Raw genomic sequence first — 278052 nt, 5'->3', positions numbered from 1 at the left:
TATTTATGAAAAAATCAGAATGTAAAAAAACTCGATTGAATACAATCATAAAAAAACTTGATTTTCGAGTTTATAATAGGGATGCACCGAATCCACAATTTGGGATTCGGCCGAATACCGAACTAAATCCTAATTTGCAATTAGGGTCAGGAAAGGGGAAAAAGTGGAAAAAAATCTTTTGTGACAGTCACGTGATTTCCCTACACGCCCCTAATTTACATATGAAAATTAGGATTCAGATTCAGTCCGGCCAGACACAAGGATTCGGCCGAATCCTGAACCAAATCCTGAATTTGGTGCATCCCTAGTTTACAGGCTTTTACAAACTCAAATTAAAACCCAAAAATTCTAATTTAAAAAATGCCTTAAATGCCTAGGGCAACTGCCATTGACTTCTACATGAATTCGCCAGTTTTAAGAAGGATTTTTTTTTTTTCAAGGTTTTTCACTAAATAAATACCAGACCGTTTTTAAAAATAAAATTCAAATTTGTGCAAAATAGTATATGATATAAATCACCCCCTATGTGAACTGTTAAACATAGCGGAGATCATTTATAAACAGTGGGTAAATTTACACCTGGGCAGTAACCCATGGCAACCAATCAGATGATTGCTTTTAGTTCTCAACCTGCAGCTAGCTTAAAAAAAGCTAGTCACTGATTGGTTGCCATGTGTTACTGCCCACGTGCAATTTTGCCTACTGTTTATAAATGAGCCCCAGTCTGTTGTAGATTGGCAGTCTACAATGGGGGTTAAGAGCCAATTATAGCCCTTAACAAGAGACTTTAGCTTGTGTGGCTCACAAACCATATTTGAATGTAAGTAATGTTACTAGTACTGGCCCTTTTATGTTAAAGATAAATGAAGTTCTTCCTTTCTCTAGCACCACCCTTATGGCTTATACTTACAAGCTATCAAACCTGCACTCCCCTGTGTTTCATTTGAAAGCGCTGAGCCGCAGGGGAGTGCAGAAAGGAATGCACACACTATACACATTTTAAATGGCCTGTATCGGCACAGGTGCATGGTAGTGCTGATTGCAGGCTGAATGCAACATGATGCGTTCATCTTCGATGCACCTGTATGGACTTCTTTTAACAAATTCAAAGCTTTCTGCACTCCCCTGTGACTGAGTGCTTTAAAACGGAACGTTGGGCAGCACAGTACAAGGCCTTATTGCCAGGTTAATTTTTCTGTTCAAATAAAGTCTCTTGATTTAAATACCACCTTGTTTATAATAACAGCTGTAGCTAGAAGGTCCTGTTCCTATATAAAGGTGAATTACTGCAGTTTAGTGTTTCATTGACAGAACACTGAGGTAGATTTACAAAGATCAGGAAGGATTCTCTGGAGCAGGATGATATTGCATTGCATTGTAATGTAGCCACTGACTCAGGAGTGCTGGGATAAGAATAATAACCAATTTTCTGACATCCTAGCTTGCTTCACAAACCAGGAAGCACATGCTATGTGTAGATCTGTAAAAAAAAAAAAAATCATTTATTTTTCTAATACGTGGATATATGACGTGTTTGTTATAAATATTAAATGGGCAGTTCAAAATTTAGATAACTTTTGCTATGTTAGAATGAAAAGTTGCTTCCAGCTTTCCAGTGGGAGTTACTGACTCCAGGAGACAAAATTTGAAAAGCTACTTTGGTTACTTTTTATTACAAATCTTTCTATTTATATTCTGTTGGACCCAAGCAACCAGAGAGCTGCTGAATAAAAATCTGAATCATATAAAAGCCACAAATAATACGATAAAAACCAATTGCAAATTGTCTCAGAATACCAACTCCTTTAAAGGACAAGGAATGTTAAACTAAAGAAGTAAGATAGAAATGGTGTACATTATGTTTTGAGATTATGTACCAGCCCAAGGCAACCACAGCCCTTTAGCAGTAAAGATCTGTGTCTCCAAAGATGCCCCAGTAGCTCCCCATCTTCTTTTCTGCTGATTCACTGCATATGCTCTGTGCTGCTGTCACTTACTGAGCTTAGGGATCCAATCACAATATACAGTACACATAGAATAGAAATGTCACAATATAAAGCTGATTAGTAATTAATATGGATCATTACTACATGGCAGCTCAGAAACCAGTGCAACTAGCATCAGAATTTAATAATCAGTCATGTAGCATCAACTTTTATATTTACAGTACAACCTAATTTTCTGCTTCATAATTAGAGACAACCCCCCTAAGCTTAGCTTCTCAACAGCTGCTCAGAGCCCACTGAGCATGTGAGTGTCGCAGACACTTTCCAAGATGGTGACCCTCTGTGACAAGTTTATAGTCCTGGATCATTGCTGCTATTGACAAGCTGAAACTTTAGGTTGCTACAATAAGTTCAGTATATAAATTATGGCAGTTGTATTCATATTAATTTTTAGGGTTTAGCTCTCCTTTAAGGATTAACAGAGCAAACTAAATGTTGATTCTAATATCCCTTAAAGGTGACCTTCATACCTTTGACTGGATGTTAAAAACTGACCAATTCCGAGAAATGGCTACCAATGAACAGCGCAGACACTGGGCCAAATCTACAGACTTTATACAAGCAATATCACATTTTATCACAGCCATTTGGTCAAGGATATGTCATTTGGGCAAAAGCAGTAGTGCTGGCTGGAGGGATATTGTATTGTCTGTGAACTCAGAGTTCCATGACTTGCCTACAAGCACACTGCTTTTATGTGGTTATGGAACATAAGGTACATTATTCTGTATATAATACACAAAAGCCATGAATATCTTGTAAATTATATCCTTATAAACGGTGAGTAGTGATGTCATCAGTTATAAATGGTGAGTAGTGATGTCATTTCTGTCACATGACTCACTAAAATTTGTGTATTATAATTAATAAAGTACCCCCAGTTGTAAAATATGAGGATATTATAAGTTACCTCGGAGTTCCATGACCTGTATAAAAACACTCGGCCTTCGGCCTCGTGTTTTTATATGGTCATGAAATTCCTCGGTAACTTATAATATCCTTATATTTTACAAGAGGGGGTACTTTATTCACTATATAATGTACAAGAGCTTCAGGTGTGCAGAAAAAAAATCCCTTCTTTATTTTTTTGATGTCAAGAGTGCACAAACAAGTTTATTTTAGAGTTGCTTTGTCCTGTCCACAAACAATGAAAACGATCTACTAGCCATGTCCTCTGAAACTACCATTTATTTACTCATTTATGTGTTTATAATAAGTACTTTTGCAATTTACAGGTTTTTTTTTTTTTAAATCAAACAATATTAACAAAAATACATACGGCTTATATACTGTTTTATACCAACAGCGCTATCTTGTGGTCAGTTTTCTGACTGCAACCCAGCCGACAAAATGTTTCAGAGGAAATATTGAAAATTACTCTGATGCAATGGGAAATACATGAGTAAAGTCATCTGCAGTTTCTGATGTCATTCTAAACAGAGCAACATCAGAACAGTTTGTTCTCCAGAGCTAGATAATAGGATTACTAGTATGCAAAGCCCCACCTTCACTTAAAGGAGAATTCAACCTGTAATAACCCCCCCCCGGGTAGATCCCCTCCCTCCTCCCCCCAGCCTATCTGCCCCCCCCCCCGGGTAAATGCCCCTAATTTTTTACTCACCCCAACGTGCAGATTCTAGCCTCGGAGTTCATGGACTCCATCTTCTTTCTTTGGTCTTTTTCGGAAGTTTTGGCGCATGCGCAGTTGGAGTAGATTTCTGGTCCTGAACCACTGCGCATGCGCTTAAAGTCACGTAAATTTTCGCAGAAAATTGTGACTTTCGACACATGCGCAATGGTTCAGGACAGGAAATTTACTCCAACTGCGCATGCGCCTAAACTTCCGTCAAGACACGAAGATTACCGGAGAAGAAAGAAGATGGCTGCCGTGAACTCCGAGGCCAGAATCTACACTGAGGGGTGAGTAAAAAATTAGGGGCATTAGCCTGGGGGGGGGCAGGTAGGCTGAGGGAGGGGGGATCTACCTAGGGTAGGGGGGAGGTTTTTATTTTAATTACAGGTTGAATTCTTTAACATTGTGACATTTGTTAGCAGGATGAGTTCATTATACAGGGGGGCTATCTTTATCTATACTGGAAATGTAATGGCCGTGCAAGGACCAAACATGGAGTAGTTACAATTTCCCTTTACAAAACAATTACAAAAGTATGTTCATCATAAACCTTATTCATTAAACAAAGGGATATATTTTCCCTCTAATCCACTGTATGAAAAACAATTTGGACCTAACACCGGACCCCCTCCGATCAAAAAAAAAAATAAGATGCATTATTAGCTACAGGGAACCTCCTTTCTAAGTCCAGTTGCTTCTGTTTTTTTGATTTATTTCTTCTTGTAGCGCTGCACAATTTCTTTTCTAACTTCAGCCTAAAAATAAATAAATAGTCATTTACTGGGTCTAAAAATCCCATAAAAATTATAACAGTCAATAATGTAATCCTATTGGATTAGAGCCCAGATAACTGTTATGGCACTTACCTAAGGAAATGATTAACATAGGGTAGTGAAAAAAAATATTTTTCTTTTAACCTCTATTTATAAACCAAGGCATCGGCCACTCTTTGTAGTTGTACCTGTGATTATAAGATACTATGTGACCAACAATTACAGTAATTTGCAAAACAAGAACTGTAGGATTTCAAGAAGAATTAAAGAAGTCCATAGGACAATACACTGGAAATGTTACAGACACATGAAAGAGCATTTAACTCAAAGAACCAAAAGGTCTACTAAGTCTGAATACTGAAATTGCTCCTGGGCTGTCCCACTATACTGTGTGCATTACTTAGACTGCAATGTAAACTTGATACGAGTCCTTTGTTAAAGGGACACTGTCATGGGAAAACATGTTTTTTTTCAAAACACATCAGTTAATAGTGCTGCTCCAGCAGAATTCTGCACTGAAATCCAATTCTCAAAAGAGCAAACAGATTTTATTTATATTTAATTTTGAAATCTGACATGGGGCTAGATATATTGTCAGTTTCAAAGCACCGCTAGTGACGTGGACCCCCCTGACCGGCCCTGAAGCTGAGTGCCCTGGGGGAGGCGGGGGGCGGCAAAAACAAAGGCCGCCTCGGGCGGCAAATAGGGCAGGACATCATATCCTGTATGCCAGAAACTCATAAAAGTTGTGAAAAATGCTGGCGGCTTTTCATTTTTTTTAAGTGGCATTGCCTTCAAAAGTCCTGACTATTAAAGATTTTTGTGTTAACATTTTTTATAACCAATTTGAGGGGCATGCCACATTTGTTTTAGGATGGGCTCATGTCTAGAGCATTAGAGGATTGTTTATGTCTTTATTTTGCTTCCTTGGACATTTGTAATAAAAAATTGCCACTTAAAGCATTTGCACCAACATCGCTAATAATGACATATAATACACAAAAGCCATGAATATCTTGTAAATTATATCCTTATAAACGGTGAGTTCTGATGTCATCAGTTATAAACGGTGAGTTCTGATGTCATTTCTGTCACATGACTCACTGAAATTTGTGTATTATAATAAATAAAGTACCCCCAGTTGTAAAATATGAGGATATTATAAGTTACCTCGGAGTTCCATGACCTGTATAAAAACACTCGGCCTTCGGCCTCGTGTTTTTATATGGTCATGAAACTCCCCGGTAGCTTATAATATCCTTATATTTTACAAGAGGGGGTACTTTATTCACTATATAAATGACCTATATGTACCCGCCCTATTCAAATTGACCTAAGCATTAGAGTACTAACAAAGTTACGCTAGGCAGAATTGAACGCTAGTGTAAGATCGCAAAGAAATGCTCGCGCAGATGAATTAACACTATCGAAACTTTGCAAACGTTCAGCTGCTGAGATGCAACTTCCCATTTTAGTGAATTAGAGTACTGGTAAAGAATTTGCGCCTGGCTAAGTGTGGCGAAGTGGTCGCTGGCAAAAATCCACCCTTTAGTGAATTAGCCCCTTGATTGGGAGTGTATGGCACACTTAAATGCAGAATTCACAAAGCCCTGAAACACTGCAGAGAATGTATAGCTCTGCCTCAACACCTGCTGTTTTTTTTTGTAAAGCATAGAAAGCATAAACAATTCATATGAATTACATTTTTCCTAAAAGAGTTAACACATCACTTGTGGCTAGGATAGCCTGTAGGCTGCTGGAAAACTTGTTGCTTCAGAGTCACAATAACAGGATATGGATAAAATATATTTAGCTTGAGTGCACTACTGGTCTTACCAAGTTCTGTTGTGGGTGCTTTCATTGGGGGTTATAGAGAGCATACGCTAGAAACGTGAATATTTGGTTCATTTTAAGTTCATGTCCAAGTGTAGTCATTTGATCTGGCAGCAGAACTGTGATCCAGGACTTCAAACTTGTCACAGGGGGTCACCATCTTGGAAAGTATCTGCGACACTCACATGCTCAGTGGGCTCTGAGCAGCTGTTGAGAAGCTAAATTTAGGGGTCGTCACTAATTATCAAGCAGAAAATGAGGTTTGTCTGTAATATAAGCTGATGCAACAGGGCTGATTATTAAATTCTGATGCTAGTTGCATTGGTTTCTGTGCTGCCATGTAGTAATTATCTGAATTAATAACGATTCAGCCTTATACTGTGACATTTCTATTCTATGTATACTGTATATTGTGAGTAGGTCCCCAAGCTCAGTAAGTGACAGCAGCACAGAGCATGTGCAGTGAATCAGCAAAAAAGAAGATGGGGAGCTACTGGGGCATCTTTGGAGATACAGATCGTCCCTGCTAAAGGACTGTGGTTTCCTTGGGCTGGTATAGAAGTCCAAAACACAATGTACACCATTTCTAGCCTACTTCTTTAGTTAAGCTTTAGTTCTTCTTTAACAAAACAATGTCATATTTGCATTTAAAACCAGTTTCCTGTTTACAGGTGATGCTTGGACTGCCAAACAGCTAAGAGGAAAAATCAATGAAGATTTGCACAAACTTTGGTATGAAAATGCAACTATAGGTTTAATTTTAATAGCAGTCAACCCATTATCTAATAAAAGAGTTGATATCTTTGAAATTAAATCAGTGGGGTAGCTTTCCTTTTAACATTTATATAGTTAAAATATCTAATTTTGTATTCTTTTTTTTTAGGTATGTATTGCTCAAAGATAAAAACATGCTCTTAACTTTGGAACAGGAGTCTAAAAGGCAAAGATTACCAATGCCAAGTCCTGAGCGTCTTTCCAAGGTAAAAATGTGTTAGAATTAAAATTTACCCAGTATGGACCTCTTTCAGTAGGTCCCAAAGTGGTGGATACGATAGAGCACAGCCTGAATATAACTGATTTGGAGTAAATCCTCTCAGGGTATCTGCAGTCAGGAAAACCAGTGTATGGGATTTGCTACTACAAGGTCAAACTGTCCACTTTGTTGTATATATTTTAGGGATGCATCGAATCCAGGATTCAGTTTGGGATTCGGGAGGGAAATCGCGTGACTTCTTGTCAGAAAACAAGTATGTTTAAAATGTTTTCCCCTTCCAAGCCCTAATTTGCATATGCAAATTAGGGTTCCAATTTGGTTCGGTATTCGGCCGAATCTTTCGCAAAGGATTCGGGGGTTTGGCCGAATCCAAAATAGTGGAATCGGTGCATCCCTAATATATTTACCTCTTGTACTGGTGGTTTTGTGCGTACAATTGTATAACTCTTATGTATTGTACAATGCTGCAGAATGTGTTGCATTTTAGAAATCATAAAAAATGATGTGTAAATATTTGCTTTCCAGTGCCTGTGCGATTTGGCAGCCATGGGCAAAGGCTGTTTGTCATGCAGCCTTCACATTTCTATGACAGGAGATTTCTGCGTTTGCTGGTAAGAAATATGTCCCTTACTAAGAAATAGGGTGCTGATGCTGCCACAAGGCAAGTTAAGAACAAATTCTTTTTTATCAGAAAACACTATTGCTTGATTCTGTTTCAGTGTGTAAAGAATAGGTGACATGTTAGGTCTGAATAGAGTAACAAGTAACTTGTGCATAACTTTTTTTTTTTTTGACTGCTTGTTTTTTTAGGGTAGCTAAGGGCGTTTTGTTGATATTGGTTATTATGAGTCACATCCCCTCTTGAATAGTAACATTTTGGAAGACATCTGAGGTGTTTATCCTTATTTTCAATCTATTTACATATTATGAACTGGCTATAGATTACCGGTATGCTGTCGCTTGGTACATGTGTGATAATATGGAAAGTAATTGTGCTTATAATGGATTTAATTCTTGTCGCCTCCTATTAATACTTAAGTTTCCCTATTAGCTATTTTGCCTTTTAAATGGAAGTAATAGTTTAACTTGGTATAGAATGTTGATGTATTAAGTGATCCAAAACACCAAAGGCAGTATTGGCATCATCCTTGGGGGCCTTGAAGAATAATACAAGGATTAGTAAAAGTATTGCTATGTACATGGCGGTTTTGCGGTTTTAGAATATTTTACATCCTCTCCAGGAAGTGTTTGAATTCCTGGTATTTGTTGCCTTAAAGGAGACAATTAGGATAAATGAAAAAACCCTAATTTTGTAGGCAATTATGAGCAATATATGGTGTTGCTTTTACATGGTGCTAAAAATTTATATTATCTTTAAAAATAGCCCCTTTATTAGAGCTCCCTATAGATGTTCTCTGGTCCCTGTTTCAAATGAGGGTTGGGCGCGTCCTAACTGTCCCTGCCAGAAACACAGTAGGAGGGGGACAGCCAATCACAGCCCTGCAGTCACACATGCAAAGTCAGGCTTCAGTTCCCTATGATGTCCTGCTAGCTGCTGATTGGTTCCTGTCCTATAGTGCAGTGAGCTGAGTGCTGCCGGCTCTCCTGCACAGCCTGGGAATTCAGGGAGCAGGAAGTGGATGATAAGGGAGGGATTATTACGGTTTTTGCAGAAATATTCAATAATTCATCCTGAAACACAACTTTTTTTATGCACAATTCTTCTATATCTAAATGATTATAACGCACTGGTATGTTTTTATTTTTTACACATGTAAATGTGTAAAACATGTGTAAAATGTGTATAAGAACAACCTAACTGTGAATTGTTTGGTTATACTCAGAAATCCACTGTTCTTAACTGGTTTTTTTTTCCTTCTTACAGAAATGCTATATTTTGTTAACTGTAATACCTGCAGCTGCATTTATAACTTTTGTCAATAAATTCATCGTTGAGTATCAAATCATGACGTATTAATATGCGGATGATTTGAGGTGATGCTTGTTAATATCTGCCAAAGGGAAAAGCCCAATAAGTGTAAACAAAGAGGCCCACAAGCCCCCACACTGCACTCTTTTTTGTTCTAAACATTCATGTCTTTTGCATCGTGGAATAAATTATATATAGTTGGAAAGAACTGCCCATGACTCCATTTAGCCATATAACTGACCCTTGTAGCCAGCAATAGTTACTCTATGTCTCGTCCTATTTCCTCTGAATGATGGTGTTTTTCCCCTTCTAGTCATACTGTCACTGGTCCTCTTGTTCCCTGTTGGTTCCTTGGAGTGCTCTTCATACCTTCTACCAATCTCAACTCTCGCAGCCTTTGTTAAAGGACTACTTATGCCCATAATTCTATAATTTGCTCTGCTGCAATGGCTCCTGCTTTTCATTTTCATCTTTGTTGTGCCTGTCTTGTATAAAGTGTTAAATAATATTTTATCAGGTGAAGCAGAACTAGCAGACATTCCAGAGGGTTATGTTCCAGAGCACTGGGAATATTGCAAGGTACAACTTTCTACATCCACTTCAAACTATCGCTACACATTCAGAGAGTTTTAAATGTTCAATGATCTGTACCTCCATGTTCTACTCTTATCTAATTAAAAGATGGGGTTGGAACTGTTTTATATTTGTCTTTAAAAGGGTGGTTCACCTTTAAGTTAACTTTTAGTATGTTATAGAATGGCTAATTTGAAGCAACTTTTCAATTGGTCATCATTATTAATTTTTATCATTTTTTAATTATTTGCCTTCTTCTTCTGACTCTTTCCAACTTTCAAATGGGAGCCACTGACTCCATCTATCCACAAATGCTCTGTAAGGCTACCAACGTATTGTTATTGCTACTTTTTATTGCTCACCTTTCTATTCAGGCCTCTCCTATACATAGCCCACTCTCTTATTCAATTCAATGCATTGTTGCTAGGGTAATTTGGACCCTAGCAACCAGATTGCTGATATTGCTAGCTGGAGAGCTGCTGAATTAAAAGCTAAAAAAAACTACAAATGATAAAACATTAAAACCCATTGCAAATTGTCTCAGAATATCTGACTCTACATCATACTAAAAGTTAACTCAAAGGTGACCAACCCCTTTCATTTAGATACATGTTTTAATTTTCTTTTATATATGCTTCTTTCTTAGCATCCGATCACTCGTTTGACTCCCCTGAAAAAGAATATGAAAAAATGATGGCGTTGATCAACATGGAAGCAGAAAAGGCTGTCCAGAAATGAATAATGGCACAGAGCTAGCTAAATCTGTGTGTTTTTTATAGACGGTCATGGCCTTGGATCTGCGTGGTTGCAGAATCACGTGGCTTCATAAAACAAAACTGTAACAATTTTGCCACCAAAAAACTGATTTATATCTTTTCTTTCTGAATAAAAAAAAAAAATGGTCCCCCCATGTCTGGCAGGTGGGTTATTCTTGGTTAAGTTAAGGAAGAACTTCAGTTGTGTACCTTCTGGAGCGTAAAACTTGCAGGACACGGTATGTTGGCAGCAATTTCTTGGAAATATAAGAAATGACTCAGGGAGCATGTCCTTATTATAAATAAGATCAATGTGGACACCAGTAGGTAGAGACTTTTCTGTATGTATGGATGGTAATAGTGCTTACCTGAAAGCACAGGTTATAGAAAAGGTTATTCCTCCAGTTAGTGTTGGGGGGGGCGGGATTTGGATTTTTACATTATAGGCTAAGGTCCCTAATGGGTTAAATAAGAGGTGGGATGTGGATTGTTTTTGGTGATTTTATTCCTTGTGTGTTTGTTTTATATTTCTGCTATGCTTGGCTGTAATTGAAAATGTGACTTAAAGGGGAAATATCACGAAAATGAAAATTTAATATAAGCTACATCATACTGAAATAATAAACTTTCTAAATACAACCAATTAAAAATTTGGTAGTGTTTCTGAAATAATCACATTTTTCTTCACTATCCCTCTCAGCATGTTTTTCTTCATTCTCTCTTCATGCAGCAGTTGAGTGTCAGATTTTCATTGACGGTTAGATCCAATATATCTTATGGGAGGGTTCCATTTGCCTAGACGATGTATTAGAGCTCACTTTATTAAAATCACCAGACATCCTTTCTCTCTACACGCAGAATTTGTGCAAAAGGCAGTTATTTTGTTTGATTTTGTTTGTACAGGTACTTGAATCAGTTATTTGAGTGAGCTCTAAGGGCTCTTACTGACGAGCGTTTTTACCTGCGCTCCCTTGCGTTCCGTTTTTCTGCGTTGAGCCGCAGGGGAGCGCAGGAATAGACGCATTCCATTTTTTACAATGGGGCTGTACTCATACAGGCGCGTGTAGGCGCCGAACGCAGGTTGAGACGCAACATGCTGCATTTTTCCTGCGTTCGGCGCTTACACACGCCTGTGTGAGTACAGCCCCATTGGAAAAAATGGAATGCGTCTATTCCTGCGCTCCCCTGCGGCTCAATGCAGAAAAACGGAATGCAGGGGAGCGCAGGTAAAAACGCTCGTCAGTAAGAGCCTTTATACATCTGCTAGGACCGAAAGCCCCCTATAAGATATATTGGATCTAACTGTCAATAAATATCCGTCACTCAACTGCTGCATGAAGTGAGAATGAAGAGAAACAGATGCAGAGAGAGCGATAGTGAAGATAAACTTGATTATTTCAGAAACGGTATAGAATTTTTAATTGATATGTAAAATTGATTTTTAATTGTGTTTAGAAAGTTTCTTATGAGGAAGCTTATATTAAATTTCTATTTTCATGATCGTTCACCTTTAAGAACCTGTTGTTTAAACTATGTTTTGCATTAGATTAGCGATGATTACTGACCAGCAAGGTCTGAAATGCGTCAGGTGTTGTGTCCTGGCCTTGTGATGTTTACACAATGATTTTAATCCATTTGGAATAAGTGAAGTTTCATCACGTGTCAAAGGGATCTTTATTTTTATTCATTTTCCTCAGCAGAGCAAGTAGAATGGCAGCTTCTAGTCAAATACTATTTTTGCTATTGAAAATACTATGCACGCATATTTTGTTTAACAAGATTTGGATAATAATAGTAACTGAGTGCGTCTTACATTGATCATCCTACTTAAATGTAATGTTATTCTTTAATTAAGTTTGAATGCAGGTATGCTGAGGTTTACATTTAAAAATTAAAATAATTTTACTGTCTTCTTTCCTATAGACTGAAAAAATTGGAAGCTCAGCGTTTGATGAGAAAGAGAGGAGATGGCCCATGGTACCATTATAACACATAAGATAAAAACCTGATTGATTATGGACACAAGGAAACCCCTGATGAGTAAGTGTTGTGCTAAATGCCATATCTACTATAAATTATGAGTGTACGTGTGGATTGTGTTTGTAATGAAAATAAAAAAGTTTTTAGTGCTTTTTTACATTTCGTTTATGCAGCAGCTCAGAGTCCCACAATGCAATGTACTGTATTTAAAGCATCCCAAATGATTTACTGGGTCAGGGCACACACAAACACAAATATTTAAATTTGAAATCAAAGGCCTAGACATATATCAAAGCTTCCAGTCTACAGCGTCTTATCTAACATCCTAAATATGAAGGCCATGGGTCCTTTGAACAGTTTGATACCAAATGTGCATATGTTTACCTTAGCATGTGACATGTAGGCCCCCCAAAATTAAAATACCCCCAAATGATTGATCATTACTGTCAAGTTACTGCAAAATCAACCTACAGTATTTACTACATTTTATAAAGGATAGAGCTACAAAAAAGTACGCTCACCCCAAAAAGCCATATATTTTTGGAAAGTATTCCCCCTGAATCCAAAATGGGTACATATGTCTTTCAACTCCAAAGTACCAAGCCGCAAAGCTTTCCCAAAGTTGACGATTTTTATGGTATTTCAGAAAATCACATCAAAACTGATTTTGCAGCATATAATCTCCAAGATATAATTAGTTGCCAGATAAATCACCCTAAATATAAACACTAGGGATCCACTGAGCAGTTTGATGCCCAATGTGTATAGGTTTACCTAAGTATATGATCTAATATACCAGTCATTTAAACTACTGCAAAATTAAACACATTTACTACATTTTTGGAGGGAGTAAAGCTACAAAAAAAGCATGCAAACCCCAGAAAGCCATATATATTATATGTTTGGAAAGTACACATTCCTCTGAATCGAAAATGGGTAAATCTTTTTACTCCAAAGTACTATAAGCCACAAAGCTTTCCTAAACTTGGCAATTTTGCGAAATTTCCTCAAAATCATCTCAACGCTTCGACTTTGCAGCATCTGATCTCCCACATATCATTAGGTACCAAGATGAAACACCCTAAATATGAAGGCCAAATTTCCACTGAATAGTGTGATGTGCATAGATTTTGCGAAGTACAAGGCATGTAAAGACTGCATAATATACCTTGTGCAAACTTATTTCATGGCTTACATTTACTCTAATTCAGAAACACAGTTTCACGTGTAGTAAAAGCTGTGAAAGTATGGTAACCCCTGAAAACCATATCTTTTTGGAAAGTACACACTGACGAATCCAAAATGAGTAAATGTTCCTTTCTACTTCAAACTACCAAACTGCAAAGCTTTCCTAAAGTTAGTGGTTTTGATGGAATTTCTGAAAATTGCCTAAAAATATTGCAATTTGTGTATTAATCTTGCACAATTTCTTGCATACAACGGTAAAGCACCCTACATCTGGACCCCAGGGGTCTACTAAACAGTTTGATGCCCAGTATGCATAAATATACCAAAGCATGTGGCCTGTACCCCAAAATAAAAATAGTGCATACCAATTTTCTTTTGCTGCCAATTCACCTTCTTCTAACAAAGCCCCCCTGTATTATGTGTTGTAAGACCCCCTAACAGTACAAAGACCCCTGAAAAACATATTTCTGGAAAGTACAGATTCTGATGAATCCAAAATGGGTAATTATGTCTTTCTACTTCAAAGTACCAAATTGCAAAGCTATGCTATTGGCAGAAATTTTTATGACATTTCTGAAAAACACTATTATTATTAACACGATTATTGAAATGTGTCGCATTTATCTCACCCAATATCTTATATACAAAAGTAAATATGAAAGCAGAAGGTCTACTGAACACTTTCATGCCGTGTGCGTAGATATACCAAAGTATGTGGCCTGTACAACCCTAAATAAAAATAGTGCATATACATTTTCTTCCACTGCCATTAACCTTCTACTAACAAAGCCCCCTGACTGTGTATTATGCGTTGTAAGACCCCCTAACAGTACAAAGACCCCTGAAAAACATATATTTTTTGAAAAGTTCACACTAAAATGGCAACCAAAACCTGAAAGACGTGTAAGAAAATTACCATTCAAATGCATAGAAAAATGGCAAAGACTCAGCCAATGATCAGCTCCAGGAAGATCAAAGAAGGTCTAAAGTTACCTGTGATACTGTTACAATTTGAAGATGCCTATGTGAAGCCAAGCTATTGGCAAGAAGCCCCCCTCAAAGTCCTATTCTTAAAAAATAAAAAAAGTTGTTCTGTAGGTGTTATAATTTACCAAACACATTGACTGGCCTAAAGAGAAATGGCGCAACATTTTTTGGACCTATGAAATAAAGATTGTTCTTTTTGCATCTAGGGGCCACAAACAGTTTGTCAGACGACCCCCAAACACCGGATTCAAGTCACAGTACACTGTGAAGACAGTGAAGCATAGTGGTGCAAGGGTTCATGGATCAATTTCAATAGATCAAAATACTTGGAGGTTATGTTGCCTTATGCCAAAGAGGAAATGCCCTTAAAATGGGTGTTTCAACAAGACAATGACCCCCAAGCACACCAAAAAATTAGCAACATCTTGGTTCCAGACCAACAAGATTGACGTTATGGAGTTGCCATCCCAATCCCCAGACCTTAATCAACAGAAAACTTGAGGGGTGGCATAAAAAATGCTGTTTCTGGGGCAACGCTAAGAAATGCAGAATAATTGTGGCATGTAACAGGTGCCAGAAGTTGGTCAACTCCATGCAACTCATATGTGCAGCTGTTCTCAGAAACACTGATTATACAACTAAATAGTTTAGTGGTTCAAAAGAAAGCACAATCTTGAATTATTTTTCAGTTTATACAGTGAATGTTTGAGTTTGTAAAGAAGAATACAGACACTACTATTTTTGGAACAGCCTAATATTCCCCTTTCTTCACTTGCTGTAAAGGAATAACATCCATTTGATTTGAGCTTTAATCACCTTTTCAACACACTGCCATTATTTTGAACAGAGATGGATTTAGCCAATGTCAGACACTGGAATAGTTTGTAAGCTATCGGGAAGACTAAAACGGTTGTCACAATTTACTCATGCTGTCCATGAATAGTAAAATGTAATCACTTGGAATGCCTGTACAGTTACAGAGTTAGGCAATAAAAGTGAGCCTAACATGTCTATGAATATAATAGATCAGCAGCAAGGACCAGCAAGGTCTTGTCCTATATTTATGAGAGTCAGGAGGGGATGGTCATTCTTCCCCATTACAAAGCACAAGGGTAAGGGACTGATAAATGGTGTCCTCACTTATTGTGCATTCCCCTAAGGTTCAGCCATTAAAGGGAGCCTTAGGGTCAAATTTACTTGAAAAGAGCAGGGCCGACCGGCACTCAAATGGATCCACAGGACCAAGGAAAATAGTTAAAAATATATATATTTTATTTATACAAAGTTAAAAGTGTACATCTGTATCTCCATCCGCCCTATGCGTTTCACACCCACTCGGAGCACTTAGTCATGGGCTCTCAAATTTACTCACCTGTGAAAATTCGCCAGCGATGGCTTTGCGTACATCGCAACACTTCGCCATGTGTAAATTCGCCTGGACAACGCTAATTCACGAAGATCCAAAGTTGCGCACATGGTACCGAACGCTTGCGAAGTTGTGTTAGTGAAAATATGATCAGGTGCAAGCAAAAGTTCACTCTGGAGAGCCGATTCAATTCAATATATTTTATTCAGTCACAGTCACAACATGTTTCGGACACATATGTCCTTCATCAGGTGCTAATTTGCTTGCACCTTGGATGTTATGTGGCTTGGACGGTGCCACTGACTCTGTTTGATGGAGCCTTGATACTGCTGGAGTGAGGGACCACCCAACCATTTTTTGTACTACTTGTGAAAATATGATCAGCAGTTCGAAGTTACGCTAGCGTTGGCTAATTTGCATACAGCGTGCAGCTAAAGTACAATGGCGGTATGTGCTGCAACAAATACATTACACTACACAAGGCCAGGAAACCTTAATAAAATTATATAAAGTTGTTATAATGCCCTACACATGTGCCCACAGTATAGTTTAGGTGCCATATGTTATCAAATGTAAGGGGGAAGGAGGGTACCCCAAAAAATTTTTTCGATCTTTTTCAGCCTATCACCCTGTAAAGAGACTTAGAAAAAATTTCAACTTTTTTTGGACCAAGTCCTATCTACTCTATTGCACTTCGCCTGGTCTGAGGTGTTGAAGGCAAGTCTGGCGTTAGAGGTAATGTTCAGTAAAATCAAAAACTTAGTGAATTTGCGTAGTAACGCTCTTTCACCAGAGCGAAAATTCACCTGGCGTTAGAGTGTGAAGTTGCGCCACAGTCTATCTCCTTCACTAGCATAAATACGCCAGCGACCTTGAGTAAATCGGCTAAGTGCCGAAATGAGGTCACGCTGGCAAATTTTCTCCAGCGTTCGCACTTCGCCCCTTTGGTAAATTTCCCCTATGTCTATATAGTATAGCTCTCTCTATATATAGCTCCCCTTTGTGGGTTATTACACATTTGGTCACTAGGTGGCAGTGGGCTTTCATATAAAGGATAAACCATGCGGCTCTAGAGGCTTTTTACCAGCAGCTTCCCCAAGGGAATAGAGAAGGGGAATCCCAGCAGAGCATAGATTTTAGTAAATATTAGCCTCTAGGAGAGCCAGTCAGATTTAGGGCTACATAGTTGAGCAGCTTTTGCCTCCACTCAGGAGTACAAAATGGATTAGATGCCCATGGGCAATCAATGTATAGAAATCAATGTATAGGCTATAGGGCAGGGATCCCCAACCTTTACAACCTGTGAGCAACATTCAGAAGTAAAAGGAGTTGGGGAGCAACACTAGCATGAAAAATGTTCCTGGAGTACCAAATAAGGGCTGTGATTGGCCATTTAGTAGCCCCTATGAGGATTGTCAACCTACATTGAGGCTCTGTTTGGCAGTGCACCTGGTTTTAATGCAATAAAACTCACCTCCAAGCCTGAAATTCAAAAATAAGCACCTGCTTTGAGGCCACTGGGAGCAACATCCAAGGGGTTGGAGAGCAACATGTTGCTCGCGAGCTACTGGTTGGGGATCACTGCTATAGGGATTAGATAGTTTCCCATCTGGGTTCTACATAAGAGGTGTCCCCAGAGGAAGAAGAGAAGATATGGGTGGACAGTATGATACCCCTCTATCAAGTGCTATTGGAGGTATTTCGCTACTAATTATCTTTATTGTGAGTATATACTGACTACTCAATGACTGTGCTCTGTATCATTGCTATATTCTCCTTTGTAGATCTGTTCTAACAGATCAGTTCTTGTAAATGTTCCAAGATGCACTGGCGCCCATAATATGGATATCTCACTGATAAGTTATATTGTCCCCTGCCTCCATACCCTTCAAAATAATAGGTTTCATCCTGAGCAATTATAGGGGTAAAGCTAATAGTAAGAGTAACAGTGCTGCATTTACTATAGCCTTACACAGGTAAGGCCGAATATAGAATATGCAGTGCAGTGATCAAATGGGATATTAATGAAATATACAATGTCCAGAGGAGAGCACCTTAGTAGATAAAGAAAGGCTGGCCAAATTCGGATTGATTACAATAGAGAGGAGGCACTTAACTCTCTGATGGTTTAATCACCGGTTAGATCCTAAGAGACTACAGGGCATTCACAGTGGTTAGAAGAGAAGGTTTTTGAAATACAAAAAAAGTGTTTTTGCACAAAACTCTGTGAAAGGAGAAGGAAAGGCATAATTACTTTGGGTACCCTCCAGTCATTTTAATTAGTGATGGGTGAATAAATACGCCTGGCGTGAATTTGCTGTGAATTTCCACGTTTTGCTGCCGGCAAATACATTTGCAAAAATCCGCTGGTGTCAAAAATTTTTTGGACATGTACGAAAGTCGCTAGCGTCAAAACCGCCGCATGTCAACAATATTTGGATGCCCATTGACTTTAACACCGGCGTCAAAATGCGGGCGTCAATTTTTGAGTTTGGATAATTTTCTGCCGCAAAATTTGTGAATTTCTCGGCGAATCAAAACGGTAGAAATTCGCCCATCACTAATTATCACTTACCTGATACCCGAGATGGCACTCTTGTTAGCTCTAAAATGCATGCCTTGGGCAACAGTCCTACTGCAGGAGTGATAAAGTCTAAATGTAGAGACCCCATGGTTTGGCCAGTTAAGCCACCACTAGAGGGCAATGAGGGAGTTTATAAATAGGGAATAGAATAAAGGTTCGAGGCCTGTTCTCCCCTGGGAGCCTCCCAGGGAGGTACTATAGGACCAGGGATCTGGCCCGCATAAGATTAGGTATAGCCAGTGTGAGGATTTAACTGTGCTATAGTTGCTCTAGGAGTGAAAGGTGAGTTAGGTTGTGTAGTGAGCAGCCATCGCTCCAATGAGGAGGAATAGTGGGGTTAGAACCCCTGGCATTTGGGCCACTAGCATAGGGACTTGTTCTAAGGGTGAGTTGAGGACTAGATAGGGTGCCAAGATCCAAGACCCCAGAAAGGGTGAGGTGAGGACCAAATCGAAGCCAAGATACAAGACCCCAAGGGAAAATCCTGACCGCTAGGACTGCCCACTAAGAGGGATTTATCACCCAGTGAGAGAGGGTGAGATCCAGAGAAAGGTCCTCCGAGAGTGGTGTGTTAATTTTCAATCTTATTCATGTAGCAACACTTGCATCAGAACTTGTCCGTTTAAGTCTGGAGAGTCTATGGCACGATTGATTCCTCTGCTATTTACTTTTTCTCAATAAATCAGTTAAGCTGATTGCACAGTAACGGTGTTGGATTGATTTTCTGCTGCAGCAGCTTACATCAGGTATCGGAAGTTACACGGATGCACTGGGAGTCTAAGGCACAGTTCAAGCAGTTTCAGCCTGTCACACATAGCTTGAAATCCACAGTGAAAGCACACTCAAGGGTGCGCTACATAAAGAAATGTGCTTGTGCAGCTTGCATATATTGTAAATACAGTAGAACCCCAATTTAACTTTTTCCATCGGGGAAAAATTATGTAAAATCCAGGAAAACTTAAAATCAGGGAAATGGTTTAAAGACCCTTACATGTAAAGTTAAAAGAAAAAGCTTAAAATGCAGGACAATGTTAAATCCGGGGACTTAAATTTGGGGTTATACTGTAAATCAAGGGTCCCCAACCTTTTATACCCGTGAGCAACATTCATTTGTAAAAGGAATTGGAGAGCAATGCAAACATAAAAAATGTTCCTGGGGGTGCCAAATAAAGGGCTGTGATTGGTCATTAGGTAGCCCCTATATGGACTGGCAGCCTACAGGAGGCTCATTTTGACAGTACATCTGGTTTGTATGCAGCCAAAACTTGCCTACAAGCCAGGAATTCAAAAATAAGCACCTGCTTTGAGGCCACAGGGAGTAACTTCCAAGGGGTCGGAGAGCAACATGTTGCTCACAAGCCACTGGTTGGGGATCACTGCTGTAAATAATGGATCTCCTATGTGTTTTTCAGTTGCACTTCCCCTCTTTATAAAAATAGTAGTCTCTGGACGTATGGCAGCATCCCATCCACAAAAATAAAGAGAAAAAAAAAGACTATACAACACTTTCAGATGCATTAGGTTGATTATCCCATTTATTATACCAAACCACAAAATCATTATTTATTAGGCAAGCTCCTGACCCCCCACTGCCCAAAAACACTGATTTTGTGGTTTGCAGATTGCTATAATAATGGTATAATCTATCCTGAGAATCCAAAGTGTTATATTGTCTTTTTTCCTTTCTATTTAGTTGTGCGAGACAATTTTTTTTGGTACACTTCATTGTAACATTCAGCTGTTGATGAACTGCACCTTCCAGCACCCCTTGATATGTACTGGGAAAAAAACATGAACACTTTGATTTACTTGTATCACTGGTGCAATTTCTTAAAGGGATCCTGTCATGAGAAAACAATTTTTTTTCAAAATGAATCAGTTAATAGTGCTGCTCCAGCACAATTCTGCACTGAAATCCATTTCTCAAAAGAGCAAACAGATTTTTTTATATTCAATTTTGAAATCTGACATGGGGCTAGACATATTGTCAATTTCCCAGCTGCCCCAAGTCATGTGACTTGTGCTCTGATAAACTTCAATCGCCCTTTACTGCTGTACTGCAAGTTGGAGTGATATCAGCCCCCTCCCTTTTCCCCCCCAGCAGCCAAACAAAAGAACAATGGGAAGGTAACCAGATAACAGCCCCCTTCCACAAGATAACAGCTGCCTGGTAGATCTAAGAACAACACTCAATAGTAAATACCCATCTCCCACTGAGACACATTCAGTTACATTGAGAAGGAAAAACAGCAGCCTGCCAGAAAGCATTTCTCTCCTAAAGTGCAGGCACAAGTCACATGACCAGGGGCAGCTGGGAAATTGACAAAATGTCTAGCCCCATGTCAGATTTCAAAATTGAATATAAAAAAATCTGTTCACTCTTTTGAGAAATGGATTTCAGTGCAGAATTCTGCTGGAGCAGCGCTATTAACTGATGCGTTTTGAAAAAAATTTTTTCCCATGACAGTATCCCTTTAAGCATTTTGTTATTTCTTTGCAGAGGAGCATTTGAAGCATTTTGCTTTTACACTGCAGCTTATTTGTTCTGCTGATATGTTTTACTACATGCTGCGCCCTGTAACAGTATACAGAAAATTTTAAGGAATTATGGGATATGTTATTATTTTAAAAACAAGTACTACATGCTTCCAGTAAGAATGTGACCAACACTAGACAAGCGCTGTGTGGTGAATACGAGGAGGTGTCGCTGCTCGCTTGACATATACAGTCGGTGTGGAGCTCCCCCCATGGCGCAATTCTGTGGTAAAATATGTTTCAGATCCATTACATGGTAAATCAGGGTTGCCAGGTTGGCATTTTTCTAGCCAAATTGGGCTACTATTTTAAAGGCCAGGCTGGTTTTGGGCAACTTTTTGGGCCTTTGGTTGGTTTGTACTTTGGAAACCAGCCAAAGTTTTTTTCTTGCCCTAATGTACCAAGTCTGTGTCTCCCAATGCATGTTGGGTAATGTCGTTTTTGTTTAACAATTTGCCAACTACCACGTTTAATGTAAGACTACAATACCCAGCATGCAACAGGACTGACTTGTGTAGAAGCCTGGAGTTACCAGATTTTGAGCTCTGTACCCCAGTCTCCCGTCACTCTTAAGCATTCTCGTGTTTTCTGGTGACTTTCCTCAATTTCAGACAATTTTGGGCAAAAACCTGCTGGCCACCAAAATGTCTAGAGGTTGAGCTGTTTTACCAATATTTATTGCAATTGTATATGCATTATAGACTTACGTGGCGGCTATACCTCCTGGGCCCCCTCTGTAGCTACACCCCTGGGGTCAGCAAATCTGTCCCATTTTGCTTCATGGAAAAATATGCAAAACAGTGAAAATTTCAAATATTTCAAATATATTAATTTATTTTTTAGACTTTTTTTTTTCACTGCACATACAGGGGAATGTAATAAAAGTCGCAAAGAGCAAAACAATTCGCACCAATAAGACTAAAAATCCACATCTCGCAATGTAATATTGTTCCTTAAACTGTTATTGCATTGCGAATTTTAATTGCGCATTGCGAATTTTAATTGTGCACTCATAAGAAGTGCTTGAAGGTGTCGTAATCTTTTGGAGCAAACATAACGACTTTTTCAGTAAGAAGTTTTATTACATTGACTGCGCATTGGCGCAAACTATAAAATTCGCAAACGGTCTTTCACTATCGGAAATGGTCGCTAAACAGTTTCCGGGCTCGCAAAAGCTATATTAAATTCACACAAAGCAAAATTTGTTCGCCCAAAGGCATAACTTTTCGCATTGCGAATAGTTTTTCCGTTAGCGATTGTTATTACATTCCCCCGTAAGTGTGCTATTTTCGGTATACTTTTGAAGTGCTTTTTGGCAAGTTTTGGGCTGGGCTTGTAGCTTACTTTGGCTGCTTTGGAAAATTAGACCTGGCAACCCTGCGGTAAATTTACGAGGTTAACACTGGCACTATAGGAAGCCTGTATCGCTGAACACAACTTTTCTTCCTCGGTGAAATGTATTGAGCTGCGTCCTTTACCCTTCCTGACTGGAGTCCTGTATAGTAGGAAAGGGCCAGACTACAGTCCCGAGTGGTCTCTCTAGGGAACATGTGGGACTAACACTGTGAGGCTAGCAGCAGGCTCGCAGCAAAACGAAATAAAAGTTAAGCTGCTATAAATAGCCATTTACCTCCCCTCACACGCTCCATCTCCCTCCCCTCCGAGCAGCAGCAGCAGGACCCAGCACTGGGCAGAGTTGCTATTGGATTAAAATAGCATCATCTGCCCTGCCCTCTCATGCCTGGGCCGCAGCTGGGCGCCCAGTCTCCACACTGTTTGGGAGCAGCAGGAATGGGAAGATGGCTGAAGATCTGGGAGAGCTGCTGGTCCCTTACATGCCCACCATCAGGGTACCCAAGTCAGGGGACAGAGTCTACAAAACGGAGTGCTCCTTCTCTTATGACTCCCCTGTGAGTGAAGCTGCTTTGTGATTCCCCCTCCCTTCAGCATGCACCTTGTTTTGGGCTTTTGCTCATATGCTGATTATCTACAGCACGTAAGGGGAGATGCACAGCCGTTGCGACTTGCTTCCCTCTTGTTACAAATCCGCCCGCATCTCCTTTACTGTGTTCTGATTCACTTGTAGTACGAGACACCGCCGTGTGTTGTAACTTGCTCTTCCCTTACTGACACTTCCCTTGCTGGCACCTATCTCCTAGCCCTTGGGGTAGGAGATGGGTGCCAGTAGTGCACTGTGTAGTAAGACTGGAAATGCTTCTCTGGTCACACTGTGGCTTGTGGGTGTCCAGTATCTCCTGGACTACAATTGCCAGCAGCTTCGGGGAGCTGAGAGTTATAGTTTTATGTTTTTGCAAGAGTTATAATTTGTTTATCCATGATTTATGTGCTTTGGCATATTGTATCTTGTAAGGGTTGACATTACACTACATTTGCGTTGCTTGTATTTTTCATCTATGATGTTATGTTAAACTAAACTTAGTCATCATTTTTTTTCAACATTCTTTGCTCTCAATTTGTGTAATTAATGCTTAAGCCTAGAGTATTCCCCGGGCTCTTTACCATGTCAGGGGCCACATGGGGTTCGAATTCCAACCTGTGCAACTTAGGCCAAAGGCTGTCATGGGTGCTGGGCTTTGCAGCTGGAGGGGTACAGACTAGATATCAATGAATTCAATATTTGCCCCACTAGCCCTCCTTGGCAATTTACCAAAATCTGTACCAAAAGATAAGGATTGTTGTGGGGGGTCTTCCACATTAGTTTCTTTTTGTCTCTTTCAATGTTTGTTTTGTTCTCTACAAAGTGCCCTTAAAATGAACTATTAGTTAATTAATTTTATAAGTCGGCTTAAAAGCACTTGTCTCTCAAATTGGGATCACATGAATTAGGCTAGTAATGAACTACCAAATCAAAGTAGCACACTTAATGGTACATGGGGTGTTTTTCCTGTCACTGTTTTCGACAATAATCTATGTAAAAATACGCATGTCCATGTTAAATATTGCTTTTGTTGCTCATGTGTTTGTGCAAAGATGCTAGAAAACATCTTTTACAGCTTTTACTGGACCTTTTGGTGCATTTGCATTATAGCTTGAAAACTATATTTGTTTCACATACACTGGGGCTCATTTATCAACACTGGGCAAATTTGCCCATGGGCAGTTACCTATAGCAACCAATCGGTGATTAGCTTTTTAAAGCCAGCTACAAGTAGAACAATGAAAGCAGCAATCTGATTGGTTGTCATGGGTTACTGCCCATGGGCAAATTTGCCCAGTATTGATAAATGACCCTCACTGTGTGCTATTGTCCTAAATCTGGCGTAACACTGACTGTCAGAAATGGCCTCAGAAAAGCCAAAGCCTTTAAAAGGCAAATAAACCCCAAACAATTTGGGGTTAAGCTGCTTGTATTACAGGACAATGCTGCAGGTAATCTGTTTTGCCTCCCACAGTGAGGTTACTATTTATTTAATTATTTAAGTATTTAATTATTAGTATCCCTGAATTATAATTTGATTTGCTATGCATGTCTGGATCAGCAATTGCATCCCCAGAATTGCGCACTGCACAACTGCATGGTCCCCTGCAAATAATGGGGGGCATTCTTCAAAGGATGAACCCAGAAGTATGCATGTGAGCAAGTAAGTGATCTCATATCAATGAGAAAGTATAGAGGTCTGTTGTTGTGTGTTGCTCAAAATGTAGAGGGTACACTTGAACGTCAGATTATTTAGTAAGAGCTCTCAACAATTTGCAAACTTGTTCTAAAACTTGTTTTGGTCACACATATCAACATTTTATTTTACTTTTCTTGTCTTTTTCATTTTTAAAAATGACTCAGCTGTCTGGCGTTTATCACATATGCTGGAACAGTTATTTTTGTCCACACACTTAAAGTCTCAAGTGTCAGGCAGCAGTTCAACCACCCTGGGAAGTAGCTCAGTCTGAATAGCCTTTTAGCGATAATACTGATAAATATCGGGGCGTTCTCTACAAGTTCCAGGAAGTTTTTAGAGTCTGGAAACTGCAAAAGACCATTGCTCAGAAAAATGACTGATCAATAACCTGCAGCCATTCTTAATCTACTCTCTTCTTTTAAATTTGGCCACTGAAGAGCTGGAAAACTATATTTGTTTCACCTACGCTGACAGTCAGTGTTACCCCAGCTTTAGGACAATAGTACACAGCATAGGTGAAACAAATATAGTTTTCAAGCTATACTGCAAATGCACCAAAAGGGTCCAGTAAAAGCTGTGTTCCAGTTGAATGTTATAGGGCTTATGTTCCACTTCATTTAAAGGAACAGAATGTAGATCAAATATGACTTCTGAACACATTAAACAAGAATATTCCCATGCTTAAATTCATACTGACACTAAAAAAATATTATTCAAAATATTAATGTACATCAAACGTTATTTATAGGTCATGTTGATGTTTTTCACTGATAGGGCTGCTTTTGTAAGTAATTGTCACTTGAAGTTCCTAAACCTGATTGTTTTGCCAACCTGACTGTCCATTTTTAACTTGTCAGTTAGAGTTTCTAATGCTAATGGACTACTGCTGCACAAATATGGCAGCCCCCTCATAGAGGAACATGCGAATCAGATGGGTAATGTAAAAGCATCTGCAAATACTTTATAGGGCAAAATTATAGATAGCAAGGCGAAGACAATATTATAATAGAGGTAAAAAAAAGGTTTAATTTCTGTTGTCAGTATCTCTTTAAAGGACCAGTAACATAAATACTTTTTATTTTAAATTCATTTCTTTTTAACAAAAAAAAAACACCAAGACAGTTTAAACATTTAATTCGCAAAGCTTTTATTAAGAAATTACTTACCGATTCTCTGCATGTGCTCCACTTCAGAAACGGCGACAGGGCGACGATCCATCGTGCGGCACTCAATTTCTCCTCCCTGGCTATCAAGGCAGGGAGGAGAAATTTAGCGCCGCACGATGGATCGTCGCCCTGTCGCCATATCTGAAGAGGAGCACATGCAAAGAATCGGTAAGTATTTTTTTTATAAAAGCTTTGTGAATTAAAAGTTTTAACTGTCTTGGTGGTTTTTTCATTAAAAAGATTTTCAAAAAAAATTTATGTTACTGGTCTTTTAAGGGCTGTGTGATAAAACAGGCACTGTTTCATTGGGAGTTTATTTATGTAGTGAGGAATAGTATGAAGGGTTTCAGTCATGAATTAACAGTAGACAGATTTATAATCCTTCTTTGTCTCCATAATCAATTTAAAAGAGAAGGAAAGGCTTGCAGCACTTGGGGGTGCAAAATGTAAGGCACCCCAACTGATTGTAGTTACTTGCCTGAAATCCCTGGAAAACTGCACCGGCCTGGGGTTATACCATTGAGCACCACGGAACGATCTTCAAATTTCCCTGGGCAAACGCATGTGCAGTTGAACGAAATAGCCGTCTTTTTAGTTAAATTTCGACTTTTCGTTCTACTGTACATGCGCAGCCACACGAAGACCGAGGAAGACGGAAGAAGATTGCTCCGTATTGCTCACTGGTATAACCCCGGGCCAGTGCAGTTTTCTGCTGATAGGAGCACCGACCTGGGGTTTCAGGTAAGTAACTACAATCACTTGGGGGTGCCTAGCATTTGGCACCCCCAAGTGCTGCAAGACTTTCCTTCTGTTTTAACAGGCTACTACAATTTTTAAAAAATATGCTTTTCATAAAGCATGTAATGGAGCATTGTGCACACACAGCAATTAAAAAAAATGTTAATATCTGGTCATAAGACCAACATGAGTCGCATTTCAAAAAGTATACAGAATCTTGGCGGTGAGTTGAGTGTCAATGCCTGATTGTAATCTGAGTCCACGTATTTGTGTTTTGAGTGGCAACTATAGACTGCAGTTCCCAAGCAATAACTAGGTTTGTTCCACCACAATGTAGTGTTAATGAACCATGTTTTACTGGGACTGGTAGATGTTCATTTTCTCTCAAAGTATACTGGAATTGGCAGCATCTGTTACCCTGCCCCCATCACATAACAGTGGGGGGGGGATCAGGTTTGTGGCAGCTGGGGTCCCTTTCAGCTGGTAAATCCTTTGGTTTGCATTTGCAAAAGAACATCAGATATTTTTACATGAGTGAGCCAATAGCATCCCTTAAAGGAATTGTTCAGTGTAAAAATAAAAACTAGGTAATAGGCTGTGCCAAATAAAAAATGTTTTTATAGTTAGCCAAAATGTAATGTATAAAGGCTGGAGTGATTTGATGTCTAACATAAAAGCCAGAACACTATTTCCTGCTTTGCAGCTCTCTTGATTTCCACTGATTGGTTGCCAGGCAGTAACCAATCAGAGACTTGGGGGGGGCACATGGCACAACTGTTTGTTTTTGAATCTGAGCTGAATGCTAAGGATCAATTGCAAATGCACTGAACAGTTATGTCCCATGTGGCCCCCCTTAAATTCACTAACTCAGAGTTAGAGAGGTGCAAAGCAGGAAGTAGTGTTCTGGCTATTATGTTAGACATTCAGTCACTCCAGCCTTTATACATTATATTTTAAACTAACTAACTATATAAGAATATTTTTTTATTTTGCACAGCTTATTTACCCGGTTTTTAATTTGACACTTTTAATTGAGATCAGTCCAAAAATGCACACCTTTGCAATTTTTATGCCAATATATGCTCGTGTAGCTACACAAAAGCTTTTAGGAGTGTACCCCCTTCTCTCAGCCCACCTACAAAACACAGCCAGAGAAAAGTGGATTGTATGCACTCACCCCAAGACAGGAAAAGTGTGATCACTAAGTTTTTTTTTCTTCTAAGGGGTACCTTTTAGGGAAAAAAAAATCACTGACCTGTGGAGAAACCATTAATTTACTTTTAAAGGAGAACTAAAACTTAACTAAAGAAGTAGCTAGAAATGTTGTACATTATGTTTTGGGCTTCTGTACCAGCCCAAGGCAACCACAACCCTTTAGCAGTAAAGATCTGTGTCTCCAAATATGCCCCAGTAGCTCCCCATCTTCTTTTCTGCTGATTCACTGCACATGCTCTGTGCTGCTGTCACTTGCTGAGTTTAGGGACCCACTCAGAATATACAGTACACATAGATGTCTCAATATAAGGCTGATTAGTAATTAATACCGATAATTACTTGGCAGCACAAAAACTGGTACAATTAGCATCAGAATTTAATAATTAGCCCTATAGCATCAGCTTATATTACAGACAAACCTCATTTTCTGCTTGATAATTTGTGATGACCCCTAAGCTTAGCTTCTCAACAGCTGCTCAGAGCCCACTGAGCATGTGAGTGTCGCAGACACTTTCCAAGATGGTGACCCCTGTGAGAAGTGTGGATCATTGCTGCTATTCAGAAGCTGAAACTTTAGGCTAGTGCAATAAGTTCATTATATAAAATATGGCATTTTTAGCCATATTAATTTTTAGGGTTTATCGTAATTTATTGTAGACTTTAATAATAACTCTGGACCTATTACTCAATCTTTAGGTGCTCTTCTGTTGCACATCTGGCCATAAGATTTTAAATTTTAGGCCACTGGTTATTTTGAGGATCTAAAATATCTAATTTCTTAAATCGTTTACAGTAATTGTGTTGGACTATTGACTTGATTGATTGCATAGGCAAATGCAACTAACTGTTGAGCTACGGTCAAATAGATTCCCAGTTTGCTCTTTGATAAATCGTCTCCAACATTTCCTTTGCTTGGTTCCCAGAAGGCAGAAGTGGCTTTTTTTTGCAGTTTTCTTCTTTAGGTTGAAAATAATGCCTTTGTAAGAAAAATACTTGGGCCAGAATTTTTTTTTAAGATAAAAGTGAAATAGTTGTAGAGAGAAGTTTTTATGAGTCAAAAATGTTCATGTGATGTCAGTGGGTTGTTTGGAACTTTTAAATATGAATACAGCAATTTTCTTAAAAGCAACATGGGAAACAACATTACTAAAGGAACCAAATATTGCCTTTGTATCAGAAACAGTATCTGATGTCACATCCACTTGTGTGCATTTCAAGGGTCATTTTGGCAGGGGGTCGAGGTACTTGGGCTGTTTTTTAAAAACTGCTCTATGCAGACTGCTGACTGCTCTAGCTCTTCACAAGATGCTATAAACAAAGTGGCAATATGATGCAGCAGCTATTCCATTATGTCATCTCATTATAATTGCTTGGTTGACTACATGTACATTTACTAGTGGGATTAAAAGAGATTGTGTTCTATGAGTCACTCACCTTAAATATAACATAAGAGATAGAAGAAATCATCTCAGTAAATGGATACCCCTAAATACCTAACTACTGACAAAAATTGTTTAGACCTTTAAAAGCATCACAAAAAAAGTATGTTTGAATGTTTTACCCATATCTGTATTGGTTTCCTCCCATGCCCAAAAATTATACGGGCAGGTTAATTGACTCCTGAGGAAATTGACCCTAGTCTGTGTATGTGGGTGTTGTGTGACTGCTAGGGGAATGTAGATTGTAGATGTCAGCTCTACTAGGCAAAGACTAAGAAAAAAGCTCTTTTTCAAATATGGTCCCTATATGAATAAAAGTAAAATATTTTATAACTTTGTGGAAATATCCATGTTTAAATACAAACTACATATTACTGAATTCCTAAATAACTTTTTGTGAATTATAGAGGGGCCTAACAACTTTTCAGTTGGGCATGTTTTTATTTCTTAACATTATTTCCTATTTACAGCAGCTTTCTTTCCTACTAAAATGCTCTCTGGTTATTGTGGTCACTGACCCCACAAACTGTTAGCAAGTGCTGAAAGCATATGAAGTAAAGTATGCTTGGAATCTGAGTGCCCTTGATACTAGTAATTGCACTGTGCATATGCATATTATTTCTGTTGCTCTTTTGGTCATTCTATGGAATATTCTTTTATAATCACCCTCTTAATTAAGTACTAAATTGTTAAAAGGGAAAGTAAAAACTTCCAGATTAGTCCATTGTTTACTAACGGGCAAATTGATCGGTAGTCCTTACCATTTATATATAAATACATTCACTTCAAATACGACAACAATCATGACCTGCCTGATCAACAAACGAACCAATACCCACAACTATAACTCCCAGTACCTAGATCTTGTTCGGTATTGTCAGGCCAGCATGCACATACTGAAAATAATTTTGCCAATCCTATCAGTCTAAATACAATCAGTTAGAGATATTGCTACGTTTTTTGTAAAACATACTTTGCAATAAATTTGCTTTCCAAAACTTGGGTGCATAAAGGGATTCTGCTGCCTATACAGTATTAGCCAACCACAAGGAGTGTAACCCTTAAGCTGGCCATAGACGCAAAGATCTGATCGTACGAATCGAGGATTCGTATGATTTTCGGACCGTGTGTGGAGAGCAGTGTCGGACTGGGGGTCCTGGGCCCACTGGGACTGTTACTTTGGGGGCCCCTGCACAGTGTGGGACTGGGGGCCCACCCAAAGACCTCCTCTCCTCACTCAACCTCTATTCTCCTAGTGTCTTTTCTTTACATATTATAATCTATTAATTCATCTATTTATCCTCTTTGTTCTCATGGAAATTGGTAATGACCATGAAATAGGCCAAATGTTTAGAAGCAGGAGGGCTCACTGACACCTTGGCCCACCGGGAGTTTTCCTGGTATCCCCAGTCTGACACTGGTGGAGAGTGGAGAGTGTGTGGTCGATCGGACAGGTAAAAAGATTAGTGTCGGCTGCGGGTAATATCTCTGCATGTATTGCCGATCGTACGATTTTCAGTGGGAGACTGTCACCAGGTTTTGTCGGACATAACTTTCGTACGATTGCTGTCAGGGGCAGAACATTGGCTGATCTTTTCAACTTTATTTGATCGGAATGGTTAGTGGCAGGTCAGGAGATGGGGAAGTCCAATTGCACAATGATTCATACGATCGGATCTTTGCGTCTATGGCCAGCTTTAGGCCTGTGGCACATGGGCAATTCTGGGGCATTTTGCTCTAAACTTCCTCTTAGTTTGTACAGAACAGTATGTCAAAACTGTCAGCCTGTGTAGGTGTTTGCATGTGTAGGTGTTTGCCTGTTCATTACCTAAAGGAGAAGGAAAGCTACTGAAGTTTATTGCCAATAGATTAGCCACAATAGTGCAAGCTATAACACTATATTTATTCTGCAGAATGTTTTACCATACTTGAGAAAACAGCTCTTGAAGTGTTCTCTATTTGTTTAGGATAGCAACTACCATATTGGCTTGGTGTGACATCACTTCCTGCCTGAGTCTCTTCCTGCTCCCTCATAGCTCTGTTCTCAGATTATAGCAGGGAGGGGAGGGGGAGAGGAGCAAACTGAGCATGCTAAAGTCCGTGCCCTGGAGGTTTAAGCTAAAAACAGGAAGTCTGATACAGAAACCCATGTATACACAATAGAAGGAAAGAAATGTGACACAGAGCAGCATTACTTTGAGGGTTTACTGGTGTATTTATATAGACCTTTCTGATAATGTTTACTTAATTTTAGCCTTTCCTTCTCCTTTAAGAGCAAATAATTCACGATCTAATCAGCTTTCATTATTTTCATCAGTTGATGCTTTGTTATTTCTACAATGTACCCAGGGTTCTAGATGCCATGCTGATTTTTCTAAACTTTTTTTAGGAGTCTGATGGAGGTCTGTATGTGTGCATGAGCACATTCCTGGGATTTGGCAGAGAACATGTAGAGCGGCATTATAGGAAAACTGGGCAGTCCGTCTACATGCACTTAAAACGCCACATCAGACTGGTAAGATGATATGCAACTATAAGGGGGTTATTTATGCAAATTTAGTCCGAATTTATCTCAATATTTTCTGAAAAAAAACTCCAACCAAATCTGCACAGGTTTTTTGGTCTTATTTATTAATACACTTTCCCGAAACACACAAAATCGTGAAAAATCCGATTTTCATGATTTTTCCGGATCTTTCATCCGGTTTTCACGATTTTTTAGGATCATTCATCTGATTTTCGGGTGATTTTTTTGGATTTTTCACCCGAAATCTCAGAAGACTTTGGGGTATTGCCAAAAACCCAATGCACATCAAAAAATCATTGGGACTTCTCCCATTGACTTATATACAACCTGGACAGGTCCTTTTAGATTCTGACTTTTCCATCCTCTGGGTTTAATAAATTGGTGATTTTTTTATAAGTCTGATTTTATTTTAAAAAATCACGAATTTTTCATGATTTTTGCATTCTGAGTTTAGTAAATAACCCCCTTTAATGTCTTCAACCAATGCTGATATGTTATCTAGTATAAATGTAAAACGCCCAACAACCTCAATATACAATGAAATGCAGTATATACTTTTGTCATACTACTGTGCATCATCGATTCGCTGTAATGTTTCAGGCTACCAGCTACTTACTATTCTGTTATATGTATGTACAGTATGTATATAAATTTTGATTTGTATAGCGCTACTTGAAAGCAAAGAACTATACAAGAGAACAATAAATTAGTAGAACAAATAATAATAAATACAAATAAGTACAAAATACAATACAAATAAATACAGAGTACAGTTACAATAAAGATTAAGAGCTTAGGGTCAAGGAGACAAGAGGATGGGGATCCCTGCCCCATAGAGCTTACAATTGATGTGGCCACCTTCCTCTAACCTTCACACAGTGACTAATGTACCCCCAGTTGTGAAATATAAGGATATTATTAAGTCACCATGGAATGGAAGGCTGAGCTTGAGGGTTAATTAGGATGAGATTTGTTAGAATTGTTATGAATTTTGGCTAAAACAGCAATGTGTTGTTTTCTCTGCCATCTTATTATGAGGTAAGATGGTCTCTGACCAAATGTACCTCAAATGTACCCCTTTAATGGGCCCAGCAATTCAGGTATCTAGATATTATAATACACGTGGACCCGATAAATACATCAACCTGAACCTAGACCCGATCTTCACATCCTTTAGAGCCAAACTGATCCAATGGGCAAAATTGGCACTCTTGCTATGGGCCAGAGTTAATCTTATTAAAATGGTATATCTCCCTAAATTCCTTTACATACTACATAATACTCCTTGCTGTATCCCCAAATCCTTATTTTAACAGATTAATGATTAATGAAAAATTAACTCCTACATGGAACAATTAACCTCCAAGAGTAGCCTTGACCAAATTGACCGCTCTGATAATGGAAGGGGGCCTGACACTCTAGATTCTACTACCTAGCATCACAAATCCACTATTTACACTGGTACTTTACTCCTGATCCTTACAACCCCAACACATACCTCCAGGCAGCAATCTTGGCATCCCTAGAGGGCCTACATAATTATCCATACCACCACCCCAAAGATGTCTTACTGCTCCCAACTACACTGAGTACCCCACACAAGGTCTGGACTCTGGTGCTCAATCTGCGAGATCACTCTCCTCCGTTAAAGTCTAGTTACTTAGCCCTATTGGGCAATTCTTATGTCACACACTTCAGATTTCTGCAGGACTTTGTTTTCTGGCCCCTTCCCAACATACTCACAAATAAAGGAGAAGACTCAGAAACCACACCTTCCCAAATATCTCGATTTTAGACATGCATTCCAGGCTCAGTTTGACTCTCTTTCCGCCCCCCTCCTCTCCCGCTCCACACTTAAAAATTAGTGTCAAAGTGGGTCTAAGGGGGCAGTGTCACTAGTGCATCAAGCGCAATTGCGCTCTCTGCACTAGCGGAGCCGAATTTCCGGGTTAAAACACGGAAGTTCGGCTCTTAAAGTTACAAGAGGCAGCTTTTTGCCGCCCATTGTAACTAGCCGTTTCATGCCGCCTGAGGCAAGGATCTCACCTTGCCTCATGGCAGAAGTGGCCCTGCTTACAGGTCCCAAACCATTCCGAGCAGCAGCAGAATGGTGGTGGACCCAAATCCCTGAACTTACCTCAGGAAATTGGGAAGATGCAACTGAGAACTGTTATACTGTCCTTATCTCGATAAATAACAGACTTGTCCAATATAAAACTCCTATGAAATTCCTATACATAACTCCTATAAAATTATGGCAAATGGCTCGAGTCCCTACAGATTTCTGCCCAAGATTTGGCACACCCGCAGCTGGCTTTTTCCCACATGATCTAGTCCTGTCCTTATTTGTCAGCAGTAATAGAATTCCTTCCAACCAATCTGGCCTTCCCCAGAGTGGTGGCACCAGCAACATGTCTCCTAGTAGACAATATCATTCCACAGAGACACCTTAAAAACTTTTTAAAATACTGATTTTCTACATAGAAACAGTGGCACTGGATGGGCACAGCACTCCCCACAGTAAAGGCCTGGAGGGAGTTGGTTAACAAAATGGTTCCCCTGTATAAGTTACCTACCTAACCTACCAAAACAGAGGTTCTTACACTAAATTTGACAATGTCTGGGGTCCCTGGTGTGACCTGGATGACACAAGCATTTTCATAGAACAATATAATATATATCTTTATGTTACTGTAGTTTTTAACTACTCTGGACAAGGACCTGCACACCATCCTATTCTTCACGCAATGATTATGAGTGTTTTGTTCTGTTGTGTATGTTTATATGTTTAAAATAAAATAAAAAAAAAAAGAAAGGCCAATATCCTTAGGGAAATTATGCTAGTGGCTAGAATTGCTGCCTTCTTTTAATCCCCAGTTTTTCCCAATTTAATCCCAAGGATTGCCCAATTCCCAAAGTCTAAAAACATATTGGTAGGTTAATTCTTAGAACATTTAGGGGGTTATTTATCGGACTCCGTGATTTGACCTTATTTATGATTTAAAGGCACAATTAAATCTCAGTAAAATCGAGCGAAAACCTGAATCGTACTCCCGAATCGCTCAATTTTTTTTTTTGGGCTTTTTCCCGAAAAGCCAGAGTTTTTTGGATTTTTGCCCGAAAAGTCTAAAATAGTTGGATTTTAGGGCTAATTCTAACACAAACCACAGAAAGGTTTCGGATTTTCTAGTCATACTTTAATAGATAACCCTCTTAGTGTGTGTGTTCTCTTTTGTTTATCATACTACCCAACAAATTACACTGATGTAAGAGAAATAGAGCTATTGCTTCAAAGCAATCATTTATTTGAAGATGCAATGCTGACAAGTCTGTTGACTTAGTCTACTAAATTTAAACCAGTTCTGCAGAAATCATTGCATTCATATCTATTTGCTATATCACCCCCTAATGAAAACTTGTAAACGCTTTATTGAACAATACTTACCGACTTCTGTTTACAAGGCAGTACAAAGAGCCTGGAAATCTAGTAGATGTTCAAGATGAATCAATCCCAAATGAACTTTCCACTCGAAGGCAGATTCCTGGCCTGTCTAACAGACACCTGTCACAGTTTCATATGATAAAAAACAAGTTCTAATCCAGCCATAAGCTTATCTGCACTACCTCAGATACAGCACATCTGCACGGTGGAAAGTTTCTGTTTGTTGAACAGGCAAGAGGTTACATTTGGGATACATCTATGCAACAGAGAGAGATATATAATATCAAACACACGTCATTCATGGTTTGGCTTCTTGATTTTATTTATTTTACATATGACAAGAATCTCCTTTACAGACTTGGAAAAAAGCCATCAAACTGACTGGATTTAGGCTTCTTCTGATGGATTAATGAGACTAAATCATGGAGAGAAGGAGGACTAATCACTTATGCAAATTATCTATTCTTTCCATGTACCTTTTTCTAATATTTACACAAGGCAAGGGATTTGGAACATTAGTACAATTATATTTGGTGTTGATGTAACTTTTAGGGGGTTATTCATCAAAATCAAATTTTTTCTCATGTTTTAAATACAAAAAGTCCAACGAAACTAGAATCCACAATGTAACCTTATTTAAAATCCACAAAAAAATTGGATTGGGAAAAAACTTTTTCGGATTGCCACAAAAAAAAAATCTGTTTTGACGCCCGAAAAATCCAAATTTTTCATGAAATCAGCGGAAGAGCCCAAAATGTTCAAATTATTGTACAAAACCCAGTACAGACCATAATATCTTCAAACTGCAAATAGGACCTCTGAGATCGACTTCTACAGGACCTCGAATGGTTGAAGATGGAGTATTTTCGGATTCTGACCTTTTCCATCCTCGATGTATAATAAATCTTGAAAAATTCTGTTATTTTTCCACTAAAAATTCTGATTTAATAGTAAAACAACCTTGAATTTTTAGCATTCAGACTCTAAGAAATAACCCCCTTAAAGTTACAAATTTTGCTGTTTGAAGGTGAAACACTAGGTACAAAACCGCACACAAGCTTGCAACCTAAAACACCATACAGAAATTGACTGTGGCTAGTGGTTTTATTTTTTTGTACCTAATTTCAGCACTTTCATTGAGCCTATCTGAGGCAAGGAAGGCATTTGCTTTACATTAGTGATGGCCCAGTAAGAAAATGCCAGTGTCCAGCAGGGGAGACCCAAAGAGACCCTTTTAGACTTAAATTTCTATCAGTACCTTTATTCTATTTTGCGGCTGCTTATTGGAACATTTATAGAATTAATCATTCATTTATTTCATTTTAGAAAGCAACTGGAGCATCAGGCGGTGCCTTTCCAAAAAGAATAAATGGGAGACTATTTTTAGGTAAAGTGAACTGCTTTTGCTATTTCACCTTGATTGCAAACGCGTTTGTGTGTGTGAACTGTTGGAAACTGGAGTATACTAGGCAAGCATGTTTTTACTTTTTTTTTTTACTTTGTAGAATTACAAAGTACTTTTCATATGATTATACACTATCTGTAATATTTTGCTGTTCTGTTCTATATAATGGTCCTGTTTTTATTTCTTAATACTGTTTTCTATATATATTTATTTCACTATAGAATGTTTTTATAGGCACTAGATGTCTCCTCTGAACAGTCTCTGGTGTTCGTCCCACACACATCCTAGTTTAGACAAACCTTGACAAAAAAGTGGAAAAACCTCCGCAAAGAAACAAGAGGAACCTTTCTTATCTGGCACCCCTGTTAGCATTCCCTAACTAAAAGCTAATTATAGCTGCTTGATTCACTCTTCAGCTAGTAACAGATCTAATTCTGAAGCATACATGTCCAGTCAGGCACCACTCCTTTCTTCTGCCTCCTCTGTTATTTTTCCAGTGCACTGTCACCTATAAGCCCATCAGCTGTTCTGTTCCATCAGAAACCATTTTCTTTTGAACGTAACTCATCTGCGGGCTCAGATGAGGTTCCAAAATAATTTTACCAGTCTGATTAATCTATAAGTTTACCCTCCAACCAAATTCACTTCCAGCTGTGAGGATTTTGTTTTAAACAGTTTTTTTCTATTTTTATCCATCCATAAGGTAGAAGACCTGTTCGTTTAAGTTTCTAAATGAGTTGGTTGCATAGTAGATGTAATAGAAATTAATTAATAAAGCAATATTATGCAGCCTCTGATTAGATTATATGTATTGCCTATTTCTTGTTAGTAGTGTGGGGCAAGATTAATGTGTACATAGTTGCAACAAAACTTGTATTGTTTCCTTTACAGCAGGACCTTCACATTCATCTGTACTGTAGAACAAACTACTCCTTTCTAAGTAATGGTTGAATAGGGCCGCTCCTGCCATGAGGCAAGGTGAGAACCTTGCCTCAGGCAGCAGTGAGCAGCCAATTACTATGAGCAGCTAGGGTTGCCACCTGGCTGGTATTTTACTGGCCTGGCTGGTAAAAATGATGGTTGATCCCAATGTTATTAATAGGGAAAAACAATAAATATATAGGAAGGCCGGTATTTTTTTCCAGAAAAGGTAGCAACACTTGGAGCAGCAAAAGCCCACCTCCTGTAACTTTAAAGGGATTCTGTTTTAATTTATATTATTATACTCAATATTATATTATTATATTCAATGAAAGAATGTGTCGGAGTGGGACCTGGATTTTTACTATTGGGTGCTGTTCTTAGATCTACCTGGGAACTGTTATCTTGTATTATCAGATTAACTTCCCATTGTTCTGTTGTTAGGCTGCTGGGGGTGGAGGTGATATCACTCCAACTTGCAGTAAAGAGTAACTGAAGTTTATCAGAGCACAAGTCACATGACTGGGGGCAGCTGGGAAACTGACAATATGTCTAGCCTCATGTCAGATTTCAAAATTAAATATAAAAAATTTTGTTTTGCTCTTTTGAGAAACTAATTTCAGTGCAGAATTCTGCTGGAGCAGCACTATTAACTGATGTGTTTTGAAAAATACCACAACAGTATCCCTTTAAGAGGCAAATTTTGGCTCTGCTAGTGCAGATCGCATTATAGTACTCATTGCACTTTGAAGCATGGTGCGGGCGAGGGGGTGGCATTGGAGCTGGTGCCTCAGGCAGCAGCAGGACCAGGATCGCCCCTGTGTTTGAAGCCATATTTTGTTGCTAAATTGGGTTAGAATTAGGGTCAATGTGTATATTGTTCTTCTGGCCAAAAGATCCATGACTAGTTTTTGGATCTTTAGGCAGCACAAGGACAAAGCCTTCAGGGCTTCCATTTATTTTGTAAATATAAACTTTCGGTGACTTTGTACATAAAGTAGAATATTTGCCTAATTCAATTCCATCCATCAATTTAAAAAAATATATATATATTTATGTTGAGCACTATTCTGCTTAATACCCCTGTATTTTTTCAGAACTAGAAAACAACACTGATATGAACACCGAAGATTATGAATACGAAGATGAAGCAAAACTTGTTATATTCCCAGATCATTTTGAAATTCCCTTGCCTAATATAGAGGAACTACCAGCATTGGTCAGTGACATTGTTGTCTGAGCGCAGTTGTATGGTGTGATCACAGACTGAACAATATTTATACCTCATGTGTTGCCTTTTATAGGCAAATTCCTTATTTTCCTCTATGGTCTATACATACTGTACATACAGAGTTCTTATGTTAATCCCTTGACAAATGGGAAATATCATGTTTATGGTGATGTGTGAAGACCCTTAGTAGTTGAAATAGAAGTAAAAGGCTTTAAAGGAGAACTTAACCCTACAAATGAATATGGCTAGAAATGCCATATTTTATATGCTGAACTTATTGCACCAGCCTAAAGTTTCAGCTTCTGAATAGCAGCAATGATCCAAACTTCTCACAGGGGTCACCATCTTGGAAAGTGTCTGCGACACTCACATGCTCAGTGGGCTCTGAGCAGCTGTTGAGAAGCTAAACTTAGGGGTCGTCGCAAATCATCAAGCAGAAAATTAGGTTGGTCTGTAATATAAGCTGATGCTACAAGGCTGATTATTAAATTTTGATGCTAGTTGCATTGGTTTCTGAGCTGATATTTAGTAATTATCTGTATTAAGTAGTAATCAGACTTATATTGTGACATTTCTATTCTATGTGTACTGTATATTGTGAGTGAGTCCCAAACTCAGTAAGTGACAGCAGCACAGAGCATGTGCAGTGAATCAGCAGAAAATAAGATGGGGAGTTACTGGGGCATCTTTGGAGACACAGATCTTTACTGCTAAAGGGCTGTGGTTGCCTTGGGCTGGTACAGAAGCCCAAAATATAATGTATAGCATTTCTAGCTACTTCTTTAGTTAGGCTTTAGTTCTCTTTTTTTAAGGTTTCTCTACCCAATAAAAATGTATTCCCTAGTGAAATAAAATATTCTTATCAACTTTCCAATATATATTCAGTATGTTCAGTAACAAACTATGCCTAGGTTTGGAAAAAACTGATAGCCGCACTGACTACTTTATTCCCAGCATGGTGTTGCACATGTGCAGTAAAGAAAAATCTTCGGATGTGCATGTACAAATGAGAGTCTGGTAAACCTTAGTAAAATGGTGGGATTCTGTCAGTTTTTTTCCTGACTAGTGCATTATTTTAGATTATAGGACTCATCTTTCATTTTTAAATTTTTTTTACCCCCAATGCAAGATTCTTTATCAGAATTCCAGCATATTGGCTCAATTGCACAGTTTCTAAATTGTACACAAATAAGCAAAATTTGGAGAGAACTATGTTGCTCAAAACACCTTCCCCCTGTTTCATTGCTTCACATTTAAAAGAAGAAAGCCATCCCAGCCTGTCCTTGCCATTAGTTTCCTTTTCTTTTGAGAGCACCATGGTGGTCAGATTTTTGAAGTAGCATTGTATTCTAAATGACTTATTTGTTATCTGCTATGCAAATTGGGCCTCACCGGCCTGCATGACAGCTTCCACTGTTACTAAAATACTTGTTTACTTTTGGCACATTGGGTGTTGTGTGAACAGCTGACTTCCAGCAGTGAACGGCGGCTGACAAAATAACCCTCTTCACCTGTCACAGCTCCTTATACTAGTAAATGACAAGTGTGCATTTGAATGCACATGCTCAGAACCAAAGCACTAGATTGAGAGGGCATATTTGCTGCTGCTCTTTTCTGCATGAGGGCAGCGACAGACAAAACACATTGTGTGCCAAGGGCTTAGAGGTATCAGGGCAATGGTAAATGCAGCAGTTTAGTGTCTGTGATATTGAGTTGTTTGGAAGGTGCAAAATCCCCCCTAAAGCTGGCCGTCGTACGGTTTTATTTTTCGTTCGACAAATGTTTGGATACCATTTGTACGTTTTAATACAACAATCTGAAACTAATATTAAGACTGAAATTGTTAGATTAAAGTCCTAACAATAACAAATCTGATGATGTTTTGGCCATTAATAACTGATATACAACAATTGTACCAATGTCATGTCCCAGAAATACATTGTAGTCACCTATGAATATTGTCAGATAGGCAATACATGCACAGATATTATCATTATCTGACAGAAATTCTCAAACCTGTTTGACAAAACGAACAATCATCATAGTCTGAAAATTGTTGGGACGATAATTTGGATCACACGGTCCGAAAACCATCCAAACATTGTTTCATATGATTATATCTGTTCATGTTTAGCCACCTTAATCCTGAGTACCTCCTGAGCTACAGAAAAATAATGGCTACCAAAGCATTCAGTTATCACATTTACCATTGCTTATGGCAAATATATTGAATGAAATGTAACCTAATAATTGTTACATATTAATGCTAAAGATAAACTTTTTAAGCCCAGTGTCAGATGGCCCTTTCATTTTGAAAGTGGCCGTGTAGCAGAATCACCTTTTACGGTTATGCCAAAAAGCACTTCTTAAAGCACGTGTTGCTGCTGACAGTGGACTTCCATTTTGAAACAATGGGCAAAATGTCTTGTGACAAGGTAGGAATTGCCCCATGCCACCTCCCATAGAGTTTAATGGGAGAGATGTGACTAATGTAACATCCTTCTATGTGTTTTGATGCAAAAGTGTTTAACTGTTTAACCATTGTTCTTGTAGGTAACAATAGCCTGTGATGCAGTACTTAATTCAAAGTCTCCATATAGAAAGCTTGATCAAGAATCATGGGAAGAAGAACTTCAGGTTTCAAAATTTGCAAACAACCTGGTGCAAGTAGATAATGGTGTGAGGATTCCACCAAGGTAATTCTGACAAAGTAGCAAATAGTGGAAACTCTGAAGCTTGTATTTTCCAGTATGGTGTAAATATAACTCTGAACATTTGCGTAAAGTATTTCTATATAAAATCTTTTTTTGTCAGACTTGCTAAATTTTTTAACTTCTTAATTAAGTAGCCTGCTTAATTTACTCTTGCTTGTTTTTCAGTGGCTGGAAGTGTGCCAGGTGTGATCTCAGAGAGAACCTGTGGTTAAACCTGACAGATGGCTCCATTATGTGTGGACGGTGGTTTTGTTCAGGCAATGGTGGGAATGGACACGCTCTTGAACACCATAAGCAAATGGGCTACCCTTTGGCAGTAAGACTAGGAAGTATCACCCCAGATGGAGCAGGTGAGAAAAATAAGTCTAGGAGAATGTCTGTTGTTATATACGTACAGAATCTTTTAATGTCGATATATTTCTTTAATTTTACATAATTGCTCATTGTGCAAGCTTCACACGTATTTAATTTTCATCATTTTCCTGAAAATCATTTATAATATATTATGGTTCATAGAGCTAGATCATGTAGTACCACCAGCTGCCATTCTGCTTGAGGAGCAAACCAGTGTTTGTTTTTTATGTATTATATAATACTGTATATATTGTGTGTTTATACATATATTATGTCTAATTTTTTTGTTTTCCTCATTCAAGAAACAATGGTATATAAGATGTAAGGGGTCATTTTTCATTTACTGGGGTGCAGTAGCTCTAAGAAGACTCCTTAGTGCTCACTTACCAAGCACGTGTGCCCTGGGGAATGCTGCTCTCTGCACCAGGTGCCACATCAAAAATCTGGCACAGAGCAACTTTCAGAGCCAACAGCAGTGCCCTGTCATTACCATCTTAGGGCAGACTGTAAGGAGAGGGTCCTGTTGCTTGCTGCACTTCCAGATGCTCCCTAACTTGTGACAAGTTGAGGAGGAGGTATACCTTTGTCCCTCCCCTTACCCATCTGAGATATTGCAGTAGATTAATGTGCAATGTAAATCAAAAAATATTTCAATATCAAATGCTAATGAATTTCAATGGGCTTTAAAGTCTCAGCAGTGCAGGGGCCAAAACAATGAGAAATGAGAAATATCAGTATTTCTCTGCTGTTCATCCCTATTAGTTGATGTTAAAGTGATTTATTGCTGGCAATTTTTTGAACTAGGGGCTTGAATTCTATAGCTACTCCATCAAACCTCCTGTTGAGAATCAAGTGCAGAGGTAGCCTGGAGTTACTGCCACCTCCATACCAGGCAGTAGCTCTAAGGTTCCCTCCGTGCCGCAATAAGATTGCACTAAAAAAGTCGAGTGGGCGCATCACTCTCGTACAGTACACCAATGATGATATCAACCGGACTTGGAAAACATTTAGTGCAATTTCATCTTATTTACTTAAAGGAACAGTAACATCAAAAAATAAAAGTGTATTAAAGTCATGAAAATATAATGCAGTGTTGCCCTGCACTGGTAAAACTGCTGTGTTTGCTTAAGACACACTACTATTGTTTATATAAATAAGCTGCTCTGTCTGTCTAATGGTGTAATCTGTTATCCATTAGTTAACCTGTGCCATATAGCCATTTTTCAATTTCCACCATTGCTCCACAGCAGCTTGTTTATATGAACTATAGTAGTGCTTCTGAAGCAAACAGATCAGTTTTACCAGTGCAGGGCAACAGTACATGATATTTTCATTACTTTAAAACACTTACATTTTTTGGTGTTACTGTTCCTTTAAAGGGATAATTTACTTTTAAAATAATTGTTAGTGTATTACACAATGTCCTGTATTCAGCAACTGTTTAAAGGGTCTTCGTTTTTTTTAAAATAGATTTTGAGTTATTCACCTTGCTTTCTTGTCTCTTGCTTTTCATGACCCACAGCCAAAAACTATTGCTTTTATCACTCTTCTAACAGTTTGGGCCCTCTCCTGTTCATCTTCTAGTATGTCTTTAAAGCAACTGCCTGTTTGCTAGGGTAAATTGGACACTAGAAACCAGATAGCTGCTGAAATTCCAAACTGGTGATTGTCTAAATAAAAGGTTAAATGTTTTGAAAAAAATGAGGACCTCTTGCAAATGTCTATTTCATTCTAAACGTTATTTTTAAAGTAAACTACCCCTTTTACACCTTGTCTTAAAACTAGTTATTTTAAACTACAGTAGCCTAGTTTTATGCTTACCCTTATTCTCTCAACAACTGAAAAAATTAGGGCTCCAGAAAGCAGCCATACACCATGACAGAATTAAATTAAAATTAATTTGGCAACATTTGATCCAAATGAAGGCATTTGCTGCTCTCCATTTGAGTGACCACATTTTGAAGCCTTATTGGAGATGATCATAGAAATGGAAAATCTGTCTTGCTTATGAGTGTATCTAAATGCACGTTATTCTGTGGCCATTTCAGATGTGTATTCATTTGATGAAGAGGAAGCAGTTGTAGATCTCCACCTGGCCAAGCACCTTGCACATTTTGGCATTGATATGCTGCAGATGCAGAGGGTATGTATGTTTTTTTTTTACTTTATATACTTTATAATTATCTTTACTGTTTATTGAGCTCTTGCATATAGACATTTCTTTCAGTTCATTACTGTATAATGGTATAACCAGTTGGTATAGGATCAGCAACTGCCGTGATTTTGCGTTAAAACCCAGTGGGGGACTTTAGCCTATAGGGTATTTCATGAAAATACAAATTTCTGGAACCCAACTTTGTTTCCTTCCCAGGGTTCCTTAGGTTTTGTATCTGTAGAGAGTCTCTTCCTTGAAATACTTATACAGTGAAGTTAGTTAAAGGGATACTGTCATGGGAAAAAAGTTTTTTTTCAAAATGCATCAGTTAATAGTGCTGCTTCAGCAGACTTCTGCACTGAATCCATTTCTCAAAAGAACATCCAGATTCTTTTATATTTAATTTTGAAATCTGACAATGGATGTACCGCATTCACCAATATCCTCCTGTGGCTCAGGTGCAGCACCCCAAACCTGTAGTTTAGTGAGATACAAACAACAGCAAAATGAGCACGCACCCCTGAAGCCAACCGGTTGGGATAAAACTTGATTTTATTCCATATTGCTAAAACAAGTGTCCTGACGCGTTTCGTATCTAGAGCTACTATGATTACATATCTCTAGATACCAAACGCGTCAGGACACGTTGTTTAAGCAATATGGTATAAAAATGCTCCAGGACACGTTGTTTTAGCAGTTTGGAATAAAATCAAGGTTTATCCCGACCGGTTGGCTTCAGGAGTGCGTTCTCATTTTGCTGTTGTTTTTATTGACATGACATGATATGATATGCTTATTGGCTTTCTTTTAGAGTGAGAGTGGTGTCCTGGACAATGAAGTCAAACCAAGAGTTAATGATTGGGAAGTTATCCAAGAAACTGGATTAAAGCTAAAGCCAGTGTTTGGCTCAGGCTACACTGGCATTAAAAACCTTGGGAACAGCTCTTACCTTACCACAGTCATGCAAGTAATTTTCAGCATCCCTGAGTTTCAGAGAGCGTGAGTATTTTCTGGGATGTATCGGAATCATGCTTTGTATTTATTGATTTAAATGTCATTACAAACGTAAACCTATTATTCCAAGGCAAGCTTCTGACCAGTAAAGTACAGTACAGTTGAGTGCATGTAGTTGTTGTTATGCAGAATTTCATTCCATGTGTTATTTCATGTTATAATCATTTTATTTCAAGATTAGGAGCAGTGCTAGGTCTATAAATTTTATTTGATTTTTAGAAGACTATTTAGGGGCAAATTTACTTAGCTCCGAAGTTGCACCAGCGACGGCTTCGTTCACTTCGCAACACTTCGCCAGGGCAGCGCAAATTCACTAAAATCTGAAGTTGCGTCCAGGGAGACGAAAGGTAGCGAAGTCGAGCTAGCGTTAATTCGTCAAGCAAAGCGAAGTTACTCTAGCGATGCCTAGAGTATCAGCTTATCACCTTGAAAAAAGTAAAAGACGCCAGTGTTTTTTGGAACTTAGAAAAAATTTCAACAATTTTTAGAGAAACTCCTATCTACTCTATTGCACTTCGCCTGGTCGGAGGTGGCGAAGTAAAGTCTGGCGCAAGAGGTAACGTTCAGTAAAATCTGCAACATAGTGAATTAGCGTAGTTACGTCCCTTCGCCAGAGTGCAACTTCACCTGCCGTAAGTGTGCCAAGTACCGCTAGTGAATTCACTCCAGGAACCATTAGTAAATCAGCGAAGTGCCAAAATGACGTCACGCTGGCAAATTTTCACCCTTTAGTAAATTTGCCCCTCAGTCTCTACCCAAGTATGTGTAAATATAAGGTATGTTTGTATTTTAGAATAATGCAGCTATAGTGTAGGTTTAGGCGCAGATTTATCAAGGGTCGATTAGTAAATTCTAATTAGTATTTTAATCCCCCTATTCAAATGTAAATTTGATATGTAGTGCAACATTATCACAGGAATAATGTAAATCACTGTTAGGAAAACATACAGTATGCAGTGCTTTGATTTTCCAGGCATTGTGTAGAAATTGGTTTGTGAAATAACGTAGCCAGATTAAAGCTATTTTCACACTCCAGAAGGCAATACCCTGGTAATAATTAACTATGTTTTTGCTTATTTAATTGAAGGAAGTTCATTTACCTCTCTGTAAACAATTTAGCTATTCTAGAATCACAAGCAGAATCATTTGACAGCACATCAGTATCTTTACCTTATTATGGTTATTTTGGAACACAAAATTATGAAAATTAAGCTGTATGCCATAAAATCCTGCCCCTTTTGTCCTTTCTGCTTTCACTTTCTGCCTGCTTACCATCTGGGCATGTAAACTTGACACAGTTAACTGTGCTTTTTAAAACTCTTGCCACTGTGGCTTTCTCAGATACCATGTAAACGACCATTTGCGCAAATAAATGGTAGATGAAACTCCAAGTTTTTCACAAAGGAAAGTGTGGTTAGATGAAATCGACTTGCTTCCCCACATTCTATGTAAACATTGCTAAATCATGCAAGTGTTTAGTGATTTAACACCAGTACATGTGTTTGTAATAGCCACTTCTCTCTTGGACTGCACATTTTTTCCCTTATCTTATTTTTCAGTTACGTTGGGAACCTTACACGTATATTTGATTATGCACCTCTGGACCCTACACAGGATTTCAGCACACAGATGTAAGGAAGTTAAAATGTTGCTACTTAAGTGAACTGCAATGATATAAATTATATTTTATGCTGTTTTCAGAAGTTTCTCTTGTTCTCATATGCCTTTAACATATATGATATGTTTAAAATGGGAAACATGTATCATTGTTCAATTTAAGCCTTGATCAGTAGATAGTCTGGAATACCCTACTCCTACTCAAAACGTTATACATTTAACTTTTTTTACTCAAAACGTTATACATTTAACTTTTTTTGTGTAAACCAGAAAAATAATCTGTAGTCCCCTTAAAATGTAATATCCCTGCTGTATAAAAGATTAGGAATTAAGGCAGAGAAAAAGAGTTCCTGTGTATCATCAACATTTTTTTTACTCCCACTATCTGTACCTTGATATTATGGGAGGAGAGAATATTTAATCCCATTTATCCACCTAGCCAACTATTGGATATTGAACTCTTCTCTCTTTTGTGTGTTGCCTGTAGTCTTGGGCATACTAATATATAGAGTATATAGATAATATATATATATATATATATATATATATATATATATATATATATATATATATATATATATATATATATAATATATATATATATATATAATATATATATATATATATATATATATATATATATATATATATATATAATATATAGAGTATATCTTTTATGCAGAGTAGAATAAAACACCACCTCTTTTAGGACAGTTGTCCCAAATTGTGGGGACACCAAGAGGGCCTGGAGCAGTAGCAGGGGGTGAGTCCATCTGAAGACCAGATAGGGTCAGAGCTGGGAAGAAAGCATATTTGCTGTTCTAGATACATCAAAAGGCCCACCTTGAAGATCAGTTCAGGAGAAATTTGGGTGCGAAAATGTATTTGCTCGATATTCTTAGAACTATGGCTGAACTAATAAAAACCAAATTTTTCCTACATCTGTAATATTTATGAATTAAAGGGGGCCCTGGCTAAAGTCTCACAACTGCCTTAGAATGGCCTTTCTGAGCATAATAAAAAGTAGTTAATGTTAAAAAAGATAATGTTCCATCAGTGGATGGTAATCATTTTAATCTGCAAGTAATGTCTGATGTGCTCTGACAGTGACAGGACATTGCAACTTCAAAATATAAAGTGCACCAACATGTTTTCATGTATTTTCTTGTTTCTGCATAGGGCTAAACTTGGCCATGGTCTGCTGTCAGGACTGTTCTCCAAACCTCCAATGAAATCTGAGCTAATTGAGCAGGTGATGAAAGAAGAACATAAGGTATTTAATCTGAGAATTGCCAAAGGTAGAGTGAGTTATGGATATGAACAGATGCAAGCTTTAACTAATGCACGGTGGAGTCTTTTTAAATGTCATTTATCAAGAGTATCAGACCACACATCTCAGATAAACCTTTTAATTCGGGAGAAAGCATTAAACAAAACAGCATGATGTAAATCTTGACTAACATAAAGTAACGCCCTTGACTTTTTTTAAAAAAAAATCCTAATGACTATATAAGTGTATCCCAAATATGATATCAATTATATTACTTGGCTAAACAACAAAAATTTTACTATAATGTGTTTTTGACCACTGCGTCAATTTGTTTCTACAGATGAATCATACAAGGTAAAAACAGTAAGGGGCCTATTTATTAAACCTTACATTTTTCAAGTTGAGTTTTTAAAGGGGAAAAACCCACAGTTGAAATCATTTAGAAGTCAGTTGCAGATGGTCCCTTTAACAATGGGAACATGTTTGATTGAGTTGTTGCAGCAACAATTCGGTAAGAGTTTTCAGAACCTCAATTTGGAAAAAACACACAATTCAAATTGATTTTTTCACAATTTTTTTCACACAGATTTTTTGGAGAACTTTTATTGGTAAATTAAGGGGATTCCAGTTTGGAAGTTTGGTTGAATTTTTAATTATAAAAGTTGATTTTAAGTAAATACCTCATCAACACTAATAATTAAAAAATAACTGGTAGCAATCAGTTAAAGGGGTTGTTCAGCCCAACACGAATATATCCAGCGTTGTGCTAGGGGTTCACCCTAAATCAATCAAGCCAACTTGCGGTAATAGTATACTACTATATATCTGTATATAAGCAGGGGCCGCTCACCATTCCCATTCAATGGCCTGCGTGCAGTTAGCCCCAGACCCGACACCTGTAAAACGGAGCTGTTACACTTCCTCTTTGGTATAAAATACAATATTGCTTTATTAGTTAAAGATCTTACCTGGTCGGCGATGTGACCCAGGTGCTCCCGCCCTGAGTCCATCACTAAGAAGAACGTACGTATCCACTGCACACCTCGATTCTTGTGGCGGTGCACTCAAGTGTCCAAAGAATCACTTAATTCAAAGGTTTTCTTTAGGTAGAAAACGTTACTTTATTAGTTACATCTTCATACTAAGAACAGCGTCCGAGGTCTGACGCGTTTCGAGTCACTGCACCTCACCTCAGAGACCTCAGATCTCATTGGTTTACACATCATTTAAATCCAAAGTTACCCGCCCAGATAGTTAAACCAATTTAACCCTTTCCAATATACACAAAACAGTTACAAATCTATGAAGCAATCCTCAAAAAATCCAAAAAAAATTCAATTAGTCAAAGATATAGCACTCATTATACAAATTCATAAAATGCCTCTTTATGCTCCCAAGATTAAATAGTTAATATCATCTGCTCAAATTTAATGACAGTTCATTTAAACTCTTAATAATATAATAAATAATTAGATCATTATTTTTTCCGTATAGTGAATATATACAACAGTAATCATGTCTTATTTCCTTTGGGTAATAGATACTAAGTTGTAATAGTAAACTAGCCTTTAAAGGGGTTGTTCACCTTCCAGAAATAAAGACTTTTTTTAAAATCACTTTCCATTTTTTATTTTTTACTGTTTTTCCAAAATCTAAGTTTAAAGTTGAATGTTCGTGTCTCTGGTGTTTCAGTCTGGCAGCTCAGTAATTCAGGCGCAGACTCTAAACCAGGGGTGCCCAAACTTTTTGTAAGGAGGGCCATAATTGGCGAGGTGAAAATGTGTGGGGGCCGACCATTCAGCCTGACATTCTTTGAACCATTAACATCATTTAAACAAGGAATTGTTTAGCCGTAGCAATAATATTTGGGCACATTAGTGAAATGATCTGCCACTTGGTCTATACTGCTGTCTGTGTGCTGAAGATGTTAGCAATAGACATGTACTGGCATGTACTGCTGCTACGGCTACGTGATTCCTGATCGCACTGTGCTGGAGCACTGCATTATTATTAATTTCATGACGGAGGCTGAGGGCAGGTGTAAATTTGAAAATGGGCCGCAATTGGCCCCCGGGCCTGACTTTGGACATGCCTGCTCTAAATTGTTTACAGTTTAACGGCAACATTTAGTTGATACATTTCTCAGCAGCATCTCTGGAGTATTAGCAACTATTGTATCAAATCTAACAGCTGCCTTTAATGAAACCCAGAGATTCTGCTCAGCAGGGACAAAGATAACAAATGTATTAACTAAATCTATCAATTTAGAACAGTTTACAGGGTCCCCCCTGACCCCCTGAGCTGCTTTAGAAAGTGAAAAATTACACTTTACACCTCAATATTAGAAAAACTGTCACACATAGAAAATAGAAAGTAATTGTAAAAAGTAGTTATTTCTGGTCATCTAGCTGAAACCAACTAGTTGTTTGAAGGTGAACCACCCCTTTAATGAAACTCAGGGATTCGGCTCAGCAGGGACAGAGATAAGACTGTATCAATTTAGAACAGTTTACAAGGTCGGTGACCCCCCTCCCAGAGCTGCTTTAGGAGGTGAAAAATTACACAGTGATTGTAAAAAGTTATTTCTAATAATCTATCTGAAACCAATTTGTTGTTTGAAGGTGAACAAGCCCTTTAATATAATCACACAACACCATAAAGGTATATTTACTTAAAGACTTGTGTCCATATACAGCCAAGTTTGAGCACAGAATGCTTTGTAATTTATTAAAGTATAAAAAAAACACCGAGTGGTGTGCTAAAAAATTGAAAAAACCAAAAACATTTGAGCTTTCCCGACAAATACTAGCCAAAACAATCTGAACACGTCTAAAAGCCTGAAATGGCTAAAAAAAGTTCCCCATTTCTCCATTTTATGGGGAAGCTGCTCCCACTGAGCAGTGACGTTTCTATTAAGAATCTGGTTCTTGGTATAACTGAGACTTGATATGCCTAGAAACCGTGAATTGCTGCGCGAGAGACAGTGTCCAGGAATAAGAGTTCAGAGAATGGGGGCAGGGAGGAATTCCTCCTGGCAATTAAAAGATAAACAAAAATAGCTCTTCTACTCTCCTTTCAGTAACCCCAGCATCTTCGTTTGCTGCCATACTTTGGAAATATATCACAACTATAACAAATAAATCAAATGTACATTGTTTTTTTAGTTCTTCGTTTATCTCTTGCTCATCACATGCAGGGACTGATGTTTCAGGTAGCAGGTACCCCCAGATGAATGTAATAATAGCAAACTGTAAATTAGGTTTTCCTTTCCCTGCAGCAGGTGTGTGGTAGGTGTGTCACAATGAGAAGGAATTCACCATGTATGCATTATGTAATAGTTGGTGTAATTAGTGATGGGCAAATTTGACCTGTTTCGCTTTGCCAAAATTTCGCGAAAAGCCAATAATTAAGGTAAAATGCGTTGTCTATGTCAAATTAATTTTTTTTTCGCACGACAATTTTTTTCTATGGGTTGTCGTTTTCTGTGGCCAAACTCAGCAAAAAATTTTGCTCATCACTAGGGGGCAGATTAATCAAGGGTCGAATTGAAAATTCCAGTTCAAGTTTTTTTATGGTCGAAACTGTCAAATCCGAGTTCTTCAAATTGAATTTGAGTTTTTAAAAAAATTTGAATTTGATTTTCGAGATTTATCATACTCTGGCCCTTTGAGAACTTGAATTAGACTACTCGCCACCTAAAACCTACCGAATTTAAGTCAATGGGAGAGGTCCAGGGATCAGTTGTTTGCAGCCTTCCTGACATCCAAGTTTTTTTCTGAGAATAAACTCGAATCGAATTCGATTCGAGTTTTCAGGTAGATTTAATCCATCTGAGTTTTAAAAATTCGATTTTTTAAAATAAATTTTGATTGGACGAATTTCATATTTATGGGAGTTTTTAATAACTCACATGAATTCGAAATTCGACCTTTGATAAATGTGCCTCCTGGCGTAATATCGTATCTCTCTGAAAAGCAATGCTAATTTTTACAGGAAAAGCCAATTATAGAACAAGAGAATAGAACAATAATTATTCAATACTGTATGTGCTTTTTTCTGTATTAAGCAGGTAGATTACCTAAGGGCTCTTACCGACGAGCGTTTTTACCTGCACTCCCCTGCGTTCCGCCGCAGAGGAGCGCAGGAATAGACACATTACATTTTTTCCAATGGGGCTGTTCTCACACAGGCGCGTGTAGGAGCCGAACGCAGGAAAAATGCAGCATGTTGCGTCTCAACCTGCGTTCGGCGCCTACACGCGCCTGTGTGAGTACAGCCCCATTGGAAAAAATGTAATGCGTCTATTCCTGCGCTCCCCTGCGGCTGAACGCAGAAAAAAGGAATGCAGGGGAGCGCAGGTAATAACGCTCCTCGGTAAGAGCCCTAAGAATGAACTTTTAATTTGATGTAGACATTGGGGCAGGTTCTACTCATTTGCATTTTCTCTGCAGGTAGAGAGAACTCAATGCACTCTGTGCTGCTTCACTGTGTGCATAGACAAGCAAAGCATTGGCCTGTGTACAGACGCATGAAGTGGATACTGGTGAGAAAATGCAAAGCTGTGCATTTTGTTAACAATACCTGCACACAGATCAATGCTATGCCTGCCATTGTAGGAGGAAATGACAACAGTAGACTCATGGCTTTTGACTGATTTAATATCTCCTTGTGATAATGGGATGGTAACTAAGCTGTATAAATCCACATTGGTGGCAGGGGAGCTGATGCCATGAGGCAAGTTATGAAACTTGCCTCAGGCGGCAGCAGCCCCCGATTTACTAGGGGAGGCAAAAAAACGCTCCTGGTAACTTAAAGTGCTGAATTTCTGATTATTACATTGCGCTGTCTGATCTTGCAATGTGACCGCCTGTTGGACCTGCTCCTGCGCAAGAAGGTAATCGCTGGAGAATGGGGGGGGGCAGCATCCCAGGAGCCACCTCAAAAGGAAAGGGGTACATAATCGCACCCTGGTTGGTGGCAAAGCAGTCTAAAGGGTTTATTTGGGGGCAGATTTATCAAGGGTCGAATTGAAACTTCCAATTCATATTTTCGAGTTTTTTTATTGCCGAAGTTGTCAAATTCGACTAGGGAATTGTTAAAATTCGATTCAAGTTTTTTTAAAAAAAATTAGATTTTCGAGATTTATCATACAATGTCCCTTTAAGAACTCTAATTTGACTATTCGCCACCTAAATCCGTCCGAATTGCTGTTTAAGTCAATGGGTGACATCCAGGGATCAATTGGAAGTTGTTTGCAGTAGTGATGTGCGCCTTACCCACCCTCCCTTCACCCTCGAATTCCGGGTTCCTTTTATTGCAGAGCGATAAAGCGTCAGACCGACAGTTCAACCGGAGGTGCGAGGTCGGCCTGAACCCGCCCGACCCGCGGGTCTTTTGGTTATTGGGTTGGCCCGCACATCACTAGTTTGCAGTCTTCCTGACATTCAAGTTTTTTAGGAGAAAAAACTTGAATCGAGTTTAATCAAATACGATTCGAGTTTTCGATCCTATTCATCCGAGTTTAAAAATTCCATTTTTTTAAATATACATTTCCTGGGAGTTTATGGGAGTTTTAAAAAACTCCCATGGATTTGAAATTCAACCCTTGATGAATCTGCCCCTTAATGTTTAAATGTTTGCATGATTCTCCATTATGGTAAAACCATTTATCAGGAAAACCCAAGGTCCCAAGTATTCTGGGTTCATATCTTTATACTACAAACACAAAATAATAACTGCCCTAATAACCACCCCATTCACAAAAACAATAAAACAAGTAAACACCAAGCAAAAGGTTTAAAATTATTAAAGGGGACCTGTCATCCTAAGAAATAATTTCAAATTCTTTTCTATCATGTGTATGCACCAGAATGGGGGACCTAATGTCCATGTGCAGTGCCCTACACAATTATAGAGCCTGAGGAGGGAAGGTGGAATGTGAGGAGAGCAGTGACATGTAGGAAGTGCTGAATGGAAAGTGAAAGTAATTGACTGCCCCTCCTCTATGCCATGGCCTTGGAGGCGGGGCAGGTAATATTTGATTGACAGTTTAGATATTTAAACACCTTTATAACAGGTATGGATGTTTTAATGAAAATTTATTTTGGGGTTTCATATTTAATTTGCAAAGGACTTTCATTATGCAGCTTTTTATGTGTAGGTGACAGGTCCACTTTAAGACACAAAATACTGATAGTTACATAATGTGACCTTATGTTAAAATGTAAGACATGCTGGTAGGATGCAGAACATATGCTTACCGGTATGTAATTCCTGTTACTGAATGTATATATTTTTTTCTTTTCTCCATTTTATAAAGCCTCAACTAAAAGGCATTAACACTCGAATGTTTAAAGCTTTAATGAGCAAAAGCCATGCAGAATTTTCTTCAAACAGACAACAAGATGCAGAAGAATTTTTCCTACATTTTATAAACCTGGTAGAGGTATGTAATTGAATATTACTTACAAAAGGGTTGGTTATAAGATCTGATCAGTAAATGCTAACTGGTCATTGCTTGTTGTAGGTTATTCTGAACCTCATTTGCACTAACTAATTATTTTTGCATTTGCATACTGTAATTAAGAAGACTTGACTCAAATTAATAATTTGCCATTCTGTGCTCAAAAAACTTCTTTCTACAGAGAAATAGTATTGGCTCAGAGAACCCAAGTGATGTCTTCAGGTTTTTGGTGGAGGAAAGGACACAGTGCTGCCAGTCAAGGAAAGTGCGTTATTCACAGAGAGTTGACTACATCATGCAGATGCCGGTGCCCATGGAAGCTGCTACAAATAAAGGTGAGAATTTAATTATCTAATGAATGCGTTATATATACTGAACACAATACATTTGTGTGTATATAAATCTCACCTGAACTTTTCTGCAGTGCCTTGGTTCCCTGAATATCTTGGCTCAACATCACCATGTGGGAAAAACAGGAACAGCTCATGCATAATATTTTACTATTACTATTTTACTTTTAATTTTCAATTGACCGACTGATTGATTTTATGCCCTATGTAGTCATCTGACGTGTTACCTTATTACAGAGGAACTAATTGCATATGACCTGAAAAGAAGAGAAGCAGAGAGTGCAAAGAGGCCTCTACCAGAGGTGGTTCGTGCCAAGATCCCATTTAGTGCCTGCTTACAGGGCTTTTCAGAGCCTGAAAATGTGCCTGACTTCTGGAGCAGTGCTCTTCAAGCCAAGTCTGCGGGTGTTAAGTATGTCTTTATGTTTTTTTGTAACACTTGACATCTATAATAAAAATAAATGCTGGCCAACTTCCCACTGTTTAGCTATCCAGAAGAACCATATACATTTTAGCTTGTGTTAGACTTGACTGGATCAGTGATGGTTTTAGAGTACAATCGTCGTAAATTTTCAGTTCCACAATGTCAGATGTATCCACTTATCATTCTTTGTACATAGTTGTGGTGTGCATGATATCATTTGCACCATAAATGCATCATAATTAATTTTTTGTCAGTGCTTACATTATGGAGTTATGCCTTACTAAATATATTTAGTAAGTAAATATTAGGGAAGAAACCCTTTAATATTAGATGGTTTCCACTCAGCATAAGACTAAAGCAAGTCAAGTAAAATTGCAAAATACCTGTTCATACCTATGTCTATCATATGAAATAGTATTGGGCTTCTAGGGGTTTCTGGTGCTAATGGTGGTATATTTTAACTAATAAGTACTGTATGTATGGTCCAGCATATTAGTAACAAATGAATATAGAAAAATAAAAAGTAAGTATCCAGACAAGGACTAAACGTTCCATAGGCCTTATCATGCTTAAATAAATCTCTAAGCTCCTATGCATCTCTTAGTTGAGATCTCATTTCTCTTTGTACCTTCCACACAAGTTCTCTGTTGAAACAACAACCCATTAATGTAAAGAAGAAAAATATAAATTTTATCAATATGTATGTACACCTGGATTGTATAGATTACAACATTTTAATCTGTAAAGTATAGTACACAATAAAGTACATAACGGCTTTAGATGTACAGTCTATACCACATTCCAGTTATACTACCCGCAACCAGTGTAACATACTTTACTATGTTGTACCATTGCCCAAAAAATCTTGAAGAAAGCTAGAAGTATAATTGTTCCAACAACTTTACACCTTAGCTTTGTTCATTTTAAAGCTAGACTTGATGTGCATGGTGCAGCTAGGACACTAGAGTTACTGACTGCTTCCAGTAACCACTAGTTACAAGGCTCCCTTGCTTCTCTTTGTGCTTTGCAGGCAAGTTACTTGGCTGTACCCTGATGGTTCAAGCTTCTGGTAACATGCCATGCGGGGCTAAACCTTTGTCCCAAAGTCACCACATTTTTAACCCCAATTCATATAATGGAACAGTCTTCCATGATGGAAAGAGGAAAGAAAGAAAGTTGGATTGGGAGGGGGTAACACTCCACAAACTGTATATAGAAGTCAATGTTAAAATAATTACTAGTAAATATTTCACCTGATTTTTTTTATTAGTATGATACCAATACATTTTTTGTATTCAGTTATTTTTTACTTCCTTGAAGTTGTTTTCACAATTCCTTGAAGTTTTTATATTCATTAGGTGAGACATTTTCTCCTTCCTTAAATAAATAATTCCCTGCCTGAAGGCCAACGATCTGCTGTCAGCTGTTTCCTGGAAGGGAGAGGGTGCTGAGTGTCAGCAAATGATTTCTCCTCCCTTGCCCAATTCTATATTTAGTTTGTGCCGGAGAACAGCAGTTTGTGTTTGGAGTGTAGGGTTTCGCATTTGCAATGTGTACACCATGCATACAAAGCGTGTTATTATTGAAAGCATCTTATAATCAGAATTGTGCTAATTGCCCTTTCAAAGTAAGAGGTACTTTTTTTACATTTGGATAATTTCACATTATTAGTGTTTATTACCAGTAATATTCTGTGGTTTGAAGGCCAGCTGGACCAATCTCACCACAAGGGAGGGCATTTTATGGTGCACGTTGTTGCTGGGCAACTGTGCCAAACTATTTAACCAACACAAGATTGAGGAACCATACTGTATATACGGTTAATACGTAGAGAATGGTTGAAGACAGACCAGGAAGATGCAGTGCTATGCTTGAAATTATCCTCTTATCATCTAATAAAAGGATAATTTGCAGCATAGCACTACGTCTTCCTGGTCTGTCTCCATCCATTCTCTATGTATTGCCTACATTATTTTACCTAGGACGGGTTACAGGAGCAGATATCCAGGATAAAAGCTGATTCAGGGATAGATACCACAACCTGTTGGAACAAGTGAATTAACCTACTGTATATACAGTTCCAAGCATTGTACCAAATAGCAGGCATAATGCACCAGTACAGAGTAGTGAATGTGTATTACATATACATGATAACTTCTTAACATGGTAAGAGTACAGACTGGGTTGCATAAAATGGGAATCTGTGTGATCTCTCTGATTAGCTAGTTGGTGGCTTTTTGGGTGCATAATAGCTATGTCCTCAGTGTCTGTAACTGAGCAGTTAAGTGCAAGCAGCAGCGGCAGGGGCAACATCAAATGGCCGTCTCCAGTCATTCAGATGTTCCTCAAAAATCAATCTGATTAACTTAAAAGATTTTATATTAAATTAATAGAGTTTGTATTTGTGAGTATTACAGTATTTTATAGAGAAAATGGTATACAGCAAATGTTAAATGTAATCATTTCTGTAGAGCCATTTTATGTGGGTTTGTTTCTTAGGACGTCTCGCTTTGCTTCATTCCCTGAATACCTGGTAGTCCAGATAAAGAAGTTTACATTTGGCCTTGATTGGGTGCCCAAGAAACTAGGTGAGTAATTGCACACTAAATGATATAATCAGTAAATTATATAATCCATAATACAGATAATAATAATCTATGGAGGTTAATTCCACTTCTATATATTCCATATTTTGTGGCAAGAAGGTGAAAGATGTTGGGCAAAAAGTTAGGTCAGTGGTACAGAAGGCCTTTTGTGGGTGTTTCTACATTATCTTGAAACCAGACAAAGGAGAATTTTCTTTGTAGGAAGCTGCAAGTGAATTCATCATCATGTCTCTTGAAAGAAAAAATTAAGTAAAGCGCTGACCTCTTTTATTTTGGAATTTCTTTGTTAGGTGTTTGCCTACCATGCTTTATCCTCCCTGAAAATATGATCAAAATGTCCAAAATTGCTGTTGCTTTCCAGAGACTCTGCATTTTCAGAAAGAAAAAGCACCATATGTCCAATTGTCCTTCTGTCAAAGGGGATAAGTTAAATGGATGTCAACGTTCTTCTTTTCTTTTAAATAGATGTGAGTATAGACATGCCAGATCTTCTTGACATCAACCATCTCAGAGCTACAGGGCTCAAATCAGGAGAAGAGGAACTTCCAGATATTGCTCCTCCTATTATCATTCCTGATGATCCCAAAGGTATATGATGATTCCAAAAATAACATTTTTATTTATTTAAAAAAGCAGTGGAAATACTGGTTTGAAGATCAGTGCATGAAAAATAGGCCAAATATGCCCCCCTCCTTCACAACCTCTATATGTTTTGGTTGGAGGAAACCCAGGTCTCTGCAAGTAAGAAGGAGCATTTCATATTTTGTTTGTGCTACTCAGATGATCTGCTTTGTACTTGGCAAGATAGTCTTATTTTGAACAATTTGTGAGATTAATTAATGCGTTACAGTTTGTAGTAAACTAACTACTTTTGTGTAAGCAAGATAAAATGTTTGGATATTGTCAATGATAAACAAGAAGGTTATTACAACAATAGCAGAAATACTTGCTATATGCATCCTCTCATCATCCAAAGAAATATTTTATAAAGCACCAACATATTCTGCAGTGCTGTCCAATTAATGGGTGTATACAATGAACATACAGAATACGTACAAAAAATAACCAAAAGAACCAAGAAAGTGGACCCTGCCTAAAAAACTTACATTTAATCTGAAATTATTTTTTAAGGATAAAAGTTAAAAGTGCGCTAATGTCTGTACAGTATTAATTGCAAGTTCTTCTTATATTACATTCTTCCTTTTCATTTGCAGATTGGTCCAGGAACCACTTTATGGAATGTAAGTTTAGAACATAGATTTTATTTTGAGTTGGTTTGATTATTTGGTTTGTAGTTGGTTTGACTTAGGATGGCTGAATGGATGGTAGCAGGGCATTAGGATGAAGTCAGTTCCACAAGGAGGCTGGCACCCAAACACACATAACACTTTGCTCAAGTCTCTGCATTAGATTTTGTTTAGATACCCAATATCATTTATATGCTTTAGGCTGCAATGGTGAGCATTTTCATTGTATTATTTACTTAAAGGAACAGTAACACAAAAAAATGGAAAGTTTATAAAAGTGTTTTGTTGCTCTGCACTAGTAAAAATGGCATGCTTGCTTCAGACTACTATAGTCAGCGTCGGACTGAGGGGCTCAGGGCCCACCGGGCCTGCACCCTCAGGGGCCCCCCATACCATCCTCTGGCCCCCCAGTCCTCTCTGCACTCCCCCCTCCCTTCCCCGGAGCGCACGCACACTTGTACCTTTTCTGTGCATCAGCGCGACCAGGTTCAGGGAGAAGGTGCAGAGAAGAGTTCTGGGAGCAGATCTGGGCCAGCGCAGCGGGGCCCCATACCATCCCCGGCCCCCTGCTGCAAAGTTGTCTCTGCACTCCCCCCTCCCCTCCCCAGAGCGCACGCACATGTGTTCCTTTTCTGTTCGGGTTCAGGGAGGAAGTGCAGAGAGAGAGGAGTTCAGGGAGCGGATCTGAGCCGGCGGGGCCCAAAAGAGGCTGGGCCCACCGGGTTTTTTTCCCGGTGTCCCGCCTGCCCAGTCCGACCCTGACTATAGTTTATATAAATACGTTGATGTGTAGCCATGGGTGCAGCTATTTATGCTGGAAAAAGACACAGGTTACATAGCAGAGAACAGGTAAAATACCATTTTATTGGAAAGGTTTTATCTGTTATATGCTATGTAGCTTGTATCTTTTTCCAGGTTAAATGGCTGCACCCATGCCTACACAGCAACTTATTTATATAAACTACAGTAGTCTTTCTGAAGCAAACACACAGCTTTTACCAGTGCATGCTAACAGTAATTTATATTTTAATTACCTTAAAACACTTTAATTTTTTGGTGTTACTATTCCTTTTAAGCATTGGGATTATGGCAGTTTGACTGGTAAGGCTAAGGCCACACTAGGCGATAGCCCCGCGATTTGACTCGCGGCGACTTTTCGCCGTGACTTTTAAGCCGCAATCGCTGGGGAAACTTTTGCGCTGGCGTCTATGGGGAATCGCGAAAAATCGCCAGCGTAAAAACACACGCGGCGATCTTTTTTCTATTGTCGCTCGAAATCGCCTAGCGAGGCAATTTCGAGCGACAGTAGAGAAAAGATCGCCGCGTGTGTTTTTACGCTGGCGATTTTTCACGCGGCGATCTTTTTTCTATTGTCGCTCGAAATCGCCTAGCGAGGCAATTTCGAGCGACAGTAGAGAAAAGATCGCCGCGTGTGTTTTTACGCTGGCGATTTTTCGCGATTCCCCATAGACGCCAGCGCAAAAGTTTCCCCAGCGATTGCGGCTTAAAAGTCGCGGCGAAAAGTCGCCGCGAGTCAAATCGCGGCGCTATCGCCTAGTGTGGCCTTAGCCTAAGACTACAATAAGATAACAAGAACATAAGCCCCAGGAAAAAGATATTTACAAATGATTATAGATTGTCATGTTGCTGCTAGCAAGTAGGAATAACAGCAACATTATAAGAGTGACTTAACACACCTTCAAACTGGTCTCTTACCCCTCACCTCCAGATGTGATGTTTAGCCTTTCCTTGCAATCTCATAGAGGCTACAGTATGCTGAGCTTCTGTAGTTGTCAATTAGGGACTTTTCGATTGATTTAAGCCAGTTTTGACATTCTTAGCTTAGATTGCAGAAATATAAAAAAACATTTAATTTAGCAGAGATGGAACTCGTAGTACTATATTTCCCGAAGTCGTCCAAAGTTTCCTTGTGAGGCAACCTCGGGCGACTTTGGAAAACAAAGCGATCTGAGTGCCATGAAATCTAAGCTAAGAATGTCAAAAGTAGCTTGAATCAAAAAAGTCGCCAATTGACAACTACATGGAAGGCAGTTCGGGGAGATTAGTCGCCCCGTAGAAGAGGAGATTTGTCGCTGAGCAACTAATCTCCCCGAATCGCAGCGTGTGTCTCTGCCCATAAATGGTAAGACTCAATCATTAATTATTGCTACAGCCTGAATGTATGGTTATCCCTTATCTGGAAATCCCCAAGCATTCTGGATAATAGGTCTCATTCCTGTACTAAAGCAGTATTTATGTTTCACAGTGTTCTTATAGTAACTAATACAAACTTTTGACAATGCAGATAAATCAGATATTTTTTAAAATTAAAATGCCAGGGTGATTACTGTAGTAATAGAAGTTAATGAAAGCTCTTGTTCTTTTAGCTCCTGACATAGATGAATCTTCAGTGATGCAGCTGGCAGAGATGGGCTTTCCTCTAGAAGCCTGCCGGAAAGCAGTGTATTACACAGGGAGCATGGGGGCAGAAGTAGCATTTAACTGGATTATTGCGCACATGGAAGAACCAGGTCAGTAGATAGTGAGAAAGAGAAATATATTGCACCTATCTTGCAGTTATTTACTCATAAGCAGACAACACACTATGAAATATCATTGAACATTACTTCTATGAACTGATATAAATGCTAGTAGTAAAGGGATGGTTCACCTTTATAACAACACTTGTTAAGTAATTTCTGGGCACATATAAAACATTCAAGCCAGAGTCCCAATTCTAGTTGCTATCTAAATCAAACCACAATTCTCAAAAAGTAATTTTTTATAAAGCAAAAATGATTGGTAGAAAGAAATAGGAAATAGCGTGACACACTAAAGTGTTGATTTAGATGATTCCAAAACTCTGAACCCTTCCCCCAAACGGCCATAGGTTGTTGGGTGGGGAGAAGCCTGAAGGTAATCTAAATACTTATTTGCTTTTATGCATACTTCTATTTCCATATAATATATCAGTGTTTTAGGTAAAATGTTTTAATGCAGTCACCAGATTCAGGACCACAATTTTTAAACCAAAGATATTATGAAAGGCTCTTATATCTATAGTAAAATATATATTGTAACTGTTCACAATTAAGTGATTTAATGAGTATAATGAAGGCTGACCTGTAACAAGGGCTACAGTAGAGATATTGGAACTTGTTTGCCAGCACTTTTGCTGTGAATTTCTCACTTGGCTGATAAGACTGAAACTCAGGTATGAGAGAGTAGATAAGGGGCTAGAATCCTTGTTGCTTGTCCAGCACATTAAACACTAATTATCATGCTTTATCAATGTTAGTCAATTGTTAGCTCAGTGGTTTAGTACTTCTAATCATGCCACCCCTGTTAATGGAGTATTACAGGATCTGTAAAATATATCAGACTTGATAAGGGAGGTCAGACCAGAGGCCAGCAGGTCAGATGCAGTCCTCCATGTGTTTTATGGCTGTGCAGGGGCTCCCTAGATTTCTGTGTGTGGCATCATGCAATTTCATCATTATTATCCACCAAGCATTTGGCCCACAATGTGGAAGGTACAAGTTGGGCAGCAGTGTTTTAGATATTTATGCCAGCTCTGATTTTTATTAGATTTTGCAGAACCGTTAACCATTCCTGGCTATGGAACAGTGACCTCCACATCATCTCATGTACAGAACGCGCTATTAAACCAGCCCCCAGAAGAGATTGTAGCACTTATATGCTCTATGGGTTTCCCAAGAAATTACGCTATCCAGGCACTAAGAGCAACAGTAAGTGTAATTGCATTGAGTGGCTGAGGCCATAAGTGTACAGTAGCTTTTTAAAAGCTATTATGTTCATGTTGTATCTGTATATATATTTGTGTATGTGTGTGTTGGGCACATGTTTGGGTTCATAGGTCAGCCTGCGATTCTGCTTTTACAATTAGAGGTACATTTATTAAAGTTAAAGAATTCTCGAATTCATGTGAGTTTTTTTAAACTCTATTAAATTTGATTTTACTTGAATTCGAATGGGGAGTTATTTATAAGAAAATCTTATATCTAAAACACGGACGAATATTCCTGGCCCAAAAAACTAAAATTTAATTTGATTCAAATTTGACTAAACTCAATTCAAGTTTTTTCTCCGAAATAAACTTGAATGTCAGGAAGGCTAATAACAGCATAAAAATGGTCACTGGACCTCTCCCATTGACTTATACATGAACTTGGCAGGTTTTAGGTGGTGAATAGTCGACTCCCAGTTCTTAGGGCCAGAGTATGACAAATCTCAAATTCAAATTAAAACTCGAATCGAGTTTGGATGATTCACAATTCGAATTTGAGAGTTTTGACCATAAAAAATTCAAGAATTCGAATTCAAATTTTCAATTCAACCCTTTATAAATCCGGCCCTTAGTCTGTACTGTTATGTGGCTAGAAAGTCAAATATCTCGCACATAGCCTTTGTGACAAGGTACAATTATTTTTTTAGACAGTTATGAAGAAGAAGAAATGGCATATTGCGCTTTGCATTCCCCTTTAAAAATGTATATTAAAGTAACCCTATAATTTATAAATATATATATTTTGATATGTTTGCTCCTTTAATTATAGAACAATAATCTTGAAAGAGCCCTGGAGTGGATGTTCTCTCACCCAGAGAGTGAAGAAGAGGCTGCTAATGTCTCTGGCTATGTGGATACAGAGAACAATGGCATTATCACAGACGGTGAACAGGAAGGCCCTAGAATAAAGGATGGCAATGGAAGTAAGAGAAGCATGTCTTATATAGTTGTAGCATAATGTCTTTTTACATGAAACTAAAAGATACAATTTTCTGGGCAAAGCAATGTGTGTGTGCCTCTTGCCAGTGCCACACAATACCAATAGTGAAGTATGGTGTAGCTGACATCATGTTCTGAGGCTGCTTTTCATTAGCAGGAACTAAGTATACTGGTAACATAGAAGAAAAATGGTTGGTGTCAAATGCAGGGACACAATGTAAGAGAATTTACATTAAAAAAAAGTGGGTCTTTGGGTGAAAATTCATGTTTCAACAGGACAGGGATACTAAACACAAACTAGGATTAAAAGGAACAGTTCAGTGTAAAAATAAAAACTGGGTAAATAGATAGGCTGTGCAAAATAAAGATATTTTCTAATATAGTTAGTTAGCCAAAAATGTAATATATAAAGGCTGGAGTGGCTGCTTTTCAGCTCTCTAACTCTGGGTTAGTCAGTGACTTTAAGGGGGGCCACATGGGACATAACTGTTCAGTAAGTTTGCAACTGATCCTTAGCATGCAGCTCAGATTCAAAAGCAACAGCTATGACCCATGTGGGCCCAATCAAGTCACTGATTGGCTACTGGGTAACAAAGAAACACACTGGCACACAAGACTTGTAGTTGCAAAAGTTTTTACTGCGTAAGTGCAATGTTTGGGGGCTCCGCCCCCTTGTCAAGCATAGTGGATCAAGGTGTAAAGGTACATTTAAAGGGAAACAAATTAATATGATAGGAATCAATTACAAAACAAACCCATGTGGGATTAATGCAAATACATTACAAATTAATAAAGCTTAAAGTTAATAGTTCATATCTTCAGGTAAAATATCACAAGGATTCCCAATTTAAAAAATTATTGAGGAATCCATTTGCAAACTGTAATTAAAGTCCAAAATAGTATATATGAATGAAAATTAATATACTGTAATTCACTTTTTTCAAAATTTAAACCGTGTCAAAATCCAAGTAGTAAAGAACAAAATTGATACATTTGATAAAGTAACATCAAAGATGTGAATAGTTCATTTCATATTAGATACAAAGACGGTTAAAAGATACTCTTACCCTACATATAGTGGGAAAGATAATTAAGAATACCTGTCCCTGTAGTTTAGGCAAAGATTGTGTTCTTATCTGTTAAGAAAAACAAACACCTGTTAATATAATTTATAAAAAGCAGGTCATATTAAAGTCTTCAGATTTTGTCGCCTGGCAACTAATCGCCTCGTCTTCTGCGCGACAATCTCCCCGAACTGCCTCAGCGTGTTTTCCCATAGGCTATAATGAAAAGGGGATTATTGCATTTAAATATGTTTTTATATGGCCTTAGGAGTGCACCCACAACCCTCCTTTTTTATAATCAAAAGTCGCCTGCGCTAAAGCACACGCGGCGATGCATTTTCTATAGTCGCCCGAAGTTGCCTCACGGAGGAAACTTCTGGCAGCTTCGGAAAATGCATCGCCGCATGTTCTTTAGCGCAGGCAACTTTTCATTGCTATGTAGGGATGTCGCGGACTGTTCGCCGGCGAACTTGTTCGCGCGAACATCGGCTGTTCGCGTCCGCCGCAAGTTCGCGAACGTCGCGCGACGTTCGCCATTTTGGGTTCGCCTTACCTGGCGCTTTTTTTTTACCTCTCACCCCAGACCAGCAGATACATGGCAGCCAATCAGGAAGCTCTCCCTCCTGGACCACCCCCACACCCCCTGGACCACTCCCCTTCCATATATAAACTGAAGCCCTGCAGCGTTTTTTCATTCTGCCTGTGTGTGCTTGGAAGAGCTAGTGTAGGGAGAGAGCTGCTAGTGATTTCACTGATTTGAGGGACAGTTGATAGTAAGTTTGCTGGCTAGTAATCTACTTGATACTGCTCTGTATTGGAGGGACAGAAGTCTGCAGGGATTTGAGGGACATTTTAGGGTAGCTTTGCTGGCTAGTAATCTACCTTCTACTGCAGTGCTCTGTATGTAGCTGCCTGCTGTGGGCACTGATCTCTTCTGATCTCATCTGCTGACTGCTGTAATAACCCAATAGTCCTTGTAAGGACTGCTTTTATTTTCTTTTTTGTTGTTTTACTTTGCTACTTTAACAGCCAAGTGCTATTAGTCTAGCAGTGTTGGGGAGTGGGACTGGTGTGCTACTGTGCTGCTCCTAGTAGTTCAGCAGCACCAACCCGAGAATATTTTTTTTTTTTAATATACATATAATTTTTTTTTTATTTTACTTATCTTACTGTTCTTTAAGGTGTCCAGTGCTGTTTGCTGTTCTTCATAGTAGTGCACCAATAGTAGTGCACTTGCAGGCATTATTTGCCCAGTGGCCATCTAGCTGTGTGAGCTTGTTCACATTCTGTCTAAATATCAATAATAATACCGTCTCCAGAAACACCACCTGAGTGACGTTTTTCAAGCAGCAATAATATATTCCGTATCCACCACTGCTGTAGTGTATACGTTGACCTTGTAGGCATTATTTGCCCAGTGTGTTCTTCATTTTCAAACCCTTGCCACTTAGCTGTGTGAGCTTGTTCACATTCTGTCTAAATATCAATAATAATACCGTCTCCAGAAACACCACCTGAGTGACGTTTTTCAAGCAGCAATAATATATTCCGTATCCACCACTGCTGTAGTGTATACGTTGACCTTGTAGGCATTATTTGCCCAGTGTGTTCTTCATTTTCAAACCACTGCCACTTAGCTGTGTGAGCTTTTTCACATTCTGTCTAAATATCAATAATAATACCGTCTCTAGAAACACCACCCGAGTGACGTTTTTCAGGCAGCAATAATATATTCCGTATCCACTGCTGTAGTAGTGTATACGTTGACCTTGTAGGCCTTGTTTGCCCAGTGTGTTCTTCTTCTTCTTCATTTTCAAACCACTGCCACTTAGCTGTGTGAGCTTGTTCACATTTTGTCTAAATATCAATAATAATACCGTCTCTAGAAACACCACCCGAGTGACGTTTTTCAGGCAGCAATAATATATTCCGTATCCACTGCTGTAGTAGTGTATACGTTGACCTTGTAGGCCTTGTTTGCCCAGTGTGTTCTTCTTCTTCTTCATTTTCAAACAACTCCCATCTAGCTCTGTGAGCTTGTTCACATTCTGTCTAAATATCAATAATAATACCGTCTCCAGAAACACCACCTGAGTTGTTGTTGTTTTTGTTTTAAAAATAATGCCAGGCAAAGGCAGGCCGCCACGCAGAGGCACTAGGGGCCGTGCTGCTATGCTATCCTGTGGCCCTAGGAAATTGCCCAGTTTTAAAAAGGCAATGACCCTGAACTCCCAAAATGCTGAAGAGGTAGTTGACTGGCTTACACAGCACACCCCATCCTCTACCGTTTCTAACTTTACCACAACATCCTCATCCTCCACTGCTATGGGCACCCCACGTAACACTTCCTCCACCACCGGCGCCCCTTCTTCACTGGAGTCAGAGGAGTTATTTTCACATGAGTTTCTTGAACTGAGTGATGCGCAACCATTATTGGCAGAAGAAGATGAAGGAGATGAGGACGTTACACCAGATTTAATTCTGGCAGAGAACACAACAGAGATGGACATAATGAGTGATGACGAGGAGGTCCCCGCTGCTGCTTCCTTCTGTGAGCTGTTAGAAGAAATTGATGCATCTGAGGAGAATGATGATGAGGAGATTGATGTTTTGTGGGTGCCCAGTAGAAGAGAGCAAGAGGAGGATAGTTCAGATGGAGAGACGGAGAGTCAGAGAGGCAGGAGGAGAATAAGACTTAGAAGAAGCAGGGAGGACAGCTCGCAGGGAACAGTAGGGCAACAACATGTATCGGCACCTGTGGTCAGCCGGCCAACGCACCCGCCATTGCCGCCAACGCCGCCGACTTCTACTTTTACCCCCAGATTGCCAGCCTCAAAAAGGTCAGCAGTGTGGGATTTTTTTAATGTGTGTGCCTCTGACAAAAGCGTTGTAATTTGCAATGAGTGCAGTCAGAAACTGAGTCTTGGGAAGCCCAACAGCCACATAGGTACAACTTCTATGCGAAGGCACATGAACGGCAAGCACAAAGCACTTTGGGAGCAACACCTCAAAGGCAACAGGCAAACTAAAAGCCACCCTCCTTCTGGTCCAGCATCTTACTGCTCTACCTCTGCTGTCCTTGACCCGTCTGAACCACCCTCCACTCCGCCTTCCACCTTGACCACCAGTTCCCATTCCCAGTCATCTGCCCCCAGCCAAGTTTCTGTGAGGGCCATGTTTGAGCGTAAGAAGCCAATGTCTGCGAGTCACCCCCTTGCCCGGCGTCTGACAGCTGGCTTGTCTGCACTCTTAGCCCGCCAGCTTTTACCATACCAGCTGGTGGACTCTGAGGCCTTCCGCAAATTTGTAGCAATTGGGACACCGCAGTGGAAGGTACCCAGCTGCAATTTTTTTTCAAAAAAGGGAATACCACACCTGTACCACCATGTGCAGAGCCAAGTCACCGCATCTCTGTCACTTAGTGTTGGGCCAAAGGTCCATATGACTACTGACGCATGGTCCTCCAAGCATGGTCAGGGCAGGTATGTCACCTACACTGCCCACTGGGTGAACTTGGTCATGGCTGGGAAGCAGGAAATGTGTGGCTCAACAACGACAGTGGAGTTGGTGTCACCGCCACGGATTGCACGCGGTTCTGCCACCACCTCTACTCCTCCTTCGCTCTCTACCTCGTCTTCTTCCTCTTCTTCGTCCTCTGCTGCTGGGTCCTCCTCCTCCTCCACACCTGTGCACCCCCAGCTCCCCCTAGGCTATTCGACGTGCCAGGTACGCCGTTGTCATGCTGTCTTGGGGATGACGTGCCTGGAAAGCAAAAACCATACCGGATCTGTACTCCTGTCATCTCTGCAGTCACAGGCCGATCGGTGGCTGACCCCACACCAACTGAAGATCGGAAAAGTGGTGTGTGACAATGGAAGCAATCTGTTGGCAGCACTGAGACTGGGCAATTTAACATGTGCCCTGCATGGCACATGTTCTGAATTTAATAGTACAACATTTTGTCTCAAAGTACCCAGGATTCCAGGACGTTCTCAGGCAGTCCAGGAAGGTGTCGGCCCATTTCAGACGTTCCTATACAGCCATGGCACGCCTTGCTGACATTCAGCAGCGGTACAACATGCCAGTCAGGCGTTTGATTTGCGACAGCCAGACTCGCTGGAATTCAACGCTCCTCATGTTGGAACGTCTGCTGCAACAACAAAGAGCCGTCAACGAATACCTGTTTGAACTGGGTGGTAGGACTGGATCTGCAGAGCTGGGGATTTTTTTTCCCCCGTTACTGGGTGCTTATGCGCGATGCCTGCAGGCTCATGCGCCCTTTTGAAGAGGTTACAAATATGGTCAGTCGCACCGAAGGCACCATCAGCGACCTAATACCCTTTGCTTTCTTCCTGGAGCGTGCCGTGCGACGAATGACAGATGAGGCTGTAGACCAGCGTGACGAGGAGCAGGAAGCGCACGATTTCTGGTCGGAATCACCAGAACGAACCCAGGCACCTGCTGCAACGCAGGGAGAGGTGTCAGAAGTGGAGTCAGAGGAGGAAGGTGGCTTTGTGGAGGAGGAGGACCAACAGGAGCAGGCTTCCCAGGGGGCTGGTGGTGACCTTTTGGGGACCCCTGGTCTTGTACGTGGCTGGGGGGAGGAGACCGTGGATGATGCAGTCCTTGATAACGAGGAAGCGGAGATGGATACCTCTGCATCCAACCTTGTGAGAATGGGGTCTTTCATGCTGTCATGCCTGTTGAAGGACCCCCGTATCAAGAGGCTTAAGGAGAAGGACCTGTACTGGGTCGCGACTCTACTAGACCCTCGGTACAAGCATAAAGTGGCAGAAATGTTACCAACATACCACAAGTCTGAAAGGATGCTGCATTTACAAACCAGCCTGCAAAACATGTTGTACAATGCTTTTAAGGGTGATGTCACTTCAGGAACTCATCAACATTCCAGGGGCAGAGGTGCCAGTAATCCTGCCACGAGCGCACCTGCAAGGACAAAGCACTTTGGCCACTCTGTAACGTCAGACATGCAAATGTTTTTCAGCCCAAGGCAGCGGCAGAACCCTTCGGGATCCACCCTCAAAGAACGCCTCGACCGGCAGGTAGCGGACTACCTGGCATTAACTGCAGATATCGACACTCTGAGGAGCGATGAACCCCTGGACTACTGGGTGCGCAGGCTTGATCTGTGGCCAGAGCTGTCACAATTTGCCATGAACCTCTTGTCTTGCCCCGCCTCAAGTGTCCTCTCAGAAAGGACCTTCAGTGCAGCAGGAGGGATTGTAACTGAGAAGAGAACTCGCCTAGGTCACAAAAGTGTGGATTACCTGACCTTTATTAAAATGAATGAGGGGTGGATCTCGGAGGGTTACTGCACGCCGGAAGACTTGTTCTGAGTTTCTGATTCTGACTCCCCATGCAGCTGTCCTTCTCTGCATGCCTCATGACTCCACATACAGCTGTCCTTTAGCGTCCTCCTCCCTCCACCACCGTTACAAACTAGGGTGCAAACCCTACTGGTTTAATTTGAATCCAGGTAAATCCTGAGTTTTTCTGGCCTCTGTGCTTCAGTGGCTGCGACCAAAAAAAACAGAATATTTTCAGCATTTATATGGCATATTTTTTCTGGCCTCTGTGCTTCAGTGGCTGCGACCAAAAAAAACAGAATATTTTCAGCATTTATATGGCATATTTTTCCTGGCCTCTGTGCTTCAGTGGCTGCGACCAAAAAAATTGAATATTTTCAGCATTTATATGGCATATTTTTTCTGGCCTCTGTGCTTCAGTGGCTGCGACTAAAAAAAACAGAATATTTTCAGCATTTATATGGCATATTTTTCCTGGCCTCTGTGCTTCAGTGGCTGCGACCAAAAAAATTTAATATTTTCAGCATTTATATGGCATATTTTTTCTGGCCTCTGTGCTTCAGTGGCTGCGACTAAAAAAAACAGAATATTTTCAGCATTTATATGGCATATTTTTCCTGGCCTCTGTGCTTCAGTGGCTGCGACCAAAAAAATTGAATATTTTCAGCATTTATATGGCATATTTTTTCTGGCCTCTGTGCTTCAGTGGCTGCGACAAAAATAAATGAATATTTTCAGCATTTATATGGCATATTTTTTCTGGCCTCTGTGCTTCAGTGGCTGTGACAAAAAAATGAATATTTTCAGCATTTATATGGCATATTTTTTCTGGCCTCTGTGCTTCAGTGGCTGCGACTAAAAAAAACAGAATATTTTCAGCATTTATATGGCATATTTTTTCTGGCCTCTGTGCTGCAGTGGCTGCGACCAAAAAAAAACAGAATATTTTAAGCATTTATATGGCATATTTTTTCTGGCCTCTGTGCTTCAGTGGCTGCGACCAAAAAAATTGAATATTTTCAGCATTTATATGGCATATTTTTTCTGGCCTCTGTGCTTCAGTGTCTGCGACAAAATTTTTTTATATTGTTAGCATTTATATGGCATATTTTTCCTGGCCTCTGTGCTGCAGTGGCTGCGACCAAAAAAAAATTAATATTGTTTGCATTTATATGGCATATTTTTTCTGGCCTCTGTGCTGCAGTGGCTGCGACAAAAAAAAATTAATATTGTTTGCATTTATATGGCATATTTTTTCTGGCCTCTGTGCTGCAGTGGCTGCCACAAAAAAAAATTAATATTTTCAGCATTTATATGGCATATTGTTTCTGGACTTCTGGTTCAGTGGCTGCGACAAAAAAAACATAATTTTTCAGGAAAGTACACATGCCTAATTTTTCAGGGTTCTGCAACAGTGGCAAAATCGCATCTTTTATGGTCACCGCAGGTGATCAATAAAGTAGACCAAAACTGGGCCCACACTGCAGAATCAGTGTTTTTTGGTTCGCTTCACTGTACATTGAATTACCTCTGCCTGACCGTGCACGTGCGCACAAGCACGGTGACTGCTAAACACACCACTACAGAAATATTGCCACCAACAGGACGAACATCCTGGAGGTGACAAGCAACTAGTAATTAAAAACTATTATTTGCTCACTTGACGGTATCATTCATTAAAGCTCTTTGCGTCTTTTTGCGTTGCAGTAAGCACCGCGTTTCGTCTTTGCGTGTGAGCAGGCTGTAACTTTTACACGACTTGATTGGCATGTAGACGCCGGACGTTTTAAAGCATTTTATTACACAGGTTTAGAAATGTAGTGTGATTTCTGCCCTTTACAGCACAAAACGCAGCGCTGTGTCAACAATGGATTTTTTAGAAACATTTTTGCCCTTGATCCCCCTCTGGCATGGCACTGTCCAGGTCGTTGCACCCTTTAAACAACTTTAAAATCATTTTTCTGGCCAGAAATGTCTTTTCTAGCTTTTAAAATTCGCCTTCCCATTGAAGTCTATGGGGTTTGCGACGTTCGCGAACCGTTCGCATTTTTGACGCAAGTTCGCGAATATGTTCGCGAACTTTTTTTCCGACGTTCGCTACATCCCTATTGCTATGATTGATTGTATGATTGAGTGGCATAAATCCGATCACAGATCCTTGAAAAAATAACAGCTAAACAGGGCCAGGATAAGAAAGGTTTACTCCTCCAAAGAGAATGTCATTGGATCTGGCTGTTGCAAACCAGATATCCTAAGGGTTTTAAGAGTGTAAGAGTTTAATATGACCTGCTTTTTATAAATTATATTAACAGGTGTTTATTTTTCTTTAAAATCTTTCTCTTAACTACAGGGACAGGTATTCTTAATTATCTTTCCCCCGATATGTAGGGTGAGAGTATCTTTTTACCATCTTTGTGTATATATATATATATATATATATATATATATATATATATATATATATATATATATATATATATAATATCAAAACAGGGGGGTTGTGGGAGCACTCTAAAGGCTTTAAAGTATATATATAAGTATAATAAATGCTATTGCATATGTACCCAAAACAGGGGTTATTTTGTTACAAAGTTATGATCATAAAATTGATAAGCCACCATACCACGTCAAGGTAAACCCCAAATGGCAGTCCCTAACTTGTTTTATTATTTATTTTTTATGTGCATTCTAGCATTACCTGTAGTCAATGTCCGTTGAACACTGTTTTTTCACTGAGGGCTGTGATATTGTATATATATATATATATATATATATATATATATATATATATATATATATATATATATATATATAATATATATTTATAATATATATATATTATATATATATATATATATATATATATATATATATATATATATATATATATATATATATATATATATATATATATATATATATATATATAAACACACACACACAATTAGGTCCATAAATATTTAAACAGACAACTTTTTTTTCTAATTTTGGTTGTGTACATTGCCTCAATGAATTTTAAGTGAAACAACTCAGATGCAGTTGAACTGCAGACTTTCAGCTTTAATTCAGTGGGTTGAACAAAAAGATTGCATATATATATTTGAGGGGCTCAAAAGTAATAGCACAGATTAAAAAAACTGAAAATAAAATGTTAATTTTTAATACTTGGTTGAAACCCCTTTGCTGGCAATGACAGCCTGAAGTCTTGAACTCATGGACATCACCAGATTCTGGGTTTCTCCTTTTTAATGCTCTGCCAGGCCTTTACTGCAGCGGCTTTCAGTTGCTGTTTGTTTGTGGGCCTTTCTGTCCGAAGTTTAGTCTTCAACAAGTGAAATGCTGCTCAATTGGGTTCAGATCAGGTGACTGACTTGGCCATTCAATAATATTCCACTTCTTTGCTTTAATAAACTCCTGGGTTGCTTTGGCTGTTTGTTTTGGGTCATTGTCCATCTGTATAATGAAACGTCTCCCAATCAATTTGACTACATGTAGCTGGATTTGAGCAGACAGTATGTCTCTGAACACCTCAGAATTCATTCAGCTGCTTCTGTCCTGTGTCACATCATGGATAAACACTAGTGTCCCAGTGCCACTGGCAGCCATGCACACCCAAGCCATCACACTGCCTCCACCGTGTTTTACAGATGATGTTTTATGCTTTGGATCATAAGCTGTTCCACGCCTTGTCCATACTTTTTTCTTGCCATCATTCTGGTAGAGGTTGATCTTGGTTTCATCTGTCCAAAGAATTCTTTTCCAGAACTGTGCTGGCTTTTTTCAGATGTTTTTTTTTAGCAAAGTCCAATCTAGCCTTTCTATTCTTGATGCTTATGAGTGGCTTGCACCCTCTGTATTTACTTTCATGCAGTCTTCTCATTATGGTAGACTTGAATATCGATACATCTACCTCCGGGAGAGTGGTGTTTACTTATTTGGCTGTTGTGAAGCGATTTCTTTTCACCATGGAAATGATTTTGCGATCATCCACCATCATCCGTGGACATCGTGTACCAAACTGTATATTTGGCCACTCCTAATATTGTAGAAATTCCCAGGATGGGTTTTTTCTGTTTTTGCAGCTTAAGGATCTTATTTAAATCGAATTGGGAGCAGAAGTAGTAAATACTATTCGTAAGCATGTTGGAGACCTCTAGTGACCAAAAAGAGGCAAAACCACAATCTCAATAATTTCTCCAAAACATGCTATTCAATAAAAAAATATATGGTATTCACATCAGTAGTTAAAAAACATGTATAGTAATCCCTCTAACGCCTAACGCGTTTCATGCTTACCCAGCACTTAGTCATAGGCAGAATCCAACTAGTCTCTCTTGTTTAGTTCCTTAAATACTAGCACATATAGTCCCTCCCCTTAGTAAAACCAATCACATACATATGTTACAAATGCCATATATCATCCAATGGACTACAGGCTTTGTTCAAATACAATGATCTATATGTTAGATAATACATGTTACAGGGCATATACGAAAGTGTAATTCACAAAAAGTCATAAGAAATTATAATTAAATATAGCAAGTCACATCAAATGTGTAATTGAGGCCTAGTGGCAACCTGGTCTGTAGGTGAAAGATCCAATATACCTCTCTTTTCTTTAATTTCGTCAGGAGGTCACCCCCTCTAATGCCTGTCTTAATTTGTTCTATCCCTTGTATAGAAAAATACTTTAAATTACTGTTATTACATTCTTGAAAGTGCCTAGTGACATTGGTTTTGCTGCTTAGTTTAATATTGCTCACTTGGTTAATGTGTTCCCTGATACGGTCTTTCAATGATCTAATAGTACAACCCACATATTGCTTGCCACATTTAGTACAGGTAATGAGGTAAACTATCCCCCTACTGCAACAATTGATATACTGTTTGATTTTGTATGTGGTTGTAGTCACAGTCGAATTGAACTCTCCAGAGACTTTTAAATATTTACATGTGACACAACGGTTGTGCCCACACTTAAAACAACCACTGTGTCTCAGAAAATCTTGTTTGCTGCTATTTTTCTCTTTGAATAGGCTCGGAGACAATGAGTCACCCAGAGTATAGGCCCGTCTTGCTACACAACCTATTCCTGGATCTAATACCTTACAGAAATCCCTATCGGCATACAATATAGGCAAAAACTTTTTTACTGTTTTGACAATTTTTTTATATTGTCTACTATATCGTGTAATAAAAGAAACTCTTTGACCAAATTCTTTCTTATGTGTTTTATTCTGTGGGGTCAGGAGTATCTCCCTGTCAGTGGTTTCAGCTCTAGTGTAAGCCCTCTGAATAGACTTACTATTATATCCCCTTTCTTTAAATCTGTCCCTCATTTCGTCTGCCTTGATATTAAATTCATCCAAAGTAGAACAGTTTCTGCGTAATCGCAGGAACTGTCCTATTGGAATTCCAGCTATTTGGCTCCTTGGATGGCAAGACTGTGCATGTAGCAGAGTGTTACCACTACAAGGTTTCCGATAAATAGTAGTATGTATAGTGTTGGTTTTGGCCATCAATTTGACATCCAAAAATTCTATTTCTTCCTTAGAGAATGTATCTGTAAAGCTTAGATTCAAGTCATTGGTGTTAATATCCACCACAAATTCCCTGAACTTATGTTCTCCTCCTGTCCAAATACACAGCAAATCGTCAATATAACGAATATAGAATTTTAGATGTTGGTTGCTGATTATTGTCAGATGGGTTTCTTCCCACCACCCCATATAGAGATTAGCGAAGGAGGGCGCAAATTTAGCTCCCATAGCCGTCCCGCACTGTTGCAGGTAATATTGGCCATTAAACAGGAAATAGTTGTGTTTCAATAAAAAACCTATAGCTTTTAGGAGAAAGTCTTTCAGCTCTTCTGTATATTTACTGTATTTATCCAAGTGAAATTTAATAGCTTCCAATCCCTTATCGTGTGGAATAGAGGAGTAAAGCGAGGCCACATCAAGTGTGGCCCAGCTGTACTCCTCCCGCCACACAATTTTGTCAAGTTTGTCCAGTACATCTGTGGTGTCCCTGACATAACTAGTCAGTCGTAACACCAATGGCTGCAAGTGAGCATCTATCCATTCAGACAGGTGCTCATTCAGTGAGCCTATTCCAGATACGATCGGCCTACCAATTGGTGGCCTTTGATTTTTATGTACTTTAGGTAAATGATAAAATGTGGGTATAACAGGAGAGCTCGGTATAAGATATTCCTTGATTATATCAGTGATCAGCTCCTTTGAATAAGCCAGCTCCACCAATGTCACTAGTTTATGTAAAAATGTTTCTGTAGGGTCCCTTTCCAATAACAAATAGGCTCCTCTATCTTCAAGTTGCCTCAAGGCCTCATCTTTATATGTTACAGCATCTAGGACTACTACCATTCCACCCTTGTCTGCGTTCTTTATGACTATGGAGTTATCTTCCTGTAGTTCCTTAAGTGCAGCTTTTTCTTTTATTGTCAAGTTAGAGGACCATTGAGTATCAGCATTCTTAAAATGTAACTGCCAAAGTGCTTCTTCCACTCTTGTCTGGAATACGTCAACCAATGGTCCCCTAAATTGTGTAGGATAAAATTCACTACGATTTTTGAATCTAGAGGTGTCTATTGTTTCTGGGGGGGTTGGGATAGCCAAATCTCTCTCATTCTCTTCCCTTTGTGCAAAATACTTCTTCAATACAATTTTCCTAACAAATTGGTTAACATCTAACATTGTTTCAAAAATATCAAAATTCCTAGTAGGAGAAAAAGAAAGTCCCTTCGCCAAAACCTGTAGATGAACAGGGGAAAGACATTTAGATGACAAGTTCATTACTTTCTCGGTGTCTTCTTCCTCAGTACATAGCTTTCTCTGTCTTTGTCCCTTGGTGTCTCTTGTTCTTCCATAGGGTTTTTGTTTTTCCATAGGGATCTGTTTGTCTTGTTCTGTGTCCACTGTCTGTTTTCTGTGTTTGATGTTTCTTCTGTCCCTAAAAAAACCTTTTGGGCTTTTTCAGTCCTGTTGGCCTGTGAAGAGACAGGGGAAGAGCCAGCAAAAGAGCCTTCTGAAAGATCTTCACCCTCCATACTTGAAAAGCTAACCTTTTTTGGGGTACTCGTATTCTTTAAAATCGATCTTTGTGAATAATTGTGTCCCTGTGTAAATCTATTCTCCCTCCTCCTTTGTGCCCAGGTATAAACCTGGTCTCTTCCATAATCTGTCGTATCCCTATTAAATTTATTTTTCTTATTCTCCATAATGTCTAATTCAATTTTATTTACCTTTTTCTTAGTGCTCTCATATGTGCAGCTTAAGGATGGCTTGTTTCACCTGCATGGAGAGCTCCTTTGACCGCATGTTGTCTGTTCACAGCAAAATCATCCACATACAAGCACTCCCCCCCCCCCAAATCAACTCCAGTGCTTTTATCTGCTTCATTGATATATTGATGACATAACGAAGGAATTGCCCACACCTGCCCATGAAAATAGCCTTTGAGTCAATGGTCCAATTACTTCTGAACCCCTGCTCCAATTACCTTTGAGCCACTGAAATGAAGTGGTTGTTTTTTTTTTAAAAAAAGGCTTTAGTTCCGCACATTTATATGCAATACTTTTGTTCAACTCACTGAATTAAAGCTGAATTAAAGCTGAAAGTCTGCATTTAAACTGCATCTGAGTTGTTTCATTTAAAATTCATTGTGGTAATGTACAGAACCAAAATTAGAAAAAAAAGTTGTCTGTCCAAATATTTATGGACCTAACTGTGTGTGTGTGTGTGTGTATATATATATATATATATATACATATATAATATTGTATCAAATATCACATTAATTGCAAGGGCTTGCCCTGCAACTACAAATCTTGTGTGCCAGTGTGTTTCTTTGCTACCAAGTACCTGGAGGTTGCCGTATCCTCTATACACTGGGCACCAAGCTTATCTTTATTATATACATGAAGGGTGTGTGAATGTTTTTCTATTATAAGCACTGATTGGCTACTGCCAGGTAACCAATCAGTGTAATCCAAGAGAGCTGCAAAGCAGGAAGTAATGTTCTGGCTATTATGTTAGACATCCAGTCACTCCAGCCTTTATACATTGCATTTATGCCTAACTTACTATACTGAAAACATTTTTATTTTGAACAGCCTATCTATTTACCCAGTATTTATTTTTATACTGAACAATTCGTTTAAGGTCTGAGTTGGAATACACACGCAGGCAGACTATTTCTGTTTCATGTATTATTTCAAATGAAAAAAACATCTTGTCACTTTACAAAACAATTTTGTGTTATCATGTTTAACAAAATGTTCATGCAGGATTTATTATTCAGTAAAATGGCAGAATTGGTCAAGGGTCTGAAACTGTTAATAATCACGGATATTCTAAACCCTGGAATAACCATTCCCTTTCAGTGGACAATTCAGTCAAACATGTGCCTAGTTTGTGCTGTATAATTCATATGTTCATATAATACATTTTCTGTGTTAGCTTATTTATATTGCTGTATTAGTATCATTACATATTTTCCACAGAGCTGTTCTCCAGATACAGTGTTCATAGCATACAATGTCCCTGCAGTCTGCCAGAAAAAACATAGCAGAGAAAAAGTAGAACTAAAAGCGCTGCTGGGTAATCATATGACTGGGCAGACAGACAGAATGATTGATTCCTCAGCTGGCAACTAGCAGATTTGCATCCTTTACATTCTTGCTGCTTTGAATATTCTGACACCTTTTTTGTTCTTAGATCCAAACTCCAGTCCGTACAGACTCAATATGGACCTTCTTTCTCCTTAGCTGCCCATCATCTTCCTATAATACGCACAATGTAACAGATAGAAGATTTTAAATAATTTGCTTGCTTCCGGTTCACAGAAAAACAACAAAACTACTTCCTACTACCTACCATATAGTTAAAGGCAATTGCCTAAAAGTGCCATGCAGTTGTGGCCTGAGAATGTACAATAGGGCATTTTTAGGCCCACTCGACTAACAAGCCCCAGTTCTGGTGCTTTCAGGTTATTGCAGTGGCAGTGATGATTTCAGCTGTTTTTCTACATGATGAAACATTCCCTAACTCCACTTCCATTTCTTCTTGTCTTGCATGCAAACCTACAATAGATGCCCTTGAACACATGCATGCATCTGTGTAGGGTATTTTAGTTTTTTCCATATACCCTTGATAGAATGACTTCAGGATAAATAGGCACTGATTTTTTTTCTTCATCTTATTACATATTGTTCTTAGTACTTAAAACACCTGGTCTTAAATGCCACTAGAAAAACAGAACATTAATTATGGCTACACAATTCAGGAGTAGTTATATGTGACTTGGAATCCATGAACCTAAAATGAAGCTGAAAATGTCATAAATTGGTTTTTAACATGCCCACTCCCTTACTTTTTTGTTACTTACTCCCTACCTTTTATATAACAAAAAAATAAGTTCTATATCATAGTAAGGCATGCGTTTTGTTACTTAGTTACTTACATAGTTAAATCAAAGTTCAACCCCTCCAAATGAAACCCAGCATTCATACACACACCCCTCCATATAAATTATAAATACCCATATCTATACTAACTATAGAGTTTAGTATCACAATAGCCTTTGATATTATGTCTGTCCAAAAAATCATCCAAGCCATTCTTAAAGGCATTAACTGAATCAGCCATCACAACATCACCCGGCAGTGCATTCCACAACCTCACTGTCCTGACTGTGAAGAACCCCCTACGTTGCTTCAAATGAAAGTTCTTTTCTTCTAGTCTAAAGGGGTGGCCTCTGGTACGGTGATCCACTTTATCGGTAAAAAGGTCTATAATGTCCTCTAATGTACTTGTAAAGTGTAATCATGTCCCCTCGCAAGCGCCTTTTTCCCAGAGAAAACAACCCTGTCCCCAACCTTGACAGTCTCCCCTCATAATTTAAGTCTTCCATCTCTCTAACCAATTTATTTGCATGCCTCTGCATTCTCTCCAGCTCATTTATATCCCTCTTAAGGACTGGAGTCCAAAACTGAACTGCATACACCAGATGAGGCCTTACCAGGGACCTATAAAGAGGCATAATTATGTTTTCATCCCTTCAGTTAATGACCTTTTTTATGCAAGACAGAACTTTATTTGCTTTAGTGGCCACAGAATGACACTGCCCAGAATTAGACAACTTGTTATCTACAAAAAACCCTAGATCCTTCTCATTTAAAGGGATACAGTCATGGGAAATTTTTTTTTTCAAAATGAATCAATTAATAGTGCTGCTCCAGCAGAATTCTGCACTGAAATCCATTTCTCAAAAGAGTAAACAGATTTTTTTATATTCAATTTTGAAATCTGACATGGGGCTAGACATTTTGTCAATTTCCCAGCTGCCCCAAGTCATGTGACTTGTGCTCTGATAAACTTCAATCACTCTTTACTGCTGTACTGCAAGTTGAAGTGATATCACCCCCTCCCTTTTCCCCCCCACCAGCCAAACAAAAGAACAATGGGAAGGTAACCAGATAACAGCTCCCTAACACAAGATAACCGCTGCCTGATAGATCTAAGAACAACACTCAATAGTAAAAACCCATGTCCCATTGAGACACATTCAGTTACATTGAGAAGGAAAAACAGCAGCCTGCCAGAAAGCATTTCTCTCCTAAAGTGCAGGCATAAGTCACATGACATGGGGCAGCTGGGAAATTGACAAAATGTCTAGCCCCATGTCAGATTTCAAAATTGAATATAAAAAAATCTGTTTGCTCTTTTGAGAAATAGATTTCAGTGCAGAATTCTGCTGGAGCAGCACTATTAACTGATTCATTTTGAAAAAAAATATTTTTTCCCATGACAGTATCCCTTTAAGGAAACTCCCAACACACTGCCATTTAGTGTATAACTTGCATTTATATTATTTTTGCCAAAGTGCATAACTTTGAATTTATCAACATTGAACCAAATTTTCCAGTTTGCTGCCCAGTTTTCCAACTTGTTCAAATCTGCAAAGTAGCAGCATCCTGCATAAAACCTATAGTTCTGCACAATTTAGCATCATCAGCAAAAATAGAAATAGTACTTTCAATGCCCACCTCCAGGTCATTAATAAACAAGTTGAAAAACAAAGGACCTAGTACAGAGCCTTGCGGAACTTCGCTAACAACACTGGTCCAATTATAAAATGTTCCATTTACCACCACTCTTTGTGTTGTAGGATATGAACTTTTTGGGATTATCAGCCATGCTGGAACATCTACAATGTCAGGACATTACGTCTGTCATATCAAAAAGGAAGGAAGGTAACTGTTCTGAGACATGGAAAGTTAATGATTCAACATTGGTTGCTTTGATGGATATCATTGTGATTCATTTATAGCTACTAAGTGCTTAAGAATGGATTTAAAGGAAACATTTTAGCACAATAGCTTCATACATTTTAAGTATGTATTAGCACTGGGTATGGATATTTATACAGGTTAAATGAATTTGCAACCAATTCCAGGGACGCCACACACAAAGCTAAAAAAAGATTGGCTCCAGTACCCAATGCGTTACGCTTAGTGATGTGTATTCTTTGGCAATTCTTGGAAACACTACAAAAAAGTGAAGGAAGTTCATTCACTGAGTGACCCCCTGCTAAATTGGTCAAAAAGATATATGTTGAACTAACCAGTGACCCATTTATCAAGTTCATCCCCTATTTGATTGCTCTCTGAAGGCGTACTGCATTGGCAAATGCAAATAATAGCTCATTATAACTGGCCTAAGAAAGCAAGCAGATCACACATCAGCAATCTGACCAGGCTCCCCTTATTCAGAGGATTACAAGTGAAAGAACAGACTAAATTTTCCAAATGGAAAGTCTGTCCATGCCTTGATGTGTTCTTGAGAAGTAAAATTTCAGTTTTTCAGACTAGAAATAATTAGAACAACACCCCAACTTGGTAAATCTCTTCTCTTTTACGGCATAGAACATAGAGTCAACTGCAAAGATAACTGCAGGAGAGAGCTGAGCAAGGAAGTCTAGTAGAGATGGCCATTGCAGTGTATATCACAATTAAACAGTCCACTGCATGATACATTTCTTTTTCAGATTTATAGTTTACAAGGTAAATGAGACCTATAATAACATTCCCACATCTACCGTATATACTCGAGTATAAGCCGACCCGAGTATAAGCCGAGGTACCTAATTTTACCTACGAAAACTGGGAAAACTTATTGACTCTAGTATAAGCCTAGACACAACTACAGCCCTGTCTCCCAGCAGCGCACATTCTGCCAAAGCGACCCCCCCAGCGATCAACTGGACTTCTTTGCAAAGTTGATGGTGACAGAGAATTGCCAAACGGATTACTGTGTGCATTGTCCCACTGTCCCACTACCATGTGCAGAGGGTGCTGTTTGATATAGCCATCACTGTTAATCTTTCGTATAACCAACAGAGGGCGCTGTGTGATATTGCAGTCACTGTTATTCTTTCATATAACCAACAGATGGCGCTGTGTGATATTGCAGTCACTGTTATTCTTTCATATAACCAACAGAGGGCGCACTGTTATTCTTTCATATAACCAACAGAGGGCATTGTGGGATATTGCAGTCTCTCCCCAAGTGTACTGTTGGTATAGGAATGATTAAAAGTGACTGCTATCTCAACTACTCGGGTCGGGTACCACTGACCCGAGTATAAGCCGAGGTAGACTTTTTCAGCACAGTTTGGATGCTGAAAAACTCGGCTTATACTCGGGTATATACGGTAGTTGGGATTACAAAGCAGATAAACATAGATGACCTTGGAAATGTTTCCTTATTGTGGAAAATTCTGTTTTGTTTTTCAGATGGGTGATTTATAATGACCATAAAGTTTCTGCATCAGAGCGACCACCAAAGGACTTGGGCTACCTTTACTTCTATCATAGAATCTCGTGTTAAGCCTTTATATGGGTTCCAGGGCTGTAAAATGCCGTGCAACTTTTTAATCCTGTCCTGAAGTGTAAATGGGTGAAAACCAGGGGAGTTGGGGTGACACAAGAGGTTGTTGGACTGCCAGAATACCAAGAGATTTCTCTATATATTTAAATATTACCTAAATATAAATATTTAAAGAGAACCTAATATTTGAGGCCTTTTTAAGTGTTAGCCTGAAAATTTCCGTTACTTAAATGACAATGTTGCTTTGTCTACTTTTATATGAAAATGAATTCATGCTTTACTTGCTTCTCTGCCAGAGTTACTGGTTACATTCTTGTTTTCATTTTAATCCATTTGAAAGTTGATGCTGAGGATTATTATGCCTGGGTTCCCAAAATCTCTTGAAATCCGAGGAAAGCATAAAGCAGTTCTAGAAATATATTCTGATGGTCAATCTCTGTTTTATTTTTTAAAGGTTTGACAGTCACCCGTTATTCTAACATATGACCAGTAGGTGGTGGTGGTGTTATAATTGTTGGTATAACATTAAGGAGAAATTGGACAACCTCTCTACATTTCAGAAAGCAATATGGAGGGAGTTTGTTGGATAGAATATAGTTACATAGATTCTAAAATATATTTCCATTCAGAAAAAAAAATCATTCTCCTAAAACCAAAGCAGAAGGTCCACAGTTTCTTTTTAACCAATTCCATTTTTTGACTTGGTAAATTAAAGTTAAGAAGTATTAGTAGTTGCACTAACTATGGTTTAAATTGCAGTTCCACAATTGCTGGACTGTAGCTTTAAAGCACTGCCCTAAAGAATACAGCCATTTGACTTTGCTGGCAAAGTTTCAAATCATTTCCGCACTACAATTATTGTGAATACACTTGAAGGTATAATAAGCTGCTTTACCAGACAATACGAGGAGCATATGATTAGCATTTTCAGTAACTCAGAGAGAGTAAGCAGATAGAGGGATGTCATTGCTTTTTGATGGATTTTTATGTTCCCAAGTTAGATGACATTACTGCCTTGGAAGTGGCTTATTGCTGTACAAACAAATTTCGCATCCTTTCAAAAGCTACTGCATGGTAATAACATTATATTCTTCCGAAGGTTGGATATTTGGCAGTTGGGGAATATTGGCTGCTTGATCAGATGTATTAGAACTACAAAAAGAGCAGGTAACTTGCCAAGCTCCAGGACATATGTGTTACAGACACTTTCAGCCTAAGAATTCTGGTGAATGGAGATATTCTAGAGTGTAGAGAAACGTTCTATTTCATTCATTCTACAAAATGAAAAAGCAGTGGTTTAATAAGCTGTTTTTATATAAAAGAACATAAAGAACACACATTTGCTTATCCAAGATACAGTGGAAAAGCCACACAAACAGTACTGATTATACATTTCAGCTCACAGATGTACACATAGATGGATAAATGTGCTTTATATTCACTAGATATTTTCCTTAAAATACATGAAATAATCACTTAGGCAACGGAACTTGGAATGCTTATTGGATACTTGGCTTGTTACATTTTTGTCAGAGTTTTATTATTGTCTGCTGCTACAAACTCCTCAGCACATATACTGTTATCTGTCCAAGTCCTGCCCCTGATCCAAACAAACACCTCTCATTTCCCTGAAATCCACATTTCAGGGAAATTGACCAGGCCCCTGACCAGGCCCCTTTCTTTGGTCAGGCCCCTGAGAGGACTCCTGCCTGTTAACTCTGTGCCTTACAACTGCTTTCATAGTTGAGTTCTCCCAGAAACATTCTGAATGTTAGAACTCAGTTTCGGATATCCTGTTATAATTTCTTTGCACCCGATATGCAGAAGCGCATCAGCACTTCTCCTCAACATTCTTTATAGCTGCAACACATAATCTGCTACAGCTTTAAATAAGCGTATAGAGCTTTGTTCCCTCATCCCAAGTGCAAGTATTCGCCCACAGAAATGGAATACAAGAAGGATGTAACATTGGTAGAAACGGAGGCTGCTTGTGTAAAAAAGTAAGGACTTCTCGTGTAAAGTCTTATTTTAAACATATGTAAACATATCAATATTTGGTATAAGTAATTCCAAAACAAGTGGACTTGCTGAGTAGTGTAATCATTGAAGACATTTCACTACTCATCTTACTCAACTTTCTGAACTAAAGAAGCTGCTCGGATGAGTGTTGAAATGTCTTCAATGATTACTCAGCTAGTCAGTTGTTTTAGAATTGCTTATACCAGATATACTATGGCTTGGATGAATGACAATGTTTATAGCCATCAATATTTGATCTTCATTCAAACAGTATATAAAGATAAAGGTGATGTAATTGAACAAAGACATGAAAATGTGACTTTGCAGTCATTCAACAAAAACATTAACTTATCCTTCTGTGGAAAAAGTAAGTAAATCATTAGTTTCAATACCTGGTATTGCTCCTTTTGGCAGAAACAAACTCAAGTAGGCATTTCTTATAACTTTCTTCCAGTCTCTATCATTATCTTTTTTCCTACTCTTCCATGTACAATCTTGTGAAAAACGGAACAGTTGGGAGGTATGCACTTGGGGCATTTGTTCAATACTACATATATGTTATATAGACATGCCTCCGTCCCTTCAGAAGGGTATGATTCCCGTAATAACACTATCTTTACTATGCAAATCCTTTGTCCCCAGACCAGTCACAAATGAAGTGTAAGTTAGGCCACACTGTCTTCTCAGTGCTGTCAGCAATGATTTATTTATTTAGCAAAGAGGAAAACTCTACATGTTTCCAGCTAAAGAGCTCTTTGTGGTTTTTAAGGTCATGCAGACCTTGCGGAACAATGTAAGGATGCCTTTCAGCTCTATGACGTTTTTCAGAAATTCCACCCTCCTGCTCTGAGGTCTTTTTCCAGCTGCAGTAACTTGCTTATTCATTTTGTGCTCGGTACTATTCTCTAGTTGTCAGGCAGTGGGTAGCATATCCATCTCATGTCAGAATGAGTGAAACATAAACCTGTAACTACAGCTCCATATGACCTGCAGTTCCAGTGTAATGGAATAGTTGCTGGAAACTAAGAGATTATGTAATTTGTCTTTATTAAAGCAAAACTGTAGCTAAATCCTGAATAACTCCAGTTAGAGTACGGTCTGTTACTTCTTACCTCTTGTTGTTTCTGTGGTGAAGAAAATAGTTTCCCTTAGCTAATTAAATCAAACTCAAAAATACACTGAACTGCGGGGAATAATTCTGGGTTCTCAAGTTTGATCAGTAATAAATTAGCCCCATAGTTTAAAAGTATTAGATAATCTTGAGTATGGAAATTCTATTTGGTTGTGCAGGCGTGTGTATGGTTTATGTGCACATGTGTGTGTTTGCGTATATTTACTAACATAGTATAAACTATGAGCTGTTTTTATGGGAATATTGCCATTATATGTTAGTATTGTGTGTAAGGTATTCTCACAAATGATATGACTGTGTGGTTTATTGTAATGTTTCAACAGTGCCCGATTTTCAAAAAATGCTCTTGATTTTTCTGGCAGTCATACTTTGTGAAATCTCACGTTCACTTTTTTTATTCATCCATTCTAGGGGACTGATCATGAAAGCAATTAGGTTAAGTTAGCCATACACTGGACAACATTAACCACTGACTCTGCAGCTATTTGAACCTTGAATAGGGCTAAAACAATTGCCTGTCTGACCAACATAAATCATGGGCAAGGACCGCATGGAGCCATTAATGGTACCCTCCCCCAACAGTTTAGTGTAGGTCCCTGTTGTATTTGTTGGTCCTGAGAACAAATGATTGTATCAGCCCCGGTGGCCATACATTTCAGTGGGTTATTTCATGTATGGCCATCTTAAGCCTTTCCAGCCAAGCTCTGTTGGACCACATCACTCTGCATTCTGTTGGAGCATACTGGTAGTTATAGAACAGAAATAGGGATCCAGGTTGTTGAGCCCCACAAAAAAATCAAACCAAATGTTCCCCAGGCCCCAGACACTTCCTTCGGTAATGCAATGCAATATTTAAGTATGGAAGGGTTGATTTGTAATTTCATTTTTAATATGTATTTGGCAACCATCTCCATATCAAAGTTATAGGGGGTACCAAAAAATTGTCATCCCGTCCCCCATAATTACAATGGCTAACCTGAAACCCAGGGCCAGCCTGGGGTACTTCTGGCACCACCAAGCACATATGTCTTAGAGTAAGAAGCCACACTGAATACAAACTTTAATAAAAAAAAGCCAGCTTTTTCACCATGCGTGGTGCAGTTTGTTGAAGTTTTCTCCTTTTAGGGTTTCCTCAATTAGTTCACATCCGTCAGTCTATAATTGTATTCATTAGTTCACACTTGTATCATGGGTTGATTCCCTACCAAGGGTTCATGTAACATCAGTCCTAAGTTTTCTACCCTTCATTACTTAAAGGAACAGTGACATAAAACAATGAAGGTGTTTTTAAAGTAACGAAAATAACTTAACTGTTGCACTGCACTGGTACACTACTAAAGTTTTTATAAACAAGCTGCTGTGTAGCCATGGGGGCAGCCATTCAAAGCTGAAAAAGGAGAACAGGATACACAGCAGATAATAGATAAGCTCTGTAGTATACAATAGGATTCCTTAGAACGTATCTGCTGTCTATAGGACATCCCGTGCTTGAATGGCTGCACCCATGGCTACACAGCTGCTTGTTTATATAAACTATAGTTGTGTTTCTATAGCAAACACACCAGTTTTACCAGTGGAGTGCAACAGTATAGTATTAAAACACTTTCTTTTTTTTGTTCTAACTCTTCCTTTAATGGACATTGCTTTCTGAGACTGACATGGTTTTTGCAGTGTGGGCTAGCTTTTTCATGTACAAAAAAATAGTGTACAGGAATATCAAAGAATACACATTTCCCAATTGACTATTTTTTGATTGCTTGCATCACACATTACATGCCCACTCCATAGTTATTTTACACTATAGTTATTTTTGACACTAACAAATATTTCCTCAACCCCCTGAGTAATGAGAGCACTGGAATCTAATCTGGGTGACAACAACTTGAAAGCCATAGGGTAAAGATCGTCGGACTACTGTCTTTTATAGCTTGAACTACTGTACTCGGCCACATCGTGGCACACTTTATCTAACAGCATTGCTGTACTATGCAAAAACTGTCCAACTCAGGGATCTTCAACCTGTTGTAGTTCATCAAGAGCAGGAGAGCCACAGGTTGCAGATCTCTTGCAAAAACAGGCTTAAGAATGTTATGGGTTTAAAGACGTTGTAAATCCTTGGCAAATAAGTAATGATATTTTGTTATACTTCTATGTTCATCTCCTGCATTTATTCCATCTCTCTGGGAAAAAAATGCCTGTCGCTGCTGAAAAAAAATGCCCAGAAGGAATGAATATTGTTGCAAATTAAAATATTTTGCACATCTTAAAGGCTAACTTTGCTTTTTTGCTTAACAAGCACTTTTTTTTTTTTACTGATTATTTTTCTTCATTAGTTTTCCAGTTCCAACTATTCCTTTATGCTGTTTGTAACCCACCCATAACTTTTAAATACAGGTATGGGACCTGTTATCCATAATGTTTGGGATCTGGGTTTTTACGGATAACGGATCTTTACGTAATTTGGAACTTGATACTTTAAGTCTACTAGAAAATCATGTAAACATTAAATAAACCCAATAGGCTGGTTTTGCTTCCAATAAGGATTAATTATATCTTAGTTGGGATCAAGTACAAGCTACTGTTTTATTATTACAGAGAATAACAGTTTGGGATTCTCAGCTTTTTATGATTTTGACCATTAATTTGTTTATTATAGGGATGCACCGAATCCAGGATTCGGCCTTTTTCAGCAGGATTCAGCCGAATTCTTCTGCCAGGCCCAACCAAATCCTAATTTGCATATGCAAATTAGGGGTATGGAGGGAAATCACGTGACTTTTTGGAAGTAAAAAATGTTTTCCCCTTCCCACCCCTAATTTACATATGCAAATTGAGATTTGGTTTGGTATTTGGCCGAATCTTTCGCTAAGGATTCGGGGTTTGGCCGAATCCAAAATAGTGCATTCGGTGCATCCCTAGTTTATTATGGAGGTGTTTATCCCATTACACTCCAGTTTAATTTCAGCAAAGCAGATTAATCATTTGACTGGATGTCCTTAGCTTTATCCATAAAATAAAATAATCATTCTTTGGGGTTGAGCCCATTGTCATTGGTTTATAGATAAGGTAGTTAAAGCATGACCCCTGTTTACATGTGGGCAGTGGGTCTATTAAAATGGACAGGGTTTAATGTAGTATTTGATTTATTCAATTTTCAACATACTGTAATTCTCTGACTTTGGTGACAAAAAGATTCTAAATTAAAAGATACATATTTCACACCTTTATAAATAGCACTTATATTAAAATATATGCCCAATGTGTTTTCAACAGTTAATTATATGCAATCAATCCAGGTTGATATGGTTTTCTTGGAATCTTGGCGGCATGGTAATCAAAGGGTGAACAGACAGTTCATCACAGTGCTGTGGATTCCAAAGCTCTGTTCATTTGTATAGGATTATACCTGAGAAACTGAATCTTACTGTTCACCTGCAGATACAACATAAATGTGCTGTTGTGCTTATATACAAGTAACAGACACCAAGATTAGAAAGTAATATTCCCCCTAGATGTGGAGCACACAGTAGTTGTGGCAGAGCAGCAGCTGTTACGCTGATTTAATACTTAGCGGCCGTATATTAATTACAGGTTTCCAGCTGCTTCATCTTTTGTAGCCAAAACGTGAATTATTATATAGAACTTTAGGGAACTATCATATCGGCTAACACACAGGAGCCTGGGGCCCACAGGGTTTTTTCCTGGAGTCCCGCCAGTTCAGTCCATCCCTGGAATTTTTGCTTCGGAAATCTTCACCACACGTCACACAACCACGTCAGATGTTATTTTGTGACGACTACTTGTATTCATAAAAATGCAAAACTTTGTCTCTGCAAATGAATGCCGGCGTACTTTCACCAGCACTAAAATGTCTTAGCGAACTTTCTCTACCGTTATTTTCTTCCTAGCGAAACTTAGTTAACTTATGCATGCGTCCAGGGCCGGAACTAGGGGTAGGCAGAAGAGGCACGTGCCTAGGGCGCAAATGTGGAGGGGCGACAGGCACCGTACCTCTTCTGCGCCTTCCCCCTAGTTCGGCCGCTTCTTTCCCCACCTGTAGCAGCAATCGATGTAATACTAGGCGCTCACAGACGCGCACCCTTCCTAGATGCGCACTCTTCTGCGCCTGCTTGTGCGCACGTTCGGCTTCTGCTCTTGATTGCCCGTGCGTGCGCCTGTGGGTGCGCGCACTTCAGAAGGGGGCAATGTAGTCGGTTGGGTTGCCTTGGGCACTGCTTGCGTCAATTTAAATATGGCAACTACCTAAAGGTCATATGTATGTATTTATTAGTGATGTTGGTGCGATTGCCGGAAGTGGCCAATTATTATAAAAAATGTCCAAGGAAGCAAAATAAAGACAAAAGAGATCCTCTATTGTCCTAGACACGAGCCTACCCTAAAACTAATGAGGCATGAGCTTCAAATGGTTAAATAAAAGTGTAAATAACATATAATCCCACATCAATATATGAAAAAAACGCCAGCGTTTTGTCTTTTTTTGGAATACAGAATATGATGTCACCGACATAGTAATGTTGACGATGTAGCTTCGTCTTATCAATAGGGATGTAGTGAACTGCCGATTTGGTGTTCGCGAACGCCGTTCGCGAACACCGGCAAAAATGCGAACGTTCGCGAACAGTTCGCGAACTTCGAACACCGCTAAAATCGTTCGATTCGAACGATCGAAGGATTTTAATCGTTCGATCGAAGGATTTTCATTCGAATCGAACGATCGAAGCCATTCGATCGAATGCTTTTCATTGGATCGAATGCTTACAATCGTTCGAACGAATGGAAATCGTTTGATTTTTAGCGGTCGAAGGAATTCGAATGGTCGAACGATCGAACGCGAACTCAAACTGCGAACGTTCCCAAACGTTCGCGAACATTCGGCGGACGCGAACGGTCGAAGTTCGCGCGAACTAGTTCACGGGCGAACAATTCGCTACATCCCTACTTATCAATTCCCCAGCCAAAATCTGGGGAAATAGACTTACAAAAAGGGTAAAGCACATTTAATATGATATACAAATACATAGTTTGATCCAGGTAATAACATTATAGTTAGACTGGGTCTTCAGAACCACTTTCAGATTGGCATATGTGTCATATTTTTTCCACTAAAGATTAAAAGAATTTTTTCCTTTTTTGATTGGCTGCATCACACATTACATCCCCATTCCATAGTTATTTTACATTTGACACTTACAAATATGTCCTCGACCCCCTGGGTAATGAGAGCACTGGAATCTAATCTTGGTGACAACAACTTGAAACCATAGGGTACGGATTGTCGGAATGTTGTCTATTATAGCTTGAACTACCGTACTCGGCCACATTGAACGGCATTGCTGTCTATTTAACGTTATCTAAAATTCGCACTTTAGTGAATTTGCGGAGGAACGATTGTTCACCTGAGCGAAAATTCACCTGGTCATAAGACGCAATACTACCCTAGAGGTCTTTTTCGCTAGCGAATTGTCCTCTACGTTTGTTAGTAATTTGGCAATGTCCCTGCGGATTGGATTTCTGGCAAATTATCGCTAGCAGCTGCCATTTCGTCCTTTAGTAAATCTGCCCCTATCTGTATTGTACCCAGTGTCGGACTGGCCCGGCGGGACACCGGGAAAAAACCCGGTGGGCCCCGACCCTCGTGGGCCCCCGCCGGGCCAGGCCCCCTCCCCCGATGCTTGTTTTTTGAAAAAAAAAAAAAAAAGGATCTTCATGGATGCGCAGTGTGCGCATGCGTGCAGACGCAGCGCCGTGCGCGCATGCGTGCAGGCGCAGCGCCATGCGCGCATGCGTGCAGACGGAGCGCGGAGCGCACACAGAGGGGGCCATCGTGTGCGCATGCACACTGAAGGACAACGCGTTGCAGCAGGGGGACGGTGGTCTGTAGGGGGGCCCTGGACTGGAGTCCCGGTGGGCCCCTGGCCCCCCAGTCCGACCCTGATTGTACCTCAGAGGGTCCTGGCTTTGTCTGCCCTTACAGTAGGGTCAAATATCATTGAATGTGGGCTGGCAGATTTATTAAGGATCGAATTTCAAGTTGATGAAAGTTATTTTAAACTCCCATAATCTCTAACTTCAAATAAAAAAAGACCAACCAAAATGTATTTTTAAAAAAATCGCATTTTTTAACTTCAGATGAATAGGCTATATTCGATAATTCAAATCGAATACAGATAATATTCCATCAAATTGATTCAAAGTCCACCAAATGACTACTAATTGGTTCTTGGAGGTCCGCCATAGACTAAAACAGCAATTCGGCAGGTTTTAGATGGTGAATAGTCGCTGTCGAATTTTTAAAGAGATACATGATAAATTTCTATATTCGAACTTTCAAATTTTTTTCAAATTCAATTTGAATTTAGAATATTAAGTATCAAAATGTGAAAAGAGGACTGAACCTCCAGGACTGTATCAATGAATAAAGAATGTCATATCCAAACAATTTAAAAAGGAAATATTTATTCACAACCATGCCCCAAATGTTAATTAAAAACAAAAATAAAAACAGGGTGCAGCATATGGGAGGAGGGATCCCTCTTTTTAAATCATTTGACCCCACCACCTGCTTTATGTGAAGCGGGTTGGAAGAACCAATGATATGTATAATAGCTGTAGCTGTGGAGCAGACTCCTGGGTCTGTGGAGATGGTTACTTATGAATAATTAGGCACACCTCTATGCCACTAGTTATGTCCAGTGATTGGTTATCACACAGCTGATTAAGTAATGTACTAGAAGGTAAGTGATATTAAATACAGCAGAGTGTGGAACATGGGCACTGCCCAAATTATTGTAACGTTGCAGGGTTGTCCCAAAGCCATGAACGCTAAATCTCTCTCAACAACACAATTCGACAATGTAAGTAGATGGAATGTGTTATTATAGATCCGCAGTGGGGTCTGTGTATCACAGATAATGGTAAGTGATGTTTGGAGTCCAGGTATAACAGTCCAGCGACTTCCTTAGCGATTTAGCAATCGCAAAAATATCCTGTCCTCTCCCACAGAACACAAACAAGTGTACAGACCGTACTCCTGCAGTTTTCACCGCTATGCGGGTTCGAAGTGAGCGAATTTGGAATATTCCCTAGCCACTAAAATAACCTTGAATTTTCAATTTGACCCTTGATAAATCTGCCCCTTAATATTAAACAGAGCAGTGATTCCCAACCAGTGGCTCGTGAGTAATATGTTGCTCTTCGACCCCTTGGATGTTGCTCCCAGTGGCCTCAAAGCAGGTGCTTATTTTTGAATTCCTGGCTTAGAGGCAAGTTTTGGTTGTATAAAAACCAGGTGCACTGCCAAACAGAGCTTCCTGTAGACTGCCAGTCCTTATAGGGGCTACCAATAGCCAATCATAGCCCTTATTTGCTAACATGCATGCCCGTGCTTCTGTCCAGCTTTAGGCCACACAACAGCTGAGGAAAACATTGGGCTAACATTTTCATATAATAATGATAATAATGATATTTGTTAGCTCTTGAAAGTTGGTTGCCTTTATTTTATTCTTTATAAATATTAAGAACTGCTGCTGGGCATCTATAGCACATTGTCTATAGCATTGTTGTGGTCACGAGCTATATACAATATGCAACAGCAGTATGGGGAATAGATAATACTCTGTGTAAACATTTGTGTACTGCTCTGAATTTATTCTTAAAGAGATACTGACAACATACATTAAACCTTTTTTACATCTATCATAATATTGGCTTTGCATGCTACTTATAATTTTGCAATAAAGTATTTTCCCAGTGCTTTTACATTACCTATCTGACTCCCTGTGTTCATCTATGAGGGGGCTGCCATATTTGTGCAGCAGGAGTCCGATAGCATTAGAAACTCTAACTGACAGGCTGAGATGGGACAGTCAGGTTGGCAAAACAGTCAGGTGTAGGAACTTCAAGTAACAATTACTTATAAAAACAAACCACTCAGCAAAAAACAATCAACACGACCTATAGGTAACTTTTAATGTACATTCATATTTTAAAAAGTAGTTTTTTAGTGTCAGTATCACTTTAATGTGGTTGTTCACCTTTAAATTAACTTTTAGTGTGATGTCGACAATGAAATTCGGAAACAATTTGCAACTGGTTTTCATTTTTAATTATGTGTGTGTTTTGAGTTATGTCTTCAGCAGCTCTCCAATTTGCAATATCAGCAATCTGGTTGCTAGGGTCCAAATTTCCCTAGCAACTGATTCTGCACTGATTTATATAAGACACTAGACTATGAATAGGAGAGGCCTGAATAGAAAGACGAGTAAGAAAAAGTAGCAATAACAATACATTTGTAGCCTTACAGTGACCACCATTTGAAAACTGGAGAGAGTCGGAGGAAGAAGTTCGCTGAAAAAACGGTGTAAAAAGCTGTATTAAATAAATGTGAAGGTGTGTGTCATTTTATGCCAGATTTGAAGCCACTGTTTTACTTTGCTTCTGGCAGAAGTCACATAAGAAAAAATGCGTACAAATTTTACTCTGTTTTTTATACCGTATTTTACACTGCAAAGCGGTGTAGTATCCCGCTGTTATTTAAACATAATATAACTAAGCCCCTAAATTTTAACTCTGTCACCATATAGTCATGCAGCAGCCTGTCTTCTCTAATGTTTATCACAGCACAGGCATTGCCTGCTGACATTCCTAAGGCACAAGGAAAAAAAAAACTGGACATGACATGGAAAACACCCCATCCTCATCACTTTATATAGTAAAAGGGCCTTTTGCAAAGGAGGGGGTTCATTTGACAGAATGAAAGCCTTGAGGTGTAAAGGGAATCTGCATTGCCAGATGCAAACACTTCTATCTCAGCGGAAGGCAGAGGAGGAAATCTTGCCTGTTCGTTACTTTTACACGCTACAAACTGGGACTGTTTATAATGACCATCTGCTACTATGAGACTGTAGTAAGCGAAGCCTGAGGGAAGGAGGAATTCATACATACAGCAGAGCTTTTTAGAATGAAAAAAAAAAGAGTATTCTTCTCCCTTTTGCTTGCAGTTACCTGCTTTATAGCGAAGATGTAAAATGATCTGCCAATAAAAACCCTGCCATTATACATTTCTTATTTAAAGGAAAAGCAACATGAAAAAATTAAAGTTTTTAAAGGAATGACAATATGGTGTACTGTTGCCTTCCGCTAGTAAAATTGGTGGGTTTGCTATAGAAATACAACCAGCGGCGATTCTGACCAAGGAGCCGCCTGAGGCGGCTCCTGCAATGCCGCCCCCCCTCACCAACTTACGCGTCGGGAGGGGAGGCAGAAACACTATTGCAGAGAGCGCAATTGCGCTCTCTCGCAATAGTACAGCCGAATTTCCGGTTCAAAAACCGGAAATTCGGCTCTTAAAGGTGCAGGAGCGGCTTTTTGCCACCCCTGGAACCCTTTCAGGCGCTGCCGCCTGAGGCGAGTGGCTCAGCTCGCCTCATTGGCGGCGCGCCCCTGAATACAACTTAGTTTACATGAACAAGTTGCTTTGTTGCCACGGGGCAGCCATTCATGCCAAAGGATACGCAGTAGATAACAGATACGTTCTGAAGAATCCCATTGTATACTACAGAGCTTTATCTGTTATCTGCTGTGTATCCTGAGCCTTTTCTCGTTTTTCAGCTTTTAATGGGACAATAGCTTCCCACTACTGGGACTATTATCTGAGGAAGCACCACTCACCACCCTTTGCAAACAAATCCAGTAAGGTTTTGCTGGATTTTTAGCACTCCTGCTGCTGTTGCTGAAGATCAACATCTTGACTGAAGTATAATTAAAAAAGTAGGCTATAAATGTTGTACATTGTGTTTTGGGTTTCTTTACCAGCCCAAGGCAACCACGGCCCTTTAGCAGTAAAGATCTATGTCTCCAAAGATGTACTAGTAGCTCCCCATCTTCTTTTCTGCTGATTCACTGCACATGCTCTGTGCTGCTGTCACTTACTGAGCTTAGGGACTGACTCACAATATACTGTACACATAGAATAGAAATGTCACAATATAAGGCTGATTAGTAATTAATACAGATAATTACTACATGGCAGCACATAAACCAGTGCAACTCAGTGCTTGAATTGGGAAGAAAAAGGTGAAGTTATGGGGGTGTGGCAGATGTAGCCCTCCCCACAGGCAGCAGGTGGGAAAGGAGGAAGCTATGCACGCTGCGAAAATTTTTCTAGAGGCCATGCCCCTTTGGTGACCACGCCCCCCCAACAAAACCAGGATGGCATAGTGGCAATTTCATGTATAAATACCCAGAACCCATAGCAGGGTGGGACAGAGGTCATTTACCAACACTGGGCAAATTTGCCCATGGGCAGTAACCCATGGCAACCAGACTGCTGCAGCCATTATTCTACTTGCAGCTGACTTTAAAAAGCTAATTGCTGATTGGTTGTTGGTATAGGTAACTGCCCATGGGCAAATTTGCCCAGCGTTGATAAATGAGCCCCAGTATCAAAGATCTAGTAAAGCTATTGGTAATAGAGATCGAGTGTTGCCTGCCTATCACTGGTACTGATGACACACACACACACACTGCCTAATGACACAAGCAGGACTGCACCCCCCACACACACATATATACTGCAGATATTTGGTGCAGATATTCTGGCAACCCTGATTGACACTTAACTCCATGAAGTTATATTCAGGACCAGGAAATGTAGAATCAGTAATGCTGAGTTGTTAAGCACCCCAGCAATTCTAGTTGCTTACATTAGACTCCCGGCCCATCCATCTCCAAAAATATTCCGCCATACTCTTCCAGTACCCCAGCATTCTCTCTACCGCCCTGGGCAAATGCATGTGCTGTATAGAAATGATTAGCCGATTTCTATACTGCACAAGTGCAGAGGATTATGGGGCACCTGAAATACATGGGGAGCAATGCATTTTTGTGAAGAAGTCCCAGATTTGGGTCTGAACTAAGCAACTAGTGATTCCACCCTCCTTATCCTTTATAAACAGCTGAGCTCAGTTTTAAGTGCTGGAAATATACCCTTTAATGATGTCACCTTTTCTGATGCACCCTTTATAAAGTCCTACTCTGCTTGCCCTTTAGATCAACACCACTTCTCTCCAGTTAGTTCTCAGTTTACCATTGTTGCATCGGGCCAATATACAGGGGAGACGCGTCACGTGGGAGAAGCTCACAGCAGTGCAGGCAGGGTTGCCAGGTTTTCATTTCAAAACTAGCCAAAAAGTAGCCAAAAGCCATTTTAAAAGTATCCCAAAAATAGCCAAATTCCCAAGTGACGCTATCTTTACAAGCGAGTTTCTATTGCTATTTGGAGACCTGCTCTGCCCATATTGCTATAAAGCAGCAGTCTGTGCTCTTTGCCCCCAGTCACTCCTCCTTCTGTTCTTACTTCCCATTTAACTCGAGGTTTGAGATAAGCATAACTGTCGTTCATGGCTACCATAATCCTTATACGGTAGCATTTTAAGTCTCCTTTTTTCCAATCAAAGGACAGTAATAAAATGAGATGGGGTAGGCCATTAAAGAGATTTGGCGCCACATAGAAATTCCACTCCTGAATCAACCTCGCCTTTTCACACACAAGCAAATGTTTTCACTCTTCACAGACTGAATACTGTCTTTGAAAGCATGGTACACTTGCTGCTTTATGAGAGGAAAAAGGAAACTTCACTATTTGATCATGCTCCTGTAAATCATTTTTTCCCCATCTGTTTCTATAGCCTTTGTTGGCAATATTGGGCTGGGCCCCTAGGTGCACAAGGGTACAAATATATGAAAACACTATAGTAACAGTCAGTCTCCAGGGGTTCCTGTATTTAGTAAATAAACATGAAACCCCCAAATATTACTGCAATTGCCCCTTAGACTAGACCTGTCTTATATCAAGCCCCTCTGGAGGGGCAGCTCCATAGCTCAGCATTACCATAGCTCCCCCTCGTTCTTACTTAATGGCAGTAAAATAAGTGATCAATAGTTGGGATACTTTACAGGTGCCGCTGTTGTGTTGACATAGCCATAATGTAATATTAATATTCCAAATATGTCATGCAGCTTTTCATCATCTATGTCAGACAACACTGATAATATATAATGTAGCCAGGCAATGCATTAACTGTCCCACCACTGAATCATCTCGCTGCCAGTAGCATCCCCCATCCAGAGACAAAGCACACACACAGGACACAGCTGACCTGAGCAGCAGTCAATGTTAGTGAGCTCGCTGACACTGAGTGAGATTACCACGTGGCGGCGGGGAGACGCGGGAGAAGCGCACAGCACTGCAGGGCAGTCTCTCTCTCTTTCTCTCACTCACAGTCACACAGACCCAGACGACGTCATGACGATGCTAGCCGAGTCATGTGATAGTGATGCAAACACAGTCGCACACAGTGAGTCCAGCCCCCAGCCAGGAGCTAGCCCAGCCACAGGGGAGGGGAGCGTGCCATCACACAGCCATGGGGTAGCACCTACATGACATCCGATGTAGATTGGCTGCGAGGGCGGCCCTTATTAGCCCCTGCTCTGCCAACATGCTCCGCTGTAGCCCTAACATCCAGTCACGTCTGAGGTATGCAGCCTGCCTTATCTTCCAGGGATACGGTCTGACACAGTGCCGGTATGCACCGGTAACGCCTGGCGGGATGCAATTTAGACGTGGCGGGGTGGCATCCCACCACATCCCGCCCCAATTCAAGCACTGGACTAGCATCAGAATTTTATAATCAGTCTTGTAGCATCAGCTTATATGACAGGCCAACCTTATTTTCTGCTGGATAATTTGTGACGACCCCTAAGCTTAGCTTCTCCATAGCTGCTCAGAACCCACTGAGCATGTGAGTGTCACAGACACTTTTTCCAAGATGGTGACTCCCTGTGACAAGTTTGAAGTCCTGGATCATTGCTGCTATTGACAAGCTGAAACTTTAGGCTGGTGCAATAAGTTCAGTATATAAAATATGGCATTTTTAGCCACATTCATTTTTAGGGTTTAGTTCACCATTAAGCCATCCTGCTGACCGTCACCCTCCACAAGAGCTCGAAGACAGAACATGTCCTGTTTCTGAAGAAAAGCAAAAACAGTGGATCATGATATTTTTCTGTAAATGTATCCTCACACAGTAATGAAGGAAAACTGGGGCAAACTGGATGATGTGTTATGCATTGTTCGCTTCTTAACACTGCACTTAAAGGTGTAGTTCATCTTTCAAGGAAAACCAAACCCTTGCTAATAAAAACTCCTACCCCACTACCCTACATAGACCCCCTCCCTGCTCCCCCCAGCCTAGGTGGTACCTTTGGTAAATACCTCTGGGTGCAGATTAAGGGCATCGGATTTAACGGGCACCATCTTCTTCTCTTTTGGTAATCTTTGGGTGCTTTGGCAATTGTCGTGACTTTCGGCGCAGTTGTCACGAAACAGAAGATTGCTCCAACTGCGCATGTGCCCACACTCACTCTTCCCGAAGATTACCGAAGAGAAGAAGATGGTGCCCGTGAACTCCGATGCCCTGAATCTGCACCGAGAGGTAAGTAAAGAGTAAGGGGCATTTACCAAAGGTACCACCTAGGCTGGGGGGGGCAGGGAGGGGGTCTATGTAGGGTAGGGGGTAGGTGTTTGGTTCTCCTTTAAATTAACTCGTAGGATGATGTAGACAGTGATAGTCAAACAATTTTCATTTGGTCTTAAATGAAGACCAAATACAAATTGTTTGACTTATCACTTTTTATTGTTGGAATTATTTCATTTTCTCAGCAGCTCCCCAGGGTGTCAGCAACCCTTTTTTTATTGGCTGAAAAACAGACTGAAATCCACCCAACATGAAATAACTCAAGTGGTGGATGTCCTTGAAAGAACTGATATAAATTTGTTTGTTACAAGGTGGAATATAGGTATATTTACTATAAATAGTTTAGGCAACATTTGACCATTGGGGATCCCATCTAAATGTTTCTGGAATGTGCAAGGCCTAGTTGTAAGAAACCTATGGAGGGAAGTATGGAAGCCAGGAATTTCCTCTTTGGCTTAATAACATAACTCAAGAGGCGAGAGGCAGCTAGGGTGGTTAGCAAGGGTAGCCTGTAGCACAGCCAAGGAGATAGAGTTTGTGGAAAGACCACCAGACTAGTGTGAGCCAGTTAGGGACAAAGGAGCAAATTTACTAAAGGGCGAAGTATAAATTCGCTAGGAAAGTGGAACTACTCTAGTGCTACTTGGCACCCTTACGCCAGACGAAATTGCGCTTTGGCGAAGGGACTTACCTACGCCAATTCTCTAAGTTGTGGATTTTCATGAACGTTACTTCTTGCGCCAGACTTTACTTCGCCAGCTCAGACCAGGTGAAGTGCAATAGAGTAGATATGAGTTGCTTAAAAAAAAAGGTGACATTTTTTCTAAGTCCCCAAAAACGCTGGCGTCTTTTACTTTTTTCAGGGTGATAGGCTGAAAAAGATTGTAAATTTTTTTGGAGGTACCCTCCATCCCCCCTTCATTTCCTAACATATGGCACCTAAACTATAGTAACCATTGTACCAAGGTAGTTCTCTGGAGAGACTACCAGAAGAGTTGATGAAGAAGTCATCTTTGGTGCTGTGTTTTTCGTTATACCATTGTCGCAACAAAATGTTTTTTTTTCTGGGGTGGACTTTGCACTTGTGCTTGCTTTCATAAATTAACCCTAATATTACATTATTAAATTAAAAAAAAAATAAACTCAATTTCGATCTTCCCATCAAAAAAGACACTTTCTATGCGCAACATCGCCCCTCACCAAGAAAGAAATAAACCCTTCTTTATATGCGTGTGCAAAAAAGAACAAAAGAGTAGTAAAATAGACTCAAGATAACATGTTGATGTTTATATTCTCTGTTTTTAATGCATTGCGTCTATTTACATAATGGTACATAGTAATGCATGCTTTGGGTTAATAGATTGAAATCACGCCAATGCAAATTCATGCAATTCAGTACCTGAGGTTAATATCGTGTTTAAAAAAACCCAAAAACATATATATATTTTGATACAAATCAGATTCCTTGGACCACCAAAGTAGGTACACTTTAAAAATATATATTTCATACTTGTAAAGATCTTTTCAATTTCTCTGGATGAACAGTATAAACAACTTGTTTTCTTTTGGAATTGTCACAAAAATGTCTTGTTTTTTTTTTTTTAAGATGCTTTGAGGGTATGCAACAATGTACCCCATCTCTTCTAAAGGCAAGGCCACACATTAAAAGTCTTCTGGGAGTGAAGGGTCGAGATTAATGGTTTCCCATATCATGCAGTGAAGACCTACAAGTGCATTATGTTACATATCTCATAGTAAAATGTCATGCATATTATTAAAAAAAAGTATTTCAGTTTGAAATGTCGGATTATAAAGAGTAGTTGGATTAAACGTTAGTCATGAATGACATTGTATTGGGATATGATGTTAAACTAAGTCAATATTCTGTTCCTGCAGAAAAAAGCAATTGTCCTCTCTGCCTTTTGTACAGGAAGAAAAGATTTCTGACTCCATAACCAGTAGGAAAGAAGGGAGACACAATGGTAAGGCCACAGTGATAGCTATGTTATACCTTTGTATGGAATGTAACGACAATCATGTAACTCTCACTATAATATCATTTTATATGTGGGAAATAGGAATGTTTTATCTTATGTTGCTGCTTAGGAATGTTAATATCCACCAGTGCTTTAAAGGCATAAAGAGAAAAACAAAGCATGTAACATTGAATGATCAACTGTTTCTTTAGAGCTCATTAAATCAAGTGTTTCTCACCATTATGATTGAAGGTACAAGTACTTATTCTTTCCAATAGCTATATTGTACCATAACACCATTTTTATTCAGCATAAATTGTACCAATATTATTTAGTGAAATCAGTGATATTTATAGGACAAGGAAATCCCAATGGGATTTTTAAACTTATTTGATCAATATATGCCCATCTTTCTAGGAGTGGGTGCATCATTTTTGTCTAATGGTAATAGGACTATGTATTGATGGGACAGTTCTAAAAATCCCATCAGACAAGGACCACATCAGGTCACTGATATACTCTTCAGCCAATGGCCTGCATTTACCATTGTTGTGATCTGATCATTTGGCTCTAGGGTCCTCAGCCCGGTATTGCCCACCTTAAAGGAGAATTCAACCCTTTACCAAAAAAACCCTACCCGCATCCCATATAGACCTCCCTCCCCTCCAGTGTAGCTGCCCCCGGGGAAATGCCCTAACTTTTTACTTACCCGTAGGTGGCGATTCAGTTCGCAGTTTACCGCAGCCATCTTCTAGTCTTTGTGTTGTCTTCCGGTGCTTCAGCAATTTCCGTCCATTTAGGCGCATGCTCCACCTGCGCATGTGTTGCTTCACTGGTCTCTGTCTCAGCTTACCGAAGACCCAGAAGATGGCTACGGTGAACTGCGATGCCTGAATCTGCACTGAGGGGTAAGTAAAAAGTTAGGGGCATTTCCCTAGGGGGCAGTTAGGCTGGGGGGAGGGAGAGGGTCTACGAGGGGTGGGGGGTAGGGTTTTTTTGGTAAAGGGTTGAATTCTCCTTTAAGGTGAATATATCAGAGAAAGATTCTCTCACTTGGCTACCTCACCAAAGAAGTGAATCTTTTAAATGAATGGCCAGCTTAATGCCCTGTAATAACCATTGTTAATGGAAAAGTAGCAAAGATAAGAAATTTGAATTTCGCAAAGCCATTAACTTTATTATATAGTAATTACACTGCTTGTAGGAAGTGGTTTTTGCTGAAAAAAATTACTTTCTTAGTAAACTTAGAAAAATTAAGAGAAGGAAAAGAACTCTTGAATCCCAACAAAAAACAAGATCTTAATAGTTACACTCGAGGGCTGACAACAGTCAGAAGGTCAGTGCTCAAAATTTATAAACTATAAACCTGTGATCTATTTTCCATTGGCTGATGGGTCGCTCAATACTTTTAAAGGTTTGCAATACCTTTATTAAAAACCTGCAAAGGAAAATGTGTTCTCACAAAGGAGTTCTCACAATGTTCCCACAAAGAGTGTTTTTATTAGGTATATGTTTTGCCATTAAAGGAAAATTAAACCCTAACAATGGATATGGCTGTAAATGCCATATTTAATATAGTGAACTTATTTATCCAGCGTAAAGGTTCAGCATCTCTATTGTAGTAATGATCCATGTCCTCAAAGTTGTTACAGGAGTTTCCCATTTTAGATTTTGTTTGTCTATGACACACACCTAAATATATATATATATATTCAGTACATTGTGAGTGGGTCCCTTAGCTCAGTAAGTGACAGCAGCACAGATCATGTGCAGTGAATCAGCAGAAAAGAAGATGGGGAGCTACTGGGGCATCTTTGGAGGCACAGATCTTCCCTGCTAAAGGGCTGTGTATACGAGCCCATATGTGCATGTCTATATGAGCTTGGGCTGGTATATGAGCCCAAAACACAATGTACAACATTTCTGCCCTACTTTTTTTTATTTAAGCTTTAGTTCTTTTTAAAATCCAAACAGTGGCACAACTAAAGGGTGGCTGGTGCCTGCTTCCTCTGTAGTATTAGAAAGAATCACACATTTAGCTCAGTGAACAGGCTGCTTACAAATGACTGGAATAATTATATGTATTCCTTTACCTTTAGTTTTATGACAAATCTTGAACTGTCTATCAACACCTGAACTTTACAGAAAAAGAGGTGATGAGAAATATGTAGGCAATTAAACATAAGCGGAGCAATCAAACGATGGTTATTTTTAAGATGAACAAGGCAATCACCGTTCCATATCAAGGAGAGGAAACTAATCAGAAAGCAGAGTGAGCCAAGAAGAATAGAGACATACACACTAATATAAAATCCTGTAGGGCATCGTATTATATATTACATTATATAGTCCAGGAGTGCCAGAGACATGACTTGATTAATAGGAAGACTTGGGTAGATCTGATAACTGTATAGATAGAAAATAACAAAATGATGAATTTTTATGAACGCCAGATTGAAAACGTTTGCTTTTTTCTTTTTCTCTACTATGGCTACAATTCAGTGATCTGCACTCTGAATGGGGGGGTGGGGTGTCAAAGAAAATTCAGTGCAAATCATTTGAATTAGAGCACCACTTTAAAAGGCAAGTACTCCTTAGTAACTGTAAGGGCTTTATGTAGCTCCGGTCATATCACTTGAATTAAATTACAAAAAAAAACCAGCCTTAGCCGCAAGCAAAAATAAAAATGTAGTACTGCAGTTTGCGACTTGAACGATTTTGACCCTTTGCAGTCAACAATTGAACAATGGAGTGCATAATGCATTCTGTATACGCTAAAAACAGTTCAAGTGACTAAATGAAATTAAATGTCAATTCAGTGCCAAATTGAGGCAGAAGTTGGAAACGGATGGAATAAAATAATTCCTTAAAAGCACACTCACAAAAAAGACAATGAAAATCCAGTACTCTCTTATCCAGGGGTGAACATGCATTATATAATATGGGAGGTATATTTGAGAAACAGTGCAAGAGATGTTCACAAAGTAGAACATATTCTCACTGGGTACTGCTTATCTCATTTGCTGTCAGTTTGAATCAAAGAACATGATATGTCAAATATAGATCTGGGTAATGAAGCGTATTTGAACAGCAGGGTACCAAAAACTGGTGATGTCGGAGTGAACGTGGCTTATTTTATGTATGGCTGCTTTGTAAAGGTATTCTATGATGGGACTTGGACTACAGAATTTAAAAGTAGTGATGGTAGGCCTGGTTGTATGGGTTTGAGTGAAATAAAAACTATAAGAATTTGTGAAGGAAAGCTACACATTACCCTTTATATTTGATTCTATATTTGATAATACCCTTATATTCAAAGCAAGGCCCATGCAGACTAGCTTGCTGAGATGGGAGTAAAATAACTTGATTCGTCAACACAGAGACCTGAGCTCAACCCAATTGTTGGATTAATTACAACAACAACTTTGAGCCAGGGCTGATCACCCAGCACCAATGCCCAGGCTCACTAATGTTCTTATGGGCATTATTACCATTACCAATGCTTCATCACCTAGTGGAAAGCTGTTCTAGAAAAGAAGACAATGTTATAGTAACAAAGTGAAGATCAAACTCCGAATATTGTTTTGGACTGAGATATTCCCAAGGCAAGTGTCTGGACATTTTTGAAATGTAGACATTTCTCCAAGTACCCAGCAAGCAACTGTCATTCAGTACTTCAGTGATGAGTGTATGAACGTGCCGATTTCTCCACCTATGTTCGAGGTGCAGTGTCATACTTTCCCAGTTGGGGCAGATGTACCTTGGCTGTGCAACCGACATGGGTAAGATTTCTAGAATGGGGGGTGGAGGATGGGCATATGAAAGCTGGATTGTGCTTAGAACCAGGTTCTGATAAGCCATGGTATGAGTACCTCATTTAGGAAGGTAGGTACCCTCAACCAGAGATTGGAATGACTAAAATACAGTATTTGATCATTTCATTAGGAGAGAAAGAGAAATTCAAGATTTAGTATTAACGGAATATTTAGAAAATACAATAAAATGGAATATTTGGTCCTACATGAGTGGCCAAGAGATTAGTGCCACTTACCACTCATCATCATTAACCATTCCCTCTATTAACTGGCATTTGATCACCCAAACAGCAAGACATATGAAACAGAAAAAAAGTTGCCAATGGTTTTTTAAGTGGCAGACAGTATTCCTTCTGTTTTATAGTGTTTGCTTCCAGTTCTATGTAAATGTAAGTATATGTTATAGTAGATATATAGTAGATGGTATTGATATATAGATGTATTTGCAGATGGCTTAGAAACTGTAATAGTAGAATTATGCCTTATTTACGGATAGGTTTAAATTAACTAGAGACAAAGAGCAATATTAAGTTTTGCAGTTGTCATGCACCAATCAAAACTTCTCCTTGACTGTATGAAGGTGTTTCTAATGAGTAACTGTGCATACAGCACCTTCAGCATGCAGACACCCAGCCAAGAAGGGTAGAGGTATCCTTGTATCTGGGCTAATCTTCTTTAGCAGGTGCCTGCAGATACCATAGAAACCATGAGCATCAGTCACTAAACTAAAAAACTGTAATGTAATATTTTAGTAATATATATGTAAATAAACCGCCATGATAAGTTCCATCTCATCTGTATATTCATATAAAAGTTCTTTACCATGGCCCCAGGGTTTGTGCTTTTCGTGTCAGAAATAACATAATCTTTGGGGATAAAGTGAGTAAATCCAGGTTATTGTTGTTCTAATGGTACTGAATATGATTCCCATCTGAAGTCTGCAATGAAGAACATTTTTTTGCCAGAATGTCTCATAAGTGGGCATGCCTTCAAGATTCTATATTAAATGCTTTCAGTAGGATATCCAAATCTCCCACGTTGGCAGCATGAAAAAGATCTGGTTGGTCCATCATGGAAAGGGCTATTCTTAATGCTGCCCAAATGTTGCCTGAGCTCACAGGTGGCTGAATTTTCAGTTGAGTCCTACTTTTTCTCTGGAGTCTTAGGGCTGTGAGAAAGTTGCTGACAGCTTCCCTGTAACACAGATATCACAGACATCTCAAATTTAAGTAAAAATTAAAAACATGTTTTGTATTTAGGGAAGTGAAACAACAGTTTTGAGCAGTCACATCCTGCACACAGCAGTATAGTTTTCTTTCATTCAGGATTATAGGGGGTAGTCTGCATGCAACCAAACATAACTGCCATATGGGAAATATTTTTTTGTGCTTTATCAGTGAGGCTGTGGCTATGTCTTTAAGTGGCTCCTTTGAAATTTGAGAATGTAACTTGTTACAGGAAGGGCATACTTGCCTTTTACTTTCAGATTTTGGGGCAGACAATACATCATCACCCTAAGACATACTGGGGTGAAGTTACTCCCTGCAACTCCTCAATGCATCTAGCATGCGGGTCATAGGCCCTTCACTAGCCAATGGTTGATGAATATGGGGTGATCAAATTAGGACTTCCCAGTGGGAGGAAGTACAGATGCTGAAATGAATTCCTCTGTATCCCACAGTTCATGAATGGGAGTCAAGGTTGTCAACAACATAGTTTACTAACTCCATATCAATATATTTTCTCCTCCACTAAATGACAGTAGGTGCAGGTTATGGGGAGGAGGGTTTAAGGCAGGAAACAAATACTTCCTTTTAATTCAAGTGTAAGTGCAACATTAAAAGGAGATAAAAGATGCACATCCCTAAAGTCACTATCACATTTGACTGACGAAAAGAGATCAGCAAGTCACTTATCTCAGGCTCTTCTGAGCAAAGCACATATTTCATACTGTATACATTTTTGTATTACTGACCTGTAAGCTCCAAGGTTAATGCAGCTTATTCCTAAATTGTATCTGGATCGGATGAAGCCAGGCTGGATTTCAAGTGCTTTGGAATACGCCTCTACAGCTTCCTCACTTCGATCTCCATTTGCCAGTGTTGCTCCAAGACGGTTCCATAATGAGTAGTCCTGGAGACAAACATTTCTTTTATTTCAAATAATCACAGTTGTGAGTGCTAAACTAAATTGGAGGAATATAAAAGTGATGTGAAATGCTTTAAAGTAATGGTTAAACCCCAGATATCTACCACAGCCTCCTACTGATTTCTATTTTCTCTCTCCAGAGTATCCATGGGAAGGCTTCTGCCTTCTGTACAGGCAGTCCCCGGGCTATGTACGAGATAGGGTCTGTAGGTTTGTTCTTAAGTTGAATTTGTATGTATATTGAAATGTTTACTTGTCTGTTTTAACATAGTATTTATTGTTACCTTTCTGTTCTCTGAAGCAGACAACACCCACTAGAGGTGATTGTGGCAGGTGGTTTATTGAAGCTAAATGCTAATAAAAATCAAGCTAACCATAGTAGGTTACTGTAATAGCCCCCGTTTGCAAGTGTGAGTTGTATGTAAGTCAGGAGTATGTAACTCGAAGACTCCCTGTACTGTGTATGGGGAAGGACATCCTCTTAGTTAGCATTTAGTTTCAGCCTGAAACCGCAGACTTCACATTCAGAAATCAGGAGTTCTAATGAACAGGATACTGAAGTTTACTTTTATGCATGTGACTACCTTTCCCAGCAGCCGATGCTCAAGGCCAAGTGTGGTATATTTCTGTTATCTAGCAGAATATTTAAATCCCACTTGAGATTTAACTGGTTCACCCTTTAGAAGAGAACATTGAGACCTTCACTTTTGCTAGAAAAGCCTCTTTACCAAGTTCTTTACCAAGTAAACTGGAACATTTCAGTTTCAAATGGAAAAATTCCCTAATTGTTCAGACCTGGAGACCTTGTTAACACAGCTTTACACTTTAATGTCCCTGTCCAATATATCAATGAAACCAGGTTACTGTCCCTGCACATATTGGTAGGTTTAGATAAGTTAGACATTATGCCCATTCATAACAAAATTTGTTTGTTCTTTGTCTCTCCTGGTATTCCTGCCTTAGGGTTTATTTTTGTGACCATGAACACATTTAAAAGGGAACTAGATTGTAAGCTTTTTTGTCAGGGCCACCTTCACCTCTTGTATTAACTGCTTTGTATGTAATTATGCTTATTCAATGCGTATAAACTCATTTATTGTAGAGTGTTGTTGAATATATTGGTACTTTATAAAAATATAGTAATAACTGACCAACGACTTTTGGGAAGGCAAGAAACTGGGCCTTGTTGGGGATTGTTGACACCAATATTAATCAATGGCTTCAATACCTTTGGGAGTTAATTTTGATATACTGTACTTTGTTGCTGTCTCCTTACCAGACCCCTTTACTTACACAGTCTTTGGCTAATTGTGACCATTGTATTACATCCTAACACACCTGTGTGTGATTATTATATTATTATTCTGTGAATATGGTCTCTGTTTAAGCCTTAGACATATAATTGGTAAGTTCTGCTTCAGTTTTGCTCTGAGAATAACAGGAACAACGACAAAAAGGTTACTTCTGTTTCTCGTCTTGTTGCATCTCGTTTAATACTAATGCATTTTACAAATACATACTGCTATTATAGTTAGAAAAAATACATTTTCCTATTTTTCCTGCAATTGATTTACCTCTGGTCTGACAGCAAGGGCTGAGTTGAAAGCATCCACTGCTCTGTCATACTCTCCACTGAGATTGAACAAGACCCCCAGTCCTGTTTGTAAATCAGGGTCTGTGAGTTGCCCATTCTGGTGTGCCGCCTCCAGGTATAGCTCCTTCACCTCTTCCAAGGACACACTGAAAGGTTAAAAAAACACAGTCAAATACATAAGTAATGTGAAATACATAGTATATATTACATTTCAAATGTACTGATTATTATTATTATTATTATTATTATTATTAACAATTATTTATATAGCGCCAGATACACTTACACTTCAAATGTATTAATTCCTGTCTGGCTGGTCACAGGCCAACCATGGTTTAATATGATTTAACTATAAAAGGGATCAACCTTTTACTGTTTATAATAATTAAAACCTTCTCAAAAAAATAGCACATTGAGTCAGATTTATATCAGTGAGAAAAGTTATCTCATGGTTTATCACATGGAGAAAATCCAATTCAAAGAGAAAAAACCTTTCTCCTAATTCAGTTCCAGTTTCTCCCCATAAACTTCAATAGAGTTTTCACAAGATAAACTACGTGTCACGTTCGGCACCCTATATCCAGAACCCAAGCTAAGCTCCCTGGTCTCGGCTCTCACTTCTGCCTTTAACCGCCGCCTTTCACCTCGGGAGGAGCCCTCGGCTAATCGGATGCCACCAGGTTTTAATTGAGAGAGGATCTAAGCTAACAGTTCTGGACGAGCTAAGAGGCATGATCGTCTCACCAAGATACTGGAAGGAAGAACACCACCAGGAACAGGCAGGGGCCAGCACAAGCAGAGAATCGTCAGACAGGCCAGATTCAGGGTTGGAGAGCGTAGAATAGTCAGTGGACAGGCAAATGGTCAGGATTAGAGAGTTCAGAGTAGTCGCAAACAGGCAGGATCAGGATTAGAGAAGTCGGAGTAATCAGGCAGGCAAAGGTCAGGATTGGAGAGATCAGGGTAGTCAGGCAAAGCAAGGGTCAATACACTGAAGCTCAAACAAACAGGATTCAATATACTAAAGCACCAGGAACAACTTATTGAACCTAACAATGGGCAAGGTGCTGTAGACTAAACTCCCCTTTTATAGTTTTGAATTTGGTGCCATTGCGCGCTGACGTCATACATCAGCGTCACTGTGCCTTTAAGAAACGAAAGTGCGTGGTGCGCGCGCCTTAGAGGAAGCCGGCAATGGGGAGAAAGGAACAACGCGGTGGGCGTCCATGCCAAAGGAGCGGCGGTGGACCCCACTAGACCACCAGGGTAAGTCCTTACACTGTGACATAAAATGTTCTGAATTAAATTGCATCTCAAATTGAATCTTGTCCTTTAAAAAGGCAGCTTTTTTATCATCTTTATTCTACTACACATGTGCACCCAAATAAAGACAGAAGATGCAGAAAGATGATTGCTCATTGGTGCTCCTGAGAAGAATCCTTGGTTGGTGCAGTTTTCTGCGAAAATTTTAATTTAATATAAGCTGCAGCATACTGAAATAAGAAACTTTGTGAATACAATCATTTAAATATTCTGCATCATTTCTAAAAAAAAAAAATCAAGTGTATGTTCTCTATCCCTCTCTCAGCATCTGTTTCTCTTCATTGTGTCTTCATGCAGCAGTTGGGTGTCAGATATTCATTGACAGTTAGATCCAATATATCTTATGTGGGGGGGCTTTCCTAGCCTAGGGCTTTCCTTCCTTTCCTAGCAGATGAATTAAAGCTCACTCAAATAACTGATTCCAGTACAAACAAAATCTAACATAACTGCCTTTTGCACAAATTCTGCATGTAGAGAACTGCTGCATGAAGACAGAATGAGGAGAAACAAATGCTGAGAAAGGAATAGTGAAGATAAACTTGATTATTTCAGAAACAGTACAGAATATTTAATTGATTGTACTTAGAACGTTTCTTATTTCAGTGTGGTGAAGTTTATATTACAGTTTCATTTTTGCGACAGTTCCCCTTTAAGCAATTCAATTAAAACAGTCACAAATATCAATAGAAAATGTTAAAACAATGGCAATGGCCTCTGGAGGGTTGCAGTCATGTATGAATTCCGCCAATCCAACAAAGTGGTTTAAGTTTTATACATGCCACATCAGTGAAGGCTTGTTGATTTGGGAAACAGATTTTCAGGGAAAGCCAAAAAGCACAATGGATACAAATTAAGACTTATAACAGTCTGAGTGATTAAGGTGATACAGATTCATTTGTATTTAAAGGAAGGATTAACTGGTTATAGGGATAAGCTTTGCTTCTTGCCTAGAGGTGTAGAATGCAATCAAAAACAAAGTGACAGCCCCAAGGTACCAATAGCAGAACAGGTTCTCAATTACACATTTAACTACATTCTGCTAAATGGGATGGGTGAAATAGAATTCTACATCAATCAAATAATAAATGGGTAAGGTCCATTTCAAAAAATGTTTGGTTTCCCAAAGAAATTGGGACACTGCATAAAATATAAAATAAGAATTTACACCCTATTTTTATTTACAAATGCTACAAAGACAACATATCAGATGTACTTAATATCAAAAAAGATTTAGAGAAACCAGAGAAATCTCTGTACACAAAGGACAAGGCCAAATGTCAGTACTGGATGAATGTGATCTTAGTGCCTTCAGGCAGCACTGCATTCAAATCAGACATGATTTTCTAGTGGAAATCAGTGCATGGGCTCAGGAATACTTCTGAAAAACATTGTCTGTGAACACAACTTTTCACTGCATCCACAAATGCCAAGAAGAAACCATATATAAACATAAAAAACACTGACTTCTATGGACTCTTATATCAGAAAGACTTAGGAGAAGTGATGAAGATGCACTCAGGTGAAGGGTTCTGTGGTCTTATAAATACAAATCTGAAATTCTTTTTGGACACCCTGTCCTCTGGGCTAAAGAGGAGAAGGACCATTAGGCTTGTTATTAGCACACAGTTCAAAAAACAGCATCTGTGGCCATATGGGGGTGCATTAGGGGACATGGTGTGGGTAGCTTGCACGTCTGTAAAGGCACCGTTAATTTATTAATGCTGAATGCTGTATATGCAGGTGTTGGACAATGACAGGGTAGGCCTTGCTTAAATCAACAAGACAATGCCAAACTGCATTCTGTACAGGTGTGGGAGCCCTTATCCAGAAATCCATTTTCCAGAAAACTCTGATTTATGGGAAGGCTCTTTTTTAAAGGTTTTTATTTGTGCATTTTCCCAACAACACAAACAATGAAAATAAATGAGTATCACTATGACAACTGAAAAGGGAGAGTCATACAACACCATGGTGTATCTCCAGGACAATAGTTTTTTAAAATTATTTATTTTTTCTTTAATAATAAAACAGTACCTTGTACTTGATCTTAACTAAGCTGCATGAATCCCTATTGGTTGAAAAACATTCCAACTAGATTTTTTTAGTAGACTTAAGGATTGGAGTTCCAAATTACAGAAATATCCCTTTTACAGAAAACCTCAGGTCCCAAGCATTCTAAATAATAGATCCTATACCTTATAACAAAAGCTTGATAAAGTCTGGGTGTCTGTCTGCAGTTCAGACCTGTCACCCATTGAGAAGTTTTATTGCATTATAATAAGATAAGGATGACAAAGTTGAACTGAGCAGTAGTGATGGGCGAATTTATTCGCCAGGCGTGAATTCACGGCAAATTTGCCCGTTTAGCCGTCGGCGAATAAATTAGCGAATTTGCAGCGAGAATTTGCTTTCTGCAGTAGTTACGTTGGTTATAATTACACCAATTTTTTTTAAATGAAACCCATATGATGCAGTCATTAGGCCAAAGTCTGGGTTCCTCTAAAACCTAACCTGTACAACTGAAACAAATGAATTTGAATGAAATATTCTTTTCCAAAAGGATTCAGTAGCATCACTAGAAAATGTCCCATTCTGTAACTAATGGTTTAGAGATGGACCTGACTTGGATATCAACTCTTGTACACTGTAGTTAAGGTCCAGTATTTCTAATGAAATTAAAGCATTCCTCTACAATATTGTTATGCTCTGAAATTTGTTTGCTTGCACACCTTACCCATATGTAATTCTTTCCCATTAACCTATTCCACTGAACAGCCAAGTAAATGTTGTTTCATTTCTTTTTTATGAATAAGAATAACTTGTACCTGTCACACACAGTCTTCGACATTCTCCTGGCGAGCGCTGGGGACCCTGACTTGCCCTTCACAAGGTGCTTATATCTGGGATTTTGCTTAACCCACTTACTCAGTGCTTCGTATGCATCTTGCTGGTGTCTAATATTGGTGAAGCTGACAGCTAAGGCCATGAGAGCTTTTAGGTTATTTGGTTGTAGCTGTAAGCACCTGTAGAGAAAACAATGGGAAGAAGTCTGTCATGGATATTGTGCTACTTATCGGCAAGATTATCTCAGCGGCAGGGCTGGGCCAAGGTATTTTGGCACCCTAGGCAAGAGCTTCAATCAGTGCCCCCCAACCCGGTCCTGCATTCCCATTTCCCACCTTACCATTCATATAGTCCCCTGTATCATATTACCCCCAAATATGTACCTGTGCCAGCAGCACCCAAATGGGAGTGCAAAAGGGTGCAAAGGGGGTTGAAACAAGCAGTTTATAAAAGTGAAAACTATTAAAGGCCATGCAAACAAGGGTTTAAAGGAGAAGGAATTCCCTGGGCGCAAAACCCTCCCCCTCTCCTGTGTTGCCCCACCTCCCTCCTCCCCCCTGGCCTACCTGTCCCGCCAGGAAAATGCCCCTAACTTGTTACTCACCCCTCTGCGCAGGTCCTGTCCACGGAGCTCACAGGCGCCATCTTCCTGCTTTGATCTGTGTTTTTGCCGCATGCGCAGTAGGAGCATTTAGCGGTACGGATCTACTGTGCATGCGCCAAAAGTCACTAAGTTTTCCGATTTCACTTCGTGACATTCGGCGCATGCGCAGTAGATCCGTACCGGTAAATGCTCCTACTGCGCATGCGCCAGAAGATGCTGATTAATCCAGGAAGAAGACCGCTTGGGAGAAGATGGCGCCTGTGAGCGAAGTGGACAGGACCTGCGCAGAGAGGTGAGTAACAAGTTAGGGGCATTTGCCCAGGGGGACAGGTAGGCCAGGGTGGAGGAGGGAGGGGGGCAACACAGGGGAGGGGGGAGGGATTTTTGCGCCCAGGGGGTTTCCTTCTCCTTTAAAAAAAAGAAGAAAAAAATCCCCTGAAAGGTGCACCCTGCCCCATGATTGCACCCTAAGCAGGCGCCTACCCTGCCTACCCCTAGTTCCGGCCCTGCTCAGCGGTAATAATGCATTTATGTTTTTTTTACAGCACTTAAGTACTTCTTTAAACTTTTGCTTTTTATTTTCAGTTTAGTCGTGACCTCCAACAAAGAGAATTTAGCATATTTTAAGTTGATCTTGTATATTGTTAATAATCTCAACATGAAATAATAAAGAGGGTAGCACAGATCTGCAGGGCTCAGAATACAGATATGGGAACCTTCAAGATCAATGACACACTAGGGGGGTCATTTATCAAACTTTTAACATTTCTCACTATTTTGTCAACAACTGTGACCAAACTCCTGCTGACTTTTTAAACGTATTTTAAAGTAAAACGTAAAAAAATTAATCATATGATTTTTTGGACTTGATGCCCGAAAACCACTAGAGATGTCGCGAACTGTTCGCCGGCGAACTTGTTCGCGCGAACATCGGGTGTTCGCGCTCGCCGGAAGTTCGCGAACGTCGCGCGACGTTCGCCATTTTGGGTTCGCCATTGTTGGCGCTTTTTTTTGCCCTCTCACCCCAGACCAGCAGGTACATGGCAGCCAATCAGGAAGCTCTCCCCTGGACCACTCCCCTTCCCTATAAAAACCGAAGCCCTGCAGCGTTTTTTCACTCTGCCTGTGTGTGCTGAAGAGATAGTGTAGGGAGAGAGCTGCTGCCTGTTAGTGATTTCAGGGACAGTTGAAAGTTTGCTGGCTAGTAATCGTTTTGATACTGCTCTGTTATTGGAGGGACAGAAGTCTGCAGGGGTTTGAGGGACATTTAAGCTTAGGTAGCTTTGCTGGCTAGTAATCTACCTTCTACTGCAGTGCTCTGTATGTAGCTGCAGTGGGCAGCTGTCCTGCTTCTGATCTCATCTGCTGACTGCTGCAATAACAGTAGTCCTTGTAAGGACTGCTTTTATTTATTTTTTTGTTGTTTTACTACTACTACTACTACTACTACTATAAGAGCCCAGTGCTATTAGTCTAGCAGTGTTGGGGAGTGGGACTGGTGTGCTAATCTGCTGCTCCTAGTAGTTCAGCAGCACCAACTTTAATTTTTTTTTTTTAATATTCATTTTTTTTTATTTTACTTTTTTTATTTTACTACCGCTGTAGTAGTGTATAAGTTGACCTTTTAGGCATTATTTGCCCTGTAGGCATTATTTGCACACTGTTTTCTTCAACCCGCCATCGAGCTGTGTGACCTTGTTCACATTCTGTCTAAATATCCATAATATTACCGTCTCCAGAAAAAACACCGGAGTGACTTTTTTCAAGCAGCCATAATATATTTTACGTAATCCGTATCCACCGCTGTAGTAGTGTATACGTTGGCCTTGTAGGCATTATTTGCACACTGTTTTCTTCAACCCGCCATCGAGCTGTGTGACCTTGTTCACATTCTGTCTAAATATCCATAATATTACCGTCTCCAGAAAAAACACCGGAGTCACTTTTTTCAAGCAGCCATAATATATTTTACGTAATCCGTATCCACCGCTGTAGTAGTGTATACGTTGACCTTGTAGGCATTATTTGCACAGTGTTTTCTTCAACCCGCCATCGAGCTGTGTGAGCTTGTTCACATTTTGTCTAAATATTGATAATATTATCGTCTCTAGAAAAACCACTTGAGTTACTTTTTTTCAAGCAGCATTCATATATTTTACGTAATCCGTATCCACCGCTGTAGTAGTGTATACGTTGACCTTGTAGGCATTGTTTGCCCAGTTTTTTTGGCCACAGCCACTGAAGCACAGAGGCCAGAAAAAATATGCCATATAAATGCTGAAAATAGTCATTTTTTGCCATACGTTGACTCAACGTATATGGCAAAAAATGACTATTTTCAGCATTTATGTGGCATATTTTTTCTGGCAACTGTGCTTCAGTGGCTGCAACCAAAAAAACTGGGCAAACAATGTCTACAAGGTCAACGTATGGCGAAAAATTACTATTTTCAGCATTTATATGGCATATTTTTTCTGGCAACTGTGCTTCAGTGGCTGCGTCCAAAAAAACTGGGCAAACAATGTCTACAAGGTCAACGTATGGCGAAAAATGACTATTTTCAGCATTTATATGGCATATTTTTTCTGGCAACTGTGCTTCAGTGGCTGCGTCCAAAAAAACTGGGCAAACAATGCCTACAAGGTCAACGTATGGCAGTTGTTTAAAGAGAACAGTAGATTACTAGCCAGCAAAGCTACCTAAGCTAAAATGTCCCTCAAATCCCTGCAGACTTCTGTCCCTCCAATACAGAGCAGTATCAAGCAGATTACTAGCCAGCAAACTTACTATCATCTGTCCCTGAAATCACTAACAGCTCTCCCCCTACACTATCTCTTCCAAGCACACACAGGCAGATTTTTCAGATACATTTTTGCCCTTGATCCCCCTCTGGCATGCCACTGTCCAGGTCGTTGCACCCTTTAAACAACTTTAAAATCATTTTTCTGGCCAGAAATGTCTTTTCTAGATGTTAAAGTTCGCCTTCCCATTGAAGTCTATGGGGTTCGCGAACCGTTCGCGAACCGCTCGCATTTTTGCGCAAGTTCGCGAATATGTTCGCGAACTTTTTTTCCGACGTTCGCTACATCCCTAAAAACCACACAATCTTCCGATTATTGTATGAAACCCAGAGCAGATCAGGATATCAACCATTGACTTCTATATAATCTCGGCAGGTCTGAATTGAAGTACATTTTTGTTTGGACTTTTAACACGGAGTATAATAAATCACGAGTTTGTTTTCTCAGAAAAAATAACCCCTAGTTGCCCGAGATATATCTTCCCAAATTGAGTGAGCAACTAATCTCCTAGTGTTCCATTGCCCTTATACAAACACAGAACTTGCTGGATAAACAAAAAAAATAGATGAACAAATGATGAGCATCAGTTACAAACATGCTCAGATTATATACAAGATAATAAAACTTGAACTTCCCTCATACATTTACAGTATGTTGTCTAAAATGCAGAGCAAACTGCAGACCTCTAAATGCTGTCAAACTGCAACTTTCATTACCCAGCTCTGATAATGTGTGTAAGAGTTGTTCTGGAATATCTGGGTTAATGTTTGTTGACCCTGCATGGTCCAAAATACAATAACTACTAATAACGTTTGTTCAATTTGATAAAAATAGGGCAGTTGTACTTTAATTCAGTTTTTCATTTCTGTACAGATTTTAAATACTATTAGTAAATTAAAATTAAATGAACTTGAGAATAGAGTAGAGTTGAGATGTACGAGTCAAGATTGTTGATTACAGTTGGATAAACGAAGCATTCATGTCATACACTGTATATCTTATAAATGTACCTCTGGAGGGAAATGATAGCTGCCTGTTCATTCTCATTTTCTGCTTGAGCTATACCAAGATACTGCCAGGCCTGCAAAAGAATTGCACAAATGATAAGAAAGGGAACAAATGAATCTCAGGCGGCTGTGTGCCCTCTCCTTCATGACAGTGTTTAGTTCTTGACTTTCCTTAGAGATCATGTTTGAGATTATGTTTCCTTTTATTCTACCATGTGTCTCCAAGCAAGGCACCTATGTGCTTAAACTGTATTCCTCTTAACTCTGGATTAGCAAGGATGACTTCTACGACACTAATTGGCTTTTATACTTAAACACATTTCACACAGCCTCATGAAACTTTGCCATTTGTAGTTTTGTCTTATTGGAATTGAAATGCTTATTGTGCAAGTGTCCTGACCCACTGGCTGCCATATATGCTGTGTTTATATAGAGAAAATCTAGTTTATATCTTCTATTGACCTTTAACCATTGTCATAATTGATAGATAGTGGTAACAAAAGTGTAACACTGATGATATTAATGGGTAAATATATATTCTTTATAAATTGAGGGCTTTACCAGTCATCATCATTTTCCCTGTATAAGGAAAGAAATTCCTTGCATATCTGCAGTTATACATATGAGCAGGTGCAGCTCTAGTGTTTGCCTTGAATGATCCTTTCACATTAATTATCCATTGGCACGTATAGAATAAAGCTGCAGACCAGATGGTGCAGTTCTATGGAGAATTTATCAGTAAAGACAAAAAATATATGAGCATATACTTTTAACTGCTTATTAAATTGTGCAGAAAGAATGAGACATTTTGCATGCACATAACATTCCTTCTTGTGATATTTCAGTTTATGCAAAAAAATGCCGCTCCTGGCAACTAAGACCCGAATTTCCATCTTTCAACCAAGAAATTCAGCTCTTCTAGTGCAGAGAGCGCAATTGCACTAGCGACGTGGACTGCCCCGACCCCCTCCGGCGCTGAAAAGGTAAGTGCCGTGGGGAGGGGTGGGGGGCGGCAAAAGAAAGGCCGCCTCATGTGGCAAAATGCCCAGAATCGCCCCTGCTTATGACCATTAGATGGTGATGTAGTATTGAAGTGTATGAAAAAAGCATTGGAAGGATAGGATATATGGCAGTTTCTTCCTTTTACGGTATACAGTATATGTACAGTATGCAGTAAGACCACTCACACACATGTAAATAATACATGTATAACAATTAGAAATCATTAAACCTTTTTTGTAAGATGTAATACTAAATTCTAGAAATGATGCATTTAAAACAACTAGCAAAACTGTTAACATATACTTTTTATTTAAACATTTAGTACCTAAACCCTATAGATTCAGGGAGCTATGTATTTCCTTATGAAAATGATTATGAATATATGAATATGATGCACAATGTATTTGCTCATTTATATAATAAATGTTAATAAGACAAAGCAAAAGGTGTTTATAATTTCTTATTTTTAGAAGATGTGAAAAATAGAAAACGTGTTGGCTTAAAGGGCAAATATACAATTTTTTCTGCTCTTCTATTTTATTAGACTAATTAAAAACAATGAAAAAATAAGACTCCCAAAGTTTTGTTACCTCTAGTATGGGTTACTAGCTTCTGTGAATTTGTAGCTAAATGTTGGCCATACCATATATTTCAGTATTTTCAGGCTCGTTGGTCACTACCATCCTCTTTCTTCATATGTTCCTCCAAAACGTTTATAAACCGTTAGGAAAAATGGACTATCAATTCATGGGGTGTGATATAGTAAATTTGGGACTTGTATTGTACTAAAACTATAACAACAAAGGAACTTATTGCAAAGCACTTTTTCTGTGGGTAAGAGACATTTTACAGTTAAGACATTACTCTCCATAAAAAAAAGGAATAAGATAAGAAAGATGATGCATAGGGATGGGCGAATTTGATCCGTTTCGCTATGCACGCAGCGTCTGCATCCGACAGTTGGATCGCGTCAGATCAACACTGCAACACCATGCGACAATTCTATCTCTTGCCTTATTTTTGTTGCATGCGACAATTCGTGGGGTCCTACCCTTAAGTGTAAAATAATGGTAATCAGTAATTTATTACTAATTTATGGCTAATTATAATATTTTGTTAGGCCGAGAGATTTTATCTTAAATGTAAGTGCGGTTATTTTGTTTGTAATAAAATTTAAACTACTGTATATCACTGTGCCCTCTTTCTACTTTGCCCAAACGATTTCCTCGTCCACAAAGTTATAAATCCGCTGACTGCAACGAGTGAATCACTGGAGCTGTGATTGAAACATCCAGGAAGCGTATCAGTGTTTGGGAGACGGTGGAACAAGAGACATCCCAAAGAAGCATAATCCAAGCCGCACTACATCTGAGAACCCATGCGATCGATTTCCAGCGGATCCTGTGAATAGTGACTAAGCAAGGGATTTGCGCTAGTTTTTTAGACAGAGTGCAGTTCTTTCTCTCCTTTGCTCTTATCCCTGGAGGTGCAGCGGAGGTGTGCTGTGCAGCCTGGAGGGAGAGAGCGGCTTTTTACGTCTTAAAGCTGAAGAGGTGTATTCATATCCTGATCCTCTCAGCGAAATAAAACGAGAACTTCTAGAGAAAGAGGTTTTTTATTGAACTACTTGGTGATATACATATTTTATTGCAGGAAGCGCATACAGCCCTATTGTGTATAATACATACCAAAAAAATTATTACATACACCCACAAAAACACACAATTCCACTGAGCAACGAGAATTACCTCAGCATCATTGGAATCATGCAGAATTGCAGCTTCAAGGTATAAAATGGTAAGAGGCAAATCCCCTTCTTTTAATTTCCTCATCCCCTCTTCAAAAGCCCCGGAGCATCCTCTAAAAGGGTTGTCTGTGTGAAAATAATACCCCTGAAACACAAACAAATCACAACAGAACCTTAATCCATACCTTCAGATCCATTATTCATGGATTCATTATTCAGCATGCATCTGTCCAACCAGCCAAAGGACAATGAAAAAAATAAAAATGTGAATGTTATTAGCCCTTAAAGGAGAACTAAAGCCTAACTAAAGAAGTAGCTAGAAATCTTGTACATTATGTTTTGGGTTTCTGTACCAGCTCAAGGCAACAACAACTCTTTAGCAGTAAAGATCTGTGTCTCCAAAGATGCCCCAGTAGTTCCCCATCTTCTTTTCTGCTGATTTACTGCACATGCTCTGTGCTGCTGTCACTTACTGATCTTAGGGACTGACTCACAATATACTGTACACATAGAATACAAATGTCACAATATAAGGATGATTAGTAATTAATACAGCTAATTAGTGCATGGCTGCACAGAAACCAGTGCAACTAGCACCATAATTTAATAATCAGCTGATATTACAGGCCAACCTCATTTTCTGCTTAATAATTTGCAACTACCCCTAAACTTAACTTCTTAATAGCTGCTCAGAGCCCACTGAGCATGTGAATGTCGCAGACACTTTCCAAGATCATTGCTGTTATTAAGAAGCTTAAACTTTAGGTTGGTGCAATAAGTGCAGTTTATAAAATATGGCATTTTTATACATATTCATTTTTACGGTTTAGTTCTCCTTTAAGGTTTCCTATACTTGATAGGGCTAGTGCAACATCAATCTTGATTCATTAAAGCTTATTACTGTTTTTTTTTTCATTTACACAATATAAATGAAGAACCAGTAGCTTATAGGCAGTAATAGCTGGTCCTTCAAAGGAACTGAATAGTTGAGAGATTTGCATTGTAATGGCATGCATACCATATACAGTAGGTCAGACCTACTTTTCCTAGAGTAACATATAGGGGCAGATTTACTAAGCTCGAGTGAAGGATTCGAAGTAAAAAAACTTTGAATTTCGAAGTATTTTTTTGGGTACTTCGACCATCGAATAGGCTACTACGACCTTCGATTCAAACTAAAAATCGTTCGGCTATTCGACCATTCCATAGTCGAAGTACTGTCTCTTTAAAAAAAACTTAGACTACCTTTTGTCGGCACTTTAAACCTACCGAGCACCAATGTTAGCCTATGGGGACCTTCCCCATAAGCTTTCTAACCTTTTTTTGATCGAAGGAAAAGCCTTCGATCGATGGATTAAAATCCTTCAAATCGTTCGATCGGACGATTTTTTCTTCGATCGCTCAATCGAAGTATTTGCGGTAAATCCTTCAACTTCGATATTCGAAGTCGAAGGATTTTACTTCGATGGTCGAATATCGAGGGTTAATTAACCCTCGATATTCGACCCTTAGTAAATGGGCCTCCCCATGTGTTTGTTGTTCAGAATAGCAATCCAATCCAATAGCAAACACTTGTACTCAAAATCCTTCTAAAAACAATTATAAAATTCTAGATTTATGTAAAGTATCAGTTAATTGAAGTTATAAGGTTGGTATTTTAGCCCATAAAAATGCGTGATTAAACATGTCACTAATTATTTCTATAACATCTTTGCTTCTTATTTTAGTAGCAGCTTAGGAAATTCAACACAATTGTACACATGGCAATGCTGCCCGATAACATTCATTTCTTTCAAAGTCAATCAGGACCTCAGTTTGGTTGCTGAAGCTTTCACTTTCATGAACTGTAGCCTTTCATACTTGAGTAACCGGGTCTCAAACTTACTAAGTCAATTGCTTTAAATATGAACTGCAGGACTGTTCTGATAATCACGTCTATTGGGCAGTTGTTCATTGACAATCATAATAACGCTGATTAGGCAAAATGTATCAAGATTCTCCACAATCATAGTAACATATATACCATTTCTTTTGAAGTTCCGCTTTGATTTGGTGAGTCTGCGTTATCAGAAATCCAGTTTCTTCTTGCCATTTCTTCCCATTCAGCTTGCATCTTATCCCAAAATTCAGTGTCTGACTAGGAGAGATGGAATTGAAGTCTTTAGCTCAGGGGTCCCCAACCTTTTTCACACGTGAGCAACATTCAGATGTAAAAAGAGCTGGGGAGCAACACAAGCATGAAACAAGTTCATAGGTTGCCAAATAATGGCTTTTATTGCCTATTTGATAGCACCTATGTGGTCTGGCAGCCTACAGGGGGCTCTGTTTGACAGTACATCTGGTTTTTAAGCAGCCAAAACTTGCCAAGCCTGGAATTCAAAAATAAGCCCCTCCTTAGAGACCACTGGGAGCAACATCCAAAGGGTTGGGGAGCAACATGTTGCTCACGAGCTACTGGTTGGGGATCACTGATTTAGCTCATCTTTAGTTCTGTGAGAACATTTGCATAAATACCAACACGTATAAACACCCATAACTTCTCAGAGATAGCAATAGGTAATGTCACCCACGGAGAACTATGCCTAAATGTATTATGTCCATTCTTATATGCTAAATGATTTTAAAAAAAAAAAAAGAACTAGAGCATCACTTCATATCTAGAATGTACATGTAGATAATTGACTTACTTAAGATTATACCCAGGTTTGCACTTCTGTGTTGGCATGGAAGGTGTTCTAATTAGAAGCTAGAAGGTACATTCTATAATTCCTTTCTTTTCCATGTCCTGGAAAGGGTGACGTCCTATCTAATTATATTTAGAATATTCGGCAAAATGCGAAACAGTGAGAAAAACAGATGGTTGCTAACCTATTTTGTCCCCAAAAATCTAAAAATAAAATATCTGTGAGATTCTGTACTATGATTATAATCACGCACAGTAAGATTTAATCAGAATTCAGTTTTTGGAGTGTGGGAGTGATCTAGGATACCCAGAAGAAGCCCATGCAGACATGGGAAGAACATACCGACTCCTTGCTGGGTTTCAGCTCAGGACCCCAGTGCTGCAAGGCAGAAGTACTACCCACTGAACCACTGTGCTGCTTTTCATTAAAGGAGAACCTAAACCTTTTATATTAAAATCCCCTACCCTACATAGACCCCCTCCCCGCTCCCCCCCAGCCTAGGTGGTACCTTTGGTAAATGCCCCTAATTCTTTACTTACCCCTCGTTGCAGATTCAGTGCATCGGAGTTTGCAGCGCCATCTTCTTCTCATCTCCAGACTTCTTCTGGCGCTTCAGCAAATTCTATGACTTTCGGTGCATTCACAGTTTTAAAAAAAAGGCAGACTGCTCCACCTGTGCATGCGCCGATATGGCACTTACTTAACGAAGATTATCGAAGAGAAGAAGATGGTGCCTGTAAACTCCGCCATCCGTCTGCAATGAGGGGTAAGTAAAGAGTTAGGGGTCTTTACTGAGGGTAACACCTAGGCTGGGGGGCTGGGAGGGGGTCTATGTAGGGTAGGGGGTAGGTGATTTTAATATAAATCGTTTGGTTCTCTTTTAAAGTTCCCTAATATTGTATTCAAATCATATATCCTGAGCATGTATAGGGATAGGTTTAACCTGTATTCCATGCTTAAAATCCAATTAAAGTTACAGCAAATGCCATAAAAGTATTTTGGAATGCAGCTGGTTTACACTAAATATGTTTGAATCTTAACATAAAATATTTATGATTAGTGTTAAGTCTAAAACCCCCTTTCAGGAAATACAACAAAGCCACTTTGCAAGTGTATACTATTAGCAATTTCATGCAGTTAATGAGCATAAAATCTCCTACTGCACAGTGCCCAGTGTAGAAAAATGATATCGCCCTAAGCAAGTTCTCTACAAGAATATATTTAGATGACAGCTATTTAAGCAATACTTCCTGTGATGCCCAGCAATTTCATGGTTCAAAATGTTGACTTTGCACAGTGAGAAGAAAATAGCCAATATTGACCCTATTCCTTTATAGACTTCTGTGGCTTGTAAAATACATTGACTGAGCATTCAAATTTTGGATTGATATCACACCTAAATTATTTATTTCCAGATCTAGAAACAAAAATAGTTTCTAAAACTATTCTTCTTACAAAAATCAAAACTCAGAAATAAATTGGGAATGGACTTACACCCAAAAATGCCCAAAATGTTGCCTTAATTTGTGTGGTCTTTGAACAAATAAATCTCACTTTTTTCACCTTATATAACTTCCGTCTGCAGCATTTATTTTTTTCTGATTTATGGAAAATCCCTAGGCTGCAATCATCTTACATGAGCCTTATGTGACATCCTGACCTTTGCCTGCCAACAGCCTATCCATTGCACAAAACATGCTCATCCAAAGACCACACAAAATCCGAGTGCATCAGGTGGCCAAATAAACATGGATGTATACTGGCATAATTAGCATAAATTGCCTTCAGGAAATGGCCAATTTTCAAATTTCCTAGAACAGAAGAATTCCTATATTTGTCTGCTAATATCTACCATGCTGTTCTGGAGTTCTCAATATTTAAACAAGTTTAAAATACAATAAATAAAAATAAATAAATTCATATTTCCCATCTCTGCATTTTTGCTTTTTCATATTTTCTATCTTTAATAAGTGGCCTAAACAATTGAATGTGTGAGTTAATTCGATAAATGCAATAAACTGGTGCAACTAAACTAGAACTTAGATATAACTGAAAATTTGGATATAAGGCAAAATAAAGAAATATTTGGAGGAGGGGCTGGGCAATAAAGCTAGCAGACTCTTGCACTTCCATAAGGGGCCGAGCCAATGAGCAATCAAAATGCATGCGGCTGTAAAACCTGCAGAATGGAGGAACCTGTTGTAAATAGACTGTCAATAGCTAGACTGCTAGTTTGGAGTAGGGAGTTGGGAATAGCAAGTAAGCCTAGGAAATCCACTGGTAGAATAGGGTAGTGATGTTTTTGTTTCCTCATTTATTGTGATGGTGAGAGCAGAATGCTACTGAATTCTAACAGAAATTGAGTATACAACTGTACAATTTGACAATCTGGTGACTTATTTATTATTTTTTATTTCTCTATAAGCAACTCCACTATAACTATTGAAAAGATTTAATTTCTCTACTACATTACAATGGCTAGATTACAAAGTCTAGGGATGTGCAAAAACGTAAGCACCTTCAGAAAATTGAACAGGGTAGAAGGATAAAGGGGGGTGTTTAAAAATTCTCCAAAACTATGTGGGTGTTTAGTAAATCATCTTTATAGACTACTACTTTCTTTTATTTTTTGTGTGCCATTTACAGGGTAACAAAAAAGCACACCGTTTGCTGAATTTATAAACAACCATAGCAGCCAATTAAATAAAGTGCATATATTGGGAGAGTCATGATATGGGAGGGGTTATCTATGAAAGGGGTGTGTTAATGATTTCCCCTACTCTATGAAATAGAATCAAGTACAGGTATGGGATCTGTTATCTGGAACCCCATTATGCAGAAAGCTCCAAATTACAGGAGGGTCATCCCACAGACTCCATCATATCCAAATAATTAAAATTAGAATTACAATTCTTTTTCCTCTGTAGTAATAAAACAGTACCATGTACTCGATCCACATAAAAATAAGTTAATCCTCGTTGGAGGTAAAACAATTCATTAATGTGCATGATATTTAGTAGACCTACTTTGCGGTATGAAGATCCAGATTACGGAAAGATCTTTTATTCTGAAAACCCCAGGTCCAGAGCATCCTGTATTAATAGGTCTCATACTAATATGAAATAACAATTGGGAATCTGGAAAGCAAATTATTTCTTTTGCAGCACCTATATCATTAAAAGAAGGTTGAAACTGGGAAATTATGTTAAGGGGCAATAAATATGTACTTTTTAATTTTTCACTTGAATTTGCATATTGGCAATATAAATAGGTTTCACTTACCAGGTTTTACCGATTAAGATTCAATTTAATTTAATAAATTGATAACTGTGAAGTGTATTAAATGCCCTCAATTAACCTTCCCTAATGCATGATAAGTGGAGCAGATTATTTTTGTTCAGAGAAATTAATTGCAATTAAGAACAAATATTTAAATTATTGGCACAAAAAAACTTAACTGTATCTTAATATGATCTGCTCTGCCAGAAGAGAAAACACACATTAAAATGGTTTATTCTTCTGTAATACAATTATTATGTGTCTGTTTTATATACATCTAGGGGGCTATTTACTAAAATCCCAAAATTTCTCATTATTATATTAAAACAACTTCGACCAAACTCCCATCCACAATTTGACATTATTTATCAATAAATGAACTCAAAAAAAAAATCTGGTGCGGGAAAAGACTCGATAAAATCGTGAAAAAATCCGAATCACACAACTTTTTCCGCATTTGATTCCCAAAAGCCACAAATCATTCGGAATATTGTTTGAAACCCAGAGCATGATATCTTCCAACTGTAAACGGGACATCTGCCATTGACTTCTACATGACCTCGGCAGGTTTGAGATGTAGTATTTTTTTATTCGGACTTTTAACAGCCTCGGGGTATAATAAATCTCAAAAATTCCCTTGAAAAAATAGTGTTTTCCCCTTCAAAACTCAGACCAGAAAAAAATGGACTTTAGTAAATAACCCCCTTAATCCTATAAAATGGTCTATTAAATTGTCTCCTTCACTCATTATGGATTAACATTATTTGTGTGAAATTTGCACAATGGCAAAGTCATGTGAATATAGTTGGTTTGTAATTGGCGTTGGAAAGTGGGCAGCTCTGAATACAATTTGGCATATTGGCTTTCAGCTACACCTCTTATTTAAAGAGAGCTGATAACATTTTTGGAAGATGGAAGGTTATATATTTCCTAACACAAGCTTGCACAAACTATCTGGAGAGGTGTTAACTTATTTTCCACATAAGGGAGGGAGACCAAAAAGTAACAAAATTGTACAAGTCATTTTCTTCTGTTCCTTTTGTTAGAATAATGGGACACTAATTTATCCAGCACCATTTGCCTTCTTCACTGACTGTCGCCCAACTTATGAGTACACCCTCATGCCCAGGCGATTCTCAATAAAATAAAAAAGGTTTAATTTAAAGCAGTGGCAAAAAATGTTTACCGGTCATTGGACAAAATCACAAATCGCCAACATCACGTCAACAGGGTGGGTGAACCCGATTTTGCATACATAATGGACCCTACTGCCAAAGATTCATGCTTTTTCTATCCTGCCATCTAAACAATAAACTGTCATTTTTGGACTACTTTGGATTCGTAGTATCTTGACGTTTTAAATGGCAACATTTTGGCAAGGGAAATTCAGTTTTACTAATCTTGACCTACATTGTAAAAATCCTTGGTCAGTCTGCTGATTAATTAATTGCTGATTGATCTCAGTAAAATAGCCAATATACCTCAACTGCAGCCTTTGCTCGTTCGAATTCTTCTTCTAAAGATTGGTTCCTGGATAGGAAGGCTCCGCCCATTCGAGATTCTCTAGTCAGTGGTCCCTGGAAAGGATCATACAAAGGAATTGATCAGCAAATACAAATAAAAACACTGTCCTAAACATTTTAAAGAAATTACAAACAGATATTTTTCCAGAAATGGACCCATTTACATTAATTTTGTTAGCCAGCATTAAATGGAAAACAAAATCATTACAAAAATTAATATAATTATACAAGAAACCATTCATAAATATAAATCATACACATAAGTCTTTTAGAAAATCAAGGGGTCTATTTACTAACATTCTGATTTCTATTTTTTTTCAAAAATCATATTTTTTCTCTAAAAATGTATTTTTAAGCGTAAAAAACAAGTGTATTTAAGTGCAAAACACAACTCTAATGCAAAAGTTTGTCAAGTAAAAGTAATCAAGGTCCCATAGACGTCAAATGGAGATTGCACTTGTCTTATTGGACCTTTTTTTAGCCTTTCAGAGGTTTTCAGATTGATTCGATAGTAATTGTCCAAAAAACTCAAATTCTTAGAGGTTTTCATATTTTTAGTGCATTGTTTAGTGTTATTTTTTGTTTGTATTTGGATATTTTAATAACTTTCATGGCATTCTTGGTTTTAGAGAAAATTAGTTTAATTGAGGTATCAAAAACTTATAATACCACTAAAATTTGACCTTCTTGACAGATTTATGAATATTCGTGGACTCATTTTAGATTTGCAAAATCAAGCAGAATCATTATTATACATAAAAAAACTTAAAAAATGTGAAAAATAAAAAATCTCCAATATCCAGATGAAACCCGTTGAGATACTATAAAAGTCAGTGGGGGTTGTATTTGAAGTGTTCAATCAAGTTGATGCTCTAGGTTTCTCAATGAGCTTCATGTTTTTTCAGAACTATGCTAGCAATCAAGGGCGTAGAAAAGTTGCCCAATTTCCTCCCACAGTTCAAGATCCCAGCTTTTAACTATTAACTTTTTATTTGGTCTAAAAGCAATATTAATTTTGCAGATGCCAAAGCATTGATTATTTCTGTTTATAAATTTCAATCTTTGAAGAGTCATCCACCCAAAATCTGTTTTTTATAAAATGAAAGAACATGTAATTCTAAGTAACTCTACAAAATAAATTTACTATATATTTTCAATATTTTTAATGTTGTCTGTATATGTAAATGTAGCTGAAATCAATATTTATTTATCCTTTTCTCTTCTATGGGCCTGACTCAATGGCCTAAATGTAACAGGAGTCAGGTCTCCTCCGGGTTTTTAATCAGCTGGCAGCATTGCTTCAGCCAGGAGTCCGAGCCAGGAGTACAGAAAATATATACAGCAAGGAAGATATTGCTTTCATTGCTATAATTAGAAATAACTATACATTGTAATGAATGCATATTGGGATGCTGTGTATAAAAATATTTTCTGGGTGGAGGACCCTTTAAGAAAACCGTATTGAAGCTAAAATTGATTATTAAGATGTTAAAATGTTTCTGTAATGTTTATATTATATGCAAATCCCTGCGCTTAAAGTATACATATGCAATAGGCTGTGTCTGTATTATAACCACCTTCTTATGTTAATCTGACTGTATTATAGTATATTCAGGATACGAGGAAAGAAAGATTCAATAATAAAAGGGTTAAATCATGCAAGATAGATTTAGCTCTGCAGAATCATACTACAATCTAAAGTCTTTTTAATGAAAATAAGAATATACATTTCTCAATATAGCTGCGTTTTAGCAGCTGGCTACCATGCCATCAATATTTCATGAATTGTTCCATTACTAACCACAGAAAGCTAAGGTCACTTTTCAAGAGGTGAAAACAGCCAATTTTGCAAAGCATTACATTGTTTGCTCCAAGAGTACCATTCCCTTAAAACACTGTGTTGATGTCTGCAGGAGAATGCATGGGTTCCATTTGCCACAACTAAAAATAGACACAAACCTATAATTCCAAATGGTACACATTTCCCCTAAGTTAACAAGAGGTTCTGGGAACCCACTGCTAAAATATGGCACTGTAGATAGCAATCAATCATCAGTAGATATCCACATGCAGTTAAACTAAGTTACTGGTATTTAATGTGTAAATCCCCAGACTTTTAGGCCTATAATTCCCAAACAACAGTAGCTGTACAAAAAGTCAGAATATCTCTGAATAAGGTCTTCTTGTATTCAATATCAAGATTTTTTTGCCATAGTGACCCAAGAGTGGCTGTTTTTAGTGTGGGGTGATATTTTGCCTGGGTCACAACATCTGGGTATTTGCCCTCGAAAACCTAAACTTGTTAGTGGCTTTTTTTAGAAGGCATCCATGAGATCCTCAACAGGAATAAAAACCAATATGCGTTGTAGTACTTTGGACAAATCTGCTAAGGCTAGCCATCTCCAAAGCAAAAATATTCCCATTTCTTTAGATAATATTTTGTGGATTGTGTTAATGTTTACAAGTAATGGTATTTGTTTTTGAATTCATAAATATTAACAAACTGCTTACTTGGAAGTACTATGGGGGGCAGATTTATCAAAGGTCTAAGTGAAAATTTGAATTAAAAAAATTAGAATTAGCAAAGTTTTGTGTACTTCAAAAAAAAAAAATAGTTCAAAATTTGAAAATTAAATATTGAAATTTATCATGTACTGTCTCTTTAAAAATTAGACTTTGACCATTTGCCATCTAAAACCTGGCAAATTGCTGTTTTAGCCTATGGGGGACCTCCTGGAACCTATTGGTGGACTTTGAAAAATCAAAGGGTTTTTTTGGAAAAACTTTGAATCTAATTCGATCGAATGCACTGTTACTTCGATTCATACGATTTGTATTCGAGCGAAAACTGGCCTATTCGAATGAAAAAGGACCTATTCGGCCAAAAAAAAAAACCTTTGATTTTTTGATAAATTTCATTTGGTCTTTTTTAATTCGATTTTCGAAGTTATGAGTTCAAAAAAACTCCCATTACTTCGAAATTTGACCATTGATAAATCTGCCCCTAAGTGTAAATAACCATAAATTATTCAGTTATGTCTTGTGTTGCTGGAGAACATCTCTCAGAACAAATTATAGAAGAACTAAACCCTAAAAATGAATATGGCTTGAAATGCCATAATTTATATAATGAACTTATTGCACCAGCCTAAAGTTTCAGCTTCTCAATAGCAGCAATAATCTAGGACTTCAAACTTGTCACAGGGGGTCACCATCTTGGAAAGTGTCTGCGACACTCACATGCTCAGTGGGCTCTGAGCAGCTGTTGAGAAGCTAAGCTTAGGGGTCATTGCAAATTATCAAGCAGAAAATAAGGTTGTTCTGTAGTATAAGCTGATGCTACAGGGCTGATTATTAAATCCTGATAGAATCAAACTCGATTCAAGTTTTTTCTCCGAAAAAAACTTGAATGTGAGGAAGGCTGCAAACATCTCCAAATTGATCCCTGGACCTCTCCCATTGACTTAAACAGCAATTTGGCAGGTTTTAGGTGGCAAATAGTCAAATTCTTAAAGGGCCAGAGTATGATAAATCTCGAAAAGCAAATAAAATTTTTTAAAAAAACTCATATTGAATTTGGATAACTCCCTAGTCGAATTTGAGAGTTTTGACAATAAACATAAATCAAAAATTCTAATTTGAATTTTCAATTCGACCATTGATAAATCTGCCCCTTTGGATTTTATGTGTGTACTGTATATTTTGAGTTGGTCCCTAAGCTCAGTAAGTGACAGCAGCACAGAGCATTTGCAGTGAATCAGCAGAAAAGAAGATGGGGAGCTACTAGGGCATCTTTGGAGCTAAAGGGCTGTGGTTGCCTTGGGCTGGTAGAGACACCCAAATCATAATGTACAACATTTCAAGCCTACTTCTTTAGTTAAGCTTTAGTTCTCCTTTAAATAACTTGAGTACAATTCTAAGAACCTATATAATAAGTGGAGTACAACTCTCAGACCCAGAATAATAAGTGGAGTACAACTCTTGGACCCAGTATAATAAGTGGAGTACAACTCTCAGACCCAGTATAATACGTGGAGTTTAACTCTCAGACCCAGTATAATACGTGGAGTACAACTCTCAGACCCAGTATAATAAGTGGAGTACAACTCTCAGACCCAGTATAATACATGGAGTACAACTCTCAGACCCAGTATAATAAGTGGAGTACAAATCTCATACCCAGTATAATACGTGGAGTACAACTCTCAGACCCAGTATAATACGTGGAGTACAACTCTCAGACCCAGTATAATAAGTGGAGTACAACTCTCAGACCCAGTATAATACATGGAGTACAACTCTCAGACTCAGTATAATAAGTGGAGTACAAATCTCATACCCAGTATAATACGCGGAGTACAACTCTCAGACCCAGTATAATACGTGGAGTACAACTCTCAGACCCAGTATAATAAGTGAAGTACAACTCTCAGACCCAGTATAATACATGGAGTACAACTCTCAGACCCAGTATAATAAGTGGAGTACAACTCTCAGACCCAGTATAATACATGGAGTACAACTCTCAGACCCAGTATAATAAGTGAAGTACAACTCTCAGACCCAGTATAATACATGGAGTACAACTCTCAGACCCAGTATAATAAGTGGAGTACAACTCTCAGACCCAGTATAATACATGGAGTACAACTCTCAGACCCAGTATAATAAGTGCAGTACAAATCTCATACCCAGTATAATACGCGGAGTACAACTCTCAGACCCAGTATAATACGTGGAGTACAACTCTCAGACCCAGTATAATAAGTGAAGTACAACTCTCAGACCCAGTATAATACATGGAGTACAACTCTCAGACCCAGTATAATAAGTGGAGTACAACTCTCAGACCCAGTATAATAAGTGGAGTACAACTCTCAGACCCAGTATAATACATGGAGTAACACTCTCAGACCCAGTATAATACGTGGAGTACAACTCTCAGACCCAGTATAATACGTGGAGTACAACTCTCAGACCCAGTATAATAAGTGGAGTACAACTCTCAGACCCAGTATAATAAGTGGAGTACAACTCTCAGACCCAGTATAATAAGTGGAGTACAACTCTCAGACCCAGTATAAAAGGTTGAGTATACTGTAACTCTCAAAACCAATATAATAAGAGAGTATAACTCCCAGAACCAGTACAATAACTAAGGTATTAAAGGAATGTGACATCAGTTTTTCTTGGCATACAATAAATATTTAGAGCAGGAGATGTATTAAAGTTGACAGAGGAAATTGTCCTTGTTCAGTTATTTCCTTTTTTAGTTAAACAGTAATGATTAGATTCTGACATACATATTAAAGTATTCAACCAGAAACAGTTGATACAATTGGGCAAAACATAAGATGAAAACAAATACTGAATGGCTGTCTTATATACAGGTTGTATCTCTATTGCAATAAAAGGCTTGCTATTTTAAATCAGCAAATCTGTTGGTAGTTAACAAAGGGTGAAAACCTAGAGGAAGCTGGTATGAACAGAGAGAGATATGTACCAAACACAAAGAAAACTGATATGAATACAGACTTCAGGAATGTTGACTACAGTTTTTATTTTACATTTTTAGAGTGTTTTTTCAGTAATTGAAATAAAACCTTCTTTTTAACAAAACTTTTGATAACCATGAGATGTAAGATAGCACTGCTCGGCAAAAGAGCTTAGCTCAATAATTGAGAACCCAACAAGAGGGCAATTTCAGAAGTCTATGGGAAATTCACAGCACACAGGTTCAGTAGCAATTACTTGGTAGTTTGAAATAGAATGCAATAAAGCAGTAGGGAAATACTCTCTCGTATCTCATTTCAGCTCCCACATTGCTTTCCAGAAATTGTTCAGTGTTCTGTTATCTCAAGCAGATCCCCAAAATGCAGCCGACGTATACAATATGCATCCACAGCTAATGAGGAGCAGATGGCAAATCATGGAAATAGGCTCTTAAGTGACTTATCAATAGGTCAGCATATTGAGACTCCTGAAATAGCATCAATTCCCTTAATACCCTTTCAAGCATCTCCCCATAGACTATCCTGCTCTGCTTTTGCTAATCTTACTCAGTTCTTTGACATAATCTAGTAACCTGGTATTTTTTTTTCTCAAGGATGGCTTCTGACGCTGTATGCAGGACTTTCCCGTTTTAATAATATGATATTTCCTTGTGAAACTCCACAAAAACATAACTTAAGCTTTTTGAAAAGTAAACATAATTTCAAGCAACTTTGCAATATACATAATTTTTTAAATATGCAGACTTTTTTTTTTTTAATGGTTTTAATGGTTTCTGACAGTTCCCTAATCCTAGCCCCTTGTTCTCCTGATGATCTCTCTGACTACTTTGCTGAGCTGGCTGACTACTGTTACTTTGTATCAACAGCCATCTGTCCTCAGCCTGCATCCTCCAAACCCCACATTTCCCGGCAAACATTATTTCAATAAGGAAGGGAACAACACAGTGCAATGCATTGTGGGTTATGTATGCTGCTGTCTGTAAACTGAGAAGTTGTTACAATTTGTAACATCAGTGTTACAGGATTTCAAATGATGCAGAAAGAGAAGAACTGTCAAACAGCTGGATTTCAGCATAGAAAATGGCATTTATTCATACTTTTTGAAGAAACAGGTAACTGTGATGGGTATATATTAGGGGTTTCCTGTGCTGTGTGGGCCTCTTTATAAAATGTTGGTTTGGAAGCTGGAGTTCCCCTTTAAAATTACCCAAATATTAAGGGAAAAGAAGATTGAATATAACTAGACATAAAATAAATTAATAATATTAATTTAGGTCCTGGCTACTTACCTTGGGCCTACCACTATGGCAGTGGTATTGTTGATTCATATGCGTTATTTATATAGTTTTGACATATTCTGAAGTATTTTAGAGAAATTATTCATCATTCAGGTTTGCTGCTGCCACAGTGGAGCTTACAATTATTTCCCTATATACTGAACACATATATTTTGGTGAGTTCTATCAGAAGCCAGTCATCCTGCCTGTATGTTATTGTACTGTATGTGGGAGAAAACCTAAACAAACACATAGATAACATAATGGTCTTGTTATGCCACCACTAGGAGCCCATTTTAGCAAAGCTGCAATGCTGAACAGTGAGCCTCCTTGCTTACAAACTGTTGGGCCAATCTGCTTGGTAAGTGTGGGTTTGGAGCAGTGTCAGAGGAAGCTCAGCTTGAAAGTCAGTTAAGTTGAGATTGCTCCTAAAAACCAAGCTTGCATGTCAGTTAGGGTGAGCAAACAATTATTTGCCCCCCCCTATATTTTATCTTAAAGGGATACTGTCATTGAAAAAAATATATTTTTTTCAAAATGAATCAGTTAATAGTGCTGCTCCAGCAGAATTCTGCACTGAAATCCATTTCTCAAAAGAGCAAACTGATTTTTTTATATTCAATTTTGAAATCTGACATGGGGCTAGACATATTGTCAATTTCCCAGCTGCCCCAAGTCATGTGACTTGTGCTCTGATAAACTTCAATCACTCTTTACTGCTGTACTGCAAGTTGGAGTGATATCGCCCCCTCCCTTTCCCCCCCCAGCAGCCAAACAAAAGAACAATGGGAAGGTAACCAGATAGCAGCTCCCTAACACAAGATAACAGCTGCCCAATAGTAAAAACCCATGTCCCACTGAGCCACATTCAATTACATTGAGAAGGAAAAACAGCAGCCTGCCAGAATGCATTTCTCTCCTAAAGTGCAGCACAAGTCACATGACTGGGGGCAGCTGGGAAATTGACAAAATGTCTAGCACCATGTCAGATTTCAAAATTGAATATAAAAATATCTGTTTGTTCCTTTGAGAAATGGATTTCAGTGCAGAATTCTGCTGGAGTAGCACTATTAACTGATGCGTTTTGAAAAAAACATGTTTTCTGATGACAGGATCCCTATAACTATGGCTGAATGACTGATAGTTCAATGTTTTTCCATATTTGTATCCTTGCTATTAGATAATAGCAGCCCTGAACAAAGATTGACCTCAAAAGGGGGCTTGAAAGGAAAAAGTCCAGCAGACAATGCCATAGAGAACTGAAACCTTCAGAATAATTACAACTGGTACTTTTCCAAATAGCTATTATATTCCATTACTGGTGTGCATCACAAGTAAAAATAGACCTCATACAAAATATCTTGTGCTGTAGGCTGAGCCTCAATCTATTGTCCTCCTGTACACGGTCTTCATGTTTTAATTTGGCAGACTGCATGATAAATCACAAAGTGGCAGATTTATCAAGGGGCGAATAGGAAATTCAAATTTCTGAATTGTTTTCTTTGGTCAAAAGTCACAAATTTGATTTGGGAATAATCCAAATTCGAGATTTATCAAACCTTTACCATGGGAATAATTTGAATTCGACTATTCACCACCTAAAACCTGCCGAGTTCATGTAGAAGTCAATGGGAGAGGACCAGTGACCCATTTGAAGATGATAATAGCCTTCCTGACATTCGAGTTTAGTCGAATTTGATTCGAGTTTTAGACATTCAAATTTTTTCTTAAATAATTTCCCAATCGTATTTCAAGTATATTCGAATTTAATAGAGTAAAAAACATTCACATGAATTCGAAATTCGACCTTTGATAAATGGGCCTCCGAATGTATGGGTCAAATGGATTAAAGTGTTGAAAGTGCACTACAACTTATAGTGATCTGCTCTAGAATATATCAGAGCTAAATGAGAACATTTTGTTATTGTACACACACCACCTAATGCGGGTACTTAACAAAAAATTAAAATAAAACGTGTTTAATAGTACACATTTATTAACAGAGCAAATTTTTTTACCTCAGCTAGAAAATTCAGTGTCCAGAATTAAATATTAAGTCCATTACACTCTGTTCTAATTTAGGCAAACATTTGTGTCAAATCAAGGAAAGAAGTGTCAGACATGCATCTCTTATTTAAGCCAACAGGAGGCTGATTGTGTTGTCTAAAACTGCTGTTCAGTAATCATGTTGGCTCTCTAGCTTGCTGAGACAGGTTGTGCATTAACTTGTTCTATGTCATTGAAAAATAGTGTATGGATCTTGAGTATATAATGCAAATACCACACACTAAATAAAACAAATGACATTTTCAGTTTGCGGGACACACTCTCAAAAATGTTGGTTGTTCTTCGTACACAGATCACAAACATGATTTCAAGAGAGCAATGACCTTTCATTTTACTGAGCAGTAACCTTTACAGTACAGATTACTTAGCTGTTTGCATTTTAATTAGCAAGCTATCTCCAACTCCTTAAAAAAAAAATCCTAAATATTTAATGTTCCTTTAAACATAAAGCATAATCTATAATTGTGTTCTGCCATTTTTTACCAGTGGCAGTGAATAGTAATCCATATGCCCTTTTAGATGGTCGCATAATGGGTTCAATGATTATCCTTGCTGCATTGCAACACTGGGATCATGAGTTTGTTCCTGATCAGGACACTGAGTTAGTACAGTGTGTTCTTTTCATTTCTTTATACATTTCCAACATTAAGGCATGTTTATTTTTTCCTTATAATATTGACCCTAGTGGTTCACAAACGTGAACATGGTTCACAAACTGTGGGGCTGGCTCCACTTGTGGGGCATGGTGTAGTAGGGGGACTCAGTCTGAGGGTCAGTTAGTTTGAGAATCATGGAGAGTGGCTATTTGCTCCCCTGAATAAATCTGGTGAGCTTTGGAGTCAATATGTATTCTTGGAACTGATGCAATGATATTTTCCTATTTACTGTAAGTACCCATCTCATTGACTAAGTGGGGGCCTAACCAAAGGTTAAACCTTTAAGTGGGGCCAAACCTGAAGACAACCACTGTCTTACACTCCAAGCTCTACTGGGGCAGGGACTGATATACAGTAAATGAGGAACAAGCTTATGTAAAGCACTTAGTAAAATATCAGCATGATATAAAGGATAATAATAAACACCCTATGGGGGAAATGTAATATAATTTACAAAGCGTTAAACTTTGCGAATAAAAATTTGCCTGTCGCAATGTAATATTCTTCATTAGGCTTTTATTACATTGCAAATCTTAATTGCGCATTGTAAACCTTTAACACCTGCTCTGCGGTTTCCATTAAATATTTTGTCGCAAAAAATGGTTTGTGATTTTATGACATACACGGCAAACGTTTGCAAACGATAAAATTTGCAACTACTATCTTACTGTCGCGTAAGGGGCAAAGTGTTTGCAAAGGCAACACTTTTCACTTTGAGAAAATGTATTGACATTGCAAGTGAATTCCGAATGATTACAATATTACATTCTTCCCTATATTTCTTATCTTACAATTAATTAATTTATAATATTTAACCACAGACCTTTCAAAGAATAATGGCCCAGGATGTGACTGTAAGGTTGTACCAAATCCCTTTATATCACAAGTCTTCTTTTCCATACGCACATAGATCCACATATTTGATGTGCCATGCCTTATTTGTGCCAGTCGCATAAATCCAAATAATTTACTATGCCATCCCAAAAACTTCTACTTTAAATACTATTTATATGTCCCTCTGGGGGAACACAGCCTGAAATGTCTGTGTATAAGAGCCCTTAGCAAAAGGGTAAGCTTTCTGCTGCTGTAAAATAAGCAGAGATCCCAATGGGAGATTCAATGCTCTTTCTTTTTTTAGATAAAGATTTAATCCTGACAGGGCTTTCAGTGACTTCCATCTACTTGTCAAAGTCTGCTATTCAGTAATACAGGAGTCACTGTGAAAATGCCACAACACAATTTAAAAAGCCTGTTTCAGTCATTTTCAAAAATTACTATTCAGCAATATAAAAACAAGATAAAACCTTTCAGTGCTAGAATTGTTACTATTATTATTTAATATAATACTAACTTTTGGGGCAGTTGCAAGCTCAAGCTCAGATATTTTCTCATTTTCCGCCACAATACTTCCTCTATTCGATGGTGTTCTAACATCCGTAGACCTAGACACACAAGATTTCAGTAAGGAGGCAGATGAAATATTAACAGACTCTATATACTGTACAAAGCTCATTAAATATCAAAAATCCTATTTGATTCAATCAGTAGTCCAGGAGAAATAAAACAAAATGTTAAAGGAGAAGGAAAGCTACCGAAGCAGTTTATTGCCAATAGATTAGCCACAACAGTGCAATCTATAACACTATTTATTCTGCAGAATTCTTTACCATACCTGAGTAAACAGCTCTGGAAGCTCTCTCTGTTTGTTTAGGATAGCATCTGCCATATTAGCTTAGTGTGCCATCACTTCCTGCCTGAGTCTCTCCTTGTTCATTCATACTGCAGCTCTAGGCTCAGATTACAGCAGGGAGGGGGGAAAAGGTAGGGGGAGAGGGAAAGAGGAGCAAACTGAGCATGCTCAAGCCCTAGCCCTGGAGGTTTATGCTAAAAATAGGAAGTCTGATACAGAAGTCCATGTGTACACAATAGAAGGAAAGAAATGAGGTGTTTATTTTGACAGAGCAGCATTACTTTGAGGGTTTACTGGTGTATTTATATAGACCTTTCTGATAAAGCTTACTTAATTGTAGTCTTTCCTTCTCCTTTAATATTTGTGATGTACACTTGCAAAGTAAAGAGGAGAATTCAGGGGAATTTACCACAAGATCTCTTTTGAAGCCTCTTTAGATGATTTTCTTTCCAGGTTTTGAAGACCCTCACTGCTCCTATCTCCACGATAACGCCCTTCACCCCATTTTTCCAACTGCATCTGAATGTGTACTAAAAGCAAGTAAGAGATGCTCACGCAAAGGGCAACTCATGATACATTCTTATATTTTTTTGCTCTGCAAAAGAATAATTCAAACATTTTTTATAGATATATAAATATTTATCTAATTCTACAAAGATAAGTTTAAAGAAGCAAAATTATACTTGGCCCCCAAAATTTTGGCCATCACACTGTGGGCTATTAGCAGTCACAAGAAGATACTCTGAAGACCCTCTACCGTTTCCTGCTACTGTGGGACCACAATCAAAATGTGTTTTTATAGTACCATATTTTATCCCCAAAACACCCTTTATTTCTTACCTGCAATATACTGTATATACTCGGTTGTACAATTTTTTTGTGGAATTATAAAACTGCTTGATCTAGCAACCTAGTTTAATTTAAGTCTTGTAGATTTACATACACTAGAAACATGTTTGTGAAAGCAATCTGTGGAGACATGGGTGTACATGTCATGTAACATGCCTACTTTGACATGCAACAGCTATACATAAACAAAGCTATTACTTTCACACATCAATTATCCTATTTTATCTGGGAAAAAAGTAAAGGTTGTTTTATTCATAATGCTTGTGTTATCTGAAGCCCAAGCCTGCCAGGGGATTCCTCTGAGCTTATACTAATAGGAAGAGCCCAGTGGGCAATAGTAGGCTATTTAGGCAGTTCTCCTTCTTCTCATCAGCTTAATAAGGTCTTGAGAAGTATTGGTTGTATGTATCTCATATTTATCACAAATCATATTTGTCATTTTGGTTTTTAGTAGAAAGAGCTGAATCATATCAGATGATCTGAGAATACAGTGGTGTTTTTGCTTCTTTGGAACAGTGTGTCTGTTTCATGGCTCACTTGCGATTTAGGTGAGGCCTCAGTGTTCCCTAGTCATAAAAATTGCTGCTGCTTCATCAAAAACATATGCAAATTTCCCCAAAATATGGCATTCCTTTTGTATTTCCTAGCACCTTATCTCTGGAGAAAGAAAAAAAGTAGGTTATAGGCATGGTTGCAGGTATTTAATGGTCATGGATAAGGCCTGGTTCTTGTGTATGAAAAGCATGTGAGGCCTAGATGAAAAAGCTTAAGAAGCACAAAATAATGCTGACAATACAAACTAACACACAATAGTATTCTACAGGGACAACATTTTTCTTCTTTGCACAAGGAAGTCATTGAGTGCAATGAACAATAAAATATTATGGGTGATGAGCGGCCCCTCAGGAAACTAATGACCCATAACTGTACAATTGTAGGTTGATAAGGACATATGCATTCCATTTTCCTGCCTCCTCGTGTGCTGTCTTTTGCTTCATTAGGCCAACAGCTGCCATAGACTCCCCAAGAATGTGAGATCTCATGGCAAATCATAGCAACAGGAAGTAACACCACATGGATGTTAGTAACGAAGCATTGACAGCTTATTTTGATCTGCAGAACACATTACATTGCCATTCTTTAGTAGGCTTATTTAAAGTAAGAATTCGATTTTTACTTAATTTTATTTAATCTATTTAGGCACTATTAGTAACGAAAAGAGCAAGATTTGCTCAATTTTTAAAAATAATAGTCATTACACACATGAGGTTCTGGTTTGATAGAAAATGCAGTGTAGTCTTTAGGTGATTGTATTAAATATTTATAGACAAATGTCACCTGTCTGAAAAATTTAAAATCTAAAAAAACTACAGCACCACACAATGGGCCTCCTATTCAGTTATGGTATAACAGAAAAGCAGGATGTTATAATAATGCAAAATGAACTGCTTCTATCACACTGGCAGATGAAGCATATTTGTTAATACTTTTGTAATGGCACTACAAAACATTTTTTTGGCCTCTTGTCATTCTGATGTGGAATGAGAGTAGTTAAGGGATACTGTCATGTGTTCTTTTCATTTCTTTATACATTTCCAACATTAAGGCATGTTTATTTTTTCCTTATAATATTGACCCTAGTGGTTCATAAATGTGAACATGGTTCACAAACTGTGGGGCTGGCTCCACTTGTGGTTCATGGTGTAGTAGGGGGACTCAGTCTGAAGGTCAGTTAGTTTGAGAATCATGGAGAGTGGCTATTTGCTCCCCTGAATAAATCTGGTGAGTTTTGGAGTCAATATGTATTCTTGGAACTGATGCAATGATATTTTCCTATTTACTGTAAGTACCCATGTCATTGGCTAAGTGGGGGCCTGACCAAAGGTTAAACCTTTAAGTGGGGCCAAACCTGAAGACAACCACTGCCTTACACTCCAAGCTCTACTGGGGCAGGGACTGATATACAGTAAATGAGGAACAAGCTTATGTAAAGCACTTAGTAAAATATCAGCATGATATAAAGGATAATAATAAACACCCTATGGGGGAAATGTAATATAATTTACAAAGCGTTAAACTTTGCGAATAAAAATTTGCCTGTCGCAATGTAACATTCTTCATTAGGCTTTTATTACATTGCAAATCTTAATTGCGCATTGTAAACCTTTAACACCTGCTCTGCGGTTTCCATTAAATATTTTGTCGCAAAAAATGGTTTGCGATTTTATGACATACACGGCAAACGTTTGCAAACGATAAAAAAAATTTTTTTTCAAAATTAATCAGTTAATAGTGCTGCTCCAGCAGAATTCTGCACTGAAATCCATTTCTCAAAAGAGCAAACAGATTTTTTTATATTCAATTTTGAAATCTGACATGGGGCTAGACATTTTGTCAATTTCCCAGCTGCCCCTGGTCATGTGACTTGTGCTCTGATAAACTTCAATCACTCTTTACTGCTGTACTGCAAGTTGGAGTGATATCACCCCTCCCTTTTTCCCACCAGCAGCCAAACAAAAGAACAATGGGAAGGTAACCAGATAGCAGCTCCCTAACACAAGATAACAGCTGCCTGGTAGATCTAACAACAACACTCAATAGTAAAAACCCATGTCCCACTGAGACACATTCAGTTACATTGAGAAGGAAAACCAGCAGCCTGCCAGAAAGCAGTTCCATCCTAAAGTGCAGGCACAAGTCACATGACCTGGGGCAGCTGGGAAATTGACAAAATGTCTAGCCCCATGTTAGATTTCAAAATTGAATATAAAAAAATCTGTTTGTTCTTTTGAGAAATGGATTTCAGTGCAGAATTCTGCTGGAGCAGCACTATTAACTGATTCATTTTGAAAAATTTTTTTTCCCATGACAGTATCCCTTTAGCATATCCTTTGTTATGTTGGACTAAAATTTAGAGAGTACGAAGTTACTGGTACCATTGACTATAGTAACATGGGGGTTAACGTTATCAGTACAAACTCATGTTTACACCTTTTTTGGGTTAACAACTACCTACTTCAGGGACAGGTGACCTTTAATGCTCAAATGCTCCCATCATTCCGTGGTGCAGCAAAGCTTGCCCGTGCTTGACCTACTTAACTCAAGTTTTACATTTGAAAATTCTGTTTTGCTTGGATTTGACCTTCCAAGATCCTACAGTGTAAAATAAAGCTGATGACTTAGCATTATTGCACTACTTGTTTACAGACCACAAAAGCAAACTAACACACATGCACTACAGCAATGCATAGTGGGATTTTTCTAAGGGGCAATTTTGATGCAAAGCTAGCACAGTATTCTAAAACTGTTGTATACTCATGACAGTACAAACCATTACTATACTGTATGTGGGATTTCCTTCTTTGAAAAATATAAAACAATTACTTTTACTCAGCACTGTCCCAGATTTGTAATGAAAAATATACTCCATGGCAGACATGGGCATCTTGGGGCCTCAATTATGTTGTTGAAGTGTAACTCCCTGAATTACAAATTCTGGTTGGCTTCAGGCATCGTTTGTCAAGCAGCATTAGCCTGTAATAATAAGACATTTCCTTACCTAAATCTAACGTAGCTTTTTCTGGAATTTTGACAGTCTTGGTGGTCTTTTCTGCCTCAGCTTTAATTAGTTCAGAATCATCCACCTTCTTCTTAATGGACTGGGATCTGGAGGATTCTCCTTTTAATGCAACATCTGCCTTCTTTCCTTTACTTTGTGCGGGGGGAAGAGGTTCACTTAAGTCCAGAAGGTCTAGCCCTGGTGACAATACTGTTAGGTATTACATATGTCATGAGTTGAATAGACTGTAAATACCCCTGTCTTTGTGTTTTGCTCCCCCCTGTGATGCGAGGCAAATGCCTCTACCATCCCTAAAACTAACCTTCAATGTAAATGAAAAATAATAATAAATAAATGCAGGTTTACATGTGAAGTACACTTTGGGGTAATTTACAAATCAGCATGAAGGTCAGAAATGAATGTAACAAGCAAATTAGCTTTTTTTCTTCTCTTTGCACATAAAAATATATTGTAAGGACAAATACAGGAAAAAACAGGAGAAACAAAGGAGAACAATTATGATACAGCGTTTGTACTATTTATACCCTTGTCCCTTTTGTTACTGCTAAGATACAAACTTGGCCTCAAGGGGAATGGCTAAACACCAAATATATCTCACACCTGAACCAAGAACATTCCTTGTCTGATCAGCTGCTACTGAACTGCTGCTGCCTGTGTCACCTGTAACTTATTATCTGTTAAAGGGGCACTGTCGGCAACAAATACAAATACAGTAGCTTCCAAGAGGGAATATATATTTATGTACAGTTCAGGGAAAAACAACGATTTACATATCATATAAAAGTTATATTCTGTTTTGTATTTTCATAGGAAAGTAGAATTACATGTTTAAAGGGGTAGTATGTTATAGGTATTGTAGATATTTTGCATTCATTTTCATGTTTATTACCATGCATGGTCATGGAACTCCTTGGTGACTTTTACAATATATCATTGTAACGTTATAACATGGGGTATGTTATTCATCTACAAATATTGAAACGTTTCTTCTTCCACTTACACATATGGATTCCAATTGCTTGGCAACAATAAATTAAAGCTAAATAACCCTTCCAGCCTGGTGCTCCAAATTACAGAAAGATCTATTACCCTGAAAACCCCTGGTCCCAAGCATTCCAGCTAATTGATTTTTAGGGGAATTTTTCGCCTGTTTCGTGAATTGCGCTGGAAAAATTCGCCTATCACAAGTACAGACACAAAGTAAATAATTGGGTCTGTAAACTCTTACTTTTCCATGCAGAGGAATGCATAAAAAGCCACCCCAAAGGAATGCCCCTGCATAATTGCCATAAAAGTCACCCTGATCTGCCCTCTCCTTCATTTTCTAAATGAAGGAGTAACCAACCAAAGGCTTATATTAATATAGTTTTATCTGTGTATATCTTAGTACAGCTGTATATTGTTTATAAAGATGAAATATTCTTCAATGAGATTGCCTAGTAAATGCTTATGAATAATATGCCTACAGTTTTCTTTTCCTTCAGCAGCATAATATTGAGATAGGGAATGATGTTTTCTTAAAATAAATGATAGTTCTGATACAGTTTTATTTTTCTATCTACTTTTAGTTGCTATTTTAAACCGTATCATTGTCCTTCATTCCTCCAAACACCAGGAGGTCAGGACAGCAATGTCTTTAAGACTACATAGTTCGACGTGTTTCCACTGCATTCTAAATGACCAAACTACATGTTATACTGTATGGTATTAGCTAAATACACTTCCTAACAAAGCTCATAACGGAAAACTATCTGTAAACTATTATTTATACAGAATATATACTGTATATATATATATATATATATATACATATATATATATATACATATATATATATACATACATACGGAACTCAATGGTGCACACCGTTAACTAAGGTAATACCTGGGTGCCCGCACAGGTATATGCAATAGCAGAAAGGTTGTGGCACTCACAGGATTTGAAATTCAAAAAACTATTTATTACGTTTCAATCCCTCACAGGGATCTTCGTCAGGAGCATACAGACATTATATATGTATTGAAATTGGAATTTTGAAAAATATAGTTTGTCACTCATGTCATTTTAATTTAGCTGTTAGAGAAGCATATGTCCAAATCCATCTGGGCTAATTTGGGATCCAATATGCCAGCAAACTAAATATGGAAACACAGCACTTGGTTGTCAATATTAGAACAGCTGGTGCTGGTCATTTGGGGCATCACGGCAGAGTAAATTCCAGGGAAACAGTTGTGTGATGACATGCAATAGTTATTATTAATTCATACATACTAAATACTTGCAGCTCCATGCCATGTTAGCAAAAACAAGTTATAGTTTATACAAAAACATGTTACAGTTTAGAGCATTCTATCTTCACAGTCTCTGTGGACCATAAACAAAAATCCATTTAATTTCTGTGGTTATCAATGAGTTATGTCTATTGAATGATGACATTTTAAATCTACTGATTTGTTGTTAAAGAGAGAGCAATACCAAATGCATCTTAGATACTAGTGCCCCCACTATTGTAAAATAGTGGAATTAAGGGTTGTATAATATACATGGTGTGACATATGTGACATCTGTAAGCACCAAGTACAGCTGATGACATCACTAAGCACTATTTATATTTATATGACGTTTGCATATTTTATTGATCTATGAGTCCTGATGAATAGAAAATAGATTTACCTGCTGTATTTGAAGTCACAGGTCTTGGTTTTGCTTCTGATTTGGTGTCACAAAGAAAGTCATCAATAGATGGACTCAAGAGAGGTCTGCTTTCCTGCTGCTCATTTACCAACTGGAGAATGAAAAATATATCATTGAAAAGGGCTACAGAAAAAAAAGTGATCCAAACTTTCATCAATAACATTTATTTAACATTAATTACAGCGCTCACAAAGCATACATCTGTCTATTTGCCATCCAATTGTAAATTGACAGCTACAATCAACAGAACCTATGCAAACAACGTTTACTATCTGTTAACAGACAAGACTTGATCACTTGGTCAATAGACAGTACTTGGATAATTTCATCCAGGCATCTTTAAACTTCTGTTTCATCTTTATGCTTAGATGGCAAAAAAACTTGGAAAGACACAAATTCTGCTACTGATTCCTATGACTTTCTTGCTTTCTGCTGGTGCCCTTTATCCATTATTTTATGATATTTTGCTACGAAATATTGCTCATTATTTTATGTACAGTAAAAAACAAAGAAAGTAAAGACATATTATATATGTATATGGTATGTTGCTTTCATATTTCATACTGCATCAGACCAGTAAATGCTAACTCTGTCTACATGAACCCCTCTTCAACAATACTAACAGCACAACTATGTATTCACCAGTAGGGATGGGCGAAGTTTTTTGCCCTGTTTCACCAAAAAATGACACCCATAGACTTTAATGGGTGTTGGGGACATTTTGCCGGTGGCAAATTTTTGGCAAAACCAAATGGGTCAAATTCACCCATCCCTACTCACCAGAAAGGGTGTGACCACCATCCCAATATATATTGCAATCCCAATACTCCAGAGACTCCAGGGCACTATGTGTGTGTTTCGAATTGTTCCACTACAACGTTAAATACATACCCATATTCTTATAGTTAGATTTCTGTGTACCTTGAGCAATGTATAAAAGAATGCATTTACAAAAGCAAAGCATTTAAAGGGGCAGTTCACCTTTATCACTTAGGATTCATTCTCCTCTTCTAACCCACTCAGCCCCCTGCCTCGGGAATTTCCTTTGACTGTTGGCTCATGAGCATGCTCAGTTCTTCTCAGCTCAGATTACTAAACATACCCTCCAGTCTAACATCCAATGAAGAGATGGCATTGCTGGTTCCCATAGAATCTCTGCTCTAGCTGTCTGATCCTATTTTTAAATCCTACCCCCTCTCCTGAGCTCAGAGTAACCATTACAGTGCTCAATTCAAGCAGGACTTGTCATCATAGTAAATTTCTCCTGTGGTAGACTGTATTTTTTAAATGCATCTGTGATGTTTGCAGATATAAATGCAATGATGATGTGTCAGAGCGAAAATGGCCCCCAGATGAAATCTTATTTTTTTAGGGAAAAGTAATCTCGCTGGCAAATGAAAGGGATGTATACAGTACAAATAATGCCATTTGGGTGGTAAGGCTTTACATGTCCTTTAAGTTAACTTTCAGTATGTTATAGAATGGTTAATTCTAACCAATTTTTCAATTGGTCTTCATAATTTATTTTTTATAGTTTTTGAATTATTTTCTTCTTCTGACTCTTTCCAGCTTTCAAAAGGGGGTCACTGGCCCCATCTAAAAACAAACGCGCTCTAAGGCTACAAATGTGTGATTACTGCTACTTTTTATTACTCATATTTCTATTCAGTTGTAGACAGCAACTTTAAAGGGGTGGCTCACCTTTAAGTTAACTTATAGTATGTTATAGAATGGCCAAATCTAACCAACTTTTCAATTGGTCATCATGATTTATTTTTTGTATTTTTTAAATGATTTGCCTTCTTTTTCCAGCTTTCAAATGGAGGTCACTGACCCCATCTAAAACAAATGTTCTGTAGTGTTACAAATATATTCTTATTGTTACTTTTTATTACTCATCTTTCTATTCAGATCATCTCCTATTCATATTCCAGTCTCTAATTCACATCAGTACATGGTTGCTAGGGTAATTTGAACCCTACCATTCTGATTGCTTAAATTGCAGAGTGGAGAGCTGCTTAAAAAAAGCGAAATAACTCAAAAACAAAAAAACTCAAAAGAAAAATCAAAACCAATTGCAAATTGCCTCAGAATATCACTCTCTATATTATATAGAGTTAAATGAACTTATATTTATAAGTTAAATGAAAGATGAACAACCCCTTTAAGGGTCTAAAACACATAGGGACAGAAAACACCAATTCAATACATCAATGAAACTATTTTTAGGTATATAATTTCATTTCATAAGACAGATGTGTACAGAAGATAGCATCTAAGTAGGAAACCAGAGTAATCAATAAATCATTGAAGGAAAAAGCAATGTTTTATATAACCAAGTAACAAGAAAATAAACACAGACATAAAAGAGCCCATATCGATGACTGTTTTGGGGGCAACATGTATTAAATAGGGGTTCTTCAGCCTATGTTGTTCTCTAGGACTTTAGATCTACAAGGGATCAGATAATGAATGTCTCAAAATGAGATTGGTCCTGCTGTTTTTAGCAGCTGCAGATTTATACTTGCAGACACTTGCATTTCTTGGAGCCCCTAGTATTGTTGTAGGTAAAATGGTTGGGCACCATCTGCATGCACTCACATTTGCAAAGGCCAAGTACACGTTATAGAAATATCATTTAGTCACCAATTTCATGTATGCAAGGGGAAGTCAATGTCCTGTATTCACTATTTGAAATTAAGAAGGCAACTGCAGCTCCATATTAGCTAATACTTTAAACTGTCAGTGGGCAACATTGAGTGGGAATAGTAGACTCACAACTGTCAGATTTTGGAGACTATGAAAGAGACTAGGGGGTAAATTTATCAAAGAGTGAAGTTCCGCCACCAGAGTGAAATTCCGCAGCTCTCAATTCATTTCTATGGGATTTTGAAAGGCGTATTTATCAATGGGTGAAAGTGAAAGTTCACCCTTTGATAAATACGCCTATAAAAATCCCTAGAAATGAATGGAGAGTGGCGGAATTTCACTCTAGTGGCGGAACTTCACTATTAACTTCACTCTTTGATAAAAATACCCCTATAAAGGGGATTTCTGGCTTTTCTTGCTTGTAGATAAAAAATCTTTCTATTAAAGCATGTCTCTTTCCCCAAACATCAGTAATGACATTTGAAATATTTCAAAGAGGCAAATAAAGTAAAGATAAAGAACATTAAGGGGCCAATTCATTAACTTCGAGTGAAGGAACAGAAGAAAAAAAACTTCGAATTTCGAAGTGTTTTTTTGGCCACTTCGACCATCGAATGGGCTACTTCAACCTTCGACTTTGAATCGAAAGATTCAAACTAAAAATCGTTCGACTATTCGACCATTCTATAGTCGAAGTACTGTCTCTTTAAGAAAAAACTTCGATCCCCTAGTTCGCCACCTAAAAGCTACCGAACCCAATTTTAGCCTATGGGGAAGGTCCCCATAGGCTTGGCTAACTTTTTTTGGTTGAAGGATAATCCTTCGATCATTGGATTAAAATCTTTTGAATCGTTAATAAAAGTATTTGCGCAAAATCATTTTCCCTCGATATTCCCAGTCGAATATAATCCTTCGATCGTTGGATTAAAATCCTTCGAATCGTTAATAAAAGTATTTGCGCAAAATCATTTTCCCTCGATATTCCCAGTCGAATATCGAGGGTTAATTAACCCTCGATATTTGACCCTTGATGAATTTGCCCCCTAATGTGCAGTGGAGAATTAGCAACAAATAGCACACTTTTGAATGCTCATAAAATCATTATATAGTTCGTTATACTTAGTTCTTCTTTGTATCAAACACTACAAAACGTTACTGTAGTATAATGTTCATTAAAGCAGAAATCACCTTAGAGATCACCAGCTCTAATTTAAATAGACTCTGCAAATCTTAAAGAACTAGCCCATCACATATCTGTGGGGCTGAAATTGAAAAATATTTCACGTTCCTTATAAAGGAAATAGTTGCTTCGAATGTGGTCCCTTATCATGTACACAGTAACAATGCCAAGGTGTAGCAGTTCATTGGGTTTTTGGCAACGTATTGCAGTATGTGTCCTTGGGTGAAAATGAAATGACTTAATAGATTAATCATTGTTTCTAAAATTGACAGTATGGACTGCATGGGAAACTTCAATATTTTAATTAGCTGCACATATGGCTTGAAACGTAATGTACTGAATGAAGTAGGATGAGTGAGTTATATAGGTTACTTTTGCCATTAAATGTTGGTTCTTTTAACTTAATATTCTGTGTTATGAATGTTTCAATGGATAATTGACCACCAGTTACTTCTATGCCTATGTGTTGCTTACAATTGTACACAATGAGCAAAAACGTGTAGGTGCTAAAACCTACACAAGTGAAATCTGCTTAAAAGTAACCAAAAGCTCAATTTGGATCAAGATGCAAAGATTAAATCAGTAATAGACTTATATAGTTACTCAATTACATCCCTTCTCCTCCATCCCTACAGTTTAATGTCTTTCTTCCAAGGCTCCCATGTACAGATATTTTAGGCAAAGAAATATCTAACTATGGTACGAGTTTACCTTAGCAAGAGCCACAGGCCACAGGCCTCTAGATTTTCTAAAGGGGTTTTTATTATGGATCCATGCCTCATTGGATTGATATAAATGATAGCAATATGCAAAATAAAAAGCAATAAATGACTAGGCATAAAATTGTGTTACTGCTCCACACATATTTTATTACAGTGTTGAAATCAGAAACGTGTTTTTCCTGCATTTTAAGTTTTGCTAAATATTTTTTTATCTACTTCTACTTTAATACAGAAAGACATCAAGTGGTTGTTTTATAGACCTGGGAACAGAAATACAAACTGCTATAGCAGATATAAACTAGCATGAAGCCTACAGGCCAGATGCAAAGAGTGTATCCCTAGTTCCTATCATTGTTCCTCACACATACTCAGTTCTGCATATTTAAGCCATAGTAATAGTAAAAAGGATGAGAGTAATGCAGTATCATATCTGGATTCATACACTATGCTAACTATTGATATCATGAGATGCTTATTATATTAAAATAAGTAAATAGTAAGTAAAAAATAAAAAAACTATCTATATTAAAAAACAAAAAACAAACTTATATCTACATTTTACTCACTCTTAATTTGCAGTTAACACTGGTGATGTTAAATTAGAAATTGCTGTAGCGTTTTAAGTGACAACATTAAGGAAAACTGACAATTAATTCTAATTACAAATCACATTATTTGGACTAAACACTTGAGATGTAATTAAATACTGCATGAAACTAGACTACAAATGCTGTATAAATGCAACCGTAAAACATCCGGCTTTCCCTTGAATTCTTGCAATCCGGTTAGTAAATTACTTTGTATGCATAAAGGAAATATGAAATATAAATAGGACATAGTTTAAAAAGTACTTTTCCAGGAAACTGACATATGCAACATTTTATTCTGCTTCTGCTCAATTTGCTAGCATGAATATAAGCAATTCAGACAATCACACACTGGTGAATTCTAATTAGTTCTTTTATTATGCTATGGAAACCACCTTCTGGGTAAGATACTTAAATCCTCTTCTAAGTGTCAGTTGCATGTGTCAGTTTCATAGTATTTTGGTGGCGCCCACCTGTGATGTCATAGAAAGGAGGGGCTTTTCTTCACCAGACGGGTGCCTCGGTATCTCCTTCATCACCATGGCAACAGCTTTATCTGCCTCCCTAGAGCTTTTCCCCTACAACAGTGAAATCAACAATGACTTTTATAAGGAAATACTTTTATATTTTTCACAAACTGACAACACAGAGTCCCATTGGGTCCAAAATCAGCTAAAGGAAGTGACACCTATGATACTTCTTATGCAAATAGTCATTCAGTCCTAAACAAGCATCAACAATATAAATCATGTTTTATTTTAAATTATTTTAAGATCATATATATTTTTGGGTATAGATAGTTTAAAATCATCATGATACAGCTAAGGAATCACATTTGCCACCTGTGCTGTGCAGAAGTTACATTTTCTGTTAGCATTTCAAGCAAAAATAAGAGTCAGTATTTTACACTATTTTATTTACTTTATTCATTTTGTGTAGCTTTTGTGCTATTTACTGTATTGCAACTCATGTACCATAGTCTCTCTTTTTCAGCATCAGATATCAGCCATTCTTCATACTGTATCCTCCTCCTTTGTTATGTTCATTCATTAGGGTGAGAATGCTTATTTTTCTCACTTTTCTCACAGCTAGTACTAAAACTGAGGCCTATCATAGAATTTCAACCTTTCGACTAATGTCAAAATTTATGTATATGACTCCAACATTGGTGAAAATCCAAATACTACCCCATGTATGTAGGCAGCAACTTTAGGGGTGGTTCACTTTTAAGTTAACTCATAGCCAATTCTAACCAACATTTCAATTAGTCATTTATTTTTGTAGTTTTTAAATTATTTGATGCTTTTTCCAACTCTTTCCAGCTTTCAAATGGAGGTCACTGACCCCATCTAAAACAAATGTTTTGTAATGTTACAAATATATTGTTATTGCTACTTTTTATTACTAGTCTTTCTATTCAGCCCCTCTCCTATTCCTATTTGTCTCTTATTCAAATCAATGTATGGTTACTAGGTTAATGTGGACCCTAGCAACCAGATTGCTGAAACTACAAACTGAAGAGCTGCTGAAAAAAAGCTAAATGACTAATTCAAAGTTTTTTTCATCGAATTTGGCTAATTCAAACATCGAATTAAAATACTTCGAATTCGAATTAAAATACTTCGAATTCGAATATCGAATTCAAAATGTTTTTCATCGAATTTGGCTATTCTGCGGTTGAAGTAAAATCAAACGTTCGAACTATTAAATTGTTCGATTCGAACGATTTGAAGGATTTTAGCGATCGATCGAACGATTTGGCAAAGTATTGAAATCAAAGTTTTTTTTAAAGAGACAGTACTTTGATTATCGAATGATCGAATATTCAAAGTATTTTACTTCAAATCAAATTAGAAGCCAAAGTCATAGTATCCTATTCGATGGTCGAAGTATCCAAAAAACTTACTTCAAATTTCGAAATTTTTTAATCCGAAAATTTCCTCGAATTCACTTCGACCCTTGATAAATCTGCCCCTAAAAGTTAATTTAAAGGTAAAAAATCCGGTTAATGACATTCACCTTTCACTGTGCATATGTGTGAGATTTTGGCTGAGCATTTGATGTAACTGTCTGTTGACATGGATCTGTATTAAAGATATTGGCATTTTCTCTATCAGTGTTTTGCAAAAGCTTTATGGGGTTAGAACAACCTGTAAAAACTCCAGTCAACCCAGTTTAAAATGTAAATAATGCCAATTGTAACGGGCCTATTAAAATGCAGTTAATCAAACTGTTCAAAGGTCAAAGGAATTTATATAGTCTCATTGTAGTCAAAGGACACTTTAATGACTCAGCTACATTAATTATCAATAATACTTGTTCCACTGGTACTGGTCGTGGTCAAATGCAGTTCTAGCACCAAATAGAGCAAATTGGTGCAAGTTGTGTCCTGGTCCATCTGGTGCAGGAACCTGCAACCAGCTGAACAATAATATATAGAGATATTGTGAGGGTTATTAAAATGGTCCCAGACTTGAACTTATTGATTACTAATTAGTTAGGCCATCAAATGACAGATTTCTAGTGATGGGCGAATTAATTCCGATGGCATTTCGCTAATTTTTCGCCGTTTTGCGAATTTTGCGGGAAATTCGCAAAACGGCGCAAATCTGCCTATCACTTTTTCTGCTTCCCTAAATATTTGATCTTCTACAACTGAATTTGCTAAGGAACTCAATGGGAGGTGTGTGTGAAATAGTTTCAGGATAACCAAAGATAACAATTTCACTCTGTATTTGAAGCTATCATTCATGAAGAACATATATACCCATCAACAGTTCTTAAGCTTACTCCACTATTAACTGCAACAGTTGTTCTTCCACTGTTTAAGCTGAGCAGAATATTTCATACAGAAATATTGTAATTGATTTGCGTATGGCAAATAATTACAGAACCTAAAACACAGATGAGGAGTTCCACAGCAGAGATTAGCACTGATGAAACAGTGTTCTGTGAACAGAACGCCTTAAAAACAGATTTTTGGGGCATTACTACAGAGGAAGCAGACTCTACTGCTGCAGGGGGTGGGGCAGTAGGTTAGGGGGCCCATGAGGCCCTAATTCATATACGATTTCAATAAATATTCATAAAAACAAGTCAACTTGTCAAATTTTGTGAGCCTGAAAAATAATTTTTCTGTGGGCCCAGTAATCTCTAGTTACACCGGTTTTATACTCAGAGACAGTTGCAGTTTTTATGAAGGAAGATAGAAATGTCCAGGTTTTATGTAGTACCTTCAGTATCTGGTATAGAAAAAGGAGACTATGGCACACTGCAAGAGTTGTTTGTGAATGAAATTGCAGATAAACAACTTTACTAGAATGCAAATGAAGTGACTCATAGTTATTCAAAGTGTTCTGTATTTCTATACCTGGTAATACTTATCACATTTCACCATGGCAACAGTGCAGCTTAGCACATCATGGCTGAATTCTGGACTACAAGCTACAGGCTAGGTGTCCCAGGTGGGTAAAATTCCAAGAAATAAGTTAATTAAACATCTACTATAAATACATTGATAAAACCCCCCAAAAAAAAACCAGTTTGTTTATTAACAAAACAGAATTATATATTTTAATGTTTTAGGTTTTGGAGTGAATTGATAGTTAGGGGCAGATTTATCAAGGGTTGAATTTTGAAGTAAAGAATACTTCGAAATTCGACCATCTAATTAAATACTTTGAATTCGAATATCGAATTCGAACTTTTTTCACCAAATTTGGCCATCCAACGATTGAAGTAAAATTGTTCGTTCGAACGATTAAATCGTTGGAATCAAACAATTTGAACGATTTTATCGTAGGATCGAAAGATTTTACTTTGACTTCAAAAAACTTCGGCAGGTTTAATTTGGCGAAGTATTGAAGTCGAAGTTTTTTTTAAGAGACAGTAATTCGATTATCTAATATTCAAATATTCAAACTATTTTACTTCGAATCGAATGGTCAAAAATATCCAAAAATTTACTTTTTTTACTTCGAAAATTCCCTCGAATTCACTTCGACCCTTGATAAATCTGCCCCTTAATGTTCTGCTATAGAAAGGGGGCATTCAATAAAAAAATATTTAAAAAGGGGAGTGTATGTTGTGTAGAAATTTCCACTCTACATATCCATATTCACATAAAATGAATATGTTTCTGGTTATTTTGTATTAATATGATTTTTTTGTTTTATTGCCTCTTGTTCCAAAATTGTCATTAGTAAGTATTTTATTGTAGCATAGTATTTCATCCTATTGTTTTATTTAAGAAAACTACTCTTACTGTACATTGTAGAGTTTGATCAACATGTTACTAATAATCCCTTTTTTTACTCCAAAGGACTAATTTCAAAAGCAAAATACAAAACCACATCTATTTAAGCGCTCTTCTCTGAGTCACTTTTATCTATAAATGCTCCTCTTTACTTGCATTCTGAACTGAAGCATTAGTTGCTTCCATTTTGCTGCACAAGGTTTCAAATGCAACTTGCATAGAATTTACTAATGCAATAATTTGTGAGTGCCTGTTATTATCCTGGAATTGTGCACACATTTATTTTGCTTTGCAAATGAGTATATTGAAAATTTTGTGTTTCATACAAATCAGACTGGTAATTCCTTGTTACTGTGCCACACATTCCACTGCGAGTTTGTACACGGAATGCACCATTTCTGAGCTGTGCAGAAACACAGCATTTTTATCAAGTACTCTTTTATTTTGATAACAAAGCACGGTATTCATTCTGACACTAATTAATTTAGTATAAATGTATCCCAACCCAGGGCAGCTGTTGTGGAATCTAAACAATGGATGATATCGGCATGTGATGATCAGGTTTACTCTCGTGTACCAGGACCCTAAAACATGCTTTTAATATTGAAGTGAAAAAATACTTTCCAACATGCTATAATAACCATAATAATGCAACAAGTTAAAGCAGTCATTTCATGTAATGCCACTTACCAGGTATCCTTAGTAATAACTAAACATTGGCTATACCTTTTCTTGTTTTATATCAGCAAGTCATTTTAAAGGATCAGTAATACTCAAAGATTATTTCAAGCAAGTTTTTTTTTCCATGAAATGGGGCATTTAACACCCAGATATAAAGAGTTTCTGTAATTTAAAAGGGAGCTGTCATTGCAATAAAAAAAAGTCACTGTTGTGAATATTTAATACATTTGTTTCACAAATTATTTAGGGTTTCATACTCTCCCTCATCCTAACAAAAAAAACTCACATATGGTATGAGTTCTAAACTGATAGCAGGAGCCATTGGTTGCAACAGAACAACATTATTAGGTTCAGAGAGCATAGGAGTAATTTACTATGACCCCAGACAGAACTGCAAGAGCATGAAGGGGCACAAGAACGAGTTCCTTATTTCTCATGCACAGAGCACTATGGCCCTGGGTGTGGCTGCGCTCAGCACCTTGCTCCAAAAACAAATCCAGCACAAGGTGCAGTACACAGCATTGGCAGGTGCAGGCTAGCCCCATGTGCCTCGCTCATCTCATGAATAAAGTTGATTCCATTACAAATCAAAGTTTCATAATGCCCAACCGGTTGAGGTTGAGGGATCGCAATAAGAAACCATTTATATATCAATAACGAGAATTCAAAAAGTCGTTTTTTTAAACAAATGTATTAACTATCCACCCTAGTTTGGTTAGAGTTTGACAGTGATGACAGTTCACTTTCAATGCAGTTTATTATGTTGTCTGAGCATTATTCATCATGTTACCCCACAACCCCATTTGTCTTATCTCATCAGACACAGATATCAGATACACTATTATATAATGTCTATGATTTATGGAAGTTTGTAAATGTGAATGTACATTGTAGAAAGCAGTTAGCATATAAGGGTTTTATATTGCCCCTCAAGGACTACTGTTCCTTTAATGACACCGGTTTATCATCACAGAAACATTTAGGTGAATTTAAGATGTGCTGTGATACAATTATACTGATACTTTCATCTAGCATTTCATTATATCTACTAGCATGCTCCTATGTGCATTCAGTGCATCCATTTCTGTTCATTACAAGAAAAGCAAAACTACAGTATCTATGAAACTTATAAAGCTGTGCATGCAAAGTTGAAGCGATTCCTTGTAGAGTAAAAAAAACCCACCAAAATTGGGGCCATGTCACTTTTTGGAAGACTGAACCACTTTTTCTTCAAAGTCACACCTATTACCTGAAAGAAGCCATGACATTTCAATTAGATCACATATGTTGCCTTGACAATGTTCAAGGACCAGAAATCCTGCATATTTATAGCACGTTTTTCCTCTTGCTCATTTTTGTGGGATTTCACAAAAAAATCTAGATCTTTCCATGCAGGAGGGTACATATTGCCCTGTTCCACGTTTAGGGTTGCCTGGAAAAAAATACCGGCCTTCCTATATATTTATGTTTTTTTCCCAATTAATAACATTGGGATCAACCACCAGTTTTATCCGCCAGGCCAGTATAATACTGGCCAGATGGCAACCATATCCACGTCTTGACTGCATAATGTATGGCTACAGAACATGGGGACTCTTCCAAATGGCAGTTATCACCGTCAGCAGCAGGAGTAACATTGACACAAATACTAACATTCATATGAAGGAATCCAAAGATCCTAGCACATTCACAAATCGGGCAGAAGTGTAGGGGTGAAAAGTGCCTGGTTGGTAAATCTGGGCCTGTTCTCAGGCCTTGCACTTATCTGCTCTATAAGTGGGCTTAGTGCATCCCATTTTTTTTACTCCCAGGATAAATTCACCTTAGAATTTCAAACTGCCTTGCAAAAAACACGATGAATGTTTAGATCACATATATATGCCATCCAGCTCTTCTTTCTATATATCTCCCTGTGAATGAGTGCACATATAGCAGAAAATGAAAGGCATATTGAAATGGCAATAGCGTGTATAACATGTATCAAGGCCCATTTCACTATGCATCTCACCTGAACAATTTACATTAGAAGTACATGCTAATCACTTCTCCAATTAAGCCTTACTCTGAGCACTAATTAACATTTAAAAAACATACTACGCCTGTGATTTAATAACTACATTCTACTGATATCTTCAGAATATTAGAGCTGAGAGGTCTAATTTTTCTCAAGTGCAATCTTAATTAATGTCTAAGCAAACAAACTGTACATGCTATTTCTGGTAATGTATCGCCTAATGAAAATAAACCTAGAAAGGCTCTGCCATTATTCAGTGTTTATAATAATATTTTATATTATGATAACTCACTTGAGGATATGTGGGCTTGTTACCCATTCCTTACAATATAAGAATTAGCCACACAACTAAAGCCTAATGTTGTAATTGACTCAGACTAACTAAATGAACTATTTCTGTTTAGCTGTGACCATTAGGCACAATTAGAGCCAGCAAAGTAAACTAGGGCTCTTGTACATTGGAAAGAAATCTGGGAAGGCACCAATGTATAATTCTTGCACATGCAAGTGAGGTTATGTCTAATGCTTTTACTGTATAGTTCACAGTAGAGGATACATTATTTTTATTAAAAAAAAACACAAGTGTCGATACATTATGTGACACAAGAATCAGAAATAAGCATTGTGTATAACTAATGACATCACTAAGCACCATTTTTAAGGATATATTTCACAGGTTATTAAAGGTGTTTATGTATTATATGCTAATATTTTTTTCTACAATTCTCAAATGGAATCAAATGGAAGTGAGTGTAGGACCGGAAAGACCAGGGATGACCTTGATGTAGTTGGCCAGCTTGAATATATTGCAATATATGGGCAAACAGTTCCTGTTTTGTTTAAAATGCAGGGCATTCTTTAGGAGCTTTATGCACAAATTTATTAGGAGCAGATTTTGAAATCCCATAAAAATTAATAGAAAATCGTGGAATTTTACTGTGGTGAGCTCTAATTTCATAATTTCAAAAATCTTCTCCTCTACATATTTACATGTTCGTTGAGGGCATATTTCATTGATGAATAACTGTTAAAAGAATGTGAAATAATACTGGAAATGAGGCTCAGTTGGAGTTGCTGTTTCTCTTTATTAAGAGTTCTACCACCTCTGTTCATGCATATGCTAGTATGAATAATATCCAGACAGAGGATATCAAAAACCTTATTGCTGTTTAGATTTGGAATGACAGTCACCACAAACATGGTATAACTTCATGTATAAATCATGAGTAAAATGCTTTGGAAACGAAACCAAAGAGAATAGAAGAAGCTGACAATTGCTTACAAAAAGTATTAAAGGGGTATTTCACATTTACAAATTGTACTGTTTTGAATAGAACACCGCAATTAATTACTTTTTAGTTGCTTTCTATTTAGTATGTTTTACCAATGTTTTAAAATGTATGTATGTTTTAAAAATTAATTTGTTTAATTCCCACCTCATGTTCTCAGTAGTAAGCCAAATTTGCCACATAGATTACTGGGATGTCCCAACTGAGCATGTACCCCAATTTCAAGTTTTACAGGCAACGAATATATCAGACTGTAATAGTTGCCTTGTAGGAGACTAAATGAAAAGTTAAATGAGAGCAACTAATGTATTACATTGCAGTAGTTAAGAGGCTTCCTGAGCGGCTACTGGGATTCACAGGAGGGGCAACATTAATAAATTCATTTTTTAAAATGTTACTTGGGAAATATGGTAAAAATAAGTACAATGCAACTGAAAAAAATGCCTGGTTTGTCTAGTTAGATATTTGAAGGTGAACTAGCCTTTAATGAATGAGTCAATAGTTCCCTGCTATGCCACAAAAACGGACGCCAGCGTAAAAAACTAATGCCAGTGCCGTTTCCCAAATTTTTCAGTGCAAATTCGCCCATCACTACTGATATGCCCACCAACGGCTGAGCTATATTCTGAACGTTTTGTCCTAGGGCCGAACAAATAAGAATACAAAAAGGAGCAATGTTCTCCGACAGGTCGATCGCCTGGAAAATGAAACCTTCCCGATCTATATCATGGCCAGATATCAATCGGGACGTCCCGTCGGAAGCCCCCATACACGGGCAGGTAAACTGCTGAATTGGTCTAAAGAACCGATTGCGGTAGCTTTAATCTGCCCGTGAATGGCCACCTTTACTGTGAAAAGAGTGAAAGATAATATCGCAAATTGGGCTCAGTTGTAGCTGCTAGCATAGCATATGCTATGAAGAATATTCTCCAGAAAGAGAGAGGGAGAGTGAGAGTACAAAAACCCTTATTGCTATTTAGATTTGGAAGTTCCAATTCCCATACACACCTAATACATTTTAATATTGGGACCGTAATTATAATACAATATAATAATAATAACCATTGTTAATGAAATGTAAAGTTGCTCCCAAAGTCTTTCAACTATTCATGTCAATTAGCATCCAACTGCATCCAATATCCACATTAATGCTAATGCATTTGGTGTAAGATAAAATGGCTGTTGACTTTAATTAATTTGATGCAAGAAAAAATTCCCAACTGACTCTAATGCATTGAAATTTAGTTGATTTTGCAAATTTTTCTGGGGTTGTCTTGTTTATTGCAAAATGAGTTCATTTTTTATTGACTCGCATTTTTTATTAACCTGGCTTTGTGAAATATTTCTCAGGAACGGATAAAATCCAGATGGAGATCATCATCAATTTTTCATTTTTCATTTAATACATTCAGAGAAGGTGGCATTTTCGTTGTACTCTATATTAAGCTAGAGTTCATTAAGTTAAATATGTGTTGCATTAAAAAAGACATTATTTTAATACCTTTTGATAATTTAATGCCTAATTGTTTAACATGCTGTTCAAACTGCCCGTCATAACATTATACAGTTCTAGGAAAATCTGAAATCTTGCCATAGTATTTTATGTGTATCATTCTGGAAAAATGTCCAGATTTTTGGGGACCTATATTAAACATGTCCTTCTCTCTTCACTTCAATCTAGTGCGTTAATTGGACTTCGTTATGCCTATTTTAAAAACCATCTCTATCACTGTCATTGAAACAATGTTTTACGAATATGCTATTATTAATAAGGGATAACATGCCTCATCTATGAAACACATTTTCAGGTTGCACAGCATAAAATAATTGTTTTTCATCCTGAATCTCCCAGTACTAGCCAGTGAGCTGAACTCAGCAGTTCTGATGCTATTAGTGCACTAGAGGACCTACCACTGATATATTAGGATAATGTGATAGACTAAGTATGAGAAAAGAAATTTGGTATCATGAGAATTGATGTGAGATCGCCTCAGGAAGAAGAGGCATATGATTCTGTAGCTGTGACTTTATTAGAATCAGATATCAGTGAATATATCAAATAAATACAACCTCATGAATATTTCTGCTGCACCACATGATCTATAATGTTTGCACTGCAATGGAAAAATTGGTGTAAATGTCTATTTAAATGCAAAACAAACAATATTTCATCATGGATTATATTTTGTGAAATTATTTCAGCCTTTCATTCATGTTTTTTTGTACATTAATTCACATACCCGTTTGATTCATCGTTGTTCTGTGCTTTCCAAAAAAAAAAAGTTCACAAAAAGAGGCTTCTCCTATATTTTATAAACATATATATTGTGAGATTTCAGGTAGCTTAGATCAGGTTAGCATAGAATCACTCAACAGAGCCTTAGAGCCTTAAGTTCAATTCAACTTCGGCAGATTTTATTTCAGGCAATACAGCTGGCTCACGCACACCCTAAATTTAACAAGCGATGTCTGTTGCACTATGGTAGAGGCTCGGCCACCTCACATCAATTGTAAAGCAAAAAACATCCAAATGCCCACAGGTTGCTGCAAGCAAGGAACACCTTGCATGTTTATTGTGGCAATAAACGTGCAAGGTGTTCCTTGCTTGCAGCAGCCTGTTGGCCTTTGGATATTTTCTGATTTTATTTAAACCATAAGGCATCAACAAAAAGTTCCAAGTTGGTTGGCAAAATCATAAGTATTACAGACCAGCACTTACTGATACCGCTCAGTTTCCTCAGTGGCTGGTTGGCAAAGCAATGGGCCCAGGCTTCTATAGTTGGTTTCTCCACTCAAGTCTGTAAGTCGCTCTATCTGTTTCTGTGTTTCACTCTCAGCTGGTGGTCACAGTAGGCTCTCAGACCCCTCCCCACACACTATGAGTCACCTGACTCATTTATGAGCAGATGGCTAACACCACACCTAGAATCCTTCCTTCCCTTTCAGCCCTGGACACCCTAAAGAAAAATAACAATTCAGTAATTTGACTGCAATATCCTTCATCCAGGGCTCTTAACCCCGGCTATACCTTTTATCATATAACATATCCCCCCCCCCCCAGATCACTAGTAAAGTGATCTACAAGAGGACTAGACACCGACAAAGCTCCCATACTTTAAAGTCTCCTTACACTAACGACCAAAATTTTTCAGATAAAAATCTGGGGGAAACATAGTTTCCATCTAGCCCTCTTCCAGATATCCTGTTTAAATCCTTACTATGTGCATTTGTTTCTTGTACCACCCCCACCGTTGGGATACATGCACCAAAGAGGGAATGAGTTCTGGAGAAGCCATCAACATTGCTTATCTGAACTTCTGGTCTGTGTGTTACCGTAAATTAAAACACTTGCATAGCCAGGAACCAACGGCTAACTCTCCTATTAGTCTGCTTCTTATCACACATCCATCTCAGTGGTGCATGATCTGTCCCTAGCTCAAACTCCCTTCCTAAGAGGTAATACCTTAGTGCCTCCAGTGCCAAATTTATAGCCAGACACTCTTTTTCAACTACTGCATACTTCTTCTCGTAGTCAATTAATTTTCAGCTAATGTAGACTACTGGATGTTCCTCCCCATTATGCATTTGAGACAAAATTGCCCCTAGACATCTGTTTGCCCGAAAAAAGTTTTAGAGAAGTCTGGAGAAAACAATACTGGCTTGGCACACAATGCATCCTTTGAAGCCTAAAAAGACTTCTCTGCCTCCGGTGTCAACTTTACTATTACAGATTTTTTCCCTTTTGTTAAATCTGTTAAAGGGGCTGCAAGGGTAGCAAAGTTTGGGATAAACCTCCTATAGTAGCCTGTAATCCCTAAAAAAGCTCAGACCTGCTTTTTATTTAGACGTTGTGGTCAGGCTTGAATGGCTTCAGTTTTATTAACTTGCGGTTTTATAACCCCTACCAATGATGTACCCGAGATGCTTATCCTCTTCTAGACCAATAGCACATTTTCTTGGGTTGGCCGTAAAGCCTGCCACCTGGAGAGCATCTAACACAGCCTGGAACCTCGGCAGATGTGAATCCCAATCAGGGCTGTGTATGATAAATGGGAGTCAAAATAGGTCCTGGCATTCCAATACAGAGAGGCCCAATCAGCTTCTCACCAGCCCACTAAATAGTGACTTTCTATGGCATCTTATGGCAGCCCCTCTGGCATTTGCCAGAACCCACAGATTGCCAGTCTGGGCCTGCTGGAATGTCTCCTCTGGTGTTACAAAAGCAGTTTCTTCTTCTTTAGCAGTTTGGGAAAGAGGAATATGCCAATATCCTTTTGTCAGATATAGGGTTGTTAGGTAACGGGCAGTACCTAGCCTATCAATAAGCTCATCCACACGTGGCATAGGGTATGTATCAAAGTTGGAGATTGCATTGAGCTTATGAAAATCATATCATTGCAGAACCATCAACTCCCATCAGGTTTTGGAACCAGTACAATAGGGGAAGACCAATCATTTCAAGACCCTTCAATAACACCCAGGTCTAGTTTTTTTTTTACTTCCTCTGTTACTACCTTTTGCCTAGCTTCTGGTATTCTATAGGGTTTTAGCTTCACATGATCTCCAGGGGTAGTGACAATGTAATGTTCAACAATAGAGGTATGACCTGGAAGTTCTGAAAACATTTCTCTATTTCTATAAGCAAAAGAAAAAAAGAACCCCAATTGCCTCCCACTCGTACCGCAGTTCCTCAGATATTACACTACTTATAAAGTATTTTGTGATTGCGTGAGGGCAATCGCTGAACGTTAAAAAAAAAAAAAAAAAAAAATACTAATGTGCTTGGTTTGCACAAATTACAATTTATATTAAAGTGCCAGTGCTACAAGAATTAATTCAGTTAAATGTACTTAGACTTAAAGGTTGATAGATACTCAGTACAATTAATGCTTTACACAAATAAATAACCTTTTACGCCAGTGTATTATCCAATACCTTATATTATCACCCACAATTAATCCAACCAGGAATTAATGAGAATAAAAATACTAAAGTGCTTTAAGTGCTAAAAGGTTTATTGTAAGGTCGCAATTACTAAAATTTCATAATTGCTTACAAATTAATTAGTTGTAAAGTGCTAAAAAGTGCCAAGTAATTAATGATCAATAATAAATAGTGTAGTTGATATAAAGAGGACCGCAGTTAATGGGATAAATAATTTAAAAACACAAATTGCTCAGGTTAAAAAGGTTTCAAGTAGGAAAATAGAAAATTGGAGAGGGTGGAGCTGTCCCAAAAGCTGCTACCTAAATTGTTTTCTATCCCTGGGACACCACAAAGATAAGGAGGCAGAATACCCGGGACTTGTGGTCTTGAGTTATTAACTAAATCCTATTCTATAAGAGAGCTAAATAAGCCTAAAAAAACCACGAATCCACGGGCTCTTGTGAGCTTTAGCAACAGAGAAAGGAGATACCCGAGCACTAATTAGAAATAGATTTCTTTTCCCACCCCTTCTATTCCGTTTCCCAAGGACTGAGAATATTCTAAAAGTTATAAGTTAAAGGATTCCAAACGCCGACGCGCGTTTCGCAGTGATAGCTTTATCAAGGCGTAGCAGCTTTTGGGACAGCTCCACCCTCTCCGATTTTCTATTTTCCTACTTGAAACCTTTTTAACCTGAGCAATTTGTGTTTTTAAATTATTTATCCCATTAACTGCGGTCCTCTTTATATCAACTACACTATTTATTATTGATCATTAATTACTTGGCACTTTTTAGCACTTTACAACTAATTAATTTGTAAGCAATTATGAAATTTTAGTAATTGCGACCTTACAATAAACCTTTTAGCACTTAAAGAACTTTAGTATTTTTATTCTCATTAATTCCTGGTTGGATTAATTGTGGGTGATAATATAAGGTATTGGATAATACACTGGCGTAAAAGGTTATTTATTTGTGTAAAGCATTAATTGTACTGAGTATCTATCAACCTTTAAGTCTAAGTACATTTAACTGAATTAATTCTTATAGCACTGGCACTTTAATATAAATTGTAATTTGTGCAAACCAAGCACATTAGTATTTTTTTTTTTTTTTTAACGTTCAGCGATTGCCCTCACGCAATCACAAAATACTTTATAAGTAGTGTAATATCTGAGGAACTGCGGTACGAGTGGGAGGCAATTGGGGTTCTTTTTTTCTTTTGCTTATAGAATTAATTTAAATCTCTGACTTAGGTCAGACCTCTGCCTCCGCCGTGGGTTAAATTCACTTTTGAAAGGATCACCTTGTTTTTGTAACATTTCTCTATTTCTCATGAGAAATTCCTTTACCTCTTGTTTCTGAACACCCGAAAGGGTCTATGCAATCTTTAACTCTGGAATTAAGGGTTCTTTACTGAGTGTTTTTTTCTGATACTATAACAGAATCTACAGCTACAGATGCTCTGTCTTTCCATGCTTTCAATAAATTGATAGATCTGCTTCCTTTTCCCTGGCTGATGAATTTTATAATTAACTTCCCCACTTTTTTCCATTACTTCAAAAGGGCCTTGCCACTTTGCAATGAATTTGCTCTCTACCGTGGGGATTAACACCATGACCCTATCACCAGGGGCAAAAGTACATACACGATAACCCCGATTATATACCTATTGCTGCATGGCCTGAGCATGCACCAAGTGTTCTTTAAGAGTTGGCATTACCGCTGAAATTCGATCCTGCATTTGGGAGATGTGTTCAATGACACTTTTATGGGGCATCATTTCTCTCTCCCATGTCTATTTGGCTATATCTAAAAGCCCTCTGGTAAAGTAAAGTAACTGAAAAGGAGAGTACCTTGAAGATGACTGGGGAACCTCCCTAATGGCAAACATCAGATAAGGCAAGAGTTGATCCCAGTTTCTCCCATCCTTATCTATTACTTTCTTTTACATGGCTTTAAGGGTTTTATTAAACCGTTCCACCAGCCATCTGTCTGTGGATGATATACTGAGGTACTGAGGTGTGAGATTTGGAACAATTTACATAACTCCTTAGTCACTGACATGACATGAATGGCATACCCTGGTCTGTCAAGATCTCCTTGGGAATTCTCTGAATTATCTTAAATCACATTAACAAATATGGCTGCCAAAGCAGAACTTCAGTGAAAAACTAAAAAATAAAGTCCTAATTGGTCAAGTTATTTTCTCCTACTCAACGCAGATCAAGGTTTGGAGGCGCAAATATAAATTGTATCACTACTTGAACAGTTTCTCACACTTTAATATTAGTTTTAACAAAGCATTTAAAATGTGTATTTACGTAGTATTTCTCTTAGTTTTTAAAACCCACATTATGTAATTCTACCCAAGTCCTTGATGTCCCATTTCTATACACAGAATGTTCTCCCTTACAGTGCTGTGCAATGCAGTCTCCCTGCTAAGACAAATAGGGAAATGAAAGATAAAATGATTCACGTTAAACATCATTTTATAGTAAAGTGTAAATGTTCATTTTCCTGGAGGGAGTCTTTCTTTCTCTGATTCCTTCCGTGCGCATTAATAAATATCCCTGCCTTCAGTGGCAGTTTCACAACCAAAGGAAAAATGAGAAAGCTGTCACCTCAAAGGCAAGGAAAAGAAAACATTCTGTGCAGACAACAAACTGCATGGAAATACAATGCTCAGAGCAAAAACAAGTGATCCTCTTTTGTCACTTGGAAGAGGCTTCTCGGCATTTGGCTTTGTTGAAACATATTTGATCTGAGTTGTGAAACATGACAATAGCTTCTGAGGCCTCGCTATTTAAATATCAGCTTCTTTATACTCATAGATTAAACAGGAGAATGCAGCAAGCCCACTTGTATTCATATACTGTAATTAAGGGACAGATTTATCAAAGGTCGAGGTGAATTTTCGAATGAAAAAATTTGAATTTCGAGCAATTTTTTGTGTTTTTCGACTAGGAAATAGTCCAAATTCGATTTGAATTGGAAAAAAATCAGAAAATTAGAATATCGAAATTTATCATGTAAATTCATCATGGACTTTGAAAAATCTAATGTAATCGCTTGAATTTGCTGAGCTAAATAACAATAATGTCTTATTTATTATCCTTTATTTATATAGCGCTGACATTCTACCCAGCGCTTTACAGACACATACTTTGGCCATTTTCATCAAAATCAAGGTTTTTCAAGTGTGGGAGGAATACTTGGAAGAAACTCACACAGACACAGATTGTGCAGGTATAGGACCTGTTATCAAGAATGCTCTGGGTTATCTGATTAAGGGATCTTTCTGTAATATGGATCGCCATAGTTTGTCTACCCAATAGGATTTTTTGTCCCGATAAAGATTAATTATATATTAATAAGCTACTGTTTTTTTTTTTTATTATTATTATTACAGAGAAACAGGAAATCAGTTTTATTAAATTATTTTATTGAATTATATAATTCCAATGTAGTCTATGGGAGATGGCCGGACTGGGATGCCAGGGGCCCATCAGAAAACCTTAGACCGTGGGCCCACTTTCCAAACTATTATTCCTTCTCTCCTAACTTAACCTCTTTATTCTCCTAGTCCATTATCTATACATACTATATTCTATTCTCCCATTAGTAAGCCTCTTTTTTCGATAAAGAAATAGGAATTGACCATGAAATAGGCCAAATGATTACAAGCAACAGGGCCGGTAACAACTGATCCCACCGGAAGTTTTCCTCGTATCCCAGTGGTCCAGTCCTCGTATCCCAGTGGTCCAGTCAGACACTAGATGGCTTTCCAGTTATATGGAGCTTTCTGGAAAACAGGTTTTTGGATAATGGATCCCATACCTGTACATGGTGGAAGTACTTAGCTTTTTAATGAATTTATGTTACATTTTACAGCAGTCTTACTCTTCTAACAAGGAGAAGTTTATTAGGAGTGTTGCCTACTCCTGTAACACTGCACAACACACAGTTTGAAATGCCAGCAGATATGTAGTTATGCACAAGGAAACCTAATCATTTAAGTGTTGCATTCACAAATGTAGTGGGAATAGATCAGGGTTTATGAATGGATTCTAGCTTTGTAGTAAAAGCACAATCATTACATAAAGCTTTTATTCCTGTTACACTGACAAGGCTGCAGGGCCTCTGATAATGATCAGAGTAGTGTTCAGTCTGTGATCACCATCTTAGTGATCCCCCAATCAATTCTTCTTTAGAAAGATACAATATCAGACCAAGGCTGTGGATGCATTATAGTTTCTTCTTCCAGGAAAGCAGGCTTTTTTTAGGTATAGACTCCTTGGTTACAGATGGTATCTCAAACAGAAGTGCGCCAGAGGAGAGACATTTGGAGTTGCATTATTGAAAGGGAAAGCTTCATTTATTCATTTGAGTGGAACGTCAGGGCTAAAGGCTCAATTATCTCACCCACTGGGGTTATGTAGCTATTACTCAGACCCCATGAGCAGGTGTAAAAAGTAACAGTGTTGGCATATATTTGCATTCTATGCAACTCACAAAATGTTACACACAAACATCTTATGAAAGTATCAGTACTGTATTGGGAAAGTAAAATGTCTTTGTAATCTATGAAATAAAATGACTTGATTTAAGCACTGTGTTGCTAGACATCAATAAGTAAGGAGTATTGGGGAGCACCTCCCATCAAATAGAAAACAACCGATGGTGTGCAAGGTCAAATAATTAAACCAATATAGAAAAGAAAAAGAATTGACCTATTACTTTGCACTTTCCCATACCTCTTAGTCCAAAAACACAGTCATATGTCTACCCCACAACATGTGTTAAAACATAACTTTTAATAAATATCATTCAGAAAGAGAAAAGTCCAGATTAACACCATTAAAAATACATTAGGTACAGGAAGTTATGTTTTAACACATGTTGTGGTGTAGACATATGACTGTGCTTTTGGACTAAGAGGGATAGGAAGGTGCAAAGTAATAGGTTAATTCTTTTTCTTTTCTATATTGTTACTAGACATACAGACATGTAAATAACATATCCTATAAGCACAACAAATGGAACATGAGGGTTCATGTGTGTGAAGGTTTCAAATCTGCACAAATAGGGTATCAGTTTACTAAAATGATAAATGACATTTGCAAGTGAGACACTTTTTGTACAATAAACTCATTTGAGATTTTATGTGGAGTATTTTATGTTCATTCTGGTATCTACAGAAGTTATACGTATATGACAGACATTATGGGGTATATTTATCAAGGGTCCAATTTATGGGAGTTTATAAAAATGCCCACAAACTCCCATGAACTCGAAATTTTAAAAAAAGACGATCAAAATCCTTTAAAAAATTTGAATAAGTTTTAAATTTGGGTGAATTGGATTGACCCTTGATAAATCTGCCCCTCTGTATTTATTATGCATAATCCTGTCTAATGCTGTAATTTTGCTTTAACTAAACTGTGATTTTTCTCTGGATCAGGATAAAACAACCAAATAGCAGACACAGAGGAGCCCAGAGGGAATCAGACAATGTTCTCCAAGGTTTAGGGCACAGTAACTTCCAATTGTGAAACTGTCTCTGGATTAATAAAACTAAAAGCAAAGGCTATAAATCATCTCTACTAATTGCTATGCGTGCATTAATAACATATATCTCTGATTAATTAGGCAAAGCAACATTGCCCATAAAGAGATTCATGGTTCTTTCCTAATAAATTGGGTCTAGGTATAGGCTCATCCATGTAGAATGAGAGCAGAGAGCACTGGTCTATTTTTACAATGTACATAAATCTACAGGAATGTTATTGTCTTGCTGCAATAAATTTTAGTTCTGATGGTCATAATGTGCTTCTTTGATATTCTGAACATTTTTCAAAATTCAGAACGCAAATATTTTCATTTAATTTCTATTTCCTTGCTAATTTAAACATCCTCCTGTGTCCTGTGTCTGATTTTAATAGTAAAAAAATAATTGTGACTATAAACAACCCTTAATTTTATCGCAGAAAAATTGCCAGCGTGTTTATATTTGTATAAAAACAAATAAGTAAAGTATGCTTTACTTAACAAGCGCACTCTGGCACTTGATGTACAATGTTTCAGTGCCAAGAAGCCAGAATTAAGCCCATTAAACTGATTAATTAAACAAGTCGAACGGAAAGAGTCGCAAGAGCAAGGCAGCATTTAATTTGTTGATTTGCAAAACAGAGGCAGAATGCATGCTATGTGAAAAGAATTACAAACTGTGACATCTGTTATAATTAACTAGATGAGAAATGTGCCAGTCCCAGCAATTTTACTTCTCTTTGGACATTCGTATCATTGCACACTGTGCACAGCAGATCAGATACTTTGCATGAAGCTTTATGGTCCACTGGATTTTAGCCAATCTTCATATTAAATTGTACATTCATTCAGAGAACAGCTGCTTAATAAGGATGATAAAAACAAACCTATAAATCTGTATAAGGGGGACAAGGATTCAGCGGTGCTTGACCCCTGCAAATCAGAAAACTAGAGTTAGGTAACAGAACAGGGTATTATGAGCTCAGTAAAACTTACTGGGCAGGTATTTAATGAAGTAGTCAGAAAGCTGATTATTATTGCACGTGCAATTATGATTTTAAATTCCTTAAATAAAGGCACTGCAGGAGGCAGCTAAAGTTGGAAGAATTTTGCATAGACTTTAATTGATACACTTTACAAAACAGACATATTTTTATATTCTAGAGAACAGTTTTATGTAGAAGTTTTTGTTGTCAAAAGTTTTGAGGACATTGTGGAGAACTGTAAGAATTTAGCAAGGTAAAACCTACCTCAAAGCCATATGAATATTCCAGAGTTGCCTGTTCCTTCTGTATATATAATACAGCAATGTAAGTTCCCTATAAAGAGGAGCCAAATAACAATCAAGTCCTTTTAACTGTAAGTTTTTTGCTGCTTGTTGAGGTTATTGAATAGGTCAGCCCTTTACATTTTCTCTGAATTAAGAAATAATTCTAAATATAACTAATTAAATGGTAAATCAACCCCAAAATAAAAATCTGCCCCAAAAACATAATTCTATGCAATGTTCCAATATGCATTTAATGAAAACAAATCTGTGATTTTTAAAGTCATACTGTATGTAAAAACAATTGCTATTGAAAGCAGCATCAACTAGTTGTTACTAGAAAGGGACCGACAAACACTGCTTTCAATAGCAATAAATATACAAAAACTTAAAAACCATAGAAAAGTTATAATGAATGTATATTGCAAAGTTGCTTAGAATTATGGGTTTTTTTTTAATTTTATTAGGCAAAAAAATATTTTTTGGGTTGCCATTCCCTTTAATATCACAATTTTCATTGGATCCCATGTCCAGATATATAGCAATATAATACAGGTATGGGACCTGTTATCCAGAATGCTCGGGACCTGGAGTTTTCCGGATAATGGATCTTTCCATAATTTGGGTCTTCATGCCTTATGTCTACTAGAAATTCATTTAAACATTGAATAAACCCAATAGGCTGGATTTGCTTCCAATAAGGATTAATTATATCTTAGTTAGGATCAAGTACATGTTACTGTTTTATTATTACAGAGAAAAAGAAAATCATTTTTAAAAATTTGGATTATTTGGATAAAATGGAGTCTATGGGAGACAGCCATTCCGTAATTCGGAGCTTTCTGGATATCGGGTTTCCGGATAAGGGATCCTATACCTGTAGTGTAATATGGCTTACATGCACAATGTACACATGTTTTTTTTAAAAAAAATTGGATGTGAATAATAAAATCAGTGAATCAATAAAATCATGTGGCCCTTAATTGTTTTTCTTAATTAAAGTAACATGGTTTTACAGTGTTTGTCCTTTTTTAGTCACAGGTTGAAAATATAATTTAGTTTAAGGTCCACAAGGGGATGAGCAAATATGCTGTATATGCTACAATTGAATTACTAATATTAATTGTGTTTTTTTCTGTAAAGCAAGTGCACAAAGAATCAGTAGTATAATAAAAATCCTTTGAAAGACACTCCAGTGGTTCTTTATTTCTTCCCTGAAATATATAAATCCCAAACCACTGTGTTTTCTCTACACCTGCTTCACAGCTAAATTTGAGATTACAGACATGAGAGATTAATAGAATACCTTGCATTCAAGATTATTAGTGAATCAAAGAGCTGAACACTTTTAGGGGCAAAAAAATGTTCAATTAAGTGGCATATTAAAGAATCTTACCAAACTGGAATATAACTGGAATATAAATATTGCCCTTTTACATCTCTTGCCTTGAGACACCATTTCGTGATGGTCTGTGTGCTGCCTCAGAGATCACCTGACCAGAAATACTACAGCTCTAACTGTAACAGGAAGAAGTGTGGAAGCAAAATACAGAACTCTGTCTGTTAATTGGCTCATGTGACCAAACAAGTATAGTTTGTTTGGTATGTTTGTGTGCACCGTGAATCATACGATCCCAGGGGGCTGTCTTTATTTTTTAAAATGGCAATTTTTTATTTAAGATCACCCAATGGCACATACTACTAAAAAAGTATATTATTATGGAAATGGTTTATTTACAAGATGCAAAGTTTTACACATGAGCTGATTTATTTTTATAGAGACCTACATTGTTTGAGGGGTATAGTTTTCTTTTAATAAAGCTTGACCTAAATTTTGTTTTTACAAAGAGTTTCTAAAACAAATTCCAAGTTTGTTTCCATCAAAGCAAGTCTATAAGAGGTATTTTTGGGGCATGTACTTGATTTGTGCATGAGAATAACAAAGTTGTGTTTCTTCTGTGATTTCATTTTTAGGATTTATGTTGTATACAGTTTCTCATACTTATTTTCCACAGCTGAGAGTCATTTGGTAGTTCTTCCTTTATGCGCAAAAAAACGAGTTTAATAATAGGGCAGTGAATACAATCATGTTTTCATGTGAAATAAATAATAATTCTGCAACTGAACATGTTTATGCTATTAGGTGTCGTGACCATAAACATGAGTTTCTGCCCAGGGATACAGTTTAGTGCCTAGGACATCAGTAAACACAAAGACTCAAATCACTTTTCACAAATCATACATTTTATTCAGCTGTGTGCTTCTGCTGCTGTAACTTTCACCAATCTTAACACACAAGAAATCAAATTAGCTAAGCTGTATGTTTAAATAAAGTGTTTTGCTTTATAATGTATTTATGGGTAACAGCTGCTTCATGAAACTCCTTTTGCCAGCTAGGCCCTTGAAGATAAATGAAGAATGTATTATAAACACTGCATTATCCAGTATTCCTGCATCTCACTGTGTGCCTTAAAAGGTATTTAACTCACTGGATGTTATTTATTGTCTGATGGGTGTCAACAACAACCTCCTCGTTGGAGCATAGAATTGCTCATACTACCTCACACTGAGTATATCACTCTTTGAAGTGTTCTACACCTGGCACTGTCTAGAAGACCTTCATTTATGGGGCTCCTTTCACTAGGGGGCACATTTACTAAGCTCGAGTGAAGGATTCGAATGAAAAAAACTTAGAATTTCGAAGTATTTTTTTGGGTAGTTCGACCATCGAATAGGCTACTACGACCTTCGACTTCGATTCAAACTAAAAATCGTTCGACTATTCGATAGTCAAAGTACTGTCTCTTTAAAAAATACTTCGACTACATACTTTGGCAGTTTAAACCTACCGAAGTACAACATTAGCCTATGGCGACCTTCCCCAACACTTTTCTTAAATTTTTTCGATCGAAGAAAAATCCTTCAATCGATCGCTTAAAATCATTTCAATCGTTCGATGTTTACTTCGATCGATTTGCGCTAAATCCTTTGAATTCGATATTCGAATTTGTAGGATTTAACTTAGAGGGTCGAATTCGAGGGTTTATTAACCCTCAACATTAAACTTTTGATAAATGTGCCTCTAGGTGTCCAGCCTTCTTTTGGGTCCAGGCGTCTCATTATTAAATCTCTTTTTCTCCCATACATCCAACCCTTCCATTAAAAAAGAAAAGCTGTTTTTACTCGGGGTGCCAAAAGTAAGGCACCCCAAGTGATTGTATCTACTTACCTGACACCCTGGGCCTGTGCTCCTATCAACAGAAAACTGCACTGACTCTTGGTTATTCCAGCGAGCACCAAAGGGCAATCGTTTTCCTGCTTCTTCCTTCAAATTTCCTGGGGCAGATGCATGCACAGTAGGATGAAATAGCTGGCCTTTTCATAAAAATTCGGCATATCACTCTACTGCTCATGCACAGCCACAAAAAGAAAGAAGATGCCGGAAGACAATTGCTCTGTGGTTTTCACTGCAATAACCCCAGGCCGGTGCAGTTTTATGCTGAGCACTGGCCTGGTAAATACAATCACTGCCTAACTTTTGGCACTCCCAATTAGAAAGTGATTTTCCTTCTACTTTAAGTGGAGTTAAAAAAAGACTTAACTGTCACTGGTGTGCCCTGCTCTCCACAGGGAATAGGTCACGTATTACTTAGAAGGGGAAGGTAAACTCCTACAAATCCCCTACATGTACTTAATACTGTTCCAAGTGAAATGATTTTAACAGCTTCTCCTACATGGGTGGCAGAACCTTGTGTTGTTATCTCACTTCTTTTGGTTCACTAAAAAAAAGGCGGTGTGATGAGAGTAATGGCAATGTTTATCTCTATCTGGGTGTACAAATATGGCAGACTGTATCAAATTATATCGTTAGAAGTGTCGGCCCATATGCTTTCATTAAATGAATGTCCATTTGCAATACTTAACAGCTGCTTGCTAGGACAGCTCTATATAAGAAGCTAATTAATAAGGAAAAATGTTGAACATATGGCAGAAAAACTATATTTAGCAAAACGAGTCTCCCATTACAACATTTATTTAATTGCAAGGATTCATTGTAAAAGTGCCAAGGTGTCATAAATCGAATAAAATTAAATGTTTGCATAACTGGAATGCAGTTAAGGCCTTTAAAATAATCAGTGCTATACACATACCACAGCAGAACCAAAATATTTTTCTGAGATGAACAGCCAAGTACAGTCTTATGTGTAAATAAATGCTTTAAATTATCTAATTTAAAGGTAAACTTAAATGGCAGAAGCAGATTTTAAAACCATTCAGAGAGGCATGGAATATAACACCACCCACATTTTTTTTATACTTATTTTCTCATATATTTCTTTTCTTGATTATAATTACACATTCTAAATGTTCATTCTGCTTTCTGAATGGCCAGTGATTTTGATTTCTGTATATCATACCAAGGTACTTATAATTCCTCAGTTTCATATGATGATTTCACAGATGATCTTTATCTTTACACATTAGATCATTTTTATATTGCATGTCCTGAAACAGCAGATTATCAGACTGTATAATCAGATATATAATACCAATGATCCTTTTCAGGGGTAAACACAATTTTTTAAAGGGGAAGCTTTCTACTAGTACCGCTTGTAGTATATACAAGCTCCTGTAATGTAAAACGAGTATTAGATATCAGCTCCATGGATGTATATAGATACATTTTCCCTCACACATACACATGTTAGCAAAAAAGATGCAGAATAAAGAAAATCTGAAAAACATATCTCTTAGGTATGCAACGAATCCAGGATTTGGTTCGGGATACGGCCAGGATACTTCGAATCCTTGTGCCTGAATCCAGATCCTAATATGCATATGTAAATTAGGGGCAGGTAGGGAAATCACGTGAATTCGTCACAAAACAACAATTTTTCCCACTTTTTCCTTTCCGGTGACCTAATTTGCATATGCAAATTAGGATTCCAATTTGGTTCGGTGTTCGGCCAAATCCCAAATAGTGGATTCAATGCATCCCTAATATCTTTAATGACAGGCCCAACAAATCCAATATCATGTTTTAAATGAACAGCTGGTTTGTTGTTTAAGTTAGATGCATAACATGGACTATCGCACCCCTGGGCAGATATCATGTGAGCATGTCAGAAGCATCAGATTATGTTCCTCTAATCATGCAATATCACATAAATCTGATATATACCACAGAGTTCTTGTAGTTTATAAGCCTGTGTTATTGATTATGTAACTTTACGGTAACACCAAATAAACCTGAAAGAAACCGTGGCTAATTCAGGTTTTTGAAGCTGTTTTTTTACTTTTTTTCTACTGTTAAACTTTCTTATAATTTAAAAGAAATAACTTGTAAATTCAATTGTCACAATATCTTTCTGTTATACAGGTATGGGATCTGTTATCCAGGTAGCCGTTATCCAGAAAGCTCCAAATTATGGAAAGGCCATCTCCTATAGACTTAATTTTGTCCAAATAATCTAAAAATATTTCCGTTTTCCTCTGTAACTATAAAACAGTACCTAGTACATCAGTGATCCCCAACCAGTGGCTCACAAGCAACATGTTGCTCACCAACCCCTTTGATGTTGCTCCCAGTGGCCTAAATGCAGGTGTTTATTTTTCAATTCCTGGCTTGGAGGCAAGTTTTGGTTGCATAAAAAACAGGTTTATGGCCAAACAGACCCTCCTGTAGGCTGCAAGTCAACATGGGGGTTCCATATAGCTAATCATATCCTTTATTTGGCACCCCAAGCACATTTTTCATGCGTGTGGTGCTCCCCAACACTTTTTTACATTTGAATGTGGCTCACGGGTAAAAAAAGAGGTTGGGGACTCTTGTTCTAAATGATCCAAACTAAGATACAATAAATCCTTATTTAAGCAAAACCAGCCTATTGGATTTATTTAATGTTTACATGATTTTCTAGTACACTTATGTATGAAGACCCAAATTATGGAAAGATCTGTTAACCGGAAAACCCCAGGTCCTCAGCATTCTGCACAACAGGTCCCATACCTGTACTGCATTTTGAAGTGTGGACCATTATAGAACAGTATAAGCTGTAATGTTGTGGAAGCTAATTTAATAATATTAATTTAGGCCCTGGCTAACACAATCTACATAATGGCTGAGCTTTCGAATAGTAATCACTGCCTTTCTAGACATTGCTTTTACCCAATAGGATAGATAAATGTTTGCACGGGAGGAGGGAGGTCAGCTCTGATTTCTGGGCATAGACCAAAGAAGCTTAGTAATGATGGGCGAATTTGAAAAATTTGCGAAACCCATTGAAGTCAATGGGGGTCAAAATTATTTTGACGCACATCAAGTGGGACAATCACGAAAATTTTTATATGTCCAAATGCATTAAAGTCAATGGGCATCCGAATAATTTTTATGCTCCAATTTTTATGTGCGCGACCCAAATTTTTTCGCCGCAGCAGATTTTTTTGCTGGTAAAACACGGAAATTTGCAGAAAATTCGCTCCTGACAAATTTATTTATATAACTAAATATCACTAAAGCGCAGTCCTTGTGAACCATTTATGTGTAATCAACATGCCAACAGAGATACAGCAGTATATACATTTATTGATTTTGTTTATGTTTGTGGGGCTGTGATTCTCTGCAACCTTACAGCCCTGGGGTTTACCTGTAGCACAGAAGTTGTCACTTATTGCTCACCTGTTGGTTTTCAAGTGGAAACTTTTTTGAGAATATAAAGGAAGGAGTGATAGGAAGAGGAGTTAAGAATTGGAGACCATGGCAGAATTCTATTCAACTACTTTTCAAACAATATAATGTATATCAAACAATGTGCAACTATCGTTTCTGAAACACATTTCCAGGATGTTACTGTAGGTCAGATGAAAAAAAATGTAAATATGTGTATATGTCCTTATTTTCCAATGTATCTCCTGGTTATCCTGTAGATCAAAACGTTTTCTCTTGTAAACAGTGGTTGCACTACAGATTTACTTTATCACCAGTGCCCCCATTGTTCTTCTCTATGGAAAAAATGTTCTTCTTTATGGAGAACAAATACATTTTTGCTCCTGCAGAGCTTGTTTTTATGATTTGTCATGCTGACATTTATTCGTTAGATTTGGGTTCATATAAGATGTTTGGTTCAGCAATTGTTCTGGTTAAGTACCAGCAGCAGAAAAATCTTTAAAAAAATAAATGGCATTCGGCCTCCATGTTTTTTTGCTGTTCTGATGTTTTTGGCTATGTATATGATGGAAAGTCTTACTTTAAAGAAATGCTGGAGATTCAGCTTATGCCATTTGATTTACAGTATTCGAAACTGCTACTAGTCTAAAACAAACCTCTCTGACTGCATGCAAAAGTTCCCTTAGGCACACTGTTTCAAATGTAGCAATAATATAGATTCTGGCTGCACGTGTACTATTAATTCATGAAGTTTGATTAATATCTACCCAAACTCTATGATGATTGGTGCCTGTCTGTTGTTTGCTGTGACTGCCAAAGCTGACCAATAAGTTGCTCCATGCATTTAGCTGGTCATTAGCCAATCCTAAACCCTGCACCAACCAAACAACCAACTGGTCTATGGAAATTCCATAAGATCGGTGCAATGTGGCACCAATCAGTGTTAAATTGCACTAATATTTGGTCAATCTTCCAATCAGTTAGATGTCCAAACAACACCCAGTGTGTGGCTGACTGAATTTTATCATCAGGTTGTTCAACCCCCAAATTTTGTATATTGTATTAGCCCTGAAGCTGTGGCTTAGCTTCCTGTGGTTTTTAATAGCACCCCATACCCACCCCCTTATACTAATGGTGGTCCTATGCTTTTAAATATGGGCGTTGGTTTGGGCAATCTCTCTCTCTTAAAAGCCCTTATGGGCGGGGGAGGATTTAGCCTTCAGACTGAAACCAATGTTCAACACACAGTGAATACAGGTAATGCTATTATGCAGAGAACCAAGTCTTTTTGTTCCATGACCTGAGATAAATAAGTTAGGGATCGCCATATGGGGTTTACCTTGACGTGGTATGGTGGCTTTTCAACTTTATGATCATAATTTTGTAACTAAAAACCCCTGTTTTGTAAACACATGCATTTGCATTTATACTGAATTGCTTATGAGACAGGGGCCCAGGGAAGTGCATTGTAAGTAGCACTTCCCTTATACTTAAACATACCTTGATTTAGCCTTAAGAGTGCTTCCACAACCCCCAAATTTTGTATGTTCTAAGATGTATTGTATCCATTTATACCTATTCCTATTTAATGCATCGTTGCCACTCTTTTGGCCTAGAGCTAACTTCATAATGTTAATCGACATTGTCACCAAGGGTTTATCTATTTTTAGCTTGACATGTATCTGTAGGATCAGAATGGCTCACTGTTGTCTAAATGATTTTCTTCTGGTACGAGCTGAAAAAATGTGTAAAAATTCATTTCTTTCAAACAACACAAAGAACCGTTATAGAGTGATAGGTCTTTCAGAAATCTGCTTCAACTGTCACAAATACCATTGCCTTTTTGTAAAGACAAGAATGATTGTGGACCTTATCCCATCACCTTGGTTCAGAGATTTCAGAAAGAACAGAAATGTCAGCTGTTACACCTGTAAAAGCTGATAACCTGTCATCTAACCCCCCATTCCTACTGTGCTGGCTTTATAGAAAGACACGGCCGGCAGTTTTGTGACCTAGAAACATGCATGCAAATGTTATGTACCCACAGCCAATAAATGAATTTCTGAATTAGTGGAAATAATTCAGCACTTAATGCATTACGCAGACAATATTTGATTAATATTTATTTTTATTTAAAAATATTTTATGGTTGTCAGATGGAGGGGGGGGGACTGGGAAGGCGAGGAAGGGTAATTTCTGCCTTTAGAGAGACAATGTAAAATAACAGCATCAAAAAATGAAAGTGTTTTAAAGTAATTAAAATATAACATACAGTTGCCCCAACAAACGAATTATCAGCGTATCCCCAATCCTTGCAATAGTAGGCACTCCTTCCAAAGGTCACACCGTATAGACCTCAATTAACATCAACAGAAGAATAGTGAAAGGATGCCATAGACTGCAGAGCTCTGCTGCGTTAGCGCTTTATTGTACACACGACATGTTTCGAGTCACACGGACCCTTTCTCAAGTGTAACAATCACATGATCAAAACACCTCTTATAACCTTAATTAGGAGGAGGAACACTGTGTGGTAATTAAGGTTATAAGAGGTGTTTTGATCATGTGATTGTTACACTTGAGAAAGGGTCCGTGTGACTCGAAACATGTCGTGTGTACAATAAAGCACTAACGCAGCAGAGCTCTGCAGTCTATGGCATCCTTTCACTATTCTTCTGTTGATATAACGTACAGTTGCCCTGCACTAGTACAACTGGTGTTTTTGCTTCTGAAACACTACTATAGTTCATGTAAACAAGCAGCTGTGTAGCAATGGGGGCAGCCATTCAAGCTGAAATACAGCTAAGGGTGATGGCACACAGGAAGATTAGTTGCCCAGCGACAAAAATCTCTACTGCAGGTGACTAATCTCCCTGAAATGCCTTCCTGCCGGCAAGAATGTGCATCGCCGGCAGGATGGCATATGTATCGCTTCGGAATGCTGAAGACGCCCAAAGTTTCCTTGTGAGGCAACTTTGGGCGTATTAGGAATTTCGGAGCGATACATATGCCACCCTGCCGTCTATTCACATTCTTGTCGGTGGAAGGCATTTGGGGTCATTAGTTGCCCACAGTAGAGATGATTTGTTGCTGGGCAACTAATCTCCCTGTCTGCCACCACCCTAAAGGGTATTAAGACGTAGATTAAAGAGCAGATAAAGAGATAAACTCTGTAGAATGCAATGGGTTTAGTTCTCACACAGGAACTGTGTGTAGAGACTTTATCTGCTATATGCTTTCATTTCTTTAAAACACATATTTTTTGGTGTTGCTCTTCCTTTAAGGTACTGTTCCTTTAAGGTAGAGATAGCTGACAAACAAGAAGAGACCTAAATTATGAGATCTGGGTTAAGATCAGGGGGCAGATTTGAGAGCGAAGTGGCTAATTGACGCTATCGTTACGCCCGCAGGGACATCGCCAATTTACTAACGGGCGCAGAGAAAGAAATAGATGCTAGAGGTCATTCGCACTCTATTGCCAGTTGCTGCAACATATACGTCCATTCAACTTTAAATGTCCTACCATATGCAAATTAACCTGAGCGCAGGACCTTTAGCGAATTTGCAGAAATGAACATCTTCACTTCCAACTGCTCGCATTGCTGAAATAACGATAGTGAAACATTGCCAGCATTCGGTGCCCTCAACGAAACTCCACATTCCACTGAATTAGCGTTGTCTGAGCTAGTGCAAAGTGTTGCAATGGGTGCAAAGCGGCCGCTGGTGATTTTTGGCCTCGAGTAAATCTGCCTCCAGGAGAGAAGAATATATATTTGAGTATTGTCAGTATAGAGGTGATATTGGAATTCATATGAACTAATTAGTTGGCCACGGAGGAAGTGTACAGAGAAAATAATAAGGGGCCTAGGACTGAGACTTGAGGAACCTCAACCGTTGGAGAGTTTGAAAAAAAACCAGGACAGGGCAGTGTCACAAAGGCCAAGAGAATAGAGTAACTGGAGGAGGAGAGGGTTAGCAACGGTATCAAAAGCAGCTGAGATTTTGTATTAATGAGAAGTGTTTTTTGGCTGTAGCTGTAGTAGCTGGTTAGATAATTGGGTTAGAGCACTTTTGCACTTTCAGTAGAAGAGGGTGAATAATCTCCTTGTAAGTGTGGAGGGACAGAGATGAATAACTAGGAAGATTTTGTTGCGCAATGTCATTTCTGGTATATGCTGCTTTTGAAGTTCTCAGCAAAGTCTCAAGCAGTGATTGATGGGGTGAAAATGGGGAGAGCAGCAAGTTAAAAATAAAGAAAAGTTGTGAGAGTGAAATATTGAGTGAAGTAGAGTAGGTTTGTTTAGCTAGGCAGAGGCTGGTATTATAGGAAAAGAGCACGAGTCTGTATCTGACCAGGATTTGGCCTACAGTTTATGTGACTCATTAAGGACAGTCATGAGTGTATTACAGTAGGCACTTGTCTATATACAGGACATTATATCTCTGACTAAAACTTGTTATGCTGCCACAACAACAGTACCAACTTTATATTGGACTTTAACTGATTGGTATAGTATAGATAGCTCCAGTTTACAAAGCATATATAGGTCAAGGAAAAATCTATTGGAGCTACACAGTAACAGTAAAATACCTTCAAGGCTATTGGAAAAATTACAACTGCGTAATAAAGTCAAGAAAGTATATAATTTATTGTGCTGCCCCCAGGTGTCCCTAGTACATCAAGATGCTTACAAAAGGCAGGCAGGAATAGCGGTTCTTCAAATATCATTCTGCAGATGCAATAAGAAACCAGGTGCAACATGGGAATATTTATCTCTAAACATATACAGTAATTGCCACCTGGAAATGACAGTACAGATGAGCATTATGTCATAATACTGTATCAGCTTCTGTAACAATCCTATTTATACAAAGATTTTCTTAAATAACCTCTTACATGGGGAAAAAAATATCAATAAGAATCAGTGATGCTAACCAGTCACAGAAGCCACACAACTACATTTATTGGTGGTTAAAAAAACATTTATGAAGCTGAAAGTATATCACATAGCTCACGGGTCAGAGGCTCAAAGTTACTATGCCTACGATAAAATGGAATTCCCAGGAAGCAATTCATTAGGGATCATAGCTAGTATTTTCCATTATCTAGCAGTATAACTGTGAAGTATAAAGGAACATTTGGTTCATATCCCTTCACTTGTACTAATGACAGTCAATAACATTGCTCAATAGATAATTACCATTTACTATGTACAGTATTAAACCTAAAAAATTTGTATATATTGTCTACAGTTTACAACCTCATCAACTTACTTTTACAGTAATTTATTATTTGCATTAAAGATTCAATATATCAATTCATATTACAGGCATGGGATATGTTATCTGGAAACCAGTTATCCAGAAGGTCTCCCAATTACGGAAACAATGTCTACCATAGACTCCATTTTAATGAAATAGTCAACATTTTTTAAAATGATTTCCTTTTTCTCTGTAATAATAAAACAGTACCTTGTACTTGATCTCAATTAAGATTTTTAATTATTCCTTACTGGAAGCAGAACCAGCATATTGGGTTTATTTAATGTTTACATGATTAGTTGGTAGACTTATAGTATGAAGATCCAAATTACAGAAAGATCCGTTATCTGGAAAACCCCTGTTCCCAAGCATTCTGGATAACAGGTCTCATACCTGTATTTCAATTGCACCAGACAAAAAATATATATAGTTAGACTGTTTAGACTAACAGAGAGTTTAATGACATTTAGATGGCACATCCTCACAGATGGAATCATGTCACAAACACAGAGGGTTATGGGTTTAAAGCAGAGGAAAGATAGGGAGCAAGAATTTTCTTATGAGTAACTCTCTTACCCAGTAATAAACAAGTAATACATCTGTTTATATTTTAACTCAAATCAATGCACTGTAAAAAGAAATGAAAAAATTCAAGAATGGCAGTCTGTAGTATCTCTTCACTGTGCAATAACATACAGCTTTGCTTGTTTCAGTAAAACAGCTCCTTTATGGTTAACTGGCAGAACAAATCTGAACTTCAAAGTGATTCACTTTAGCACATTCTGATTGATTCAGACTTCTCAGTGATCAGAGATGGTGGCTGTTACCAGTTATTTCCTCCATTAATCGGTAAGTTTACTTGCACTTATTTATTTGACAGTTATTATTCTAACATCACAATGGTTCCAGCTCCAGTACATCATGCCACTTACAATCAGTTTTAAAAATGCCTGCTGGCCCCATGGTTTTCATAGTTTTGCTGGTTTTCAACATAGCAATCCTAAAATGTATCTGTTGTGATAGTCTTTTCCCAAGTGAGTTGTTACATTTCTTTTTTACATTCTCTTTCGTATATATATATATATATACACACACACACACACACAGGTATGGGATCTGTTATCCAGAATGCTCAGGACTTGGGGTTTTCCAGGTAACGGATCTTTCTGTAATTTGGATCTTCATACCTTGTCTACTAGAATAAATCCAATAGGCTGGTTTTGCCTACAATAAGGATTAATTATATCTTAGTTGGGATCAAGTGCAAGATACTGTTTTATTATAACAGTGAAAAAGGAAATACATTTTAATAATCTGGATTATTTGATTACAATGGAGTCTATTCGGAGCTTTCTGGATAATGGGTTTCCGGATAACGGATCCCATACCTATATATATATATATATATATATATATATATATATATATATATATATATACACCTATATATATATATATATATATATATATATATATATATATATATATATATATATATATATATTCCTAAATACATATTTATCCTGTGTATGCCCCCATTTATGCGGTTAAGCAGATTTGCAATATCTTTAGGGTTCTGATGCTCCCCCTTAGCCAAGGGGTTGCTGACTGGGCCTTCTTAAAGTGATACTGACACTAAAAAACTACTTTTTAAAATATGAATGTACATTAAAAGTTACCTATAGGTCATATTGGTATTTGTTTTTGTAAGGTTTTGTTTTGTAAGCATTTGTTAGTTGAAGTTTCTAAGCCTGACTGTTTTGCCAAACTGACTGTCACATCTCAGCCTGTCAGTCAAAGTTTCTAATGCTAACGGACTCCTGCTGCAAATAATGTAAAAGCATTGCACAAATACTTTATGGCAAAGTTATAAGTAGCTTTTAAAGCAATTTTATGATAGATGTAAAAAAAGAGTTTCTGGTACCAGTATCTCTTTAAGCAGTATAAATGCATCTGTCTATAATATGACAACATTTCAAACAACCATTATTTTGTAATCATTTATACAAAGTAAATGCACAAACAGTGAAGCTTCCAAATACAATGATATTGCTGTTGTATTCTGTATGTTTTTTTCCAATACAATTTCATATGAAGCAAAGAATAAAAGCAATAACCATGAATACAAACCCTCAGTGCACAAGCACCTTTCCGCTTTATCCATTATATACAGTGTCGGACTGGCCCGGCGGGACACCCAGACCCCCCTCTCCTGTTGCTCGTTTTTTGTTTTCTTTTTTAAAAGCGATCTTCCCCACGCACATGCGCGCCGATGGGGCGTCTTGTGCGCATATGCGCCGGGGGCACCATGTGCGCATGCGCGCCAAGGGGATGGCACACAGTGCCGCACGGTGCGCTACAGCAGGGGGACGGGGGGCCTGTAGGGGGCCCTAGACTGCAGTCCCGGTGGGCCCCGGGCCCCCCAGTCCGACCCTGATTATATACATATTGAAATAGCCATAATTTAATCTGTAAATAGCTAGATTTCAAAAACCTCAGCAAACATAATGAATCTCAAACATCATTTGCCATCAAGGGGTTAAACAGCCCTCGAGTAATTAGTTCCATAATTTGCCTACATGTGTGTGCGTGCATGGCAAGACAAGTGCAATTCTCACGAGCATCAATAACTATAGATACACAATATACTCCAGGGAGGATACAACTCAATCTCATCTGATTTTAAAATGCAAACCGTACCTTTATAGAAAGCACCTGTAGAAAAGAAAATAATATATTTATGCTATTCTATAATGTAAAAATTAACCTTAAAGTGTTTTAAGCAATATATTTTGATATCTATCCAAAAGACCATTCTTCCACAGGTTGAAGCTTCATATTAAATTAAGCCCAAAATTTACATTACTCCACATAAACTCTCCAGATAAGGATTTACTGAGTAAAACAGCTCATGTGTAAAACCCTGCTTCATGTAAATGAACCATTATCATAATAATATACTTTTTTAGTAGTATGTGCCATTGGGTAATCATAAATAGAAAATTGCCATTTTAAAAAATAAGGGCCGCCCCCTGAGATCGTAAGATTCACTGTGCACACATACAAACCACATGTAAGGTCACATGAGCCAATTAACAGACAGAGTTCTGCCTTTTGCTTCCTCACTTCTTCCTGTTACAGTTAGTGTTGTAGTATTTCTGGTCAGGTGATCTCTGAGGCAGCACAGATAGAGTCACGAAATGGTGGTTCAAGGCAAGAGATGTAAAAGGGCAATATTTATGTAAATATATATTCCAGTTTGGTAAGATTCTTTAATATGTCATTCAATTTGATATAAACTATCTGTTGCTTAAGTATTCATTTTGGGGGTATAGTTTTCCTTTAACCAAAAATGTAACTGGGTGTCTAACATAATTGCCAGAATCCAACTTCCTGCTTTGCAGCTCTCTAACTCTGGGTTAGTGACCTGAAGGGGGGCCACATGGTACATATCTGTTCAGTGAGTTTGTAATTGATCCTCAGCATTCAGCTCAGATTCAAAAGCAACAGTTATGACCCATTTGGCCCCCCCTCGAGTCACTGATTGATTACTGCCTGGTCACCAGGGTAACCAGTCAGTAGAAACCAAGAGAGCTGAAAAGCAGGAAGTAGTGTTCTGGCTATTATGTTACACATCCAGTCACTCCAACCTTTTGGCTAACTATATTAGAAACATTTTTTATGTTTTTACCCAGTTTTTATTTTTATACTGAACAAGGATAAGAATATGGAAGTAGGGATGCACCGAATCCAGGATTCGGTTCAGGATTCAGCCAGGATTCAGCTTTTTTTCAGCAGGATTTGGATTCGGCCGAATCCTTGTGCCTGGCCAAATCGAATTTGAGTCCTAATTTGCATATGCAAATTAGGGACGTGGAGGGAAATCACTTGACTTTTTGTCACAAAACAAGAAAGTAAAAAATGTTTTTCCCTTCCCACCCCTAATTTGCATATGCAAATTAGGATTCGGATTTGGTTCGGTATTCGGCCGAATCTTTTGCGAAAGATTTGGGGGTTCGGCCGAATCCAAAATAGTGGATTCGGTGCATCCCTACATGGAAGCCATGGAAACAAATGTTTCAGTGATGTGCAGCAATAAATTCCTGCATTGCCAATAGAAAGATTTCAAAAACTGCAAAAAAGCCTAGAATAGATATGATTTATTGTGCTGCTTGGAGGTGTCTCTGGCACATGAAAATGACTAACCAGAACTACTTATAAATTAATTCCGCAGGAGCCACATGAATATCCTTGGTCTGTTGTGAATATGGTTCCCAGACTTTTATGGGTTATGACGAACTGCACACCAAACCAAGCAGTCTCCGTCCGTAACAACTGAAATCCTTATTAGAAATAATGAAGCCAAAGGCAGGGAACTCCACAATATCAATATGTATCAGTGCCACTAATTAATGAAAGCTGAGAAAAATAACTGCATTTAGTCAACTATTACTGGTTTTATAAAGCTAAATGGCAGAGCCTGTGGGACATATGAAACCTCTGCGCTGAGTGCTTGTGCAGCAGGACTCATTTTGCTCCTATTTTATTATTTTTAACATGTATTTATATAGCGCCAACATATTGCGTAGCACTATTTCCATCCAGCAATTCATAAGAGATAGGAGCGAGCTGCTCCCACTGGCTGATGGCTCAGACTGAAGAACTGAGGCAAAGTTTAATAGGCCTCATTGATCTTTTATTAATACAATTCAATAGTTCATTCACATTTTTTAAACCATGCGTGCTAAAATTGTTATATTTTTGTGTTGCAGTTTAATAAGAATGTTTTAAATACTACATTATTAGGATTAAAGCCATAGTTTAACATTTAGTCAGGGTCAGATTTAGGGTTGGACAGAAAAAACATTTGCCCTGGGCCCACAGCATTTAAAATATTGTGTAGCTATTGCTGGATACAGTATTTCCAACATAGACATTAATAATATCCACCATGTAACTAACCCTGTGGCTGCTGGATCCAAAATCCATCAACATCGACAGCCACATTAGGGGCGCTGGTTTTAGTTCAACAACATTGGAAGGGTTAATTGTTGAACATTCCGATTTCTGTAATGCTCCCTTCCCTACAGATGAAAGGACTAATCTTTATTGCCAATGGTCCTCATAATATCTTCACTGCATCCCTGCATGTAGTGAAATAAAGTACAGTGAATATGGAATCCATAGTCCAGAATTTTAGGAAGGCCATCTCATATAGACTCCATTTTGATAAAATAATTACATTTTTTAAAAATGATTTCCTTTTCTCTTTGTAATAATAAAACACTCCCTAAGATAAAAACTAAGATATAATCTTTATTGGTGGCAAAACAATTCTATTGAGTTTAAATATCGTTTAAATTATTTTTAGTAAACTTAAGGTATGGAGATACAAATTACAGAATGATAGCTTATCTGGAAAACCCAGAACATTCTGAATACCAGGTACCATACATGTATATGATAGTAATTGCACAGATTGTTTTCCAGTTCTAAACACTTAGGGGCCCATTTACTAAGGGGCAGATTTATCAAGGGTCGAAGTGAATTTGAGGGAATTTTCAAAGTAAAAAAATTTGAAATTCGAAGTAATTTTTTTGATACTTCAACCATCGAATAGGATACTATGACTTTGAATTTGATTCGATGTAAAATAGTTAGAATATTCGACGATTCGATAATCGAATTGAAACTTCGAATTCAATACTTCGCCAAATTAAACCTGCCGAAGTACTATGTTAGCCTATGGGGACCTTCTAGAGCAGTTTTCTAAGTTTTTTGAAGTTGAAGAAAAATTTGTTTTCAAGGATTTAATCGTTTGATCGAACGATTTTACTTCAACCGCAAATGGCCAAATTAGATGAAAAAAACTTTCGATATTCAAAGTCAAAGTAATTCAATTTGATGGCCAAATTTCGAAGTATTTTAAACTTCGGAATTCGACTCTTGATAAATCTGCCCCTAAGGGTCGATGTGAATTCGAAGTGAGTTTTCGAATTCGAAAACTTCGAATTTCGAAGTAATTTTTGGGTACTTTGACCATCGAATAGGCCAAAATTAGATTCGAATTGAAAAAACTTTGAATATTTTACTATTCGAAAATCGAAGTACTGTCTCTTTTAAAAAACTTCGAATTCGACACTTCCCCACCTTAAACCTGCCGAATTGTTATGTTAGCCTATGGGGACCTCCTAGAACCTATAGCCAAAATTTGGCTAAGTTTTAAGAAGTCAAAGTTTTTTTCTTGAAAATCATTTGATCGATTTTTATGATCGATCGACCGATTTTAATTCGATCGAAAAAACCTAAATTAAAAAAAAAAACTTTGACTATCGATTTTTTTCAATTAGATGGGGGAATTTCGAAGTTTTAGCACTTCGAAATTCGACCCTTAGTAAATGTGCCCCCTACTATACTAATGAGTAAATTCCTAATGAGCAGAAAAACGCAATGCCTGGGGCACATTTTTTCTAAATTTACACAAGGAAGTTACAAAACAGTTGCTGTAATCATCATGGTTAATGAGTAGAATTAATCCAGGAGCCGTTCAGTGATTTAGTTTAGAAAACTTTAATCAATTCTAACTTATCACAGTTAAGATGTCTGGGATTTAGACATTTTAATTATTACATGTTCTGTCAGTATTTAGACTTTCTCCTTCAAGATTATTGTAGCCCCAGCTGTGAGGAGATGCCATTGGCAATTACTCTGTGAAGGTTTGTACAACATATACTTATCACAATGCAATGCCAGTACTTCATAAAATGTCACCGATTTATACATATCTTATACATTTCTGAAAAGACATACATTGCTTCTAGAGATTTAAGGACGGGAAAGGTTAAATCTAGCAGCAACTGGTTTGCTGCACATGGTGCACCACTTCAGAGCCTTTACTGTAGTAAAAAGAAGTAGGAAAATGACCAGTGTCAATGGTGGGAAATCTGAGACAAACAGCGAGGAAAAGTTTGTTCCATCTGTAACAAGCTGAGCTGCTTTATACTGCAGTTATTTGACTGTAAGTGCTAATGGACAAAAAATGTAAAAGAATCCCTTGCTGGAATGTTTTTGCACGTTTTGGTTATTGCCTGCCAATGCTTACTAACTGTATATCTCACAACTTGTGACCAAACTTGGTCTTAAATTCTCCCCCAAAAATTTCAGACAAGCATTGTTTGTTCTGGGGACTAATTTTATATAGCAGTTCGGTGTTTTACAGGGACTTTTAGTTGCATCTTCTGTACTGTATATTTAATTATCTCTCTACTATTGGATTTATCATCCTCACCAATCTACACTGCAGTCTACTCATCCCCTCACAGTATTTTTACTTTCATCATATCTCTCCCTTTACAATATGTCATCTTTTTCTTTTATTTAAATTCTTTCTTTTTAACTCTCATTTCACAATTCTCATATATATATATATATATATATATATATATATATATATATATATATATATATATATATATATATATATATATATATATATATATATATATATATATATATATATATATATATAGAGCAAATTCATAACCTCTTCTCAAAGTACATTTAAGACTTTCCCCCTTTGCTCTTTTATGCGCTGAAGTCCTTTTCCCTATATGGGATCCATTATCTGGAAACCCGTTATCCAGAAAGCTCGAATTATGGAAAGGCCGGCTCCCTCAGGGGTAAATTTATCGAAGAGTGAAGTTCCGCCAATAGAGTGAAATTCCGCAGCTAGCAATTCATTTCTATGGGATTTTGAAAGGCATATTTATCAATGGGTGAAAGTTCACGCTTTGATAAATACGCCTTTAAAAATCCCATAGAAATGAATGGAAAGTGGCGGAATTTCACTCTAGTGGCGGAACTTCACTATCAACGTCACTCTTTGATAAATGTACCCCATAGACTCCATTTTATCCAAATAATCCAAAATTTTAAAAACAATTCCCTTTTTCTCAGTAATAATAGAACAGTAGCTTGTACATATCACAGCTAAGATATAATTAATCCTTATTGGAAGCAAAACCAGCCTATTAGGTTTATTTATTGTTTACATGATTTTCTTTTAAGGTATGAAGACAGAATTATCCGGAAAACCCCAGGTCCCAAGCATTCTGGATAACAGATCCTATACCTGTATTTCATTATTTTCCCTTTTTCTTTTCTCTTTCTCAGCTTTCAATCAGCAACTTCTTTTTCATCACTGACTTAGCTGTTTTGTAGTTAACACACATATTTTATTAAGGTCATTTTGAGAATCCTTTCAATTAACACAGATACAGACTTTATTAAATTAAATTAAGTAATAAAAATAAAAATGTTGAAAGGGCACTTCTGTAATCCCATATAAATGGTTTAGTAGAAGAAAGGACAGTGTCTTTACACTTAAATTATGAAAATAAACTTGAATTAACTAAATCTCTTCACGCCTTTTTTACAGCTTCTTGTATCAAATCAAAACTGGTGGGAAAGACCCAACAACAATGTTTCTACTCTCTTTAGATATATATAAACCATGAATATCTTGTAAATTATATCCTTATAAACGGTGAGTTTTGATGTCATCAGTTATAAACGGTGAGTTCTGATGTCATTTCTGTCACAAGACTCCTAAAACTTTTGTATTCTATTAAATAAAGTACCCCCAGTTGCAAAATATGAGGATATTGGTTACCTCTGAGTTCCATGACCTGTCGGCCTCGTGTTTTTATATGGTCATGAAACTCCTCGGTAACTTATAATATCCTTATATTTTATAAAGGGGGTACTTTATTCACTATATAATAGTCAAGTGTGATGCATAGTACCTTACATGCCAAGCAGGGCATCAACCATCTTTTAGACAGATATAGGAACATCACACAACACAATGGAGCAGATTTACTAAAGGGCGAAGTGGAAATTCGCCAGCTTTACTGCCCACAGGGACATCGCCAATTTACTAATGGGCGCTGGTACCAATCCGCTAGCAAAAGAGATAGGCTCTAGTGCTCATTCGCAAAATTTATCAGACAGCACCATCCAGGAATTCAATTAAAAAGCTTTTATTTGTTACTTTTTGGCTTCATAATCCGGACAGATACAACGTTTCAAGACAAACAATGGCCCTTTCATTTGCACTCTATTGCCAGGCGACAATTTGCTCTGGCGAATTGACGTTATTCCGCAAATTCACTAAAATGTGGATTTTACTGAACTCTGGCGTCCTTTTTTCAGAGTGATAACCTGCAAATCGGCCTGTAACAGTTTTTCCCCATACATTTTATAACATTTGGAACATGAACTATACAGTGGGCTCATGTGTAGGCCATTATAGCAACTTTATTGTCTTTATTAAGGTTCTCTGGACTTGTGTAATTAACAAAGGAAATGTAATGTATTTGCTGCAACATATAACATAAAGATGTGCATTCAACTTTAAATTTCCCGCCGTATGCAAATTAACCTGAACGCAAGAACTCTAGTGAATTTGCACTAGGCAAAAATGAACGATAGCGCATCTTCGCTTTAAATTGCTCGCATTGCCAAAGTAACGATAGTGAAAAGTCGCCAGCGCTTGGTGCCCACGATGAAACTCTGCATTTTAGTGAATTAGCATTGTCTGTTTGCCTGGCGAAGTTTAGCGATGGGTGCGAATCGGTCGCTGGCGACTTTTTGACGGTTAGTGAACCTGCCCCATAGAGCGCATATAGAAAATATAAGACATTGGTTGTTAGTGAAAGATGGTGTCTGGTGAATGATTCAGGTGGGACACTTACCCTTTTAATAATAATAGTGCAATACTGCTCCTACCCATTCCTACTTCCTATGCCCATATCAAAACATCAGCTATCAAGTGATTCTGCTTAACATAATTACCAGATAATATTGTAAGAGTAAATCAAATTCACCTATTCATCCATTTCTTAAACCTGTACATCATTAATATTCTATTTCATGCTAAACACTGCAGTTTGTAGCCCTTCAATTATGGCTGTATGGGGAGAATGGAACTTCTTGTGCACATTTTCCAAGCAAGAGCACTGTAAAAAGACTGAAATCAAAGTTATTCTAAAATAACTATTATGATATGTTTAATAGGCAAAAGTGGCATCAATTATCTATAAAGCAAACATCTGTTGAGATAATTACATGGCGTCAGATGTGAAGCATAACAGATGAGGAAGCTATACGATAAACACAGAATAGTAATCATTTAGGGGCAGATTCACTAAGGGTCGAATTTCGAAGTTAAAAATACTTCGAAATTCGACCCTCGAATTGAAATCCTTCGACTTCGAATATCGAAGTCGAAGGATTTAGCGCTAAACGTTCGTTCGATCGATCAAAGGATTTTTCGTTCGATCGAACGATTAAATCCTTCGAATCGAACGATTCGAAGGATTTTAATTCAACGATCGAAGGAAAATCCTTCGATCAAAAAAAGTTTAGCAAGCCTATGGGGACCTTCCCCATAGGCTAACATTGACTTCGGTAGGTTTTATCTGCCGAAGTAGGGGGTCGAAGTTTTTTTTAAAGGGAAAGTACTTCGACTATCGAATGGTCGAATAGTCGAACGATTTTTCGTTCGAAACGTTCGATTTCGTTCGAATTCGAACGAATTTAACCAATTCGATGGTCGAAGTACCCAAAAAATACTTCGAAATTCGAATTTTTTTCATTCGAATCCTTCACTCGAGCTTAGTGAATCTGCCCCCTCGTGTCCTCCAGGTTACAGTAATGGTTAAATAAGTGTTCGATTGAGAATTGTCATTGGCATTCATCCAAAAAAAAGGCACGTCGCAGTAACTCCATTGTCACGTGTCCAGTGTAAGTGTATTTCAATCAGTGAGATCAAGTGGAGATACAAGAAGTATTATTGCAAAGTAATGATGTTATAGCATGAAAGTTAGGAAACATTGACTTCCTGCACTTCAGTTGCACTTAGCCAGTGCATCCTGGGACACAGCCAATCCCTGGTTACTAGAACAAATTAAAAAATATCTGAGCATGCAAGTTGAAGATCTGAAAAAGAATGATTCTGGTTTGAACACCATTTATGCAGTCCCTGCTTATAGTATATTTGTCTGTCCTCCAGCCATCTGTTATCTGTTAATCTAATTTCCAACCTTCTAAACTTTGTCGTGTCTTGTTGTTATTCTGTGACATCAGCTCTCTTGTTTGCCCAGCCATTACCTCTGATTTAGGATCACAACTAGTGGCTGCCCTGCAGCATGGCTATGGGTTGACTCACACATATGCCAACACAGGCCAAATCTGTTCTGTGACATTTAACACTCCATTTAGCACGTGAATATAATGATCGTGCCATATGTAAAACCAACCATGTATAATACTGTAAATGGATGCCATTATGTGCATTCATTCAACATGGCAAAGCGAGACAAACTGAATATCACTTGGTGCACAACAAGGTCTGCCCTACTTCTGCAAAATCCTCTTTTTAGTCAACAACTATGTTAGGTTAGGTATTAAAGTTTAATTTATGTTCTCAAATGTAGAGAGTTGAAACAGACTGGGACATAGGCAGTGCTTTTGTCTGCAATCACCCTTTATTGGTGCACGACATGTTTTGGGAATACATGCCTTTTTCAAGCTGGTATCACTTGAAAAAGGTACATATTCCAGAAACATGTCGTGATTCAGAACCAATAAAGGGTGATTGCAGACAAAAGCACTGCCTATGTCCCAGGCTGTTTCAACTCTCTACATTTGGGAATCTTACTACACGTTGGATGGTGTGTATATGAAACAGCAGGATAAAGGAATCATTTCACTCTGAAAACAAGTTTTCTTTAATAAGTATTAAAGTATTCATAATATAAGCCTGCTTATAACAAAGCTATTCAATTTTTCTGTTTCGGTACCATGCCTTCTTTGTAATAATATGTATATGAGACTGACAGAAGAACAGAAAAAAGAAACATATGAAAGCTTAAGGGGCCGATTCACTAAGGGTCGAATATCGAGGGTTAATTAACCCTTGATATTTGACTAGGAATTAAAATCCTTCGACTTCGAATATCGAATATCGGATTTAGCGCAGATAGTTCGATCGAACGATTAAATCCTTCGAATCGAACGATTAAATCCTTTGAATCGAACGATTCGAAGGATTTTAATCCAACGATCGAAGGAATATCCTTCGATCAAAAAAAGTTAGCCAAGCCTATGGGGACCTTCCCCATAGCCCATAGCCCATTCGATGGTCGAAGTAGCCCAAAAAAAACTTCATAATTCGAAGTTTTTTACCTTCGAATCCTTCACTCGAAGTTAGTGAATCGGCCCCTAAGTGTTGTTAAAATAATACAAACAAACAGCTGTTGTGCAAACCGTTATGTTATACATATATACATGGTAAACATATTAATTAATTTACATATCTCCAGGCAAGTTCAACAGAACATGGCAGCCTTGTTTGTTTCATCTTTTGTATATAGTAATTCACTAAGTTAACCTAGTTTTAAGCTATAGTTTACTGGCAGAAGTAATTAAGCACACTGGTCTTTATATAGAAAGAAGAAGCACATGAACTGTTCCTAGTAGATGAATACAAGAGATTTTCTTTAACTGTGATTCTTTTAAAAAAACGAAAAGCCAACAAACAATACACCAATTTTATAAACAGAACCTGGAGACTCAATTCAACCACTTTGCAATGTAAATATTTGGAAAATCTAGGTTGTCTTGTGATCTAAAACTGTTTACATGTAAAATAGCATCTTGGCTCACAAACAATCGCCTTCAGCACCTTCTTTAGACCCTTGAACTGGAAGGGTGAAGGAACTGTTTTTCAGGTATATGCTATTTAGTATAAATCTGTTCCGGCTAATTTAAATGAGCGTCTGCCATTCACTGGAGATGATTTATTCAAAATGTTTTCTTTTTAAATATTGGTGTTTTTATTTGCAGCACAATACAGGTATAGGCAGTATTCTAGCGCAAACCTGTGACAGCAAAAAAATGTCCAGTGGATAAAAATAAAAATAAATCTGGTACTGTAATTAACAGTGTTGTCTATGCAATTGTAGTTGTAATCAGCTGGAACAGCTCTGCTACAAATTTTTGCTAAGAGACAACCCCTTTAACATGGAACTTTCTGCCTTCTATTCTGAATTATGCGCTGCTGCACCTATTGAGGCAGGGGAACCCTGGAGCTTCTGCCACCCCCTGACCAAATGGTAGCTTTGGGCTTTACTGAATGCCCTGTGTCAACATATGTAGCACACTCCCACCTAAACAATCATGTGTAGGTGTTATTTGCATGCCAAACACCGGAACTGAAATGAGCAAAAAACAGACTTTGAAAATATTGTTCACAAGTGGGACCAATTTGCGAAGAAGCTCAGTTGCTTACATTTTAATGAATCAGAAGAAGTGCCCAAAATGAAGTATGAATTCTGTGAATATATTGTGGAGGAAAAACATGTCGTTTGCACTCAACATTGCACTGAGTTTACTGCATCTGGGTAAGTGAATGAGCCCTAATGCGTATTTTTGTATTGTATTATTTTGTAACTTTAAAATTCTATCCTGTAGATAAATCAGGCAGATTAATTAAAAGGCATCCTGACATGTTTATCAAGCTTGTTGTTTTTCAGCTGCATAACATCTGTCAATTTGTACTATTATTCGGCACACAACTTAAGCAGCTTATTGATCAGACATATTGTGTTTCGAAGAAATTTAAACAATTTTGCATACATGAATGGACAATGTTTCGCTTATTTTTTCATAATAATGTAAGGGCCACTGAGAGTGAACTGTAATTTAATTTCATTGGGAATTTAAATGAATAATTTTATTTCCTTAGCTAAGGTTTGGAATACAAGAGATATGATATTAAGGTAACATTTACATCCATGAACTGTATAAAAGGCGACTGATATTACATTATAACATGGTAAATATGAACCTTAAATATATGTATCTTGTGTGTGGTGGGGGGGTTATCTTTACTGTTCACAAGAATATTAGACTTAATCTATTTCATTTACTGCATATTGCCATTTTCTTTCATGCTTCAGAGGCATTGACCTCAGAGTTTACTTTCCTGCTTATTTGCAAATCATTATAATAGGCAGTAATGTGTAGTTTAATGCATCTCATTATCCAATATTTATTTATAATAATACTTATGGTTATTTTCTTTCTTATAATATTCAAAACCCTTTAAAGATGGACAGGAATATGAAATAAAAACACGAGGAATACTACTGGAAAGAATGAGCGGAGTGTGCAGAGTGTTGTGAGAAAGATACATCTTAACGTGAGTGATCTTTAAACTGTCATGAATGCTCTGTAAAATATATCCTTCTAACGGTATTTAGTGATTTCATCAGTTATAATTGGTGCTTACTGATGTAATTTGTGCCACTCACACTGAAACTTGTGCATTATAAAAATAATGTTATAAAACATGAGGTTGTTACTATGAGTTTCATGACTTATAATATCCTTACATTTTATAGGGGGTTATTTACTAAGCTCCGAATACCGAAATTCCCCGAAATCCAAAAAATTCTGGATTTTTTGTGTTATAATAGGCTTAAAAAAATCACAAATTTTTCGGAATTTATTAAACCTCAAACCTGTCGAGGTTGCAAAAAAGTCAATGGGAACAGTCCCATTGATTTTTGGTTGTGTCAGGGGTTTCGGGCAATTTCACAATGTTTTTGGAGCTTTCCGAGTTTTCAGGGAAATTTCATGAAAAAAACATGAAAATCTGAGCTTTTCCAGCAAAGATAATTTTAGGGAAAATGTAATAATAAATAAGCGTTAAAAACCAGAGCGTGTTAGATCAGAGTTTGTTGCAGCCGATATTGAGATAAATAACCCCCCTAGTGAAGGGAGGAATACATTTTTCTCTATATATAACAGTTTTAATGACACTGGCGAAGGCTTAAAGCAATGCAGTGCAACAGATCTAGGGGTTGATTCACAAAGGGTGGAATATCGAGGGTTAATTAACCCTCGATATTCGACTGGGAATTAAAAACCTTCGACTTCGAATATCGAAGTCGAAGGATTTTAGTGCAAATAGTGCGATCGAGCGATCGAAGGATTATTCCTTCGATCGAACGATAAAATCCTTCAATAGAACGATTCGAAGGATTTTAATCCAACGATCTAAGGAATATCCTTCGATCAAAAAAAGTTAGCCAAGCCTATGGGGAACTTCCCCATAGACTAACATTGAGTTCGGTAGCTTTTAGATGGCGAACTAGGGGGTCGAAGTTTTTTCTTAAAGAGACAGTACTTCGAATGGTCAAACGATTTTTAGTTCGAATAGTTCGATTCGAAGTCGTAGTCGAAGGTCGTAGTAGCCCATTCGATGGTCGAAGTAGCCCAAAAAATACTTTGAAATTCGAAGTTTTTTTTACTTCGAATCCTTCACTCGAAGTTAGTGAATCAGCCCCCTAATGTGTATATGGCAAATACAACAGATATTTCAAAGAAAGCATTATTATTTCATGTGATATAATTACTACATATAGAACAATTATATTCAGGGACTTGTCTAACCACCATATTGGAGCAAGGATGGCAAACTGGGTCACCCTGAGTAAAGTGACAAAAAGGCTAAGTTTATTGGCATAACATATTTTACCTTTGCACATATTGAAGTTGTGCCCTACTTTAAGAATGTAGTGAGAAGTATATAATACCGCTAATGGTATCATATTGGGCAACATTTGCTATTTTCTATGTTTTCTGTTTGTTTTGTATTCCATTGCTTTATTTAAAGTAGGCAGGCTTGTTTGATGCAGCGCCTAAAGAATGTACTTTCTGTACTTATTTGGACATGCTTTTGCATGATTATTATGATTATTTTTGAACTGGGCATTTATCTGTATGTCACAATGTGGTTGCACTAGTATTTGGTTGAGTGTTTCCGATGGGATTTACCTGTTTGATTCCATAAGTATTGTATTTGCTTGTTTGATTGTAATGTTAATAAAAGCCAGTCTCTAAACATGTAGTGCCAAAAAACACAAGATGAGCAGCTAGTCCTGCTTATGTCAACCATATTTGCTTATCTGCAGTGCCTTACACTGTTGTGGAGGTGTCTATAAGGAAACTGACCAAAATGTTGCTCCCCAACCCCTTGGATGTTGCTCCCAGTTGCCTCAAAGCAGGGGCTTGTTTTTGAATTCCTGACTTGGAAGCAAATTTTGGCTGAATATAAAACAGGTGTACTTCCAAACAGAGCCCCCTGTAGGCTGCCAGTCCACATAGAGGCGATTATATATCCAATGAAAGCCCTGTTTTGGCACCCCCTGGAAATATTCTCATGCTTGCGTTGCTCCCCAACTCTTATTACATTTGAATGTGGCTCACAGGAAAAAAAGGTTGGGGGCCCCTGCTCTACGCTACCTAGTATTCATTCCCAAAACTAAGTGAAATGTTGAGCTTTGTGGATGGCCATGTTTCTAAAATTAGTGTATACCTTGTATTATAATGATACATTTATTAAAGTTCTTTAATCTATATAAGGCAGAATCCCAGATCTGTAATGAACACACTGATTGGCTCCTTTAGAGTTGATTGTGACATTCATAAAATAGTACACTTTATTGATAGACTTCTGACCTGGATATTTCCATCTACAAATATAAATACATTTGAGAATAGAAACTGTTGCATGGATCTCAGCAGGATTAATGGCCACACTCTTCCTAACCTCAAAAATGAACAGCTACTAACAAATATATGTGCAACACTATACTGCTATAAAGAAATGTCACATAATAACAAATGGCAGTTTCTTCACACAAACAAAATGCGCAACTCCCTTTCTGTTGTAAGTTATAACAATCCATGTCACTGTTTTCCTGTAGGGAACATCACTGTATTTTAATGTATGTCTTGGTAAATAACACTGTTAGAGACATGTACAGTAACAATGACATTTTATCTTGATGCTGCAGGCAATATCATTACTTGAAATGTAGAACTGACTCTGACAAGCATTCAGGAACAATTCACGTTGCTTTGGCTAGAAAGCGCTAAATCAAATAAGCAGATTTTGGCAGGTCTAGAACAAAAATGCCTTAGGAATGAAAACCAAATAGCGGCAGGTCAGCCGGAGTAAAAATGGCACCATGTGTTTCCATTAACACTCATTGATGACCCCAACACTTCAGTTACTTGTGGCTAAAATATTTTGGCATTATACACATATCTTCTAGACATGTACAGTAAACAGTGTAGTAATGGATATGCTGGGAGTGATCCATGAGCAAATTAACTGAAAGTGAAATAAAATGGTGTGGATACAAAACATCAAAGGCAAATCTGCTGACTGGGTAATTTCTGAATTTTATCTGATTTATTAAACTGGTTGTTGTTGGACAGAAAGGGAAAGGAAAGGGACCCATAAACTTTCAAATACTGAATTCAAAAATGTCTTTGTTTCTCTTCTGGCAATGCTATCAAACATAAATATTTATATACAGTATACATATATATATTTATTAAATATTATATATATATATTAATATATTATAAAAAAAATATTATATATATATATATATATATATATATATATATATCTATATCAGTCCATGAAATCCCTCACAGCAGCCGCCATCAAGCGTGTATCAACAAATCTTTATTTGTGCATGGTGTATCAATGCGTTTGGGCTCACATAGAGCCGTCGTGAAAACAGCTAGTAATTTGCAGGTAAAACTTAGTCCCTTTGTAAAATGTATAATGAAGCAATAGAATTCTTAATGAATCAGATAAAATTGAGCATAGGACTGGCCAGATATGGGATGACTTTGACATAGTTGACCATCTTAAATATATTTGCAATATATGGACAAACAATACCTGTTTTGTTTAAAGGGTAAGGCATTTTTCAGTAGCAGTATGCACAGTCTCTGTCTTAAATATATTGATAATGGGTTGAATGCAGAGGACTCTTTGTCTATTTGTCTATATGTATTTTGTGGTCACAGCCTCATTGCACCCCCGCCTAATGGTTTTAAAAAATTAGTGGTGAGCACAACTTTCCCTTGTTATATATATATATATATATATTATATATATATATATATATATATATATATATATATATATATATATATATATATATATATAATACAAGTGCTAGTAACAGCACTCACGCTTTGCAGTATCTTTGCGGTGCACGTCACATGAGGTCTCCGGTCAGTCCTCCATAATATATATCGTTCGAATAAGGAACAGCACTCGCCATAAATGCTCAATATTTTGTATTAAATAGTAAAACAGTTACAGTACCATATATGTGCACATATATGGTGATGTAACTGTTTTACTATTTAATACAAAATATTGAGCATTTATGGCGAGTGCTGTTCCTTATTCGAACGATATATATATATATATATATATATATATATATATATATATAAATATATATATATATATATGCATTCAGACTATATCCTTAGGAGATTATCATATACCAGTTGATTTGATGTTCACTAATCGAAAACCGAAATATGGGCGTGGTTTGGTGGTGGGTGTTTGGTGGGTGAGTCTATAAAATGTTTTCACTAATCTGTTAATGTATCTTGACAAAGGTTCCTGGTGAGGACCGATACATTGATCAAATAAACAAGGTGTGTTTTTTAAGATAAATCCTGGTGTGTATCAGCCTTTCTTACATATATACAGTATGTATATATATATATATATATATATATATATATATATATATATATATATATATATATATATATATATATATATATACTTTCCTTAAGCGTCCGCACTCGATCCTTCCTTCTAATCGGGTGCACGATCAACTTTCAGCATACATAAAAATCTTGGAAACAATTCATTCATGGATCAGCACTCCCATTTCTTTTGTTTTAATAGTGTTTTATTTATACACATGTTATAGTATTCCAACGTTTTGGTCCACTCTGGGACCTTTCTCAAGGATAACATATACTGTGCAAATCAGCCTTAAATAGTTTGAAAAAACGCTAAAGTGACATCATAGTGCATGTGATACATAGCCAATCCAAAAATACTTGCAGTTAAGTATATCAACATAGTGCTTTAAATATATTAAAATGTATTAAGAAAGGAAAAATTTCCTTCAAAGTGCAGTTAGATACATAATCCCTGGATGTTATCATTGTGTCAATAGTGTATCATTGTGTCAATAAAAATGTTTCATAAAATCTTTGTGTATGTTTCCTCCTAAAAAGATACAAAATACATTATGAGAATATATTACAATGTTACAATAAAAGACTTTCTCATTAATGTCCTTTCATTTCTTCATATGTCTTCTTATTGTCTATACTACTTCAATTTGTCAGATATTCCTGGAAAGTTTAATTACCTTGTTTTCCTTGTATTCTATACCAAAAAGCAACCATACCCATTTTGACTATTCAGGCCACGTGGCACCACACTATCCAGTTCATGAATCCAGAATGTTTCCTTCTTTAGCAATTCATTTTCGAAATCGCCACCCCTGTGGAGTGGCTTTATCAGATCTATTGGCATGCCCCTAAATGCAGAGGCATTGTGCTTAGCCTCAGCCCAATGCTTGGCCATTGGTTGCTGTGCTATGTCTTGGTGCTTTTTGCCTTTACTGCTTTTGATCTCTCTGCCTGGATTTAGGGCTGCCCGGATGCTCGACCTATGCATACTTATCCTTTCTTTTAATTGCCTTACAGTTTTACCACAGTACAGTTGTCCACAGGGGCATTTAATGATGTAGACCACCATTTTTGTCTCGCATGTCATCCTGTGCCTGATCTTATACTTTTTCCCAGTTCGCGGGTGCGTGAAGTATGTGCCTAAAATCAGGCTATTACACATCACACATCCTGTACATCTTCAGGCTCAAAAAATGTTCCTGTCTCACTTTAGAGTACTTATCCACTGGATCTGAAGGGCTTAACTGTTCCTTCAAATTCCTTGCCCGTGAGTAACTAAAACGTGGCCGTCTGGGGACCTTCTTCATCATCTGGTCATCTGTTTGTATCTAAGCACAGTTTGCCTTACTTTATCACTGGCTGACATAATACATTTCTTTGTTCTCTTTAAGTGTGTTTTCTCTTTTCTCAATCTTTTTCTCTCTACACACCTGTGTCCTATCCATTGACTCAGCCCACTTGATGGTATCCATGATCAAATCCCGGGGATAGCCTCTTTCTATGAACTTCTTCCCATTAGATCTAAATCTTCCTTCCTCATTCTCATGTCACTATCTATGCATAATGACACGCAGCATTTGTGATTTAGGCAATGATTTAAGCAATTGTTTGGGATGATGACTCTTGTAGCGAAGCAGAGTGTTTCTATCTGTTGGTTTAGTGTATATGCATGTTTGTAAACCCTGTTTTATACACTGTTACATCCAAGAAATTAATTTCTTGGTTACTGTAATTCACTGTGAATCTTATCAGCGTTTGCAACCCATTTAACTCATTCACAAACAGATATACATAAAATCATTGTGTCAATAGTGTATCATTGTGTCAATAAAAATGCTATATTACAATGTTATAATAAAAGACTTTCTCGTTAATGTCCTTTCATTTCTTCATATTTCTTCTTATTGTCTATGCTACTTCAATTTGTCAGCTATTCCTGGAAAGTTTAATTACCTCGTTTTCCTTGTATTCTATGTATAGAAGGGTAGGTCTACACAGGCGTTTTTTGGGCGCGATCCGACGTGCTGCGCAAAAACACAGGCGTCAAGTAGGATGCGACAGAAATAAGGTAAGTAATAGCATTGTAGGATGGTGTCGCAGCGTTGATCCGATGCGTCTGCATCCGACAGTCGCGTCGCATCGGATAACCCTGTGACTTCATCCAACATTTGTATATCTTACCTTATTTCCATCGCATCCGACTTGACGCCTGTGTTTTTGCCCAGTGCGTCGGATCGCTCCGAAAACGCCCGTGTAGTCCTACCCTTAATCTGTTTTTGAGCACCACCTACTGTAAAACCAGCCATCTAATTAGTTGTAGGCTGGATATGCACAAATTAATATCTATATGCATTTTATAAAATGGAGTGTGTGCAGAGCAGTGGGATAAGTTCATGGTGGATTAGGTGAGTAAATAAAAGATTATTGTGCACTTCCATATAAAATCATTTAAACATAAATTAAACACAATAGGATTGTTCAAGGTATGTTTTTTAGTAAATCATTTTGTAGAATTTGAATTCTTTGATTAAAAGGAAGTCTATGGCCTTCCTGTAATCATGAGCTTTCTGAATAATGAATCCCATACATGTTGATAAACCTGCACAACACTGTTTTTATAATCTCACTGCAGATGCTGACTGCTTAGAAAGAATGACAAGAGGGTGCTCTGTTGCTAGGTGTTCACTCTGGGAATCCCTAATACTTCTTGCCTATTCAGGGAATGTTCAGACAGGCAATTAGCTGTGCTATTTCTTCCCTGTCTTAAAATAAGTTATGAGTTGAGCGCTTGCTAAAATGAGATGTTGACAAATGTAAATGCTTCTGACACTACTTGAATGCCAATACATTCAGAAACATAAAAGTGATCACAGTTGTTTTTCCTGTCAGATTCTGTTTTAAGATTTAAACAAAAATGTGGAGGGGGTTTACATGCAGAAACTTCATAGGGAATTGCAGTAAATTCTAATAAGTGCTGTGCTTTCATCATATCATAGGTGACACAATGGGTCCAATATTGTTAGTGTTTTGCTGGTTGGTTCTGCACTTTATATGCTGATTTTGGATCACAATAAGTTATTGTGCACAGACTAGAAATTCAAATAGTTCTTTAGAAAAACTATTCATATAGCTGCTATATTGCTACTTCTGTGTAGTGTTGTATATTAACACAAATAGGGCTCAAAAACAAAAGATCAAAAAATACAACAATACAATTAAATTAAATAGGCATTTGAGTTTGTGTGTTTGGCAGACTGCATTTCCATATGAAATTAAACACTTTGTGCACTTTACTGTAAGCACAAGCTGGTGTAAATGATATGTATAGACAGGCCTGGATTTGTGGGAAGACCACAAAGGTCTGAGTCTAGGGCGGTAGGATTTTAGGGGTGGCATGACCCCACCCGGAGCATTGGGTAATGGGCAAGCAGGATTTAAATCTTTCGCAGCACAATTAGCGAGACTGAGGAGGTACAATTGCGCATGTGTAAGAGAAGCATGAGTAAGGAGCAACCATGCATGTGCAGGGGGTGATAAATGGTCTATCAAGACTGGTCTAGGGGCACAGTTATTGCACATCTGGGGCTGAATATAAATAATTATATGATTAATATATTCCTCTGGTTCTCTAGCAATATAGTTATAATATATTTCTCTTGTCCTCTAGCTAAACATACTAGGGTGCAGAAATCAGTGACACCAGGAAAGGATGAGACTGCACTGATGACTTCATATAAAATTCCATTATACAAACTGTCACATGTCAGCACATGGCTTGTATGTTGAAATGACACTAGCATGGAAGCAGTGTTCCAAATATATACACTGTAATCATATAATAATAATGAATGCTAAATGATAGAAAAGATGTTTATTAAGGTTCTATTTCTCCAGAGATTTATCTAGCAGGTAGTTGACACGCAGCATTAAGCATGTTTTCTCCTCGCTATTTACAATACCTGAGCCTGATCAGCAGAAGACAGCAATATTTATTAATGTTAAAATCTGGGATCAGTTTAATATTGTAGCATTACAAGTAGAGGTTTGTTGCAAAATGTGATTATAATCTTAAAACCAACCATTCACACAAACTGAACCTAAAAGCCTCTAATTTATGGAATATCCTTTCATTAGTCTGCCAGCCTGATCCTGTAGCCTCAATTTATCTACAAGGAACACCTTTAAACAGGTATCCAGTAAAGGGATTCAAATGCATCCAAATCTAAGGGGTTATGTAATAAAATACACTTAAAGGAGAAGGAAAAACAAATGTATTGTTATTGCTCATTTTTATTTCTCATTTTTCTAGTAAGGTCCTCTGCTATTCACATTCCAGTTTCTTATTCAAATCAATGCATGGATGCTAGTTAAATTTGAACCCTAGTTACCAGATTATTTATAATGGAAACTGAAGAGCTGCTGAATAAAAAGCTAAATAACTCAAAAACTACAAATAATAAAAAATGAAAACCGATTGCAAATTATCTCAGAATATCACTCTCTACATCATACTTAACGTTAAATCAAAGGTGTACAACCCCTTCAACTTACAGTGCATGGAGCCACCCACTGCCTAGTGTTTCAGTGCAATAATAACAACACAGTTTAATGGCTACAACATTTGTTAAAATGCACCTTAAAATATGTATTGAAAATGAACACAGGAAGCTTCAACCTTGATGCATAAAATAGCCAAAAATCTGCATTTATAATGTGTATAATAAGAAAGAAAAGTGCAAAATGTACTCAACTGGTACAACATTAAATATGTATTAGACTGAAGATCACTAAAATGACAATATGCACAAATTTAGCTTTTCCGTGCTGGTACATATCTGATTTCCCATGAAATGTTCAGACCGAGTTTAAGACAGTGGAAATAAAAGAATGACGCTACAGAAGAAGCCAAGTCTCATTCCTCTACATTCTAAATAGGCAACCTTGCATTTACAGCAGGTTTAGTAAAACATGACTGACAGGATTCCTGATTCATCTTAAGAAACTGTTGGATTTTTGCTGTGTCAGAAACATGTCCGTCCCTATGCTAGTTATTCCTGCGCCTCTGTGGATTCAGCTTAAGAAAGTAAACCGTGCTGGATAAATAATTCATTTAAAGGAGAAGGAAAGGTTAAAACTAAGTAAGCCTTATCAGAAAAGTCCACTTAAATATACCAGTAAACCCTCAAAGTAATGCTGCTCTGTCAAAAGAAAGACAGCATTTCTTTCCTTCTATTTTATACACATGGGCTTCTGTATCAGACTTCCTGCCTTCAGCTTAAACCTCCTTGCCCTGGGCATGAGCATGCTCAGTTTGCTCCTCTTCCCCCCCCCTCCCTTCTATGCTGTAATCTGAGCATCTGCTATTTTAAATAAACAGAGAGCTTCTAGAGATTTTTACTCAGGTATGGTAAAACATTCTACAGAATAAATATAGTATTCTAGCTTGCACTATTGCTACTAATCTATTGGCAATAATATGCCTCCGTATCTTTCCTTCTCCTTTAAGAGAATATAGTTACATAGTTAAATCGTGTTGAAAAAAAGATAAAGTCTATCAAGCTCAACCCATCCAAATGAAAACCCAGCATTAGTGATGGGCGAATTTGCGCCGTTTCGCTTCGCAGAAAAATTCGCGAATTTCGCGCGAAATACGCCGGCGCCCGCTTTTTCGACGCCGGCGCCCGTTTTTGGCGCCGGCACCCGTTTTTGACGCCGGCGTCCGTTTTTCTAAAAAAAATTTTTTGACGCCGGCGAATTTTTACCGCGAATTTTTGCGAATAAATTCGCCCATCACTACCCAGCATCCATACACACACCCCTCCATACTTTCAGATAAATTATATATACCCATACCTATACTAACTATAGAGTTTAGTATGTGGCATATAAATACAGAACTGAAAATGAGTTATTCAGCAGGGTAGTGTTCCATTCAATTTTCCCTTGCACACGTAGGATACTATCACCATTACTCTACAAGTATAGGATCTATTATGTGTAATGTTTGGGACCTGGGTTTTTCCAGTTAAGGAATACTTCAGAAATTTGGATCACCATATGTTAAGTCTGCATTTAAATGTTACATAAACTCAATGGGATTGTTTTGCCACCAATTCAGACTCATGCAGCTTCTACTGTTCTAATAATTAATACAGAGAAACAAGAAATTCTTCTTAAAAATTTGAATTATTTGCTTATATGGAGTCTATGGGAGATGGCCTTCCAGTCATTTGGGGCTTTCTGGATAAAAGGTTTTGAGTATCCCATACCTGTACTTCTTTATAGAAAAGTGACCAGCAAGTATAGCCTGTATAGTAATAGAGGAAGCACTCTTTATCCAAACACTTAGGGGCAGATTTACTAAGCTTGAGTGAATAATTTGAATGAAAAAATATTCGAATTTCGAAGTAATTTTTTGGGTACTTCGACCATCGATTTGGCCAAAGTAAAAATCGTTCGACCAGTCGACCATTCGATAATCGAAGTACTGTCTTTTTAAAAAAAACTTCGACTTCATACTTTTTTTTTGGTTAAATAAAAATCCTTTGATCGATCGCTTAAAATCGTACAATTTCATCGTTCGATAGAAGCTTTTGCGCTAAAATCCTTTGAATTAGAAGTATTTTACTTCGAGGGTCGAATTCGATAAATCTGCCCCGTAAAAAAAAAAAAATTTTATTAGAAAAAACACTCATGTACTGTACTTTTAATGCAGTAATTTATTCAAACTGCGTATCTACAGTATATAACAAAGATAAGAAGTTCTTTGGACATAATAGACAGTTCTAGCCACGTAGTAAAAAGTGCTAAAGTAATAAAGTACATTTGTATTGCTCTGGGAAGTAACAAGCATTTCTATTCTTTCATTTTTATTGCATTTATTGTATGTGGGAAAGTAAAAATCGGTTGACTTGTTTGGCATGTTTTAGATTTACTGGATGCTGTGTGTCTGTCAATTTGCTGTGTGTCTGTTTCTGACATTTCTATTATCTGACTTGCCATGATTATAAATCCTGCCATGAGATGTCCACATGGCCAGATTTACATAGCAGGCACCCCTAGGCCCGCTGCCGTACATCACCCCTATTCCCTCATCTTACTTTCTGCACATGAGCATATTTTTTGCATCAGGTTCCAGAGTACTGGGGATTGGGGCACAGGGAATTTTAAAAACTGGGGATTGGGGCATAGGGAATTTTAAAAATTGTTGTATCTCCTACGAATCCCCAGTGCTTCTGAACCAATGCAGGTGTGGTTGGGCAGAATGCCGCCCCCCTAAAATTCTGGCGCCCCTAGGCCCGGGCCTATGTGGCCTTTCCACAAATCCGGGCCTGGATGTCCACTGCACTACAATGGCATATACAGATGTCCATGTGCTATCAGTCCTACATCTCTAGAGTGGGTATCCTTGGCCAGTAAATATATGGAAAATTATATAATACTGCATTGTGTATAAACATATTGATATTATTTAGATATGACTATGAAGATTTTCATTCATCCAGGTCATGGTATATCTAGTATAGGTAAATCTAAAAACAACTGGACTTGCTGAGTAATCAATGAAGACGTTTCACTACTCATCCGAGCAGCTTCTTCAGTTCAACTGACTGGTGTGGGAAGTTCTCGGCATATACTGTAAACTCTTCTACTAATCCAATCACAATGGCACATTGTGTATATATATATATATACCCCGATGCAAACTGGGGAAAACTGGCAAACATCAAACATTAGCCCCCCCCCAAACATCATTATGTTAATTACTTATTAGGAGGCCTAATGCATCAGTTAAAGATTTCTTTGTCCTTTAAAGCTAATGGGTAGAAAAATGACACCAAAACCTCGGTCTGGTCCGGCACAAATAATTTGATCTCTTAGAACTGTACATCAGAGAGGTCAATTTACAATTTCACATGCTGGGTCAGAAAGGTTGTAGTTAGAAAGATAGAGTGGCATTAAGAATATGGTGACTACTTAGGGAAAAATTTGGTTGGGGGTGAGGTTCATTGGGGGGGTTGCACCTCCAAATTTGGTGGTGAGCTGGGCTTATTGGCCTCCAGCTACAATTATAATTTTTGTGCCATATGCCTGGCATTTATTATTCATTCCAGGAAGACATGATCCCTTTCTGTAACCATGGTGGAATGTGGACTGTGACCTCCAATGCAGCTCTATTAGCAGCTCCAAAAAAACCCCAAAACAAGAAGGGCGTGCCTTCATTAAATATACTGAACTTAAAAGAATTGCTGCCTTTCATCTTTAATATATGCTCTTTTTCTACATTTCTTCAAAATACATATCCTGCACATCTAATGGAGTGTGGTACGTTAAAGCAGCCATTTATTATTCCTAGAACATTTTGTCTGACAACTGTGTTTTATTCAAGTGTCTATTCTAGCCCATTAATTCCAGGAGATTTTTAGAAACTCATATGAGTTTTGACTTGTATGGACTGCACCACTCAGCGGTGAAGGAATATCACAGAGAAATAGAACAGCATAACAATGGCTGATCTATATGATTGTATGATTTATTGGCAGAAATACACCCCCTGCCCTGCTGATTCTGATTTATGGGACATTCCCTGCTGATATACCATATAAGAAAGCAGGAGAGCATTACATACTTCCCTTCACCCACACAAGAAGGAATTAATAAACAAATGTGCTCAGAGTGGAAAATAGTTGTTTAAAAATGACTTATATTGCGGGAGAAGGCTATGGTATTATGTAATTAAAACAAGCAGGCTACGGGATTATGTGTTAATCCCATAGCCAGCTATGCACAACACGGTTCCAACATGCTTTTGAGCTAGATGGCATTCAGTATTCTGAAGTTCTTAGGAGGCGACATAAAGGCAAATATAGATCTGTGGAGAAAATGATTTTTGTTGGTCTAACTCTGACTGTGAATACATAACTCTTTCTATATTCCATTTAACAGTAGCACATCTGGTCTGAGGTGATTGTTCTACAAATACTTTTATAAAATAAACAAGTGCAATTATTGTTACCTTCCCTTTCCCTTTTGCAGAGTTTAAAACAGTTATTTTCACTGCTAAATGCAAAAATATATTAAACAGGTGACAGATTTTATCCAGGGTCCCACATTTTGGCCCACCGGCTGTTACTGAACAAGATCTCCCAGCATTCTGAGTTAGAAGCTGTAATTCAGCTAAATGAAGATCAGGCATCGCTGGAGCTCATTATGAATAAAGTATATATATGGCACACTGCCTCATATAGTAAAAACAACTGTTTATTAAAACATAGGCTCTAGGAGCCTATGATTAAGGGGTGTTTCCAAACGCACTAGGATCCATTCCACAGCAGCCACCTGTGTATTTTAATGTTTCTATAAACAGACCTTCACAGTTGATCTGTTTTTGGTTGCCAGGGTCAGTGACCTTAAACAAGCAAATAGCAATCTCATCTAAAGTCAGGAAATATCTAGAATAGGAAAGCTAATAATAATAATTATAAGACCATACAAGATAAATAAAGGTAAGCAATTAAAAAGATTCTTAGAATACGCCCTTTTATAACATAATAAAGTTAATAAATAAATTAAAGACGGTTAACATAAGCAATATGCATAGAGATATGCAAGAAAAATTAAAAACCACATTGATCAAACCCCCGTGCACATTTTTACCATTTATGCCCATGTTCAAAACTCTAAAGTAGTTTTTCATGCTTTTAACATAGATGGATCAAATGGTATTTCAAATAACCCAGTACCCCATGTCATTCTGCAGCATAATATGCACAAAATGCTGACTTTTGTTGTAAAAAATGAGACAAGATAAATAAAGGTAAGCAATAAAAAGAATCTTAGGATACGCCCATCTATAACATAATAAAGTTCAATATGACGGTTAACTGTACATCAGCAATATGCATAGAAATATGCAAGTAAAATGAAAACCACTTTGATCAAGTTCCCGTGCACATTTTTACCATATTAACTGTATCAATAAATTTAAATGTGACGATTGTTTTGGATCTGATGCCCAAAAATATTTTTTTCAAATTATCGCCTGAAAACCACAAATTCTTCAGATTATAGTACGAAACCCAGTACAGATCAGAATATCTACCAATTGTAAATGAGACATCTGCCATTGACTTCTTCATGAACTCAGCAGGTTTTAGATGGAGTAGTTTTTTATTTGGACTTTTAGCAGCCTCACAGTTTAATAAATCATAAAAAAAAATCTAAATGTTTTTCCGAAAAAAATTGGGGTTTTGCCCTTTAAAACTCTGACCGGAAAAAAAATCGGAATTTAATAAATAACCCCCTTAGAATTATGTATCTGGCAGGTAAGTATGGTCTTTCAGAGTCCTTGAAAATAATATTTAAGGCCATGTTCAACAATTAGGGGGTTATTTATCAACGTCCGAATTTATCTCAATATCGGCTGCTACAAACTCCGATCTAACCCGCTCGGGTTTTTAACGCTTATTTGTTATTACATTTTCCCGAAAATTTGCTTTGTGGGAAAAGCTCAGATTTCAAATTTTTTTTCGTGAATTTTCACCGTAATCTCCGAATTTTTCAGAGTTTTCACCCGAAAGCTCTGAAAACATTGTGAAATTGCCCGAAACCCCCCACACAACCAAAAATCAATGGGACTGTTCCCATTGACGTTTATGCAACCTCGACAGGTCTGAGATGCCGTGTTTTTATATTCGGGCTTTTTAGCCCTCTGGGTTTAATAAATTCCGAAAAATTCGTAATTTTTTTTAAGCCTATTGTAACACAAAAAATCACAAATTTTTCAGATTTCGGGGGAATTTCGTGCATTCGGAGTTTAGTAAATAACCTCCATGGTATTTCAAATAACCCAGTACCCCACGTCATTCTGCAGCATAATCTGCACAAAACACACACTTTTGTTGTAAACAATGAGACTTATTTTAGATTTCATTATTCAGCCAAGGAGTAAGTGGAACTATACCTTATGCTCATCATGTATTACACTGAGTTCATGACAGAACAACATTGGACAGTTAAGTGACAAAATAACGGACAAGATAATAACATATGATATTACTATTTGAAGAAAACTATAAAGAGCACTATACATGTTTCAGTTCAGAGAGCTTGATATCAGATTAACTCAAATACCCGGCCTCGTATATGCAGTATCGGGGGAGGTATTGAATCTTCCAGTCCTGATTGATGTTAAACATTACAAATGAAGCATATAATTTCTAAGCATTCCTTAATGACTTTTCTACTAGCAATTAAACTTCTTCAAGCTGATAGAACAGCTGGTTCTTAATGCCCTTTTACCTTTTTATCAGCTTATAGAACAGTGGCATAATTCTGTGGTAACATTGCAATTACTATCACAGCATCCTGTAAATTCTAAACAGAAATAAGATGCAATAATGAGTGTGAGGGGAAATGAAGGGATGTTCCAGCACTCATCTCTCTACATGCACTGAGTTTCCTATTACACTTACCTTATCATCTGTCACTAAGTGCAATCAGCCAAATTATGTGGCCACTAAGAATTCTAAATGCATATAATCATTTGAGTATTTGCAGAATGACTGGCAACCAGTGCAAGTAGCTGTTTGAATAAGAGCGTGAGCATAGAGCTATCCTAAGTGGAAGACATTTCATGGAAGACAGTGGAAAAAGACAGCAAACCTGTATAAAACCAATGGCTGAAAGGTCTAAAAATCATCAATGATATTGATATGATGTGACTAAAGAAGATTTATTAAATGAAACTAGAGGACTGCAGCAATGTTTATGCATATAGGGGGATGTTTAGCATTGGTTGAACTAGGAGTAAGTGAGACCCAATGATACAGACCCAAGCATTGCCTTTACCAGGGCTTACTGGCTTTGAGAACAAAGCAAAATATGAGGTCCAGCAGGAAGCAAACCAAAAGTAATTAAGCATAGGTTAGATAGATAGATTTGACATCAAACACATACAAAAGACATTAGAGACAAAAAGACGAATAAAAATAATTTTGTAGTGCAGTAATGCCCTTATGATATTAAAAAAAAATCTGATTAGTCCTTTAAGCATCCACTGAACTTCAAGGGCCTTAATTTATCAAAGTCCGAATTTATATGATTCTTTTAATGAAAAAAGTCGGACCAAACTAGAATCCACAATTGGACACTATTTATTTTTTAAAAATCATCCAAATCATCACCATCAGTGACAAACGCGAAAAAATCTACCAAAAATCTGAATTGTATAAGTTTTTTTTGGAGTTCTTCTCGAATCACTCAATATTTTCGGACTTTTGCCTCAAAAAGTCTAAATTTTCCGGATTTTGTCCGAAAAGACTGAAATAGTCTGATTTTTGGGCTAATTCCAGTGCAGACCACAGAAACTTTCAAATAGTATAGGGGCCTCTCCCATTGACTTATATATAACTGTGGCAGGTCCGAGATGCCGGATTTTCTGATTCAGACTTTTTCCATCCTTTGGGTTTAATAAATCTCAAAAAAATTTGAGTTTTCTTTCCACTAGAAATTCGGATTTTATAGTCAAAACTCAAATCTTTTGAGTTTTTGGCATTCAGACTTCAATAAATAAACCCCCAAAATGTTGTCAGTATCTAGCCTTTTCAAGGTCAAATAAATGGTAAAGACCCTGTCTGATATTTAGTATTCCCTTACTTTCCCCCCTATTACTATACTGTATATAATAATTTGACCCCAGATGCCGGTACAATTCCATATTACATACCATTGTAAAGCTTATACCAAGCAATTGATATCATTTTGTTCCCATTTGTGGGGGGAGGCCTTGGTTTGGGCATACTTCAGATTGTCATTATTGCTTTTAAACAATCTATAACTCATATTTGATATTCTGGGTACAGAGAGAGACTTGAAGAACCTGAGTACCCTGTGTCAGAAAAGCAACATGTATGCAATGTTATATCTCTATATTGAAATTCTCCTTGCAGAGTTGAGCTGTTTGACTCTTCAGGCCACACAGGTGGTGCAATGAAAGGGATCTTGTTTCCCTTGCTGCTCTGCTTACCTAAGGCCAGAGCTTCAGCAGGGAACATGACACTACCCTAACAAGTGCCAGCCAGAAGAAAGCTCACCCATTTAAATCAAAAACTACAGACTAGCACCTGACAAACCAATAAAACAAAAAAACTATAGTGAGATATTAAAACTTCTATGATTCTGTTGGCAAATATCGGCTTAAGGTCAGCAGGCTGGAAACCCTAAAGTAAACAAACAAATTAATTCAAAATATATTCTTTCACCCTCATGTTTGTGTCAAAATCATTGTAGAGATAAATGAGATAAATAGCAAATTGTGCCTCACGTTGCCATAATTAAAGTATATAGAACAAAAAAAAAAACAAACATATCACATATCATAGTTAAATTGGGTTAAAAAAAAGTCCAAAGTCCATCAAGTTCACTTGTATCTTATGCTCACTGAGGAACATTATACCAGAGAATAGAATTGTACACCTCCTGTTACACAGTACAAGCAAATACCATTGTAGTTTCTTGTTCAACAAGAGCATATACGGTGTTCTATGAAATGTGCTCTCAAATGGATTCATTAGCATGTATGCACTGGCCTCTTACACACGGTTTGTTCATTTTCACTCTCTCCCATAAAAACAAGGAGACATCAGGGGAAGTCTAATCAAGCACAGTGGGTTTTGTCCCGTAAAAATACGACGGTGCTTGAAAGTTTGTGAACCCTTTAAAATTTTCTATATTTTTATGAGTGTGACCTAAAACATTATTTGATTTTCAAACAAGTCTTGAAAGTATCAAGTATCCATATGACCCAAGCAAGGTGCACACAATTAGTAGTAGCCAATTGAGGCCCGCATAAGAAGAGGTGTCCACATTTACTTATTATTGATAAATCTATTTACCTGTCATTGTGGTAGCAAATATGTCGGCAAGACTAAAAGGCCCTTCAGGCGACGCATATATGAGCACATGCGCGATATTAGAAATTGTAATCTGCTATCAGCAATCGCCAAACACATTTTCTGCATGCACAATGGACACCATGCAGGTTCCTATTTTCAGGGTATTGACCGTCTACATGGGGATATTAGGGGAGGCGATTTGGACAATAAATTATTACAGTTGGAAACAACATGGATTTTCAGACTTCATACTTATAAATCTGAATTTGGTTTGAATGGCCACCTTAACTTTCAAGCTTTTGTAAATAAATGATAGGACAGGATGCTGAATGACCTTTAGTATGATATATATATTTGGCTGCCCATTTGGGCCTTTCTGATGATCTTATACCATACTTCTTGTCCAGAACTGCACTGATCCTGTATACATATTAATTTTTCTTCTTTTCTTTCTTTTTCTTTTTCCTTCTGATATTTATTTTTTGGGAATTTAATATTTAATATTTATATTTATATATATATATACTTACAATCGAGAATTTTTGACCATATGTCCAGGACCTATTGGATATTCATCTATTGTGCATCTTACTACCATGCTTTAGGGGTATACAAACCTAGCGAGTAGCTATGTGAATAGTGCCATAATAAAGCTCACCTTTATATGTTTATTGTTTATTTTTCTTTTTTTGTTCAATATAGGATGCATTGATTGTGTATTATTGTTTATTTTGGTTTAAAGGATATCCTCAGATTGTATATTACGCCAACGATGTTACCACATCGATACTAGTGACATTTGAAAGCTTTATGCAACAATGTTGTGGCAATTATGACCATTGGAGTCATGTGACTTTACCCTTAAAAGGATGTCATTTCCGGTTTGTCGGTCTCTTGACAAAGCCGCAGGTAGCGGCGAAACAGCTGTCGAGGTACAGCGCTGCGAGGGGATTTGCGGTTTCCTGTTTTCCGTCTTGAGGATGACGCGCATCAGAAGCTCAAATGATTGCGGGAGTCGGATGTGAGTATGGAGCGATGAGCAGCCGGTGTGAGAGGTGATCCATCACGGTCAGTAATTTTTCTATCTTGAACAGTGGTTTGCTGCGGAGTGGTGGGATAAATACCATCATATAGCGATTGCCATACCACCAGAGCACCGGAATTTGAATGTCCATTGGATATGTATAGAGGATATTCCCTCCTCTAGTGCCTATATTTATACTATTCAAGACTGCATCATCACGGGCACTAAAGAATTAACCCCACACCGGCTTCGCCCTCACATGCCGTTCTAAATCAGATATCTCATAACTGATTCCAACAAGTACTTTTTCTACCATCAAATTGAGCACTTGAATGGTTACCTATACTACAGCCGCGACGACTGTCGCTCTCCTCATCCTATGAACACTCAATTACGGATTTATCCAGTTGGTTGCAATCCACATATATTGGAGGTCTTGATCTATAGCGTGCACGCAGTTTCTTACATTGTGTTGTATTGTATTACATATGCAAAATAGGATAAATGGGATCCCCACCCCCTAAGCAGCGCTGCTTATTTTAATTGATTTTAGACATTTGGCATGGTGACAATAAATATTGCTTTTTAAGATAATCTGTATGGTCCTGGATATTTTGTATTGTGTACTTGTATTTGCATATAGAGGCTAAGTCCCATATGGTTGTGGGGAAATTTAAGTCTTGAAAGTAGATGAAGAAAACTAGTAAAACTAGCTGAAATTAAAAAAAAATGATTGTATTTTGTCATGTGTTTACTGAAAAAAAAGAAGATCCAATAACATATCTGCTTGTGGCAAAAGTAAGTGAATCGTGCCTTTAGTATTTGGTGTGACCCCTTTGTGCAGCAATAACTGCAACTAAACATTTGCGGTAACTGTTGATCAGTCCTACACATTGACATTGACATTTCAGTCCATTTGACTCCATGCAGAACAGCTTTTGGATGATGGTGAGTTTCCTCACATACAGTAAACAATCCTTCCACAACATTTCAATTGGATTAAGGTCAGAACTTTGACTTGGCTATTCCAGAGCATCCACTTCACATCTTTAACCATTCTTTGGTAGAACGACTTGTGTGTTTAGGACTTTTTTGAAAATCAGATGATGTTTTAGGTCACATTCCTATAAAAATTTAAACAATTTGAAAGGTTTCACAAACCCTCAAGCACCTCTGTACACAGCCACAAACATGATGCTGTGTTTCAACATAGTGATGGTAAGTATCTAAGTATACTTGGTTCCCATATCCAGTCTACATTACATTTACATTTATTAATAAGAAATATTTTGCAGTCAATAATTGTACTAACAAAACCCTATCTGTCATACCTAGTATAGGTAAAGTTACTAGGCAAGTCCAGTTGTTTTTAGATTTACCTATACTAGATATAACATGACCTGGATGAATGAAAATCTTCATAGTCTAAGGGGCCGATTCACTAACTTCGAGTGAAGGATTCGAAGTTAAAAAACTTCGAATTTCGACGTTTTTTTTTGGGCTACTTCGACCATCGAATGGGCTACTTCGACCTTCGACTACGACTATCGAAGGATTCGAAGTAAAAATCGTTCGACTATTCGATAGTCGAAGTACTGTCTCTTTAAAATAAACTTCAACCCCCTAGTTCGCCATCTAAAAGCTACCGAAGTCAATGTTAGCCTATGGGGAAGGTCCCCATAGGCTTGGCTAACTTTTTTTGATCGAAGGATATTCCTTCGATCGTTGGATTTAAATCCTTCGAATCGTTCGATCAAAGGAATGATCCTTTGATCGTTCGATCGAACTATCTGAGCTAAATCCTTCGACTTCGATATTCGAAGTCGAAGGATTTTAGTTCCTAGTCGAATATCGAGGGTTAATTAACCCTCGATATTCGACCCTTAGTGAATCGGCCCCTTACTGTCATATGTGAATCTAAGTAAAGATGCCCCCAGCTAGCTGGAAATTGTGAAGCAATCTGTTTAGGTCACCAAGGAGAAGAATAAAAATCACAAAGTGGATATAAATAAAACTGTACAAAGACTTTTGTATTTTGGTCATTAGTAATATCCATCACTAATGCACAAAAATGGCAATACGTCAATTATTAACAGGGCATGAATTATTTCACCGCCTGGTTAATGGCATAACAAGTAGGATTAATGTTGCACCAACTGACCTTGCCATCAAATTATGAATGTCTTATTAAATGTTGGAATGGAGCCAGTTATATGTATTTAGCTTCAGTGATTTTAGTATTCAATTCAATGTATAAGTATATTATTGTTTCATATGTTTAAGTTGTTTTTTTTCTCTCTTTGTGAAGGGGTAACAATAACAATTTAGCTTCATACTTTTCCATAGGTTGGCTACTAACTGATGGATTATATTTGATTTTGTTTAACTAGCTCATAGCTATATATTTGTTTTGTGTCCCTTATCTCATCAATTCTACTATCATTCTGAACATGGTGGAAGTACAGGTGGTATATTGAGGCTCAGTGGAGTACCTTTTCTGGCCAAATACTGTGTGACTGGCCATTGTAGAATTATTGCATCCCTAGAAACTAGGTATAACATCGTGACATCATCTCAGGGTTTATTTATATTATTTGGGTTTATTATATAATTATGTTTCGTGCTATAGAGACACAGCCTATGACTAAGCACGAAATGAATCAGGCGTTTTATGGACATGTAATACAGGTATAGGATCCCTTATCCGGAAACCCGATATCCAGAAAGCTCCGAATTACGGAATGGCTGTCTCCCATAGACTCCATTTTATCCAAATAATCCAAATTAAAAATGATTTCCTTTTTCTCTGTAATAATAAAACAGTCGCTTGTACTTGATCCTCAACTAAGATATAATTAATCCTTATTGGAAGCAAACCCAGCCTATTGGGTTTATGTAATGTTTAAATGAATTTCTAGTAGACTTGAGGCTTGAAGACCCAAATTACGGAAAGATCTGTTATCCGTACAACCCCAGGTCCCGAGCATTCTGGATAACAGGTCCCATACCTGTACTTTATAAATTAATACTTTTTTTAATTTATTGAACCATCACATTGGAACTTTTTGTGTGCTTGTTTCTGCTACCTTCCTCTTACCTATGACTACATATCGTGGATACAAAACGTGTCCGGTGTTTTGCTTTTAACCTTGTTGAAATAAATTCTTTATTTTAAACTTCTCGTGTGGACCTGGAGTGCTCACCGTCTTTGTTCATTTGCTTGTTTCTGCTAGTAAGTTTAGACTATATCTAAGGTATTATAGCCTTTTACTACAATATTGAAGCATTTCTTATACCAATAATATGGGGCCTATTTATGAAGCCTCAAATTTTACAGGTCGAGATTTAAAGGGGAAAAAAATCCACATTTTTAGAGAAAAACCCTCAAATTTTTCAAGATTTATTATGCTCCAAAACCCAAATCCGAAAATACTCCAGCTACAACCTGTCGAAGTCATGTAGAAGTCAATGGCAGATGGTCCTTTTAAAAATTGGAACATGTTTTCTGCTTTCAGGTTTCTCAATAGTTTTGGGCTGTCTGTGATGGTTTTCATTCAATTTGAGTTTTTCTGGCAACAACTTGAAAAAGTTTTCGAAGCATCAGTTAGAAAAGTTGCACAATTTGAATTGACACTAAATTTTGTTGGAGAAAAATGATTGGTAAATTAAGGGCGTTATTAATTATTTATATTGTATGTATTATTACATATTATTATTATTATTATTATTATTATTATTATTTAAAGTAGTAATAATAATAATAATAATAATTCTGCATAGACTGTGAAAAAAACATTTCTATTATTTCCCTTAGCAATTTGTCTCACTACATTTTGGCTTTGAGTCAGAGTCAGTTTTTATTTTTATAAAATGCAGTTAGATCTAATACTTCATGGTCCATGCTTCCTATGCCTATGCAGTTTATTTCAGCTATCACAAAAGCCTGTATACACTGAAGACAGATTACTGAGAAGGTGAGAATGGAATTGTAACAAATAAATAGATTTTTTCCAAAATGATACAGTATTCAGTAGTAAAAATCCAAGTCCCACTGCAACTCCTCCAGGTACATTTAGCATAAGAAATAATAGCTTATCTGAAAGCAGTTCCACTGTGAAGTGCTGGCTCTTTCTTAAAGCACAGGATCAGGCACAATGACCTGAGATGGCTGCCTACACACCAATATTACAGCTAAAAATACTTTTGTTGGTTCTGGAATACCATTTAATATGGTGGAATTAATTATTTGTAATGTAATTAGAAATAATTAGAAATAAAAACTACACCATAGAAATCATGAAAGAATCCATTTCAGGAATTCTAGATCTGCAAAAGATTTATATTCTTTTTGTAGTGGCTTCAAATATTTAGTGATAACAATATTTTTGTCTCACCAATTGTGATAAATAATTGGATTAGTGTCTTGTTTAGCTAATTTTATAAATGTTTATACTTGTTAGCAAGAAACAGTTGATCCCAACCCCTTGGATGCCAATTACAGTTTAGTGCAAGTTCAGAAATGACAGATCCAAGGCCCTAGGTTACAAGTCGCAATAATGAGGAAGAAAAATTGACAGAGGCCAGGTGAACGCTTAGTGCAACTCAACACAAATTTCCTTGGGATTGCTCGAAATAAAACACATGATCTTTGTTCCATAAACAAGCTTCCTCAGCAGTCCAGCTCCCCTGGGAGAGCTCAGTGCTTTTGTTCTGTCATTTTGGGAAGCTGAAAACAGCTATTTCCAATCCAGTTTAGAAACAAGGCAGATGATTCACTGCTTGACGTGATTGAAAGGTAAATGCTGTTTCCTACTGTACTTGATTTTCTTGCTGTCAGCTTTATTAGGGTTTAGATGTACAGATTAATATTATATTTATATAAAAAATGGCATGCATAATTGGGAGAGAGGCCATTTACATTGGTTCTAATAGCAATCATGGAGCAACGTGTTTTTATTGGACTATTACTGTAGTTATAGAGGTGGACAAAACTTTGCTTATGTTAATGCATGTTTTATACTATACTGGCATGACTCATCTATATAAAGTCAGTGCCCACAAGCAGTTGACTATTGACAGAAAGAAGGCAGGGAATTTCTTGGGCAGATTAGTGAATCTGTCATGTTTGAAGTTGAAGCTCCTATTACAGGCAAGTGTAATGTACACATTTCTGCATACTGTATACCCAATAATTAATAAAGGGAAAGGAGGCCTGTCCTCAACTTGTCACTTGTCAACATCATATCACAAACTGTTTTTTGGAACTACGGAAAGCAGTAAATAAGTCAAACTTTACATTTTAAACATTTGGTGAGGTCAGGCAAGTTTGCTATTACAAAAGTTAAGCATGTAAAAACTTTCTCTGATATCAGTTTAGACAGAGATGTGTAGTTTTGTGTCATCTGACACACAGACTATTGTGCTCTCATAACATGCTGTTGCCAAGTAGTGATGCACTAGGCACTGACGTCTGTCACACCATCACGTGTTGAAACTGTGTCACATGGCTGCACATACATCAATCTCTTCCCCATTATAGATTTTGTTCTTTCTTAAGCAATTGAAATTGTTTATTGGCTAACAAATAAACTGCACTGTGATTAACAGCTATTCCCCTCCACTTGTCCTTGTTCCTGTACGGTGCATTTGTGCCCAGGTATGAAGTCAAAAAAATCAAAGACAGGCAGTATGCAAGGTGAAGGAAGCAACTGAGCAGCACATGGTATGCAGAGGCAAGAGGCTGTGTATTGGGGAAGGTGGCAATATGCTTGCATAATATTTCCATTTTGTTCCATAAATTATACTGTATTGTTGAGATATGCCTGGGGCTAATGTTATTAGCATATTATTTCTCCTGCAGTGTATATTAGGCATTTCTGTGGCATTGCAGTGTTTTTATGTAATGCACTGCATAGAGCAAAATCCCTACAATGCATTTTAGTTCATACATTAACAAAAAAACATTTGACCATCATTTTTATTCCACATCTTTTTCTTAAAGCCACAATGTCTTGTCAGCATTAATCACATTTTGAAATAAAGCTTGTCACTTTTTTAAGTTGCCTGCCTAGACTGAACTCATATGACTGCAAGGGATCCCTGCTTGCCTCTAATTTACTGACTCATCATTGATAGTGGGGGAAATTTACTAAAGGGCGAATTGGCTAACTCTGGCGAAAATTCGTCTGAGTGACGTCATTTTGGCACTAACGATTTACTAATGGTCGCTGGCGTAATTCTGCCAAGGAGATAGACTCTGGCGCAACTTCGCACTCTTAAGCCAGGCGAATTTTCGGTTTTGCGAAAGAGCGTTACTACGCAAATTCACTACGTTTTTTATTTTAATGACCGTTACCTCGCCCCTATCCCCAGACTTGCCTTCACCACCTCAGACCAGGCGAAGTGCAATAGAGTAGATAGGAGTTCCTCAAAAAAAAAATCCCAAAAAACGCTGGCGTTTATTCCTATTTAAAGGGTGATAGACTGAAAAATATCGTAATTTTTTTTGGGGGTACCCTCATTCCTCCCTACATTTGCTAACATATGGCACATAAACTATACTGTGGACACATGTGTAGGGCAATATAACAACTTTATATAATTTATTTAAGGTTCCCTGGCTTTATGTAGTGTAATGTATTTGCTGCAGCATATACGTCCATTGTACTTTAACTGCATGCCGTATGCTAATTAGCCAACGCTAGCGTAACTTCGAACTGCTGAGTGTAATTTTGCTGGCTTAATTTCGCCAGCGTTCGGTACCCTGTGCACAACTTGGATCTTCGTGAATTAGCGTTGTCCAGGGCGAATTTTCGTCTGGCAAAGTGTTGCGATGTGCATGAAGCCAGCGCTGGCGAATGTTTGCAAGTTAGTGAATTTGCCCCACAGTATACTGTTTATGGACCCAAAACTTGTCTGCATTGTTTCTCCTTATGGTAACCCATTGTACACTAGCTGTTGGTTAGTCATAAGTTATTGTGTTTGGTAATGATTCAGAAGCTTAAGGTTAAGGGAAGAAAGGCAACTTGTGCCTAGGTAGGTATGCCAAGTACTAAATGCAAAATTATATCAAGTAAGTAATACCTAGCACTGTAGCCTTGGCAGTGGATAGATAAATGTACTCGTCATCTGTACATCTTCAATGTATCCTAACTCTCCATGAATTGAGGTTTACACAGTAAAGCATTGTGTAAGGCAATTAGGCACAACAGCATAGTTAGCCATATGTTGTTATGGAAGAGATAAGAGAAAACAATTGAATGAAAAGAATAATTGCTCTCTCTCTGTCTCTCTGTCTCTGTCTCTCTGTCTCTCTCTCTCTCAGGAAGCAGACATCCTTTAATACCTGTGCTATTTTTGGTGGCACATTTAAATGTGGGAGAGAACAGATAAAGAATAACAATTTAGTCCCAATCGCTGCCAAAAAAACGATTCTGATAAAAGTTTCAGAAAGCAAAATCGAATCTAATCTTATCATGTTATTTTAGTATTTGTTCTTATACATACAGTATATATAATATGGATGTTTCCACTGAAATAAACACACATGTATGCTGTGCAAATGGCAATGCATTATCTTGCAGTTTGTATTTTTCAACATTTTTAAAGCATTGTAGCTTCGTGCAATAGTGGAGATTTGTTCCACATAAGTGTTACTGTATTTAAGGAGAATTGGGGGGTCTAAAGTAGCATCATTGGGGACTTCTTTTATGGAACTATTTGGCTTTCTACAGCTGTACCCTCGACGTATGTGTGTGTGTGTGTGTTATATTTGCCAGACATTTTTATTATGCCTGTTTATTTTAATTTCCAGACCTTTAGAACTCCAAAGTAATTGGGCTTGTCTGCTGTTGTATTCACTGAAACAAATGTTATAGCTCATGCATTGCAAGAACTTACTGGACTCATTTCACACATTTGACCTTTCAAATCTCTGACAAAATTTCAAATTACACTTCAAAAATGGCTTAGTACCTAAAATAGGCACAATGCAGCCATAATAATTGCTCCATAGACTTCAGCACGTTAATAAGCATCAAGCTGAGTCAGTTCTAGAAAGTGTTATAAGAAGCATTAATAAGAGGCATTGTACAATATAAATCATCTACTGCGTATCTGTATGGGTGCATGGAATGCATTACTCAAATGTTCACCACTAAAGTTACCGTACTGGGCACTCATTTCTCCAAAGAGGAAACATCCAGACCATCTATACATTCTACCTGTACCCAAGGTACATTGATTTGCAGCTTCATGGCCATGCAACCCATACAACAGACACAAATCTGTCTATGTAACACTCTCTAAATTAGTTTGTAAGCTCTGTCTAGCAATTGAATTGCTTAATTAAATCAATACTACTTGTATATGTGTATTTATATGCATAGTGTTATTTATTGCTGGGAATGCTTAGCTTTTATTTATTATCACTGTACCAAGTCACTCTAAAAACATAGGGGCTGATTTATCAACATTCTCATTTTAGTGGTTTTAGAGGTTTTTAAAACTATGATTAGTGATGGGCGAATTTATTCGGCAGGTGCGAATTTGCTGCGAATTCCTGCGATTCACGAAACCGCAACAAAAATTAGTCCGAGAAAATTCGCCGGCGTAAAAGAAAAAATGGATGCCGGCGTCCAAAAAAACCGCAATTTTGACAAAAATGGACGCCAGCACCATTTCGCAAATTTTTCACAGTTTCGCTGGAAATTCGCAACTTTTTTGGTGAACCGCCCCAAATTCGCCCATATATGATTACATTTTGTTTCTCTAAAAAAATGCCTTGTAATTTATTAAAAGATCCGAATATAAAAAGTGCAAATGAAAATGACTGGCAAAAAAATCCAAAAAATTTGTACAATAATATTTTCGTTCTCAAAAAACCTCTAAAACACGAATGAAAGGCTGATCTTCCATTGCTTTATACATGACCTCAACAGCTTTTACTTGATGTACTTTTATATTCGTAGATTTTATAGTCTTTACACTTCCATAAATTATGCAGATTAAGAAACCATACAGAAATATTAGTTCATTTGCACAACAAAAGAACGGTTCAGAGACACAAAGGCTCTATGAAAGATCATAAATTGGCCCAATAGTGTTACTTCACCATCAGAAAATATATTTGCAGAAAGCCTAAATGCTGCTCCAGGGCAAATTTATGCTAAAATTCATCAAGTACATAGTGACAGAGGCAGATACATGGGGAGGCACATTTATTAAAGGTTGAATTTCGAATTCATATGAGTTTTTTAAAACTCTATTAAATTTGAATAAACTCGAAATTCGACTGGGGGGGTTATTTATAAAAAAAATCGAATATATAAAACTCGGACTAATTTTACCGACTCGAAAACTCAAATTGAATCAGAATCTAATTGAACTAAACTAGGTTCAAGTTTTTTATCTGAAAACAACTCGAATGTCAGAAAGGCTAATAACATGTCCAAATTGGTACCTGGACGTCTCTCCTTGACTTATACATGAACTCGGCAGGTTTTAGGTGGCGAATAGTCAAATTCAATTTCTTAAAGGGCCAGAGTATGATAAATTTTGAAAATCTAATTCAAATTAAAACTCGAATCTAGTTTGGATAATTTACAATTCGAATTTGAGAGTTTTGACCATAAAACAATTTGAAAATCTGAATTTGAATTTTCATTTCGACCCTAAATAAATCTGCCCATTAATGTCAGTTAAAGCACACATAGGGCTATTCAGGATGTTTTCTCTGCTATTATTTTTCCCCATAGGAAAAGTGCCATGTGTAACATAATCCTATATTATTATAAATATTGTTTTGCCTCTAAAGCTGTATTATCCATTGCCCCAGAGGAGCAGTTGGTACCCCGGTGTATCCAAAGAACACAGTGAAGCCAAAATCTCACCAGAAGTAAACACAAGAGTCTAGCATCAAGAAAGTATATCACATAGCCTTCAATATTCCCAAAAGATGTCACATAATTTACTGTATCCCATGCTAGTTCCTAGCATGCATCCATTCGCTCATTGTGTCCCAAAAGAGCACATATCATATAGTCAAGTGCTCCCAAAAGAATTTTATTTAGTCTACAGTTATCTGGAAAGGCATTATAAAACTAAAGGGCCCTGCAAGCTGCAATGTTGTACATAGACCAAAAATATTGGAAGAATTAAAAAAACATGGTTTTAAAGGTTGTGAAAGGTTTCCCCAAATAAGAAGAAAGTTTTAGTGATGTTTCCAAACATTATGGGCCAGATTCAATAAGATGACAATTTCAGACTATCTGACAGAGACAGATGGGAATTGTATTGAAGAAACCAAAACTTAATTAGGATGCAAAGTTATTTTTCTCCTCAAATTGAATTTCATTTAGGAGTTTTAACCTGATAAACCATAAAATAATGTTTTCTTAATGTTTTCTTTATGATCTGAATTTGGCCTAATATAAGGCAGATGGCTCTACAGTTTCCAAAAACCAAAGAAATGGAATCGTCACATTCCCTTACATCAAATTGTAGTTCATATTTTATCTATTCTTTGCCATTTTCCATGATTATCTATTGAATAATAGGGGAAGGTTACCATCAATAAACATTGCTTAGTGATAGGGTGAAACAGATGAACAAATACAAGGGATAAGGAACTGAGACAAGTGGGAAGTGTTGGAAGGGTCTTTCATGATCCCTACAGAAATATTTATAGAAAGCATTAGAGATGTGTTTAATAAATGTTTGCAAAATTGTATTTTCTCTTTTGACCCTGTGTTGCTGGGAGTCATTGCATTTAGTTCACTAATTCTTAAATGTTCTTTAGGAATTTGCCTTTTGATTCGTTTCAGCTACAGAATATGAATAAACATCTGAGTATAAAGGAACAGCAATCTTGAGTGTCTAAATAGCAGAATGAAAGCCAATACTTAGAGATACTGAGACTAAAAATGTTCTCTTAAATAAATATTAAAAATATATTAAAACATTAATTTCCATTAAAAGTTACATATAGGTCATGTTGATCGTTTTTTGCTGGTAGTTCTGCTTTTGTAAGTAATTATTACTTGAAGTTCCTAAACCTGACTGTTTTGTCAACCTGACTGTCCCATCTCAGTCATAGTTAGGGGTAAATTTACTAAGTGGTGAAAATTCTCCAGCGATGGCTTCACAGCCATCTCAACACTTCGCCAGGCGAAACTTAACTCAGACAATGCATATTTACTGAGATGCGAAGTTTCGTCCCGACAGACGAACGCTGGCGAATTTTCTGCTAGCGTTACTTCGGCAGTGCGAGCAAATCAAAGGTCTTGCGCTCAGGCTAATTTGCGTACAACGGGAAATTTCAAGTTGAATGCACCATTTTATGTTAAATGGTGCATCTAATAAATAACATTAACACTGATAACTACACATGCCAAGGGAACCTTATTAAAGTCAATAGAGTTGTTATAATGCCCTATACATAAGCCCACTGTTTTGTTACACAAAAAAACATGTGGACATGTGCAGCCTATCACCCTGAAAAAAGGAAAGACGGCAGCGTTTTTTGACCTTAGAAGTTTTTGCACTCAAAAAATATTATGTAGGTAACTGAAGATTGAGGAAGATCTATGCACACCATTGCACTTTGCCTGGTCTGAGCTGGCTAAAGCAAGTCTGGTGAAAGAGGTAACGTTCAGTAAAATCCGAATCTTACTGAATTTTTGCGGAGTAACGTCCATTCGCCAGAGTGAAAATTCGCTAGCATCTATCTCCTTTGCTAGTGAAGTGATGCCTGCGCTCATTAGTAAATCAGCAAAGTCCCTGAAAGTGGTAACACTGGCTAATCTTCGCCAGCGTTAGTCACTTTGCCCTTTAGTAAATATGCACCTTAGAGTTTCTAATGCTAACTAGGGATGCACCGAATCCAGGATTCGGTTCGGGATTCAGCCAAGATTTGGCCTTTTTCAGCAAGATTCGGATTTGGCCGAATCCTCCTGCCCAGCCGAACCGAATCCTAATTTGCATATGCAAATTAGGGTCTGGGAGGGGAAACAAGTGACTTTTTGTCAGAAAACAAGGAAGTAAAAAATGTTTTCCACTTCCCACCCCTAATTTGCATATGCAAATTAGAGTTCAGATTCTGTTCGGTATTCGGCCGAATCTTTCGCAAAGGATTCTGGGGTTAGGCCGAATTCAAAATAGTGGATTCGGTGCATCCCTAATGCTAACCAACTACTGCTGCACAAATATGGCAGCCCCCTCCTAGAGGAACATGGGGGTAAGAAAGGTAACGTAAAAGCATCAGGCAAATACTTTTATGGCAAAATTATAAATAGCATTCAAAGATAATTTTATGATGGATATAAAAAAGGTTATTTTCTGGTGTCAGTATCTCTTTAATACATTATTTGCTTATTTCCCCCTACACATAGCTACTGATATCTAATTACAGCCTCTCTCTGATTTTCCTGTGGAGGTACAAAACCTTGTCAGTGCATTTTGTAAAGTCGTGATGTGTATAAAAACAAATTTGAATGCTTACCAAGTGAACCTGTCTGCTTTTGGTTGCTGTGCCATTCAGCTGTGCAGTCTGAGAATACAGCTGCTTGATCTCCTTTAAAGATGTAATTGACTCCACAATTTAAAGTAAAAATATCTCTATACAATGTAGGATGTGTATTTGTCTGATTCAGCTTTCCAAGCCGTCCTTTGCTCACTCTTTCACATATTTTATTTACAGGAGGATCACCTATGAGTAAAATGCACACCCTGTTGTTTGTGAAGGGGACAATTATTCAGCAATAAAGAGGCGTTGACCCCAAATCTATTAGTCTGAGCTCTCTCGCACATTGCTGTGCAACAACCCCCCCTCCCAAGGGGCAGTCCCAAAGTTTGGGCGATAATACTGTATAGGGGCCATGAGTAGATGTGGATTGCAACAATTTAAAATTCTAGCAGCACAGTCCATAAGCAGAGCTGATATGACATGACATTCCAGGCAACTATGGGCATACCAAAGACAGAATTCATTTGCATTGATGATTAGTTTTATAAATTATTAATGCACTCCGAACTCATGCTCTGGACAATAGAACACTGCCGAGCTTGAATGGCGAACATGAATCATCTGAATGCAAATTCCTTGTAGACCGAGGAATTCACTTTGCTTCTGTAATACAGTCATATATCTATCAGGGCAGTAATATATAACAACTTGGCCAATCTAGTCTTCAGTTTCTCTGGCTGATTGGAAAGCTCTCATATAATTGAGCTTTGACTTTACAGGAATATCTTACTGCTGTTAATGGGATTATTCTCTTGAACTCTAGTAGGTGTTAAAATTCATGCTTTCAGGCTTTAAAATAAATTATATTGGTAACAGAAGTGCCCTTTAATTAAAGTTTATTGTGGTTGTACCGGTATGGGATCCGTTATCCGTCTCCATTTTATCAAAATACTCAAAATTATAAAAATTATTTCATTTTTCTCTGTAATAATAAAATAGTACCTTGTACTTGACCCAAATAAGATATAATTGATCCTTATTGGAAGCAAAACCAGCCTATTGGGTTTATTTAATGTTTAAATAATTTTCTAGTAGACTTAAGGTATGAATATCTAAATTACGGAAAGCTCCGTTATCTGGAAAACTCCAGGTTCTGCGCATTCTGGATAACAGGTCCCATACCTGTAGAAGATTTGTAAAGGGCCCTTACACACAGGATATATTATTTGTGTATCTGTACATTAGAGACACACGTCTAGGCACACCTGCGCAAGTGAGATCACTTATGAGTACGTCCAGACTGAATATAGTGGAATAAGTGATCAGTTCTGCATTTCAGGTTTCATTAAGTTTTATTCAAATGCATGAGAAAGTAATCCTTTGTTTTTGTCCACTCAGTTAGTTGTCTTTTGAGCCTTCCCATTTTTTTTTTAAATTTTTTAGAAGAAATTCAGATTCAGAAATCAGATTTCAAAGGATATTGACAGGTAGTCCTCCCCCATACACTTTTCTCAAAAATAGTATACATCATTTATTTGCCCATTTATATTTGTTGTACCATACTGTACTTGCACCCATTGTTTTACCGATAGAGCAAACACTAATGGTCGAGATATTGCACAAAACAAATGTAGTTAAGTGTATGATTTGCAAAATAAACAGTCTGTTTGGTGAAACATAAAAATGTGAAGACAAAGAAGCCAAGACCTAAAGGCTACTGAATAAGAGTTTGTAACAGTTGGCACTTGGCAGTATAGCATTGGAGCCATCTGTTAAGCTCCTGAGCAAGAATCATTTATGTGATTTAAATACTGTAGGCTAAAAAACTAAACTAAATTTGTGGATTTATGGCAGTAGTAAATTCCAGATATCACTGGTAGTGTGTTACTGAGTCTTGTGGAGACAAGACATGCGCTGTTAAAAAGCCATGCGACATGCAACATATGTTCCAGAATGCCAGCTGGTTCATCCAACATAGCAGGATGGTGAACATGTCCCTCACCCGAAGCAACCAGCATGAAATCAGGGCACAATTTTCAACTTTAGGTAAATTTGCCAAGTGAAGAAACTCATAACAACTCATAACAACTAATTTCTGACTAGTTTTTATGAGTATGTTCTCTGAATGTGTCTTTTCTTAGTAAATGAGTCAAGTGGTGTACTCTTTTGAGCAGTAGACACAAAGGGGATGCAAAGGAGAAAAGAGGCATTTTAGGGGCCCAGACACCTGTCCTCCTGGCACCTGCCATAAGCTCAATGCAGAAGCTGCTACTAAGTTTCATGTGAGGTTAACAAGAATCCAGTGGCAACTAGCTGTTTGAAGGATTAGCAATCATAGTGGCTCAATCTGGAATGCATTTGTGGCAGGTTGGTACAAGCAACAATTTGGATAACTGGTGGCATATTATTAAGGAGACAGAACATGTTGCCCATCCTTTAAGTGAACCCACATATTCCACTATACACAGTGATATAATGAATATCAAGAAGCTTATGAAATGTATAATATCTTGATACTATTAATAGTAATATAATACCAAATGTAATACTGCTTAGTGGATTGTAAGTAACTTACAAAGAACAAAATCTGATTGAGATCCAGACATAAACAGAGTGTTGACCAGTGGTAAACAACCAGTGGCTTAGCAACATGTTGCTCACCAAACCATTGGATGTTGCTCCCAGTGGCCTCAAGTAGGTGCTTATTTTTAAATTCCAGGCTTAGAGGCAAGTTTTGGTTACATAAAATACACGTGCACTGCCAAACAGAGTCTCCTATAGGCTGCCAATTCACATAGGGCTAACAGATAGCCACAGTCCTTATTTGTTACCCACAGGAACTTTTTCATGCTTGTGATGCTCCCCAACTTTTTTTACATTTGAAAGTGGCTCACAGGTAAAAAAGTTGGGAACCCCTGGATAACACAATAGTATAATGGAAATATACAGAGAAATACAACCTTACATTTATCATTCGGTTTCCAGCAATGATTAGAATGGACGCGCAGGTGATAATATGGCAGTTTTAGGCAACAGGAATTTTCAAAGACATGTCTCTCTTTTCTGAAATCAAAACTAGAGATGTGACTGTATGAAAACTGAAAAAAATTAGACATTGGTGATGCCATTTGAAGGATTTATGTCTGTCTGCAAAGCTCATTGATCTGTCTGTGATGTTAATGTCTTGAGTCTTGAAGATGCAAACAATCACTAGAAATACAGTGATTTCAAAATATCACAAGAAGATTTTTGAAATTGCAGCAATGAAGAAACCCTTTACTATGCAATACTAAGCATGTCTCTTGTAAATAGTTATTTTTAAAGCATATAAATGTGCTTTAATGACATTTTGAACCAATTCTAGGGGCAGATTTACTAAAGGGCGATGTGAATAACATTAGAGAAAATTCGCCAGTGTGATGTCATTTCGGTACTTCGCCGATATACTAACGGGCGCAGGCATAACTTCGCTAGCGAAGGAGATAGACTCTATCTGTAATTCACTCCCTTATGCCTTGCGGAGTTGCGCTCTGGTGAAGGGACGTAACTACTCAAATTCACTAAGATGCGGATTTTACTGAATGTTACCTCTTGCACCAGACTTGCCTTTGCCACCTCAGACCAGGTGAAGTGCAATAGAGTAGATAGGACTTCCTCAAATAATAGTCGAAAAAGTTTCTAAGTCCCAAAAAACACTGGCAACTTTTTATTTTTCAGGGTGATAGGCTGCAAAAGATCGTACATTTTTTCTGGGGTACTCGGCTTCCCCCTTACATATCCTAGCATATGGTTCATAAACTATACACTGGGCTCATGTGTAGGGCAATATAACAACTCTATTGTATTTTATTAGGGTTTGCTGGGGTTGTGCAGTGTAATATATTGGCTGCAACATATACGTCCATTCAACTTTAACTTCCTGCCATATGCAAATTAGCCAACGCTAGCGCAACTTCGCTTTTCTTGCCACAGTAACACTAGCGCTACTTCACTTGCACGCAGTAACACTAGCGCTACTTCACCAGCTACAAGATCCCACACCAAAAATGTGATTCTGCTCCACAACCCATTTCTGAAGAACAGCAGATATATCACAGAACAAAAAGTACTGTGACTTCTACCCAAGACACAAATAATGATGGAACTGTAATCTCTGGGTTTATTTAATGGAATTTAATGCCATGTGTGCAAAGATTTTGAAATACTGATAAAAGACACTCAACAGTATTTATTGTATTAAGTTGTCTCTGCTCAGATAGTGAAACAGGGGTGGCATATAGCAATAATGGTACTGGAGTATTGTCAGGATCAGCCCGGGACTTGAACTCTGGTGGTGCTGTTCTGCTCATTGCAGCACTTACCTGATGAGCCACTGGGGGCTCTCAGGGCTGATTCTGAACTTTGGTGTGTATTGTTTTCTGTTATCTGCCATTCACAGTCTGTTTTCCACCCACCTCATTTACCCTCATGTGTTTCCCATTTCCTAATCACCTTCCCTTTATAAACCCCGCCCTGAGCTTTGCTCAGGGCTGAGTCATTGATTGTATCCTGTTTGTTCCTGACCTGCTATTTTGAATCTGAATCTGAATCTGAATCTGAATCTGAATCTGAATCTGAATCTGAATCTGAATCTGAATCTGAATCTGAATCTGAATCTGAATCTGAATCTGAACCTGAATCTGAACCTGAACCTTGAAAACCTTGTTTGTCTTGTTCCTGAAAACCTTGTTACCTTGTTTCCTGAGTGAGTACTTTTGTTCCTGTGTTCCCCTTTTTTCCCTCACCATGTGGATTCCTCGATCAGCCATTCTGCTTGTTCCTGCCTTTTGTGTTTCTGTGTTCCGTCTGCAATAAACCTGCTATAACTTCATCACCATCATGTTTTTGCCTACTATTACCTATGGCTACACCCCTGGGCGTCCACCATATCCACTCCCCTTGGAGTGGCTATCCTCGGTCACAACAGTTCCTAGTTGTGAACGTTACAGAATGACTCAGCCCAACTACAGGAAGCCTTTGGGAAAGCCCTCCATGCCTTCTGACTCTGTGTTAAACTGCAACTCCCTTGGGATGGAGAGGGTAAGGCAGAAGACGCCATCCATTTCACTGATGATGTCTGGCAGGATTTTGTCTCCGATGATGAGTGGGAGGATTCAGCCTTCGATGAGGACTGGGAGGATCTAGACTCGGATGAAGATGAACTACAAAACCGCTATCTGGCCTGTGTCAGATCGGCCACTTCCAGTTTTTGGGCCCTTGTCTCCTCCACAACCTTCTGCTCCTGTGGCAGCTGCCAAACCCAGGTCACCCCTCTTTTTCTCTCAGACCTGAACCCCAGTTTATTAGTTTTTCTACAGTTTCCCAGCACCCTCTCCAGTCTCCAGCTCGTGTGCCGGCTCTTCAGTCACCTGCTCCTGTGCCGGCTCGCCAGCCTCCAGCTTTGGTGCCGGCTCTCCAGTCTCCAGCTTTGGTGCCGGCTCTCCAGTCTCCAGCTTTGGTGCCGGCTCTCCAGTCTCCAGCTTGGTGCCGGGCTCTTCCAGTCTCCAGCTTTGGTGCCGGCGTCTCCAGTCCCAGCTTTGGGTGCCGGCTCTCCAGTCTCCAGCTTTGGGTGCCCGGGCCTCTCCAGTCTCCAGGTTTGGTGCCGGCTCTCCCAGTCTCCGAGCGTGGTGCGGGCCTCTCCAGTCTCCAGCTTTCGGTGGCCGGCTCTCCAGTCCTCCAGCTTTGGTGCCGGCTCTCCAGGTCAGTCCCTCTCTCTGTGGGCCGGCTTCCCAGCCAGTCCTCTCCTCCGTGTGGCCGGCTTCCCAGCCAGGTCCTCGCCTCCGTGTGCCGGCTTCCAGCCAGTCCTTGCTCCTGTGCCGGGCTTCCAGCCAGTCCTTGCTCCTGTGGCCGGCTTCCCAGCCAGTTCCTTGCCTCCTGTGCCGGCTTCCCAGCCAGTTCCTCTGCTCCTGTGCCGGCTTCCCAGGCAGTCCTTGCTCCTGCTGCCGGCTTCCCAGCCAGTCCTTGCTCCTGTTGCCGGCTTCCCAGCCAGTCCTTGCTCCTGTGCCGGCTTCCCAGCCAGTCCTTGCTCCTGTGCCGGCTTCCCAGCCAGTCCTTGCTCCTGTCCGGCTTCCCAGCCAGTCCTTGCTCCTGTGCCGGCTTCCCAGCCAGTCCTTGCTCCTGTGCCGGCTTCCCAGCCAGTCCTTGCTCCTGTGCCGGCTTCCCAGCCAGTCCTTGCTCCTGTGCCGGCTTCCCAGCCAGTCCTTGCTCCTGTGCCGGGCTTCCCAGCCAGTCCCTTGCTCCTGTGCCGGCTTCCCAGCCAGTCCTTGCTCCTGTGCCGGCTTCCCAGCCAGTCCTTGCTCCTGTGCCGGCTTCCCAGCCAGTCCTTGCTCCTGTGCCGGCTTCCCAGCCAGTCCTTGCTCCTGTGCCGGCTTCCCAGCCAGTCCTTGCTCCTGTGCCGGCTTCCCCAGCCAGACCTTGTTCCTGTGCCGGCTTCCAGCCAGAACCTTGTTCCTGTGCCGGCTCCCCGAAAGCTGCCTGTGCCGGCTCCCCGAAAGCTGCCTGTGCCGGCTCCCCCCGAAAGCTGCCTGTGCCGGCTCCCCGAAAGCTGCCTGTGCCTGCCCCGAAAGCTGCCTGCAGCCCAGCCGGTTCCAGCCTCCGTGCCTGCAGCCCAGCCGGTTCCAGCCTCCGTGCCTGCAGCCCAGCCGGTTCCAGCCTCCGTGCCCTGCAGCCCAGCCGGTTCCAGCCTCCGTGCCTGCAGCCCAGCCGGTTCCAGCCTCCGTGCCTGCAGCCCAGCCGGTTCCAGCCTCCGTGCCTGCAGCCCAGCCGGTTCCAGCCTCCGTGCCTGCAGCCCAGACGGTTCCAGCCTCGTGCCTGCAGCCCAGACGGTTCCAGCCTCCGTGCCTGCAGCCCAGACGGTTCCAGCCTCCGTGCCTGCAGCCCAGACGGTTCCAGCCTCCGTGCCTGCAGCCCAGACGGTTCCAGTCTCCGTGCCTGCAGCCCAGACGGTTCCAGTCTCCGTGCCTGCAGCCCAGACGGTTCCAGTCTCCGTGCCTGCAGCCCAGACGGTTCCAGTCTCCGTGCCTGCAGCCCAGACGGTTCCAGTCTCCGTGCCTGCAGCCCAGACGGTTCCAGTCTCCGTGCCTGCAGCCCAGACGGTTCCAGTCTCCGTGCCAAGTAGCCCCAGCCAGACTCCGTTCCCGTGTCAGCTCGCAGAAGACTGCTTCTTCCCGAGCCAGTTTCTGTACGGTTTGCCCTGGCCTCCGGGCCTGAGGACCTGTTTGCCCTGGCCTCCGGGCCTGAGGACCTGTTTGCCCTGGCCTCCGGGCCTGAGGACCTGTTTGCCCTGGCCTCCGGGCCTGAGGACCTGTTTGCCCTGGCCTCCGGGCCTGAGGACCTGTTTGCCCTGGCCTCCGGGCCTGAGGACCTGTTTGCCCTGGCCTCCGGGCCTGAGGACCTGCCTGCCCTGGCCTCCGGGCCTGAGGACCTGCCTGCCCTGGATAGTGCCACTTCCCTGCTACTGGACCTGGTAGGGCGGTTAATCCTGTCTCTATCAGGTCTATTGCTGTAGGTGTTGGTATTGCTGTCCTGGCTTGCCTCTTCCTATTTCTAACGGGTGCCTGTGCTCCTGGTCCGCCACCTGTGATGGGTGCCTGTGCTCCTGGTCCGCCACCTGTGATGGGTGCCTGTGCTCCTGGTCCGCCACCTGTGATGGGTGCCTGTGCTCCTGGTCCGCCACCTGTGATGGGTGCTTGTGCTCCTGGTCCGCCACCTGTGATGGGTGCCTGTGCTCCTGGTCCGCCACCTGTGATGGGTGCCTGTGCTCCTGGTCCGCCACCTGTGATGGGTGCCTGTGCTCCTGGTCCGCCACCCGTGATGGGTGCCTGTGCTCTTGGTCCGCCACCCGTGATGGGTGCCCGTGCTCCTGGTCCGCCACCCGTGATGGGTGTCCAAACTCCTGATTCGCCACCCGTGATCGGTGCCTGTATTCTTGGTCTGCCACCTGTGATGGGTGCCCGTGCTCTTGGTCCGCCACCTGTGATGGGTGCCCGTGCTCTTGGTCCGCCACCTGTGATGGGTGCCCGTGCTCCTGGTCCGCCACCCGTGATGGGTGTCCAAACTCCTGATCCGCCACCCGTGATCGGTGCCTGTATTCTTGGTCTGCCACCTGTGATGGGTGCCCGTGCTCTTGGTCCGCCACCTGTGATGGGTGCCCGTGCTCCTGGTCCGCCACCCGTGATGGGTGTCCAAACTCCTGATCCGCCACCCGTGATGGGTGTCCGAACTCCTGATCCGCCACCCGTGATGGGTGCCTGTATTCCTGATCCGCCACCCGTGATGGGGTGTCCAAACTCCTGGTCTGCCACCCGTGATGGGTGTCCAAGCTCCTGGTCCGCCACCTGTAATGGGTGCCTGTATTGATTTTGTCTGTCTTCATGTCCTGGTTTCCGACTCTGGCTGTGATATCTTGGCTCCTAATTCTGCCAATGTTCCTGTTCTGGCTCCTGACCCCAGCAATTTCTTTGTTTTGTTTTCCAATCCTCAAGAAGCTCCTGTTCTCGTTTCTGGCGAGGCTTCGGCCCATTTCCCCAGGGTTTGGACTAAAATGGATGGGGGACCATTTGATCCTGGGATCGCCCGGAGGTCGATCCTCAAGGGGGGGGTAATGTCAGGATCAGCCCGGGACTTGAACTCTGGTGGTGCTGTTCTGCTCATTGCAGCACTTACCTGATGAGCCACTGGGGGCTCTCAGGGCTGATTCTGAACTTTGGTGTGTATTGTTTTCTGTTATCTGCCATTCAGTCTGTTTTCCACCCACCTCGTTTACCCTCATGTGTTTCCCATTTCCTAATCACCTTCCCTTTATAAACCCCGCCCTGAGCTTTGCTCAGGGCTGAGTCATTGATTGTATCCTGTTTGTTCCTGACCTGCTATTTTGAATCTGAATCTGAATCTGAATCTGAACCTGAATCTGAACCTGAACCTTGAAAACCTTGTTTGTCTTGTTCCTGAAAACCTTGTTACCTTGTTTCCTGAGTGAGTACTTTTGTTCCTGTGTTCCCCTTTTTTCCCTCACCATGTGGATTCCTCGATCAGCCATTCTGCTTGTTCCTGCCTTTTGTGTTTCTGTGTTCCGTCTGCAATAAACCTGCTATAACTTCATCACCATCATGTTTTTGCCTACTATTACCTATGGCTACACCCCTGGGCGTCCACCATATCCACTCCCCTTGGAGTGGCTATCCTCGGTCACAACAGTTCCTAGTTGTGAACGTTACAAGTATTTACCATTTTTCCCTTTATACATGCAGCATTTTTCAAAGTATGGTCACCAAGCTGATATCATAGAAACAATTGATTTGTATAAATATACAGTAGATGTCATGTCTCTTGGAAGTAATCTGTGTAGCTGAAATTCTGCTTTAAAATGACACAGACTAGCACCCAAACCCTTTGCAGCTCCAAAGAGTTTATATTCAATGGTGATGCGTGGGCTACTGGGTCAGAGGGGGTGGAGCTTTCAAAAAATCTAAACATAATTTAAGTTTTGACTGGACTTTTAGTAAAGTTGAATTATTTTTCTATACTTGTTTTGCTGTATTTTACATTAAATTTCCTACTGTCACTTTGTAATTTCCATGTCTGGAAAGAGAGTTCCTTATATAAGGTAATGTAAAAAACCTGAAACAAGATAATAATTCATGAGCTTATGTGCCACGTATAATTTTCTGAGCACAGATTTACTTAGGTAGTTTTAATTTAGCATTTCATTTAATAAACCTTAGAGCTCCAGAGGATATTGCTTCCCAGCAAGATTGTGATGAAACTGAATGGATTAAAATGACTCATATAACCAGGGAAGTTTGGTTTTTCATTACAAACTTGTGTGTTTTAGTGGCCAATCATTATACACTGTGCATAAACTGAAGATTGCCCAACAATGCAAAATAACATGGATGGTGCTTATTTTTTGGCCATCAATAATATGACATGCAAGGATTACCAGCACTTATGTTAGTTCATGGACACAGACTCATTCTTCACCATATCAGTGTGCTACTGGTTTTACTTAACTCTACATGGAATACATGACCTGAAGGGCAGGCCAAGGTCATCCAGTTTGAGCACCTGACACCCGGTACTGGGTGTGAATAACAAGGGTTTGAGCACTCCATATAAGATAAGTTCATGGACACTGACATAAGGAAATGTAGATGTGGCATGATATGTAAAAGAAATAACAACCACTTTTTTTCTGAAAAAACAAAAACAATTTTGCAACATTTTAGGGTCATTTACCAAGGCAGAGGTACATGAGCAGTGGCACAAGAGCACGCCCTTAGTGCACATTGATAGAGCAATTCTATCCTGTGTCTGGCTACACTCTCTACTTAGCACCAGTTACAAAATAGGACATGATGTGCAGAACTCAGTGTGAGTGGGGATAGTTCAGCATTATCCAAAACACTTGCCATTGTCAAGTGTAAAGTTCAGGGTCCTTTACAGGGCCACTGGCATCTGTTACTCCATAACTTGCATGTCGTCTTGCCCCTCATGAATACAGTGCTGTTGAACACAGAGAGCAGATACCTGCAGCAATTCATAAAAGCTAACTTGCACGCCCTCTTGCCCCACATGAATACAGAGCTGCCAAATGCAGACAGTGCTGTATTAATGAGATTGGTCACCGATCACTGTGAAATGGAGGACAGATCCCAGTGGTAATTCATTGAAGTTGAAATGCAGTATGTAAAGTACACTCTGTCCTCTGCCCCTTTGAATACGATCTAAGTGCTGATAGTTTTAAATGGTCCAGCAAAACTTGTGATCTGTTTAGGGAGTAGAGTATGATCTAGCAGCTTGCCCTGACTTTTTGTTTGCTGACTTTGTACTGGGGTTTTTGTTCTGGTATGAACTAGCCCCTCTGATTTGAATTCACTAATCATCATCTATCCTACGATTGGACTTGTTAGCCAGGTTGCTATGTGAAACTTAAGTGGGTAAATACTAGCGTCACTCGTGTAGAGGACCTTTGTATACTGATTTAGGAAATGCTCTTTTTGAAGTCTTTATGCATGCCTGTGCATTCTATATGTGATATATAAGTGGGAATGTAATTAAAATCTCAAGCATTGTTTATAATGACATTGTTTGCGAATGTTTAGTGCTGCTCGCAATGTAAAATCCTTCGCTGGCAAATATTACATCGCTTATTATCACTAAGCAAAGGTTAGTGTAAAAGCCCTTTGCGATTGGGAAATTTTAATTGTTATGACATACACTGCAAATGTTTGCAAAAGCCATTTGTTCGCAAACATTGCGAGGAAGTTGTGGAGGTCTGTAATTAAAGACAAAATCGCCAAGCACTTCGTAATACACTCATAAGTTAAACAGTAAACTTTTATTTAAGTTAAAAACATCAAACATCCTGACGCATTTCATGAATATGACTACGTATCTTGGATATGAAACTCATCAGGATGTTTGATGTTTTTAACTTGCTGAAATAAAGTTTATAGTTTTACTTTCAAGTGGAAAACGGATTGCTTGCCGATTTTGTCTTTCTTTATATCTCATCTCCAGCTACGGGATCGGGTGATGCACCCGGCCACTTGTCTAATCCGGTGAATGCGTTCCCCTTTACTGCGATCATTTTTTTTTTTTAAAGTGTCAGTTAACCCAGAAGCACAGGACCTGGGGTTTACACACTTGGGTCATCGTGGGTTAGGGGTGAGCGATATACGCAATTTAGCAGTCATCGCTATGTCATGATTACTTAGAAGGATTCCATTTTAGAGACTAGAGAACCAAAAGGAATTAATAATAGCTGTTTGTCACCCTTTAAAATAGAAATAGGGTTGAGATAGATTGGTTTATTTATTTGTAATTATGAGGTCTGTAATTGGCCAAAAAGGCGCAAACAATGAAAATCTTGGTCACTAATGTTTGCAACGGTGTTTATTGCACAATATATAACCCCCTGAAAAAATATTCTATATATTGAGAGTGCTGGGGCTAACTTGTTTAGTTTGTAAACTAAGCCTTGCCCACGTGTACCCAATAAGAAAGGTGAGGAGCGGCATTTCAGCTTGTTTCGTTTTAAAAAAACTTTATATTTTGGAGAGCTGGCTCTCTCCTTAAATGCATGCTCTCCCAACCCCCGCCTAATGGTGCCTTTGGAAGAGATCATGCTAAATAAAGAGAAAAGCAGGTATGGTCTGTCTCCCCCCAAAGGTAACACTTTCTTTTTTTCACTTAGGATAGGACTGACGCACGGACATTGCCTTGACGGGGCGCGTCAGCTTATGCATATTTTGTACAAACTTTGTAACTAAAAGCGTCTTTTTTAAGAAAGTTACAGTTCAGTTGTGCAAGAATATTTTTTCAGGGGGTTATATACTGAGAGTGCTGGGCTACCTTGTTTAGTATGTAAATTAAGCCTTGCCCACGTGCACCCAATAAGAAAGGTGAGGAGTGGCATTTCAGCTTGTTTCATTTTAAAAAACTATATATATAAAGGTGTGTGTGTGTGTGTGTGTATTAAATAACAACTATGTATGTATATATATATATTTATTATTAATGTATATGTTTTCTCTTTTAGAAACAAACTGCCTGTGATTAAATAACTATGAATGAATACCAGTTTGTACTGCAAGGGCAGTCCTTAATATTTCATTGCAATTGACACTCTTACGAGGTGTGGCTATTGATATCCACAGCAGCTGCAGAGGATAGAGGCTTATGATCACAGAAGTTAATATGATTGCTTAATTAATAAATAAATAATATATATATGTATATTATGTTTCACCCTCTTCAGTATGGGAGGGGGTAGGTATTTGGCTTGGCCTTAAGAAATGAATTGACATTAGCTGAGAAAAGATACAATATGAAAACATGAGTAATACTTCATACAAACCAGGGCAGACCTGTTTTGAATGGAACAGAGTAACATAATCTTAATAAATAGGCTTGTTTAGCATCAGTGACAATTCCTTAATTACTGAGACATGAACAATAGAGTGTTTTGTTGGAACTTATTGCCATCCATTATATATATATATAAAAGCAACTGCCCATAAATAAAGGGATGAGTTGGCAATTTCCCCTATCTAGAAATGCAATTACCTGAAACCATAGCTCTGTTAATTGCTGACTGAAAACGAAAAGGTGTTAAGAACCGGGGAATACAGTGTGAAAAAGGGAAACTTGGCTCTATTATTAAACACCTTCATTGTGTCTGCTTTTAGCTTTCCATATAGCCCTGCTATTTCTGTATGCTTTGAAACTGATTTTTATATTCATTCTTTTCTTCTCATTTGCATCATTTTAGAATTAAACGTAAAGGACAAAAAGTTCTGTTTTTTTCCCCCCTAAAAAATATGAAGGATTACCTTATAGTGTGAATAGAGAATGTTATTGTATGCTCAGGGATGAACAATTTCCAACTGGTCATTGGAGATTTTGGGTGGATTTTGAACTATTTTCTTTTGTATTCTATCAAATTTTGACTGAAATTCAATAAGCTATCAGAATGCAGTGATATTATTAATCCTAAATCGACATATTTATTGTTGTTAGTATTTTTTATAGGGATGCACCAATTCCAGGGATTCAGCCTTGATCAGCAGGATTCAGATTCACCAGAATCTGAGTGCCTGGCCGAATCACATGACTTTTGGTCACATGAACATGGAAATTGCAATTTTTCCCATGTGTTTTTATTCTTACACTGATTTGCATATATCAATTAGAATATGGATTTGTTTCGCAATTCAGCCAAATCCCAAAATAGTAGATTTGCCACATCCCTAATTTTTTAATCATCTTTTTATTGAAACCTTCGCCTTCTCATTTTACAGTCTTCCATTCACTTCATAATCTGGTTGCTTGGGTGAGTGAGACTCTATAAACAAGTTAACCACCTAAATTCAATATCAGACTGCTTCAGAAGCAAAACTGATATCTTTTTTAAATCATTAATAAAAGACCAGTTGGAATCCACATCATCATAAAGTGAATTTCAAAGTGAACTGCCCTTTCAAGTAATATCAAAATATTCTTTTTTTTCCTGTTTAGCTTAATTTGTTGACAATAGAATGGTTTTATCTCAGGCCCCAAAATACTCTTGAGCAGGGGCGTAACTATAGAGGAAGCAGACCCTGTGGCTGCAGGGGGCCCAGGAGATATTGGGGCCCCATAAGAACCTACGGTAATTCATATACAGTTAATAAATAATGGTAAAACAAGTCAACCTCTAAACATTTTGGGGGCCTGAAAAATAATTTGCCGTGGAGCTCGGTAAAATCTAGTTACACCACTGCTCCTAAGGGTCTGAGCATTTCATAGGTTTGCTTTGAATTTGTGCAAAATCGTATAACTCGGGACTGGGTGAGTTACAACTAGTGCGGCTTAATGCAACTTGGGAGAACGTTGTAAATGACACAGTTGCAGAATTCGAATACTCAGCCCAATTTTAGTCAAATGCATGGATGCTGGAACTTGGTTCCCCTGCAAGCAACCACACTAGTTTTATATGTGATCACATAAAATACAGATGTGTATGAGGCCTTAGTACACAATATAACCTTCAGTAACCTGCAATGTCTACTGTGTACAATAGCGTTAAATGATATGGAATATAATCACCATCACTCATTACAGCATAAGATGGAGCTATTGACATTTATATAAGTATACAGTAAATTTCCAGAGTACTCTTCTGGTGTGCATTATCAGAAAAATGATGCCCTTTTGATGCTTTTGGTCATTTATTGATGTTATTTTAAAATGTGACCCTGCATAAAATATATGTGCACACACAGACACACAGACACACACACACACACTATAAAGATCCTAAAATAAGGGGTGGTTTGGGTGATAATTTGCCTTTTATGTGCAGACCTGTGATATCTCTGCATATAAGTGATTGCACACATCTCTTCCATTCATGTTTTTGCAGTCTGACCAGTTTAGTGGTGATTTCCCCCAGACTGCATGATATCGATGTCAGAGCTGATCTCTGATTTCAATGAGAAGAAACAATTTACTCTCAATATTGTTTTGTATATCTAGGAGGTGGCTCTCCGATTTCACAAAACCGTTAATGGTTTATTACAGTTATTTATAACTTTGTTGATGTAAGGCAGTTACTTTTATTTCACCTACAATACCAGCAAATATCGTAACAACTTGTTCTGTACTGAAAAACTGTATGTGTTGCTTGCTATACATATACTGACATTGTTTTTAGCTATGATAGCACAGTTCACATAAACTGGAAATTGTCCAGAATTCATTAAAACTGCCTTCTGCATTTAGCCATCTGCAACACAAGGTTTATAAAAAATAAAATGGAAATCACTATCCCATGTGCATAAGTTCCTATAATAATACTGAGTATATATTATTTTTTTGCTAAATGTGCTAAATGTAAAATCACAAACGGCAGAGTTATGTTTTCCTCTTTAGTGTGAAGAATAGGATAGGATGAAAGCCCTTGTAGGTTTAGGTGCCAAATTTCACCAGTCCCAGAAACATGCATGGGCCTGCATTTTTGCTAAAGTCCCCATTAATTTGTCCCACATATTTGGGGCACATTTATCAAAAGGTGATGTAGAGCTAGTCACAGGGCACCAGAGGGAAAATGCATGTATAGGATTTTTATGGACAAAAAGTGTTGCCCACCTATAAATATGTACCTACAAATCCCATACAAGCGAAAAAAGACTCTTTGGTGACTAGTTCTGTTTGGCCTTTTGAGAAATATGCCCTATTGAATCATATCCCTGTAACTGGCACCAAACTGCTGCCAATTACAATGGAAAAAGAAACATCATAAGAGTTTAGTCACAATCTTATTTTTATTAAGGTTTTAATCCATCATTGGAATTCAGTATGTACAAGGAATGATAATGGAAAACAGCACAAAAATAAATTTTGAGGTATAAGCAGAAAGCACAGTATGTAATGTTGCAATACAGATTCTTCCACTTTGTGTAAACTGACCGTATTTTTATCTACAGAAGGATGATTTAGGGGGATAATTGTATAAAAATAATAGCTGGCATGTAGTAGGAATAGCTACAACTGCAGTATAACCCTGATGTTTTATTGGGTGCTGAGACATTGTCCAAAGCATACGGATTATATCCCACCCAACCCTTTTAATAACAGAATCTGAGATGAGTACGGATTTCACCCATGTGGTGTATGTCTATGCTTTATAATAGGTAATCAAGATCTTCCAGAATTGTAATTTCCCTATAAGTTGAGATTTTGAAAATGCACCAGATGCTTTAGTTATTTAGCCTATGCACAAGGTTTATGGATTACTGGAAAATAAATGGTTATACAGTATAGAGTAGGAAAAACTGATACAGAAAGCCAAACATTGCCTGTCGTTGCCCCTATGGGGCATCTTTCTTGTCAGAATACTGAGCTTCCCAACTGAGATAATGTAGCTGTTAGCTTTGAAGAAATGTGTTAATTAATTTAGTATGTCAATTAATTCACACCTGACTAAAGTGTAAATTACATGTTAATGGTGGATTTGTGAGTAGTTAGTAAAGCTGATGAAATTTGGACACTGATGGATGGGTTCATAATAATACGAGTTGTACAGTAATAAAAGATTCTTAAGAAGCCATATCATGCTCTGCCAGGGTTACTGGAAGTCAAAAAAACAAAAAAAAAGTCAATTTTTTAAATATATCTCATACCATATGACTACAAAACAGAACATTGTGCTGAATATGCTATTGATTTCTTGACTATGGGCAGAGAGGGGTTGATTCTGAATGGCATTATTCACTGTAGCCTTGATGATATGTTCATGAAATGCAAACGAAATCAGCCGTGATTTCCAAAATGCCCTTATGAACTGAAGCCTCTGAAATTCAGAATCATTTTCCCTGAGAAAGTTCCCTGAAATTATACTGTCCAGGTTATATTATGATGTGCTAAAAAAGATTTTGTATCAATTTTGGCGTATATACAAGTACAGGTATGGGATTCATTATCCATAACCCTGTTATCCAGAAAGGGCCATCTCCCATAGACTCCATTTTATCCAAACCATTCACATTTTTAAAAATGATTTCCTTTTTCTCTGTAATAACAAAACAGTACCTTGTATTTGATCCAAACTACGATTAATTAATCCTTACTGGAAGCAAAATCAGCCTTTTAGGGTTAACATTTAAATGATTTTATAGCAGACTAGGAATGGAAATTCAAAATACGGAAATATCCATTATCCATTATCCAGAAAAACCCAGTATATGCAGTGTATATATATCATTTTTTCCATTAGCTTAAGAAAGGGAACAAATAAGGGAACACACTGAAAGCAGGCACAGTCTGATATTTGATAAGACCAAAAGTGTTTGATTTCTTAACATTACAATGAATGTCTCCAACTGACCAGACAGAATAACGAAATCAGTTTCTCTAGGTAACAGCCAGCAGCTATTCACGATAACAAGTAACCCCTATGGATAAAACAGAGAGCGTGGATGAAAATGATTTCTTTGCTGTAAATAAATGTTCTAACAAAGTTAAAGTTTCTTTCTCTCTCGAAGCCAAGCTGATCCTTGAAATGTAGCCAACATTAGTCTTAAAGCAATGTAAACCAGTTTAGGTTTGTTTTGCTTTTGTATAGTAAGTGTGGCTATAATTATTATAGAATAACATTCTATCCTTTATTAAAGTTTACTTCTTATTGACTGGAGTATAGTTGCATGCAATCCTAAATCCTGTTAAGCAATAGTTATCTGGTTAAAATGCTAACAATTACACAGTATCTAGCAGTGACAAGTCAACTGGACTCGCTCAGTAATTTTTAAAAGGTTCCACTGCTCATCTCAAAGGCTTTTTCAGTTCAACCGCTTGGATGAGTGATGAAACGTTTTCAGGATTACTCAGCAACTTCAGTCGCTTTAGATGTATTACTGCTAGATATCATTTAAGGTGACATGGAGGAAAGAAAGAAAACCTTCCACTCCCATTAACAATTATACGAAATAGGATGTTTGCATCAGAATCAACTTTTAGAGTAAAAAAGTGATTATGAAGCTAGAGTTTTATTATTATTATTTCCTTTCACTAACCTTCCTGTTCTGGACCTCTCCTATAGGACATTCCTTATATTATTCAAACCGCTGCCTCGGCGTGCTACAGGCCAAAAAGTTAAGTATGGTGCGATAATTGAAAGAAAAAACTAAATATTAATTGCAAACCATCTTTGAATACAAGGATCCATTTACAAGTGTTCTGCAGGATGCTGGGTACGAAATTGCACCCATCCGTATGCAGTAAGTGTAGTGCTTGTTCCCAGGCTGAGATATGTGAGAAGGCCACAATAGCCTAGGCCTAAGGTGGCACAATTTCAGGGATGGCATGCCACCCAGGCGCATTTGTTAATTAATTGCTATACACACGCATATTTTTCAATGTTGCTTTTCCATGCACAAAGTCCTTAGTGCCAATGGAGTTAGGGGAAGCAGGCAGAGAAGGGCTGGCCTAGGGATACCGGTAATAAATATGGTCCTTCTTGATCCTAATGTTGGCAGAGATCAGCGGTACAGCGCATGGCACTTACAGAGTGTCTTGTGCCCCCTAACTCTTTTTCTGTCGCCTGTGACGAAAGATGTACAAGAAGGGGGGTGTGCCATGTTCCACCTCTTTTGTATGCTGCATTTCTTGCACCTGCCAACATGTCATAAAGAAGTGGCCTCACTTAGAGACACATTTATCAATATTCAAATTTCTTATTCATGGGAGTTTTTCAACTCACATAAATTCAATTTTACTTGAAACTCGAATATGCAATAATTTATTATAAAACTCGAATATCTTAAACTGGAATTGAATTTGAATAGAATTCAAACAAACTGGAATCAAGAAGGCTACAAACAACTCCAAATTGATCACTGCACCGCTCCCATTGACTTATACAGTAATTCGGCAGGTTTTAGGTGGCGAATAGTCGAATCTGAATTCTTAAAGAGCCAGAGTATGATAAATCTCAAAAATCAAATTCAAATTTTTTTTAAAAACTCGAATTGAGTTTGGATAATTCCCTAGTCAAATTTGACAGTTTTGACCATAAAAAAATTGTGAAAATTAGAATTTTCAATTCAACCCTTAATAAATCTGCCCATTACAATTAGTGGCACATGTGCAAAGGAAAGAGCATTGATGATACAAGCCACCACAGACCCATGTGCCCCCTCTACTGTATGCCACACTGGCTGGTGCAAGCTGTGCAGCTTAGAAAGCTTAGAGAAGCAGATGCAAATCTTTGCAAATAGAAGTTACAAAGTGCTGAGCTTGCCAGTGTCCGCCATAAGCATTGCATGTAAAAACATGCTGCTGTGCGACAGTTTGTATGAAACTTGCACATTGTCCCATTGATAAAAAAGTTAATATGAAATTAAATATCCACATTACAAAGCTGTGACTTGAAGTTATTTTGTTTTCTGCCTCTCTCAACCGTCATGAAATGTTTATTAACATAAGTGCAGATTTGCACCAGTGCAGTAACCTAGAGCAACCAATACCAGTAACATTAATCTAATTCATTTAAAATGATGAAACCAAATGTCAGCAGGGTTATTACGGTTTACTGCACTGTTACACAATTGTACTTTGATAAATGAGCTTCAGCTCCTGTGTTTTTTTTTAACTGCTAACCATACATCCAACAAAAGGGCTAAGACTGGAGGGAGATTATTGAACAAATTATAAACCGATTGCTGATGCAAAAACAGAATACAGAATAAGAAAACTACATAGTAGAGAAAATGCACAAATCTACCTGGTTCAGCTTTTGAGTTCAGGGTAAGGGAAAGGGTTTATTTAAAAATGGGGAGCAAGTTACAAAAAAACTGAATATCTTTTCTCAACAGCTCACACCTCAAGTTGCATCTGGTGTTCTTAGATTCAACTCTTTGAATTACCATTCTTAGACATAATCCTGTGTTTAACAGTGCACACTGGAGGGGTAGCTGATGGGAGGCACGTGGTCAGAACCTAGGCAAAACATTTACCGATTTCCAGAATGCCTCTGCATTTTATGCTTGGGCACCTACACGGTAGGTGCCCTGATTATGGAAAGAATTGGCATCTGCAGCTGCACTACATACAGACAAGGGAGTAAATTCTACGTGCATTGAATAGAAGCACTTTTCCCACCTTAGCACTCAAGCTCTTCCCACTGCCCATAGCAAAAGACCCATGTATCTCCTTTATATCTTGCCGCCAACACCAAGACAAAGTTCTGAAAAATATAACCCATAAAGCTTTGAGCGTCTTCCATAAATCTCAGATACATTTTCCATTACTGAACTGTGAAATTTGTGATGACTGGAGAACATTTAATTCCATGGGGTACACATACAGCAGTAATAGAAAGGTACGCTACACATATGTTGGTGGCATATTCATGTAGTTTTCAGAAAGTAATTTCATGGAAAAGGCTTTAGAGGGAAATCATTGTATGCTATATATAGAAATTCCTTACAGGGACTTTGGATGAAAGAAGTCAATATTTGATATACAATGAGTGCTGCCTTCTTGCTTGTCTGTGCACCTATGCTGAGTGTAATAGATGCTCTGCTTACAAGGCATTATTTCATGGAATTCTCTAGCTTCCTTCTATTCTCTGTAGAACATTGCTGGAACTTGAAATTTAGTCCAAACACCGAAGTAACTGATGTTGGAAGCATGAATCAAATATATTAATCCTACCCTGGAGATCTGTAAGAAGTCATGTCTTTCTGTAAAAATATCTATGGCTGGACCATTCTTAATGCAGAAAAACCTCTTGAAATTATACACAGCACATTAAGCATTTGCAGTGTATATATACATATAAACTAAAATACAATTATTTCTGCTTTCGCTTAACATTAGGAAATGGGATAATTGAAATGGGCAAAGCAATTTCAGGAGAAATTGCACTGATTTGCAATTCATTTTAATTAATCATGACATTTCAAACATAATGCTATGTTAGACCACTGCAGACATGATAATTACTCTGGACTGCTGACATTTAATGGAAAAGTTTTAGGAATACTTTATGCCATTTCACAATGTCAAACTATGATTGTATGATTGTATGATGTTGGCTTTAATAGAAGCTCTTTACTAGAGTAAAATGTATCTATCTGCTATAAATGAATGGAACATAATACACAGCATGTGGCTTAACCATATTAAAGGACCAATATGTATTAATTGGAAATAAAGCCCTGTAACATGCAGGCAGCAGACAGTGGCGTTTATTTTTAAAGGGAGATGCTAAAGAGTAGTGACCAGCCTTACCGTAGCGCATTCTACCACAGGGGGGAGTCTCTAGTTTTAGGGCATCTCCAAATATTTAGGAATGTGGGTTCCTGGTCTTTATAGGAGCATTATGTACTCCCAGAAATATATAGGAGGCGAGTCAATCATGATCTTTTAAATCAGTCCTTATTTGGTTTTCAACCACAGTGTATTCTTCCTGAAACATATTTGATTAAAAGTGCTGTGCAAGCTTTCAGCAGCAAGAGAGACAATGGTTCCCAGTACCTTTCAATTCTAACAAAAATATACAAAAAAAAGCTGGCTACAAAAACAAACAGCTCCAACAGCTGGTTATTGTCAGACAATTTGTGCTACCGGAAACAGAGGAAGAATGTTGCCCAGTATCTTTTTTAGATACTACCAGAAAAGTGCAAGGACCAGGAGAGAGCATAGACCATTAAGAGTTGTACATGATCTCAGAATCTTACAGGAAGGGGACCACAGTATCTTTTAGAGGGAGAGGGAGAAGCATCACCGTTCCAGGTATTGAAACTTTCAGGGAAAGGGAGCCCCAGCTCATTTAGAGAGTGTCATGTTCCCAAAACCTACATGTGAAATGCCCAGGCTTAATGCCCAATGTAAATTCCCAGGAATATACGTTGTACAAGAAAAAGGACCCCTGACCTCTGTCAGATAAGTGGCCGGTCAGTTTTTAAACACAAAACTAATTTACTTATGCATTTAGATTTTATTTCTGAACCTTGTACCTTTTAAATGCACAGCTCAACCTTTTCGCTCCAGGTCCACCTTTCATTCACATTCCTTTCTCCTTTAGTGCCCCTCCAGATAACTTCTCCAACTCCAAACACAATTAAAACTAAGATGATGCATAGAAAAATGATGTTTCTCGTTATACATATATGGATACATTCTCTAGATAAACTGAAAAGTGGTAGGAAATTGCCAGTGGGATGTGACAAGGTTCTTGCACATGGTTTCAGAGTATAAGGTATTTCCTTTGCATCATATGGCATGTGTAGTTCCAAGCAATCAGAGCAGGCTGAGTGTCACGGTTACATGAATCAGGAACCTGTACGACTACAAGAGCTTCCCATTGCCAAACCCCCTGAAATCAATACTCTGATCTAGCTACTTCTTGTATTTACAAGTGGACCTTGCTGCACTCTGTTTAAATTATATATGGCCCAAGAGACATCAGAAAAGTTACATTAGCCAGGAACAGTGTAGACAACAACATGTCAATACAACGTCTGCAAATGTTTTTTTTTTAGATCTGAAAAATGACCCCTAATTACCTTAACTGCCCATTTTAGCCTGTCTATGGAGAAACACTGTTTGCCCTTCAGTTGACATAGATCATGCAATATATTTTTATACAGGGTTGGTGTGTTCTTTTGAAACTTGTATTCATTTTGAAACTTATATTAATTATCCATGAAACGATACTTATTAGTGCCTTAATTTCACCTGTTGAATTCACTGATATTTTAGCACTTAATGCACTTATCCATCCTATGTGGGACATGCATACTGTAGTCTTACCTGAATATGTCCCTGGTACATTGTGCTTGAGAATCCCCCGGTAGCCAAAGTATGTTTGATGCTATGGAGCTTTACACACTGATTGCTGTTTGGTAATGGGATCCTAGGAGCTCATGTGCTAAGCTACTATCTATTTACTAGCGCCGGGAGCTGTCTGCTCCTTTGTGGTGCTGAACCGGATGACTGAGCGGGATAGGACAGCAGAGCAGTACAGCTAGTATCTTCGATGCCAACAATTCTGGATTTATGAAAAGAAACTCCTCTTCTATGTAACTCTTTCTTGCTTTCTGCTTGGCTTGTTCATGTCTTTCTCTGGCATGGGCCCTCCCCTGGGATCAGAGCTGCACCTCCCCTCCTTATTCTTTGCTGAGTGCTGGAACAGAGAGAGCCGGCAGCATGACACAGAAACACTAACCAAGGCTCTGTACCTGCAAAAGATCACTAAGCTTCATCTGAGCCCAAGCTCTGCCTCTTCATCATGACATCAACAAGCACGCCTCTTACCCACTCCTCCCCTTGATCTTAGCCAGGGAATGCTGGAACAGGGAAATAACAGTATTAATTACCTCCTCTGTCTGAATACCCAGGACGACTGCCCTCAACTGCAAATCCCAATGCTATTCTCGCATAGAAATTCTCCTCTGCACGTTGTTCTCCCCTCTTTTAAACTTGGGTTGCATTGTAGCAATTAAATAAACCCCCTGTGCTTTTCCAATTACAAATAACTTTAAACAAAATGTCTTCCTATATTAGTACATTTTACACAAGCAATAATTACCAAGCTCTAATGTGCAGCTTATATAAAATTGTAAACATTAGTGTCGCCTGAATAGGCTGAAAATGAATTAAACACTGGCTGAGTGTTTCTCAGTTGCCAGCCAGGCATATGATAGAGAATCCACTGAAGGATCCATTCTGCTACATAATTACTAATACTATATTAAGACAAATACTGAAGGCATTAAAGGGGGAATGTAATTAAAGTCGGTAACAGAAAAAACTATTAGCAATGCAAAAAGTTATGCCTTTGCTTTGCGCAAATTTAATATAGCTTTTGCGAACCTGGAAAATGTTTAGCAACCACTTCCAACAGTGGAAGACCATTTGCGTTTTTATAGTTTGCACCAATGTGCAGTAAATGTAATAAAACTTCTTACTGAAAAAGTTATGTTTGCTCCAAAAGATTATGACACCTTCAAGCACTTCTTCAGAGTGCGCAATTAAAATTCGCAATGCAATAACAGTTTAAGGAACAATATTACATTGTGAGATGTGGATTTATTTTTATTTACATTTATCTTTAATTACATTCCCCTATACATTGTTTTAGCTTCAAGTCTCTTTTAAGATTACAGGTCTCCATAAGTTTGGGGCTTTATTACTTATGACTCTTATTAAAACATTTATTTAAAAAACATTTATCAACACTGGGCAAATTTGCCCGTTTGCAGTAAATGACGGCAACCAATCAAATTTTTGCATTCATTGTTTACCTGCCATGTATTACTGCTCATTGGCAAAAATGCCCAGTGCTGATAAATGAGCACCAGTCAGGGGCATAACTACAGAGGAAGCAGACCCTGCAGCTGCAGGGGGGCCCAGGAGCTATAGGGGCCCCATGAGGCCTAAATTCATGTATCATTTCAATAAATAATGGTAAAACAGGTCAACCTCTAGACATTTTGGCCTGAAAAAAGAATTTGCTGTGGGTCCCAATAATATCTAGTTATGCCACTGGCCCCAGTATATGTTGTTTATCTTTTGTAACACACCAAACTGTTTGTTCTAATCTTCACTTCCTGCATGAAAAAACAGTGGCTTGGCAAATACAGTATAGAAAACTGTACTCTGGAGGGTGGGATATTTAATCATGAACAGAATTATATCACATTTAGTATTGAATAGAAAAAGAGAGGAAGAAACCACATGGGGTGAAATGGCATCGCTTTATGAGAATGTTATGGATGCATAGGCTGTGCAGTAATTTAATTCAAGGGAACATAAAGGCTCTACAATTTTAGAATATATTGCCTTTTGCATAACTAATGCCATCTATATGTAAAATGAGAAAAATCTGATTGCATTAGTGGGAGTCCAGAGCATGGAAGACTCACAGACAACCCCTAGTCTCGCAGGGCTCTTGCAGAATATTACATTATCTGTAGTTGGTGAAAAATAATAAATAATGCAGAGATAAGGGGTGTAATATTACCCTGACTGCAATCTGCTGTAGGCTCCACAGCAGCCCCACACAGAATAAAAACATATGCACTAACCACATACCATTAATGTAATCCCCATCCTTACATCACCATAATGATAAACCTACAGTAACTGCAATGTTGCTCTGCTATACTCAACTAATGAGTGGATTCAATACTAGGTGCTAAAAGCATGAAAAAATGCATTGGGGGGTCACAAAGCAAAAATACACTGTCCAGATACTGTTTGTAAGCAACATGAAATAAAAAGAGTGTTTGTTTCTAAAAAGCTCAGCTGAAGTGCCTGAACCACCTGGTGGCACCTAGAGGCAGGTCTGGGGAGCTGCACCGCACAAACTAAACTGATAGCAATTGCTTAAAAGTTCTCTGATACACACATTTGAAAGTTGTTTTAAAAGATAATTAACGTATTTATGTTGCCTTTAGGTCTAGTAAGTATTCAAAGACTGAGAAATAAGATATTAAAGTGGACCTGTCACCCAGACACAAAAATCTGTATAATAAAAGTCCTTTTCAAATTTAACATGAAATCCAATTTCTATTTTTTATTAAAGCATTCATAGCTGTTGTGAGCTCGTTTAGAAATCTCAGCTGTCAATCAAATATTGGCTGCCCCTCCTCTATGTCTAGGCATGGAGGCGGGGCAGAAAATTACTTTCACTTTCCATTCATCACTTCCTAGATGTCACTGCTCTCCACACATTCCCTCATTCTCTTCACTATTTAATTGTGTAGCCAGGGCATGGGGATGGACATGGGGTCCCCCATTCTGGTGCACAGTCCCTGAACTAGCCACACAGACCCACAGCATGATAGAACCTCCACCAAATTTGACAGTAGGTAGCAGGTGATTTTCTTGGAATACAGTGTTTTTCTTCCGCCATGCAAAATGCTTTTTATTATGACCAAATGACTAAATTTTTATCTCATCAGTCCAAATCACTTTGTTCCAAAATGACTGTGGCTTATCTAAATGAGCTTTTATATACAATAAGCAACTCTGTGGCGTGAGTGCAGAAAGGGCTTCTTTCTCATCACCCTGCCATACAGATGTTCTTTGTGCAAATTGGGCTGAATTGTAGAATGATGTACAGATACATCATCTGCAGCAAGATGTTCTTGCAGGTCTTTGGAGGTGATCTTTGGGTTGTCTGTGTCAAGGATTAGGTAGGGGGCACTGCGGCGACAGATGGGGAAAGGGCGAGTCCTTGAGGCAGGAGCTGTATGTGCCTAGGGAACACGTAAAGGGAAGGCAGGAACAGGTTGATGAGGGCGAAGATCAGGACTGGACTAGGCAGGATGAAGAGGGCGACAACTCAGGACAGGAACAGACTGAATGGAGTAGTAGTGGAACAGGAACAGACTGGATGGGACATTGCGGGTGTAGATAAGATCAAACTGGGGATAGAGTGCAGGAGAGGACTGGAGCGGATAGCAAGAGAGGACTGGAAAAGGCAGGGCAAGATGAAGACAAGGTTAAAGCAAGGAGAGAACAAGGTATAAAGCAGGACAGGAGCAGAACTGGAAGGGGAAGGTAAAGCAGAATAAGACAAGACAAGGTTAAGAGCCAGGCAAAACAAGTCAGGGAGTTCAGACAAGACCAGGAAAGGAGGCTAGAACCAAAACCCTTAACTAGGGACAATGCCACACTGCTAGTTTGGGAAACAATGCTCTGGCAAGGTGTGCTTGGAGGCTGACCTTAAATAGGGTAGAGTCAGCCCTGATTGGCTGATTGTAACTAATCAGGCGGCAGCTGGGCTGGGGCTGGAGAGGCCAATCAGGCTGCAGCTGGGCTGGGGCTGCAGAGGCCAGGTAACATATAGTGAACAATACTACAGGCTGCTCACCTGGCCAAATGGTTCAGGCATTGAGCCAGAAACCCAAAGGTCCCAGCCTCGAATCCCAGCAATACCTGACAGTCTGTAACCATCCTCTCCTGTATTTTTCTTGGCCTGCCAGACCTGGGTTTTACCGCAACTGTGCCTGTGGCCTTCGATTTATCGATTACATTCCTTACAGTTGAAACTGACAATTTAAACGTCTGAGATAGCTTTTTGTAGCCTTCCTCTAAATCATGATACTGGAAATCTTTGTTTTCAGATATTTTGAGAGTTGCAGAAGCACACCTTGCAATTGGCCACACCTGCCTATGAAGTTCAAGGCTTAACAAACTAATCCAACCAATTTGGTGTTGCCAGTAATCAGTATTGAGCAGTTACATGCATTCAAATTAGCAAAATTACAAGGGTACCCACATTTCTGCCCAGCTAGTTTTTCACATTTGCATTAATTTCATATAACTGAATACTGCTTCACTAAAAATATTTGTACAGAAAACACCCCAGTACTCAGATGTTCCTGGGAAATCAAAGACATAACACTGTTGTCTTTTTTATTGAAAGTGGAGTAAATTATTATATAGGCCGAGAGGGGTTATATATATATAGAATTCTTCTCTCTCCCATTATTTGCATAATGCAGGTGGTACCAAATCTATAGCAGCTTCAGAAACAGAGGTTGCAAGAATTAAAAAAAGCCCAAAAACACCCAAAGCCATTGGAGTAATTTTAGTTTACATAAACATAAAAGCAGAGGCAAATTATTAGCCACAGTCTGAATATCATATTTGATTATATTTAAAAACGAATTGCCTGAGCATTTATTTATAAATATACCAAAACTTTGGTTAAATAAAAATACACACACGCATACACAAAAACACACACATATAAATATAAGCTGATTATTTAAAGTTCACAAATGTCCAGTTGGTTGTGTATTATAATAAGGTGCATGTAAATATTAAAGAGGAACAGAATCAGTTCCATTGTGATTTAAACTGATTTATTTAGGGTGGGGGTTATACTTAAAGGGATCCTGTCATCAGAAAACATGTTTTTTTCAAAACACATCAGTTAATAGTGCTACTCCAGCAGACTTCTGCACTGAAATCCATTTTTCAAAAGAGCAAACAGATTTTTTTATATTCAATTTTGAAATCTGACATGGGGCTAGACATTTTGTCAATTTCCCAGCTGCCCCTGGTCATGTGACTTGTGCCTGCACTTTAGGAGAGAAATGCTTTCTGGCAGGCTGCTGTTTTTCCTTCTCAATGTAACTGAATGTGTCTCAGTGGGGCATGGGTTTTTACTATTGAGTGTTCTTAGATCTACCAGGCAGTTGTTATCTTGTGTTAGGGAGCTGTTATTTGGTTACCTTCCCATTGTTCTTTTGTTTGGCTGCTGGGGGGGGTGATATCACTCCAACTTGCAGTACAGCAGTAAAGAGTGATTGAAGTTTATCAGAGCACAAGTCACATGACTTGGGGCATCTGGGAAATTGACAATATGTCTAGCCCCATGTCAGATTTCAAAATTGAATATAAAAAAATCTGTTTGCTCTTTTGAGAAATGGATTTCACTGCAGCATTCTGCTGGAGCAGCACTATTAACTGATTTATTTTGAAAACATGTTTTTTTCCCATGACAGTATCCCTTTAAATGTTCACTGTACTTATAGAGGCCATATCAGCATTGTGGAATAAAAAAACAAGAAGGTATTTTTCCTTTCATTATTCAACTCCCCTTCAAGAAAGACAATAAAGGGTACAGTTATTATACAACCCCAATTCTATGATTGGAGCCTATTACTGCTACTATTACCTATTAGTCATTGCAATTAAACCGAAATAAATACATAAGATAAGGGAACATGTAATATAGTTTCTGCTTAAATGCAAATAATGATTATTTGTTTTCTGTCCTTGCAAAATCAATTTCAATTGTTTTTTATGGTTTATGCACTTGGTAGCAAATATAATATAGATATGTTAGTCTGAAGTATTACTTAAGTCAATGAATATTCCCCTTACTGTTTTTTGTGTTCATCTTATTAGTTCATTTAGGTACATAAAAATACACTTTTTGTTCATTTTATGAAGTGTCTAAGGGGCAGATTTATCAAGGGTCGAATTTCGAGGTTTAAAATACTTCGAAATTCGACCATCGTATTAAAATACTTCGAATTCGAATATCGAATACGATTTTTTTTCATTGAATTTGGCTATTCTGCAGTCGAAGTAAAATCGAACGATTAAATCCTTCGAATCTAACGATTTTATCGTACGATCGAACGATTTTTACTTCGACTTCAAAATCTTAGAAAAATGCTGTAGAAGGTCCCCATAGGCTAACATAGCACTTCGGCAGGTTTAATTTGGCGAAGTATTGAAGTCGAAGTCTTTTTAAAGAGACAGTACTTTGATTATCGTATGGTCAAATATTCAAACGATTTTACTTAGAATCGAATTCAAGGTCATAGTATCCTTTTTGATGGCCGAAGTATCCAAAAAATGACTTAGAATTTAGAATATTTTTACTTCAAAAATGTCCTCGAATTCAGTCCAATCCTTGATAAATCTGCCCCTGAGTGTAATAGAATTTGTTATTCAAAAACAGACGAATGACCAGGTGTCAGCCCTTCTATACTGACAACAATGAAGAGTGTGCAGCAATGTGTTGTTCTTAATTGACTTCATACATGATAGCATTACCTTGGAGCATGAGGCAGTGGTGTCACCAGGGTAGTTAATATGAAATGTCTGCATAAGTTTGAGAAAAAAATTATAAATATAATTTCATTATTCATTATGATGTCACTGACATGAGATTGACAAGATTGCAAATTAGTGGAAATCACACAAAAAAGGCAGTAAAAAATGTTAATGTTGCTAATTTACATATTGGGCCAAATCTATCATAAAGAATTCGGGGATTTGGCTGGATCCCAAATAGTGGGTTAAGTGCATCCCTAACATTTAGGGGCCCATTCGTTAAGTTCGAGTGAAGGAGTAGAAGAAAAAAAACTTAGAATTTCGAAGTGTTTTTTTGGCTACTTCGATCATCGAATGGGCTACTTCGACCTTCGACTATGACTTTGAATCGAATGATTCGAACTAAAAATCGTTTGCGTATTCGACCATTCGATAGTCGAAGTACTGTCTCTTTAAGAAAAAACTTCAACCCCCTAGTTTTAAAAAGCCCCCTAAAAGCTACCGAACTCAATGTTAGCCTATGGGGAAGGTCCCCGTAGGCTTGCCTAACTTTTTTTGGTTGAAGGATAATCCTTCGATCGTTGGATTAAAATCCTTCGAATCGTTCGATTCAAAAGATTTAATTGTACGATCAAAGTATTTGTGCAAAATCCTTCAACTTCGATATTCGAAGTCGAAGGATTTTCATTCCCCAGTCGAATATCGAGGGTTAATTAACCCTCGATATTCGACCCTTGATGCATCTGCCCCTTAATGCTGACAGTGATATCCATTAAACATTAGATATTTTGCAGCAGTAGGCAGTAAAGCCTACTGATGAAAAAGTGCAGTAAAGTGACTGATGAAACTACTGTAGGAACACATTTTGGATTACTTTTGTTTTACATATTTATATAAGATTTATATATAAACATGTTTGTGGTTAAAACTAATTTCATCCCTGAATTTAAAAAGTAAGCAATTGGCATAAATAACATTCAAATGAGTTCAGTGACATGGCTCATGTAAGTCAGACAAAGCAAAAGAGGTTGTTTTTAAGTTCTTTGTAAAAGGCAATCTAATATCTTCTCAGTGTATTGTGCTGGCTTAATAGTTATGACCTTTTATAATACAGAAATGTCTAACATACTGGGACTAATAATAAAGTTTATGACTATGTGGGTTTGTAATGAGAACATTTCTATAACCACTGCTCAGTGATATGCTGAGATTTTTGGTGTTAAAAGCTAATCATTAATTAAAATAGCATTTGAAGTTAACTTTTAGATACAACATTTTATGAGACCTGCTACAACTCTACATTTCCAAAAGTCAACCCTTGCTATTCTAAAACAAGCTTTACAGCACGTAGGCTTGGTTGATTTGACTTCACTAGCAGTGACTCAAAAAGGATGGAACTACGTTCTAAGGGTATTAATTAGTGATGGGCGAATTTCTCCAGTTTTGCTTCTCTGAAAAATATGCGAATTTCCCGCAAAATTTGCAAAGCGCAAATTCTATTTTTGACGCCGGCGACAATTCCGGTGCCGCTGACAATTCCGATGCCCATTAAAGTCAATTTTTTTTGGCAATTTCGCAAATGTATTCGCCGGAAGTGAAACGCGGAAATTCACTGCAAATTCGCGCCTTGTGAATAAATTCGCCCATCACTAATATTAATGCATATGCTTCTAAATGTATGCAGTATGCATTAGAATAGAATAGTAATAGAATACATTCTACAGTAACAATACATATAGGCATGAAACAAGATGCAGCATTATATTCCTGTATTGAGTCAACTAGCCACTAGGGCAACTATAATTAACAGAGAGAGAGAGAGAGAGAGAGAGAGAGAGAGAGAGAGAGAGAGAGAGAGAGAGAGAGAGAGAGAGAGAGAGAGAGAGAGAGAGAGAGAGAGGAGAGAGAGAGAGAGAGGAGAGAGAGAGAGAGAGAGAGAGAGAGAGAGGAGAGAGAGAGAGAGAGAGGAGAGAGAGAGAGAGAGAGAGAGAGAGGGAGAGAGAGAGAGAGATAGAGAGAGAGAGAGAGAGAGAGAGAGAGAGAGAGAGAGAGAGAGAGAGAGAGAGAGAGAGAGAGAGAGAGAGAGAGAGAGAGAGAGAGAGAGAGAGAGAGAGAGAGAGAGAGAGAGAGAGAGAGAGAGAGAGAGAGAGAGAGAGAGAGAGAGAGAGAGAGAGAGAGAGAGAGAGAGAGAGAGAGAGAGAGAGAGAGAGAGAGAGAGAGAGAGAGAGAGAGAGAGAGAGAGAGAGAGAGAGAGAGAGAGAGAGAGAGAGAGAGAGAGAGAGAGAGAGAGAGAGAGAGAGAGAGAGAGAGAGAGAGAGAGAGAGAGAGAGAGAGAGAGAGAGAGAGAGAGAGAGAGAGAGAGAGAGAGAGAGAGAGAGAGAGAGAGAGAGAGAGACCTGAGAAGAGAAGAGAGAGAGAGAGAGAGAAGAGAGAGAGAGAGAGAGAGAAGAGAGAGAGAGAGAGAGAGAGAGAGAGAGAGAGAGAGAGAGAGAGAGAGAGAGAGAGAGAGAGAAGAGAGAGAGAGAGAGAGAGAGAGAGATCCCAATATAAGGCTGATAGTTATTAATTACTGATACATGGCAGCTCAGAAACCAGCACAATAAGCATCAAAATTAATAATACTCCCTGTAGCATCAGTTTATATGACAGGCAAACCTCATTTACTTCTTGATGATTTGCTTAGCTTCTCAACAGCTGCTGAAAGCACACAAAACATGTTCATGCCAAAGACACGTTAGATGGGAAGTGCATGTGACAACTTTGTAGACCTGAATTATTACTACTACTATAGACATGCTAAATCTTTTATAAATGATTAGTGAATGATGTATAATCAGTATGTTTCATTACTATGTGGAAAGTGGAACTGGAACCATGCTAAAGCACTAGATACAAGACAGTAAGAAAGTTTGTGTAACAAATTAAATATGCATAGCAAGGAAAAGAACTGGCTAAAGGGCAACAAGTGGTGGTTGTTTTAAATGATGGAGCTAAAATTATAACCCTAAAAGTTGACTACCAAGTCTAGTATGCTGTTAATGTTTTGGATATGTTGGTAATAGAAAGCCTTAAAGCTGAAGATGAGTTATCTTTCTGGTAACATTTGACACCACTCAGTAAATATCAAAATAAAAATCTATAAAAAAACAATTCGATCAGCAGAAGCCTAGACTGGTCTTCCAACAGTTATCTGAATACATGGATTGCTTGGAGAGGCCATGCACCCAGATTTACTGATACCATCTTACACATGCTGATAGAATCATCAGCCAAACAGATTTATTAGCAGGTGTGCCTGGAATCTACTCCGTTCCATTAGCTTAGCTTTTCCATAAAATCTTCTACACTTCATAAGCAGGGGATATGATACAGACATTTCTTTATTGCCATCATAAATCATGATAAAATATGAAGGCCTATGAAGGTTTCTACATCACAGGGCAAAAAATGAGTTTAACACATAACAAAATTATGAAATTAGGAATTAGGAAATTATGTGAATATTTGCATTTCACTGAAGATTTTTCCAAATGTTTTTATGAACTTATTTTCTCACGACTAAAGTAAAGCTTAATTTTTGGATTCAAAACATGTTTCTTTACGTAATTCAGTAATTCAAATCATTCATTGATAAGGATTTAAAAATGTTTTAAATATGGCTGTTCGCAAAAGTACATTTTTTTCTAGGTAAAGATTGTGGATAACTGAAATGACTTAAATGCGTTTTGCGGATTTTCGGCGTTTCACAATTTTTTTTTGCCATTTTGAAAATTATTCGGCAAAACGGGACAGATTCGCCCATCACTACTAACCAGGATAGCAATTACATATATCCCAAAAAAAAGAAAGAGATCTTCACAGTATTACCCACTTTCATTCCTCCCTTCCCCATCTTTTTTTCATTTCTTTTCCCCTCTTCTCCCATAGTTTAATTTTCTTCGTATGGGTTACAGACTTGGTTAAATAAATTAAATAAAGAAAATTTGATTTCCTGTTGAAGCTAAGCAAATAATTGGCACACAACTATTCAAATGTCTGGATTGCATACTTTTTGTTGCATGTGATTTGCTTGGATCATTACTATTATGAAACTAACAATTCTGTAAGGCAGTTGTACATTGGGATGTTGTAGGTTGAAGGGTAGTACTGCTGAGTGAATCTGTTTTGTTGTAAAATTGGTAATTGTTAGGAATTCGAACGGGCAGCACTCCATAAAATAAAAGAGCTCTGCTGTTGCCCTGCATGTGAATAATAAAGGCTTTTATTTTATGGCGTGCTGCCCGTTCGAATTCCTAACAAATATCGTATTCGTGTGGAAGGACACGTGGGAAAAGTGCACCCATGAACAAAGTTGCAGACCTGTGAGTGCGACCTAATTGATTTCAATTGTAAAATTGGTAAAACTGCAGAAAAATGTGTGAAACAGCAAAAATTCATGAAACACATTAAAGTAAATAAAATGCATTGATGTCAATGGGCAAGTTTTTTTTCTTCTCGCTGCATTTTTTCTCATGGTGAAAATTTTCACTGCAAAATTTTGCTGCGGTTCAGCTAAAAAAATTGCTGATCGAGAAATGTGGAATTTTGTCTTGAATCCATATCTACCAAAAAATTCTGCTCATTACCTAGGGGGCTCATTAGTGCGCACTTCTGGTTGAAATGAATTATGCATGAGCACAAGTACCTTTTTGAATCCTCAATGCATATTCTGTTTTGTATCCACTTAGCACTGGTGTTGGTAAAGTAGCCCTTATCTGTCTCACCCTTAGAGGGTTACGACTCATTTTCATATTTGGTTGATAGATGTTAATATGTGGGTGACTGAATAGAAGGGTGAGGATACATCTGCTTTGGCTGCAGTGGTGTTAATCTTGCTCTTCAACTTGGTTAAAGATAAGGGAGAGAAGTAGTTAGACTTGCACCTTATAACAAAGATGGGATTTTAAGGGGCTGATTTAAAAACAAAATAACAAATTAAAAAAAAAAACACGAACGTGGGGAAAAAATGCTGGCAAAACTCATGCAACTTTTTTAAGCCTAGCTTATTTAAAAAACTCAACATGCACGTTTTCTCCAGAACCTCATTGTTCCAATTAATTTTTAATGAGGCTGAAAATCTTGAATGTTTTAATAAATTAAATAAAAAGTTGTTAGAGAACATTTCCATTGACTTTCCCAGCTTTTACTTTCCGAGTTTTTTCTGCCAACTCTTTGGGGTAGATTCACTAATGGGTGAATTATCGCCAGCATCAGCTTTGCTCAGCTCGCACCAGTTCGCCAGGCGCAAATGCGCTACGACTAGGCCAATTCACTAATATGCAGAGTTTTGTCTTGGGTGCTGAACGCTGGCTACTTTTCGCTCGCATTACTTCGGCAGTGCGAGCATTTCTTAGCGAAGATGCGATAGCATTCGTTTGTGCCGAGCGAAAATTCTAGTGATCTTGCGTTAAGTCAATTTGCATAGGGCGGGTAATTTAAAGTTGTGTGGGGGTCTTTATTATAAATGTTGGTGCAAATGCTTGAATTTACCACTTTTTATTACAAATGTCCAGGGAACCTTAATAAAGACAAGAGAGTTAATATAATGCCCTACACAGGAGCCCACTGTAAAATGAATGTTCCATATGTTCCAACTGGTTACCCAAAAAGTTTGTTAGAACTTTTGCAGGCAATCCCAATTACAAAAAAGGAAAAGTCGTCAGCATTTTTGGAACTTTAATGCATTTTCGGCTCACAGGATATGATGTAAGTGACAGAAGATTGAGGAAGATCTAGCTGCTTTTAAACACTTCGCAAAGGCAACTCTGGCGAAAGAGGTAATGTTCAGTAAAATCCACACTTTACTAAATTTGCGGAGTAAGGACCTTTCACCAGTGTGAAACGTTGCCTGGCGATAGAGTACGAACGAACGCTAGCGGCGTTCTCGTTCGCTAGCGAATTGGCACCTGCGCCTGTTAGTGAATTGGCGAAGTCCCTGTGAGTGGCAACGCTGGTGAATTGTCACTAACGTTAGCAACTTCGCCCTTTAGTTAATCTACCCCTATGCGTTTTATTTCCTTTAATAAATTCCGACTATTCAAGGTTTCAGAAAATACTTACGTGTTTTTTCCTCATCTGAGGTTTTTCTCTGCGGTTTTCTCGAATCCAGAAAAAAACGCCAGCATGAATTTTGATAAATCAGCCCTTAGGATTGAGAAAAGAATTTAGAATTGAAAAACACAAATAAATACAAGATGCAAAATAAAGGCTGAAGCAGTGAATGAGTGAGTTATATTGACAAGATGTTCAGCTAATGGTCAGCAGTAGTAAAATATATTTTATATGGCAGCATGATTCCCCATAGATGAATGTCCATGCAGAAAAAATAGAAACATATATTTTGTTTAATAATGCATTTTGCACACTAATGACCACATATTAGTGCCATATTTACAGAGAAGGCAAATTGATTAAAATATTTGATTTTTCCTTTATCCCCTGTAATTAATTGTAAATTGTTTTGGCACAATTTTTTGTCCATATTTCTTGATATTTATAAAGAAACTCAACATCAATTTAGACTAAATTATCAGTTACATCTGATCTATTGTGTTTAAACTACATTACTTCCTGTAACAGGGTGTAGAAATACTTTTTGGACAAAACTAGAGAAATAGAAATCAGTTTTGAGGGTCTCATTGAAATGTAATGGCATTTTAGCAACTTTGTTTGTATGAATTTTGCAGTGCAGCAAAGACAGATATTTCACTTCCCCTTCATTTAATTACTGATTATCAAATAAGGTGTCTGGCTTAACATATTAATCCAGAAGCAGAAAAATCAACTGCCATAAAAATTACAAAGCACAGATTTCAAAGAAAAAAAAAGAAGACGTTTTAACTTTCTATAATAAGTACAATTTGCAGTCACTAGCTGAGGATGTTTTATTACATTATGTGCATTATGCACATTCACATAAAATAATTTCTGTCTCATCACTTCCAAAAGCTATCAGTGAAACATTGAGGAACTTTGCATTCCCAGTTTCATTGAAATCTTGCTTGTGCCTGAATGCTTCATAATGGCTAACTTTCACCAATTTAAGCAATAAGCACTTTCATTTTTGCACTGCCTGCTGGCAGTAAATGAGAACCATAATGCTTCATAGACTCACTTTAAGGAGACTACTATAGTTTATATGATTAGGCTGCTTTATAGCCAGGAGCAGCCATTTAAGTTGAAAAAGGAGAAAAGGCACATGTTACTTAGCAGATAACAGATAAAGGGGCATGTTTACTAACATTGGAGATAAATATCTGAAGAGATTTCTGGACAAGTCGCCACAAAGATCTGATTGGTTGCTATGTGCAACATCTCCAGAAATCTCTCCAGATATTTATTTCCAATTTTTGCAAACATGCCCCAAACTCTGTAAAGGAATACAATGGTATTGTGCAGAGTGCATCTGTTATCTGCTATGTAACCTGAGACCTGAATGACTGCCCCCATGAGTACACCGCAGCTTGTTTATATAAACTATAGTCGTTTTTCTGAAGCAAACACACAGCTTTTGCCAGTGCAGGGAAACAGTACATTATATTCTAATTACTTCAGTACAACTTATTTTTGGTGTTACTGTCCCTTTAATACAGGATTATTAGAAAATATTCAAAATAATCAAAAAATTTCCAAAAATATGTTTAAATAAGTTAGGCATCATTTATGATATGCAAAGGAGGATACAACATGCAAATAATGTTAATGCAAAATGCAATTGTTTGGCACCTGAGGTTTTCCTTAAAGGGATACTGTCAGGGGAAAAACATTTTTTTTCAAAATGAATCAGTTAATAGTGCTGCTCCAGCAGAATTCTGCACTGAAATCCATTTCTCAAAAGAGCAAACAGATTTTTTTATATTCAATTTTGAAATCTGACATGGGGCTAGACATATTGTCAATTTCCCAGCTGCCCCAAGTCATGTGACTTGTGCTCTGATAATCTTTAATCACTCTTTACTGCTGTACTGCAAGTTGGAGTGATATCAACCCCCTCCCTTTCCCCCCCAGCAGCCAAACAAAAGAACAATGGGAAGCTAACCAGATAGCAGCTCCCTAACACAAGATAACAGCTGCCTGGTAGATCTAAGAACAACACTCAATAGTAAAAACCCATGTCCCACTGAGACACATTCAGTTAAATTGAGAAGGAAAAACAGCAGCCTGCCAGAAAGCATTTCTCTCCTAAAGTGCTGGCACAAGTCACATGACCAGGGGCAGCTGGGAAATTGCCAAAATGTCTAGCCCCATGTCAGATTTCAAAATTGAATATAAAAAAACCTGTTTGCTCTTTTGAGAAATGGATTTCAGTGCAGAATTCTGCTGGAGTAGCACTATTAACTGATGCGTTTTGAAAAAAACATGTTTTCTGATGACAGGATCCCTTTAATGTGAAAATCCATTACTTAAGGGATTAACAAATATATAAAGATCCATATGAATTCATGTTATCTTAATTAAAATCAAATGGCAAGTAATGGCACAGTGGGTGGTACTGTACTGTACTGTTGCCCAAGGCGCAAATGAGTCTGTGCGCACTGGAACGAGAATGTGCATGCGCGGAAAAGCACATGCATGCACCAATGATTTCAAAGGATACGCAAAGAGGTGCCAGGTTGGGGGACATAAAGGTCGGAACTAGGGGAAAGAGGCAGAAGTGGTATGTGCCTGGTACCCTTCCATCTTTGCAACCCTAGTTCTGGGTTTTCCCAGTACTTCTACTCCATCTTTGCACCCTAGGCAAGTGTTTCTTTTATCTAACCCTAGTTCTGGGCTTGCCACACATTGCTGGGGTGGTGTGTTTGAGCCAGACCTGGGTAATGTGTAGGTTTGTTACAGGTACTTTGGTTCCATTCCATACTCCAAAAACATACAAGATGGTCCATGGGCTGCAGAGGTAATTTGAATGTGATAGGGATCTTAATCTGAAAGCTCTACTGGGGCAGGATGTGTTGTGACCGATGAGCAACCTCTGAGAAGCAGCACTAATCATTCTAAGGTTAAGAGTGATCATTTAAACAGAACACTACAGTGAATGCATTCCATTAACATGTACACATCTATAAATAAAAACATATCTCATTTCTGTGATAAGCCTGAGGCTTTTTTAAACATTAGTAAATTAAATAATTTTGGATTATAAAAATATCCATAGCCATTAGCTCAGTTTCCTGAGAGGATATAAAATCTTGATGAGGAGTACAATGATCTATTTTATAATAAAGGCTAAATATAAATTGATTAAGTGTGACATTCGGTTTAATTAAGAAGAGTACAGCAAATTTGTGAATCATTTCATGAACAGAAAGAAGAGAGGAATAATCTTAATGATTTCAGATCAGCTTAAAGCTCAGATCCCTTTTATGCACACATGAAAAATAATAATATTATTAGGCATTAAACAACATATTCCCGTACACTTTTCACAAAACCACTTTTTTGCTTAGTTACAATTAGGGGGCAGATTTATCAAGGGACGAATTTCGAAGTGGAAAATACTTCGAAATTCGACCATCGAATAGAATCCTCTGACATTCGAATTCGAAGTCAGAGGATTTTATTCATTGTACAATCGTATTCCGATTGTAGTACTAGCGTTCAATCGTACTCCGATCGTACTTCGAATCGTACGTTTCGAACGATTTTATCGTACGATCGTACAATTTTCCTTCGATACCCAAAAACTTAGAAATATGTTCTGGCAGGTCCCCATAGGCTAACATAGCACTTCGGCAGGTTTAAGTTGGCGAAGTATTGAAGTCGAAGTTTTTTTTAAAGAGACAGTACTTCGACTGGTCGAATATCCGAACGATTTTAATTACGAATCAAAGTTGAAGTAAAATCGAAGTTGTAGTATCCTATTCGATGGTCGAAGTATCCAAAAAATTACTTTGAAATTCGAACTTTTTGTACTTCAGAAATTCACTCGAATTTAGTAAATCTGCCCCTTAGTGTAATGAAATGTAAGTTGGAGGTTTGTGTGCCAAAACATAGACATGTATGTATAACATGCAAACATTTATGCTGAAATAAAAGGAATTTCACAAAAAGTTGAAAAAATTGAATGATTACAGACAGGGGCAGCTGGTAGGACCATGGGTAGTGCCCTGAGCCACTGACATGCCCCTTTGGCATGTCCCATCTCCACCCCTATTTTGACTACTGGGCCCCATTTTCCATATGGGCCCTAAGTAAATCTGTTACTAATTACAGGCCTCCAAAATCAATGCTTCTTTACATTACATCAGATTAATCCTGTCTATATTTAACATATCGTGTATTTACAGTGGTTTATCTTGAGGTTACATCACCTTTTATAGCAGTAGCGTAGCAATGCAGGGTGGGAAAGTCTGGGTTTTTTTCAATGGTGTTGAAAGGGTTATTCATAGCATCTCATCTTATTTGGTATAAAATTGCAGGTCACCTAACATGTTCCTTGGTGTGCCCTAGGTGATTATTTCCCTTTCCAGGGTAAAGTTTGATGTCATGGCAGTTCAGTGAAAGCCCACTTGAGGGCAGTGTATATTTGTGTAAAAGGTGGACCACACATGCTCAGGGCTCTTCTCCTGAATCCCTCCTTGTGGGGAGGTGGGTACAGGATTGGGTCTGGGTAGATGTCAGGCCCCAGTTATGCAAAGTTTACATCAGTTATAGTAGTTGTGTTATAGTCACTCTAGGGGGCAAATTCACTAACCGGCGCACATCGCAACACTTCACCAGGCGAAAATTCACCTGGACAACGCTAACTGACGAAGATCTGAAGTTGCCCACAGGGTACCAAAATTACGCCAGCAAAATTACGCCAGCGTTAGTACCTGTTAGTAAATCGGCGAAGTGCCGAAATGACGTCACTTCGCCTTTTAGTAAATTTCCCCCTAGAAGTGAAAGTTAGTGGCAGCAATACGCTCCAATGAGGAGAGTAGTTGGGACAAAGCTGCCAGACAGGGACACGTGTGGGTGAGCTCTGGAGCTGGCAAAGACAAGATTCAGTACCTAGTGCTCCTAGAACGCCTAGTGCTGGGGAAGGATCACCAAGACAGGCTGTGATACCACTTAAGAGGGAACTGTCTGAAATATCTCAGGGTCTTACACTGATTTAATTGACTAGATACTGTAATACTATCTGACTGCCTGTTTTGTTCAATAAAGAAGTTCCCTGGTTTGAGAAGCACCTGGATTGCAATTTGTTTCCAAATCTGGTTGATTTGAGCTGGGAAATAACAATGAATCAATCATATCAGGAAGCCTTAAGGTAATACTGCACCTCAGTCAGAGTTGCAGGGAGTTGCCCATACAACCAGGGTGGCCAGGTACACTGGCGGCAAGTCACACTATAAACACAAGTTTTAAATCTCTTGGTCTGGTTCCTTTTAAAGAGAAAGTAAATTTACATCATAACAATACATAAACGAAATTTGCAATGTAGATTTGCATTATCACAATGGTTACATCGTTAGATCGGGTTGAAAAAAAGACCAAATCAAACCAAGTTCAACCCCTCCAATTAAAACCCAGCATCCATACATACACACGCTGACCCCTCCGTTCATTCATATAAACTATAAATACCCATATCTATACTAATAATAACAATGATTAAAATGAAGATTTGCAATTATGTCATACAGGGTCCTACTGACAGTTTCTCCAATTCTAACGTGCCATTCTGTAACCCTTGCTTGTATAACTTGTTAGTACTGTATAGAGTGACTATTGCATTTACAATCATCTATTTATCTGTAATTTCTTACATGGAGTACAGATAATATGATCTTTTATACTTCAATAGGATCACCAGCACCGTGATGATGGTCTCACATCTTATATAGCTTTATGGTCAAGCTTCTGGTATCAATATACTGTGTAGCATAACCCTCCTCTATTCCCCTGTATTTATTTCCAGCTGTGAAAAGTCTATTCATATATGTCAAATAATGTATATTTAGATGCTGTTGCTCATTGAATATTGTGCCAGCAGGATGAGAATTATGAACACATAAATGGCCAGTGAACAAATATGAAACAAACAATAATCCATATAGCATACCATAACCTGGTTGATAGTACACTGTCCAACACAGTCACTTCATTATCTCCTTCCTCAGTTGTAGGGAACTATTTATGCTGTGTGTTCAAATATATTGCTCTGCTTCAATTTTCTATTTCTAAATGGTCTCACCCTGGTGTTCTATTGGGCTGGCAGGAAAGCTTGCCGTGCCTCCTGCGGGACGCCCAACACGTGGTGCTGCCTCCTCTCCTGGTGCCAGGGTTACTAAGGTGCACAATTCCTCTCGTCTTCTCGCTTTGGCACGAAATTCTAAACTACTTAAAGGGTCTTGTGATCATTGCCTGCCTGACTATTCTGAACTCTGCCAATCCTGACCCTTGCATGCCTGACTATTCTGAACTCTACCGATACTGACCCTTGCCTGCCTGACTATTCTTTGAACGCTGCCTGTACCGACCTCAGCCTCATTGACCTTGCTGAAACTCTGCCTGAACCGACCACTGCCTGTGTGACGCCTTTTGAACTCCACCTGTACCGACCCCAACCTGCCTAACTACGCTTTTTGTCTACTCCTTGAACTGTTGCCTTCCGTCCTAAACCTTGGAAACACACATGCCCCTTTGCTCATTCAGAACATCTGCTTTGCTCCTATCAAGTTAAGACCTAGGGCATCGGAGTAGCTGAGGGCTCCTCCTGAGGCCAACGGCGGCTGCTACTGTGACAGGGAGCTAAGCATTTATTTATCATCAATTGTTGTTATATAAATAATGCAAGAATCTAAAAAATCTTGTTAATTGATCTACTATTCTATTGCATAACTATAAATAATTTAGATATTTAAATATGGCTTACTCTTTTCATTCTCAAAGTCTCTGTGTACTGGCACATACTGTACCAAGTTATCACTCTTTTCATTCTCAAAGTCTCTGTGTACTGGCACATACCAACTTATGATATTTTAGCTGAGTTTACTTGTGACTTCAACATTGAATGATCCCTGGATATCCATACAACAGTTTCAGAAGTGGTATAGAATATTAGTAAAGTAGAGGTACTGTAGTTCCCCACGTCCTTTTGGATCCCCTTTGGAAATGCTACCACAGTTCAGTCATTAGAGATGATAAAACAGCATCATGGGGGACAAAGAAGAAGTTAATCCAGGCAGTGTTCAGGGCAGGCAGCAGATAACAAAATACAAATAACAGGCTAAAGGTCAGGGCAATCGACATAGGCTGAGATCCAGGTGAGGGTCAGACACCAAACAGAGAATGAAAGAAGAGTGAATAAAACAGGCAAGCAACACAGAACAAGATCAAGCGTTACCAAGTATGCACAGAAATGCTGTGGCATGCATGCTGTGCGTGCCAAGGCTGTTATACTTCACTTAACAGAAGAGCGCAGGAGTAGGGATTTGGATTCAGCAGACTTATCAACTTTTGCTTAACCTGTAAATATAGTTATGGTGAGTTAAAAAAGTCCATCAAGTTCAACCCCCTCCAAATGAACCCCGGTGCACATTTATACACACACTCATACCAACCTATCTATGCACTCAAAATTATGTTTTCATCCCTTGAGTTAATGTTCTTTTTTTATGCAAGACAGTACTTCATTTTCCTTATTCATTTCATCAGAATATTAGTAGAATATTATACTGCCGACATTTGTTGCAATCTCCAAGCCGAAAGTTTACAGTGAAGGGAATCCTCTTTTCATTTCCACCTTATTTTGTATTCCATGTGAGGCACCTGTTTGGGCTTTGATTGGAAAACTCTGATTACACTGTAAGTGCTACAGCATTACTTTGATTACTGCAAAGTGCCTGTTGCCAGATTCATAGTTACTATTTTTCCCTGGCTGACCTTTTTTTAGATGTTTATTTATAGCACATTATTGTGATTTCTGTGAATGAAATAGATTCAAATATGGCGAAGACAATGAGATGTAGCAATTTTAAGAATTTAAATAAAGTTAGAACAAGTATTGTACAACCAGTGTTGTACTGAATATTTATTTAATTTTATATAAAAGTTTATATAAAAGCCATTTAAGTAAAATTCTGTCAGGTAAATTGTACTAAGGTGGCCATACAAGGGCAGATTTTAGTTCCCAATTCAGCTCCTTCAGTCTGAAACGGCAGTTTATCTGCCTGTGTATGGGGCACTCCAAAGGGCCTACCAGTCCAATGTCTGGCTGAAAATCGTCAGGTTTAAAACTCTCATCTGAGTGATGACTGTATCAACTTGTTTATAGGCTCCTCACCCAGTGGTCCAATCATTTGGCCCCTAGACGAGCTCAAGCTGAGCGCATCGGGAAAAATCCACTCATTTATCAACCTCACCAAACAAGAGTCACTTTCAGTGAACGGGCAGCTTAATATAACGGGACTTATTTAAAACTGGGTTTGGAGGTGTCATGTTGTTGGCCACATTGCACCATACTCATTTAGTTGTCCTATCCCACTCACAGTTGTCATTCTTGGCACTACTCAAATTGAGCAAATAAACTTTCATCCATCTGTGTATGCTTTGCTTCTGCCAGAAGAGCTCTGTACTGCTGTGCCAGCCAGCTGCCAGAGAGTTAAATGACAAATGCAGGCTGTCACTCTGGACATTGCTCTGCACAGTTCTCTTTGTCCTTACCGACTGTCAGCTTTCAAATCTCAACAAGGAGGGAGAAAGGACTATGAAGAATAGCATCCAGTGCCACTAGCCTGTGTTTAAATCGATGAGTGTCTATGATGCCAACAGTAGTCAGTTTAGAATTTTTTCTCCAGTGGACCAGGAACTGATTAGAATAATAAGTAATGTCTGTAAAGTGTTGCATAATTTATCAGCACCATATAAATAAAGGTTAATAACAGCAATTCGTTTTCATTTGTACAGTCTTGTAAACTAACCACTACGTGGTTAATAGTATTACTCATTCCTGCAAAATTAAATCTCAGTTGTGAGAGTATACATTAAAACCTCTGTCTGACTGACAGTCATTGGAACTTTGACAGCCACAGAATGTCAAAAAATAAATTTTCAACCTTTAGAGTTATAAAACAGAAAGTGACATTATAATATTGAAAAACACATAAAAATGAAGACCAATTGAAAACACTTAATACCAATGTAACGCTAATCTGGGCTATCCAGACCAGAGATAGTTAACTTGTCCAGCTATTGGTATGAGCATGGGTTACATTGGACTCACACATCAGGATCAGGGCATTCGCTAAGTGGAAGCTTTCCCTCTAAGGTGTAGTGCAACTACAACACTCAGGCTACTGTGCATACAAAACATACAAAAGATAGTGAGCAGTTCCATACTATGAATGCTTACATTGGACTATGGTCGATAACAAATGTTCTCTGAACTTTTTATGTGCAACACTTGAATAATTTTCCTTTTATTATGTGGTGGTCTCGTAACAGGAGAATTATCGTATTTACAATTGGACTTTATTTATATTGTAATTTTTCCACTTATACCCAATTGGGTTAATGGGTTAATGGGTTAATTGACACCCCTTTTGTGACCTCACATCCTGCCATACCATTTAAAGTTTGTTACCCACTTCTGTATGTTATTACACTTGATAAAGGGCGGATGCCCGAAACATGTCGTGAATAAATCACCTAGCAGTAAATCTGCCTTGAGTGCTTTCTCTCAGTGTCCATATATCTGTTTGGTGACTGCCATACACCTTGGAGCGGGGGTGTCTTACTGAGATAGAGAGCCAAGAGAGTATCTTAGCACCCAGTCAACCTTTGCCTTGTCCTGAAAAGATTGAGGTTCTTATGATGCAAACAAAGAACTGTTAATTAGTCAGAGACAATGACCTCAGGTTTACTCACATCACAGTGGGTTAGAGGAAAAAGGCACAGGCACATCACATGCAGCTTTACACATGCTGTCACTCCCTTAGGACAGACTTGGCAGACATCCTACTTCACCTCTGCAACATATTCTGGTAGTGGTCTCTGGATCAACCTCAGGGTGATCATCTCTCCTGATTCCCTCTCCACTGGGATCCCAAAACTACAGGCAATATGTACTGGGAGAGATACCTCCAATCTATCACTCCTATGTTGGAGCTCAGAACTGCTCTTATTTAGCTCAACCATGACTACATTATACTCCTAGAGCGTACTAGTACTGGGAGCTCATCTGTCACTTTCTATTCCTCATTCACTGGGTTGCCTGGTCCCTGACTTGGACACATGCCTTTCTGGGCCTTGCTCCCCTGGGCACACCCAGCTGGATCACCATCCAGAGGCCAAAGAGGAAGAAGCCACTCCTTACACACACTATAATACAGTGTGGCAGGAAGTTGTCACTACACCTCTTGGCCAATCACACTAAGAAAAAGGAGGGGCCTTAAAGCCATAGGGACAGATTAACCCCTATGGGCCCCTACACCAATATTTAATTTTAAGGCAGATAAGTCAGAGAGGGTATTTTTCCCAAACTTTGAAGCACGATTTACATGTTCTACAAGTTTTTCCTCCATCCATAAGATTGCAAGCTTGGCTTGATGGACAAATATCTTTTTACAACTATAAATATAACATTTGAAAATTAGAGATAAAATAACACAAACAAAACCAGAATAATAATGAGTAATCACAACTACTTAAACTTCTTTAAAATATCTTCAGCCTTTTTGGTCCTGCAGGTAATCCTTACAGTATACTACAAAGAGAGAAAGAGGAAAGGTTTTGACTAATTTCTCTTTCAATGTCAATTCGATTGGGGCATTAGGGACCTTTAACCTTTAAGTAGCCAGACAAAGGCCCTTTAAGTGGGTCTAAAATGCAAATAAATCAATATAATGACGACATGAAATTGATCTAGGCAGGCATGCGTTAACATAATTACAGGACATTATTTTGTATAGTAATCATTCTAAGTAACAAGACAGGGGGATTTGTAGTACAAAATAGAACATAATATACTGGGAAGGCATTAAGTCTACTTAAGGATGCTTAACATATGTTAAATCGCCAATACCAAAGATCTGTATAAGAACACATTCAATACAGCTCTAAGACTCTTTAAAATATTAAAAATACTTATCTATTAGACCACTGTAGCTTTCTGGGTACAATGAGTCAATGAGGATGTTCTGAAACCCTTTGAGGTGAGAGATTGGTCTGTGTATAGTGAGTTTTGTATGTCCATTACCAAACATGAAGTCTACTTCTATCCAGATTCTAAAAAGAATATGGGGGTACATCTCTGTAGTGGCTTGTTATTGACTCATGATCACATATTGAACTTTTATGTTTGCAGTTTCCACAGTTCTTTGAGTGTGTAGACAGGTACTATGTTATTTTATACTATCAAGAGAATGTATTGATGCATTAGATATGGCCATGTTTGACTGTTGCTTTGCTTATCTGTTAGCTTGGTCACTTCCAAATATAGCAGAATGAATAGAAGGTAAGAAATATGGAGATACTACAAAATCATTTTACAGATATATGGGTGTGCTATAAAAGTGTAGTTTGTAGTGTGACTTGCTGACAGTGTACCCCCGGGTGCCCTTAGGCTTTGGCAATTTCTTGCAACTCCTAGTGGTGTGTAATGGCCCTTTAAGCACCTTACCCTCAGGCAAGACGTGGCTTGACTCCTGGTACACAGATCATCCACATGGAAATAACAGCAGTCCAGAGGATGCTTCAAACCATAGGAAGCTCTTTTTTGAACAGGACAGGCAGTTGTATCACAGTAGTTACATAATAGATTCTTCAAGCACATTCAGTTCAAACAATGGAGAAACTTCATACTTTAAGATAGATTTAGATCGATCCCTCTCAGGGGGCAATACAACCTGTCTTGGTGACTCTTCTCCAGCACTACAGATCCCACAGGGGTATATTGCTCCTTAGCACTTTCCCTGCTCCTGAGTTCACCCCTCGTGTCCCTGTCTGGCGGCTTGATCACCGCAAGTGTGCTAACCCCATCCATCATCCTTGTTGGAGCAAATGCCTGCTCACTAGGTAAACTGACACTAACCACAACACAGACTTCTATCACTAACAAGAACTGTCCCTAACTTGGGGCATGACACCTGCTCAAACCCAACCCTGTACCCATCACCCCACAATATAGGATCCAAGAAAAGAGCCCTGTGTGCTTTCCCTTTTATATAAAATGATACTACTGCCTATTGGGCAAACCTCAAACTAAATCAAATTACTAATAAAATATAAAAAGAATCTAGGGTTCCTGCATTTCACTTCCTCTGTGAGTGCCCAGTATCCATTCTCCCTCGGATGCAACAGTCAACACAGTATTAAATAATTGGACCAGCACTCAGAAAACAGCTTGAGGATAGATAACGAGAGAAATATTGCCCAATATAGTGTAGTAATTTTAACCTTAATATTTCACCTTAATGTGATCACACACTCTATAAGGAAAGTGCTCCTTCTCAGTCACCTTTTGGGTTAATAAACCCAAAGCCACCTTTGGGGGTTTGTGAATGGGTACTTACAAACGTTTACTAAATTGTATGGACCTTCAAATATAGTGTAGACCTTTACATACTGTCTGTTCTTCAATATACAGATCTCCCATAGTTCTATAAAAATGTGCTTGAAATAGTGTAAAATAATTTTTATTTGTTAAATGTATATAGAAAATGCACTCACATTTCCACAATATAATATCGTTATATATATCATTGATAAAATTTAAAGGCTTAAAAGACATGGTGTGAACTGGATATATTAATTTTAATAAGAGATTAAAAATGTGTGGCACATCATATATCCAAGGACAACCTGGAACAGTAGAATCTTCTGTT

At 38.1% G+C, this 278052-nt stretch overlaps 2 protein-coding genes and 1 long non-coding RNA gene across 8 annotated transcripts; 2 read left to right on the top strand and 1 right to left on the bottom strand.

Annotated features, from left to right (window-relative positions):
* The first annotated feature begins 6796 nt into the window (after positions 1–6796).
* On the top strand, positions 6797–10469 carry LOC108717575. The gene is made up of 5 exons (XR_001935866.2): positions 6797–6977; positions 7129–7225; positions 7765–7850; positions 9687–9748; positions 10389–10469. It is a non-coding gene; the product is annotated as an uncharacterized LOC108717575 (long non-coding RNA).
* A 12414-nt stretch (positions 10470–22883) lies between these two features.
* On the top strand, positions 22884–88538 carry usp13.S (ubiquitin specific peptidase 13 S homeolog). Of its 2 annotated transcripts, none has more exons than XM_018265686.2 (21): positions 22884–23047; positions 31723–31848; positions 36629–36689; positions 38726–38847; positions 41413–41555; positions 41739–41923; positions 43976–44070; positions 44894–45081; positions 46656–46727; positions 47893–47986; positions 54303–54428; positions 54628–54781; positions 55034–55208; positions 57720–57808; positions 58292–58414; positions 59041–59067; positions 61461–61604; positions 62671–62822; positions 63651–63804; positions 81399–81483; positions 83026–88538. In XM_018265686.2, exons 1-21 carry the CDS (start codon positions 22937–22939, stop codon positions 83117–83119), a joined length of 2520 nt encoding a protein of 839 aa, XP_018121175.1. In that variant the 5' UTR covers positions 22884–22936; the 3' UTR covers positions 83120–88538. The 2 variants fall into 2 exon arrangements, with proteins under 2 accessions (XP_018121175.1, XP_018121174.1); XM_018265685.2 differs by having other exon boundaries at positions 22885–23047; positions 62662–62822.
* A 17675-nt stretch (positions 88539–106213) lies between these two features.
* On the bottom strand, positions 106214–252985 carry pex5l.S (peroxisomal biogenesis factor 5-like S homeolog). 5 transcript variants are annotated; one of them, XM_041564857.1, is made up of 14 exons: positions 252434–252985; positions 152111–152215; positions 146479–146590; positions 143785–143994; positions 139786–139906; positions 139038–139128; positions 128132–128227; positions 122711–122824; positions 120689–120832; positions 117942–118012; positions 113508–113705; positions 109340–109505; positions 107593–107750; positions 106214–106811 (listed from the first exon to the last, which is right to left on the bottom strand). In XM_041564857.1, exons 1-14 carry the CDS (start codon positions 252452–252454, stop codon positions 106607–106609), a joined length of 1812 nt encoding a protein of 603 aa, XP_041420791.1. In that variant the 5' UTR covers positions 252455–252985; the 3' UTR covers positions 106214–106606. The 5 variants fall into 5 exon arrangements, with proteins under 5 accessions (XP_041420791.1, XP_041420793.1, XP_041420792.1 ...); XM_041564859.1 differs by having other exon boundaries at positions 143785–143982; XM_041564858.1 differs by lacking the exon at positions 252434–252985 and adding an exon at positions 157757–157822.
* Positions 252986–278052: the final 25067 nt, after the last annotated feature.

This window comes from Xenopus laevis, chromosome 5S (assembly GCF_017654675.1).
Source record: "Xenopus laevis strain J_2021 chromosome 5S, Xenopus_laevis_v10.1, whole genome shotgun sequence".
NCBI classification, from domain to species: domain Eukaryota; kingdom Metazoa; phylum Chordata; class Amphibia; order Anura; family Pipidae; genus Xenopus; species Xenopus laevis.
The sequence above is the reverse complement of the archived record's forward strand: the minus strand, read 5'-3'. Positions and strand labels throughout refer to the sequence as shown.

Coding starts and splice junctions, on each gene's coding strand:
- usp13.S (XM_018265685.2), top strand. CDS start 22,937: ATGGCTGAAGATCTGGGAGAGCTGCTGGTCCCTTACATGCCCACCATC. Junction 41,556..41,738: donor GGTGTGAGGATTCCACCAAG/GTAATTCTGACA, acceptor CTTGTTTTTCAG/TGGCTGGAAGTGTGCCAGGT. Junction 59,068..61,460: donor CAGGAACCACTTTATGGAAT/GTAAGTTTAGAA, acceptor TTGTTCTTTTAG/CTCCTGACATAGATGAATCT.
- pex5l.S (XM_041564857.1), bottom strand. CDS start 252,454: ATGTACCAGGGACATATTCAG. Junction 107,751..109,339: donor CCCTTGCTGTCAGACCAGAG/GTAAATCAATTG, acceptor GTTTGTCTCCAG/GACTACTCATTATGGAACCG. Junction 106,812..107,592: donor ATTAACCTTGGAGCTTACAG/GTCAGTAATACA, acceptor TCTGTGTTACAG/GGAAGCTGTCAGCAACTTTC.